Genomic DNA, 250,243 nt, shown 5'->3' on the forward strand with positions numbered 1-250,243 from the left:
GTCGGAGAGGGAATTTGTGGGCTCCTTTGGTGAGTGCCAGTGGGGTCCAGTGAGGGAGACCATGCAGCTGTGATCATACACATTGCCGTGCTGAAGCCTGGGCCGAGAGCACAGTAAATCCAGGCAGCTGGTTATTAGTCCTAAAATAGCTACTTTTTGATGGCTGTCAACAATGTGTTTCTGAAAAGTGCTAGAAATTCAAGCTTTCCTGAAGAGTGGGTGGTAAAGAAATTAATCACGTCAGGAGTTTTAAAATTTGTTTGTTTTTAATGCGTATTGGTACTTCTGCGTGAAAAGTTAACTACAAATGTCTTATTAAAGTTTCCACTTTGCACAATTTTATCTCATTTTATTGTAAGGAATTGTTACAGAAAATGCAAATATCAGTATTTGAAAAATACATTCCAATACACGGACTCTAAAGATACAATGCTGATAAGCGCCATGGTCCTGTATGATGCCCTCACCCCACACTGAGCACCACCCCGAATGGCTTGAAAGCCAAGGTGACCAACCCAAATGTGCTCCTGCACTTTCCGCCCAGTTCCTGCCCTTTGCCTCGGTTACCTGCCAACTCTCCACATCTGCCAAAGAACAAATCATTAAGTCAAGCAGCCTGCCAACTTAAGACTTCCTCGCTACAGAAGACCAGTGTCGTCAGCTGTAACAGGTTAGTACATTATCTACTCCACACAGAAAGGAACCGTACAGGCAATGATCTAACAGAGTCTTTAAGGCATTTATGATAATGTCTGGGAATTTAATAGTGTTTAGTTAGTATCTTGTCAGACTATCAGCTCTTCACTGAATTACTTCCACAAGAGGAGAATGTGGCTTCCAAACCTCTTTGGAAAGTTGTTGCCCCTCTGCTTCCTCCTCTGCTCAGCGGGGAGTGGGGAGTGTTGGTACTTCTGATCACAAGGGCTGGGCTTGAATGCCCAGCTCTTCTGGGGTTTGTCCTGAAGGAAGCAATCCCAGGTCCCGGAAGGAAGCTTGTTCAGGAGCTCCTTCTCAATCTCAACCTGTGACTCCAAGTGGGTCTGTCCATGGAAGAGTGTACCTACTTGCTCAGGCTGTCACCTGGGGAGTTACTCTGCCTTCATGTCTAAGCATTACATAGTTCGACAGTTGTTCTTTTTCTCCAGATGAGAGACCCCGGGATGGAGATCAAGACTCTCCCCCTCTTAAGACTTCCCCTCCATTCCATGCCTACAGACAAGACCAGCACAATACTGTTCAATACAGCAGGCAGTGGGCATGAATTGGGAGCGGTGGTGGTCCCACAAGCACGCTGAGCTCCATGCAGGGACCCCATTCAGGGAGAAGAGTGAGGAAGCTGAACAGGGCAGTCAGAAGTGACTCAGGGCTCTGAGGTAGAGGACTATCAGTCACAGGGACCCCACTCTTGGAGAGAACATACCAGGTGAGCTGAGCAATCTGATCCAGCTTCCACTAAGTTGGTAATTGAAGTTGACAGTGCACAGGCAGCACACTCCCAATGGAACACGTGTTCTAGCACAGCAATCAGTGAGACACCACTACAAAGATAACCAACAATTTAAAAAGTCCTACATGGAGGCACTTAAGTTTGTGGGAAACTTCTGTGTTAGAGGATCATAGCAATTTAGCCATTGGATTTATATATAGCACATGGTTTATTCCTTCATTTTTTAAAAAAATTGTTAACACAAGAGACATTTAAAAAGCTAGTTCAGTGTAACAGTGTTGACTGATGCAGAAAATTATGTTTCAAGAAAGTTTATTCTTCCTGTTTTTATTCACAATTGATAATTTTCTGAATGAATAAAATTGAGTTTTTGCTACTAGTATTTGAGCTATGAATTAAAATTTAACAAGAACAGCTAGAGTTCTGTAGTCAAGTCTGGTCATCTTGGAGAGCACAATGGGGACTGAGAGCATGAGAAGTCCCAGCCCGGGCAGTGCACGGGAGGGCCACGGGGCAGCCCCGCTCAGGGAACCCGGGGAGCAGGGCCCAGGGGGCATCACCAAGGTCAGGGGCATTTCCCAAGGCTGTGGAAAGGTGCTTTCTCTAGGTCTACAACCACCTCAACACAGAGCACACACAACGTGCCCCTGCTCCGCGGCTGCTCGGTACCACAGCTATCCTCAACTCGGGAGAAGCAGAAGCATAACTCCACGTAGCTGCAACATGATTGTAAGTGCAATCAGAGGCAAGACTATTACTGAGGTTGGTATGGGAGGGCAGGGGCAGGACAGTCGGCCTCATCCCTGACTGCATTCCCATCCTCAGTCCACCACGAACATTAAACAAGTGTAAAAGTACCGGCCACCTCATTTCGTATCTGAAGCATAACCATCTTGCTTTACAGAACTAAAGAACCAAGCCGGCTGAGCCCTCCTTCCTTGTGGCTCTCTTCGGGCAACAACAGAAAATGGAAACTGACCACATGCCTCACGTGGTCAAAAGTTTGCCTACACTAGTTGTTTTTCTATAAAAATTCTGTAGGAAATGTCACAGACTTTTAGTTCCCCAACTCTTCTAATTTTTCTTTTAAACATTGTGCACAAGCTCATATTAACAGAGAAAGCATATATATCTTGTAAATCACAGGAATATTGAAAAAAAGTAGCACTCAGGTTTATCAACTCATTTTACACATATTTAGGCAATAGAATGTATAAATGTACAGCAACATGGAGGACATACCACTTTCCAAAAACAAACAAACATAAAAGCAGGCTATTGCAAAAAATATTTAGTCCCTTTTACACATATCCATACTTCATTAATGCAGAATGTAGTGGTTATTAAATGTCTGAAAAATCAGTATGTCTGATTGAGATTGTTAATCTCTGAGTACAACTACAACACATATTGTTCATCTCAGAATTTTTGTTTGTTTTCAAAGTAGTGGTAAAAGTTTCTTTTTAAATGTGTAGTTTAACCTCAGGGGTAATGTATGTACTAGCAACGACTAAGGCCCAGTAAGCTCTGGGACCTCCTTCAGCACCCACGCCAGAGCCTTCCCGAACCAGGTCACACATGTCTGGCCAGGGTTTCAGCTGCTGGCTCTTATGGGGCAGGGCAAGCTCCACAGAACTGGGACCTGGGACCAACAGCACTCACAGCATAACTAGGGAAGGTTTCAGCAAGAAGCATTCATGTCAAGGAGATGGGACCTTCCAGCCTGAGGCTGGGGACCCCCCCTTCTCATCCCTTGGCCTGTGTGACTCTCTTGCTCCAAGTGACACTCTGCAGGAGCTTCTCTGTTAAGACTTAGTGTGAGCTGAGTTCCAGGTAAAACTGATCAGCAGAATCACTGATGCATGGATGTACTTTCTGAGTATGGGTTTTTACATTGGAATCACCAATAATGAAGCTATATAAAAAGTGCAGCACAATAAAAGTGCATTTCCCCCACCACTCCCTAGTGGCAGAGCAACGGAGGTCCACAGACAGGACATGGCAAGATGAGAGGAGGGGACGGCTGCTAGGAGGTGTCAAGCTGTCCAACCGTACTAATGACACCCGAGTAGCATGAACACTAGTAAAGCTTTCAGTTGTTAAGGCCACAATGTTTCAGCTCCCATCTTTGAACCCTGTTTAGAAAGATTTCACCTTTTTTTAAAGGGGTAGCTCACTATAAATACAGCTTAGCTTTCTAAAAATAATAATAATAATAATGAAGATTTCAGGGTAAGAGGATCCTATAATCTTTATGAAAACACCGTGCAGACAAGTCCAAAGCCACTTACCCTAGAGTAAAGCCAGCTCTCATGGAGCAGCCAGGCGCCAGCTTCCTATTGCTAGGCTCTGCCTAGGAAGTCCAGCCAGGTGGGAAGACTTCATAAACGCTCTGAGATGGACAGGAGGCTACTGGGAAGGAAAGTGGTTTTCAAAGTGTTCTTGTATGTTGCTAGCAGAATGGGATCTAATTCCTACCATGTTTACCACCTAGGTGAATGGCCTGGTCCAATTAGTGAGACATCTACTGAACTCAATCACAGTCTGACAAACGGACAGTCATACAGTCATCTGAAACGGGTCTATCACACCATGGTCCTCAGTTGTCTGTTCCACTCCACTGCTGAAGGAAGATGCCTGCCAGCTCCTGCTCCGGGTGGGGTCAGGCTGGTGAGCAGAGCAGCTGCTGGGGAGGTGACTGGGAGGTGGCCTGGACCCTCCTAGGGGCTAAGAGACGCCGCCCAAAGTTAGTACATCAAAGCAAATGTTGCAGACTCGCACAGGCTTGTTCAGATCAAACTTTATAATGGGAATCTCCTTGGTCGAACATTTATGGCAAAGAAGACGTCCGCAATGACGGCTGTGGAAGCAAAGAAAGGAACCATGAGAGAGGAGCCAAAGAGCAGCCTACTCCCCAGCACAGGGACAGCCACACTGCCCGCCAAATGACACGAGTGCATGTATAACTTTGTCCATGAAAACACAGCTCCAGCCAATAAGTTAAAGTGACTCTGGAGAAGGCTTTCTTCAAAGATCAAGACAGAGTTAGCAACAGCCAAAGAATCGTCTCATGCTCATGGGAGCAGCTCCTCAGTCTTTTCAGAGAGAGGGAGAGAAACAGTGATGTGAGAAACATCAAATGGTTGCCTCCCACATGCCCCGACTGGGACCAAACCTGACTGGGGACTGAACCTGCAACCTAGGCATGTGCCCTAACTGGGACTCGAACCCAGAACCTTTCCGTTTATGGGAGGATGGCCAAGCAATTGAGCCACACCAGACAGGGTAGCTCCTCAGTCCTTGGTGGAGCAGCCAGTGCTCCAGCTAGGCAGCACGACTTCCAGGGCAGCAGCAACTCAGCTCAGCTCTGCAGCAGGTAGAAAGCCTGGGAAAGGTGACATAGGCCTGAGAGGCTACGTGGGACCTGTGGAACCCAGCATTCAGCAGGAAAGCCATCAGTCTGAGTGTCCCCTGCCCTCCTTATATCACTACAGGTGTGACCAGTCCTGTCATTTCATCACTGTACTTGGCCAAGTTTCACCCATGAGAGTGCAGGGTCCCGGCAAATTCATAGCTTATTGTGGAAAAAATCAGAAGCAATGACATCAGCAGAAGTCCCCTCACTACTCTGACAAGTGATGCTGGGGGTTCTTACCAGTGATGCTTTCGAGTTGTGACTCCGAACTTGGCAGTGCACTCATAGCAGTTGGAGCCATCACACCATGGAGGCTCCTTGGACAGCATATCTGTAACAGCGGGAGAAGACTAGTTCCTGTCAGATAGTGACCGTGCCAGGCTAGACTCAGAGCTTAAGACCGAGCAGGGAAACAGACCAGTAAATAAAGTGACACACTGCAGGGTCACATGAGGGATGAGGGAGCAATACACTCTCACTGGGTCAGGGAAAGCGTTGCAGAGAGAATATGTGGAACCAGCATTTGCTACACAGACCAGGGGAGAAGGAAATGGCAGCCATGTCTGCGGGGGACTACAAGGCTGGAGTGTGAGGCACAAGGAGGAGAAAGCAGAGACCAACAGCTAGAAAGACTGGCAGGTATTCAAAGGTAAGCAGAACGAGCAGGAGGGGCCCAAGACAACCCGTAAGATCTGGTGAGTGAGTGAGTGGGAGGATGTGAGAGGGAGACAGGGAGCAGGGAGGAGACAGGTGATTCCTAGATCTAGATGGAGTGGCTGGGCCTGCAGGGAGACCAGCAGAGAAGAGACCAGAAAAGAAAGAACCAGAGTAGATGAGAAGTTCACTTCTGAGTCTGCAAAAGCTGAAGAGCATTTAGGCTGGGCATTATTGGTGTAGATAACAGCAACAATCACTAGTGTTTGTTTACTGGGCACTAACTCGAAGCCAGGCGCTGTTCTGAGAGCTCTCTACACAGACACAGACTGAGCTCACACGGAGGAGGCAGCACGTGAATCACTCACTCCTGAGCACCTGCTGCACACCAGCACTGTACTGGGCTCCTGTACTGAGCACTCAGAAGTCCGACCAAGTGCATGCAAATAGACCAGATATCACAGAAGCACTGGGCTTCAGTGCTGACTCTGCCACCAATCAGCTTTGTGACTTTGGGCAAGTCACCTACATCAAAATCACATAGCTATAAGGTACTTATGAGCTCTTTTCTCCTGCCCACACCGTGGGGCTAATAACCCATTCTGTGTCCATTGTGGGAGATGACAGCACAGCGACACATAGGCATGTGAGGCATTCTGAGTCTTTCTGCCGCCCCAAAGGGATGAGGAAAGACTTGCAAATATGAAATTATCAAGAGCAAAGCACTCCTCTTCACAAAGGAAGCAGAGAAAACAAAAACCAGTAGGGGCTAAACACAGGCTACTCTGAAGGAGGCAAAGAATCTGAATCAGCTAAAGGAAGAAGGGTGTGCAGATAAGCAGCCAGGACCCGAGGGAAGGGTGACCTGCCTGGAGCTTACGGATTTCTGGGAGCCTCAGGGGAAGTAGGAAACCAACAGGGGCCCCAAAGTGGGCACTCTGAGAGGAGACTGCTGACAGTGACCCTCCCAACCACTGCTCAAAGGCCCTTCATGACATTCACAGAAAGAGTGCTATATGGTGCCTGGAAGACTACTGGTTCAGATCTTGCAGGAAGTCATTATGAGACTTAAAGATCATCAGCCCATCTAGACAATCAACATGGAACTGGGCTTGCAGTGAAAGGGCGGAAGGTAGGCCACTCACCTAATAGTCTGAACAGAAGTTGCTTGGTGGCAACCTGGTAGTTGAAAATGTTGACCCCTTGGTTATTGTTCACCCCAAGGCGAGCCCCAGATCGGACGATGGCACGGCACAGGTTGGCATTCCCCTTCATGTATGCTAGGAGAAGCGCTGGAAAACAGAACCACAGGCCGGGCTATTTCCCACTCGTGCCGGGCCTGGCACTGCTGAAGGCCTGGCAGAGGACGGCTGAGTGTAGGACAGTCCCCTGAGAGGACAGCCATTAGGACAGTCCCCACTGACACTCGGGAGCCCTGTGGCTCCAGTGAGACCCCCCCCAGGAGATCGGCAGCACCTTCCAGTCAAGGACCCGGCATAAGCCAGGGGACTCTAGAGCAGCTCCAGCTCCGGAAGGAAAAACACACCACTGTCTCCGCTGCCTTCCTCCGGCAGGAGCCACCAGGAGGACAAAGCTCTTTGTATACAGTGTAACTAAATCTGAAGACCCGTGGGGTGTGCACACAGGCAGAAAAAGGTCAGTGGGGGGAATAAGCTCCAGAAAAGTTCTCAGCAGCTGCAGGCCCACTGGGAACCCAGGCTCTGGCCGGGCCATCCTGCTGGCCCTTTTTACTAACAATTACAGTGCATAGCAGATCCCCTCTGCTTACCTTTACCAGACACTTCATTTAAATTCTTTCATTTAATTCTCTGAATAATCCAGTAAGGTAAGGGTTATTTCAAAGGAAGAAATGAGCATAAAGTTGCTGAAAAATTGATCCAGAACCACCAGCCAGACCATGACAGAGCCAGGTGTTTGTAACCAGGTCCTCTATGTCACCCAGCGCCTGCCTGCCTGCCTGCCCGCCCCTGGAAAATGGCGCTCACTGGAGTTCCATGCTGGGTCCAGCAGCTCCCGCCCGGGGCTGACTCCTCTGAAGCTGAGGCTCAGTGTGGCTGGCTTAAAAAACACGTTTGTGTATCAAAACCAAGAACTCTTCCCAAGGCCAAGAACTGATGATAAAATATTCAATCCCGTGCTAAGATTCAGGACACCCCTTGGTAACTGCATTTCTGCCAAAGGCCATGAGGGCAAATGAATGGGAATGCTATGCAGCAAAGTGCTCAGAGCTCCCAGAACTGGGAAGAAAGAGACTTGGGTCTCATTTTTGTTTCCCTACTTGAAAAATAAGGACACAGTGAGTATTCAAGAAAATGAATGTAAAAGTGTATTTAAAAAACTATAAAAGCTACACAAATGAACATAATGATTGTTGGTAGCTGGAGCCAACAGGAGGACAGAGGCCTATTTTTTAACCCCCTCAGTAAGACATCAGCCCTTATCTGCATATAACTTGCCACTTTTTCATAGCCTGTCAACACACACTGTCTTCCACTTCCTCCTTCTGAAGCACCTGTGACATGGTTACATTTTATCTCCCCTGGGATTTGGGAGCATGGGTAGGGCCTTCATTGCCTGCTTGAATAGGAGGCAGGTGATGGTGACAAAAACAGGTGGGCAGGCCTTTGCAGCACTGGATACACATCCTATGTGCTTGTGCCTAAAATCTGACACCGCCAAATTCCATGGCCGGTATCTGTGACAGATGCTCACGGAGCCCAGCTGAAATACACTGGGCCAGATGCACTTCAATAAATGACACGAGCGTCTGGACTTGTTTTTCCAGGAAGCAGGGAATACAAGTGAGACAGGACATACAAACAGCTTATTACATACCCGTGTTTCCTTCTGCATCTGGTTTATCTAGAGGATACTCAGGCATGCACTCTAAGAAGAGATCAAAGATGGCTGCTGCATTCTCTTTGCCATACTGTCCCAAAATGTGCAGTGGCGACTGGCCTCTGATAAAACAAGTTGAAAAGTTAGGTATGTATCTGCCGCAGCCATCAACCACAAAAGAAATGGAATATTCTTAACTCTGTCATGCTGGATAAATCAAAAGACACATAATAGGCCATAAAAGTTTTCCTAAAAAGTATTTATTTTTATTTTTTATTTATTTTTATTTTTTAAAGGACTCTTATTTTTTTTAAGATTTTTTATTTATTTATTTTTAGGGAGGGATGGGGGGGAGAGAGAGAGAGAGAGAGAGAGAGAGAGAGAGAGACATTAATGTGCGGTTGCTGGGGATTATGGCCTGCAACCCAGGCATGTACCCTGGCTGGGAATCGAACCGGGGACACTTTGGTTCCCAGCCCATGCTCAATCCACTGAGCTACACCAGCCAGGGCTAAAAGTATTTATTTTTAAAAGAAAACTTACAGGCTACCAAAAGCTGGTCAAGTGCCCTAGTGGCCAGTTCTACAATGGGCACCCGGGGCTAATGCGAGGCTCCAGTGACTGCCAGCTCTGAGGGGCAGGCCAGGTGACATGGAGCACTGGCCTCTGCTCTGGACTACACATACCCACCTTAGATTAAAGGCTTCGGCGTCCACGGTGCACTCTGTCAGGAGGACCCGGATGTTGTTGAGCCGACCATGCATGACAGCAAGATGAAGAGCTAGGAGATAAATCCTCTTACTGTGCAAGCCCAGGAGCACACACAGAAAACCCTGACTGCTCCTCACCCTCACAAATCTTGCTCTAAAAGGGACTCAGCCTGAGAGGCCCCTGTCTACCCCCCAAGAATGAGTCATAAATGCAACCTTCTAAGACTGCTCTCTGCTTCCAGTTATCCAAAGATGAGTTTAATGGTTTCACAAGAAGCCACTTTTGGCTTCTAGGATTACTATTCAGATTGGGAGGCTGCCCAGGGCCTGGTCAGTGGCATGTGGGATGCCTGGCTCAGAGCCTTCCCCACCACTGCTCTGCTCCTGTGAAAGCCAACTTCCCTGAGGGGGAGCACACCCAAGGGTGCAGTGCACCTCCACCCTTAGCATGAAGGGACTGCTTAAGGCACTTAGCACTGCACAAAGGGGAAGGACTGGGAATTACCATTATTTCCATTCTCATCCACAGCAGCAAAGTCCACTCCATTCTCCAAGAGGACTGAGCAGATGGTGGGTAGGTCCTGCTGGGCAGCCAGATGCAGTGCAGTCTGGCGGTGCTTGGTTAACTCATTCACTCTGGCTCCTGCAAGAAGCTGTTGAAGTTGATTACATGAGCAGCCTCTACCACAACAAACCAAGGTCCTACTTATGGGGGGGGGGTGAGCCTGTGTGTCTTCTGACATCCACAGAGTCTGCCTGCTAGCAAAGCTGGGAGCAGGAGGGCCTCACATGCACTCCTGGCAAAAGCCAGCAAAATTTGTCCCAAGGGTAGACTGACAATTAGCAAAATGGTAAAAAGCCATTCCTTAGGACGCAGAAACTCTACTTCTAAGACTTCAGACTTACACGAGACTGCAGTGATGTTCACTGCACTGTTAAGGATGTCCACTGCTTGTAAAAGTAAAACTGGATTGCAAAACATATTTAGTTATGAAAATTACAATATATACAAACAAAAGCATAGTAGCTATTAAGATGATAAAAATTTATGGTTTAACATGGAAAGGTATCTATGATATAGTATGTTTAAAAAAGGCAAATTAGAAGACAGAATGATAGTATGATTCATTTGGAGAGAGAAAGAAATGTACATACATTCACACACACACACACACACACACACACACACACACACACACACACAAACTCTGAAGGTGTTTAAAAGCAAACATACCAAACTCACAGGAGAGTTGAGGGTGAAAGGAAGATAGTTTCTGCTTTATATCCTTATGTGCTTTAAGTTTTTCACAAAAAGCATGTACTATTTTTATATTTTTTAAAAGAAAGAAAATAACACAAAAATACAGAATCAAAGGCAGAAAGGACCTTTAAATAATATCTATTCATTTAGTATTTGAAAGTCATTCATCACCCACTTTCTGACAAAGATTCAGACAGCTGCTGTGAACAGAAAAGAAGCTGCAGTTCACAGTCAGAGCCAGCTTGCCTCCCGCAAGGGCTGAGGCCCCCGCTGGTCCTGTCTGTGTGAGGAGGCACTCTGCCTCGGGGAACTCTGGGCACTGGTTAGCCGCTCTGCTTCTGACTCCGACTTCCAAGTCCCAGCCTCCCCAGACCTTTGTGTGCCCAGTCAAGTCACTCATAGGTCCAGACAGGACATGGCATAAAGGGGTATTCATGGTCACAGGTGCTAGGGATCACAGCTAACCCCAAGGCTTACGGGTGGAGGGGAAGAGGTTTGGGTAAAGGCATTATTTCAATGCAAGCAGGTTCTAACAATAAGCTGTACCAATTCACAAAGGAAAGACTGGGCTGTCACTGTCAAGAGTCCTCACACCTCCCCAGGCTCAGTGCTGCAGGCAGACTTAAGAATGTGCGCCCGGATTCCATGTGAGACCCACCCCCACCTTCTTTGCTGCTTGCCCCACACCCAGTCCTTCCTGGCATCCATCCGGTCCACCTCCTCAGTCACTCCCCAGTCCACCTTTCACTGCCACTGCCTCCCCTCAGCCTCTTCACTGGTGGCTCTGCCCCCATGCCCTTGCATCCCACCCCCAAGATAAATGCTTTCTCAGCTCTAACATATTGCAAGTCATCAAGGTTTTCTAAAAAGTATTTTTCACAAACAAAAATGGCTGGGCACTAAATGCTGGTCAACTGTCTCAGTGGGCAGTTCTGGGCATGCACCTGGGGCTGATGGGGAAGCACCAGCAGCTGCCAGCTCCTAGGCGCTAGCCAGGTGATGTGGAGCCCTGTCTTGGCTCCGGGCCATGGCCTCAGCTCAAACACTTACACTGGCTTCTCCACCACCAAAGGACAAAGGCTGCTCACAGTTCCTGGTCTGAAATATGACACTCCACAGTCTGGTCTCCAACCACATCTCCTACTCTCTACCCAAATTTCAATGAAACTTTTCTACTTAAAACACAGCCCTGCATGTTCCAGTCTGCATATCTTTGCTTAGACCCTTCTCCTGCCTGGATGTGATTATTTTGTACTAGAAAGGGCAAACTTTGGAGTCAAACAGAAATGTCTAAAATCCCAACCACACTACTATCTATTAATCCTGGGGAGAAAAATTCTTTCTGAGCTTAAATTTTCTCCTTTGTAAAATGTAAAAAATCTCCTAGTAAATCAGGGTGGTTTTGCAAATTAAGAGGCAGTAAACTCCTTGACATAAGTCTGAGCTATGATTTTTTTTTATCTGACTCCAAAAGCAAAGGCAACAAAAGCAAAAATAAACAAGGAGGATGACAAAAAAGCTTCTACACAGCAAAGAAAATGATCAACAAGATGAAAAGGCAACCTACTGAATTGGAGAAAACATTTGTAAATCATATCTGGTAAGGGTTAATATCCAAAATATGTAAAGAACTCATACAACAGAGTAGCAAAAAACAAAACAAAACAAAAAACAAAACAAAACAATCAATTTAAAAAATGGGCAGAAGATCTGGACATCTCCCACAGAGAACATACAGATGGTCAGCAGGTACATGAAGCAGCTCAACATCATCATTATTGGGGAATTTCAAATAAAAAACACAGTAAGATATCATCTCACACCTATCACAATGGCTCTTTTCAAACAGATTAAGAAACAACAGCACTGATGAGCATGTGAAGAGAAAAGGAAACCCTAGTGCACTGTTGGTGGGAATGTAAATTGGTACAGTCACTATGAAAAATAATATGGAGGTTCCTCAAAAAATTAAAAAATAGAACTACCATATGATCCAGCAATTCTACTTCTGGGTATTTATCTAAAGAAATCAGAAACACTAATTCAAAAAAATAATTGTACCTCTATGTTTACTGCACCGTTACTTATGATAGCCAAGATATGGAAACACCCTAAGTGTCCATTAATGGATGAATTCAAGAAGACATGGTGCATGTGTACACGGTGTGCACGTGTATAGTGGGTGTGTGCAGTGTGTACGTATGTCTACACACTGTGTGTGCATACACACAATGGAATTCTATTCAGCCATTAAAACAGAATGAAATCTTGCCACTTGCAACATGAATGAACATTGAAGGCATTATGCTATGTGAAGTCAGTCAGACAGAGAAAGACAAATACCATTATGATCTCACTTATACGTGGAATTTAGAAAGCAAACAAAAAAGCCCCAAGTTCACAACTGTAGAGCACAGACTGGTAGTGGCCAGAGGCAAAATGGGTGAAGGAGCTCAAAATGTACAAACTTCCAGTTATAAAGTCAAAAACCATGAGGATATAATGTACAGCATGGTGATTATAGTTAATAACATTATTATATATTTGAAAGTTGCTAAGAAAGTAAATCTTAAAAGACTTCATCACAAGCAAAAAATTTTTTTGTAACTATGTATGGTGACAGATGTTAATTAGACTTATTGTGGTGGTCATTTTGCAATATACACAAATATTGAATCAATATGTTGTATATACCTAGAATTAATGTTATGTTTATTACACCTCCATGAAAAAAAAAAAGACTAGAGAGAGTGCATGCTCATGTGCTCACGAAAGAGAGTCAGAGAAAGAGAGCACTCAAAAGTACTGCTGAGCGCCTGACAAGGCAGGCAAACAACACGAGTGGCTCTCCTGTCCCTAGATGCTCCCACTCAGTGCCACCACCCAAACCCTGCTTTCCCTCAAGGCCTCACTGCAGCATTCGCCTGATCAAGCAGCCCAGTGTGCACTTAGGTTATGCTGTCTGCCCACTACGACACCTGCTTTCCTGAGGGTAGTGGCTTACTCCCCGAATTCACACTAGCCTTTCACACTAACTAGAAAAACACCGATGATGAGAGATTCTGCACACAATCTACCACACGGCTTTGTTCTGTTACATGCAATAATGTTTCAGCGACACTTACCAAATTGCGGACAATAATCTCTGAGCCAGCTTGGACAGCAAGGTGCAAAGGGGTCAACTTGGAAGCATCCTGGACTCTGGAATTCACATTAGCCTGGACACTGATCAGGAACAGGACACTTTCAATATCAGAGTTCTGAACTGCCACGTGAAGAAAATTCCGGCCCTTGTTATCCACCTAAGGCAGGAAGCAGGAACCAAAATATTAGTGGTCTCCCCTGTGCAAGAGCACCTACTTGAACACCTGCAAGCTGCACTGACTACTGGAGAGGTCACAGGGTAGATAGAACCTCCCTCAGTTGCAGGAAGCCAGCCAGCCCCCAGACAGACCCATTCTATGGATGTGTGCACATAACCATGTGAGCACTGTCACATCCTCGTGGTCAGGGAAAGGGAGTCCCTGCCCTGATCCATGCTGTGCTGGCAGCCTCCTGCAGCGGGAGCTAGACTTGGAAAGCGAAGAAAGAGACAACCTGAAGTAAAGCGAAAGGAAGGCACAAAAAGATTAGGATATTTGGCGAAAGGCAAAGGTGGAGACTAGCCTTGGAGTCTCCTGCTTTGGCTAAAACAGGCACCCAGGGCCCTGGCTGGTGTGGCTCAGTGGGTTGGGCATTGTCCCACAAACCAAAAGGTTGCTGGTCCCATTCCTGGACAAGGGTACATGCCTGGGTTGTGAGAGGCAACTGATCAATGTTTGTCTCTCACATCGATGTTTCTCTTCCTCTCTCCCTTCCTGCCCCTCTCTAAAAACAAGTAAATAAAATCTTACAAAAATTAAAAAGCACGCAGCATCCTAACACCAGAGCTACAATGGCAGCCAGACCTTGAGTAGTCAGACAAATCTTCATAAATTTTCAGAAAGTTTCCTCTTTGCAGAGCTACAGGGTAACAGAACACATTGGGGGAGGCAGCCAACTGTGTATCTCAGACTTAGCTTCACTGATACAAAGCAGACAAGAACTCACTCAAATTGAACTACAGAGAACGTTGTGGTTATATCCACATGAGGGCTCAGTGAGAAAGGAGGGAGATCCAACGTGCTGCACACACACATTCGCTAACGCACACATTTCTCCAGCACATGCTGGTGTTGGAGCAACGCATGTGCAAAGGACTCTGGTCACCAGTACCAGTTTTGTACTAGACTGAGAGGGAATGTGAGTTGGCTGTCCATTCATGAACACTCTACACATCCGAGCCATGGTGAGACTAACACCTACACAATTCAGTCACAGCAAATGCTGAAGCAACGCAATGTACAGAGGTCTGAAATATTGGGCCACAGTCTTCAATGATGTTAGACTTCATTTTGTTCAGGTCCCACATTCCCATTCACCTTCATAAACGGCTATTCAAGACCTGGCAGTATTCTAAGTGCCAAATGAAGACTCAATGGTCTGTAGGGCTGACTTAACAAACCCATCCCAGCTCCCACCTCAGGTCAGCTGCTGTGGTCATTTCCCACCCACTCTGTTGTTTCAGGTCAACAGTTCACCATCCAGGAAGAACAAGAATATTAAGCCTGCTAGGATGAATGATAACAACTTAACTTCTTTAAAACACTCAGAAAGTTGACCCAATGTCACACCAAAAGCTCAAGTCAATTTCAATGTTTTAAAGACTTACTGGGGCAATTGAACAACCAAGCAAAAAACAAAGAACTCCCTGAGTTGTACATGTGACAGAATTCCTAGTACTGGGCCCAGCCACCTCCAGCTTCTTCTATACGTGACACCATTAGGTGGCTGACATACAGGGCACACAGTCCAATCTCACCCAGCACTGACAGGACATCGTAACGGCCAAATCTTAAGAAAGGGGAGTATAATCTCCAAACAAATGTCTTTACATAAAAGAGATCTATATAAGGAGAGACATATGTTTAGTCTCCATGTAACAGGTTCTGCCATGCTTGGGACATTGCGGAGAAGGTTGGTATTGGTCACTTACCTGCTCTGCAGCCCCGGACTCGCGTTTTAGAATGGCGTCAGCGGCCTTGTTGTTCTTGTAGGTCATGGCGCAGGCAAAAGGGGTCAGGCCTTGTCTGTCTCGTACATTCAAGTGGATGTCAGGGTGAGAAATCAACAACTGAATGATGACACTGTGTTGGTTGCTGATGGCCACGTGGACAGGCGTCCTTCCTTCTGCATCCTATGAGGACAAGGCACAGATTTCACTATCCAATGAAAAATGAAACACAGGAAAAATATAAATGGCAAAACTTTTAAATCAGATTTGGTTCTGAGAATCAATGCTACCACTCTCTGTTTGAAATCAGCTTTTAAAGAGGCCAGAGATGACTAAAAGCCACTCCCCATTATGACCCCATGCTCCAGTGCCCTAGGTGCTCAAACACATTTGTTGAGAAGATCTGCGGGCAGCCTCAGCTCTGAGTTACACCAAGCCTTATCTGGCCACAGGGCAACGTACATAAATCTCCATAGGCTCCAGGTTGCAAAGCATCAAGGAACTAACTCAAGGATGCTTAACTGAGCTCCCGAACATTTTCCTAAACACTGTAGAGATGTTCCTCAACTCACAATGGAGATACATTCCAACTAACCTATCAAAAGGGGAAAATGCATTTAACACACCCAACCTACAGAACACCACAGCTTAGCCTAGCTTACCTGAAATATACTCAGAACACTTACATTAGCTTTCAGCTGGGCAAAATAATCTAACACTATCTCATGTAATTTATTACATTATACATATCACTTTCATACCATCGTGAAGTTGAAAAGTCATTAAGTCAAACTATCCTATGTTGGGGACTGTCTGTATGCTATCTTGGGACTAGAACAGACTCTCCATGGAAATCTATAACTAATTAGGATGGGATTAGGAAGTAGAGAAAAGTGAATTCAACAAATGTTCTAAAAAAACAAAACAAACAAAAGAAAACAAATAAAAAACCCCCCCACAAATGTTTCTCATGCTGTAGAAGGACAGAGGACAGTAATCATTAAAATTACTAAGCAGGCTGTATGACACAGAGAAAATCACTTCATCTGCCTGTAGTTCAGCCTCACTCATGGTAAAGCAAAGGCCCAGGACTGGAGAATCTGCAAGGTCTCTTTGCCGTAAGAGATTTTCCCTAATTCTAGAGTTACCCTCACTCTCCCTGGAAAAGAGAAGCTCTCCATACCTGTGCATTTACATTGGCACCAAACTCCAGAAGACACTGTACTGTCTCTTCCAGTCCCCAGGATGCTGCCAAATGCAAGGGGGTCTGGCCATCTCTGGCCTCTTCCTCTCCTTCTCCATTAGCACCGGGTCGTCTGGGACTATTCACATCGCAGCCACTGAAGAGGAGGGGGAAATGAAAGGAAGGCTTCAAGGGCAAAGCTTCCACCTAGCCTAAAGGCGTGCAGATAAATACACAGCAGCAGACTTATCTGATTCAACAAAAAAGCTGCTGCCATTAGGGATTGCTGTCCTTGGTCCTTAGCCTCAAATGCCAGTGTCTGGTCCCGCTCCCACAGGCTCTTCTACAATTGGTCTTGGGGACAACCAGGGCATCAGAACCCTCCCCAGGGGATCTGCATGCATTCATTTGAGGTTTGAGAACCACTGCTCTAAAGGTTTCCTGAGTAACCTTGCCTCCACACATCTTGGACTCTGAGAGGTCATGGAGCCGGTCACGGAGCCTGTCATGGCTCATGAATCTTGGTGGGGTCTGCAGAGGCCATCTGGTCTCCTCCCCCACACCCCCTGGCTTCACTGTGTAAACTGGTCTGATCTGACTATGGGAGCCTATGTGGCTCCCAAAGAGGGAAGCTGGCCTAGCTTTTAGACTCTCTGATCTGGGTGCACAAGCTCCTCTCTTCACAAGTGAGTCAAGTCTCTCGGCTGACTTGACATGACAGAACAGTGACCCCAGGAGCCTTAAGTATGAAAGGCAGCCAACGATTGCAAACTGTAGCGCTACAGTTCGCAATAAGCCGAATAAAAACAATTTGAATAGAAACTTAAACTTCTCGGACCTTCGAATAAGAAAGCAGGCGATGGATTCATTGTTTTCATCAATAGCTCTGTGCAGCAGTGTCTGAAGACATCCACTAGGTCCTGGACCCCAGCTGGTGGCATCACAGCCATGTCTGACCTGTAGAAAGACATGTCACTCACAAAACTGCCTAGCAAGGTGAAAATTTTTGTGACCATCTCAGAGCTCTATGCACATCATTAGATTCATTTTTCAGGCAAGAAGCAGTTAATAATTAACTGGTAATTATGCTAATCTGTATCATTCATTAGTTTTACAAACACTGATTAAACTCTGCTCTGTGAGAGTGTGCATGAGCCCTTGAAATGATGTGTTTGGGAAATCTAAGACAGATGTTTAATCGGTGCCCTTCAGAGTTGTGTTCCAGAAGGAACAGAAAACACACACAAGTGCGTTCATACACACTCATAAGCCCCCAGTAACACATACCTGTAATTGACAGGTAAAACCAGTAACAACTGGGTAAACCCTCAGGTGCACAATGCCTTACTGCCACATTTTAGGCCCTTCAAAAGCTCTGCTTTTGAGATTTAGGCATTTATTACTCCAGTGACAGCCAGGGTAGCCCATACCAAACTAACCCAGCTCAGGAGAAGACTCCTGAGGAAATGCTTCAGCTCTCTTGCTTCTTGGTAGTTTTTCTTTTTTTATTTATTGATTTTAGAGTGAGAGGAAGAGGGAGAGGGAAAGGGAAATAATCTGTTTGTTATTCCACTTATTTATGCATTCATTGGTTGATTCTTGTATGTGCCCTGACCAGGGACTGAACCTGCAACGTTGGCGTATTGGGATGACGCTCTAACCAACTGAGTTACCTGGCCAGGGTTTCTTGGTAGTTTTCTTGATAAAAAAAAGAGCCTTGAAAAAAGATTGGCCAAGACTGTGTTGAACTGCAAGTTTCTTTAACAGGACTTTCTACTGCTTGTCCGTGACTCAGTTTGTTACTTGGCACATCTCTTGCTCCTTATGGTTGCTATGTAGGCACCAAATCCATCTGACACAAAACATCCCCACACATAAACAGAGGTCGAAGTTGAGTTTTTCTCACCAGAGTGGATGCGATGTCCTCCAGGTTATTTGCCAGAGCGAGCCACAGAGGGGGGTTCCCCCTCTCATCAGGCACGGACATGTCAGCTCCTCGGGTGCATATGGCATCCACCACAAGTGGCAGCTGGTTTCTGATGGCCAGCTGAAGGGCTGTCTCCCCGTCCTGGGTCCTGCGAGGACGTACATGCACACCAAAGCCAACACTTGTAACTAAAGCCACCTGAGAAATGGTGCCCTTCTGGGCATTCCAAAGGCCTGAATCCACTGCATACCTTAAACATAATTCACTGACATTCATTAATATTCTTTCAGAAAAATATAACCTGTCAACAGCATCTATCCCAGACCTTTTAAAAATATAGCCATACCGTCCTATGTCATAGAAAAAGTAACTGACCGCCAGGGTGTTGAAATCCTAAAGGCATACAGTTACTTTTAATAGCATCTTAATAAAATGCTACTATACCAACTATCCACTTGACAAAACACTTCATTCACCCACTCACATCATTCAAGATCACTTGACATTGGAGATAAAGGGAAATCCGTTTGAAAACACAACACAATAAATGTTTAACTCTGCATATTTTCCCCCTCAAGCCTTTTTCATAGCTTGTTTGTTGGAATGTTCTTTATCATAACTGGAATTCTTACTCAACTGATTTTAGATTGCCCTTTTTAATGAGATTGTGCAGTTATTGCACATTGATTTTAAGAGGTTCAAACAAGAGCCAAGTATAGTTCTCATTCTTCACCCCACAAGTATACGCTCACAAGCAGTTACAGCACCACAGTTGTCCTTTCTAGTCACTGTTCCCCTTCCTCTATTTAACAAGAACAACAGTGTGTTCTACAGGCAAGGCTGTGCTTCTGTACCATCTCCCATCCATGTAACCTGGTGCTGCAGGTGTTTCAGCCTACCTGACGTTTATATCCGCCTGGTGCTCCAGGAGAAACAGTGCGCTCTTGCTGTCCTGCCGCTGCATGGCCATGTGCAGCAACGTCTGCCCGTCCGACATGGTGTCATTGATGCATGCCCCGGAGCCCAGCAGCTGGGCTGCGATCGTGTGCATGCCTGGGAGACAAACAAGCCCTGACTAGCGCATGTCTAGCTTTTCCCACTTCTTCAACATCTTACTACAACAAACACTCTCTAGTTCTTAAACCCAGCAGTTCTCCACTGGACATTACAGGCTTAACCCAAACAGGAAGGTTATTTTACAACCAACGGATTAGCTCCAAGCCTTCCACACCTCCCTCCTTCCCTCTCTCCCACCTCACCCCTTCTTCCATATGTCTACAGATATTAACGGCCTCTGGCACCACCTTACCTGTCCATAATGCCAGGCCCAGCACAGTCTGGTCTCGGGAATCCTTGAGGCTGAAGTCCGGAATAATTTGCAAGTTGTTGGTGGCATGAAGAGCATTAGCTAAATTTTTTTAAGAAAAAGAAAACTTGATTTCACCACCCCATGGATCATGTTTAAAGTATCCAAGAGAGCCCTGTCCAGGTAGCAGTTGGCTGGAGTGTCGCCCCAATACACCCAGGGTTGCAGGATTGATTCCCCAGTCAGGACACATACAGGAATCAGCCAATGAATGCATAAGTGCAGCAGCAAATCAGTGTTACTCTCTTTCCCTTCCTCTCTAAAATGAATCAGTAAATAAAAATTTCAAGTTCTCTTTAAATTTTCTTCCAAGAGAGCAAGAACTCAGTTTTAAACTGACTAGCTAAAATACAAACTGATATATTTTCTTGTGGAGAGTGGAAGCCCAGAAATCTAGTATTTTGGAGGAAAGTTTTTGGGGAAAATGCGTTTTTTAAAGCTTAAAACGTTGACTCTTCATAAAAGGAAACCAGACTCCACTATGGAAACACACACATTAATTACTTGATTGTGGAAAAGAGGACCAAAACAACGCCCTGGTGATGTTTTCCTAATACACAGTGCCTACGATGTTACAATTCCTGTGGGGACCAAGAAAAAGGGCGCACTCTAAAAACCCCGCTTCCTTCCAGAGCAGTGCTGAAAAATGCTGGCCTTAGCAGGATGCAGGTGAGAGTACCAAAAATTTCAGGAGAAGAGAGGACAGCCCGAGGCTGGCTCTGTGAGGGAAAGGGGCCTCCTCCACTGCAGGGGCTTCCCTTTGCCTGTTTCTTTGGCTCCTATCTCATGGTTCACCTGCCATGGTGGTGCAGATGACAGGACTGATGGCTCCTGGAGGACCTGCCACAGCAGAGTTCTCAAAACACAGACCTTGCACCAAAGCAAAGCTTTGCTTGACCTACACTGACATGCCTGGGAAAACACCCCCAAGTAAGAGAGAAGCAGTCAAATGTTCTTAACCCAGTGGGTGAACCAGGCAGGCCCCACCCTAAAAATGTACACTACAGTCGGGAGCCAGAGTACATGCTTATCTAGTTAGACCTGGAAAACTCACTCATGAAAGAAACATCATCTCTGTAATTAACTACTCAAAACCACTGTTCAAATGTCAAAGTAACAGGCAGTAATTCCCAACCACCTACCTTTTTGCTCCAGGATGACAGACACCACATCTGGATGATTATAGGCAATTGCCATGTGCAGTGGCGTCTGCAGATAGACACTGCCCACTGATGCAGCCTCCTTTGGCAAAGGCAGAGCTTCCTCTGTCTGCAGGTTGGGGTTGGCACCCTGCTGCAGAAGCTCTGCAGTGAGGTTGGCCAGGCCATGCCGACAGGCTGTGTGCAGCGGAGTTTCTCCCTGAACAGAAAAAAATGACCCACATCAGAGCACTTCCAGGCTGGGAGTTACCTTCCCGGCCTAAGTGCTGAAACTCAGGTCCCCAAGTGCCAGACACAGCCCTGGGCTTGTCCTGTCACCGGCTGACCTCCATGACTTTTGTGCCACTCCTCCTGGTCTCCTCCCTTGTTTCTGCAATGTCCTCCCAAGCACCCTCCAAATGTCCTGGCTCCTCATCTTCTACATTTCAAATGACCTTCTTAACCACCCTTCATTTTGTTTTTATAATTACTTACAATTATAAAAACAACACATGACTATTATTAAACAACAACAGAGGACTTCCAAGTGGCACTAAACTAAACACTGGAACTGGAAGAGCCTCACAATCACAGCCCCAGAGACGCGCAGTGCCTTCCTCCCATGTGGCCTGCACTGGGGCTGCACTCTCAGCCCCACCAGCGTGCCCACACCCCGCTTCCCTGACCTACTCTGTCAACATGACCAAGACCACCTTCCCCACTTTTCACAATTAAAAACATTTTAAGTTGGTGTTATAGGTACTTGATTCAATATTCAAAAGCTGTAAGAATATTCAGTGAAAGGAAGTTTCCTTTCACCCCTTGCCCCCACCACCTAATTACCCTCCCCTGTAGAAACCACTCACTAGTTTCCCGTTTCTCTCCAGTGACAGAATATTCATAGAACTACATACACACGCGCACACATATGTGTGTATTCGTATGTGCAGTTTAAGACAGGATATAGCACAAATGCCTAGGAAATGGTCTCTGAGTGAATCAATCAACCAGTATTTGAGGATAAAAGCATCTGTTTCACTCTGGTTTTTAAATCATGTGTATATATATTACTTTGACAAAAACTAGAAAAAAGAATCCATTCCATTGTCCCCTACACATCTGCCACTGCCATTTCCCTGCCCTGGCTGCCCTGTCACACTTACCCACTTGTTTCTGTGGTTGACGTGGGCACCGCTGGTTGCCAGGAAAAGAGCTGCTGCCTCATTTCCTGCTTCAGCTGCCCGCTGCAGTAAGCAATTTCCTAGGAGAAAATGGGCAAATTCATTCTTCCCTTTGCATACAAATGAGGTCCAGTTCCACACCGCCCCGCGCCCTGACCTTCCCCACCTTCACAACTGACAAACCCACACCTGAAGGCCACACTGGCACTCTCTGTACGTGGTCAAAGAGGCTAGGATGAGTGTGGGTGGAGCAAAGAATGCACATTTTTCAAGTACATAGCAAACATTTTTAAAAATGAGTAAAAGTTGCCCTGGCTGGCATAGCTCAGTGGATTGAGCACAGGCTTCGAACCAAAGCATCACAGGTTCGATTCCCAGTCAGGGCACATGCCTGAGTTGCAGGCCACGGCCCCCAGCAACTGCACATTGATGTTTCTCTCTCTCTCTTTCTCCCTCCCTTCCCTCTCTAAAAAAATTAATAAATCTTAAAAAAAAATCTTTAAAAAATGAGTAAAAGTTGAACAGTCAATCCTGAATATCAAATAACCAATCTCATATGCCACTCTTATAAATATAAATCAGAAATCAGTAAAATCATGACAACCAACATACATTTATAAAAAGCAATTTAGTAACAATCTCATTTCCAGAGGGTCTTCAGTCTAAAACGTACTTCTATACGCCCTGTCCTACAGCTTTTTACCACTGCATTGGCTTTTATGTCACCTAGAACGGTGATTTCATGTGACCTTCATTTTAAATTAATTAATTTCTTTTAGAATAAGGGCTGTTTAATGTCTATCTTTTTTTTGGCCACTTCCCTTCATCAGTGGCACCAACCCATACTTGATACATTGCTAGTACTCAGTACTGAATTACATGGAACCCCTCTCCTTAAATTTTGCATGGTAAAACTGTGTTCGGATTTCTCAGCACCATACAGTCAGAGCCATTTGCCACTGTTCAAAATGCCTCCGCAGACTGTCCCGGCTGTTTCAAAGCTCAAAGCTCTGATACAGAGCTTCTGCAGCTGTTCCGGCTCTTTGGGAGCCTCCAGCTTAGACATGACAACTGTGGGAGGGGAGACTTTAACAATGCTTACTTGGCGGTGTCCACCGGCAGAAAGGTGGCTTATTATTAACACATCTTTAAAATGTTTTTCAGTTTTAATTTCTAATACAATCAATATTGAAAACACAATCCACCAAAATGAAAGCTCTTTGGGATAATTTTTTTTTAATCCTCACCCAAGGACATTTTTCCTCTGCTTTCAGAGAGTGAGGGAGAGAGAGAAATATCAATGTGAGAGAGAAACATCGACTGGCTGCGTCCTGTACACACCTGGATCAGGGATCGTACGTACACAGACTGGGGGTCAAACCCTCAACCAGGGTATGTGCCCTAACGGGGAACTGAATCCGCAACCTTTCAGTTACAGGACAGCGCTCCAACCAACTGAGCCACACCGGCCAGGGTGGGATATAATTTTTAAGAGGGTAAAGAAGTTCTGACTCCAAAAATTCTGAAACCTACTGCATTAAATAACTGGAAGTGTTTCAGCTTAATAGACACAACTCACACAGAGGGGCTAAATTTTTTTGAAGCACAAGATTAAAATAACTTGGACTTACACTACAGGTAAAATTAAGTACAAAACACTTCTCATAATAATATGTCTTTCAGTCTCTAAATTTTGGGTAGAACAGGCACACAGTTTCATGAGCCTCTGGAGTAGGGCACCAGCTCTCACGATCCCTCCTTTACCTGACACTGCATCGGGGGCATTGGTGTTGCTGCCACGCTGAATGAGTCTGGCTGCAAAGCTGTTTTCATCGAATGAGGTCCCATTTACCACAGGGAGGTCTTCAAAGGGGTTTACAGACTGGTCGGATGACACAGTGATGTACTGCACTGCAAGCCACAGAGCTGTGCTGCCCTCGTGGTCTTTCAGTTCTAAATCTAATCTGAAATAAGGAAGCAATGTGAATAGCAAGCACATTCTTAGACACTATGCTGACAACAGCTTCATTCTTTTTCTTTATACTTTTTAAGTGATCTTTTTTTAAAAGATTTTATTTATTTTTAGTGAGAGGGGAATGCAAGGAGAAAGAGAGGGAGAGAAACATCAATGTGTGGTGGCTTCTCGCATGTCCCCTATTGGGAACTTGGCCTGTAACCCAGGCATGTGCCCTGACTGGGAATTGAACCGGCGACCCTTTGGTTTGAAGGCCGGCGCTCAATCCACTGAGCCACACCAGCCAGGGCTAAGTGATCATTTTTAAAATGTACTTTTACTTATTAAAATTTATAACACTAAAAGACATTTAAAAATTATTTTTCACTCACAATCCCACCCTCACAACTGCTTTTTCATTTCTCCAGGTCTCCCTACGTACTGTTTACACTGCAGCAACTGATTGAACACGTATTCATTCCTGGCCATGATGGACAAGTGTAAGGGAGTCCTGCAGGATGAAGGAGAAGGGGTGTCAGTCAGAATGGGCCCAATTACTCCTAGCAGGAGACTAGAATCCTAGGCAGAATCAACATCCACAAGAAATTCCACATCTCTGCAACAGTGTCTTTTCTACCCAGGGCAGTTTTCTAAAAACAACGACCAAGTACCAAATAAAATGGGTTTGCTTATATGTTACCATTTATGCAGTAGCCAAAAGGATAAGAATCAATAAAAGCAAGAGACACAAATACTCTAAGTGTCAGTATTTAATTGGATGTTTTTAAAAGAGCAGTTTCTACCATAGGTACACATATTTCCTCCGATCTGTCCTCCACAATTCCGAAAAGAAATTTTTTCTTCCCATAATTCTCTGTTATACCCAAACACAGTCAGACTGGCCAAAGGCAGGAACTGATCAAAGTGGCAACTGACTACCCTTTGCTGTTTTATTTAGCCCTTGCGTGCCCTGAAGGAGACTGCCACACAGAGCACAGAGACCCCAGGCTGGCATCTATCTCATAGTCACAGACTGCTAGAGTTTACTGCGGTTGGGGGAAAAAAATGAAGAATCAACGGGGGGGGGGGGGGGAGAGTAATTATTTTGGGGTAATAAAATGACCATCACATGATACTGACAGTTCATGGAGACCCATCTTATTTAAGTTTTCTGTCCACCACACAAATCTATTTACCTATTCTGACTTTACCAAACTCTTTTTTTTTATTTTTTGAGGGTTTTCAAAGGTACAAAATACTGAGCTGCTATGGTGCAAAGTGAGTCCAACTTGTTGGTGATTCAGGTGGCTTCATTCCTCCTCACTGCTTCCCACACTGCTGTCCTAAAGACAAGCAGCCCTTTCTTAGATTCTAAACCACAAGGAATCCTCAACTAAATATTTCTGCAAAGGGGCAAAAGAACACGACTGCTCCTGACAAATATGCAAAGAGCGGTGCTGTGGAAGAAATGGCAAGCTGTGCAGATGGTGTTGTCTAAAGTGGAGTATTTACAAGAAGACAGAACTGGGTTTAATATAGAGAACTTCCCAATAATTAGACCTCACAGAAATACAGCTGACTGCCTCAAGAAGGTGTGCTCCACTTCTTCAGTTTACCCAAGCAACTCTAAGAAGGTTCTGTTGGAGGAGCTGAACTAGATGACCACTGTGATGATGACAGAAATGGCTTAAAAATCCAAGGACCTCAGTTATTCAGGATGGAAATGGTTTCCCCAAATGCCTCTGGCCTTAGTCATGCCTCTCATTTGCATAACAAATCAATGTCTGCGCCTTTAATAAAAATCAGATCGAATAATGCCAAACTAAACAACACAGAGTCTCTGTCTGCCAGTTACATGTCACCATAAAATAACACTCTGGAAATGGTGCTAAGAACAGTCTATTTGACCCCCAACTTACCTGCCCTTGCTGTCCTGCATGTTAGGGTTAGCACCAGCCTGCAGGAGGGCCTCTGCAATCTGTGCCATCGCAGACATCACATCTGCTGAGTGTTTCCTGGGACTGTACAATGCTACCAGGTGCAACGGTGTCTCCTGAGCACCCAAGGTAGCAGCACTGACGAGGGCCCCATTCTTAATGAGGAAAGTGGAAGCAAAGACATCTCCTGGAAAAGAAATAACAGAAGAAATGGTCACAGAGGACAATACCCAGGGCAAGTTATTCTGGCTAACGTTGCCTCAAAAAGACAGAGAGAAGCACTGGGTGTGTCTGAAGCAGAACCTCTCAGAACACCTAGAGGTGGGAACTCAGCATTGAGATCACAGAATTACATACTTGAATTCAAAAGGCTTCGTTCAGTTTCTGATTCCGTGTTATCTGTCCTGCCCCCTCACCTCAGGATCACTTCACTATTTAAGTATACCGGGTTCCTGTCCTTCAAGAGCCTCTCCTGTTCATCAACTCTCAAAAGGGGTTCCAAGATTTCTCCCCAAAAGAATTTATTTCCCTCTCATTCCCTCCCCAGTCTATATGCAAGCCACACCTGCCTTCTACCTGCTGCATTTGCCTACAGGTTCCTCTTCAGATGAAGACCACGTCTGATTTATTCATTGTGATTATAATGATTCTTTTTTTCTCAATCTTATTACATGCAAACACAATAGTCTTAACAAGTTTACAACAGAATATTTGAATAAACAATCTGTACACATTATCGTTTACAAAAAAGTTCACGTGGTAAATTAACTGGATGTAAAAAACAAAATTTCTTTCTAATTCTTAGTGTATTACATGTAGAAGAAGCTAACCAGGACTACCAAGTATCAAATTGAAACTGAGTAACTTACATAAAAATCAAATGACTTCAACAGCTCAGGCTACCACTTTTGCCTATTTAGCATTCTGTATGAGGGAAAAGAACTACCTTGACATCCTGACAAAAGGCCAAGAATTAAGTTAACATAAAGATATTCAAGGTATATAATTCTGAGAATATCTTATCATAGACTAGCAAAGAATAGATGACTCTAGATTGGTTGTGAATACATGGTTAAATTCAGAACCAAGCTATCTGACAAGTGGCAATGTAATGTTATAAATACTTGTAGAAAACCAGTTAAAGTATCTTGTCAAGGTATCTTGGAGGGTGATAGGGATTAAGGAATTAAGTTTGTTGTAAGATTACTTAAAGTTCGATCTTCCTTAGATTTAGTTCAATTTATAATTTAAAATATGTATAAATCACTACAAAAATTAACATTTCTTAAGAAAATAAGGCAAGAATGACAATGCATCATAAGATAATAAACTATTAACAGAGATGTCATCCAGCTATAAATGCACAATGCATGTGCTGAGACATTTCAGCAGGGGGGAAGCAATTGTTTCCTCCAGTGGCCTCCACGTAGCCCAATGAGCTCACAGCTGCGCAGTCTCTCAAATCAGACTCATCCACACTTTGACAGTCTACCTGCCTGACTTTGGTGGGTGTGCCAGAGTACATATCTTGGTCATCCCAAGAGCTCATCTGGGATTGAGAGGTACTTTCTGTAGATTCCGTCCCCATTTCACCAAGGTTGATACAGGGTTAATTTCTTGCAAATCACACCCTTCTTTAGCTGGAAGATCCCCCAAATGCAGAGCAACCTCCCAGGTTGATTTGCTGGTCCTGTGATCATTGATTGTACTTCTTAAATTCACTGGAGGTCTTGGGATGAATGCCAGGTTGTTAAAGGCGCTTTGGAACTTATTCAAGATATCGATTATAGGCAACGATGCTCTTTCCATAGTTGATCTATTTTGTCTTTGCATCAGGAAACTTTCATCTGTTTCTAATTCTGTTCATGTTGTAGACACACTCCTTTGAGTCACAATTTCCAGATAATGATTTTCTCCTAAAATCACTGGTGAGAGGTTTTCTTTTGTATCTTGCAATCATTTCATCTTCTTCAACTATACCTATGTCGTCTAAATATCCAGAATGAGGCTTACCGTTCCAGGAGTGGCCAAACTCCAATCTGTTATCAATACTCCTATGTTCATTTTCATTGAATGTATGGGTTTCACCGGGTCTTCAGTGAACATGGAATTTCAAATCACCTGGTTTTCAACAATTCCACGTGCTTTGTACTCTCCTCCAAGGGACCATCCTACCGGGGAACGTGAGCTCTGGCACTGAGGTGGCTAGGCCACCACAGGCCCCTCAAGTGCTGATTAGTCCACGTCTCATTTGTTTTTGTATTCACTACTGTCTTATACAAAACAGGCACCAGGGCAATGTTTGGAAAGAAAATTAATTGACTGGTCAAGGCTATTAAGTTCCACTTTACAGACTGGCTCTAATTCCAATTAATTATGCCTTCAGGTAACTTAAGACTTCTCTAATTAACACATTCTGAAATATTCTCTCTCTCTTCTGCCCCATTTTTTCTTAGGGGCTGGGGGAAGATGCAATCTTTACCATCATCATGAGGACCAAAGCTTAGATAGAGCTCTTTACAACAGGGTGTCGGCAGAGCTCTGAAAGCACCTGGTAACACACACATCAGGGGGCCGCGCTGAGTCGGGCCACTGCTCTCGGCACATGGATATCCACACACACAGTGGGGTCCTCACTGGAGCTCTAACATAGTATGAACAGCCCCCACAGAGATTCAGACTAGGAGAACGTATGTAAACACAATACATTAGCAAGAGAATAAAATATCCTAGAGAAAGCCACTTACATTCTGAAAGTGGAAAGAAAATTTAGAGTTTAGGACGAAAAACTTTAAAATAAATAATATAATATATAAGACACTGGGGAAAAGGTGGAATGTGGTTCCATTACCTTTAAGGTTGTCATATATTCCATATTAAAAGGTAAATTGATAGTAAAGATAAAATAATATAGTTAATAAAAAACTTATCATACATTACACATACAGAAGATAAACTGGGTAGTCCTGCACATAGAAATAAGGGTACAACCTTTCAATGCTTGGATTCAGGTGGAAAGTATAATAAAAATTTTCTATATTTGAACCCTCTTAAAAGAATTATAGCTTTTAGATTAGATTTAATAAGAACCAAAATTTTGGGGTTTGGTTCTGCTTTTTTTTTTTTACTTAAACATATATATGTACATATACCTATGGACCCCAAAAAGTTACTGAGGAAATGCTGGAAATTGAAAATTTATGATGTTTCACATTAAAAGAAAGTCAGCCCATAGGTACAAAACCTAGAGAAAAAAGATAACTGACAACAAAAGAGCAGAACAAAGAAAGGGAACAGAAAACACCAAAAGGACCATTTATGAAGTTCCTGTCAATATGATAACTTCTAATACATTTCAGAAAGATTTCTATAAAAAACAGTTAAAATTAAAACGGACACTTAAATGTTTCCGTTACTTTATCATCTCATTCACAACACTGTCAGGTAAAGGAGGCATTATTATGACTTGTCCACATAAAAATATTCCTACCAACAGAGTTGACATTAAAAATCCCACATACAATTTTTTTCTTTCACTGCAGCTCCACGGTAGAAGTTTTGGAACAGCCAGTAACTTTCATTACTTAATTAATACAAACTGTGTCTTATGCTGTGCCCACTGGTGACATAATTTGCAAACCTACAAACCATTACACAGGAGTATCCTATTTGAGAGACACACTGATTGATGTTCACTGTTACGGAAAATCAGCACAAGAAGAACTAGCTTTTTTAAAAAGCGAGGATTCATCATCTTGCCCACACATCTAGCTAATCAAAAGAGATGGCTTCCTGCTGGCCATGCACATACCTCCTGTGGACTCACCCACAGACACTGGCTGCCTGTTGCATTCTGGACACAAACTGATCGGTATACTTGGTTACTTGAGTGATCACTGACTATTTTGTGTATAGATAGTGTCCAGAAACATGTGTCCAGAACCATTCCTAAATCTCATGTATGAAAGATCTTCACTCTTATAATGAACTTAAAGTAAGGTTAACAGCTCTAGTTGAGGAAGGAAAAGTGAAAAAACTTCCTACAGGATTGGAGCTAGTAGCAACACTCCACCACAGGGCTAAGGTGAGATCTACAGGCTGACCCTACCACACATAGTCACTGTGTGAGGTGTGCTGCCAACATGGTCTCTCATCCTCCCAACAACCAGTAGAGAAATGAGTCCCACTTTACAATGAGGAAAGAGAGACCCAAGTGGTTAAGTGACTTGTCCAATGAGCCAGGATTCTAACCATGGTACATCCAAGCTCCAATGCCAGTGCTGTGTCCACTACGCTGTGCCACACTCTCCAAAAATTAGCAGCAATCAAGTTTACCCACACTGCAATCCACAGGCTTGCAGGCAACTGATAAATTCAGAGTGGAAAATTAAATCATCTGAAAATAAGCATCAAGAATGCATCACCAATTCTTGGCAATTCCTGTAACTAAGCAATCACCAAAATATTTAATAACTCATCAAAGATGTTTTTTCATCACACATAAGAATTTAACTCCCTAAGAGGAAAGAAACATAATTCTGAGGTTGTTTTTTTAGAAACATGTCTATTTGTTTCCAAAATAAACATCTCAGACACTAAACAGTATGGGAAAGAATAATTCCCTGTGTGGTAGTAATTCTCCCCACTGAACACACACCCATTGCTAAGCACCCAATGGCTTTGCACGGCGTAGAGTGGTGCTTGGGAAAAATGCGTCTGCTCTTGACACTGATGTACTCTAAGGATTTCCTCCCCGATGATGAACACATTTTTCCTTTCCATCAGCCAGCAAGCTTAACACTCTAGCACATGGCTTAGAGGGATATTTATATTACTAAAAACCTTTCCCCAAAAAGGGCAAAGCCACAGCTGCAACAGAACCATATTTGAAATAACTACATTCTACCCATTAAAAGCAACCTGTGAATGACAGAAGCGTAGCAGAGACAATAATACTGCAATAATGCATAACTGAAAGGGTAAATATGCATGATTAAGATGTGGGGGAGCCAGTACACTTTGTCTTTGATGTCCACATGTAAACAAAAAAGGGGCCAATTACTTCAAGCAAGTCCTCTGTCCCTCTACAAAATTAAGGCTTTGGCGTTTTTGAAAGTTTTCAGTCTATACTGGAATGCTATCTCTACAGCTTTCCACCCTGTCAAAATGACAACTGCAAAGTAGAGGCAGGCAGGGTCCATTTGGGACTTAAGAATTAATAAGGTCATGGGAAAAACAAAACAGAGTCAGACAAGACATACTTTTTTTCCCTTGAAAAGTAAATTCATTAAGATTAAAATGTTCTGATCTTAATTCTATCACTTCTATATCCTTCCCACTACTAACAACTATGTACTCAAAATATAGCTACAATTTATAACATTTGCTTGTAGCTACAAAAACAGAATGAACCTTAATCACTTTGCCATGACAGAAGAAAAGACAACTCTGAACCTAAGAATATGTTTAAACATTTGTGGTTTAGATACTGTCCCTCTCTTACAGTAACTGTTACAAGTAAAGTCTTCCCAGCACAATTCCTGGAGAAAGATCTTGAAAAGCAAACAAATCAATGGCTTACAAGCGAAAGGTACTTCTCTACCTTTTCTTCCGGAGCCCCGCAAACACTAGGAAGAACCTCACCAACAAGGCACAGGCAACCGTTCAGCAGTCCCTCCCTGACCCACTGATCACAAATTCCCAGTCATGTAGCCCCTGAGTACAGACTCGAGAAGCCTTTATGAACTGTGGAACAGGGTCAGAGCGTCTTCAAAAATTACCTGGATGTGAGTAAAATTGCCTGCAGAGAAAAAAATAAAATACACTTCTTCCTACCTCTTTGGATTCCTTTATGTAACAAGCTCCAGCCATTCTTATCTACCATGTCCACGTCAGCCTTGTGACTAACCAGCGTGGTGGCAATACTCTCTAGTCGTCGTGAAAGAGCTAGGTCTAAGGCAAGATCTCCGTTATGGTCCAATTCATTCAGCTTCCCAGGGAGCTGCACAGATAAATTTGTAAATTAGCACCCGGCCAGTAGAGGATTCAACTGATTTTAATCTCTCCCACCTTGATTCTTAAGTATCATCTCTTATGAAAATGTGAAAATTTAGCTCACTCCCCAAATTCAACTGCATTGGCAAACTTCTCTCAGGACTCCTCAGGGTACATGCCTTTCAGGGAGGCCGGAATGAACGGGGAACCACAGAGCAGGTGTGAATACTAGGGAAGGCAACACAAGGCCCAACGGGAAGTGCAGCAGCGCTGGGAGAACACTGCAGGAACACAAGTGCCGGGGCAGAGGTGCAGAGTGCCTGAGGGGAAACAGCTGGTCTTTCCATAAAGACCATGGCTTACCTATTTAATCTCCTCTGGCAGTTTAATGTCTCCCCTGACACTGGACACCCAAGAATGAAACATACTATTCACCAACTGTCAAAAGCAACTGCACTTCTTCTAAGGCAGTGTGACAGGCAGAATAACAGCCCCAGAAACATCCTTATCCTAATACCCAGAACCTATGAGTATGTCACCTTACACGGATAAAAGACACTTTGCAGATATGATTAAGGACCTTGAGATGGTCCAGCAGAGCCCAGTCTATCCAATCACATGAGCCCTTTAAAATGAGTAAGAGAAGCAGGAGAGTAGGTCAGAGAGATGTGACACTAGAAGAATTTGACCCACCATTGTTGGCTGTGTAGATGGGGGAAGGTGGCCATGAGCTAGGGAATGTGACAGCCTCTTGCAGCTACTAGCTTGTAGCTCAGCTTGTAGCTCTGCTTGTAGCCAGCAGGAAAATTGGGATCTTGGTCCTGTAGCCACAAGGAACTGAATCCTTCCAACCACCCAGATGACCAGGAAACAGATTCTCCCCTAGAGCCTCTAGAAAAGAGCACAGCCAGCTTGCCGACACCTTGTACTGTACTACCAACCTACAAAACTGTAAGAAAATAAATATTTGTTGTTTTAAGCCATTAGTTTCATGGTAGTTTCTTACAGCAGCAAAAGAAAACTAGAACAATTTTGGTATCTAAAAGCTGGACTGTGCTGTAACAACTACCTAAAAATGTGGGAGTGGCTCTGGAATTGAGCAATGGGCACAGGCTGGAAGAATTCTGAGGAGCATGACAGAAAAGGCTCAAATTGCCTGCAACAAATGACTAGTAGAAATACTGCACTAAAAACTATACCAGTAATGGCTCAGAGAAAAACAAGCCAAGTATAGTTTGGGGAAAAGGCATGAAAAATGGGAAAAACAACAATAACAACAACAACAATAACCAGATATAGTACCTGTGAATCCATTTCAATTAGGTAAAGAAAGACCACATCTTCTCTCTCCACTTTGATAGCTTTATGTAAGGGGTACTCAGTCTTGGATTTGATCATTTTGTACAACAGCTGAGCACTCATGCTGCTGAAGTCCTCTTTTCGTAAATCATCCTAAGGATTAAAAAGATGGTGAAAAGCACAACAGATTGAACATAACAATAGCAACTGACATTCACTAAGAAGCTCCTAGAACTGTCTGGCACTACTTTAAAGGGCTTAGTATTTCCCAACTCATTTAATCCTCACAAAAACCCTATGAGGCAGGTACTGTTACCATTTCCATTTCACAGCTGAAGTAAGTGAAGCATAAAGAGGCTAAACAACTTGCCCAAGTTCACACAGTGACAAATGGCTGAGATGGCCTCGACAGGCAAGAGGCCCACCTCCCAAGCCCGCATTCTCTACCACAGCACTGCTGTGCCTCCTGGTGAGACTGTAACGCACAGGCGACACTGACAGCCAGCAAGGACGCAGCCCTGAGGGGCCCTCCACGAGTGAACAGAGTCCTTGTCCCCGCCCCTACAAAGATGGCAATTCCAGAAGTAACTGGAACCTCCACAAACAATTCATTCTGTTGAGTCGCAACTGAGCTGCTATTGCAGATCTCTAAATTTGTACCTATTTTAGAAGAAAGGTTACCGTTCCTGCTTTAATTCTTTAAAACTCAATTCTTTTAGACAGTTTTGTTCAGTGTTGTTGAACACCAAATAATTTGCAGAGACTAGGCTATAAAATACGGCATTATCTGTAACTTTTTAAAAATGCAAAACAGACAACAAAACATAGAAATACAAAAACTATTTTTTATGATGAAAGCTACCTAAGAAGGGAAAATCCAAATTTAACAGTGCTCTCCACAGGATGGAGAAAACACAGGGGAGCCCCTGAAATGGAAATGCCAAGCACGGCCTGCTTGCCGGCCCCGGCCCCGCGGTGGCACCTGCTCGCCCAATGGCAGCAGCTGCTCCCACAGCTCCTGGCCTCCCCTTCTCAGGTGGAGGGTGAAGATAGCTGTACCTTCGTTCTAAGCTTCTTTTTTTGACCTGAGCTACTTGCCCTTTACTCTGAAATCAGAACTAGGAGACTTTCTGAGCCAAAAAAAGAATCTCACGGACCACATAATGCAACTACTTCGCCTTCGATTTTGTAGTAAGAGGAAACACGCACCAGAGAGGTAATCTGCCAGGGAACTAGGTCTCACACCCAGGTCTTCTGACTTCCAGCGAGGGTGCTCCGTCCACACCCTCACTCCCACTCACCCAATGACTCGCAATAATTTCTGCACAGTAGTTCATCAGGGTGCTGGCATTTAGTTCCTCCGCAGTCTGATAGAAGCGAATACAGTTCCTGACATTCACCAGAGACATAACACCCTTCTCACATCTACAAGAGAGTATAAATGATGAACATTATTAGGACAAATATATTCATAAATTAACAAACCAAAGCAATAATCTGTGTATGGTGGGTATGTCCAATGACACTGAAGTGTAAGAGTAAGAAAAGTAGTTATGAATAAGTTATAGTTGAGCCACCATATTGTGAAAGTATTGGAATTTCATTATGAAATTACACTGCTCATTCAGAACCCAAATAAAATATAAGTACATGTTATGCATAATCCCCCAACTGCCTTAAAAGTAATCACATGAAGTTCGCAGATCATATACACAGACCACCACTGTCAAATCAAACACACAACGGGCCAAGTTCAGACCTGATCGTTAATCGCATGGGACACAACTGCCATGCCCACTAGCATGACTCTCTCGTGCAATCAGTATGGCTGAACGACAGCTGCAGAGAGTAGGCTCTGTGCCTACATACACTGATAGGCCCTTAAAAGTCCTCCCAAAAGGTAAACTATTGGTTATGTGAATTGTAACTCAATAAAGTTGTTTTTTAAAAGTCCATTTAAAAGAAATCTATCATGTATAGAAACAATTGCATTAGTAAAAACCATAGTATACCAAGACAGTGAAAAGCTGGCTGCAATGGATATCCCATAAAACCTGGTAACAACAATAACAATAATCACTGATAGGAGAACAACTACATCGGAGAAGAGAGGACTACACACAGGCAAGCGAGCCTCTGGAAGCACAAAACAGGCACAAACCCTAGTCTGGAAGACGCAGTGCTGGAAGACCGGGGCTTCCACTACCCAGAACTGGAAACCTTACTGAGCCTGGGGACAAGAAGGAAGGAGGCTGGTGGTATGATCCTTCCATCTCCCTTGCATGTACATTTTCCTCCAAATCAGGTTCACTTCCACAGACAGCAGAGAGACCAAATATAGTGTTGGGGTATTCACTACACCCCACCACTGCTTCCTCTGTTCCACAGTCCCCACAAAAACCCTTTGCTGATCACAACGTAGTAGTAACGAGAACAAAATGAACTACAAGATAAGAAACACCTGAGTCTGAGATCCACTGAACTTTAGAGGCCAGATTATATAAGCCCTCTGTGCCCCTATCTCGCCCTCTGTAAATACTCTGTATCAGAGGTTTAGAGGATCTGTGTTTTTCAAGATAAAACTATATAAACTTTGTACAGTATAAGGTACATAATAAGTATGCTCATAAGTCCAAGGCCCTTCTCAAGGAAGTCGCTTAATAACTAGTATGAATGGGCTTCAGTAGTATTATAAATAAGAGTAACAGACTGACTAGCAGGTAATTCCCTAGTTTAACAGGTGAGGTTTAGTTAACAGAAATGGAGAAAGACCATGGGAGAGTGGGAGATGGAGGAAGAAAGGAGAGTCACAAGAAAGACCTGAGAAGAATAAGGAACAAACTTCCAAAATCTCACAAATGAGACCTTATGGTAGACGCAAGAATAATCTCAGTCATTTCTCCATCCAGCTGTAAATGTAGGCACCTAAATTTATTTAAGCATTTATATTTAAATGCTTAATTTTTTTTAATCCTCACCTGATGATATGTTTTTTAAATTGATTTTAGAGAAAGGAAAAGGGGGGCAGTCAGGGAGGGAGGGAGAGAGAAAGAAGGATCAAAGTGAGAGAGAAACATCTGACCAGCTGCCTCCTATATGCATCCAGACTGGGGATCAAAGCTGTAACCCAGGTAGTGCCCTGATCAGGAAGGGAACCTGCAACCTTTTGGTGTATAGGACAACACTTCAACCAACTGAACCACCAAGCCAGGGCTAAATGCTTTTTTAAGTAACATAGATGCCTTCATGTAAAGAGGCATCACTCCCAGGACACTTTTAAATCAAATCGTTACAATATCTAAATAAGTTACTATAATAATGAGTAACAGTTACATTTTTGAGCCTCCTGTCTACCTGTCTTAACCACTAATTCCCACAAACTCCCACCACACCACAGCAATGTTTAGGGAAGTCATTCTGACCTTGGCTATGAAATCAGGACATTCCAGGACAGAAGGATTCCACTTTTTATATATATATGAAACTTTTGCCTCTTTTACAATGACAAGTATCCATGGTCTTGCCATCCTAGTGTCCTAACACATGGTATAATCTCAGGGAGTACTGACTCACATTTGTAGGCCACTTTACAAACACATTTACAGACAATGCTTAATGAGTCTGAAAATTCCATTCTCTTCTTTTGTACTGCCAAGAGACACTGGACCAAGACAGTTACTATGTTTCCTGAGGACAGATGTTTTGTTACAACTGGCAGGCACTTCATTTTCACTAAACTCTGGGATCCCCAGAATATCATTCACTATTTGAATAAGCTATAAATACTAATGGACATGATTTACACAACTGAAGAACATGTAATCTTTTTAAAATTTATTTTAAAATATGTTTTATTGATTATGCTATTACAGTTGTCCCATTTTCCCCCTTCACTTCCCTCTACCCTGCATACCTGCTCTCACCCACATTCCCCCCTTTAGTTTATGTCCATGTATCATACTTGTAAGTTCCTTAGCTTCTACATTTCCCATACTCTTCTTGCCCTCCCCCTGTCTATTTTCTACCTACCATCTATGCTACTTATTCTCTGTACCTTTTCCCCCTCTCTCCCCCTCCCACTCCCCTGTTGCTAACCCTCCATGTGATCTCCATTTCTATGGTTCTGTTCCTGTTCTAGTTGTTTGCTTAGTTTGTTTTTGTTTTAGGTGTGATTGTTAATAATTGTGAGTTTGCTGTCATTTTACTGTACATATTTTTTATCTTCTTTTTCTTAGGTAAATCCCTTTAACATTTCATATAATAAGGGTGTGGTGATGATGAACTCCTTTAACTTGACCTTATCTGAGAAGCACTTTTTCTGCCCTTCCATTCTAAATGATAACTTTGCTGGATAGAGCAATCTTGGATGTAGGTCCTTGCCTTTCATGACTTGGAATACTTCTTTCCAGCCCCTTCTTGCCTGCAAGGTCTCTTTTGAGAAATCAGCTGACAGTCTAATGAGAACTTCTTTGTAGGTAACTGCCTCCTTATCTCTTACTGCTTCTAGGATCCTCTCCTTCATTTTAATCTTGGGTAATGTAATTACGATGTGCCTTGGTGTATTTCTCCTTGGGTCCAACTTCTTTGGGACTCTGAGGTTCCTGGACTTCCTAGAAGTCTATTTCTTTTACCAGATTAGGGAGGTTCTCCTTGATGATTTGTTCAAATAATTTTTCCACTTGTTGCTTTTCCTCTTCTCCTTCTGGTACCCCTGTAATTTGGATGTTGGAATGTTTAAAGATGTCCTGGAGGTTCCTAAACTGTCATTTTTTTCGAACTCTTGTTTCGTCATTCTTTTCTGGTTGGATGTTTCTTTCTTCCTTCTGGTCCACTCCATTGACTTGAGCCCCAGCTTCCTTCCCATCATGGTTGGTTCCCTGTACATTTTCCTTCATTTTGTTCAGCATAGCCTTCATTTTTTTTTTTCATATAATTTGCGACCAAATTCAACCAATTCTGTGAGCATCCTGATTACCAGTGTTTTGGACTGTACTTCTGATAGGGTGGCTATCTCTTCATCACCTAGTTGTATTTTTTTCTGGAGATCTGATCTGTTCTTTCACTTGGGCCATTTTTTCTGTCTTGATGCACCTGTTACATAGTAAGGGGCAGAGCCTTAGGTGTTCACCAGGGCAGGGCAACCCAGTTGCTGGGTTATGAGACTGTATGTGGGGCAGGGGTCCGAGAGGGAACAAGGCACTTGCTCTGTTCTCTGCCCGATTTCAGTCACTTCCCCCGCTTCCTCCAAGCAAACTGGGCCCTTCTGGTGCTGATTCCCACGTGGGTGGGTTTGTGTATGTTCTAGGACCCTGTGGGTCTCTCCAATGAACTCTGCTGGGAGTTCTCCCGCTGCTGCCTCAACCCCCACAGGTGTTTTCAATCAGAGGTTTGAGGCTTTATTTCCCCGAGCTGGGGTCCTTGGCTGCACAATCCATCTTGCTTCCTAGTTGTTTCTCCTGGTTTATCTGCGTGCAAATGTGGGACAACCCGCTCCACCAGCCACTGCCTCTCCGGGTCCACCAGCTGCCACCTTGCCTCGAGTCCTTTCTGCCCAGCTGCCCGACTCCGCCCGTCCTACCGGTCTGGATGAATGTTTCTTCTTCATCTTCTTGGTTGTTGGACTTCCATACAATTCAATTTTCTGTCGGTTCTAGTTGTTTTTTGTTTTTAAATTGGTGTTGTCCTTTTTTGGTTGTGCGAGGAGGCACAGTGTGCCTATGCCTCCATCTTGGCCGGAAGTGGCCATGTAATCTTATTTTAAAATTCAAATTCTCAGTTCATATCTTCTCTCCAAAAAGGAGCAAGTCAGACTAACTTTTTTTGAAGGGATTTTGTTGTTAATACATTCTTAATTAGAATACAAGAAAGATATAGATGCACAAAAAAAAATAAACTTGATTTTTTAAAAATACAAAATCAAGTGTATATTTGGGTCCCACAAGTTCCTGTCTAGTTTTGGTATCATTCCCATGTGTCTAAATGACAGACACAAAAAATTACTGTAAAGATAAACAGTGAACAGCTAACATTGGTTGAGTTATAGATGACCTGGTTTTCTTCTTTATACATTCTATATTTTCCAAGTAACATACACTGAACATAGATTTTAAAAAAAGGAAAAAATTGTTATTTTAATGGTCAATTTTTAGCATACACTATTAATTATTGTTTTTAAAGAATATTTTCCTAGCCCTGGCTGGCATAGCTCAGTGGATTGAGCGCGGGCTGGGAACCAAAGTGTCCCAGGTTCGATTCCCAGCCAGGGTACATTCCTGGGTTGCAGGCCAGAACCCCCAGCAACCACACATTGATGTCTCTCTCTCTCTCTTTCTCCCTCCCCCTCTTCCCTCTCTAAAAATAAAATCTTTTTTTAAAAAAAGTATTTTCCTGATAATACAAAAACAATTTTCTTCTCATAAAACTGATGATAGCATTCCCAGACCACCTAGATCCCTACATTACAAAAATGAGAGACATCAACTTCATATTTAACTGCACACATTCCTGCCAAGGCTCTTTTGCCTATTTTCTCAAATGTGTAATTTCTCCTGCCAGACAGCAGGGGGCACTCTGTGATCTTTAAAAGCCAATATTTGAATCCACTCCTGGGTATCTTCCACTCCAGTTCTTAACAGAGCCCTGAAAAGACAGCAACTTAATACTACATCCAACAATACAAAATCCAGCCTGGTAATGTTGATAGTTAGGAAGCCTAATCAGTCAATAAACAACAAGCATTTTAATTAAAGAATTCATTACACAGATTACAATGATCTAAACTACTCCAACCCTACAGCATTTTTATCAAAACAATTTAATTTATAAGTGAGTTTGACAATGTCAGTGGAAGAAGGCTCAGGAAATCCTGAAAAGAGATACAAATCACATTCAATCTAATTAAAATCACTGTCATTTCACTCTCAGATGGTTCAAAAACTCACACAAACAAACGAAAGAGTTAACTGAAAAGCCCTGACAGTAAAGTTAGCTTCACTAACCTAAGCCTCGTGTGCTTACAAATCCTAGACCTATTCCGGTTTTTTCTTAGTTATTGGATTTAGGTATTCAAATGCACTCGAGCGCACATCAATCATAGACAGTTTGGAGTAACCTATGTACTGACTCACATGGGGCACAAGGGGCCACCCCCTGCCCCCCAGGAGACATCAGCCCCACAGTGAAAACAGTAATAAGCAAAGTCTCTCTTAGCTCTCTAGGGGCAACACAGCAAGGGCTGGAGTGCCTCTTAATGGCTGAAACTATCCCTTCACCCAATCAGGAGCAAACCCCTTTCTTCACACACGCAGGAGAATACAAGAAAATCACAAAATGTCGTAAAAAGACACTCCATCTACCAAGCTGACTGCCAAGGGCCAACATCTCCAACAGAAACTAAAGGGAGCCTGATATTTAGTGAATGTTTTGTTTCTTATTGCTCTGAGAGGCCAACTTGGGAGAGCAATAGAAAAAAATGCAATATAAAGAACATGGCAGGCTATCTCTTTGGGAACCTAAACAGCAGTAACAAATGAAGTAGGATCTCAGAAATGTATTGAGCCATACTCTTGAGTGTTAATTTAATGTGTTTCCAACAAACAGAGTATGACCAAGAACTGCTTTCAAGTAGAAGATGAGAAAGTAAAGTAAAATGTCAGCCCTGGCTGCTGTGGCTCAGTGGTTGAGTGCTGGTCTGTGAATCAAAGGGTCACCGGTTCGATTCCCAGGCTAGGGCACTGCCTGGGTTGCAAGCCAGGTAGGTCTCCAGTGGGGGGCATTAGAGAGGCAACCACACATTGCTGTTTCTCTCCCTCTCTTTCCCTCTCCCTTCCCTCTCTAAAAAATAAAAAAACAAAAGAAAGAAAAAAAAGGAGAAAAAATAATAAAAATAATAAAATGTCAAAGGAAAAGGTATAGGAGGGGAAGTTGAGGGTTTGGACACTGGATTACATTATTCTTAGTCAATGTATTAATTCACAGAATTGTATAATCTCAGGTAATAAACCAGTGCAGGGAAAAAAGAATACCTAAAAGCTTTAGCAAACTTTAACTTACAGAATAACACAGAACAAGGGAGATAAAATTCTCTCCTCCCTATAGCCTTTAAAAGAACGCCTTGCAAAAGTTATTTACATTAGCAGGAGAAGCTGTTTTCCCAGAGCTTGGCATAATTAAAGCTCAGCCACCACCATCTGAGGTGCTTGAATATATCTGCTGTGACTTGCCTCTCCCTAAGGAGCTGGAGCTGAAACCGATTAGCTAGTTTCATCAACTCAGTCAGGAACACATCATCTTCTCTGAACTCCAACTCATCCGTATAGATCCAGCGAAGCATTGTCATTGTCACCTCAGGATTAGCATCTGGTTAAAGAAAAAAAGTAGAGAAACTGAAAACAAAGCACTGATAACACTGAAGCCTTCTTGAGGACCCCTAAAATTTGAGGCTAATGAAGTATATTTTGGTACACCCAACTCAAAGAAATATCAATATACACAATTAAAAATGGTGATTAAGCATTCTGGGCAGCATCTGACACCAGAAAAGTGTTAAGAGTTTTATAAAAGGTGGTAGGTGGGGGAAATGAACCTGTTAAAGATATAAGCTAAAAAACAAAACAAAACAAAAAAAACCCTTGGGGGAACATATTTTAAACATATCACAAAGAGTTTACATTCTAATAAAAAGATCTTACAAAAAAATAAAAGGATGAACATACAATGAAAAGAGGCAATAGATATGAGTAGGTAATCACAAAGATAAATTAAAATGGCCAATAAATCTTACCAATAACTAAATACAAATTTAAACTAGAATACATTTTTTCTCTCTCAGACTAGCAGTCTTAAAAGTTCATAACCTTTTACATAGCAGCTATATATGTAGATTATTATCCTAAGAAAATAACTGAGCAAATATGAAGAAATACATGTATCAAGATAGTCAATACAGTATTATTTTTAATTAACAAACTGGAACAAAAATTTTAAGAGTCCAACAACAGAGAACAAATTAAATAAATTACAATATATTCACATGCTGGAAATATTCCATCAATTAAAATTTACATCTATATTCAGCATGTGAAGATATTTAGTACATAGAAGGTTTAAAAAGTAGGCTAAAAATGCATTATATATCATTTTTGTTAGCTCTATTTGTGTGTGTGTATATATATATGCATGTATGAGTGTATACACACACACCCCACACATACACAGCTCTGTGTTTGTCTCCCAAACAAGCACTAACCAGGTCTGGCCCTGTTTAGAATTCTAGAATCAAGGGCATTCATTCAGTGTGGTAAGTGGCCATAGGCAGATTGATTGTTTATCTGTCTGTCTGTCTATTGAGGGATTAGATGAATATACACTAAAAACTAACCCTGATGAAATTCATAATAATTTTTCTTTTATTTTCCCCAGATTTTTATTTAATGAACATATATTACTCACACACTTAAGTTAAAGACTACAGCAACTTCAGGAAATGCTCCAGATAAAAATCATAGTTAAAAACATCAAAATGATGATTTCAACTAGAGCCAATTCTTAACTAGCAGTGATGATTAGAGGGCCACATAAAACTATGGTAGACATCAGTGGTTCTGTCCCAGGCTAGCAGAATCAGCATCATCTGGGAACGTTTTAGAAATTCTTATTCTCAGGCCCACCCCAGACCTCTGGCAGCAGGGCCCCGCACTGGTGTTTTAGCAAGTCCCCATGTGATACTGATGACTTCCTATGGTTTAAGAAACTACGCTCAAATCTTGATGGTCTGGGAAAGGTGAAACATGGACCAGTAACATCTTACTAACCCATTAATTAGGCAAGAACTGATGAGCTCTTATTAACCTCTTTTCTTCCAACTGTAGTGGGAGATAAAAAAGCCAAATATTAAACAAAAAACAAAAGGCGCTAAAAAAGAAACTGTGAAAGAAAATACACCAAGGTGCTAACAGTGATTATGTTAAAAGGCTTATTTTTTCTTTTCTTTCTTACCTGGTAATGAATAGCACTTTTAAATGTTTTGAGAGAAACATTTTAAAATCAGACAACATTCTAACTAGATTTACTTAAAGAATGAGGTTGACGAAACACTTCAACTGATCTAAGGTATATAGAGCAAATCTTGGGAGTAGGATGAATTTCAAAGCTAGCTTTGTAAATTGGGTTTAATACCTCAGTGGTCTCTTAATGAAAGAAACAAATATGTAAGTCATATGATTTGTCCAGTCACCCAAAACACCAAAACTGGGTGTACTATCCCTCTCACACAGCCTCATCTTGGAAAGACAGCTAATCCTAAAGGCAACAGAGTCCCCAACATCACCATATTCAAACGTCTTCTCTGTTGGTAGTTTCTTTAATTCTGTTTTAAAGTCTGTCTGGTTCCCTTTAAGAACCTTCCCTCAAATTGCCCAAACCAATAAACTTGATTTGTATAACTGATAAACCAAAACCTAAATAATTTTTTCAAAGCTACCACCAGTAGGGATTTCCTGGAAAGCCCCCAAAATTTCAAAAAAGATTCAAGTGATCTCCAAGCATTCCCACTCCTGCCTTGACTCTTCCCTTAATCTCCAAAATATGCTGAGAATAAATCTATTTTGAGACTCACACTAATCAGCCAGTGGGATAAGGTGGGCAGAGAACACCGAACCGGGGGAGGTGTGTGCTTTCAACTGTGAACTGTTCGGCAACATAAACTCTACTTCCAATGTATATATACTTAAGCAATGAATACTTAAGCCAATGGCCATAAGAGTCGGATGACCCCATAAGCCAAGAGTTACCTTTAAAAGAAGCAGACTCTAAGCAGTGAAACGAGCTGATCTCCACGACCAGTGTGTGTATCTGCTGCTAGCAGTAGCACCCCCCTCAGAAGGCCCCGCACACGTGCTGGCTAGAGACTGCAAGGATGAGAAGAAACAACACCCAAACGCCTGATTTCACTGTAGTCCAAGATGCACGCACACACACACACACATTTTGGAGAAATTGAGACTGTTTATATAGCCAAGGCTTTTGTTGTTATTGTTGTTTTAATCTGATTTTAAACAAATGTTTTACAAGACATTTGAAGAAAAACGGGAATAAACTCATCTGCATTTAATTAACCATAAATGAAGCACACCGAAGAAATTAATTTTGTTACTAATTTTGTATATCCTGTTTAATCCGTCAAAAGCTGAGAAAGGTGTTTTCAATCTCCTACTATGTATGACTCTGATTTAATTAAATTGTCTTTGAGTTTTCCACTATTTTTTCTTCCCCTACTTTACCAAAGTTTTTGATTCATAAAATTAAAAACTCATGACAGATTGCATATTTTATCAGTAAAAACACCCTCTGTAGTCAGCTTAAGGCTGCACCCTTAAATATAAGTTCTTAGAAATAAAAATAACCCCCAAACCATACTTCTAAATAATCTATGACAAAAAGAAGTAAAAGGATAGAGGTTCTAATTCTGTTACCACAATGTAACAACCCATCCTATTTTAACTGTGTACAGCTAAAAACTCTAGACAGAGTATAAGAAAACACCAACCTGAGGATTCTAAAAGTAAACGAAAACAGCTCAATTGCATGGGCAGGCAAAATTTAAAGAAGCTATCAAAGTGGATGAGTTTCCAGATTTTTCTTCTCTGTGGCTGTTACAATGGGGATGCCTAAAACTCCATCTTTCTGGCCATATGAAACAGGAGGAGGAGCCAGAGAAGGAGGTCTCATTCCATCTGTGAACCTATAGAGGACTCTGGTGCACATCTAGCTACCCGTGCATGGAAGAGTCCCAAACCCAGCTTTAAGAACTGAAGTGATATTTGAACCACTACCCATAGGGGTGAAACAGAATTTGCAGTCTGAACCTAAAGACAGCCAGCAGTTTTCAGAGGATTATCCAGGACCCAGAGTCTACATAACATAATCACAATGTCCAGGATATAATCTAAAATCATTTAATATAAAAAAGGATAATCAGAAAAACATGACCATTTCTCAAAGGAAAAGACAAGTAACACAGTCTAACCCCAAGATGATCCAGATGTAGGATTCTCAAAGACTTGAACGTGTAATGGTGCTCCAGAAAGTAAAGAAAACACACTTGAAATTAAAAGATAGAAATATATGGCATATAAACTAAAAAAAGTACAGACAGAAATTATAGAAATGAAAATTACAATATATGTTATAAAAACTCACACGATGGACTCAAAAGCAGAATGAAACTGGCAGTGGGAAAAGTCTAAACTTGAGAATAGATCGATAGGAATTATCCTATCTAAAGAACAGAGAGAAAAAAGACTGGGAGAAAAAAAGGGCCGCAAGGAGATTTGTGGGACAGTAACAGAAGGTTTAGAGCATGTGTTCACTGGAGTCTCAGAAGAAGAAAGAGATTGAGGAAGAAAAATATCTGAAGAAATTATGGTCAAGAACTTTCCAAGTTTGGTGACAGGCATGTGTTTTTAGATTCAAGATCTGGGACCTCCAAACAAGAACAAAATTGTATCTAGACACGTCATCATAAAACTGCTGCAAACTAAACATAAAGAGCAAGTCTAGCCTCACATCCACCAAATTAACCATTGTCAAAAAACAAACAAACAAACAAAAAAATCCCACCAGAAAATAGTAAATATTGGTGATGATGTGGAGAAACCGAAACCCTGTGCACTGTTAGTAGAAATGTAAAATGGTGCAGTCCCTACAAAAAACAGTATGGCGGTTCCTTAAAAAATTTTAAATACAATAATTATATAACCCAGCAATTCCACTTCTGGATATACCCCCCAAAACCAAAAGCAGGATCTTGAAAAGATATTTGCACACCCATATTCATAGCAGCATTATTCACAATAGCTAAGATGTGGAAGCAATGTAAATGCCCATCAGTGGGTGTACACATAAACAAATTATGGTATATACACGCAATGGAATGTTATTCAGCCTTAAAAAGATTCTGACACACTCTACAACATGGATGAACCTTAACCACATTATGTTAAGTAAAATAAACCAGTCACAAAAAGATAAATACTGTATGATTCCACTTCTATGAGGTAATTAAAGTCCTCAAGTTCATAGAAACAGAAAGTGGAGTATTAGCTGCCAGGGGCTAGGAACAGAAAGGAAACAGAGAGTTGCCGTTTAAAGGGTGTGCAGCTTCAACTCTGTGAAAGGAAAAAGTTCTGGAGCTTGGCTGCACAACAATGTGAATATGGGTAACACTACTGAACTGAACACTTATTTTTAACATTTAAAAATATTTAAACTGGTTAAGTTCAGTGTCATATGTATGTCACCAAAATTAAAATTTAAAAGAACTTTCGAAAGAGACTAGAGAAAAACGACTGTCACATACAGATTCCAATGACTGCAGATTTCTTATCAGGAACTACAGAGGTCAGAACACAGTAGAACATCTTCAAAGTGCTAAAAAAAGAATGGTCAACTCAGGTTTACAGAGAAAATATCCTTTAGAAATGAAGGCAAAATACAGACATCCTCAGATGAAGGAAGACAATTTGTCACTAGCCGATTTGGCCAATAGGAAATGCTAAAGGAAGTCCTTCAGGTTTGAGGGAAATGATACCAGAAGGAAATCTGGATCTTGGAAGAACAACCAAAATGGAAATATCTGAGTAAATATAAATGACTTATTATTCTCTTAGGCTTGCTAAGGTAGGTATGACTGGTAAGAGCAAAATTGGTAACATTAGTAGGATTTTCAATATACATACATGTAATACATCTGACAACTATGACATAACAGTCAGTGACAAAGATGTTAAAGGGACCTATATAGTTGCAAACTTTTAATGTTTCACATGACATAGTAAAACAGACATTAGACTATAAATATATTAGACATAGAGAGGACTGGTTCTCAACCAGAGCCGATTTTGCCTCCCAAGGGGAGGCAAAGGGGAGGCATCTGTCAATGCCTGGAAATATTTCTGGTTGTTAAAACCGGGGGAGTGCCATTGGCATCAAGTGCCAGGGCTTTGCTAAATACTCCACAATGCACAGGGCATCTCCCACAACAAAGAAATATCTAGCCCAAAATAGCAACAGTGCTGAGGTTAAGGAGCTTTGCCCTAGACTACCCGCTAAACAATAATGCAAAGAGACACATAGTCAAAAAGTTAATAGATAAATATAAATATTTACATTAACCGAAAGAAGGCAACAGACAAACCTAAATATTAAAATCAACCAAAGGCAATAAAATGAGAACATTAAAAAAAAAAGAGGACAAACAGAAAACAAATAAAATGGTAGCCTTAAAAAATTATCATATTATTAATGGTCTATAAAACTAAAAAGAAAAGATAAAAAAAAGCAAGACCTCACTAAATGCTGGCTACCAGAAATGCATCTCAAGTATAAAGTCATAGGTTCAAAGTACACAAATAGAAAAAGATACATCATGCAAATAGTACCCATAAGAAAGCCAGAGTGACTGTTTAATATCAGGTAAAAGAGACTTCAAGACAAAGTATTACCAAATATAAAAATTATCATTTCAAAATGATAAAAGTCATAATTCATCAAGAAGTTGTAATAACTATAAATGTGTATCTGTTAAGAACATAGGCCTAAAAAAATGAAGCAGAAACTGACAGAATTAAATGGAGAACTTGACAATCCTGAAATTATAGATGTTAACAACCACCTTTAAGAAACTGACAGAACTACATATAAAAAGAAAATAATATACACGAAGTCTGAACAATATTATCAAACACCTTGATCTAAATGACATGTAAAGAACACTACATCCACCCTGGATGGTGTGGCTCAGTGGACTGAGTGACAGACTGCAAACTGGAAGGTCGCTGGTTCAATTCCCAGTCAGGGCTCATGCCTGGGTTGCAGGCCAGGTCCCCAGGTGGGAGTGTGCAAGAGGCAACATATCAATGTTTCTCAACCTCTCTCTCTTTTCTCCTCTCTCTAAAAATAAGTAAATAAAATCTTTTTAAAAATGAAGAACACTACATCCAACAACTTCAAAATATACCTTCAAGTGTACATGTATGTATTCACCAAGATAAATCACTGAGCCATAAGAACGTTTTAATAAATTTAAAAGCATCAAAATCATATAAAATGTGTTCTCCGACAATAACAGGATTAAATTAGAAATCAGTAACAATAAAATATCTAGAAAAATCCCAAATATATGGAAATTAAGCAACACACTTCTAAATAATTCATGGGTCAAAGAAGAAACCCCAAGGAAAATTAAAATATAGCCTGTGAACTAAATGACAATGAAAACACAACATATCAAAATCTGCAGAACACAGCTAGATCAGTGCTTAGAGGAAACTTAGAAAAGACTACCTTAATTATCTAAGGTTTCATTTTAAGAAATCAGAAAAAAGAATAAAATACATCCAAAGTAAATAAAAGAGAAGGCAAAAGTCAATAATATAGAAAAGAGAAAAGAGAACATTAACAAAGCCAAAAGTTGATTCTTTGAAAAGATCAATAAAACTGATAAACTTCTAACCAGATTGATCAGGAAAAAGAGAGAGCATGAAACACCAATACCAGAAATAAAAAAGAAGTTGCTACTATAGACATTAAAAAGATAACAAGAAAAAAATACAAACTTTATATGGGCAAATTCAATAATTAGTGAAATGGACACAAGAAAAAGTTTTGAACATCTCTATACCTACTGAAGAAACTTACCCCAAATGGAAATGGATAAACCTTCCCCAAATGAAAACTCCAGACTCAGATGATTTCAGCAATGAATTCTATCAAACATTCAAGAAGGAAAACAAATACGCCAATCTTACAAAGCTTTTTCAGGAAACGGAGAATGAGGGATCATGGCTGAACTCATTTTATGAGGCTTATATAACCCTAACAGCAAAACTTGACAAAGACATTACAAAAAATATTACACATCAGTATCCCTCATGATTACCGATGTAAAAATCTTTAATAAAGTATGAGCAAATAGGATCCAACAACACATATAGAAAGGATAATATAATGACTACATAGGGTCTTCCCCAGGAGTACAAGTTTAATTGAATATTTAAATTATTAATTTAATTCACTATATTAATAGTATAAAGAAAAAACTGATACAATCATTTCAATATACACAAAACAAAGTTTTTGACAAAATTCAAAACTAATTCATATGTTCCAAAAAAGTAGGAATACTCAAACTGATAAAGCACATCTATGAAAAACCTACAGCTAATATCTATATATAGTGATTAAAGATCTCATTGTTTCCCTGGGACCAGGAACAAGGCAAGAATGCTTGCTTTCAGATAAACAACTTCTATCAAGGTGATATACAGAACTCAAAAATTCAAAATTAAAATAACAACCCAATTTTAATACGGCAAAAGATGTGAACAGACACTTCACAAATAATCAATAACACATTAAACGATATTCAACAGTATTTGTCACCAAAAGAATGTAAAATAAGACCACAATGCAGTCCACATCCATTAGAATGGCTAAAACAATGAGCGAAAAAACAAGCTGACCATGCCAAGTGTCAGTGAAGACGTGGCGCCACTGAATTCTGACACACACTGCTGATGGGTGTGTAAGATGGTTCATCCATTTTGGGAAAGTTTCATGGTTTCTTAAGATTAAGTAGTCACTCTTAAATATTTACTCAGGAGAAATGAAAACACAAGCCTACACAAAGACATATGCACAATCGAGCATAGTAATTCTATTTGTAATGGCCAAAAACTAAGAAAAATATAAATGTCCACCAATAGGTAAATGAAAAAACAAACTGGTATATTAATATGTGGACTACTAGTCAGTAATAATAAGGGACAAACAACTAAAACCACAACAACACACTGACATTTTGGATGAATTTCAAAATCTTTATGCAGAGTAAATGAAGCAGACAAAAAATAATCCTATTTTTATAAGTGTAGAAAGTGCAAACTAACCTACAATGAGTGAAAGCAAATCAGTGGTTACTTGTGGATATGGATGGTAAAAAGGACAGATTAAAAAGAGATATGAGGAAATGTTTAAGGAGATAAACTGTGCACTTGTAACGTAGGCAATTTATTTCACTTCTTTTATACCTCAATGAAGTTGAGCATAAAAGGAACCAGATGCGAGAGGCAGCACAGCATTGTTAATGGCATGAATACTGCAGCCAAACAGACTGAGTTCAAAGCCCAGGTGGGACACTTAATACTGTGACCTTGGGTGAGTTATTTAATACTACTGTGCTTCACAGTTTCCTCAACTATAAAATGGGAATGAACGATAGTACTTACCTCAAAGTGCTACTCTCAAGAACGAGTTGGACTTCTGGCCAAGATGGAAGTGTAGGTAGACACACTGTGCCTCCTCGCACAACCAAAACAAGGACAACAACAATTTAGGGGGGAAAAAAAAAAAACCAGAACTGACAGAAAATTGAACTGTATGAAAGTCCGACAACCAAGGCGTTAAAGTAGACATATTTATCCAGACCGGTAGGAGGGGCAGAGTCAGGGAGCCGGGACAGAGAGGGCTCGCAGCAGGATGGCTGGCAGATCCCGGGCATGCAAGGCAGCAGTGGGAGGACCCAGCAAGGTAGCGGATTGTGGAGCACAGTGCAGCGCACAAGGCAGCTGGAAGACTAGGCAGTCCCACATTTGCACACAGGTAAACCAGGAGAAACTGGAGAGCGAGACAGACCTCACAACCCAAGGTCCCAGCTCAGGGAAATAAAGCCTCAAACCTCTGATTGAAAACACCTGTGGGGGTTGAGGTGCCAGGAGAGACTCCTAGCCTCACAGGACAGTTTGTTGGAGAGACCCTCAGGGTCCTAGAACATACACAAGCCCACCCACATGGGAATCAGCAGAAGGGCCCAGTTTGCTTGGGGGAAGCGGGTGAAGTGACTGAAATCCAGCAGAGAGCAGAGCAAGTGCCATTGTTCCCTCTCGGACCCCTGCCCCACACACAGGATCACAAGCCAGCAACTGGGCTGCTCTGCCCTGGTGAACACCTAAGGCTCCACCCCTCATACATAACAGGGGCATCAAGACAAAAAAAGAAAAAATCTTCCAAACGAAAGAACAGATCAAAGCTCCAGAAAAAATACCACTAAGCGATGAAGAGATAGCCACCCTAGCAGATGCACAGTTCAAAGCACTGGTGATCAGGATCCTCATAGATTTGGTTGAATTTGATCGCAAATTATATGAAAAAATGAAGGCTACGCTAAGTGAAATGAAGGAAAATGTACAGGGAACCAACAGTGATGGGAAGGAAACTGGGACTCAAATCAATGGAGTGGACCAGAAGGAAGAAAGAAACATCCAACCAGAAAAGAATGAAGAAACAAGATTTCAGCCCTGGCTGTTATGGCTCAGTGGATTGAGCGCTAGCCTGTGAACCAAAGGGTCTCTGGTTCATTTCCCAGGTAGGGCACATGCCTGGGTTGCGGGCCAGTAGGGGCATGCAGTAGGGGCATGCCCCCAGTAGGGGCATGCAAGAGGCAATCACACATTGATATTTCTCCTCTTTCTCCCTCCCTCCCTCTCTCTCTGAAATAAATAAATAAAATGTAAAAAAATTTTTTTCAAAACAATGAAGAGGGACTTAGGAACCTCCAGGACATCTTTAAACATTCCAACATCCAAATTACAGGGGTACCAGAAGGAGAAGAGGAAAATCAACAAGTGGAAAAATTATTTGAACATATCATCAAGGAGAACCTCCCTAATCTGGTAAAAGAAATAGACTTCTAGGAAGTCCAGGAACCTCAGAGTCCCAAAGAAGTTGGACCCAAGGAGAAATACACCAAGGCACATCGTAATTACATTACCCAAGATTAAAATGAAGGAGAGGATCCTAGAAGCAGTAAGAGATAAGGAGGCAGTTACCTACAAAGAAGTTCTCATTAGACTGTCAGCTGATTTCTCAAAAGAGACCTTGCAGGCAAGAAGGGGCTGGAAAGAAGTATTCCAAGTCATGAAAGGCAAGGACCTACATCCAAGATTGCTCTACCCAGCAAAGTTATCATTTAGAATGGAAGGGCAGAAAAAGTGCTTCTCAGATAAGGTCAAGTTAAAGGAGTTCATCATCACCACACCCTTATTATATGAAATGTTAAAGGGATTTACCTAAGAAAAAGAAGATAAAAAATATGTACAGTAAAATGACAGCAAACTCACAATTATTAACAATCACACCTAAAACAAAAACAAACTAAGCAAACAACTAGAACAGGAACAGAACCATAGAAATGGAGATCACATGGAGGGTTAGCAACAGGGGAGTGGGAGGGGGAGAGAGGGGGAAAAGGTACAGAGAATAAGTAGCATAGATGGTAGGTAGAAAATAGACAGGGGGAGGGTAAGAAGAGTATGGGAAATGTAGAAGCTAAGGAACTTATGACACATGGACATGAACTAAAGGGGGGAATGTGGGAGGGTGAGGGTGTGCAAGGTGGAGGGGAGTGAAGGGGGAAAAATGGGACAACTGTTATAGCATAATCAATAAAATACATTAAAAAATAAAAACTTAAAAAAGATCAATGAGTTAATGCATGTAGAACACTCAGAACACTACCACCACATAATAAATGCTATACAAAAAATTTGCTATTATTAAAAGATTACTTTTGCTTTTTGACAGTCCATGTTATGCCAGTTTGATTTTAGAAAGCCCTATAGTAGTACCAGTTTTCACAAATTGAAAAAAAAAAAAGGCTAAAGGTGAAAACAGCATGGTTTGCACCAAGCTGTGGTAGAGGCAGTGCACACCCACTGCAGCTCTTTTTTTATTAGTGTTAATAGATTTTATGTGTTAATTGGTATAATGTAGTAGGTTATTTTTGGGGTCTAGGAATGCTAAAAAAAATTTCCATAGAAATTAACAGTAATTCTTTTTTCACCCTATGCCACTTCAGCTTACTAAAGGTTCCATAGGAAATCTCTACTTTCAAATAGTGGGGTGGAAGCTGTATTTTAAATCAACACTCAGACAGACTGAGCATAATCAAAGATGAGGGAGAAAAACACAAAAGCAACAGTGGGATTGAGTAAGGGGATACAACCTTAGATGAAAGAGATTTTTGAAGCCCTGAGACAATATCTGGAGGGGGATCAGCCGCTAGCGACAGGCCACAGGCTGGTTTGAGTGTCCTTATGTCACAGCTGCTAACCTTTCACAAAGCGAGGAATCCAAGACAGAGAAAGGAAAAAAGTCACAATGCCTTCTCTGAAAAACTATCTCACAGTATCCAACAGATGTAGACTATTGCTGTTTCTCTTAAAAACTGAAAATATCATGCAGATCCCCTGTGAGTTTGCAGTGGCACCTTACCGTGCCTCAGCATAGAGCCAGGAACCTGGCTCTTACAATGTAACCTCCCAGGTGCTGCTTTAGTGCACAGCTTTCCTACCCAGACGTGGACGGGGGAAGGAGAATGCTTTCTGTTACCAGGCATGAACACAAGGACACATTCCTGGAAACTGAATGACTCACCATAAAATCTTATGCCAGGGAACCATAAGATCTTTGCTGGAGAAAGCATGCAAGAAACTCTAGCTTCAAAACAGCCATTCCAATGTACTGGAACCTCTCACAGTGTTAGCTGCTATTGCTTAAGAGCTATAGAGAGGCTATAAACAAATCATTTTGCCTGAAGCAAGCTCTTTTACTTTATAAAGAAATATAGGGCTCTCCTGGCCTTAACATTTGTTACACTGTGTTGAGCTGATAGCTATTATTCTTTCTCTTTCCAGATAAACAATCAGTATCTTTACAAACTTACATTTTCATACTTAAAATAATCAGTAAGAAATAAATGTATACATTTTTCTTTACATTTTGAAACAATTTCAGACTTACAGAAAAGTTGTAGAGTTCCCATATACCCTTTACCCATTTTCCCCTAATATTAACATCTTATAACCATAGTAAAATTATCACAATCAGGTAATTAGGATCATATAGTACTATTAACAAATTACAGACCCTCATAAATTTTGCCAGTTTTCCCAGTAATGTCCGTTTTTAAGGTACAGAATCCAAGTGAAGATTCCGTGTTGCATTTAGTTATCACGGCTCCTTAGTGTCCTCCAATCTGTAACAGTTCCTAAATCTTATCTTTCATGACCTTAAAATTAAAGTATTTGAGTAACACTAGACAGAGAACTGTTCCTCAATTTGAGCTTGTCTGATACTTTCTCTTAATCAGATTGACGTTATACATTTCTGGCAAGAATCCTACAGAAGCGCTTGTTCCTTTGTCAGTATATTGTATCAGGCATAAAATGTTTTACAGTTTTGGACAAGGCATGATTTAAGAAATTTTTCATAAATCCAAGTATGTTTTAAACAATGCCCATTGTATCTTTATCAACATATGCTAAAATTCCTTAATAATTAATAGAATTAAAATTGTGCTTGTTTGGAATGTTGAGAAGTATCAATGTGGAGCTTAGAAAGTCAATCAAAGAATACAAAAGTTCCATGCAATAGGATTGTAATTTTGTTTACTGCTGTATCCCTAGCATCTTGAAAAGTGCCTGCCACTCAACATTTGTGATATGAATGAAATAATTTTGAGAAACAAAACACTAACAAATTCATAAAATTATTAAATTAACCTCGTTAGTGTGGGAAAAGTCCAACCATTTAAAACAGCTTTTACACTATTTATACACTTGTTTACAGGAACCTATTTCCAATCTCCCTGAAACTGCTGGCCAGCCATGCAGTTAGTGCTTCCAGGTGTCACATAACACACAGGATCCTGGGCAGCTTCACCCGCTGCAACCCTAGATTTAGGCAGCCACACCTACACCCGCCCGGGCAATTCAGCAGGACTGCTGGGCAAAACTCAATTAAACATAAATAGGGTCACACATGCTACCAGCTCCTTGGAACCCTCCCCCAGATATACTTCAAAGATAAATTGTATAAAGGAAAGTAAAGATGCCATAGTTCTACTATTAGCTATATTAGTAGGTGCCTGATCTACCAAAGCCACAAAAAACTTTCCTCTGCAGAGCAGCATTCCTGAAAGCAAACCTTACAGCAGGGATCAAACCATGCTTATTACTTACAACAGGAGAAGAGTTCAGGCACATTGAAAGTCATTAACATACTTTCCTAAACTCTAGAAAATCTGATTCATAGTAATGCAACCTTCTAGTCAGACAGTCACTGAATTGAAGTTGCTCTTACATGTTATGCTGCACTAAAAAGTAAAACTGAAATTTTTAATCTAATATTTAAATTGGACCGTTTATATGTCCGTGTATTTTTGTGTGTGTTCTTACGCAATCTTATTTGTTCTGGGGGGCAGCTGGTGTATTTCATTTTTCCCACTCTCATTCATTCTGGTCACACTCAGTACTTCACAATTACACGTGATACCATGCTATCTGAATTACCTTTTGACAGAATCCATCCAACAGAGGTTAAATGATGAGGTTAAAAAAATAAGATTATTTTATACCCTGACCACTTTCTAAAACTGTCATACCCACTTATAATGTGACTGGCAATGTGTAAGAGTACCAATTTCATAAACCCCTCAACTACTTGGGTCATCAATTTCTGATCATGTATGTATCAGAAGATGCTAACTTACTCTAAACTTTTTTCTAACAAAGCTGGATATTTTCTTATTTATCTCTTCTAATCTTTGCAAACTATCTGTTCATGTAATCAAGATTCTATCATGCATTTTGTGAAGAACACCTTGTGATCTGATGAGTTTCAACGTTATCCATAGTTGTAATAGGAAGTCAAAGACATATGGCTTCAAAAGACTTTTAAAATGGAAAAGCTCTGCTCAGATATTCTAATCATGTGCACTGGTGCCATTTCAGTAAACACTACTTCCCAAGCACATGTTTCAGTTATAGACATGAATGCATATGCGCATGGGCATGCATGTATATATATTTGTATGTTTATAACTCTGACTTGGGGACTTCAGGTTAAACCCTAGAAATGATCACACAGTGAGTTCAGTCACCATAGAGACTCATTAGGCATCTGCCTCCCTAAATCATTGAGATAAGTGCCTACTTAACCTCTGCAACACTGCTCAGGTGTTAAGTTACCTCTGACACCTTCCTAAACAGCCCAAGTTTGAGTCTTCTGTACATTAGATATAAGGCAATTATATTATCATATACATACTCCCAGCCTGAAATGATTTGGGAGGGAGAAAGAGGAGAGAAACATCAATGTGTGGTTGCCTCTCACATTCCTCCTACTGGGGACCTGGCCCACAACTCAGGCATGTGCCCTGACTGGGAACTGAACCAGTGACCCTTTGGTTTGCAGGCCAGCGCTCAATCCACTGAGCCACACCAGCCAGGGCTGAAATGATTTACTATTATTAGCCCATTTCCTCTAACATTATGAACTCTGTATGGCAAGGACTATATTATAATTATCTCAGTGTTTGTAATACTGTACATTGGAAAACAGTACCTTCTGAATTGTGAACTGATACAATTCAGCAGAATTTCCACAGAGCCAATTATTTCTGCAAGTAACTCATGATTTAATGCCTAGGTATTCTTCTTACCATATGTTGAAATTCTCATGACTATTAATAGCAGAATATAACTTAAAATTTGCTTTTTAAATTTTAATTAATTTTATTTAATCGTCATCCAAGGACATGTTTACTGATTTTACAGAGAGAGAGGAAGGGAGAAAGAGAGAGAAAAAGACTGATGTGAGAGAAACATTGATTAGCTGCCTTCTCATACATGCCCCAAATGGAAACTGAACCCACAACCCAGGTATGTGCCCTGACTGGGAATTGAACCTGCAGCCTTCTGATATATGGGACAACGTTCCAACCAACTCAGCTGCAATGGCTAGGGTTAAAATTTGCTTTTTTAAAAAAACAGCAAGCCCTGGCTAGTGTAGCTCAGTGGACTGAGCCCAGGCTGCAAACCAAAGGGTCACTAGTTCGATTCCCAGTCAAGGCACATGCCTGGGTTGCGGGCCAGGTCCCCCATGGGGGCCATGTAAGAAGCAACCACACATTGCTATTTCTCTCCCTCTCTTTCGACCTCTCTTCCCCTCTCTAAAAATAAATAAATAAAATATTTAAAACAATAAAAAAGCAGTAAAATATTATCTAAAAATGCATTTTTAAAGTCAACTTTTGAAAATACTTTAAGATCTATTTACTACCATATTTACCCAAATTCTACACAACATAAAGTGGAATAAAACAATTAAATTACAACTTCAAACAGCTCAGTGCACCTATTCAAATCCTGAAGAATGAAGCACATCCTTTGACTTTAAATAAAGAATATTGTTATTTTTTGGAGTAACTATTACTTCTGAATTCAGTTCTTACAGACCAGAAAAGGTACTCTGGCAGCTATGATTACATTTTAAGCAACTGAACAGCAGGACTTTTTTTGAAATGAGAGTCTTTTTTCTACACATGCTCCCATAATTATAGCATACTATTATATAAAAAGTTTCTGAACAGACTTAAATTTTATAGTTATAAAAGTACTGCAGCACTGCCTGGGTGGCTCAGATGGTTGGAGCAATGTCACATACACCAAAAGGCTGTGGGTTCCATCCCCAATCAGGACATGTATAGAAGACAACCAACCAATGTTTCTCTCTCTCTCTCTCTCCACCCCCCCTCCCCCTACCCTCCAAAATCAATAAATATATCCTCAGGTGAGGATTAAAAGAAAAAATACTATAGACACTCAAATATTTACTACTTATTAGCCAGGTAGTAAGCCTAATGATTCATTAATTATTTACTAGTTCACCACCACTGAGTGATAAGAAAAATATTCTACTTTCATTAAACCACAAATACTTCAAAATGACACACCTTACTTAACCTTCTGCCATGACTTCCTGTGCTGGCGGGTTTGAGTCCCCAACTGGTCAGAGGCTCACCTGACAGGTCCAGCTCCTTGGTGGAAGACAAATTGGCCAGACTCCAGCTGTCACTGCGGGCTGCCAGGACAAACTTGTGAGCATTGATGTGCCTATCTCCAACCTTTATCTTCAGATCACTGACAAAGAAACACATACACAAATATAAAAAGAAAAATGTCATCGTAACTAGGTATAGCTACAGTTCACAGCTGATAAATATCAGAATCTATTGATCAACATGCTTCTGCAAAAGAAAAAAAATCAGAGCAAATTTATTTTTCTACACTAGCACTGTTAAATAATATGATTAATATTCATATAAAAAGTAGAAAAGGTTTTAGTCAAGCTACATCATCAGGGGAGAAGATGGAAAGCACAGACACTATGATGACAGCTGTGAGACTACAATACTGCTGTGCTCCATGCCTCATTAATGCTCAAGCAGGTAAAACAGAAAACCTATGAACAAATTAGCTTCGATAAAGCAGTCAAATATATGAAACCCAATATCTAGACCCCTGTTCTCACAAACAACATTCAGACCTATTAGTGGCCATCTTTTACTCAATCATTAATAAAGACAATTGAGGTGGGGGAAATCTTTTTCTCAAATGTGTTTCCATATTTATGACATACCATCATATGAAAAGAGCTTTCCAAATATTTATGTTTATGCTCTGAAGTGTCAAATGCTCAGGGAAAAAAGCATCTAGGCAGTAAGCAAAAACCTAAGAATGACCTACTGAACTGACACAGTGTGTGCCACATGGCTAGGTTGGTAGCATTCCAAAGTCATTAATTATCATCATCCTACTTACATTTAGGTCTTTTTAAAATTTTCAAACCCCTCTTTAAAAAATAATGGTTAAGTTGGAAAGCCTTTAGAAACTAAGTACATAAAAACTGTCACATAAAAAAAAACGAAAAAAAAAAAATAACTATTATATGCTTTAACTCATCCACTTAAAAAACCCAACCAGAACATTGTTTCTATGTAATGCTTGATGCAGACACATTTTACCATGCAAAAGCACTGTCTAGGATATACTTTGTAATTATGTAAGCATATCAACAATTCTAGCCCTGGCTGGTGTAGCTCAGTGGATTGAGCACAGGCTGCAAATCAAAGGGTCATGGGTTCAATTCCCAGTCAGGGCACATGCCTGGGTTGTGAGCCAGGTCCCCAGTGGGGGCCATGTGAGAGGCAACCACACATTGATGTTTTTCTCCCTCTCTTTCTCCCTCCTGTCCCCTCTCTCTAAAAATTAAAAAAATAAAATCTTAAAAAAAATCTTAAAAAAAACTCTAGTTCTATTAAAGACCAAGTTACAACTAATTATGTTAGGTCAGAAAAGTAACAGAATATTCATTACTTGAAATAATTACAAACTAACGCAGTAGAGTATTACTAATTAATATAAATGAAATGGACTTAATACTCAACTTCAAACAGAACATAAAATTCTGTCTCAAATCATATCTTATGGTAAAGTTTTTAAAATTTAATGACAACAGAAATCTATTTACAATCCACAATTTTTACATTCTAAATTTATTTATCAAGTATTGAATTCTAGTAATTTAAATGAATATTTACTGTTTACTATTTTAGCCACAAATTGTAAAAATAAATGTTTCTATAAAATTCCTACTACTATTCATGAATGTTAGGTCAAAATTTTTTCTCTTTCATAGGCTAACATGCCAAAGAGAAATAAAGGTAAGAATTTCACTAATAATTTCAAATACTAATTTTTTAAATATTCAAAAATGGAAAACTGAACAAGTCTATGAGGACTCTACAGAAATAATTAAGAGGCTGGTAATTATTTTCACTTCATTCTAAGTAGTTAAAGAGCACTTCCTTTTAAAACATGGACACTAGGATGCTGTCACAAGAATAAATAAGGAGATTCTTGCTAGAGTTTCTTGATCAAACACTTTAATGGGAAAAATTATAAGCTTGGTTGCTAAAAGAATCAATGTAGTAAATAACTACACAAATCATCGTTTTTAACTATCTTATGGGACAAAGGCCTTCTCCTGAACTTAAGTAAAAACAAACTGACACATTTCTACACTAAAAAATTTTAACACTGATACACATAAAAAAATACTATTTAAATTTTTCAATAAAATGCATGTTTTATGGGAAAAAGCATTTTTTTCTATATTGGTAAAAGAGCAACTGCTTCAGAAACTTATTTTCCAATTTCAGTCCAATCTCAGTCCTCTGTGAGGGCTCCAATCCCCACCGCATATTTAATTGTAGATAGGTATTCAACCTTTAGATAAAGGACAGGTGGAGAGGGACCCACTGGAACCATGAAATCACACCATAGCTGACTTAGTAACAGGCGGCCAGGAGGGGAAATTGCCCAGTCTCATGCCCATTATATCCCAGAAAGACTACAGTATTATGCATGCAATTGATTGATAAGTGGTTGAAAAAGAAATGTAAATTCTAATGGTGAAAACCTTGGAGAGTGGGACAAAAGTGCTTGTAACAGAAAAATGTCAGAATTCCCCACCTAGCTGAACAGAAATAAAGTTTTTATTTGTCTATGGGGAAAAAAAGAGAAAAATTTAAAAAAGGCAATGAACTATATTTTACAAGTGGCTATATCCATTCAATTAGGCTGACCTTTATTCAGTGTATAGCATTTCCAATTTTTTTGGTATTAATTTTTTTTTTTTTAGAAATGATTAAGCTACTCCATTTCCTATATTAATCTTAACATCCCGTCTATTCTGTACCTACCAATCTGTACTTTTTATCCCTGCACCTTTTCCCTCATTCTCCTGTTCCTCCTCCCAACCTATAGCCCTCCAAATGATCTCCATATCTATGATTGTTTCTGTTCTGCTTGTTTGCTTAGTTTTAGATTCAAGTGTTGATAGTTGTGAATTTGTTGCCATTTTAATGTCCGTAGTTTTGATCTTTTTATTAAATAAGTTCATATAATAATGGCTTAGTGACGATGAACTCCTTTAGCTTTACCTTGTCTGGGAAGCACTTTATCTGCCCTTCGATTCTAATTGATAGCTTTGTTGTATAAAGTAATCTTGGCTGTAGGTCCCTGCTTTTTATGACTTTGAATATTTCCTGCCAGTCCCTACTAGCCTGCCAAGTTTCTTTTCAGAAATCAGCTGACAGCCTTATGGGAACTCCTTTGTAGGTAACTGTCTGCTTTTCTCTTGCTGCTCTTAAGATTCTCTCTTTATCTTTAACCTTTTGCATTTTAATTATGATGTGTCTTGGAGTGGGCCTCTTTGAATCCATTTTGTTTGGGACTCTCTTTGCTTCCTGGACTTACATGTCCATTGCCTTCACCAAATTATGGAAGTTTTCTTTCATTATTTTTTCAAATAGATTTCAACTTTCTTGCTCTTTCTCTTCTCTTTCCAGCACTCCTTATGATTCGAATACTGGTATGTTTGAAGTTGCTCCAGAGGCTCCTTAGCCTATCCTTGTTTTTTTGGATACTTTTTTCTTCTTGCTGTTCTGATTACGTATTTTTTTTCTTCCTTATGTTCCAGAATCATTGATTTGACTCTCAGCTTCATCCACTTCACTGTTGGCCCCCTATGAAATTTTTTTTTACTTCACTTTGTGTAACCTTAATTTCTGCTTGAGTCTTTTTTATGTTGTTGAAGTACCCAATGAGCTCCTGAAGCATCCCAATAACCAGTGTTCTGAACTCTGCATCTGATAGATTGCTTATTTCCATTTTGTTTACTTCTTTTTCTGGAGTTTTGTCCTGTTCTTTCTTTTGGGCCGTAGTTCTTTGTCTCCTCATTTTGGTAGCCTCACTGTGTTTGTTTCTATGTATTAGGTAGAGCTGCTTTGAATCCCTATCTTAGTAGTGTGGCCTAGTGTAGAAAAGCACATCAGGCCCTGGCTTGTGTGGCTCAGTGGATTGAGCCCTGGCCTGCAAACCAAAAGGTCGCTGGTTTAATTCCAGTCAGGGCACATACCTGGGTTGTGTGACCAGCTGGGGGAGTGAGAGAGGCAACCAATCTATGTAACTCTCACATATCTCAGTGTTTCCCTCCCTGTCTCCATTCCTTCCCCTCTCTCTAAAAAATAAATAAATAAAATCTTTGAAAAGCACATCAGTAAGTTGGTTGGGGTGGAGCCTTAGGTAACTGCCAGGGCAGGGCAACCAGTGTGAACCAGGTTGATGAAGTTCTGATACGGTGTCTCTGCTTGTGGCTCTGTATAGGGGGAGGGCTCAGAAAGGGGATAATGCTGTTGCCCAGCCTCTGGAGTGTCTGGGAGAAAGCTATCCCCCAGCACTCACCCTAATGCCAGACACTTCAATTTCTCCCTGTACACTGCTGGTGTCCTTCCAGCTGCTGCCCCAGGGCTAGAGCCCAGAGGGAGTGAGTCTGTGTAAGTCCTAAGTCCTAAGTCCACTGTGGGCCCTTTAAGAGGAGATTCCTGAGAATTGCATAGTTTCTTCTGCTGCCACAACCCCCACTTGTTTTTACAGCCAGAAGTTATGGGGACTTATCTTCCTGGCACTGGAACCCTGGGCTGAGTGAGACCCCTTGCTCCTGAGATATCCCTCCCAACATTTTTTTCTTTTTTAAAAAAAGATTTTCTTTCTTTGTTTATTTTCAGAGAGAAGGGAAGGGAGGGAGAAAGAAATGGAGAGAACCATTAATGTGTGGTTGCTTCTTGCATGCCTCTTAATGGGGACTTGCCCTGCAACCCAGGCTTGTGCCCTGACTGGGAATCGAACTGGCAATCCTTTGGTTTGTAGGCCGGCGCTCAATCCACTAAACCACACAAGCCAGGGCCCCTCTCGATTTTTATCCACCACACATGGGTGTGAGACTGCACATACTGCGTCTTCCTGTCTCTGCCCCTCCTACCCATCTGGATGAATGTGACTTCTTTTAATTCTCTGGCTGTGGGATTTTCATACTGCTCAATTATCTGATGATTCTAGGTGATAACTGTTTTAGAGTTTAGTTGTAATTTTTGCTTTGGCTGTGTGAGAAGACGAGTTGTATTTATCTATGCCTCCATCTTGACCGGAAGTTGATTTTGATCTATTTTAAATGTCATAATTTATTTTGAAATTTTACTAAGCCTTATATAGTCCAATCATCCATTTCACTAGTAGCCAAATCCCTTCTTCTCTGCATATTCACATCCATGTTTCTTTTCCATACCACTGTCATCATTCTAATTCAGTCCTTAATCATTTCTGGTCTGAACTACTTACAACATCACAACTGCGCTCCAGCTCTCTTCTCTTTAGAATTTCATCTATATAATGTTACCAGGTTAATCTTCCTGGAACACTTTGATTGTGACAGTCCTACAACTCAAAAATACTGTTCCAACGCTTTCTAGAGGATCAAGTCCAAATTCCTCATCTTAGCATCCCAATACAACCCACCCAATACAACCCACCCAATACATTCCCCCTCTCCCAGTGTTTCCCTATATGGACATGTACTCTTAAAAGGCCCCTTCACTATATTCTAAATCCTCTGCATATTCCCTTGGTTGAGCCTATTCTTAGCTACTCCCTCTACTAGTAATATCACCGTCTTTTCTATTAAATCCTACATAGGCCTTAACATTTACCTCAAAATTCACTTAATTACAGCACCTAACAACTGAGTACCTACTATATGCTGAACACTGTCGAAGTGCTTAAAACATGTATTTATTAATCCTCACAACAACCCTAAAGCAGGGAGTAGTATTATATCCCCATATGCAGATTAGGAACTGGAGGCATAGAACTCCAGGTCACACAGAAAGTAAATGACCAGCAGAGCTTCTAAGATAGGCTGTGTAGCTCCAGAATCCACTTTCAACCATCATGCTATACTGCCCACTAGTTTCCAGACTCCTTCTTTGACCACCCCAAGAGAAAGTGACTTCTTCTCTCTGAATCCCTGGACATGTAAGCTAATTCCTGTTTGCACCAGACATGCTATCACCATTACTCCCTCGCTCTGTGCCCAAGATAAGCAGGAAACAGACTAAATCTTGCCTGAAGGAACTTATGTTTTAGAAACTAAAGGTTTGCTAAGATCCCCATTAGAGAGAAATAAACTTGGAAAGAAAGTCAACAAGGGAGGAGAAGTTACAAGGTGGCCTGGGTATAAAGGTAAAGGGCTGGCTTCCCCAAACTGGCCGTGTCCAGGAGCTCACCTATACTGCTCCTGCTCATAGAGGTCAGCCACGATCATCAGCAGGCGGCTGATGAAGGACTCATTGCTGTTATCCTTGTTTGCTTGCGCAGCCAAAAGACTACATCTCTTCTCTGTCTCTGCCAATTTCTTCTGCAGCTTGACATATTCTTGTCGGAGAAGCATCAAGTGCTTCTCCAACTTGGCCACCTCCTCTGCAAGGGAAACAAAGAGTCACGTTTACCATAGCAGGTATAAAGCAGACAATATTCACTAATCTCTCATTTCACAGATAGGGTGGCTACCAAGATGACCAGTCACATGTTTCTACTACTTCTGATACTCCCAGAGGACCAAAAATGGTTCTGTTTCAGTGTGCCACTGGGTCACGAGGCCCAAAAGACCATCATGGTCCAGAGGTTTCTCAGTTTCCCTTGAAGATCAATATTCAATACGACAATGAATAGACACATTTACCCTGCAAATCCTTTACCATGAAGCTAGGAGTCTCAAGGAAAGATAATCAAACCTGCCTGGGAGGATTTTTCTTTTTATCCTTACCAGAGGACATGCTCATTGATTTTAAAGAGAGGGGAAGGGAGGGAGAGAAAGATGGATTGGTTGCCTTTCATAAGACCCCCAACCCCAACAGGAGACCAAACCCGCAACCTAGGCATGTATGCTGACCAGGAAGCGAATCCATGATCCTTCAGTTTATGGGATGAGTCTCCAACCCACTGAGCCCCCTGGCCAGGGTGCCTAGGAGGCTTTTTCAAGCCACTAGTAGAAGTAACTAACTTTCACATGTCACACAATGTTCTAAAAGCTTTCTGGGAATTCTCTCATAAGCTTCATGACAACCACATGAGGTAGGTCATATTACTAGCCACATTTTACAGGTGAGGACACTGAGGTTAAATATTTGCATAAGGTCACAAAGCTGGTGAGAGGTGGGGCTGGGAGTAGCCCAGGTATTCTCACTCCTGGGCCTGTGATTTTCACCTACCACCCCACGCCATCCAACTCCTGCCTTTCCTCAAGAGAGGATCAGGGCAGTCAACAATGATTCAAATGGAAGCGAGTCATATTCCACAGGTGTGCCGGGGCAGATTAAAAAAGTTGAGAACCACTATATTTGATTCATTAAATCCACACAGGTCTACCAAGTGCCTACTAGGTATGTGTCAGACACTACACAATGGTAAGCAAAATCAGACATATCTTTCCTAAAAGCTTTTAGTTATGGGGAAAGTAAACTTTTATATAATAAAAATTATAACAATCAAATGCAAAACTGTAACTCCAAAGAGTATTAGAAGGAAAGAACAAAACTGTAAGAACCTATAATAAAGAAATTTAACTTAGGACATCAGAAAAGGCTTCCCCTAAGGACGTAACAGTCAAGAAACTTCTCCTTCATCTCAGCTCTAGGGTCTTAGTGGGGAACCATGCAACCATGCAAATTGGTACTTTCATAAATCAGGATCTAACTATGGAACCATGGTGTTGCTCTGGCTGTTCCCTGGGCCTCAACTAAGCCCCCTCACCCCTTCACCTCCCAGCACAGGTATTCCAAACCTTAACACCATCCTCAAGCCCATCTCCCACCCAGTCTGCCTTATTCTGAGCTAATGCCTTGAGAAAACTGAGCTGCGGCCAACAACTTCCACTGTACCAGTAACTACTTCTACCTACTCCATGCTTTCTTAGAGAAAGCATGTATCTCCCTCTGGTCCAAGTTTAATCCCTCCACCTATGCTCCAAACCCACCACCCTCCTCTGGTCCTCTGCTTTATCATCAACCATCCCTTCTCCAGCAACTTCAATCTCTTTCACCTCGTCTTCATCAGCACACGAACTTTTCCAAGTCTAAACAAAACCCTCCTTCCACACCACACCTGCCTTCCTTCTCTAGACACCACACACCATTTCCTCACCCACCGTTCCCCTGTCATCCCTCCTTCTGTCCCCACAGTGTTAAGGGAGTGACCTAAACTTCTCTTACCAATGATCTAATTGCCAAGCCCAAGAGAGACACTTGCCAGTGGTTCTCCTCCTGGGCCTGTACAACACAGCATGACAGTCTTGCCCATCCTTTTCTTCTATTCTTTCAGCAACCATGTGCCACACCCTCCCACGTGCCACACCCTCTTTCCCATTCTGGTTGCCTCTCACCTGCTTCCCTACATCCCACCCAACCCTTAACCACTGACATTCCCCAGGGTTCTACCCTTGGCCCTCTTCTCAAATGTATGTTCTCTCAAGGCAGTTCCCCCAGTTCTCAGGGCTGTGGTTGAGACTACAATCTAGGGGCCAATGATGCACAGATCCACCTCCAGTTCAGAGCTCTTACCCATCTGCCCAACTGACATTTCTCCCTAGTGGCCCACAGACACCTCAGATTCACTATGCCCAAACAAAACTTCAAGCAAATTTGCTCTCCCCTCGTATGGCCCCTATGTATACTAAGAAGTGACACCACCATTTAGCCTAGTTACCTGAAGATGAAATGCGGGAATAATCTTAGATGTCTCCCACCCACTTACATGACCCCATCCCTCCCCAACTGAAAAACTGACTTTCCCACTTAAACATCTCTGGGAATCCTTCCTGCCTTCTGTATCCCCGCCTCTACTATGACTTTAATTCAGATCTTCACTCCTATCTGTTCTCAACGTGCAAGGATTTACACCTGCATCTCAGAGTCTATCACAGGGCCTGACACAGAGGCTCTCACCAAGCATTTGGTCAATTCAGTGAAACAGGTGAAATCCAGTTTTATAAAAAAATGATTCCTTTCCTCTCTTAAACTACATCCCTCTCCCACCTGCTGCCCAGTAACTAACTCTTTAAAAACATGGAAACAATAAAAAACTGGTTCAAAAACATAGGAATGGCTAAATAAACTAAGTGGTACATGAGTTTGAAGTTATTATGCAACTATTAGTGTTTTCAAAGAAATATGTAATACTAAATATGTATATTCAGAAAATATTAACAGAAAAAAGACTGTGAAACTATATTTTATAACCCCTTTTTATAAACATTCATATATTTATAATAAAATCCAGCCATTGTTAATATGAGAATGGTTTGTGTGACATCAATGTAACCTGGCAGCCAAGGAGAGCAGACTGGAATGTACATTCATGAACAACCACTTCACTGTACTAGTCAGTGGGGGCAGTGGACACCATTGAGCGAGCGTGTGTATGGTGTGGCTATTGCATGCAAAGTAACTGAGTGAGCAATGAATCTGCGTCAAATTTTACTTTACGCTTGAACATTCCTCTGCCAAAACTACTCAGATGATTCAGAAGGCCACAGCTATGACCAACTGGTGACTGGCAGCTTCATCACGGCAATGCACCTGCTCATGCATCATTTCTCATGCAGAGTTTTTTGGTGAAACATCAAATCACCCAGGTAATTCAGTCCCCCTGTAGCCCAGATTTGGTGCCCTGCAACTTCTGGCTTTTCGCAAAACTAAAATCACCTTTGAAAGGAAAGAGATTTCAGACCATCTATGAGATTCAGGAAAATACTATGGGGCAGCTGATGACAACTGGGAGAATTATACCTATTTTGAAGGGGACTGAGGTGTCATTGTCCTATGTACAATGTTTCTTGTATCTTCTTCAATAAATGTCTCTACTTTTCATATTATGTGGCTGGATACAATCTGGACAAGGCTCATATATGAGGAAAAAAGATAAATTCAATAAATACCCCAAAATATCAGCAGGTCTAAGTGAGAGGGGATATTGGGAGATTTTTCTTATCTGTACAACATTATCTATAAGGAACTCAAAACAGGAGGGGCAAAAATAAAATTTATAGTCACAAAAATTTGGAGAATACATTGGGAAATTATGAGAATATTTGCCTTCAAGAGTAGAAAGTTGCTGGTTGCTTTATCTCATCCTTAAAATGAGACCGTAAAAGTTCTGTTTCAATCATCTTCTCAGGCAGTCCCTGTAAATTTATTTGGATATCAGTTATACACATATAATTCTAAAACCTGTGGCAACAGCCCTAAGTCTTGCACCCGAATTCCTGACATAAATTTCCAGCTGTAGCCTAGACATTCACAGAAGACACAAACTACAAAGATTATGATCAGAGATGAGGTGAGATAAAAGAAGGGCTTTAGGATAACTTAGGGCTCTTATTCATGAAATCGGAGGTGCCCTCCAGACAGCCTCTTTTGTAGAGGGAAACACAGATCACAAGTGCACATGTCAGTGGTATTGTGATTGCCACATCAGTTCACAGTATAAGAAAAATGTTCCCATGGCTAAGATGTTATCCTGTGGGGAATATTGTCTCCTTGCATACAGTAATCAGTGTGCTCTGTAAGTGTCACCATGCTGTAGAGTTCTTACAGGAAAGAGAGTAAAAGTACCATTCTGAGCAACAATGAAGAAAAAAGCTACAGCACAGTGCAGCAGTGAAGGGTGCAGGCTCTGGAGCTACACTGACTAAGGTCAATGGCCCCACCGCTTTCCAGTTGTAACACCACCTTAGGCAAGAGTGCTGTAAACATCCAATGTGTTAATACATACAATGACCTTAGAAGAGTATCTGCTCTCCAGAATGTGGCCAATAAATATGAGTGGTCATCATTCTGAAAAAGGCAACACAACACAGTCTTTAGGAGCACATACCCTGGAGCCTCACTTGACTGGATTGGAATCCCAGGTTGTCCATTTACCAGCTGTGTGACCTTGGCAAACTACTTACTCCTCTCTGGGCTTCGGTATTTTCATGTGGAAAATGGGAATAATAGCATCTCAGAGTGGTAGTCGAGGAAAAAAATTGAATTAAAGTAGGTTAAATCACCTAGAATGGTGTCTGGTTTAAAGATTTACTACTACTACCACTAATTTACAAAGTGGCTAGTTTTCAGCTGTGGTTTCTTCTTTCTCTCCCTCCAACTTTGCTTTTGAAAAATAAACCTAAAAATTTAAATAACAGACAAAAACTTTCACTTCACCAAAAGAGCTATGCTAAGTATCAGTAAAGAATGTCAGCAGCTTGTATTGTACTTGCCACGTTTCTTTCCTAAATAATACCCATCTGCCCTTGACCAATGCAGTCTGCAGTCAGACGCTTTGATGTGCTGACAGGTCATCAGTCTTGACTGAACCAAAGATGCTTGAGGGGGGAAAAATGCCTGCATTCACTATGAAGAGTCTAAAATAAAGAGACTGATATCAACTGCAAAAATAATAGTAATAATAATAATAATAATAATAATAATCAGCAAGTCATAGGAGAGTCAGAAAAGAAACCCAGAATGATCCTTCTAGGCCAGGAGTTGGCAAACGTCTTCTGTGAAGGGCCAGATGGTAAATATTTCAGATTCTTTGTGCCTCAGTCTCTGTAGCAACTATTCGACCCTGCCATTGCAATACAAAAACACAAATGAATTTGTATGACTGTTCCTCCAACACAAATTTTATTTATAAACACTGAAAACTGGATTTCACACAATTTTCACATGCCATAATACAGCTATCTTTTGATTTTTCATCAACCATGTAAAAAATTTTATATATATATATCCCTGACCAGTGTGGCTCAGTTGGTTGGACCCTGCAAAGCAAAAAATTGCCAGCTGCCTCCTGGTCAGGGCACACGCCTGAGTTGCCAAGTTTGTCAGGTCCCCAGTCAGGGCTTGTAGGAGAAACAATCAACCATGTATCTCTCACACATCAGTGTTTCTCTCCCTTTCTTTCCCCTCCCTTCCTCTCTAAAAAAAAATAAGTAAAATCTTAAAAATAAATTAAATACATACGCATGCACACACACACAATTCTTGGCTCAAGGGTTGTAGAAAAACAAGTCTCAGGTCAGATTTAGCCAACAGGCCATAGTTTACCATTTGTGATTTTTTAAGAATTAGTATGCCAGAATGAAGATAAGAGCCAAATGAAAAGAGAAGAAAATAGTTAATCTGTCCCAAATGCCTAGAATTCTATGCTGAATTCACATAAATGAAGTGTTATGTAGGCAGGCATACACTGATGTAGCCTATATGAAAATATAGGTTGTGCAAATACTACACCTGTCATTTTATGTACAGGACTTGAGCATCTGTGGATTTTGGTACCCACAGGTGTCCTGGAATGAATCCCCGGTGGATACTGGGGGCTGACTGCAAATGGAGAGTTATACTACACTCATGGATTGAAGTCTCAATATTGTTAAAATGTCAACTCTCTCCAAATTGATCTGCAATTCAACACCAATAAAAATTTCAGATTTTTCTTGGTAGAACTTACTTAACAAGATGATTCTAAAATTTATAGGAAAATGCAAAGCACCTTGAATAGCCAAAACAATTTTGGGGAAAAAAAATAAGAAATGTGTAGTACTTTACATGACTTCATTTCAATACCTGTTATAAAGCTCCAGTAATTGGGACAATACCATACTGGCATCAAGACAGCTAACTTAAAAAAAAAAAAAAAAAGACAGACAGACATTCGGAGCAATAGAATAAAATCCAGAAATAGACCTATACATATATAGTCAAGTAGTTTGATGACAGAGCCAAAGCACCTGAATGACAAAAAAAAAAAATAATGAGATTGGAACAATGGAGTACCCATGTATAAAAAAGTGAACCTGCCCTGGCTGGGTGGCTCAATAAGTTGGAGCATCATCCCCGAACACCAAATGGTTGCAGGGTCAATCCCTGGTGGGGGCACATGCCCAGGTTATGGGTTCAATCCCCGGATAGGGTACATACAGGAGGAAACCTAATGTTTCTCACATTAATGTTTCTCTCTCTCCCTCTCTAAAATCAATAAACATATCCTCAGGTGAGGATTAAAAAAAGAAAGAAAAGAAAAAATGAACCACAACTGTTACACCACATGATATACTTATATACAAAAGTTAACTCAAAATAGATCACAGATCTAAATGCTTTGGACCAGTGTAGGGAACCGCTTCTTGAGACATGGAAATGTGGCCCAGCACCCACATGGAAAACCAGTGGGGGGTGAGTCAGCACACAGGACCACACCCATGAAGAAGTTCTCCCGTGGGAAACCAGGCCTGCATTATACCTAGGCTGCTTTGTGACTTGCTCTTGCTAAAACTCTCTCACCCTGAGTTCAGGCAGCGAGCACTTGCTGCATTATCTTTAAAGTAACTTCCTGAAGTCTGTGCTAATTCTGCCAAGGACTGAAGTGTAACCAGACCTGTTACTCTTATTGTTCCCTTGCATTTCCAACATTTTTCAATGGACTGAATTTACAAATTTGGGTCCTAGCAGTCCCTGGATGCCCCCTTGTCTTAATCCTTATTTGTGCTTTATTATATATATATATATTATAGTTATTTTCTTAAGATCGCATTTGGAAACAGCAAATAGTAGGTTTCACAGGCTTAACAACTGCAATTGAATTAAAAAACAAAAAGGGGGGAGATATTGGGAACTGCCCTGCCTGGTTGCAGGAGCTGTAACCCCCTCCCGCCCCCACAAGGCTAAGGCTGAGTGAGTGACCTTCAGACCATAAGCCACTAAAGAGACAAAGTCAATCTCCCTGGCAGGGGCGCCACCTGTGCTCCTTTTATTTCACCCTGCCTGGTACGCAATGCTTGATCAGTTAGCCAATGACGGGCAAGATTCCCCAAGGGGAGAACGACCTAAGACAGGCACAATCATGGGGAGGCCCCAGGGAAGGACTTGGGGGGCTACAGCAAAAGGGGGTGATGGACCCTCACCCCTCGGCTTTGACATAGCCTAAGTCCTCATTCTGTCTGCGAGAAGTCTCCTAATCTCTTGGCTGCCTTACTTCCCCTACCTGACTTAAGCCTGAAACAATGACAGAGGGCAGTGTAGCCCTATGCTGGAAAGGGTGGGTTCCCCGGGCGATCAGGCCTAAGAAAGAATATGTAAATTCCTGTGAAACCTGCTTTGCTAAGAATGCTCTCAATTATATAAAGGTCCGAGCAGGAAATGAGTTTGTTTCCCAAAGTTTTGTTGCCCTTTAGCTAACAGACCCTGACTCAAAATAGGCCCTCAGAGTTCTTTGTATGCTATCTATTGTTTGATCCTTACTGCCTGACAATGATTAATGAGCTTTACCTGTATTCCGTGCAAAACGAACCCAATAAAAGCCCACTGAGGAAAAGCTCTTGGCCCTTCTCCTTTGAGAGATCGGCCACCTTTCCTCCCCAAACAGATGTCTTAGTAGACTTATTCTCACCCCACCCCCAGGGGGCCCTGAGGGCAGAGCCCACCCCCCCCCCGCCCCAGACCAGGGGTGTCAAACTCATTTTCACTAGGGGTCACATCAGCCTCGAGGTTCCCTTCAAAGGGCCGAATGTAATTTCAACTCCTTAACAGTTAAGGAGTAGTTACATTTATACAGTCCTAAAATTTTTGGTCCTTTGAAAGCAACTGTGAGGCTGATGCAGTCTCTGGTGAAAATGAGTTTGACACCCCTGTTCTAGACTAAACCATAGAAAAAATATTAGTGGCCTCAGATGAGGCGAAACTATATAAACTGGGCAAAAAGAATGAGTTAGAGAAGAAAACTGGTAAGCTGGAAATTATCAAATTTAAAAAATTGTTCTTCAAAACACAGTGAACAGGACAGCCACAGACAAGGAGAAAATATGTGCAAAACATACAACCAAAAAGGACTTTTAGCCACACTACATTAAGAATTCTTATGATAACGCAATAAAAAACAGAAAAAAATGGGAACACTTCACCAAAGAAAATAAATGCATGGCAAATAAGCATATAAAAACATGCATAGCATTAGCTATTAAGGAAATGCTAATTAAAACCACGATGAGATACCACTTACACACATACCCACTAGAATGGCTAAAATTAAAAAGTGTTAGCAAATATGTAGAGAACTAGAACTCTCATACATTGCTAGTGAGAATGCAAAATGGCACAGCCACTTTGGAAAACAGTGTGACAGTTTCCCATAAGGTAAACATATACTTGCCTATGACCCACCCAACAACTCCACTACCAGGTATTTACCAAACAGAAATGAAGACATCGCCACAAAAACTGGAAACTCAAATGTCCCATTAGCAAATGGACTGAAGTTGTAGTAGATACATACACTACATCATGTGCCACTTAAATACATTTCAGTAAATGATAGACCATATATACAATGGTGGTCCATTGTACATATAAACTGAAGTTTGTGGTGTTGAAAAGACAAGGCTGGACCCAACTATGAGGTTGAATTTACTGCTAACTCTGACTGGTTTAAATAGATGAGAAGGTTGCTCTTGCATTTTTGAGAGCAACATACCATCCAGACTGAGGAAGACCTGGAAACTTTGGGGCCACGTGAGCTACAGTCACAGCCGCATAAGTGAGTGCATGAAGCACCAGGACAGAAGCTGGGCAGAAGCTGAGGGAGCGTTCGCACCTCACAGGATCAACTTCGACAAGTATCCCCCAGGCGACTTTCGGAAAGTTGGTGTGAGACATCCCACTTAAAGAAGAACCAGAGCTTCTGCCCCACTGCCAACCTCAATAGACCATGGACCTGGGTCAGTGAACAGACACGGGTAAATGCCGACAAAAACAAATCTGGAGCCATTACTGATGCAGTGCGATCACTGATGCGGTGCGATCGGGCTACTACAGAGCTCTGGGGAAGGGAACACTCCCAAAGCAGGCTGTCATTGTAAAGGCCCAATTCTTCAGCAGAAAAACGGAGAAGATTTAGGGTGTTGGTGGGGGCCTGTGTCCCGGTAACTTGAAGCCACAAGGAGAGAAGTTCATTAAATACTCTTAGGTGCTCTTGAAAAAAAAAAACTGATGAGGAGGCTAAGCATGTTTCACCTGCCCTGTGCCCACCTATGGCTAGGGCCAGGAGTTGGCAAGAGAGGGAGGAGTGGCAGGGGAGGGGAGCCTGAAAGCCTGCCCCCTGCCCACCCCTACGTACATACACTTACAAAGGCCTGTGTGCACACACACATTCGTTCGTGCACACACTTCCTTTTCCTCCAGGTGCAGTTTTTCTCTTTCCCTTCCCCTCTGCACCCCCCCCCCACTTCCCCCTCTCCCTGTTATTCTCTCTCCTCTCAAGCTTTATCTCTGTGGCTCTCTTTCCTTTCCCCTTCTCTTTATTTCTGCTCAGTTCTTCCACCCCCCCTCCTAGGAGGGGGGTGCTCTTCCTCCAATGGCAACTCCCCCTGCCTCCCTAATGCTTGCTCCTGCACATATACACACTTTACAGGGGGGACCCCCCCAAAACTAGAAATTTATAAAAAAGTGTGTATTTATTCTTACATGTTTAAACTTCAGTCACCCTCAAAGTACTCTCTACTTGATGCAATACACCTATCGAGATGTTTTTTTCTATTGCTAAAAACAGTTTTTGAACTTTTCAATTTTAATGCCTTTTGGTGCTTCTGAAGTTTTTTGTTTTACCTCTTCTATACTGGCAAAATGTTTTCCTTTGAGGACTGTTTTTCATTCGGGGAAACAAAAAAAAGTTGCTCAAGGCAAGACTGGGTAAACAGGGAGGGTGGGGCGAGGGAGTCATGCCATTTTTGTTTTTTTGGTCAAAAACTGCTAAACACTCAGCACAGTGTAGACAGATACACTTGTAAATCACCCATCATAAAATGAGCAAACATGTTGAAAGAGTCTTCATAAAAAATTCACTGAATCCTCTCACAGCCTCTCACAAAAATGCCAGCTGGTACACTGATACAGATGAGTTCCTAGAACACTCACCTAGCAGGGGAAGCCTGTACTACAAGGGGCTCACCCTACAGAAGATAAATTCTGGGATTTTGGGGGTCCCCTTTGTATCTTTTATTATATTTTTACATTACCTTTTCTATGTTTAGATATGGTTAAATATACAAATACCACTGTGTTAAAGTACAATTGTCTACATTATTCAGTACAGCAACACGCTGTACAGGTTTGCAGCCTAAAAGCAATAGGCTAGACTATATAGCCTAGTTGTGTAGTAGGATAAAGCTTCTAGGGTTGTGTAAGGGTTGTGTACTCTTATGATATTCATACAATGACAAAATCAACTAATAATGCATTTCTCAGAACACAGCCTCAATAAGCAGTACATGACTGTAACAGAATACTACTCAGCCATAAAGAGAGATTACGTGCAACATACTACATAAAAATCAATACACTAAGTGAAAGAAGCCAGACACAAAAGATTCCATTCTGTATAATCCCATAGAAACTGCAGAGAAGGCAAACTATGACGACAGAAAGCAGATCAGTGGTTTCCAGAGGCCAGGGAATGGAATTGACTGCAAAGAAGTTGAAGGAAACTTTTTAACATTATAGAAATATTCCCTATCATGATTGTGGTGGTGGTTACACTACTGTAAATATTTGTCAACTGACGAGTTAAAATAGGAGAATTATGTTGTCAATTATGCCTCCACAGCTAACAACATACTCCCTCTGGGATGCACCTTGACATCTTTCTCTTTCTGAAGACCACCACACCAACAACTCCTTGAAGCCTTAGCATTGTTCAGTTGCCCTTCTCACCTTTCCCCTTTTCCATTCTATTCCACATATATCAAGATGAATCATCCTAAAACACAGCTCAACTAACCAAACAGTTTCAAGTGGTTCCCCACTCTCTACAAAAGTACCAGTTTGCTACTGTGCCATTCAGGTTCTTCTAAGAACTTTAAAAAAAAAAAAATCCTTACCCAAGGATATATTTATTGATTTTAGAGAGGAAGAGAGAAAGAAAGAAACATCAATGAGAAAAACATTGATCGGATGCCTCCCAAATGTGACCAAACTGGGGATCGAACCCCCAACCTAGGTATGTGCTCTGACCGAGGATCGAACCCACAACCTTTTTGGTGTATGGGACAATGCTCCAACTGACTAAGCTACCTGGCCAGGGCTCTAGGAACTTTCTTGATAATGGGAAGTGTCTCAATTACCTTTGTGTTTTATCAGCAGTACTTTGAACTGTGTTGCATGGCCTTTGAGCATACAGAAACTGCACACAAATACAAGAATTTTAGAAATACATCAAATTACATGATATTACCTACTGTGATAGGCTGAAAAATGCCTCTCCATTATATCCATAATCCCTGAAACCTTGAATGTTACCTCATATGGCAAAAAAATTAAAATGGGGGCAGGATATCTATCTGCAGGTATGATTATTAAGGATTTTGAGATGGGGAGTTATGCTGGACTATATGGATAAACCCTAAATACATGTATCCGTCTAAGAGGGAGAAGAGGGAAAACTGACACTGACAAAAAGGCTGTACAAAGACAGAACAGAGAGCTTTCAAGATGCTGGCCTCGAAGTCTGGAGTGATATGGCCACAAGCCAAGGAATACCGACAGCCAGAAGAAGCCAGAAGAAGCAGGAAACAGATTCTCTGTAGAGGGAGAGTATAGCTCTAGGGATAGCTTGATTTCAGCCCAGTAACAATGATTTTGGACTTCTGGCCTACAGAATCATAAGAGAATACTTTTCTGTGTTGTGTCTTAAACCACCCAGTTTGTGGAAATTTGTTACTGTAGCCACAGGAAATTACTGTATCTACCCTTACAAACAAAAATACTGTGTATAATAAAATATTTTAAAGCCCTACCACCATCCCGCTGGATTAATGTCAACAACAAAGTTTTATAGAGTAAACAAAATACAGTTTCTTGTAATATTTTACAATAAATAGAAAGAGGAATTACACCCTGGCTGGTGTAGTTCAGTGAACTGAGTGCTGGTCTGTGAACCAAAAAGTCACTGGTTCAATTCCCAGTCAGGGCACATGCCTGGGTTGCGGACCAGGTCCCCAGTTGGGGATGTGCAAGAGGCAACCGATCGACGTATTCCTCGCACATTGATGCTTCTCCCTTTCTCCCTCCCTTCCCCTCTCTCTAAAAAAATAAATAAAGTCTTTAAAAAATCATACCTAAAGAAAAACAGTAAAAGGAACCAACACTTTTAATATCTCTTATAGTAGCTAATTCTTCATTATCTCAAGTTCTAACCAACATATTCAAGGTAGCACAGTACTAAACAAACAGAATTCACTTAGGTTAAGTGGATGGCTTAACATTACACAATTAACAGGGGTCTGACTTAAGATTCAAAACCTTAAGCCAAAGCCCATGTTCATCCTATTGCACTATGCTGCCTAATACCTGCTCCAATGTCAGAACATCAAATACTTCTATTCCCCTCTACCTACTACAATTCTAATGCACACTGTGTTAAGTCTTCTTAGATTAACAAAACCCTGTTATTCTTTCTCTAGATTTCTGTAGTTCTTACATTCTAGCCTCGATTTTTGCAATGAATTAGTGTTGTTTAAGGGTATAATTATTTAATGACTAAATGACTTTATTCCTACTCTGCCCTAACTATGTCCATTAGATAAAAGAAAAATGATTGTAAAAGCTGTGATAGAATCCTGTTTTGAGAACTACAAGAATAATTTTTGTTTCAGGCATATATTAGGGTCTTCCACATAACAATATTTCCTTAGAGTATCACCTTCCTAGAATACAGCATCTTCCTTGTTGGCATCAGAATAGATAAGCTCTTCATTGGTGAGGAATTACCACCACCACTTTTCTAAACTTATCATAATGCAGATGGAATTTTTCTTTCACTGGGGCTCCTGAATATACATGAACTGAGAGGGCTAAATATAAGAAAATTGTTTAATGGAGAATAGGAAATAAGTAAATATATTTACTATTGAGAGCTCAAATTCACATACCTAATGAAAAACGGGGGAGAGGAAAAGAAAAGACAGCAATACCATCTGGAAAAGAGTGCAAAGGTACAGTCAGGATCATAGATAATGCCTGGCAGTCTGTCTACACAGAAAGTCTGGATATTATTAAAAGTAAGACAGTGCCAAGAGATATTTCACATTTTGACTTTGCACCACATAAAAATCTAGCAATTCATAACTTGCATGTTCTGACAAAGTCCAAAAGCCATTATTTAAACAAACAAACAAAAAACCCTTTTGAGTTTCTGGTCAAGATGCTAGCTAGCATAGATAAACGTGGTACACAGAACCTCCCACAACCACATCAAAATTACAAACCTACAGAACCACCATCATTCAGAACCACCTGAAATCTAGATGAATGGAAGTCCTACAACTAAGGATACAAAGAAGCCACACATGGACTGGAAAGAGGGCAGAGACACAGAATGGGCTGGTCCCACACCCATACATGGCAATAAAAAATTGGCAGGGACAGCTGGGCTGCGGAGGTCCCCCCTGAGGAGCAAGGAGTTCCAGCACCACACCAGGCCCCCAGCTAAGGGTTTCAGTACCAGGAAGAGAAGTCCCCTTAACTTCTGGCTGTAATAACCAGCAGGGATTGTGGTTCAGTGAGGCAGGGGGCTTCTAGAGTCCTCCGCAGTTCCTCTTAAATGGTCCACATATGGACTTGCCCAGACTCACTCTCTCAGAGTTCCAGCATTGGGGCAGCAGTACAAAAGGCACCAGGGACATAGAGCGAAAAACTGAATTGTCTGGCATCAAGGAGAGAGTGGCAAAGGTAGCATTCTCCCAGACAGAAGTGCTGGCAGAGGCCATTGTTCCCTTTCTCAGCCCTTTCCTGAATTGGAAGCTGGGCATCATATTTGAGTTTCCATCAACCTGGCTAAGGCCGTTAGCCCTGCCTTGGTGATTCCCTGAGACCCCTCCCTACCCAAACTGTTGACTCACCCAAGCTGTTTCCAGTAGCTTTTCCATATGAACAGCCTGGCTCATGCTTCAGATTTTCCTAAAACCTCTCAAACAAGCAGCATTTGGCCTCAGCATGCCCTGTATCTCTTGCTAAGTGGCCCCAGGCCCAATATTAGCAGCAGTAGGCCTTGGTTCACAGCTTGGCCTCTCCTGGACACCTTCAACACAGCACAAGTAGCAGCCACGAGCAGACAGCATTATAGCTCATACTAGGAGGCCCTGGGAAGAACAGAGGAGGCAGCTGACCTGGGCCTGCACCTCCAAGGAGGCCTCAGAGCCAGCTTCAGATCACACCGAAGCACCACCCAACCACCTCCACCAGCATCATACTCAAGAGGCAGACTCAGCAGGCACCACAGCCCTGCTAAGTTCTGTTCTGTGGGGTGAGCCCCTGCACAGCTGATCCTCTACAGTGGTCCCAGCTAGTCCTCGCAGCCTTTTGACCTGGGCATAAATCCCTCCCAGTGACATGCCAACAGCAATCAAAGCTCAACTACTACAGGAGGGTGTACAAAGCCTACACTGGATAGGAGGTGGGGTGCACCTGGAATGGCCAGCTCGGGTGAATGAGGAGGCTGTGCCACTGGACCCTACGGGACACCTACTACATTAGGGCACTCTACCAAGCCTGGGAGATGCAGCAGCTCTATCTAATACACTGAAACGAACACAGGGAAACAGCCAAAATGAGGAGAGAAAGAAACAGGCCCCAACTAAAAGAACAAGAAAAAGAACTACCATATTTTGCCGTGTATAATGTGCTCCCATGTATAATGCATAGCCAGGTTTTTGGCCCAAACTTTCAAGAAAAAACCCTTCATTTAAATTTTTTAATTCAATTTTTATTTATATATAAAACCAATGATCACATATCAAGGTATTATTTTGCATACAGATATCATTATTACTTTCTAGAGTTACACTTTTAACACATAAGCATAAATAAAAGAATTAATAACATTATACAGAATTAGTACTCTATTCATGTATAATGCACATCCTTATTTTTCCCTCAAAAATTTGGGCAAAAAGTATACATTATACACAGCAAAATACAGTAAGTGAAATGGAGGCAAGCAAACTAACAGGCACAGAGTTCAAAATAATGGTTATAAGGATGCTCAAGGAACTTAGTGAGAACCTCAAGAGCATTAAAAAAACCCCTGGAAACCATAAAAAAAGAACTAGTCAGAAATGAAGGATACACTAACTGAAATGAAGAATAATATACAGGTAATCAACAGCAGAGAAGATGTAGTTGACAATCAAATCAGTGATTTGGAATGCAAGGAAGCATAAAAACACCCAAACAGAACAGCAAAAAGAAAAAAGGATCCAGTCCTGGTCAGGTGGCTCTGTTGGTTGGAAAATTATCTGTGCACCAAAAGGTTGCAGGTTTGATCACTGTTCAGGGGACATAGAGTTGGCCACTGATCAATGTTACTCTCTCTCTCCCCTCCTCCCTAAAATCAATAAATATGTCCTTGAGTGAGGATTTCTTTTTTTCTTTTTTTTTTTTTTTAAGGATCCAAAAGAAAAATGAGAGTGTAAGGAGCCTCTGGAACAACTTCAAGTATACCCACATTCACATCGTGGGAATGCCAGAAGAAGAAGAGAGAAAGCAAAAAATTAGAAACCTATTCAAGAAAATAATGACAGCCCTGGCTGATGTGGCTCTGTGGGTTGAGTGCTGGTCTGCAAAGGAAAAGTTCGCTGGCTCGATTCCCAGTCAGGGCACTTGCCTGGATTGCCAGCCAGGTTCCCAACTGGGGGCATGTGAGAGACAATAGATCAATGCTTCTCTTGCACATTAATGTTTCTCTCCCTCTCTTTCTCCCTTCCTTCCCCCCTCAAAAAATATAAATAAAATCTTTTTAAAAAATAAAAAAAAAAATCAGGACATAGAAATTCCCTACCTTAGCGAAGGAAATAGACATATGAGTCCAGGAAGCACAGAGCGTCCCAAACAAGATGAACTCAAAGAAGCCCACACCAAAACACATCATAATTAAAATGCCAAGGGGTAATGACAAAGAGAAAACCATAAAAACAGCAAGAGAAAAGCAGTTAGTTACCTACAAGGGAACTCCCATAAGACTCTCAACTGATTTTTCAACAGAAATTTTGCAGGCCAGAAGAGGCTGGCAAGAAATATTCAAAATGATGAAAAGGAAGGACCTACAACCAAGATTACTCTACCCAGCAAAGCTATCATTTAGAATTGGAGGACAGATAAAGAGCTTCCCAGACAACAAAAAGCTAAAGGAATTCATCACAACCAAACTAGTATTACATGAAATGTTAAAAGGTCTTAAAGATGTTTTAAGAAGGAAAAAAAAAACAAGATCATATGATAAAAATAGCAACAAATACATATCTACCAACAATTGATTGTAAAAATAAAAACAGACTCAGAACAGAAACAGATTCATAGCTACAGAAAACATTTTGAGGGTTGGGAGGGTGTTGGGGGAATGGGTGAAAAGGCAAAGGGACTAAGTAATACAAATTGGTTGTTACAGAATAGTCATGAGGATGTAAAGTACAGCACAGGGAATATAGTCGATAATATTCCAATAACTATACATGGTGTCAGATGGGTGCAAGACTTCTCAGGATGATCACTTAGTAAGTTATACAATGTGTAATCACTGGGGTATACACCTAAAACTAATATAATATTATGTTGAATGTAAGTGAAAAATTAAAAATGATTTTAATAAATTTTTAAAAAGAAAATGTCCTAAATTAATATAGATAGATAGATAGATAGATAGGATGGAAAGAAGAAAGAAAGAAAGAAAGAAAGAAAGAAAGAAAGAAAGCAAGCCCGCCTGCCCTGGCCAGGTGGCTCAGCTGATTGGAGCATCGTCCCATACATCAAAAGGTTAAGGGTTCAATGCCCAGTCAGTGCACATATTGGAGTTGCAGGTTCGGTCCCCAACTGGGGCATGTGTGGAAGGCAACTGATTGAGTTTCTCTCTGTGTCTCTTTCTCCCTTCCTCTCTCTCTAAAATCAACTTTTTAAAAATCCTCAGGTGAGGAATAAAGAATAATAATTTTTTTTTCAAAAACCCTTTTACCCCAGTTACAGATAAAACTTACTACACAGGACTACTTAGGTAGTAAAGATGATATAGATACAGATATAAAATTCAGTGTTGACTGAGTTTGAAAAAAATTGTTTTATGGGACACGTTAATTTTTGTTGAAGCTGAGTGATGCATAAACCTGGCTTTTTATGAGCTCACAAGGTGATTCTAATATGCAGTGTTCTTCAGGTTGAAACCACCAGCCTGAACTAATGGGATGACTGCACAGAGAAAAAAACAAGTGTGAGAGCTTTAAAGGACCCACAGGCCTTGGTGACTGAATGAAGAGTTAGAGGGAGTCAAGGATGACTTCTAGGTTATTGACTTGAGAGCACAGCTAGACGGTGGTGCCACCAATCATCAATGTGAAAGAGAAAACTCAGTAAAATATAAAACACAATGTGCACGCTTTTTTGGAGAAACTTTGCCTTCCCCACTCTGTTCCACAAGTTCCATTAAGGCTGAGACTGTGTCTTGCTCACTTTGTCATCCCTGGCATAGTAGTTTGTACCTCATATAAATGAAATACATCTTTCATGAATGTCATTCAACTCTGTTAAGTCTTGTCTGCAAGTCAGTAGTACAACTTAGACATTTTTTCAAAACCTCACTCTATATAGCACTGACCACAGGGCTGACTTTATAGAAAATACTCAACAAATATAAGCTAACCAGATAATTTTTACCCAAAGACCAGTCAGACTGGAAATATTTCCAACAGCCTGCTAAGACACAACCACATAAAGCTATATCAGGCATGCCAAGTATGGCCAAAATTGAGGTCAGGATACTTGTTCTCAAGTCTGATCCTCCTCGTACTGTTAACAGTCCAGCCATATCTGAGTCAGGCAGACCTAGAACCCTTGAGTCTTACTAGATATCTCTCTCATCAACATGCAAACAGGTTTTAAAAGTCTTCTTTTTGACCTATAGTCTCTCTCACATCAATCCTCACCAACCCCTGTGCCCCTTACCAAAGGACCCATCGTCAGTTGTTACCACCTTCTCGCCAGCCTCCCTTCCTCCCAAATTCATCCTCTACATTGTAGCCATTTCAGGACGCCTCCAACAGTTCTTGTCATGTCACTACCTTGGCTGGCACCTTTCAGCAGCCTCAGCCCATGGCTCACAGAGTAAAATCCAAATGCTTAACCAATTCCTTCATAATCAGCCCTTAACATACTTTTCCAGCCTCATCTCCTTCCACTAAGAGCAGTGAGCTCTTCCCCCTAACATCTCTTCCCATGTCCAAAAGAGGCCTATTTCCCAAAGCCCAGTTCAAACACTTGCAGTAAAAAGCCTTCCCTGATCACCCAAAACATACACCCCACCACTTCTCTCAAACAATCTCTTTCCATTCTGAATTTTCAAAGTAATCCTAAGCATATTTCACTGTCCACAATACAATAGTTTCTTTTTTTTAAGATTTTATTTTTTATTTATTTTTAGACAGAGGGAAAGGGAGGGAGAAAGAGAGGGAGAGAAACATCAATATGTGGTTGCCTCTCATGTGCCCCCAACCAGGGACCTGGCCTACAACCCAGGCATGTGCCCTGACTGGGAATCGAACCAGCATCCCTTTGGTTCACAGGCCAGCACTCAGTCCACTGAGCCACACCAGCCAGGGCACAATACAATAGTTTCTTATGCGCTCTCCCCTCCTAGACTGCCTAGTTGCCTGTGAATAGGCTCTAGGTCTGGCTATTGCTTGATAACTTCCCCCTACTTCTCCCTCTATCAGCACTCCATGCTCATCCCATCCTCCACCCAAGAGTGCCTTACTAGGTAGAGTTCAATAAAAACCTAGTTCTTTGGCCTACTCAAGATTCAACAAGAGATACTGAGGACATAACAATTTCTCATTTTGTTGGGCATGACTGTAAGTCATGATAATATCGCAACTCCAGCAACTCATCTTGCCAGTGACTGAACCCCGTGCATCTCGGCATCATCCTATAGCTCTACGCTGGCACATCAACAGTCAGTGCAGTGAATGGATAAACTTTCTTTAGGAAAAAAATCCTCAAGAAGGCTAACAGCTACTGCATGTGACAGAAGTGGAAGGGAAGGTAGAGAAAGGAAAGGAGTGGCACAGAAAGGGACAGTGCCTGAAAGGCCTCTAGATTGTATCCAATGGCCTGGGAAATTTGTTGAATGAATACAATAATAAATTAAGAGATAAATTTCAAAACTGGAAAGAATAAAGTTTCTTCTTTCCCTATTCTATTTGCCTATATGGATTAAGCACTTTTTGGAACAGTGCTGTCCAACAGCATTTTCTGGAATGATGCATTCATCTGTGCTGTCTGCTACTATGGGGAGCCACACGGTTACTGAACACTTAAATGGAGCTAGTGACTAAGAACTAGATTTTTTGTTTTATTTATTTTTAATTAAATTTGTGGCCAGTGGCTATTGTATTAGCCAGTGAGTATCCACAATATGGGAAGTCTTCATTAACCTTATTTGAATTGTTGTCAAAAATGTTTTCTTCCTGGCTGGCGTAGCTCAGTGGATTGAGCGTGGGCTGGGAACCAAAGTGTCCCAGGTTCGATTCCCAGCTAGGGTACATTCCTGGGTTGCAGGCCATAACCCCCAGCAACCGCACATTGATGTTTCTCTCCCTCTCTCTCTCTCTCTCTCTCTGTCTCTCTCTCTCTCTCTCTCCCGCTTCCTTCCCTCCCTAAAAATAAATAAATAAAATCTTAAAAAAAAAGAAAAGAAATTAAAGATTAAAAAAAAAAATGTTTTCTTAACCAAATTAGACGAAGGTAATAAAAGTCCATGATCAATTTTCTATTTAATAAATGATTTATGTTTTTCCAATTTCACTTTAATTCCTCAACGGAAGGAAAGGGGAGTGTAGTTTAAGAAAGGAGGAGGAAGACTGCATCCATGGTCAAAATGTCTAAAAGCTGTACAAAAAGCTTCTCCGAGTGCTACTTCTCTTGATCCTCATAGTTATCTTTGAGATAGAAATTATCCCCCCTTTAAAGTAAAAAACCCAAGACTGAGAACAACTAATTGGCTTGCCTCTGATCACAGTTTAGTAAAACTAGGATTCAAATCCATGTCCAACTACAGACTGAGCCCTTAAGCATTGCACTTTAACTGCTAAAACTAAAATAGGCTGGATGGAAAGTAGGTTAGGTAGCTCCCAGCCAACTATGTTATTCAGAGCACATTAAAAGCGAAACCAGCCAGCTTACTTGATAAGACACTAAGGATGTATCCAAGCAACATTTCCTGATGTCTGATAAATGATGCTCAACACATTCACTTGCTCCATAAACAAGCAGGATCCTAAGTTGGGAGACACAGCAGTGAACAAAACAGAAAAAAGTCTCTGCGCTCATTGGGGTTTATATTCCAGAAAGGGATTTTTTTTTTTAAATTAGGAAAGATTTCTAAAGGGACTGATCAAACATCTGAATAAAAGTTAGCTATGTGGAGAAATGGAAGAAGACTGTTCCAGGTCAAAGGGAACTGTAAGGACAAAGAAGCAGAGGTAGAAGCATGTTGGAATGTACAAAGAACAGCAAAGCAGATGCTGTAGCGAGAGCACCATGAATGAGAAGTCAGAAATAAGGCAACAGTGTTAACCAGGGACCAGACCCCATTGGGACTTGAAGGCCATTGTAAGGCTTTGGAATATATTTTAAGGTCATGGAGAGCCATGTAGTGGGGAGCAGAGGGGAGCGGAGATGGGTGTATTGAGAAGAGTGGGGGAGACAGGATCTGATTTATGTTTCAAAGAGAATAGGCTGTGGGGAAGCAAAATTAAGGAGAAAAAGTAAAAGCAGAAAGACCATGTAAGAGGAACTTTTTGAGTGATGAAGAAAGTTTGGATTATAGGACAGCTACAGAGATGTAGAGTGGAACTGGAAACTTTTAAGTCAGACTTGAGCTAATTATGTACGAGCAAACCAATACTCATGGATGGACGGAAAGAAGGTTGGTTTCTAAGCAAGACACATTAACAAACTACTGTATACTCTCCAGGTTCTCCACGTACTCTCCAGGGCTCTCCAGGTTCTATTTACTATTCCTAAGAGCTATTTCCACATGCTCACGAACTCAAATCATCAAACAAAAAACTATTACCAGGGAAGTTCCCATAGAGTATGCCTACAGATAATCCAATTATGACAGATTTTTTGCTGTTTTTATATTTAAACGAGTATCTCTAAACAAGTACAAAAAAATGTGTAGCCAGCTCTCATAAAGTCAATTAAGCACAGCAGAATAACACTCCTGCAAAGCATTTTCTTGCTAATCTTGCCTTTCTTTGCATAATAAGCACCTTCAGCTGAAGGCCCTAACTGGACCCAAATGCCCAGTTAGGACCCTGCAACATTGTTTCCAAAGAGCTTAAATCAGAAGCCAGGAAATTAGGACACAAAAAAGGTGAAAGCAAGCTGTGGAGTCAGAACCTCCTGACTCTCTTTACCTATCTATCCTCCCTTGCCAGTTCAAAAACTTTTTTGCCCTGAAAAAATGGTTTGTTTAAGATGCACACTCCACTAGCTAGATGTTACCCTGACACATACCGGTATCTGCAGGCACCTGCAGGATAACCGTCAGCATAATCACCCTGTGTGAGCTCCTCCTTGCTGGAACCTGCCTGCAAAGCACAGCACATACTCGGTAAAACCGCTGAATGAAAAACCAGCTGCCCTCCACAATTTCATCCTTGGTAATGTGGTCCCAAAGCACTCATCAACTTCTCTTCCCAGGGTCCAAGTGCTGGACTACCCCTGACCTCACATACGGCCTCCCTGAAACCATTCTACCCCACCTCTCTGCTCTCAGCAACAAGCTCCATTTCGCTGGCCGTGTTAAACAATGTTACACAACATTCTGTGATTTACCAAAGGCTTCATAGAATGCCTTTGCTTTCTTTCTGCTTTTATTCCTCCGCTTTCAAAAATATTCATCTGATGTTTACCCTCCCGCGGCGGGGGTGGGGAGGAGGGGGGTCTAACAAGGTAAAAAGAGCAAAGAAAAAACTGGGGTGCCAGTCCCAGGTATCTCTTGTATTCCTTTACCTGTAAAGTGCAAATAACACACATGCCAGGCCTCCTTCAACAATGTAGTTCTGAAGTCTTATTCAGATGAGAAAAAGTCTGCAAACTGTCACGTGCCGCCCAAAGATCCCAGTAAAGATGCAATCAAAGCTTAACTCAAAACCAGCATCACCAAAACTAACAAAATATAACAGGTCGCGACCAGCACCGTGCAGTCACTCAAGAAACAAATCAAATAAGGAGTTATTCTCCTCCAACAACGAAATGAATAGGAGAAGCACAGTGACCAGGTTCCACGGTGTCCCTGGCAGTTAACTCTCCATCTCTGTACAATAAGACTTTTGACAATGAAGGATTCTAACAGTGTTAGGTTGAGGAACATGGAACCTATGAGGCAAACTGCCTTTACCTGCAGTGTCATAAAGACGGCACCAGAAAAGAGGTTCAGGACTAGACTGAGAGGCAAAGAGGGAGGTCTGGGCCACACAACGTCACTTACGAGCCGAGTGACCTTGGCCAACTTCCTTCCCAAGCAAGCCCCCCTCCAGCCGTGCATTTCTGTGTTGAAAGAATCCCAGCTGGCCCGGATCCCCGGGGATGCTAGGGAGGTCGGCGCGTGCCCGTTTGGCGCGTTGGCCAGTTACAGCCCCGGCTCTTCCCCACCCTTCACCCACAAAAGAGTCCCAAGCTCTTCCACAGGCGAGGGATGTACCCTTTCCGGATGCAGGACGTGCCAGGACAGCAGTTTCGATTTCCTAAGAAGGGTTAGTTCCCCAACCGTCCCAGTACCGCGGGCAATCAAAGAAGCATACCCGGACGCCCTCGGGATCCCCGCGGCTGCACTCAGTTCCGGCAGGGGATCTCCCAAGCGGGCTCCGCAGCTGGCCAGGGTCCCGTGGGGCCCCGGACCATCGGAGGGGCGTTGCCATAGGAATAGCTTTCAATACCCGCCCCCCCCCCCAACGCCCGCGCGCCCGGTAGAGGCTGGAGAGGACGGCTCGCGACGCCTGCTGTGTTCCATGCGACCACGTCCAGCCGTTGCCTCTCAGAGCTGCTCTGCCCATCTAGCAGCGCCCCCTCAGATCCCCGCCTTCCCGCGCAGCTCCACAAAAACCCTACCTTCCGCCATGTCGGGCCCGGCCCTGCTTGCAGCCTCGCGAGAAGAATTGGGGCGGTGCGTAACAGAGGCCACGGTTCTCGCGAGAGTCACGGGAGACCAAGCAAAGGGAGGAGCCGAGACTGAAAAAACGGTGAATGGAAGTGGGCAGGAGTAATCTGACCCTGGAAAAACCGAGATCTTGTCTGTCTTCAGCTAGTGCCTTCTAAACGCGGGACTGATCAGGCACTTACCGGGCGCTATCATATTGCACTCCCTAGGGAGGGCACCGAAAAGGACAGACAGAACGAGCGTAGATTACTCTGGAAAAACTTAGCTCAGAGGGTCTAGCAAGGGGATTTTTTTGTTTATTATTATTGTTGTTTTATGGCTTTAGGTTTGTATGTAGTGGTATGAGGCTGAGAGAAAAAAGCCAAAGGAAAGGAAAAGGCTAAAGACGATTACAGGTCCCTGGGGAGGCGGGATGCCCCTGCAAGAGAATGCAGAAGGAATTCTGGGGAAGGTACACACTTTAGACTAGAGGCAGGTCACTGTTGTTGGACTAAAACATTAGGAAACAAGAACATGCATGCAGTTAGATGTGGGAGAGTATTGAGGAGGATGTTTGATGACATTAATTTTATGGTTGAAGTTCTTAGGCAATGAAGGGGACCAGAAGAGAGTGAAGAAAATTTGGGAGGACTCAGGTTGGAGGGCCTGCTTTCAGGGGTCTCTCTTGTATGTATTTTTTCTAGCAAACTCAGCCGCCTGGCTGCAGAAGTGGAGAGTACAGATTATAGCATTTGTTCAGGGCTTGGGAGTTATTCCCCCAAAGGAACTGAGAGTGCTGTGAGAATACAGCTCAAGTGCAGGCTGTGTGAAGACTGATGCAGAGTCATGAAACGCCAGGTTTCTTCAAGATTGAAGACCAGGCAGTGTGAACAAGGTAGTGAGAGCCCTGGGTCAGAGTAACAAACTGAAGTTCCTAAATTAAACAGCACTAGGAAGTGATAAAGTCCAGGATAAGGTCATGTAATACAGTAGGTGAAGTGAAGGGAAAAGATAGGGAAATTAGATATTGGAATTTAGAGGTTGGGAAAGAAGATCATAAACCAGGTGCTAAAATCTTTAGTGAATGTGTAATGACCAATAGCAAAAAAAAAAAAAAAAACAAAAACAAAAACCAACCCCAGAAAACCAAAGAGTCATATAACTAAATAGCATGAGACATTTCGAAAAAGATTTTTACTCAAAGGAGAATCGAAGAATGGGAATGAATGCTGCATGGCCCTGACATGTGTGGCTCAGTTGGTTGGGGTGGTCAGGGCAACAAGCCTGGGTTGCAGGTCCCTTCCCCTGCTGGGGTGCGTGCTAGAGGCAACTGATTGATGTTTCTCTCACCTACCAATGTTTCTCTCCTTGACTTTCTCCCTCTTCCCCTCTCTCTAAAAATAAGTAAAATCTTTCAAAAGAATGCTGCATGTACCCACTCCTAGTAGCATCGACAGTTAGGGACTGCAGGGGAAGTGTTGGCCTTGGAGAAGAGCCAAGAATAAAAGATGCTAGTTTGAAGGAAGGGTCTGAGACAGGATGAGGGTGTCAGAAGAGAAAAAAGGGGAGGATTTGAAGTTGAAGTTTTAGGTGCTGCCGAGGTTTAAGTGTGGGTAGTGAGGTGAAGTGGAGAAGGAATTTAGAGTTTAGAACATGGAAACAGTCATGGGTTAAAATTTTGAGGGAGAGTAATTCTGGCTGAGGGACACCTAGGGGATGGAAGGGAAGAGGGTATTGACATATGTGAGAACAGCCATGGCTGGTTAGCTCAGTGGATTGAGTCCTGGCCTGTGAACCAAAGGGTCACAAGTTCTATTCCCAGTCAGGGCACATGGCTGGGTTGTGGGCCAGGTCCCCAGTAGGGAGAGGCAACCACACACTGATGTTTCTCTCCCTCCCTTTCTCCCCACCTTCCCCACTCTAAATAAATAAAAAAACTTTAAAAAATAAAAGAAGAAATATGTAAGAACAAAGGTGTATGCTCAGGGAATGCTCAAGGAAATGATGTTCCGGTTGTAGTGGGTGACAATATGGCCAGAAGGTATGGGAGGTATAGGCAGGGGGGTATTTAGAGGAGCTGTACTGAGCCAGCAGCACTTAGACTAAGGAGGGGAAGGGGATACTGTATTGCCATGTATTGCCATGGAGATGCCATAGCTCAAAATCTTCAAGCTTGGCTTATGAGTGTGGCAAATGGTGAGCCCTTGGGGGCCATCAGGGTGGCCAGGCAAGCCAGTTTTCTCTGGCCACAAGCAGCCTCATCTGTTTATCTTAACACTACCCTACCAATAACTTCTGGGTCACAACATAAAAAAGTTGAGAACTGTTGTAACTGATGCCTGGTTTTACAGCATATAACTTACCTTTGTCTCACTAACACCAGCCTCGCTAGCGTCTGGCATACAGCAGTTGTTCAGAACGTTTGAAGAGTTGTGAGCACTGTGACCTATACTGGGAGTCTGGAAAACTGGGTTCAAGTTTGGCTCTGCAGATTATTTGCTGTGTTGATCACGGACAAGTCCCTGCAAGATTTACACTGCCATCTCAAATTCTCTTATTCAAGAGGGAGTTGGACTAGAATCCATGGTTTTTAATGATTTGGAGAGTCATGATTCCCATTGAGAATTTAATGAAAACCCTCTCCCTTAGGGGAGCACACACAGGAATAAACAAATTTGTGCCCTTTCAGTTTGCTCGGATGAGAGGCCCACAGTCAAAAGAACTCACTTTTAAGAGATTTAATCAACTGAAGGACTTGATCAAAACCTACCTTCAAGAAGTCCTCTGTCAGAGGTGAAAGCACTCCTGTTAGAAATGCTTTTCATATAACCCTATCTCTGGGCTCTTGTCTCCTGAGTGGGCTCTTTAACTGGCTTGAATCCTCTGAGTTTATAGACTTCATAACAAAGCCTGTAAAATAAAGCATCTGTAGTCCTCAGTGAACTGCAACATCCAACAGGCTTGGATGGAGCTGCATTAGATATGACCTGAAAGTCATCTTGAAAAATGAAAGCACTAGAAAACATGGCTCATTTTAAACTTCAGATTTTGCTATCAGATGAAGAGAAACAATGTGGAGTTGTCTAGGGCTGGGAACATGAAGTACAGAAAGGATAAATGCTGACTGCCCTAAGAACACAAGGGAACAGATTTTCTGGGAAGGCTATGACATATCATGTGGTAGGAGGAGGAAGGGAGGGGATCACTAGACTGGTAGTCCAATGAATTGGGTTCAAGTACCAACCTCAACATAACCACTCTATACGTGACCTTGGAAAAGATGTTCCTGAGGTAAGGAGTAATGGCACCCAGTATGTCAGGAAGGTCATGGAACTGAATCCTGGCTGTGGAATTTGCTTGCTCTACAATCTTGACAAATTTATCTGAACCTGTTTCCTCATGAGAAACTATTACCTTGAAGGATCCATGTAAGAATTTTGCTAGGTCCTTTATAAAACCTAGCACAAGCCTGCCATTAAGTAGAATCTCAATAAATAGGAACTGGTGCCTTTGAGGAATAAATGTCACAAGTCCTAGTATACTTATCCATAGTGGATACTGCTGGGAAGGGAAAAAAAAAATCAGTATCTTTCCTGTGGCTTACTGTGCAGCTCCTAACACCTCAGATGTGTCTGGTTGCTTGTGATTTTTTTTCCTTCTCTTTCAGTTTATTCCACTATATGACTAGGATTCAAAATTCTTTAATCATTTCACTACAGCTCAGTGTGATGTGCTGATTCAACAAGCCAAAAAACCTAATCCTACCTGGGCAGATTATACACATCTGAAACAGAGCAACCAAAAATACCTTATCCTGGAATTAACTTGCTCTGCAAACTAAATCCTGTTGAGGTTTGCAGTCCTCCAGAAAATGATAAATTTTAATGTAATATGGTGGTAACAGTCCTATCTCTATTGGAGGAGGAGGGGAGAAAATCAACTGGTCTTTCTCAAAGCCTAATTAGCACCTTGCACACAGCAGACACACTCAAAACCTCTTCTGCATTTGAAACAGTTTGCAGGGAAAAAAAATTTTTGCTATGTACATTGAGTAGATGGTTATGCATAAAACTGATAAAGTTCAGAAACATCACCCATATTCTCCTGAGTTTTATTTCAATATATTTACCAGGGAAACTAAACTCTGAATATGACTCCCAATCCTCCTGAATTGCTCTCAAGGATTTTCTTGTTTTTAATTAAGTTCATGTTCTTTTCTCAGTTTGTAAGAGGCCTTAATGACCACTGGCAGCTTGTATCAAGACAAATGAGCTTTCAATACCTAACACTGTATATCCATATGACCTATATATTTAAGGATTCAGGGCAAGAAGCTTGTGACATCTTTTTTTTTAATATATAGATTTTATTTATTTTTAGAGGGGAAGGGAGGCCAAAACAGAGAAACATTGATGTGTGAGAGACACATCAATTGGCTGCCTCCCACACACCCCCAAGTGGGGAACTGGCCCACAACCCAGGCATGTGCCCCAACTGAGAATCAAACTGGTGACCTTTTGGTTCGCAGGCCAGCACTCAAACCACTGAGCCACATCAGCCAGGGCAGTGACATCCGCTTTTAAAAAAAGGAAAAATACTCAAGTCTTGTTGCTTCTTTTGCCACTAACTTACTAGGTGGTCCTGGGCAGGTTTTGGCCAAGGGTGCCCGTCTATTTAAAGGAGGGTAAATGGTGACTGAGATAGTACCTGTGGTCTCTTTCAGTTCACATGAGTCTAAGCTCTTCACCCTTTGCTTATCTTTATAGTAGAGCCAGTTAGGCCAAAGTGTGTGTGTGTACTCATTTTATTTACATTCTAAATCAGCATCACAGAAAACTCTGAGTAAAGACAGGTGCTTGGCCCTGTACTAGAAAATGTAAGACTATTATATCAGGTTAGAAGTCAACTCCCCGCCCTCTGGTTTCTTCTTTAAATGCAGTTTTTAAAATTATCAAGGTTCCCTTGTGGACCTTTTGGTATCATGTGCCGATAAAAAGAATCCCACAACTCACTTTTGAGACCTGCACCCTAAAACCAAAATAGCTCATAATACAGCCTCTAAGTCATCATTTATTGATTTATAGAGCCCCCATCACATGATCGAGGTGCTTTACAATACAGTAAACATCACAACAGAACTCACATAGTTAAGTACAATCAACAAATTACAGATCTAAAAACTGGAATGAAGCAACATCATGTCAAATTTCAAAGATGCTGAGAAGTGGCAGACAAAAAAGGTAATTCCACCAACTGGAGACCAGATGGGCAAAAATACACAGGCACCACAACCCAAAATGGGCTAATTTGTAGAGGGTGAGTGAGCATATAAACTTCACAACCAAGAAGGAAGGCCACTAAAAAAATACTGACACCCAAGTGATCACAGAGTCAGTGGAATAACCTCACAAAGATATTACCTTATAATGACAAGAAAACCAACCTCATAGATTTTAAACTCACAAAGAGGCCAAAAGCCACTCAGACCATCCACCCCATTATGAGCACAGACTGAAATCTATAAACCTTTACAAGAACTTGGAATAAATTTAGGAAGCAGTCAACAGTTCTATAATCCATAAGACTATGTAGATGTCAATAGTTGGCACAAGGTTAGGGAGAGAAGTCCTTTTCCCAAAGCAAAAAGGACTCACCTCACACTAATGGAGAGGCACTGGTGGGACAACAGCCACTTGCATCAGTGTCACCCAAGTGTGATTTAATAACAAATATAGAGGCATTTAAATTCACACTATCAGATGAACTCTTGGAAAGGCACAGATGACACCTTTGACAGAAGAAAATAAGTCAAAACAACCATCAAGAAGGTCCATTTCCTTATGTAGTAGGTCAGGGCACCAGGTGGAAAGGAGTGTGAAGGGAGATACATTCATTCCTGGCTCCCCCTTATACTCCCCTAGATCTAAGCCCTAAACACATACGGTAATACCAAAGTAACTGCATTAAAGTGGCATTTAAAAGTTCAAGAATAGTTGTCCCTGAGTTACTAGGTCATTTGCTATTCCCTGAAGAGTCAAATTGCCAGGTTTTAACTCAACAGATAGCTTGCAGAATCTTAGCAACAGGAGAGCAAAATTCAGACTCTATTTTGTCACAACCTCCACTGTGTGAACAATTTCTGATTTAAGAGTAAAGAACTTGTGTTCAAAGTCCCAGGGAGGTATACAATACTGGTGCTTTAGGGCAACAGTTTCTTAGTCTTTGTGGGGAAAAGAAGTCAGAAAGTTCTTTAAAAAAATTAGGCCTCAATGAATAATATAAACATATTCACTTTCAGTTATTACACATTTATAGGTTTTTATATGCTTCAGAGTCAAGAACAGGCTGGAATTTAGAAAAATCACTCTGTGGTGACTACATTCTTAACCATTTCACTTCTGCTTAAAAAAGGCCATGAACAATTTGTAGAGGACTAGGCTGCTTGCAGGAACGCTTTCACTGTTCTGCCAAAGTGTTTCTCCAAATCACCCAGAGCAAAAATGCACCACTTCTCAGTGATTCTCACAATTAAACGCCATGTCCCACCTGGGACTGTATCACCTTCTAGCCCTTATATGCCAAGACTACTTCCCAACCCCAACCTTACACCAAACAGAGAAGAATCTGGACCTGCCTTTAACACTGCACGTTTATTTTACCACTTCCTAAATGAGAAAAATTATAAAATATATTTATGTTCAAATGTTAAAAAATCCAAGTGCACTATGTCAGTGACAGAATCTGTATGTCAAGCTAACAAAGCATTTACACCTCTGTAATGCTTTGAGATTCACATAAGAATCTAGACAGAGAAATATATATACTGCCATGGTCACGTGATTTTCAAGTATTAAGTCTGTTTGCATAAGGAATCAACCTGAGATTTTTCTAAACTGAACTTCTCTGATATTCAGTATTATACCCTTCATTCAATATAATAAAAGCCAACAACTTGACAATTATTGGAAAAAAAATTATATTTTGGAAGAACTCACTACATAAGGTGACAGAATTCCAAAATCAAATTACATGAAAATATACATCGCAATTTCTTTATACAATAAGTGAGAAAAATCTGCAGTATAGAAGAATAGAGGCAAAGAAATATGAAGGGCAAGGAGAAGGGTATGAGGCAAAATAGCATTTTTCATAGCAAACCCAGAAGTTAAGTATGAAGCCTGTAGTAGTGCATGCTTTATTCATTGAACCTTAACATTTGGTAGCTGGAAGATAAAAATAAAACCAAATCAGAATTTTGTATAATTTGGGGTAAATTTCAGTAAGTGAATTCAGAACCAACTCTTTTTAGTCCTTGGGAATAATGACGGTTCAAGAGCTCTCAACAGCCAAAATATGTTATTGCTACATCCGATCCAAGTGATGGGTGCAACTGGAATACAAAAAGGACCGAGCACCTAGTGATGACCACTCCTCTGAAGTCATCATTAAAAATCAAGTAGCTGCTTATTAAGTATTTCAGTATTTGACCTAAATGATTTGAAAACTTTCTGGCAGATAGAAGAGATAAAGATAAACACAAAGGGAACTGTGTCAAAACAAAGAAGATACAAAAGTTTAGTAAATGAAAAGTTTAATGAAGCCTCAATGGTTTAAAGGAAATTAAATGGAAACTTTTAATCCTAATTGCTTTTCATCTGACATGCTTTAAAGAGTCTTTTAAAACATAAGAAACAATGAGTAGGGGAAGAAAACTTGCTAAAATCTTTTAGAATTTACACGATTCTTATTCTACTACAAGAAAGCATTATTTGGTACAAGGTGTATTTGTGGATGTACATGAACAGTATATATATTATCCGGATCATGTTGTGCTATGTACAGGTCTTTACAATTCTTCCTGAAGGTTAAAACAGTTCATTAGAATTCAAAATGCGTAATCATCTGTAAGTTGGCACTTGTTAGGCTCTTGTCAGCATCGATACTGGCATGTTTTATTGCAGCCCAGTTCCAGCCAGTGTTTGCCAACTTGTTACAACAGAAGTCCAGCAATAGGTGGGTAGAGTGCAGGAAAAACAGTGCCATGTTTCTCAATTGGAGACCTACAACAAAACAAACAGCATTATATAATAAATTTATAAATCACAAAGTAACTGATTATAAATTTTTATTCATATGCTGTTTTTTAAAAACAAATTCTCATTTTCATTTTAAACTCCCTTCTGTGCCATATTTAAGGATACTAAGAAACAATTTAAGACTGCCACACTTCTCAACTTGATCAATTTTATCCAATTCTCTAAGTTCAGTCCAAACACATTTTCTCCGTGAAGCCTCCCACAACTGACCCCTTGTCCCAATTATAGTTTTCTACTGTTTTGTGTCTGCTGGTCTCATGTCCTCTACCAGCCTATAGAAGTCAATAACTACATCTAAGTAAAAACAACTACACTCTTATCTAGTGCTTATTGTGGCGCAAGCAGTGTGTGCAGTGCTTTATAAACTTGTCTCATGTCATTCTCATAATCACCATAGGAAGGAATTTTGCCCTATTTTACAGAGAAAAGTAAGACAAGGTCACATAGCTAATAAATGGTAAAGCTTCCTGCTCAAAAAGTTAGAAAAACACTAGTGTCATTTAATGACTGGACTTCAAGAGCCTTTATTATATTAACATGTGCTTTGAACATGTAGGAGGAGCAAGGGAAGGGAATGGGCAGGAGAACTCCTACTAAAATTACCAGGTACAGCAAATCAAATGTTCCACAAACTCAGGAACCTGTACTGTGTGCCAAGCACATTGTTAGGCACAAAGAACTTGAATAGAAGATGACTGGGAATTTAAGAGTTTTAAACTCCTAATGAAGAAGCCAAATGTACTTAGAGTTATGGAAATATTTAACTCACACTACACATGTGAAAAGTTCAGTATGTCATTTACAGACCCGAATGAAGTTATCAATCTTACAATCACCCAAATGCAACCCTATCAAAGCTCTGTTGTGGTAGTAAGAGAACTGTGGGCCTCCCTGTGGCCCTACATGTGCCTGGCTCCTGAGCAGAAAGAACTACTGCTAAATTTCTTTCCACAGGGGTTTATCAATCAATGTGAATGGTCCCTAGCAAAGCAATGAATGCACCAAATATGAAATGTATCATCTTTACCAGAATCAATTTCCACCATTTGCACACATATATACATATGTGCACACATTTTTAATTAGAAAATCTAAAGACATATGACTCATACTGAATGAACTCAAGAGACATTGTTATAGAATAGTAGTGCATCTTTTAGGTAATGTTATTTGAATGTTTTCCCAAAGACTATATCATACTCAAATTAATCCCTGGCCAATTAATCTCTCAGGGCTCAAACAGAACTGGGTACAGAGTTTGGGCACTGAGTAATCATTTCCCTGTGATATTTCAGGGCCACAAAAAGAATCAATCAAAAACTGTTTCTGTGTGAGGTTTTTAAAGAAAAATACTCCAGAGAAGTAACTGATGAAAGTCATTACCTGAAATCAGGCAATCCAGCCTTTTAATACTGAGGACCCAGTTTAAACAGCATTCGCATCCATCAGCAGGAAGAGAAAAATCTATTTCCTCCCTCTGAATAAAATGCATTCTCAACAGAGAAAAAGCCTCAGCACAGAAAAAGCAAGTCTGTTGTTCTTTTCTCTAGAAAGATTGATGTGAAAACAAATTACTTGCATAAGAGTCATTCACATTTGTGTAAGCATATCCCATTTCTAACCTAAATAAATCTACCTGTTGTTAAAATCACACCCTTTTTATATTGAGATTGTATCAGTTATATGTCCTTATGCAATAATATAAGTATCTGCATTTTGTTTCCAAACTTCTCTTAATTATTCCTGACTTTAACCTACAAATCTAGAGAGGACTTACCTTGACAGAACGTGTCTTGTTCCATTTATCTCTAAAATTAAAAACAAATCATTTTTTTAAAGATTTTTTTTAATTTGTTTTTTAGAGAGTGGGGAAGGGAGGGGGGGAGAGAAACACCAATGTGCAAGTGAAACATTGATCAGTTACCTCTCGCATGCCCCCAACTGGGCCCACAACCCAGGCATGTGCCCTGACTAGGAAACAAACCAGCAACCTTTTAGTTTTGCAGGCTGGAATTCAACCCCCTGAGCCACACCAGCCAGGGCAAATCATTCATTTTCTATGTGGCTATCCAACTTAATCTTTTAAAAATGCCCCAAAAATACAAAGCAGACAAATATGCTTTCAAATAAAAACCACTTTTTGATATCACAGACAATAATAAACATTCTACTCACTCAGGAGTATTCAAATAATCTCAACTATTCTTAAGTGAGAGCAGTCCAGAGTGAAACAGCTTTCACACAGCTATTTCCAAAAGTACTAATTCATCCTAACCTGCCACTTAGCATATTACTAGACAACAACTTTCCCCACATCACCAAGCCACTGGCTTTTCCCCTAAACTGATCTATGTATTTGTATTTATATTTTTATGTATATATGTTTTAATTTTTATTTTTTTTATTTTTAGAGAGAGGGAAAGGGAGAGAGAAAGAGAGGAAGAGAAAACATCAATGTGTGGTTGCCTCCTACACACTCCCTACTAGGGACCTGGCCTGCAACCCAGGCATGTGCCTTAACTGGGAATTGAACCAGTAACCCTTTGGTTCTCAGCCCAGCATTCAATCCACTAAGCCACACCAGCCAGGACTTCCCCAAACTGATTTTTATGGCAGTCTTTTTCTTATGCCGTGGCATTGATGACCATCCACATCCACTTCCTTTCTGAGGTTTGTAATGCCTCTCTTTCCTTGTGGCCAACAAGCCCACGTTTCTGTATTTGTTTCCTCCTTCTGTGCCCTCACTGTGAAAACGGTACAAGATGTCCTTGGCCCTGGTAAGTACAGCTCTCTACACTCAGTGAATTTCTGTCTCTACTCTGGAGACTTCCAATCTCACCAGCAACTCTACGTCTACCCTCTGTCCCAAACATCCTAACCATTCAGTATCCAGACATGTGATGACTTGTCAAAACCATGCTCTGCTTCTATTCCCACTAAAGCTCTTAATGTGATTTAACCTTACCTTTTTGTTATGACTCATGTAACTGGCTCAATTAACAGCTTTTTAACTGGTAGGGATCATGTACCTATAGAACTATCGTGCCTTTGCAAACAGTAGGCTATTAACAACTATTCACTGGCAAGAACTGAAATGAGCTCAGTGTCGCCTGTTCTTCCTGTTACCTCTCATTTCGAGATACAAATCTTGATTCTTAGTAATATGCAAAACTGTTAAAAAGGGAAGCAGATATGTATATTATTGAACTAGCAAAATATCAAGACTGTTAAAGAAATTGTATGGGGGACTTCCGGCAAGATGGAGGAATAGGTGGACGCACCGTACCTCCTCACACAACCAGGATTAGAACAACAATAATTTATAGACAGAATAACACCCAGAACTGATAGAGGATTTATCTGAATGGAAGTCGGACAGCCAAGAAGTTGAAGTAGACCCGTACATCCAGACTGGTAGGAGACGACGAGCCGGGCGGGCGCGGGGCTGGTGCAGGTCGGTGGCGCACAGAGGTCGGGGAAAATTTGGCGCAAAATCGGGGCGACAGCCATCCGGGGTGCAAGAATGCAGCGGTGATCCCTGAGTATGCAAGCTGTGGCTGGTGGACCCAGTGAGGCAGCGATTGTGGACCAGGGCAGAGCTCGCAGCCCAGGATCCCAGAGCAGGGACTGAGCCCAGGAGAACGGAACTACCGCCATTGTTCCCTCCCGTCCCCACTCCCGCCCCCGCCCCCACCCCCACCCCCACATATAACGTCACAATCTAGCGACTGGGGTGCCCAGCCCCGGTGAACACCTAAGGCTCCACCCCCCCACCGTAACAAAAGCGACCAGACCGGAAGAAAGAAAGGAGAGGCAGGGAAAGACATAAGACATGTTTCCAACAGAACAGATCAGTCCCCCAGGACTCATCCTTTTGAGCAACCGAGAAATAGCCAATCTATCAGATGCACAGTTCAAAACACTGGTGATCAGAAAGCTCACGGAATTGGTTGATTTGGGGCGCAATTTAGATGAAAGGATGCAGGTTACCATAAAAGAGATGCAGGAAGATACGCGGAGGAGAGCCAATAGTGAAAGGTAGGAATCTGAGTCTCAAAACAATACAGTGGACCAGAAGGAAGATAGAATCAACCAAGCAGGAAAGCATGATGAAATAAGAATTCAAAAAATCGAGGAAAAGCTTAAGAGCATCCAGGACACCTTTAAACGTTCCAACATCCGAATTATAGGGGTACCAGAATGGGAAGGGGAAAAGCAGCAAATTGAACACGTATTTGAACAAATAATAAAGGAGAACTTCCCCAATCTGGCAAAGGGAACAGTCTTCCAAGAAATCCAGGAAGCTCAGAGAGCCCCAAAGAAGTTGGACCCAAAAGAAACACACCAAGGCACATCATAATTACATTAGCCAAGGTAAAAACGAAGAAGAGAATCCTAGAAGCAGCAAGAGATAAGGGGACAGTCACCTACAAAGGAGTTCCCATCAGACTGTCAGCTGATTTCTCCAAAGAGACCTTACAGGCAAGAAGGGGCTGGAAGGAAGTATTCCAAGTCATGAAAGGCAAGGACCTACATCCAAGATTGCTCTATCCAGCAAAGCTCTCATTTAGAATGGAAGGGAAGATAAAGTGCTTTTCAGACAAGGTCAAGTTAAAGGAGTTCATCATCACCAAGCCCTTATTGTATGAAATGCTAAAGGGACCTATCTAAGAAAAGAAGATAAAGAAAAGACATGTATAGTAAAAGGACAGCAAACTCACAATTATTAACAACCACACCTAAAGCAAAATCAAAAGAAACTAAGTAAACAACAAGAACAGGAACAGAACCACAAAAATGGAGGGCACATGGAGGGCTAGCAGCAGGGGGATGGGAGGAGGAGAGAGGGGGAAAAGGTATAGAGAATAAGTAGCATAGAATGTAGGATGAAAATAGATAGGGGGAGGGCAAGAATAGTACGGGAAATGTAGAAGCTAAAGAACTCGTAAGTATGACACATGGACATGAACTAAAGGGGGGGAACATGGGTGGGAGGGGAATACAGGGTGGAGGGGAGAGAAAGGGGGAAATGGGACAACTGTAATATCATAATCAATAAAATATATTAAAAAAAGAAATTGTATGGAATGTGTGCTATGTATGTTACTGAGCTAGCAAAATAACAAAATGTAAATTTTTTTGATACATCATTTGAACTTATTTAATTAATAATACACTATCAAGTATAATAAAATTCTTGGTTATTTGCTGAATTTATAAAATGCTGTTCATGTAAGGTAAACTCACACATAAACTTAGGCTTCAATATGGTATTTTGTTCCTTGTCAATTCTCTGTTGTCACCAAGCCCTGCTCTGACTGGATAGTGGTGCGGGTGAGAAAAACTCACCCTGAGTGTGTCTGTTGTTCCTAAGGTACTGCCTTACCCATTAACCAACAAATGCAATGAGTTGCGTTTTGTGAAGACTAACGTGGCAGTTGTATCCAGAACAAACTGCCAGAATAAAGTGCAGGCAATCACAAAGGAAGTTCAATATCAGCAGACTAAGTTCAAGTCTAGTAACAGAACTTAATCTAAGGTGGTAGAAAGCAAGAATCAAAAAAGGGAAGACCACTGACTGGATGTGAGGGAGGTAGCAGATGTAATGATACTAAAATAAGAACAAAATAATTAGCAAAAATAAAAAGGATATAAACATGATGAAAAACAAATAATTTGAAGACTATAAGGTTATTGTTATATGTGGTGGTAACAGAAAGAAGTAAAGTTAATTTTCAAAATTTAGGTTATTATAAGGAGATTTAAAAGTAGATCTGAGTCTTTTCAGAAATTTGAGACATCAAACATGAAAACAGAAAAACAGACTTTAGCCTTATTTCTGATTTCCACCTATGTGTTTGGTACATTTAATCATAAAAATTAAGATAGAGTGATACTGGTTCAGGGACAGACAAGCCAACTGATGCAACACAGAAAGGTCAGAAACAGAACAACACATACATGGAAATGTAACTCTATAATTTATAACATAGCCAACACTGTGTATCAGTACTGAAAGGATAGACTTGTCAGTAAATGATGTAGTCAACAGTTGTGCATGTTGGGGGGTGGGGTGGGAGGGGTAAAGATGAACCTTACACTATACACCAATCAATTTCAGTGGACTCAACACATATATGAAAGGCAAAAGTACAAAACTTTTAGAAAACAACATATAAGCCCTGGCTGGTGTGCCTCAGTGGACTGAGCACCAGCCTGTGAACAGAAAGGTCACTGGTTTGATTCCCAGTCAGGGCATATGCCTGGGTTGCAGGCCAGGTATCTAGTTGAGGGTGTGCAAAAGGTAACCAACTGATGTTTCTCTCATACATTAATGTTTCTTTCCCTCTCTCCCCCTCTTTCTGAAAGGGAAGGAAGGAAGGGAGGGAGGGAGGGAGGGAGGGAATAACATAATAGTAGCATTCTGATGGCAGGGAAGAAACTAAGACACAAAAAGTAAAATCCACACAGGAAAGTAATAAATTCAGCTGCATTAAAATTAAGAACCTCTGTTCATCCAAAAATACTATGAAGAAAACTGAACTGACAAGAATACAAATCAGTAACCTAACAGAGAAAGAGTCCAAAGATAAGAACAGGCATTTCACAAAGGAAACATCAATGGACAGACACAGGAAACAACATGCAACTGCATTGGTAATTCGGGCAACCACACTGATTCATAACGATGTATTGTTTTACACATTCCAAATTTAAAGTTTTGCATAAGTCTGATAATAACAAATGATGGAGAGGATATGGAGCAAGTGGAATTCTTATCCTTGTCAATAGGAGTATAAATAGATGCAATATTTTAGAAAGCAATTTGGCATTATCTAGTCAAAATGATGTGCAGATACCCTTAACAATTCCACCCCTAGGTAGATACCCTAGATAAACTCTTATAGTATTTATTGATACATGTGCAGCAAGAAAACAAGAATAGACACATTTTTCTGTAACAACAAAACTAGGAAAAAAAAAGCACCCTAAATTGGAAAGTAACTGCAGTAAGAATCAAGAGAGGTAATTTATCTAAAAAAATAAACCACATAACAGTGAAAATAGATGAAATATAGTTGTATATAACATAGACCAATTTCAGTAATATGTTGAAATATAAGTCACAAAAATGCATATGTTATACACATATAATTCCATATATAGTTCAAATCATGCAATACATTGCTTAGGAATACAAACTTGATAAAGTGAAGAAAAGCAATGATAAACAACAGAATTGGGAATATAAGAAAAGGATAGGGTTAAGGACAGGAATATTGGGGATGTAAGAAATAATGGTAAAGTTCTAATTCTTAAACTAGGTAGCAGGTACATTCCAGGAATGTACCATGAATTGTGGTTTCTTAGATGCTACCTTCTATACATACTTTTTTTTTTTGCTAAAAAAAAAAGAGAGAGAGAGAGAGAGAAAGAAACTAAATGTAGATGTCACACATTTGTTCAATTCACCTACACCATGTTCCCTTCTAAATCAGATGGGTGCTTTCTATCTTTGATTCCTCTAGTTTCTGAAAAGAAATGACTGCTACCACACTAAATGCTTTGGTATATCTAGTTAAAAACAGCTGGGTCTACTGAAAGGAAAAGCAAATAAATTACACTGTTTTCACTGAGAAATAGTAATCTGGATACCACCAGTAAAATATGAAACCAATGAAAAAGCAATCAAGTAACTATATCACATAATTTCCCAAAACATGACATTTATAAAGGCAAAATAATAGTATGATTTTTAAAATGAACTTACCCTGAAATAAGTGAAGTTACAGCTGTTGAATAAATGTCACTCAAAAGCAGTCTCTTGGCTTTTTCTTACACAGCGGGCAACTTTCCTTTTGAATTCTCCATTTCTGTCTTCCCTCCATTCTTTCTGTAGGTACAGAAGTGGTATCAACTGGTTTTATGCAAATTTCTCTTATAATTTCAAATGTTAAGTTTACTTTTGATATAATGCTTTGGCAATATGTTAAGCTGACATGGTGGAAAAGTAGTCAAAAAAACACTTTTGCAAGGCACTGCTGGGATACTGGAGCAGAAATCCTCCAAGCAAATCACCTTTACAGGCAAAATTCTCTTTAAAAAGGGAAAAAATCATGAAGAACATTAACAGTTTTAATTATACTGAAAATAAAGGTACAACTTACAAATAAGATACTCAGGCTATCTGAAGGATTACCAAATCTCCCTGATGGAAGTGACCAGAAAACAAAAAAGATCTAAATACAAAAGTGCCTCTTGTATAAGTAGACAGGCGGAGTGCATCAAATGGAGATGATACTGAGCACTCAGCATCATCTACAACAGTATGAGAAGTATCATACTTCTATGTGTGTACATGAGTGTGTGGGGGGGGGAGGGGAACAACACGGTACCACTATTACTTACTGCTTGGCATGCAAAAATAGAACACAAAGCAGCACCAGCATAGTTTCACACTCGAGCACAGCCAATTTTTATCTACCAGGTGAATAGTTGGAAATTCCCATAAAAATGCCCAGCCTTTAGTATATCCATTTACAGACAGCAAAAACCATAGAAATCTCCAATCTTTGCTCTTACAGAGGAAGACATTAGAAAAATTAATTTTTGCCCTGCAAGCAAGGAAGGTACCACAGAAATCCAATATAAATTATGAGACAAACTATAATGCTAACATGTACAGAGACTGAGATGTATGCTGAAGAATTTATGGGTAAAATGTTATAAAGTCTGTAGTTACCTCATTATTTTAAGTAAAAGGAAGAAGACAGCATTTCTAAGCAAAGAGGGAAAGTCAATCTTAAGGAAAAGAAATCACTTAAAAATACCACTTAGAAGAGAGGATTAAGACTGAGAGCAGGGAGATCAGATAGAAAGGTGAGCTATTACAATAATGTAGGGAAGAAGTAAAAGGGACTCCAGTCAATGGCAGAGGGGTAGCAAGGGGTTTAGAGAGACTATACAATATGACTGACATTCTCTGGTAACTGAGATGAGACTGGGCAAGGATGACTTGTCCAGTAAAGGATAGACTGGTAGATGATCTTTCCAAAGCAGGAACTAGCTAATATAACCATTGTTTGTTGAATTCACTATGCCATTACCAGAGAGGTGATATTATCATCTGCGTTTTATATAAATAGGGAACCTATGAATAGGGCAAAAAACACATGTGTATCTTTTTGCTCTCCTGAGACCCTATTAAAATGATCTCATGGGATTTTTTTTTCTGAAGGTATAATGACGAGGAGATAGAAGAGTAATGAAACATGCAGCAGAGAAGAAAAAGTGAGAGCCTTAGAATAGGCTCAATGGAACCAGAACAAAGGAGGGAAAGAAGCTAGTAAACAGAACTCTAAAGAAGCTAAAGTTCGAAAATGGTAAACCTGAGAAGAGTTAGTAAGAAGTACAGCTGAAAATAAAGAAATAAAAAGTCTGTATTTTCCTCCCACTTATAACCAAAATTCTAGTATCTTCTTAAAATAATAATGATGATATACGGACTTGATATAAATATACTGTACTAAGGAATACAGCATATTTATATAAATTATACAGAATTAGATCTGCTAGTATGAGTATTGGTACTCAAAGTAATAACTTAATTTTGGCACTTAAATGATACCCCTTCTCTTAGTTTACTGTCTGGCTTGCTACCCACACTCTCTTCAGTGAAAAAATTCTGCGTGTGCGCGCACACACGCACACAGCTCCAATTGGCTTTCCTAAACCCTCATTTCTTAATCATGAAGAGTTACGTAGAAGTCCTACAGTGTTATGAACTAGTCTTCAAAATATAAAAGAAAAACTGACCTCAGAGGAAGAGACTTCAGAATTTAACTTTAAAAAATCTGATTAGAATTCCCAAGAACACTACTAAATTCTTTAGAGTGATAAGATCTTAAGAAAAAAGGAATTCATGAAGAAAAGATGAAGCATTTAAAAGTGAAAATGAGGATTCGACAGAAAATTCAAAATTGGCACTATTCTAGATAGAAAAAATACAAGGGATCAATTTTGGTTACAGCTACAAGTTCAAAAAAGTACAGAACGTCAAACATGAAAAAAATCCTCAAAATGACGATAAAGGAAAATTCACCATAGCTGAAGTCTTCAAAGTTACATCAATTAGAGAAATGGAAAATTTTTACATAATAATATGAAATTTCAGAAGACCAAAAATCCAGAAAAGGAGGGGAGGGAGGAAGGAAGGGAGGAAGGGAGGGAAACCTACAAATGGAGAAGAATCAACCTAGCATCAACTTTCTCATCAGTTAACAACAAATACTAAAGAGAAAGTCTGTAGAAATTTTATTTTCTCCCCTAGGATTCTGTAAACAAAGTGTGTAAGGTCAGGATAAAAATACTTTGAGACATGTAAGGACTTAATTTCCAGATACCCTTTCTAAAACATTACTCTGGAGGAAGAAGAGCAGAAGAAAGAAGTCCCCACCCCCCAAAAAAGGGGTGGTGGTGGTTGTGGGTCCAGGAAACAAATGATTCTATACAGAAGAACAGCAGAGGAGAAAGGAAAATTCAAGGAAAGCAGCCAAGCAACAGGCTGAATCAATTTAATTTGGAGCCAAAAATTGGAGGGATCTAGGAGAGAGATCTCCAAGAAAAGTGAGTTTCCTGGAATACATATCACTGATTAAGAGTTAGAAAAACAAACCAAAAATATATGAAAATATGATAAAAGGTATGCAATGCAAGACAAAGAAAGCAAGTAAGAAAGGTAAACATAACTGTTTACAAGAAACCTATAGTTTAAATATGAAACAGCTAACTGGTTAAATCAGAAAAAGCAGCAGTGGGTTTTGAGAAAAAAAAATGGGATAGATTTTGCACAGTCTGTGAAGTCAAGTTTGCATACTTCAGCTTTATTTTTTTATATATTTTTATTGTTGTTCAATTACAGTTGTCCCCATTTACTCTCTCCCATTACTCTCTCCTGCCCTACCCACCACCTACCCACCACCACATACTTCAGCTTTATACTGAGGCCTATTTCTACCCTTATGAAAATGTTTAGCATCAAGAGAATGACTACTTTTTCACTAGGTTCTGTTATTTCAGGACTCAGCTGTTTCAAAGAGGTAGTAATTTTTCCCCATTCACACGGTCAAGTATTTATTTGTTCTTAATTTCTCTTTCTTGAAGACTGAAATTCAACTTGTCAATTCCAATCTTACTAAAAAGAGCAGATAGTTGAGGATGAAACACTAACTACTTCTCTCTCAAAATGCTTCTACAGGATTTTTTTAAAGTGGCTTTTACCTCTCTCTCTTACTGCCTCTTACATAGTTTGAACTTACACTTGACTGAATAGAAAATTAGAATAGTGTTCTACCAGTTTTTACTTCCATCTGATTACTAAATGTAAAACTTCAAAGCCATAGATATGAATAGGGGTTATCTATGTAGTGTTTTTCTACATATAAGATCTCACCCAATTTTTATATAGGTTTGAAGTAACCCAAGAAAAAAACATGAATTTAATCATCTTGCTTTCATTTCATATACACTAAGAAAAGTTCCAAGAATGAGGGGAAAGAAAGGTTCTTCAAAGAAGATAGAAGGCTAATGAACTAAGACTATAAAAGAAGACTAATAAAACAAAATATAATATGAATATAAAATACAATGTGGGTTCTGAGAGTCTGGATTTTCAATACTAACCAAAAAAGGCAGCAATAAAGGACAATAATGGAGAAATCTGAGTATGGGCTACATACATATATTCAGTAATAATAGTACTACATCAGTGACAGACTTGTATTATGCGTATATGTTCTTTGGAGATATATGCTAAAGTATTCAAATATGAAGAGTTAGGATATCTGTAAAGCATTCTCAAACAGTTTGGCAAAAAGAACAAGAAAGTAAAATCTCTGAAATTAGTGAATCTAGGTGAAGGATATAAGAATTTTTATTTAACTAATGAAACTTTTTTATAGATCTGAAAGTTTTAACAATTAAAACTTGGGAGTAATAATATGGACTTGATATCAAATTTTCTTAGGTGTGACATGTCAGATGTTGTCCTTCTTCTTAAAAGATGCATGTTCAAGTATTTAGGATGATGCTTAGTTGTCTCTGTAACTTATTTTTGTATAGTATAGATGTAGAAAATAAATAAATGGATACAAATAGATATGTAGACACACACAGATAGACATACAAAGATACTATACTTCTCACTGAGTTTTAAGAGGAGGAAAGATATGCACGTGACCCTTACCGCAGCATCAACATTAGCAGGTGAGTCTCCATTAGGGTCTGCCAGCATAGAAATAACACTAATCATGATGGTTTCCACGGTGTGAATGGGGAGCCAGCGCTCCTCTGGTTTTTCATAGCCATATTTATCTTCACCAGGCTCATGAAGAATAGAAATGCATACATCACCATTTTTATCAACTGCAAAATTAGAAAAAAACAGTTCTGTTTAAAATATTTGAAATAATTTGGTTATACATAAGACATCTATTATCGATGTGGTCCTGATTCCCACAGTACCTGTATAAAACAATGAATATAAACAGAAGTTAATTTCCAAAACAGAACCTGTTAACCTTCTAGTAAGGCCACAGATTTTACCAAATAGGATCCATCTGACTAATCCAATAGAATGTAAGCTATCTTTTTCAATTGGGCAAAACTTCAAGATACCTAGCATGTAGATGTTGTCTAGCATTTACATGTAGTAAATATAGCAATAAGGTTTTGTTCAATGTTCTTTCTTTATAACATAGATGAAATGCCATAGAAAATTAAGTCTTCTTTTAATTAATTTGCCCATGGGAGAACTGGATTTGTTATCTGTCATTTAGCTTAAAGGTGCAGAACCTATTGATGATGTTAAGTGAGGGCTTACTGTACAATGAAATTAATAAATGGCAACTACTGAACTATTCTTTATTTGTAGAAAGTATATGATCCAGACACCAGAAATGAGTTTTCATGTAATGATTTCCTAGTTTCTCCACTAACTTACTAATTTAAATGAGTAACAGTTAAAGGTCCAAAGATTTATCTAAGGGGGAAAAAAAAAGTACCACCATAATGTACTTTTTAAATCAAATAATGGCAAAATTATTTTCGGGGAAAGGAGCATACTCAGATTCATACAAGAAACATGCCATATTGCCAGTGAAAATTCATCAACTCTACTAACTCATTTAAATTAATAAACCTATAAAAAATTCACTAATGTGCCCTGGCTGGTGTGGCTCAGTAGATTGAGTGCTGGCCTGAGAACCAAAGGGTCACTGGTTCGATTCCTGGTTAGGGCACGTGCCTCCGCCAGTAATCAGTTTTATATCTTTTAAGATTTTATTTATTTTATTTTTTAGACAGAGGGGAAGGGAGGGAGAAAGAGAAGGAGAGAAACAACAATGTGTGGTTGCCTCTCATGTGCCCCCTGCTGGGAATATGGCCTGCAACCCAGGCATGTGCCTTCAGCAGGAATCAAACTGGCGACCCTTTGGTTCGCAAGCTGGCACTTAATCCACTAAGCCACACCAGCCAGGACCACTAGTCTTTTTTAAAAAAGGATTTTATTTATTTAGTTTTAGAGAGAGGGAAAGGGAGAGAGAAGAAGAGAGAGCAACATCAATAAGAAACATTGCTCTTGCCTCCTGTGTGCACCTGCAATCGGGGACCAAACCCATAACTTAGGCATGTGCCCTGACTGGGAATTGAACCAGTGACACTTCACTTTGAGGGACAATGCCTAACCAAATGAGCCACACTAGTCAGGGCTCACTAATATATTATAGCGTAATTTTCTCCACAGCAAAAGAAAGCATACTAACTGTGGAAATATTGAAACTGTGGAAATATCAGAAGAGACAAAATTTTTTTTAAATGTATGTAAAAATGTTTTTCAACAAAATTTCAAAATCCCATAAATAATCAATGGTGATATCTATGTATATTTCAATCCTAACTTTTTACCTCAAGTCTAACAATTTGTTTTTAGATTATTAATTTATTTTTAGAGAGAAGGGAAGGAAGGGAGAGAGAGGGAGAAACACCATTGTGTGAGAGATACATAGATTGGTTGACTCCTGCATGCCCCAAACCAGGGACCTGGCCAGCAAACCCAGGCATATGCCCTGACTGGGAATCAAACCGATGACCTTTCAGGAGGTTGGCACTCAATCCACTGAACCACACCTGTCAGGGCACGAATTTTGATAGGTATAATTTTAAAGCTCATTTTTCATCTCATAACTTAAACATTTCCCTGATGTTATAAACTCTGGGTAACCAAAATCAAAGTTTATATGTATTCCTTGCTCTATGACAAATAGTTCTTGAATGCATGTGTATGCAAGGCACCTACTGAACGTAAGAAGATAAGGCAGTGCATGTGACAGACTAAGTTCGTGCCTTCACTGTCTTGTAAATCAACTTTTCTATAATTAAGGGTCTTCTTCTCTAACCACCCCTACCTCCTAGTAAAATCTATTAACAAAAATGGAATAAGTAGATCAAGAGGCAAGAATAACAAAATTTGTAACAGCATTATAAGTTCAACATAAAATGCTTATACAGTATTAAGATGCTTTCTTTACTCATTACATAAGGATTTTGTCCAACTCATTTTATTTGAAAACATGATATTAAATGTTTGTACAGAATTCTATCAGAGAATCGATTTAAGATTATTTTCCTTTTTTAGAAATGATCATCATTATCTAGTGTCTTCAAATTTTTACCTTGTGACATTTCATTTTAAACATAATTAAATTTTTTAGAATGAGAGGTTTTTAGGTCTAATATCTGTTGACCAATTACATTTAAAAATGTATATTGCCATCAGCAATACCTGAGGTTAACAGTTCCCATTGCCTGTTCACTCAAAATTAAGATTTTTCTTTTTTTAAAATATTTTATTTATTTATTTTTAGAGAGGGAAAGGAGGGAGAAAGAGAGAGAGAGAGAGAGAGAGAGAGAGAGAGAGAGGGAGAGGGAGAGGGAGAGGGAGAGGGAGAGGGAGAGGGAGAGGGAGAGGGAGAGGGAGAGGGAGAGAGAGAGAGAGAGAGAGAGAGAGAGAGAGAGAGAGGGAGAGGGAGAGAGAGAGAGCGAAACATCAATGTGCGGTTGCTGGGGGCCATGGCCTGCAACCCAGGCATGTGCCCTGACTGGGAATTGAACCTGCCACTTTGGTTCATAGCCCGCGCTCAATCCACTGAGCTACGCCAGCCAGAAAATTTTTCTTTATTGATAACTTTTAAATTTCATAGGTGAAATCTAGTTTAACTTTTCTAAATGCTTTTGAGGGGTGAAAAGTTTTCATGTATAGAAACTATACATGCTGTATACCTGAAACTAACACAAAATAATACTGCATATAAACTGTAATTGAAAAATAAAATTTAAAAAATTTACTGAAAGGCAAGGAAAGTAGGAAAAGTCATCAAAAGGAAAGAAAGAATAAAAAAACTGTTAGGAGTGAAAAAATAACTATGAATTTCCTCTTCTATAAAACGTCTGTTCTTATTCTTTACTCATTTATGTACTCAGTGTTTAGTTTTTACTTGCTAAACTGCTTAATTTTCCCCATTTAATTTTTGTCTATTACTTTTTCATTTCAATGTTTCAATAATGTCCTTTATAGCTGGCTTTATTACCTTACACAAGATCCATTTAAGAATCCTATATTGCATTTAGTTGCCATTTCTCTTTGCACTTTTTTTAAAGATTTTTAATTTATTTTTAAAGAGAGGGAAAGGGAGAGAGAAAGAGAGGGTGAGAAACATCAATGTGTGGTTGCCTCTCATGTGCCCCCTACTGGAGATCTGGCTCACAACCCAGGTATGTGTCCTGACTGGGAACTGAACCTACGCCCCTTTGGTTTGCAGGCCAGCACTCAATCTACTAAGCCACACCAGCCAGGGATACACTCCTCTTTTTAATCCTTCAATATTTATTGCTTTGGAAACTAGAAAATTCTTATCCCCAACACCCAGCAAACAACTGATATTCACTACTATTTTTTTAATCACTTGAAACTTTTTATTCCATTTAGAGTTTTAGCTCACTTTGCTGTTTGGTGTGAAGAAAATTTCTAAATCAATTTCCTCATAAACAGCTAACTAATAATCTGGGCATCAATTACTGAACAGAAAACATATCTCTTCTTCCATCTTAAAACTAAACTACCTGAACCATACAAACCCCTCAAGCAATCTATTTCTTAAAGTTGTGCATCTAAAATTAATGAAAGTCCAATTTACTCTCATCTTCTCTATTTATTTACTATTTGGGTACTCTCTTTTCCTTATTGGAAACTGGCTTGTGCCCCCTATCAGGATGCTATGACTATTCTCACAAAGTAGTCTGAGAACATATTCTCCTGAGTACTTCTAAAGTCAACCCTTCTGGGCCAAAATAACTGACCCTGTTGAGGACACCTTCCTGGACACATTTTCTTCCCTTGGTTTCTGTGATACACTTCTTTTCCTCAGTTCCTGAGCTATTCTCTCACTTACTTTCTAGTTTTCCTTTTCCTTGGTCTGACTTTTGATGTTGTCCTTACCTCCCACAATAATCATCTCTTCCCTGGGTAAATTAATTCATTTGTTCTATCACAACATTACCCATCTTCCTCGGCCACCCCTGGCTTTACTGAAATGTAATTAACACAACACTGTGCTATACACATTACCTGTCATCTTGATGCTAATAACTTCCAAGGCCCTGAGCTCACTGCTTGGACTAGTACCTAATTATCTAACTGGATATATAGCGAGTATATCTCAAGACAACAAATCAAAAACTGAATGCATTTAAACTACACAAAGCTAACCTTTACCCTAGAGTAATTTTTATCACAGTCTTATTGAGATATAATCCATGTATTTTAAGTGCAGAATTTAATACTTCATAGTATGTTTACAGAATTGTACAACCATCACCATAACCAATTTTAGAACATATTCATCACCCCAGAAAAAAACTCTATACACATTAGCAATCACTCCCCATGTTTCCCCAATGTTCCCCCACTCCTCAGGCCCTAGGCAACCACTAATGTACTTTCTTGTACTTTCTACCTCTATGGACTTGCCTATACTAAACATTTCATGTAAACAGAATTACACACTATGTGATCTTTTGTAACTGGCTTTGTTCACTTAACATAAGCTTAACAATGTCATCCACACTGTAACATGTGTCAGTATCTCATACCATTATATCGACATTACATTTTGTTTTTCTACTCAAAAACTGAAAATCATTTGGGTTGTTTCTACTTCTCTGGCTATGTCTAATGCTGCTATGAACATTCACATACAAGAATTGTGTGGGCATATTCAAGTTTCTTGGTTATCTAGGAATGGAATTGCTGGATTATAAAGTAACTATGTTTAACCTTTTGAGGGCGTGCCAGACTATTTTCCAAAGTGGCAGCACCATTTCACAATCTTGCCAGTAGTGTATGAAAGCTGTAATTTCTCTACATTCTCAACAACACCTGTTTTTTTTAAATATTTCTTTTTGAAAAGTTTCTTCTTTTTTAAAAATTTATTTTTAGAGGGGAGAAGGGAGGGAGAAAGAGAGGGAGGGAAACATCAATGCATGGCTGCCTCTCCTGCATCCTCTGCTGTGCATCTAGCCTGCAACCCAGGCATGTGCCCTGACTGGGAATGGAACCAGCAACCCTTTGGTTCGCAGGCCAGCACTCAGTCCTCTGAGCCACAACAGCCAGGGCCCAACGCTTGTTTATTACCTGTCTTTTTCCCATTGCAGTGAGATAATGTGTTATTTCACTGTGATTTTGATTCTACAATTGTTTTGTAAATGGTCCATCTATTCTAAATTCTTACCTCTCCATTACCACCCATATCTGGTAGTCAACAAGTAAGAATAACTAAATTTTCCTCCCTGTCACTGCTCTTAGTTCAAACTTTGTCCCTTACTGGAACCACTGAAAAAATCCTCATCAACCTCCTGGCTATCCGTCAGCCTTCCCCTTCCAACTTTCCTTCATGAGTACAATCTTTTTAGAAGAAAATATAGTCACAATAAACCTATAAAACTTTAATGAGTTCCCACAGCCTAAAGAACAAAGTTCGAGGCAGGTATTTACATATTCGAATTTCTGTTCAAGAACCGTATTCTCGGAGAAGCACATGGCTGCAGCCATGTAAGGAGGACCATGCACTTTTGGCACAGGGGACACCCCCCCCCGCCCCTGCCGCCACCCCTGCAGCCATAAGAAGAATCACCATGCAGCTTTAGCAAAGAATCACCACGTGGCTTTAGCAGAGAACCACCACGCAGCTTTAGCTAGAGATCCTGGCAACACAATCGATGGTGTTGGGAACCGAGGAAGGCCTACCAGCCGAGCACGGAACACTGGGAAGAACTGGGAGCTACCTGAGCCACGGACTTCTATTTCTTTTCCTGAGATATGCTCCAGGCCCAGAAAAGCAGCAAAACCAGACAAGCAATGCCACGGCTAACCTCAGGACCAGCAGCATCAACTAAAGGTCCCTGACCAGGAGCCGACCAATCAGTGCAGACCATGGCCCTGAAAGAACACACCTGTAAGGCTGATGAAAAATCTATAGGATCCTCCTCCCCTGGGACCTCCAGAGCAAACACACTCTTGGCTGGTCTTCCTGGGAGAAAGAGGAGTGCCGGGGTTGAGGTTGGACAGTTGCCTTGAAATCCATCAAGTGCCTGCATTATTAAAAATTCCTGGCATCTATCTCATTGACATTGTTCACTTTGTTAACAATACTTATAAAAAGGAAGCTTGAAACAATAAGCTGCTGATAAACTGTGTACCATAATCATCACAATGAAAATACATTAAATTGACTCGTTCTCTGGCCTGGTTTTAACCAGAGGCAGGGAGTTGGCAACCTGCCTTTAGAGTTCAGTTTTCATCATGTATCTTCGCAGGCTCAGTGTGCGTTTTGATTTTTGGGTTTTGGACACCTCCCTGGTTTGAGGCTTTAAAACAGAGCCTAATGGTGTGTTATATTCTTATAAAAATTTTACCTTTTTTTTGCTTTTGATTATACTTTAAGTTATTTGTGGGTGCACAGTCTCCTAAATGGAAGAGGGCTTAAATTTTAATGTGTATTCTAATTTTGAAGTATATTTGAAATTTAAGTATCCAGTCACAGAACAATGTGTCACGAACACTGGCACATATGTGTGTGTTACTGTTCGGTGGCCGGAAAAGCCAACCGGGAAGGAGCAGATATCAAACTGGACAAAGCCCTCTCACCTTGGTGGGGATGTACAATCTTGGCAAAAATTTTATACAAGACAGTGGCTAAGATTCAGAAGCGACTAGCAAATTCTGGAACTTAATCCGATTTTCTTTGGGAACTCATGTGTACATTGTAATTACTACATAGGAGCTTAAGGCCTAAAACAAAACCTTCCAAATGACAAATGTTTTCATTGGGAGCAGTGGTACCCAAACACTGTTGGACAAATGAATGGAATAAATTTTATGGAATTGGAGTTTTATGGAATAAAAAATTGGAAAATTTATTTTCCAATAAATAAATGGAATAAAAATTACCATAGGCGTACACTAACAGAAAAAAAAAAAAAGAACCATATTCTCTTTCTCTTCTATGCTACCAATACCTTGTAACTAACATCACTGTAATTTCTCTGTTTCACCATTAAGTTCACATGTCCACCTTTGCATTATAGAGGCCATAATATTCTTATAGAAAGAGACCATAACTCAATCATCTTTATATCTCCAGTCCCTAGCAAATAGTCACATGCCCGTTTTTCCTCTTATTCTTATTTCAAAATGACTTTTCACTCTTATCCTAGTCTAACTCTTCCTATACTTTCCATCATTGCCCCATCTCCTCCTCAGTTATCTTTTCTTCACAAAGGATCTCCTCTCTCAAATCAAGTCTTAATTATTTCACTCTCTCATGCCTTCTGCTTTATGGCCTACAAAACAAAAAGGTCTCTTCAATCTTAAAAAAAAACAAACAAAAAAACCCCACATACCTCATACCATCAGTTACCCTCTTAAACTACCTAGGCCACTGCTATCCTCAGATAGAAAATAGATTTTCTGCTATTTAACAGAAAAGAAGTGTCAGGTACTGCATACATATGTGCTGTCAGTTAATTCTCACAGAGAAACTAAGGCTCAAAGAGGCTCTGTCCTGAATTATACAGCTAGTCTGGTGCAGCAACAGTCAGCAGCTCTGTCACGTCTTCTTTTGGAGATTTTCATTTATTTACTTTTAGATAGGGGAAGGAAGTAGGAAAGAGAGGGAGAGAAACATTCATGTGCAAGAGACATACCAATCGGCTACCTCCCACACACCCCCAACTGGGGACCTGGCCGACAACCCAGGCTTATGCCCTGACTGGGAATGGAACTGGCAACCTTTTGGTTTGCAGGCTGGTGCTTAATCCACTGAGCCATACCAGCCAGGGATCACGTCTTCTTTTAAAGTAGGTGTAAAGAGATTGCTTATTACACATCAAGTAATTCAAATGAAGCAGGAGAAACTGCCAACAAAAGGCTAGGAATAAATAAAATAAATTTCAAAGAAACAAGAGGTGAAATGTCATTAATTCGTGTATCCATACTTAATGTAGGATCATTGTTAATGAATTCTCCCACAAATAAATTGTAAAAGGATATTTTTCTCCCTTCTTACTTAAATTGTTAGAGAAATGTTTTTATTCCTTCCTAACAAAAATAGCTGTGCCTTTTGTAATCACTGCTATCTTAAGTGCAATAAAATATGGTAGGTTCCCTCGGTTCCCAGTAGTTTTCCATTTGCTAGTTCTAGTCTTTCACAGGACCCATCTGTTTTTCAAGCCTTTGGGTTGTAATACATACTCCCTATCCATGCAATAATGCCTTAATTTATTAATAATCCATTACTATCTTACTGATTTTTGTTTAAACTAATAAAGGTTTTCTTCCTTGCAACCAGAAGAACCTAACTTTAAGAAACAAAATGCAGGTTATGTAGTAGTATAAAAAGACAGCTGAGCCCTGACTGATGTGGCTCAGCTGGTTAGGCACTGTCCTGCAAAGCAAAAGGTCACAGATTTGATTCCCAGTCAGGACACATGCCTGGCTTGTGGGGTTGGTCCTCAGAAGGAGGGACATGTGACAGGCAACCAATCAATGTTTCTCTCCCCTTCTCTAAAATAAATGAATGAATGAATGAATAAATAAATTCTTTGAAGAAAATAGAAAGACAGCTGATTACAAAATACTTAGAAAACAAATCCTTGTAAGCTCACACAAAACAAGGCAACAAGTTCAAGGAGACTGTATATAATAAACATGACTTATCTAGCTTAACCTTTGGCTCACAAAGTAGATTTTAAAGGATAGCACTTCCTTAGGTAAAACAACCAATGTCTCTATTTCATGAACAGCAGTACTAGGTGCTTTCCACCAATTAAAGCATACAGAATTTTACTTCATTTGACATTCTGTCACCTTATGAGGAAGGTAGGGCATTCCTTTTTTTATAGCTAAGAATATAGATAAAAAGGTCCAAGAGCTAAGAAGAAAAAATATAACGAAACAATCCAGGTTTAATTACTTCTGTGCTTTTTGTAATAGCCAAAGAGTCACTTAATGCCTTCGAAATTATGCCCTTACCCTCACTGGTGTGGCTCTGTGGGTTGAGTACTAGCCTGCAAACTGAGAGGTTGCCAGTTCAATTCCCAGTCAGGGCACACATCTGGGTTGCCGGCCAGGTCCCCATTTGGGGATCTTCAAGAGGCAGCTGATTAATGTTTCTCTTGCAAGTTGATGTTCCTCTCCCTTGCTTGATCCCCCCTTCCCTTTTCTCTAAAAATAAATTAATCAATTTTAAAAAATGTTTTCAATTGTAAGAGTTCTACTGATGCTGAATCTCTTATCACCCACCAAACCTGCCTGTAGTTTGGAACATCATAAGCCACATCATGAGACTCAAAGAACTGAAAACTAAGTAAATAAATATAAAGCTATTTTTTCACATGATCTGTTACTCCTCTCATCTAAAGAACCTAATAATGCACAGCCATGCACATAAAAAAAACAGTGAACTTAGTGTAAAAATTCCAAAGCAATTTCATTGAGAACTACATCTTTCTTAATGACCTTGAAAACTTCAGTGATAGACCATCACATTTGTAAATGTAAAAGTAAAACTAGGTAACTTACCATTTGGGTGCCAGATTTCTGTAATGAATTTCATTTTGGGAGGCCGGAGGGGATAATCTTTTGGGAAAGTGAGATGAGCCTTAAAAACACCACCTTCACTGGAAAAAAAACAAAAACAAAAACGAGTTCTTGCCTATAAGTTCCTGCTTATAAGTAGACAATTATTAAACAAACATAAAAACAAGGATGCTAGTGCTAACAGTATAAATTAAGTAAATAATATGGATTTCAAGCAGTCTACTTACTCAAATACCCAAGTTTAAAAACTGTCATACCTACCACCTTATTAATAAAACCCTCACAAAACTAGTAAAATGAAATAGCTTAAAAAAGGCATCCAAATCAGATCACATTATTGCTGTGCTACAAATCTATCACTTCCCACTGCACTTAAAATAAAACTCACAAAGTTTAACATTGCCTATAGTGTTCAAATTGCCTAATCTCAAATCATTACTCTTCTTTCTGTTCTAGCCAGTCTCCTTTCTGTTCTCCAAACACAATGAGCACATATATTTTGTGGGGGCAGTGCACCCAACCACAAGAAATAACTTTTCATGGACAAGCCAAATTGGCAGCCAAGAGCAAGGCTCCTTGTTTAAAGTCAAAATGATGGAATATGAATATCCTGAGCCCACAGCCTCTCATTAACAGCACAACTACAACTACATATAGAACAGCTATCTCTGATAACAACCTGAAAACTAGCAGATTTTCTACTAGTAGGGACAAAGAAAAAGCCACACCGAAGGTGTAGAGGTGTAGAGACTAAGGGTAGGAGGTGTAGAGACTAAGTCCAGTCAGGACCTACCCTGTCCCCACACTCCCCATGTGGTAACTCACACAGTGGGAGGGATATCACAAAACTGCAGAGGTTGTCCCCAAAGAGTGTGGGGTCCAAGGCCTAGCCTGGGGGACCTGCACCAGGAAGAGGAACTCCCATAACATCTGGCATTGAACACTAGTGGGGCTTAGGTCTGAGAGAGCCAACGAGTTGAAGAAACCCAGGTTGCACTATTTTTGAATCCCAGCACAGAGGTAGCAGTTTGAAAAGAACCTACATACACTGACTGATTTTAGGGTGCATGCTGGAGGAACAGAGATGCACTGAACTTTCTCTTGAGTCATAGGTGCTGATGGGTGCCATTTCTCCCCTTTCTTTAACCTAGCTGTTTTGACAGGAGCAGGCGCCATGTCTAACACTCTCCATTAACCTTTCCAACACTGTTCACCCCATCCTGGCATTTTCCTGAGGACCCACCCAGGCTAGCACCCCTCTAAAGAGGCTCCTGCCCTGCCACACCCAGTGGGCAGCCTCAGTAGGCACTAGCACACAGCACTGCATCTGCAATAGCAGGGTTGGGCCTACCAGCCAACCACACTGAGGGCCTGACCTGTGTACCAGTGAGCCCGCAGAGAAGCAAAAGCTAAAGGAGTTCATCACCACTAAACCAGCATTATAAGACATGTTAAAGGTTCTTTAAATTGAAAAGAAAAGAATAAAACTAGAAATAAGAATATATATGAAATAAAAAGAAATCTCACTAGTAAAGGCAAACAGATAATAAAGACATTAGACCAGCCACTTATAAATTTAGTATAAAAATAATTGAAATGGCCATAAGTACATATTTATCTAAAATTACTTAAAATGTAAATTAACTACATGCTCCACTGAAAAAAAATGACTGAATGAATAAAAAAAAAAAAAACCCTTACATTTGATGCCTATGTGAGACTTCAGATTGAAAGACACACAGACTGAAAGTAAAGGGATAAAAAATTTAATTCATGAAAATAGAAACAAACAAAAAGCTGGGATAGCAATATTTACACAAAACAAAATAGACTTTAAAACAAAGGCTATAACAAAAGGCAAAGAAGGAATCAGCAATTCTACTTCTGGCACATATCTGAAGAAACCTAAACACTAATTCAAAAAGATATATGCACCCCTACGTTCACTGCAGTGTTCTTTACAATAGCCAAGACATGAAAGCAACCTAGGTGTTCACCAACAGATGAATGGATAAAGAAGAAGTTGAGATACATGCATAAATATTGCTACAGAGAGGGGGGAGTGGGAGGAGAGGGACGGGGAGAGGGAGAAATATTACACAGCCATGAAAAGATTGAAATTTTGCCATTTGTGACAACATGGGGAGACCCAGACAGTATTATGCTAAGTGAATTAAATCAGAGGAAGACAAATAGTATTTCAATTCACTTATGTGTGGAACCTAAATAACTAAACAAATGAATGAACGAAACAAACAGAATCATAAATACAGAAAAACTGGTAAGTTACTAGAGGATTGGGTGACCCTGGGAGTGTGGGCAAGAAGGTGAAGGGGATTAAGAGACACAAACTTGTCCTGGCTGGCGTAGTTCAGTGGATTGAGCGCGGGCTGTGTACCAAAGCATCGCAGGTTCGATTCCCAGTCAGAGCACATGCCTGGGTTGCAGGCCACGGCTCCTAGCAACCACACATTGATGTTTCTCTCTCTCTTTTTCTCCCTCCCTTCCCTCTCTAAAAATAAATAAATAAAATCTAAAAAAACACAAAAAAACCCCCTCACAATTAATGCTGAAGATCTTTGAAGAGTAGGCTTAAAAAAAAAAAAAGAGAGAGACACAAACTTGTAACTGTAACATAAATAAGCCACTAGGATGTGAAGTACAGCATAGGGAACACAGTCAGTAATATCACAGTAACTTTGTGCGGTGACAGGTCCATAGCAGACTTTTTGTGATCACTCTGTAAGGTATATAAATGCAAAATCTCACTATGTTATAGACCTGAAGCTAATATAATATTGTATGTCAACTATACTTTAATTAAAAAGAGCTATCCATTGCACACACACACAAAATTAGACATCAGACCAAAAAAAAACCCACAATAAGCTCTTTCTCATCTCAAGAGTTTAGGCACATTTCATCTAGAAACAGATGTGCTGACCTTCCATTCTTCCATCCATTTACTTATCATTTACAAATATTTATTCAGCTTTTGTACTTGTCAGACACTAAGAGTACAGCAATGAACAAAGTATAAAGTCTCTCAAGTAGTTTATATTCTAGTGACTTTCCAAACCACTGCTGTACAATAAATAGAACTGTCTATACATTGGAGATGTTTTATATTTGTGTGGTCGAATATAGCAGCCATCAGCCACTCAAACTATGGCTAGTGAAACTGAGGAACTGAATTTTAAGTTCCATTTAATTTTAAGAGCCATATGCAGGCAGTGATTACTGCTTATTAGTGCAGTTCTAAGCACTGCAATTTACTTAGGAAGTGTGCTTGAAGGATTATCAAAATAATACAATGAGCTGTGTATGTTAACCATGAAAACCAATGAGATGAAGTCAACCTTATGAAGCAAAAAATGACTAAGTTCCTGCTTTGTGTCCTTGGTACTAGCTGTATCTTCTGTTTGAAATACCCTTCTCCCTTTGTCATTCAGAATTCAACTTAAATGTTACCTCTTGAGAAAGATTTTACCCCATTACCTGATTTTAACAGGCCACTGTGGCTCACTATCACACTGACAAATTTACTGCAATAGCAATTCACATATCAGATTTTCTTACTATTCAATGCACATACCATCAGAGCAGGGTAATAGGATTGTGTTTGTTTCAGATCAGTAAGAAATAGAATTCTAAGCTCAGTGAATAATTTTCATTCACTGAACAAATATACATTGATAATCTACTTGTCTGAGACACTGTTCTAGGTAAATGAATATAACAGACCAAGAAATTAAAGAGCACTGGTTTCATGGCACTTACCATTCTAGGTCAAGAGGAAAACATCAAGAAAAATATCAGTAATAAGCATGGAATAATATAAGCAATCTACTGTTAAATTTTTAAAAAACCTATTGGATAAACCTATTTGTCTTTAGAAGAAGTAAAAGTGGGGGTATGTTTATATGCAAATAGAAATATATCTGGAAATATAACACTAATACATAACAATGGTTAATTCTGGAACATAAGATTATGGGATCTTTTATTTTCTGCTTTGTACATTTCAGTATAACTTCACTTTTTAACCACAGCAAGTATTAATTTTTATCACCCTTTTCTGAACATAAATACAAATTGAGGGAAAGGCTAATAAAAAAGAGGTAAATCATTAGTACCAAATAGTCTTGAATACAGAAAATGCCACTGGACTCAAGTATAAAAAGTAATCTTGAATGTCATGAGTGGTGTGGATCAGTGGGTTGAGCATCATCCTGCAAACCAAGGTCACCTGTGCAATTCCTGGTGAGGGCACAGGCCTTGGTTGCAGGCTGGGTCCCCAGCTCGGGACATGTGAGAGGCAACTGATCAATGTTCCTCTTACACATCACGCTTCCCTCTCTCCTTACCTTCCACCCTCTCTAAAAATAAATAAATAAATAATCTTGGGGGGGGGGGGGCCGACAACTAAAAAGTAACCTTGAAACCTTGGCTGGGTAGCTCAGTTGGTCAGACCATCATTCCAATGTGCCCAAGGTTACGAACTCGATCCTTAGTCAGGGCACATACAAAAATCAACCAGGGAATGTATAAATAAGTGGAACAACAAATCGATGTTTCTCTTTCTTTCTCCCCCTACCCCCATCCTCTCCCTCTAAAATAAGTAAATCAAAAAATAAATAACCTTGATAATACAAGTTTGGTAAAAGGAATAGAAAAACAACTGCAAAGGACCAAAGAAGGAATGAGGTGGTAAAGTACAAGCATAACAAACAGAGCAATTTGGGGTTAACAGTTAAAGAAGATGGGAAAAGAGTACAAATGGAAATCTTTAAAAGAGGGAGGCAACACCTTAGTTGGTATAGCTCAGTGGATTGAGTGCTGGCCGAAAGGTCACCAGTTTGATTCAACTCCCAGTCAGGGTGCATGCTTGGGTTGGGCACCAGGTCCCCAGCTAAGGGCATGTGAATGGCAACTCATCGATTTATCTCTCCCTTTCTCTCTCTTCCTCCTTTCTCTCTCTCTAAAAGTAAATAAATAAAATCTTTTTTAAAAAAGAGAAAAGACTAGTTTGCAAGTAAATGGGAAGATGCTGGCTGAAAGACTACAAAAAAACTCAGAAATTAGAACAAGAAAGAAAATAAGGGTAGTTAAGGGCCTATTTAAGAAAACAAACAATCTTTTCCCTCTGCACAGGAAGAAAACCAGACTGAATGTAGTATAGATATCCAGGGGCAAAAAGGAAGAAAAATGACAAATTTTATGTCTGCCTTGTTGGCCTTGAATTCCATAATTTATAAGATTATCTACTGAAGGGGAATAAAACCTGAAGATGAAAAAAATGGAGACTATGATAGTTGTGAATAGAGCATAAAGAGATAAGCCTATTTTCTCAGCCTACATTACCCCAACTTGTAAGTTATTGCCAAAACTGGTCTTAGGACATATTTATTATATGAACTAGTTTTCCAAACTGGGGCCATAAAACCAATTAAGTGAGTCACTAACCAGTTTTTTTTTCCTTCTTCTTTTTTGGGGGAGAGGGGTGTACACAGGGTGCTTTCTTCTCCAGTGATACATGCTATGGTGGGTTGGGCTCCGGCCAATGTCCCCATATGTACAGAACTGAATAAAGTGGGTCTTTGAGAAGTCTGATTCACCTTGATGAGGAAAGGGAGATGGGGAGGACAAAGATGGGCATTACAACCAGGGTCATGTTTAGTCCTGTGCTGGGTCCAGTCTGGAATGCAGAGAAAGAAGGCAGCTCTCAAGGTGGTTACTTCCAGGCAGGGGATGCCTGACAGGCTTGGGGAGCCTCCTTCCTGTACCACATCTTCCCACTATGCATCTGGTATTTCCCAAGCCCCGGCAGGAACCCCTGGTGCAGGAAGGCTTATTCCAGCCATCATCCTTTTCACCAGTTCTACATGTTCTGGGTTCCACAGGAATAGAACTGTGCTTGCTCATTGCTGTAAGCTTCCACCTCATCTTCTTCCTCACTAATGGTGGGCCTGGCAAATGAAGCCCAAGGGCCTGGATCCAATCCTGGATATTGGCAATTACGTCTTCTCCATATCACACTGGTGCCAGTTCCAACTCCTCTGGTTCAGGATCTTGGTTCAGGGGCTGGTAGAACCTGCCCTAGTTTCCTCCTGCTCTTCTTCCTCCTCATTGCTTCAATCCCCAAGCCTTCTGTAGGGCCCTGGTATGATCCTAGTTCCCAGTCTAAACAAGGAAGATACATTCAGGGCCCATGGTGTCTCCTTCTGGAACTACTGCTGCCACCCGGGCAGGGAACACTCAGAGCCCCCATGACCCAACCCGCACCTTCCCAGTTTTCTTCTTAAACAAATAAAAGTAGAATAGAAAACAAAGGTGCTTATCACAAATAATCTGTCTCAGTTATATAATCTATATACATGTTTCTATTCACTAAGATGTATACACCTAATATACACTGGATCATAATGTAAATTATTTCTGATTATGGGTTATGGTAAAAAAAAAAAAGCTTGAAAGCCACAAATACAGAAAACAGCCAAAAGTTAATGTAAAATGGTATCAAAATAGCTGCCACAAGCCCAAGCACTTTATCCCACTGGTGAAGCTATTCCTTAGTATTCAGGTAGCTTCCCTTAAATTTTAATTGCTTAGGTCTTCTTATATTAGCTGATTGGAATCCCTACCATAGGAAAAAAAAAATCACCTAGTCTCACATTATTTTCCATCTTTAAAATGTCAATCAAATTTAATTAATAAGATTATCCTAAAACATTAATAGCATACAATTTTTACTCTGTCTGTAATGCCCTCACCCATTCTGAACCAACTATTCTATTCCTTATAGTTTCTCTCCTATAGGTGGACTCCTGGTCTCCTTTACCTGTGGAAACCCTGTTTTTTTGAGTCTTGCTCAGTATCAGTAGTCCCAAGTCATGAATAGCTAAACTTCTAGTAAACAGCTACATCAGCAAAGAAGAACTCAAAAGACCCACAAGATACAAAACATTTTAGACTAAATATTAAAATGTCACATGTTCGCTGTTTTTCAAATATACAAAGATGCTACTATGATGAGCAAACTGAAAATTTATTTAAAAACATCAATGAATTAAACATATCTTCTCTTCCGTTATATGTTGTCTTCATCACAGATACTAGCAGTTTAATTACTAGCATGATATTTTTAAAAAAATATACAACCAGGAGTTTCCCATTTGAAAAGGCTGAGAAACCTAGACCTAAGGCCTAGTTCAAGTTTCTTCCATGAGGCTTCCCTTACTGTTTTTGCTTAAATTATAAAATCTTGTAAGAATCACAGATCCTACCATTCTGTTTTTTCAAATCCTACCATTTTGCCACATTTACTTTATTTAAATGATAAACTCCATGCTGCCACTTGAAATTTTTCTCAACGTTTTTCTTTTATATATATTCCTATTGATACTTGTCTCTTGTTCATTTTACCTGCTGCATTCCACAATTTATCCAATACAATCATAAGACATTTGACTGCTTCCAACTCTTTTGCTATTACAAGCAATACATTGAATATTCCAAACACTTCCTAGGCATAGGGTTTTTAACCTAGAAATGAAACTGCTAAAACAAAGTTTAAGTAATTGTTCAAAGTCACACAACTAATAAAAATGGTAGAGTCAGGGAGCTACACAAAGATAGTCCCCAAAGCCCACATTCTTAAGCACTAAATGATAAATGACATAGCATTGCCAATGATCAATCAATTTCTAAGCAATATGTGCACAAGGTTTATTCCCTCCAAAATTTCATTACAGGATATATGGCTTGTGCTTCGAAGTCCTAAACAAAACTACAAAACAATTTCTTTGATCAGAAAATTTCGTTAGCCAACTCTTCATTTTCTATATCCTCTCAAGGTAAGGCAATACTACAAGATACATATACTCTTACCATTCTCCAAGTTTTTTACACCACTGCTAATGGTAAGAAACAAACTTAAACAGACCAACCATTAATGATGAAAGAAGAAGACAGTAAGAGATTTAAAAAGTTGTAAGCCATTCACCACTCATTAATACAAAGTTATAAACATTTATTTACTCAGAGCTATCCGGGTCTCTGAGACTTTCTTTAAAAACCTACTGCCATTCCTACATGAACTTTTATTTCTGTAAATATGGGTGGCTATACATACTACTTAACAATCAGTTGTCTGAAAACAGCAGGTTTATCACACCAGTTTCAGAATGTCTTTCACAGAAAGCCTCAAGAATCAATTCATAACAGCACTAGAAAGATTAATAGAGAAGTAAAAACTCAAAACTGAGGTGGAACAGGGGCTCAGAGGAGGGTAGCAAGGAGGGGCAAGTGGGGACATCTACAATAGTGTCAACAAAAATAAAAAAATTTTCAAGACTGTGTAAAGATAAATATAAAGACTAAATTAATACTCATAGTATCTATCAGTCTCAAATAAAGTAATGAACTTAAGAATATACCAGTTGATTGATTAGAGACTGTAGAGTGTGCACTGCCCTCTAGTGACTAAATGAAGGCTAATGATGTCACCATGAACTAATCACACCTTTTATAGAACTTTAGTACATTGTTAATTCTTTAATTATTACATAAATTATCTAATTATTAAGTGGTAAATTAACCACTTAGGCCTGGGTACCATCTAAACCCAAATTAACTTACTTTCAATCCTACATTCCCATCCACCCCCATTATCAGCCTGTTTCTCTCCCTAGGCCGTTATTTATGTTTGAGTTCTGTGTACTCACTCCCAACAGCACTCCTCAAACCACTGCTGGGCCCCTATCCCCTTCCCTCCACCGAAATAACTACAAGAACACCAGTAATTTCCTTACTGTTAAATCAACAGACACTTAAAATATTTGAATTTTGATACTTGACTCTTTGTAGCATTTTAGAAAGCTTACTTTTATAAAAACCTTTCCTCTCCTTATACCTTCTTGGCTAACTTCCTCTGCCTTTTCTCAGGGTCCTGCCCTAGGCCCATGTGCTCTCTGTTCCCTACCCAAAGGCTGGTGATCTCTCTACTTCAAGCACCATGGGTAGCCCCCAAATCCCAGTACATTTTTTATGTTATAGGCAAATAAATTTTTTTAAAAAACATGTATTTGTTGCAGAAATAAAATACAACTAAACTGAGGGAAAATAAAAGCCATAATCCCCAAATTATAATACTTAGTAATTCAATGCACATTATAAAATATAATTTAACTGGTAACTTCTGATATAAAATTTCTCAATGGCTGTGCTTTGTTCTGGGGACAAAAGGTGACTTCAAACTCTTTCACAGTGTTTTGTAAATGTCAGACTAACCCTGAACTCCCTACCCAATCCCATTTATTCAAATTCTTTATATCACTTCACTCAGATGCCATACCCTTATGTTCCACCCCCCTTTTCCAGGCCCTATGTACACAGTTCTCCCTGTGAAATACTTAATCCCTAGTTTCCCTTCCACTCATCCCTACCACTCACTGTCAGTGCCAGAATATCTGTCTAAATTAATTCTTACCTTGCTGTTGACAGTCTAAAATCTCTTCCATCCCAGAATAATTAATCTAAACCAGATGTGGTAATCTCATTCATCTTGCCAGTTGCTGGGTAAGGAATGAGCAAGTCACTCCGTTCTGACAAATGAGACAAGAAGCAGAGTCTGCTAAAGAAATCACCTTCTCTTTTTTCTTTGGATGATATTCTGAAATGCTCAAAACTGCTATTAATTAACCATTTTGTGTCAGGACAACATGTTCACAGTATTCTAAGGCCATTAAAATCAGATTTCTTTTGCTTGTAGCCAAAGTGCCTAATAACTAATACAGTCACTAACTCTTCAGTTCCTATTTTAGACATCTTTTTCCTCTGGGAAAAGGTCCGTGACACATTCAAAACCTGCCATCTTCCCAATGATTCCTCATAGTACCCCATGTCCATCTCCACCATAGCTATCACCAAAGTGTATTAAATGACCTGTTTTGTCAACTAAAGATAACCTCTTTGAGAGCAGTAACTATTACATGCTCCCAGCATCTAGCATAAGAGTGCTCAAAAAATATTTGAGAACTAAATGAATGAGTAGTGTAAATGCCAGTGTAATGCTTTACTTTTGCAATCATTCTAAGTAGCACAATGCCAAAAGGGATGACGTACACTCAACAAATCTTAAGCCTCTTTTTTGAGGGCTTTAAAAACTGTTTTATAACTTCCAGCACATGAATTAGAAAAGATCATTCATAAAAAGGAATCAGATCCAGGTAATTTCAGATGACCGTTATAATGTCTGTTAACTTCATTAAGGCCTCACTACTCATAAGATGTTCAAAATACCAATGGCAATGAGGTTCATCGATAGCACAGGTACTGCCATGCTCTCATCAGGAAGGGACAGTGCAGAAGGGGCTGCCAATTGTCTCATCAGTAGGTCCACATTCCAAAGGAGCTGCCACAAATCTTCTGCTATCCACATCTCTTGTCAAAAAGCTTGCACTCTTGAAATGTACACTAAGGCCAGAAATAGGTTTTTATTGGTGGAAATAATAGTATGTTAATTAGTAAAACGAGTATTAAAAAGTGGTTTTCTTTGGTGAAGCTGAAGGTACACAAAATATATGGACCAGCTAATAATATTTAGACACATGTGACACTATTGCATGAAAAAAAGTGTAAGAATTCTGTGAGGTCCTTAGAGATGGAGCTCAAGCCTAGATGCCTAACCAATCTTCTGTACAGACAACATCAGTTTAGAAAAATTTCTCTTATTATGTCATATCAACTGTAAGAGTAACAAGAGTCTATCACTGTAATATTGCTGTGTTTCCTTTACTCAGGTTTCCCTGAGTAAACCTTCATGCAATGTGTTTTGATTGCAAAACCTAGAGTAGACCTGAACTTAAACCAGATTATATGTATAGTTTTATGTACAAAATTTAGTTAAAAAATCAGCTTGCAAATAATAAGATTGTGAGGAAATACTTCTAAAATAGTTTTCAATGGCTACTGTTACCTACCAAACTAACACTGTGGTTATAGTAACAAGTTATTTTAGTTTGCAACAATTACAATGCAAACATACCATTGGGAAACAATACTAACAAAAATTTTAAGTGGCAATACATTATGAGAAAACGTTAACTTTTTTCAGACTATAGAAAACCCAAAAATCCACACAACATCTCAACTCTGTATGTCATATACCACTCTACTCTGGTAGAGAAGTAGCTCTGAGTTTTCTTTTCCATCATGTATTTTATGGAGTGAAAATGAGTTACCATCTTAGAACACCTAAAACGAAACTACTTAGCCCTCAGGAAAAAATATATGATGCATCCAAACCCTTCTTGCTTAGTCCCAGAAAGGCCCATGGTCGAGTGAGGAAGTGCAGTCCCCAAGAAACTCAGATCCAGATCTGCCCCTACTCTCCCTTGGTTGTATGGCTTCGAGAAGGTTGCTGCATTTTCTTTCAATACCTCAACTTCTATAAAAAATGTGGAACTTGTACCAGTCAGATACAAGGCAGTCATGATCCCTCTCACAGAACATTAAATATTAGTGAATTTAAGTTAGTCTGTAAACACCTGGAGCAGAAAATAAGACTGTGTGTGGCCTTTGAAACTATCTCTTTTTCTATTGCTCTTTGATGCTACTACATTCTGTTGTCTCTCTTCACATCAGTTAATAATGATTAACTAAAAATAACTAACTGTAACAGACACTTTTATAAACTGGGAAAAGATGATCTTGAGTTCACTTTAGAGTGAGAACACCTTGGTTCTAACCAATATTCTGTGGGGACCTAATTAGAGAACCACTAAAATTGATGATCCTGAAAGTTCTTTCCAGCCTGCTTAGACACTGATGTGTACACTATGCTCTGCGTGAAATCTCCCAGATTGATAGTATGCTTTAATTAACGTGACAGAATGTTAAGAACGATAAAACCTTCTCTTTAAAATTATCGTGTTCCCTTTTGAGAAAAGGCACAGAAAGCACAAGGGAAGGGGAGGAGAACATTTCAATAAAGAATTTTCTTCTTCCCTATCCTGACAAAACCAATCCAATTTCTGGGATACAAGTAAAAAAATATGTATTATTTATATATAACCTCACGTTATAGATAGCTCTTCTATAGTTAGTTTATCCCAGGTATTGAGAATAACTGAATTTCTGAAACTATTATATACTTAAGAAAGCAACAGGTTATAGACATTAGAGTTTTAAGCAGGACATAAAACACCTGAGACATGATCATTCCATACAACTGATATAAACAAAACCATTCCACCTGCTTTTAAAAAATAATTTCACTTCAGTTTGCCACAGTAGTTTACATTTTAATTAATTAAGAGAGCTCCACTTTGATGTCAGTTTCACTGTACTTACTAAAGTGTATCTGGAGGACCAATAATAAGGACTTCCCATCGGTAGAGATCATTGTCATCTATTAAACCTGCTGAAAAGCCTTCCACTGGATTTTTGTTGAGTTCTGTGGAAAAAGAAAAATGTAATCAAAACATTAAAATTAAGGCCCATAATTTTCATCCAACAAAGAAATTACAAAACTTGAATATACATCTTATTAATTCTAAACTATTAAATGGATATACCTGGATCCATTAGGAAAATGCTACCTGATTACCAAAGCATTTCCAACTCTTTTTTAAAATTTTTTTAATCATTGTTCAAGTACAGTTTTCTCCCTTTTACTCCCAATCCAGCCCACCCGCATTTCCAGCTCTTTAACACAAGGAAGCAATGGGTAAAGCAAACTGCCCAGATCAACTTCGACTGCCCTCTGACCTCTAACGCTGCTACCCTGGTTCCCAGCTAGGTTCTTACCACCATTGCAAGTGGCTCTACAGTGGTGTGACAGAGTGGTGTAGACAACTTATTTAAATGCAGATATCCAGGCCCATCCCCCAGAAACTCTGTTTCTGAGGGAAATTAGACCAGTACTTCAAGCAATTCTTATGCTGTGATCTTTTGGGTGCACTTTCAGAAATACCAACACAGTGCCTAATACCTTTTCATTGGAATGTGCTGAGCTTAACCAACCTTCATTTATACTAGTATCTGTGTATCTATTTGACAACTCCTCTGTAACCTTGGGGATACACACCTACAGTTGATGTTCATGTGTGGCCCATCAGACTCTGAGCACGGAGAGAACAAAGAGCCCCATGTGTCCTGCCTGTGTGTGTTGACCCCTCTGCCAGCCAGAGCTTCCAGCACACAGGAGCAGCTTAAGAATAATACCTGGAACCTACAATCATAAGATTTTTCTCTTCCAAAGAGAGTGGCTCTGGCATGAATGGAGGATGATGGGGGCTGGGGACAAGAACAGAGGCAAAGGACCTAGTGAGGTTGGGAGACACGGGCCAACAGGAGACCTTAGAAGGACAAATCAGGAGTGCAAAGTCTAAACAGTTCCTAGAGACACTGGGCTTACTGAAATAATAATGACCTACTGATGATGGGCTTCATGTAAGGAATTTTTTAAACAGCTTTAATAAGGTATAATGTGGATTCAGTGAATGACACATATTTAAATTATATCATTTAATAAATACAGATGCATGCATACACCGTGAAACTATCACCACAATCATGATAATGTATAAGCATGCATATATATCACCAACTGGGAAGCTCAGACATGGAGCACTGACTGGCTGAAACTGAGCAGCAGAAACAAAGCCCATGCAAGAGAACAGCCCAGAAAGAACTTGCTGGGAGTCTGAACAGGTTTATAATTCTCATAATTCCTACCACCCTCTTCAAGGATCTCAGTCTAATAATAAAAGTAAATATACAACTCAAAGCGCAATAAAACACTGAACAAAGTGTTGGTAACTGAGAAAAAGACATTACATAATTTTTTTGAGGAATCAGAGGTAGTGTTATTTCAACTAAAATTTAATACCTCAAAATGCCAGTGAAACACAGAGAAAGCCAAAAGTGAGTTTTCTATTTAACTATGAATGGCTTCTTTTCTCAAAATTTAAGGGGAGATTTTTTATAAGTCTAGTATTTTTGCCTAACAGAAAAAGTAGACTTTTATACATAGTTTTAAGTCAGTATTGTATTTCATGAAACAAGAAATGCATTTTTATTTTTAAATAGCTATTATAAGACATAAGAAGATACTGAAAATGCAAACATAGGAATTACATTTTAATCTTATTTTGTTGTGCATGTAAACACTTACTGAGTGCTAACTATTGAGGGAGAAGCTGAAAGCCCTACTTTTACTGTCAACTGAGGGACAGGGTAGAGCACAGACAACTGCAAAACAAGCAGTTATTTTCCACACGGAGTTATCTTATTTCCAGTCTTTTCTAGATAAACACAGTGCATTTCTCCAACACTGAATACAAGTCTTGTGGAAGATTCTGTAATTTACTGGTATCTAAAAATCACCTAGTTGTTGAATTTTCCACAAGTTTAGTGGAGTTTTATAAATGTAGGTGGGTAAACTCTGAAATTATCAAAGCATACATGTTCAAAAATTACCCTAGAAAATTTCCTTACTCTTCGCAGCAGGGGTGTCCACCTTTTGGAGTCTCTGGGTTACCTACACTGGAAGAAGAGTTGTCTTGGGCTACACATTAAATACACAAACATTTATAAAAACAAAAAAATCTCAATGTTTTAAGTAATATACAATTTTGTGTTGGGCCACATTCACAGCCATCCTGGGTCTCATGTGGCCCACAGGACACAGGTTGGACACCCCTGCGAAGTATACCATTCCTTCTCATTTCTGCCAATACATTGTTAAGTTCTTGAAATCTTTTGTACATTCTTTTTATGCTTTTCTTCCATAGAAATAATTGTGTCCACTGCTTGTTTCATGTAAATAACACAAAAGCAATGTTGAAGAATGTCCAATATCTCACTTTTGTCATGGCTTTTGCTCCTAGCATGAGTCCTCATGGGTCTAGATCCATGGATATTCAACAGACTTAATCTACCTATAGTTGCAGATCATAACCATACCTTCACGAATGCTTCCTTCAAAGTAACACCTTCCTCCTTGAGGCCTTCCCTAAGTGATTTACCAAATAATCTCCTTTTGACCTCTGAATTCCTATTAACTATACTTCTTCTAGTCTGCACTATATCACCTGGCACTGAACTATCAGCTTCTGATTTCCACAATGTGTAGCAAATGCTCCAACATTAGTACAGGAATTTGGAGGGCACATTATGATCATGAAGAGACAGAAAGGGTTTCTAAAAAGAAAAGAGACATCTGAACAAGACAAAGGATTTAGGTGGAGGGAAGTGCTCGAGTTAGAGAAGCATAGAAAAACTTGAAAAATGGACATCAGTATATGGTTAGACCAATGGGGGTGGGGGGATGGTTAAGATGAAACTAGACAGAAGAATTAGACAGAAAAGAGCCTTTGTAGGCCACGTCAGTTTACACTTTATTCAGAGGGCTATGATGATGAGTTCCTGTTTTTAAAACAATGAGGCAACCTCATAAGATTTACAATATCAAAAACCAACTTTGCAGTATCTTTAAGATGACACAGAATAAGGCCATGGTGATGACAAAGAAAACAAAAAGGAAGTTAGTAAAGTAATCCTGGAAAGTGGACCTTTAGTATATGGTAGTGGGAATAATAATGAAAAACAGAGATATTTAGGAGATAGAATAATCAACCAAGCTTGGTGACGTGGAGGTTAAAATCACACACAATTCCTCAGAAAGTTAAAACACAGAGTTCCAATATAACCTAGCAATTCCACTCCTAAGTATATACTCAAGAGAAATGAAAATAGCAGTCCACATAGGAAGTTGCACACAAGTGTTTATGTAGCAGTTCTAATCATAATGTAAAAAGGTGGAAACAATCCAAATGTCCATCAACAAATTAAATCATAAACAAATTACGGTATATACATACAATGGAATGTTATCAGCCATAAAAAGGAAGTTCTGATATATTTACAACCTACACAAACCTCAAAAAAACAGGCTCAGTGAAAGCAACCAGACACTAAGGTCACATATTGTATGACTCCTTTGATATAGACAGAAAAGGCAAATACACAGAGACAGAAAGCTGAGAGAGATTTTCAATGGATGGGGGAGGGGGAAACAGGGTGTGGCTACTTAACAGGTATGGGTTGTTTTTTTTTAATAGGTGATGAAAAAGTTTTGAAACTATAGGGAGATGGTGGTTGCACATTGTGAATACACTAAATACCAATGAAATACACATTCTAAAATGGCTACTTGTCTCAGTAAACACCTCTGAGTTTGTATTATAGATTAAGCCTTCCTTCCTTCCTTCCTTCCTTCCTTCCTTCCTTCCTTCCTTCCTTCCTTCCTTCCTTCCTTTCCTTCCTTCCTTCCCTTCCTTTTCCTTCCCCTCCCTCCCTCCCTCTCTTCCTCCCTCCCTTCCTTTCTCCCTCCCTCCCTTCCTTTCTCCCTCTCTTTCTTTTTTTGAAATTTGTGAAAGATGTTTCTGGTTGCCAATGGTCAGACTGCCCTGGCCTCCCTAGGCTCAATTCCCACAGAGAATAATAAGGAGCTTTTCACACTAACCAGTTTTATTTTCTGCTAGTTTTAAGTCCAACATTTTAAGTCTTCAAGGTTTAGATGTTCTTAAATGGGACATTAAAATTTTGTTTGAGGAACCAAGGTTACCTTGGTGTTATTGTATGGAGTGTGAAGCAAAAGTAGGTTTACAGTTGTTCCTGTTGAGAGTAATACAATATTTAATAAACAATAATACAAGAATAAACTGTTTTGCATGCTCATAACTGTAAACCTACTTTTGACTCACCCTATGTATCTGCATGCACATCATTCTTATGTAAAAGATTTTTTTACTTCAAAAACATTTCAAATAATTAAAGAGAAGTGCTTGTAAAGTAAGTTGAATGGTATGGCATAAATACTTTCAATTACTAATCAAAGGACTAAAAGTTATCCAACTGCATTAATCAATGAGTTCAATGGTCCTTTGGATAACTCAGGATGACCTAATTCTGCCCCTGCCCCAAATGGAAACAGATATCTCTATACTTATACTTGCAGCATTCATTGTGTTTTCCCTTATTTTTAAATTTTTGTGGCACACTGAGATGTGCATATTAGAAACTAAGAAAGGTATTTTGCAAGCAATATCTGTAAACCTTTCTGGCAATAAAATTCCTTTATATTTTAAATTAAATCTCACAGTAGGAAGAAGGAAATTCAATGAAAATATCCAAGTAAATAATCTAAGCATTTCTGTTAACTATTGGAAATGCTTCACTTTCTGCCCTTTAATTAAAACCTACATTTCTCTTACCAGTTTTGTGTTCTGCATTTGTGCCCTAGTGACTATCCAGTAATGTAGCTGATATACCTACCAAGCTGGTGTCATAACTGGATGAATAGCAAAAGGGAATAAAACTAAAAGAAGGGTATACTGCACTCACGTACCTTGAGTTAAAGAGAGACCTTATTCCATACGCATATGTACTCTGTATGTATCTGTGTGTGTGTAATAAATAAGTGTGTTTGGAACCTGTTTAACCAGCAGAAACCTGTTGGAAAGCTTAAGATTTCTTTTGCCAACAGCAAATTGCCAATGGTCAAGGTTATGACTCTGAAGACTATTTAGTAATGACTGATATGCTAATATGGACATTGCAGGGGTCAAGACCCTGCATCACTGAGTTACACAGTTGTGGCTCTTGCTCTGCAACGGTCGATAATGAAGCACTCAGCAGGATTGCTATAAGTTTTTTGATACTTAACTAACCTAAAAAATAGCTTCTGGCCTTTTTATGGATCACATATACAAAAGAGACAAATTTTTAGTAAAACTAACCATTAGGGGAGAAATAGCCCATCATTTTCTTGGGTAAATAACAGTTCTTTCATATTGGAGAAGAGGGCAATACTTTTCTTACCTTCCCTGTCCCTTGACTTTTCATTTATGAAATGTAGGGAAAGGTTTTGCTGTTTGGAATTCCAATCTTTTGTAGATTTTATTGCTTTATATTTCTCTAAAGTGACCATTAATGCATTAGTTTATATAAATTCTTTAGTATTATCATACAATTTATATGCTTGTTAACATTAGCATCATTAACCTTTTATGTGATGTTCTTAAAAGAGGCTGAAGAAGATGAGTACTACTATAAAAAGGGAATAAAATTCATGATTATTTTAATGAGTTAATGAAAAATGCCTGCTTTTCAAAGCAAGGCTGTAATTCTCAAATCAAAGACTGAGGGTAATAAAAGAAAATTATATCATCTCACTACACCACTTATCTTGGATTCAAATATTAAAAGTGGCCTCATGGAAAAAAAAACGCATCAATTCTCCATATAATGAGATAAGGAGAATTTAAAAAATTTTATTGCTCAGCACTATCACTGCCTAATTGTATTGGAAAGGCATCTGTCTTTGTCTCTCATGTAGTACACATGTAGACAAAACACATTTTATTTTTTATCTAGGTCTTTAAACAGATAGGATTTCTAAATTATCACAGACACTACTGAAGTGAAAAAAATCAGAAGAGTCCAGGGAGAGATACTGAGCAGTGCTCAAGGTTAATTGATGACTGGTTTGCCTTTAATCTTTGGAGAAAGTCACTAAAATCAGATGACGAAAACCAAGGGTCTTGAGTCAGATAGAGCTAAGTTCAGACCTCGTCCAAGTGACCCTGAGCACAGCAATACCTTTCTGAGGCCTGTTTTCTTTACCTGTAAAATGGTAATGATATCTATCTTCCACGGTTTTTATAAGGATAACCTTAGTCATGTACATAAAGTATTTAGCTGCAAAGAATTTGGTACTTGGTAGCTAACAGTAGTTATAAATCTTAAGAGAAATTTTTTAAAGTAAAGGAAAAATAGCATTTTTATCATTAGATCAAGTTTGGTTATATCCACTTTATTTAAATTATCAAAATCTTAAAAGGTCATGTCTACCATTATAAAAACTGATTTTTTACATGTCATAAGAACAATTAAATAAATAAGATGTTAGATATCTCCTATCAAATATTTACTGGCTTTTTTCATGATAAAAAATTCCAGTAAAAATATCAATAAAAATATATTTAAAATTGTAAAAAGGTACATGCATCAGTGTAAATCATACCAAAAAGTTGTGAAACTCTGGTCCATTCAAACCCTTATTCCAGACTCTACATATGAGTGACAAGCACACAAGACCATTAATAATTAATAAACCAGGTTGAGGGGAAGAAAATCAGGGAAGTTAATTCTGAAGGCCTGGTTTTAATTAAATTTCTTAAGAGCATAGGTGTTGGGAAGATGTGCAGGACCATTTTAATTATTAAGCACTTTTACCCTCCCCCCCAAATTTTTAAGATTTAAAAAATTAAACCTAAAACACTTAATTTGAAAGAATACATGTAACCTTTTGTTCATTGTAGTGTTATTTACAACAGCCAAGACCGGGAAGCAACCCAAGTGCCCACTGGTGGATGAGGAGATAAAAAAAAAGCCGTGACACCTTTATACAGTGGAATACTACTGTCATCAAAAAAAGAAGGAAACATTGCCTTCTGCAATGGTATGAATGGACCTGGAGAATATTATGCTGGATAAAACAGACCAGTCAGAGAAAGACAGATACCATATGATTTCACTTATATGTGGAATCTAATGAACAAAATAAACTAACAAAATAAAAATAGACTCATGGATACAGAGAACAGACTGATGGCTGTCAAAAGGGAACTAAGGGACTGGGTAGCTAGGTAAAAAGAGGTGAAGGGATTAAGCAACAGACAACAGTATGGTGATTACCAGAGAGAAAGAGGGTGGAGGGAGGTACAAGAGGGTAAAAGGCAATGGAAGGAGACTTGACTTGGGGTGGTGAACACACAATTCAAATACAGTACACAGATGATGTATTAAAGAATTATACCCCTGAAACCTATATAGTTTTAGTAACCAATGTCTCCCTAATAAATTCAATAAATTTTTTAAAGATTCTATTTATTTATTTTTAGAGATGGAAGGGAGATAGAGAGATAGAGAGAGAGAGAGAAACATCAATGTGCGGTTGCTGGGGGCCATGGCCTGCAACCTAGACATGTGCCCTGACTGGGACTCGAACCTGCGATGCCTGGTTCACAGCCCGCGCTCAATTCACTGAGCTATGCCAGCCAGGGCAAATTCAATAAATTTTTTAAAAAAGAAGTAAAATAGCTAATTGTATGTTATCTGAATTTCAACTCAACTTTTTAAAATGACAAACAGGTTTCTTCTATACAGAGCAACTGGGTATGAGTGTTCATTCCCTAAAATGGGAAATAATAATAACATGTGCTTTGAGACCTGAGGGGAAGAAATAACGACAGGTTTAGTTTTAAAGGCCCATGAGGCATAAATACAATGTCAATTTCTTTAAACAGAAATCTGAGTTGAAGATAGAGATTTGGGTGTTGCCAGGACATTGTTGATAATTGAAGTCCTAAGACTGACAACATCACCAAAGAATAAGCATCATTAAGTACAACCGTAGAGGATCTGACTGAAAAATTTCTAGACTATACCAAAATGTTGGGGATAAAAAAAGAAGAGGCTACAAAAGTGAGTAAGAAGGGTGAGGCAGAGAAGTAGAATGAAAACTAGGAAAAAGCTGTATCAAATAAGCCAAAGGAGAGGCATTTCAAGGAGAAAGTCCCCAACAATGAAATATACACACTGCTCAGGATAGAGGGGTCTAAGTTTACTCCTTTGGGCATTTAGTCATTTGGGCTCAGTATACAAGAAGGCCCAAGGCTTCCCTGGGCATAAATAGTTTCAGTGTAATGGTGAGGCACAGGCCATATAGACAACATTGAGTTGACATAAAGAAGGTATAATCAGGAAAAATATGAGTGGAAACTTTTTCTAGAAGTTTGTGGATGGAAAAACAGTAGTAGCCATAAGCAGATGAAATTCAAGCAAGTTTTTCAATGGAAAATGTCAAAGAAAGATGTTTAGATATCCTATCTACTTTTTAAATTTTTACAGGGATACCTCACACTACATTCAAATCCCAATGGGTTATATATATAAACAAATGATAAAACTTAACTGAAAGAAAACATAGAATTTCTTTTTTTACATAAATCCTGGGTGGAGGTGGCCTTCCTAAGCAGAACACAAAATGCAGGTTGGATTATAGTACACAAAATATTTTAAATCCAGTACAGCAATAAAGTTAAAACACAAATGAAAGGCTGGGGAGAACATCTGCAACACAATAGATAAAAGTCTAATATCCCTAACATAGAGTTCCTGTAAAACAAAGGTGAAACATGCAAAAGGTACAGACGCATGGGGAGAAATGGAAATAACTAACACACACTAAAATCTAGCCTATTTAAGGCAAATATTTAAACTTTTTATTGATTGATTTGAGAGAAAGAAACTTGTTTCACTTATTTATGCATTCATTGGTTGATTCTCCTACAGTCCCTGACTAGGGATCAAACCCTCAACCCTGATATGTCAGGAAGACACTCTAACCAAATGAGCTACCTGGACAAGGCAAATATTTAAACCAAGAAGTGTCCTGGACAGTATGGCTCAGTTGGCTGGAGCATAGTCCTGTAGACCAAAGGTTACAGGCTTGATTTCTGGGCAGGGCATGTACATGAGGCAACCGATCCATGTTTCTCTTTCTCTCTTGCTCTCCCTCCTTTCTTCTCTCTCTAAAAGCAATGAAAAAAAAATGTCCTTGGGTGAGGATAAAAATAAATTATAATAAAAATTTTTTTAAAAAAGTGTCCATGCTTATGTTTGTACTTGTATTTTCTAAGGTACTGCAGAGAAGTTTTGCATGTGACAAAGATGAATATAACATCTTTTGAGAATGCTACCGGGACACAATTAGAGTTGGAAAGCGCTAGAAAGAATTCTTTTTCCCACAAATCATGAATGATAAAACAAAACAGTAAAGTTCTAAAGCAGGCAAAATTAATCAACATTATTCGAAATCTTTTTTTCTTTTTCCTTTGGAAGGGGGGATGAGAGTAGTATCTCGAAAGAGGCATGGAAGGGACTTGTTGGGTGCTGTTAATGGCATGCTATACATAATATTTAGCAATTTTTCTCTGTGTATGTCACACTTCAACTTTTAAAACTCTGTTACCCTGGCCAGGTGGCTCAATTGGTCAAGGCATCGTCCTGTACACCAAAAGTTGCATGGTTCAATTCCTGGTCAGGGCACATATCCAGGTTGTGGGTTCTATCCCCACGCAGGGCACATACATGCATTAGGCAACCAATTCTCTCTCTTTATCTTTAACCTTTGGCATTTTAATTATGCTGTGTCTTGGAGCGAACATCTTTGAACCCATCTTGTTTGGGATTCTCTGTGCTTCCTGGACTTGCATGTCTATTTCCTTCATGAAATTAGGCAGTTTTCTTTTATTACTTTCCAATTTCTTGATCCTTCTCTTCTCCATCTGACACCCTGATGATACGAATGTTGGACCTCTTGAAGTTGTCCCAAAGTTGTCCTGCTTACACTATTCTTGATTTTTTAGATTCTTTTTCCTTCTTGTTGTTCTGATTGGTTGTTTTTTTCTTCCTTATGTTCCAAATCATTGATTAGATTCTCCACTTCATCCATGCTACTGTTATTTCCCTGTAAATTGTTATTTCAATTATTATAGCCTTCATTTCTGACTGGATCTTTTTTTATGCTGCTGAGGTCTTCACTAAGTTTTTTGAGCATCCTTTTTGTTTTAAAGATTTTATTTATTTATTCTTAGAAAGAGAGGAGGGAAGGAGGGAGAAAAAAAGGGAGAAAAACATCAACATGCAAGAGATACATTGACTGGCTGCTTCCTGCATGGTCCCAGTTGGGGATCATGCCTGGGTTGGCATATGCCCTGACTGGGAATCGAACCAGCGACCTTTCGGTTCACAGGCCAGCACTCAATTGACTAAGCCACACCAGCCAAGGCTCCTTGAGCATCCTTATAGCCAATGTTTTGAACTCTGCATCTGATAGACTGCTTTTCTCCATTTTGTTTAATTCTTCTTCTGGGGTTTTGATCTGTTCTTTCACTTGGGCCATGTTTCTTTGTCTCCTCATTTTAGCAGCCTCCCTGTGTTTGTTTCTATGGTAGAGCTGGTATGACTACCTGTATTGGTAGCATGACCAAATATAGCGGGTATTCTATAGGGTCCAGTGGCACAGCCTCCCCTATCACTCAAGCTGGGTACTCCAAGTGTGCCCTTTGTGTAGGCTGAGTACCCCCTCCTCTTGTAGTTGAACCTTGATTGCTGTTGTTAGATCAATGGGAAGGATTTTCCCAGGCCAGTCAGCTGCAAGGACTAGCTGTGACCCCTGACCAACCTCCACCCTCCATGGAGATCAGCCATGCAGGAGCAAGATGGTGGTGCTCCAAAGTGGTCTGTAGTTGTCCACTGGGTGTGCTGGCTCTGGGGTTTCCCAGATGGTACAGGCCAAGGCCAGCTCCCACCTGTGTTCTGCCTGCAGCCATGCTGCATGAGCTACAAAACAATCTACAGATGGCTGCTACTTGTGCTGGGCCTGGATCTTCCCAGGAGAAGCCAAGCTATGAACCCAGGTTGGCCACTGCTAGTGCTGTGCCTTCAGCCACTTAGCAAGAGGTACAGGGACTAGGCGCTTCCTGAAGAAAGCTGTTTCCTTGTTTGATAGGATTTAGGAAGTTTCGTGAAACATAAGCCAAGACCAGCCATTCATATGGAAAAGTGGGGGTTAACAGTTTAGGTGGGCCCATAAGTTGGGTGGGATGGAGTCTTGGGATCTCCAGGGCAGGGCAGTGTTAGTGAGGTTGATGGGAGTCTCACATATGACACACCTGTGGGCTCTGTTGTGGGGAGGGCTCAGAAAAGGGACAATGACTTCTGCCTGCCTTTTTGTCTGACAGAAAGCTGTCCCATAGTTCCCATCTTTATGCCAAACACTTCAGTTCCTCCCTGTATGCCACTGGTGCCTTTCAAGCTGATAACCTAATGCTGGAACTTGGTAAGTTCATGTGGGGGTTCTTTAAGGGGAGCTGCTTGGTACTCCAGAAGTTTCTTCTTCCGACTAAATCCCCACTGGTGTTTGCAGCCAGAAATAATGGGAACTTATCTTCCTATCACTGAAATCCAGGGCTGGTGGGGGGCTGGTATAGGGCTGGGACTCCTCATTCCCAAGATATCCCTCCTGGAATTTTATCCACCACACATGGATGTGGGACCAGTCCATTTCACCTCTCCATCTCTCCTACCAGTTTGGATGGAAGTGTTTTTTTTTTTTTATTCCATAGTTGTTGGACTTTAATGCCACTCGGTATCAGGTGGTTGAGAGTGACGACTGTTCTACATTTTAGTTGTAATTTTGATGTGGTTGTGTGAGGAGGTGAGCTATGTTTACCTATGTGGCCATCTTAATTGGAAGTCTAGATTTTTTTTTTTTAAACATTATGCCATGGGCTAGGGCCAGCTGATTTCCTAATTTAAATCATTTTCAATCCAGATGAATTTCTTATGCCATGCTTCAAAAACATACAGAATATTGGCCTGGCTTGTGTGGCTCAGTGGACTGAGTGCTGGTCTGCAGACCAAAGGATAGCTGTTTGATTCCCTGTCTAGGACACATGCCTGCATTGTGGGCCAGGTTCCCCAGTATGGGGCGGGTCAACCACACACTGATGTTTCTCTCCTCCTTTCTCTCTCCATTCCCCTGTCTAAAAATAAATAAATAAAATCTTTTTTTTTTAAACATACAGAATACGAAGCAAACAAAACAGGTCAGAGATACTATCTCACCAACATTTTGCAAATACGCTCCAGAAAAGATGTGCTTGGCAAATCTGGACCACATTCCTAAAATAACACTTAAGGAAGATCTACTCAGTATTTCACCTTACTTATACCCTCTTGAAAAACTAGATCTAATGGTTCTTCAACATTAAGTTTTAAAAATGTTGCTTATGGTTAAACACAGTAGCATCATCATACATCTCTCACAAGATTTGCTACACAAATTCCTCACAGTACAGAAATCGTTATGCCCTGACAGTAGAGTTTTATATAAACTTCAACCTGCTTGATGATCTCATCTGTTTTTTAGAAATAAATTTGATAAAGACAATTTTTGGGGAAATTCTGAATTTCATCTCACAATATAAAATCTGGGACATAGTTTTAGGCACAGAGCATAGTATTGTGTCAGTCAGACATGGGTTTGAATGCCAGCTCTCTCATTACCATTACATTGTAATCTTAAACATCTCTCTCTCTCCTCCCCCCTTTCTCTCCCCTCCTTCTCTCTCTGTCTTCACTTTCATCTTCCTGATCAGGCCTGAAAGCTGCCAACAGCCATAGTTCAAATCTCAAAGAGAAAGCCAGTATGTGTGTGTGGTGGTGGTGGTGGTGGTGGGGGGATGCGGGGACGACCCCACAAGCCAAAATGGAGTTAAATAAGAAAAAGTAAGCAACAAAGAGACAGAGTCTAACAGAATTCTAGTTTCTTACACCTAGTACCACCCTTGCCTCCTCTCCATAAATTTAAGAGTCAAATTTTCTTTGTGTCTAAATTTATTCTAGCTTAATTCCTGTGGCTTCCAAATTAGAGTACCTTTTTTCTTCATTCAAAGAGTCATATTTTTAAGCTTATATCCCAGCTGGTATCTAGTCAGTTTATCTTCTAATACTTTATAGCAGTGGTTCTCAACTTTCCTTTTACCCCCAACTGAATTACACAGGAGATACATGTGGCTCCCAGCAGGGATGCCAGAGTATGATCACCCCAACAGTGGATGAATAGGGGAGTCTATTCCTACTGCCACCAACTAAGGGTGAAATCATTAACCACTCTATCTCATCCTGATTTTCTCAAGTATTGTTCAAACTAAATCAAGGTTTCTGTACACAAATTTTTCAAAAACCAGTTTCCTTTTATTTACTAATAGTCGTTATATCCGTATCCATTTGTTTTTGCATAAATAATTAGGTAAGTTACTCTACTTCATATATCAGTACATGGATTTTATTTTCCTTTCATTTGTATTCATCTACACCCATAGTTTCAGCAACCTCCCAGTGAAGTTTACAACATTTATCTCACCATTTCTTGTTATCACCAACTGCATGTACAGCCTCAAAATGGAATTTCTCTTAGCTTAACAAGGTTTTTTGAGTTGTCCCAATTCAACCGCCTAATAATACATATAAAACCTCAGGAAAACTTCAGAAAAAAGTCTCAAGGAAATTACAAGAAATATGATCTCTTTTTAAAGAAATCGTACTTTAAATGTAAAGATAAACAAGTACATGCACAGTTAAAGGTAATAAAGGAGATTTAAGTAAGTTCAATTGGTATTCCTAAAGAGACTGGAATATTAAAATATCATAAGTACATAAAACTCTTCTGTAATAAACAAATATGCAGGTTAAAAATATACTCCACAACCCAGGAAAAAAACTGGTACAGAATAAACAATATCAAAACATCTGTTAATAGGAGGTACTGAGCTTTAAAGATAAACAATATCATGGGCACCCAAGCAGAAAAAAAGCAAGTCAAATTATTCAGTGGGAGGGTATAAACAGGTTGGTCTCAGATTTCTCCACAACACTTAACATGAAGAGTGTGAAACCTAAAGAAAAGGTAAAAATAGGATGGCAATAAGCTTTCACAAGTATTATGAACTTAAGGACTTCGTAAGTTAGTGGCACTTCTTGAAATACCTGCAGGAAGAAGGATTAAAATAAAGAATTCTGTAACAGAAAAACCAAAGTGAAAAGATCAGTGTACTTACTGACTCATGTGGAATACATAACTAAAACTAAAAAACCATGAATGGTTATAAGCTTTTAAAACTATAGTATAATCCAGACAGTACAAGAATAGGACTACCAAAAATACGCACACACAAACACACAATCAGGAGAAGGAAAGAGAGGGAAGAAGTACATGTATGTGTTTATTCCTTTATCTTTGCTATAAGTCAGTCAAAGGACTCTGCCAAGACAGACTCAAAACTATTTAGAAGTTTTTATAATTTCCTTCTCTCAACTTTAGGACTGTTTCAGAAATTTGTAGCTCTATCATGCTCTCAATAGATAGTACCTTAGTTGTTTTCTTTTCTTTTTTCCCAATCAAATGCAATCAATTTAAAACTTATAAATGGAACACATATTAAAACTCCATTATGTCTACATGAATATTTATATTAACAGTATCTGGAATGATGCTCATCAAATGTAGGTGATGGCTATTACTAAGTGGTAGGATATTAATTTTCTTTTCTACTTTTAATTTTGAAAAAGCTGTTTATTATTATAAAATAACAAAATAGCCCTGGCTGGTGTAGCTCAGTGGATTGAGCACGGGCTGCAAACCAGGCATCAAAGGTTCGATTCCCAGTCAGGGCACATGCCTAGGTTGCAGGCCACGGCCCCCAGCAACCGCACATTGATGTTTCTCTCTCTCTCTCTCCCTCCCTTCCCTCTCTAAAAATAAATAAATAAAATCTTTAAAAAATAAAATAAAATAACAAAATATAAGCAGTCACAAGATCTCATCCCCAAAATAACCACTGTTAACAATTTGCTGTACATTTGTTTAAATTGAGTACACCATACAGTACAGAAAATGAGACTATATCATTGTATGCCTTATAGTCACTAAAGTATGGTATGAATGTTAGAAACTTGGTTCCTCCCCCCTACTTTTTTCAATTATAAATAAATAGTTCCACGAATCATCTCTGTACTTTCCTTGCACCTTTGTAGCAGTCTGCACTAGAATCTAAATTCCTGTAAGTTAAATTGTGCATCAAAGAAACACGCATATCATCTATGAAATGTTTATTTCAATTTATATTCCCAGAAACACTGTAGGTACTAATTTCTCCTTGGCCTTGATATTATCCTTTTGCCATAAACCACTGACAATTTATATTTCTTGTATGATACCCTATTTATATTTTTTTGCCCTTTTTACATGAAGTGATTCAGCTTCTTTGATTTGCAGAGGTTTTTAAGCATTATGGCTCTTTATAATGGCTATTTTTTGGTTTTAAAATGTTCTTGATTTTTATCTTTTTAAATTGTTGGGTTTTTTGCTAAACCGAAGATCAAATAATGTAAGTTGGAAAAAAAGTCAATATTCTTTATTGACGGCTCTTTGGTTTGTGATACTTAATAAAGCCTCATTCCCTCAAGTCCAGATTAAAATATTCTTGATTGGTTTCTTTTAATGATTCTTTTATTTCAACTATTGACTAATTGTCCATAGTCAGGTTCCTCATCTATAAAAAGAAGACAACTGTACATTTCTTAAGGTCTTTTTTGAGGATCTGACCTAGTACTTGCCACATTGCAGCATTCAATGCCTACCACAAACCCTTTATGTTAACATAAAGATACAAATCTAGCTCCCCTCCACCTACCCCAAATCTGATAACCCAGTTGTTCCAAGGAATTCTATTAAGTAATCCATCTTTTGCCCAAGATTTTAAAGCTAGCTATTGGTAGATCTCAGACTTGAAGATGGGTCATCAAACTCTACATTTGCTACTTCTTTCCACCATAGCATTGAATCTTGGCTGTGGTTGTTTAACTCACATTAAAATCAACGAAGAAGCTAAAGTAACACAAATTGATAGTTCCATTCTTTCATTTGTTGTACACGTAACATAAATTTCTAAACTGGCTATAGAGTACCTCATAAGAAAGAATCCCAAATAAATTATTAAAAATTAAACTCCCTCAAATTTTTGTATTTCTTAAATTCTCTGAATTTTATACAATACTTTTTTCAAAATTAGAAAAGCTTACTTTAGGTAAAGAGGAAGAAACAAGAACTTATTGGTGTTTTGAGTTTTTAAAAATATTCATAAAATAAGAATTGATTATATGTGCAAGCACACATATTTTAAAGACTCTACTAGCTTTTCAATGAATCTATGGCTATGATAAAGACTGAAGACAAACATTACATAAAGAAAGACCAGATGAAAATGCCTGAGAGACAAACATTAGTTGATTTCCAATTGAGGGGAAGAGCAGATCCCTAAATAAATATATGAAAAAACTGAACTTAACACTGGCCGGTATGGCTCAGCGGATTGAGTGCCAGCCTGTGAACCTAAGGGTCCAGGGTTGGATTCCCAGTCAGAGCACATGCCTGGGCTGCAGGCCAGGTCCCTGGTGGGGAGCACAAGAGAGGCAACCACATACTGATTTTTCTCGCCCTCTCTTTCTCCCTCCCTTCCTTCTCTCTAAAAATAAATAAATAAAATCTTTTAAAAAAGAAAAAGCTAAACCCCAGAAAACAAAAAAGGAAACACTGAGGTTAGAGGTAGATGGCAACCATTTAGATGGAAAGTAAGTAGTTCTTTTTATTTTAAATTTATTTTGCTGTTGTTTCCCTATTGCTCTCCCCTGCTCCCTCCAACCCCTGCTCCCAAAGACAATTCCCACCCTACTGTCTTTGTCCATGGGTCCTTTGTATATGTTCCCTCACACACATACTCTTTCCCCTATCATCTACCTCCCCCTCACTCCTCTGGTCACTGTCAGTTTGTTCTTTATTTCCATGTCTCTGGTTCTTTTTTATCATTTGTTTTGTTGATTAGGTTCCACTTGGAAAGTAAGTAGTTCCTAAAGCAATCTAAGTAAGGTGCTAGATCCAAAACCAACAGAAAATAGTTCCTGTAATAACTAGTAGTTTCGTTAAACTGCATTCCACTGGCTTTAAAAAGATGGGCGGGGCGAGGGGGGACAATTTCACAAAGAAGCGAGATGCAGTAACATGCGCCATTAAATGAAGGTTAGGATAACATTAATCAAACCATGTAACATCCCCTCCCTTCCCATTGTTGTCTCTCCTACCCCCTCTTCCGTTTCCTTGATATACTCTAAACTCAAAGTTATAGAACTATATCAGATGTGGGGACAAATGCATCTGATATTTACAGCATCCAAACTTTAATCATTTACTTAAGTCAGTAGCCAGTAATTACATTACACAAATCTGAGAAACTACTAGCATGCAAAATTCTAAATATCTTGTTGTATCCTTAACTCATTCATAAAATAATTAAAAAAACAACTATGTGTTAGTTATCAATCTGAATGACCAGCTTAGTCAAATTTAACTCTTAATTGTCAATGGAAACATTCTAGAAGTTAAAGACAGTCATTTCCAACCTGCTCTTGCTTGTACACTAAGCAGAAAGTTCTTTCGTAAGTTTTCCTCATAAAGAACAGGTAGGCAAATATTTTTAAATTATTTTTATTGACTTAAAATACATCCCTGAGTTTAAAATACTTCATTATGGACAGTGCTAAATTTTTAAATTTTAATTATTAAACTCCCAATTTATACTATAAAAAATACCGTGTATTATAGCCCTGGCTGGCTTAGCTCAGTGGATTGAGCGCGGGCTGCGAACCAAAGCATCGCAGGTTCAATTCCCAGTCAGGGCACATGCCTGGGTTGCAGGCCATGGCGCCCAGCAACCGCACATTGACCTCTCTCTCCCTCTCTCTCTCTCTTTCTCCCTCCCTTCCCTCTCTAAAAATAAATAAATGAAATTTAAAAAAAAATATATATATATATATATAAAATAGCCTTAAAAATACCTTTCATTATAATCTAGTAGGCAAAATATAATTTACTGCTACTTTAATTAGGTGAACTTCATTTTATGTGCCAATTACCATGAAATAACATGTTTTTGTCATTTACCTTTTTTTTTAAGATTTTTACCTTTTTCTTAATTCATATTAAATACAGTTATCAATTTTTAAATATTGCCCTGGCCAGGTAGCTCAGTTGGTTAAAGCATTGTCTCCAAGTACCGTGGTTGAGGGTTGGATCCCAAGTCAGGGCGCATACAAGAGTCAGCCAGTGAGTGCATCTACAAGTGGAACAAGTTGATACCTCTCTCTCTCCCCCTCCCTCTCTCTCTCTCTCATATATATATATATATATATATATACACACACACACATCAATAAATTTTAAAAATTCTAAGCCCTGGCTGGTGTGACTCAGCGGATTGAGTGCCAGCCGGTGAACCAAAGCATTGCCGGTTTGATTCCCAGTCAGGGCACATGCCTGGGCTGCAGGCTGCTCCCCAGCTGGGAACATGCAAGAGGCGACAGATTGATGTATCTCTCACACATCAATGTTTTTCTGCCTTTCTTGCTCTGTTTCCTTCTCTCTAAAAATAAGTAAATGAAATCTTTAAAAAATAAAAATAAAAATAAATATTATATTCAGATATCTATCTTAGCTCTGGTTTCTAACTTTCAGTTGATTCTCTGGACTTTTTAAAGTACATCATCATTTGGTAATATATCATTTGGCTTCTTTGTTTCCATTACTAGTGTTTTACTTTCTGTCTTGTTTTCCTGCTTTGTCTACAACACTACCAAAAAACATGAACAAAAGTAGTGGTATACATCCTTTTATTACTTGTATGTGTTTATATGTATTTAAATCTACATATAATTATTGTTGATTCCCAACCACCATTATTTATAAATTAAAGCATTTTCATTCTTTTCCTAGGGTTCTAAGTTGTTTGTCGTTTGGTTTGTTTTTAAAGATCAAGCATGAATGGAGGCTGAATTTTTCCAAATGCCTTTTCAACCATTTTTGTACATTATTATTGATCTACCATCATGGTACTGTTTCTTCTTTAATGTTTTAATATACAGTACTAGCAGTTATATAAATATATTATCTCAGCAACCTTAAATAGAATTCATAAGTCATTCACTATACTGATAGTTTCAGCTTGCTAAAATTTTACTGAGGATATTGACACCTATACTGGAATTGGTCTGAAGTGTTTCTATGCTGTCAGATTTTGATATCAGGGTTATAACAGACTCAAAACAAAATAGAAAGCTTTACAACTTTAACAACAGTAATTAAAACAAAGTGGAATAAATATCAGAATAAAGAGATCAATGGAACATACTGGACAAAAACAAGTTCTTTGGGATTTTACAGAATTGTCCACTGGGGGAGAGAGGAATAAAACTAAAACTTCAGAAAAGTCTGAGTGATAGCTCTCATGAAAAAGTAACTACTTGAACCACAGGAAAAAAATTACTAACATATAACCAAGTGTTAATCTACTTTTAGTATATGGATTCATATAACAATACAAAACAATTAAAAATAAAGGCAATGCAAAGAGTAAAAACTGGAACGAGTAATACAAATGTACAGCAGTCCCTCCCTTATCCATGGTTTAACTTTACATAATTTCAGTTACCTATGGCCAACCACCGTCAGAAAATAAATGAAAAATTCCAGAACTAAACAACTGGTAAGTTTTACAGTGCATGCCGCCCTGAGTAGCATGGTGCAATCCTGTGCCATCCCACTCCATCCAGCCTGAGACTTGCACCATCCATCACCCCTGGTCCAGGAAATCCACGCTAAGTACACTGCCTGCCTATCAGTCACTTAGTAGCTGGCTGCCTTGGATGAACTGTCGTGAATACCACAGTGCTTGTGTTCAAGTTACCCTTATTGTGCTTAATAATGGTTCCAATGCACAAGAGTAGTAGAGACACTGGCAATTAGGACATGCCAGAGTAGCTGTGAAGTGTTTTCTTTAAGGGAAAAGGTATGTATGTATAGGGAAAAAACATAATGTATATGGGGTTTGGTAATATCCATGCTTTCAGGCATCCACTGGGGATCTTAGAATGTATCCCCCACCTAAAAGGGAAGACTACTATAAAATGTTCTAACTCATAAATGTACATTAAAATACAGAGTTGATTCCTAGTTCTTCCAGTGTTTCCTCTAAATAGGCCCAATCCCCTCTTGCATAGGGAAAAAACAAAATCTAAGCAACAGGCCATGCCAGTTCCAATCCACGATTTCTTCCAGAGAGGAAAATAATAGGTGCGATTATGTGGAAATAGAAGTTATATATTGCTACTAATTCACTCCCTGGTATATATCTCCCCATTATGCTTTAAACTCCCTCAAACTCTTCCTTAAGGTGGTACTAATAGATTGTTTCTCTAATTGTAATTACTGTTTATTTCATGTTCTTTTTTTCATTAGCCAAAGGAGAAAACTCTACTGCCTGACCAGAAATGGCATATATGGAATATAATCTTTACTAAAAAGGCATGCTAGACATTAGAGTTATCTCCACATTAAGCAAATATGACTTCTAAGAAAAATAGGATAACCTGTGAACAGGTGATAGGATCACCTGGATAACAGGTGAGCCTAAGTAAGAGGCCTAGAAAAGCACATACATTCAAACAAACAGTTGGAGGTGACTAAGGCTTATCAATAAGAAGAGAACCAACCATGACCAGGTAGCTCAGTTAGAGCCATTGTCCCAACATGCCAAGATTGTGGGTTTCATTCCCAGCTCAGGGTACATATGAGGATCAACCACTGAGTGCATCAGTAAGTGGAACAACAAACAGATGTTTCCCTCTGTTCTCCTTCCCCTCTCTAAATCAATAAATTTCAAAAAAAGTTTACAGAGAACCAAAAGACACGAGCTTGACTATGACCCATACCCCTCTCTATCATACACTGGGCTTTCTATGCAAGAGAAAGAAAAATAAAGGTAATGTTTGACTTGGTCATGGCATGGTATTTTTCTGAAAAGTAGAGAAATACTTTGTACAACAGATTTACAACCATAAGCAGCATGGATGCCACTGATAGCAATAGGCCATTTAGTATCTTCAAAGCTATGACAAAGGTGAAAAAGAGAGGAAAAACAGGATTTGGTAGAAAAGTTACATTGCAAAGCAAGTCCTGAATTGTTTCAGAGATTTAAAAACAGTGCAAGAATGCATAAATTAAATATCATTAATAAAATAGCTTCTGCTGATAGCAAGGCTCCAACAAATTTTTCCCAGTATATATTGCAGCAAACTATTAATAATAAAAGTAATGCGGGAAAGCAAATTTATAATCTTGATGAAAACAGACCTTTTTTGGGAAACGAAAGTCATCTTATACTTCCGTTTCGTAAGACAAAAAAAAAATGGCTAACATCCTTTTATATAGAAAAAACTTAAGGAGTTGTTAAGCTGAAGTCTTTGTCGGGGTACTTTGAAAACACAATACTTAGCCCTGGTGGTGTGGCTCAGTGGATTAAATGCCAGCGAGGGCACATGCCTGGCTTGCAGGCCAACTCTCCAGTTGGGGGTGTTAGAGAAGAAAGCAAGGGATGTTTCATTCACACATCATTGTTTTTCCCCCTCTCTTTCTCCCTCCCTTCCTCTCTCTAAAAAAAATTATTTTTAAAAAATGCGATACTTAAAATGTGGATTTCTAAAATATTCTTTAATATTATTCTTTAAAGAATGGATGGACACTTTATTAAAAAGCATGTATTTTTTTTTTAATTTTTAAAAAGATTTTATTTACTTTTAGACAGGGAAGGGAGGGAGGGAGGGAGGGAGAGAGAGAGAAACATCAATGTGAGATTGCTGGGCACCGTGGCCTGCAACCCAGGCATGTGCCCTGACTGGGAATTGAACCTGCGATGCTTTGGTTCGCAGCCCGTGCTCAATCCACTGAGCTACGCCAGCCAGGGCAAAAGCATGTATTATTTTTATATTAGAAAATAAAATTATTTCCATGGCAGGAGGGGCACTGAGTTTATTTCCATCCTATATATCCTTTTCTTCTCAATTTCCCCACTTCTTTCTTTTTTAAATTTTTTATTTATTGATTTTTTATGGTTTTGTTTATTTTCAGAGAGAGAGGGAGGGAGGGAGAAAGAAGAGAGAAACATCAATGTGAGGTTGCCACTGTGCACTCCCTACTGGGGACCTGGCCTGCAACCTAGGCATGTGCCCGAGAGTGAGAATTGAACCGGCAACCCTTTGGTTCATAGGCAGGCACTCAATCCACTGAGCCACACCAGCCAGGGCTATTGTTTTTGTTTGTTTGTTTGTTTGTTTGTTTTGAGAGAGGTATCAATTTGTTATTCCATTTATTTATGCATTCAGTGGTTGACTCTTATATGTGCCCTGACCGTGGCTCAAACCTGCAAACTTCGCATATCAGGACAACATTCTAGTCAACTGAGCTACCTGGCCAGGACTCAATTTCCCCATTTTCTGAATCCATCATACAGGTTGAAGACTTATCTTTGACCATTCCTTTCATTTACTAGCAGTCCATTCAATGTAAAAAAATCCATCTATTCATCTATCTCTGACATTTCTTCCTTTCAATGTCTCTAGTATCCATCTACTTTTAGCACTGCTATTCTCAACATCATTAGTCTAGGTTTAATCTTCAAATATTACAAAACTATCCCAACTTTTCTACCCATACTGAAGATTGTCTTCTGTATTTTCTATAAGGATATTTTTATTATCAAATAGTACCTTCCTTGTGAGGAAAGGTATTCAAGAGAAATAATTTTCTAATCTCAGTAATATTTAGGCTTCTTCAGAATGTGTGGTTTATTTGAATCTTAAGTATACCATGAATTGTGTAACTGATCAAATCTGCCTCTACAATTTGACTGCCAGGAAACTTAAGCATCAGTTTATACCAACAATAAATACACAGAATTGTTTGGTGTGTATTTTAATTATAATTCTACAAATATTTGATGCCAATATGCATTTTATTTACTTTTGCTCTTACTTCTAATTAGTGTCAAGTTGTTTTATTCACTTATTAAAAAATTTAAGTGTCTGCTAGGCACTGGGGATATAGCAATGAACAAAATAGTCCCTTGCTATCTTTGCTCTTGAGACAAAATAGTCTTAAGGATCTTTTCATTCTGGTGGTGAAATATATACAAACAAATCTAGAGTAATGGTATGTCAAGCAGTGATACCTTTAAAGAAAAATAAAGAAGGACAAGAGGAGAGAGGATAGGGATGTGGCATGGGTGGGGGTGGTGCAAGTTTCAAAAACCTTCAAGTAGGAGTGCATGTAGACATTTAGGTATTCCAAAAATCCCATAAGCCACCGCAAAATACTTACGCAATACTTTATCTCATCATTTTCCCTACTCAAACACCTTTCTGGATCATGGTGATGGCTGCACAACAATGTAAATGTACCTAATGCCACTAAATCATGTACTTCAAAATACTTAAAATAATAAACTTGTTATTTCTATTTTACCACAAAAAGATCCTCTACTCTCTTATGGTACATAACCAAACTTCTCTGATGAACCCTCCTTCTAAAATCTACTTCCACTCAATCCTTTCTCATCCTCCACTTCCCTGAATCACTGAGATTCTGAATATAACTTGGGCTTATGAATCATACTTCCACCTTCCCTTCCCTGTCAGACAAAGCCTCCCTCAGGCTTTGGCAATTCTACGATTCTAGTCTTTCATTCCTGATTTTCTTCTCCCTCTCTAAACACAACTTCCTATTGTTATAATGGCTCATTTTCCTCCATCTGCCCTCTAAACATAGCCTTCTAAGAATATCCCACCATTTGCCCTTTTCTGTTTGCTCAACAATCTTCTCTAGGCACTTGCACACACTAAAGGCTTCAAATAGTAATGTCTATAGGAGATTACTTGCAAATTTACCTCTCATGAGCTTCAGGTTCAACTTAAACTTGGCCTCCCTCCTAAACCTGTTTTCCCACTTGATTTTATCTCATTTATTTCCCTCAGTCACCCAGTTGTAATACTTGACCGTCATTATCTATAGCTCCCTCTTCCTCACCCCTTATATCTGAGCTTATTAATTGATGCCCCTACTTACAGCTTCTCCCCCAACAGCCCAACCTACAAACTGCCACCAGATTAACCTTTCTTAGACATAATTTTAATCAGTACACAGAACTCATGGTCCTCCATAATCTGACTTCAAAATAAACTCTTTCCTCTATCTTTTATTATACATCCTTCCCACCTCTAAGTACACACACTGTGGTATTCTACTCATGCTGACAACCACTAAACTGTACTCCTAAACCATATCCTACCCCTTTTACTTATGCCAATCCCCTATCCTGATGAAGTAATTCATATTTCAAAGAGCCCCTTACCTTCAATGGTTGAAAGCCTATCAAGGGCTAGTTCAAATTTCAGAACCCCCTAAGAACCTTCCCAAATCAGGAATGTAAATTAAGTTTCTCATCTGTGTTTCCCAGCACTTTATATTACTGAATTTACCACATTCTGGCCGTACAATTAATTTACCTGCATTCTTATAACTCAACTGTATTATAAGATGTTCAAGAAAAGCTATTTATTTGAGAGGGATATACAAAAGCTCACCTGACTGCATCAATACAAGAACCCTAAGTATAATTCCTATCATTTACAGAAGGTCCATGTTAAACACATATTTCATATAGCACTTGTTGACTTACAAACATTTTTTAGGTGCCTACCATTATAGTTTGTCAAAATGACATTTAAATCTAGGTGAGTCAACATGATACATTATCACACTTGACTGTTATTATGTAAAGAGTTCAGGGTTTGACAGTAGTGATTAGAAGCAACCAGATCAATTTACTCTGGGTTTCAAAATAGCTCCAATTCTTATTATATTATGACTCAGCTACAATAGAGTAACAACTGCTTTATTACACTTAATCCCATTCTCTCTTAATTCTGGGAAAAACAAGACTACAAATTTAGACTCTAAGTGGTCTCTACAGAAGAGTGTTTCTAGGCTTAAGCACTCAAGGTTCCCTACTGGAGCCACACCACCATGCTCCTGGAAATCTTGTCTTTCTGTATCCTCAGGGCTCCAACCATCCCTAGTTTATACACATATACCAATACAGTATTCTTCCTAGCACATCCTGAGTAACATGGTTTTGTTTTCCGGAGCTGACAGAACCACTTGATTATCCATGCTCTCTAGCTCAATGGTTTTAAAACTTCACGCAACTTATTTCCTCACCTGGGTAGTGGTTACACCTTATATGAACAACAATTTGTTAAGCTGCATATGTTTTATACTGCATGTATCATACACACACACACACACACACACACACACACACAAACTACTCTGTATGTGTGGACACAGTATTAGAGTAAAAAAGACAAACACTGGAGAAAAAAGGAATAAAACAATTTCTAAGGAGACCTTTAAACAACTGAATATTTCTTTAAACATACAAAAAACCCACTCAAAGCAATCTACAGATTCAATAAAATCCCTACCAAAATTAAACATTTTTTAAAGAAAAAAAATCTTAATATTCATATGGAATCTCCAAAGACTCAAGTAGCCAAAACAATCTTGGAAGAAAAAAAAGAACAAAGTTGGAGGCCTCATTTTCTGATTCCAAAACTTACTCCAAAGCTACAATAATCAAAACAGTGTAGTATGGACACAAAAACAGACATATAAACCAATGGAATAGAATAAAAGCCCACAAACAAACCCTTGCACACATGGTAAAAAGATTTTCACCAAGGGTGCGAAGACCATTCACTGGGGAAAGGACAGTCTTTTCAACAAATGCAACTGAGAAAACTGGATATCCACATGAAAAGAAAAATGAAATTGGATTCTTTTATCATTTGAAAAAATAAATCAAAATGGATCAAAGGGCCCTGGTCAGTGCGGCTCGGTTGGAGTGTTGTCCCATGAACCAAAACGTCACAAATCCAATCCCCAGTCAGGATACATACAAGAAGGCAGCCCATCAATGTTTTTCTGGCATAGATGTTCCTCTCTCTCTCCCCCTTTCCCCCCACTACCCCTTCCTCTCTCTCTCTCTCTCTCTCTCTCTCTCTCTCTCTCTCTCTCTCTCAAAAGCAATGCAAAGTGTCCTTGGGTGAGGATTAAAATAAATATTAATAAAAATGGATCAAAGACCTACATTTAAAATGTAAAACTGTAAAATTCTTATAAGAAAAAATAGGGGAAAATTCATATTAGATTTGGCAATGATTTCTTGGATATGACACCAAAACACAGACAACATAAGAAAAAATATATAAACATCATCAAAATTAAAAATGTATGTATATAAGTCAAACCACAGATTAGGAAAAAATCTGCCAATCACAGATCTGATGTAGGATTAATATCCAGAATATACAAAACTCATGCAATTTAAGGGAAAAAAAATCCTGTTCAAAAATGAGCACAGGATTGAATAAACATTTTTCCAAAGATATACAGATAGCCAAACATGAAAAGATACTTAGTATCACTAATCATTAGGAAACAGCAAATCAAAACTATGAGCTACCACTTTACACTCATACAAGATATCACTTCACTCCTACATTTTAATCACCATTCTAGGGATTATATTTTTTAATTAAAAATAAAATGAAGCTACATAAGTGTTGACAAGGATGTAGAGAAATTGGAGCCCTTGTGCGTTACTAATGAAAATGTTAAACAGTGAAGCTGCTATCAAAGACAATATAACAATTCCTTAAAAATTAAAAATGGAATAACTATATAATCCAGCAATTCCACTTTTGGGCATATACTCCAAAAAATTAAAAGTAGGGACTCAAATAGATTTTGTACATTCATGTTCATAGTAACATTATTCACAATAGACAGACAATGTGGAAACAACCCAAGTATTCAATGACATATGAGGGGGTAAATAACACATAGTATATATATAATGGAATATTAGCCTCAAAAAAGAAATTCTGATGTGTGCTACAACATGAATAAACCTTGAAAAGTCTATGATTAAGTGAAATAATCCAGACACAAAAGGACAAATACTGTATGACTCTGATGTAAGGCACCTAGAGTCATCAAAATCTTAGAGACAAAAAGTAGAATGGTGGTCACTAGGGAATGGGGAAGGGGGAATGGGGACTAATCGTTGAACACATTTCAGTTTGAGTTGATCAAATTCTAGAAATAGATAGTGGTGATGTCTGCAAATCAATGTGAATGTTCTTAATGCCACTGAGCTTACACTTAAAATAGGTTAAAATGGTAAATTTTATGTTATGGGCATTTTATCCAAGCAAAAATAAAATGTCCAAAGTGCAAATTAGAGCTTATTGTCAAATGGAGACCAAGCATCTTCCTACCTCCTTGCGTGACAGATCCCAAAGTACAGATTGAAGGTACCATTGCTTTTAATCACTTTCAAATGTGGGATGTTGCCCACACCCAAGTAAGGCACCATTAACAATCACAGGACTCAGAATTTCTCAGTATAGTACTCAGCAGCCACTGCAGCCAAACACACACGATGATAAGACATTTGTTATGCCTACCTTAATATAAGTGACGTTTGAAAACAAATCTGCCCATCTCTTCCTAGGTGGGAACCTTTCCTCCCTTGTTATCTGTAGAGCTTCTCCTAGATTAAGAGTTTCTTCTATATTAGAGGCCCACTGCAGTGTGTGTGAGGCACAAGTAAGCCAATACCCTCAATCTCATTGTTAAAGACACAAATTAAGAAACAACTTCAAATGGATTATTTGACAAACTTCCCAGGTTAGAAAGGGATAATAAAGTCCACCAAACTGCGAGCCATCATTTTTACACAATGGGAACTCAAACCTGGACTAAAAAAATAATGACTAGTCTGTTTCTCCCAGTTGAGAACCAGAACATGAAGATAAACTAGTCTTTTTCTTATAATTTTATTTTTAAATTACAGTGGATGCTCAGTATTACATTAGTTTCAGTTGCACAGTATAGTGGCTGGATAACTACGTAATTTATGAGTGAGCCTCCTTATAATTCAAGTACCCACCTGGCACCATACATAGTTACTACAGTATTACTGACTATAGTCCCTATACAGTACTTTACATCCCCTATGCTAGTCTTGATCTTTAAAAAAAGACAACAAAAAAACACTAGAAATACTTTGCACAAATTAATTTTAAAGTAAACCTACAGCTGCAATTATTTTATGCACTTCAAAATACTGGCATACTAAACTTTTTAAAAAAGCATGTTAGTACTTCATGCATAATACCAAAAAGCTCTTTACTGAACTGGGTGGTTTAATGGACATAATAAATATCAAGAGGATTAACAAGAGAGACAGTAAAGCCTCAGATTTCAGTCTGAATTCACTACCCTGCACCCTGACTACTAGAAAGAGATGGTGAAACAAAAAAGATGCTGTCATACTTGCTTCCTTGCTTCCACTCTCATTTCCCTAAATCAATGCCTAGCCTCCTGATCTACAACAGTTCATCTGCTGGAAGTACCAAGGACTCATAAGAAAACCTCTCAAATTGTTTACATATTTACTCAAATTTATAAAGTAAACCTAAACACCTATACAAAAACTTGTAATTTAAAACTTTCTCAAATGAGTCTAAATGAGAACTTATGTGACTATCACTTGATATGGGCTTTCATGTTGCATTAAAAATGGCAATGCAGCCCTGGCCAGGCTGCTCAGCTGGTTAGAGCATCAACCCAATACGCCAAGGTTGCTGGTTCCATCTCCAGTCAGGACTCATACAAGGAACAACCAATAAATGCATAAAAAAAGTGAACAACAAAATGATGTCTCTCTGTCTCTCTCTCAAATCAATGAATATTTTATAAATGATAATGAAGACAACACTGTAGCAAAATGGAAAATGTTTGTTACTAAATAGAGTAACATACATATGATTACAGAACACATAAACAAGTGCATAAACAATAACAACAGAAAAACGGTTGGAGAAAAACAGCACACCAAAACCCTAAGCAATTATATTCCGGTGAAATGAGGTTCAGGTTTCTCTCTCTCTACAACTAACAAACTGCTCATAAATAGAAACTTATTTCTATAAGTATTTAATATAGTGAAAATTAAAAACATTTTTGTAAGGGCTAAGCATTTTGACAACCACAGAAAACAGGGATCCCTTCAATGTAATATTGGTCTTTTGTAACCGATTGATAAACCAACTTCTCTCTTCCCCATATAACTCTTACACATTGATGCCTTCTCCATTCACATTTAGACGTTTTAGAAAGGTACTTTTAAAAACATTTTTACAGTATGTTGCTGCTTATAAACAGCTCATGTCAGTAACATTCTCTTAGCCTAAAATTATGTTAATCCCCCCCAAAAAAGACTCAACTATCACCAGCAGACATTCCTAATGAAATTATGCCAAATAGTGACACATTCCCTGGTGACATTCCATGACTTATTAAAAGAAAACTTAAGTATCACGCCTTTTGAGTGGAAAAACTAGTTTGGCCAGATCACCCAGAGCAATGAGTTACCAGTTACTAACAACACCTCATTTATTGAAAAAGCTTTACACATTATAAAGTGTTTTCATGGAAGTGTCTTAATAATTTAATACCTCTATTGTAAAGGCAATTGATCATATTGAGAAGCAACAGTCCAAAATCTAAATGATCTTGATGGATTTTCTCAACAAAGCCACAGGCAAATTGTTTCGAAAAGACAACTGTTTAAAATTTCTCTCCCACCACCAATTTCAAAGCTATCTTCAAATTTTTTAGTCTTATCTGATCTTGGCAATAGGGAGCATTGTAAGTGTTAAAGGAAAGAAAGAAAACTAAAGAAAGTCTAATTGATTGGACAAATAAAATTTTTTTCATGTGTCAAAATAACTATTAAAAGATTAAAGGGCAAACATGTGTTCTTACAAATCTTTAAAATAACCAGCTCATATACACACAATTCAAACTGTCAAGAAGTATTCAAATTTCTTGGGAATTTAAAAAATAAAATTATATTATTTTTTACCTAGAAGAATCAAATATTTTTAGAAGTCCTGATAGCATTAAGCATTATAATACAATGATAGTGGAAATATAAACTGGTACAATTTAGAGGCAATTGGTAACGTCTATTAAGAACCTCAAAAAGGTACAAGTTTAGTTAAGCACTGGGGAGGAAATCTACAACATGAAGGCCATAGTTAACACTGCCATACGTACACCTGAAAGGTACTAAGAGAGTAGATCCTGAAAGTTCTTACCGCAAGGAAAAAAGTAATTTTTGTTCTTTTTTTTGTTTTTTGATAGATGTTAACTAATCTTACTGTAATAATCATTTTGCAGTATATGTAAGTCAGGTCATTCTTCTGTACACCTTAAACTTATATAGTACTGTATGTCAACTATATCTCAATAAAACTTCCACAAAAGAACCACAGAAAGAACCACAAAAACGCTAATCTTCTTTGATTTCAGCAATGACCACTCCTACATATTCATCCTACGAGAAATAATCAAAGATTATATGTAAATATTTTTCATAAGAAAAATCCACAAAAAATTAACTAAATTTAAATAATGTATAATTATTCATAACCTAAAGAACCTAAAAGTCAAAATTTGGAAAATAGTATGATACCAGCATATTTTTAAAGAATGCTATATATCTAGTTTTAAAACTCTGAAAGAGCATTTAATAATATGGGAAAATATTTACAATATGTTTAGATAATATAGTGTAAAAATATCTAGTTCTTTAAAAAAAAAAGACATTATACATAGTTAAAAACAACAACAACAACAACAACAACAACAACAACAACAACAAAAACTCTGGCCTAAACCTCTAATCTATCTTCCAGTTCAAGGTGCCAGTATGAGCACAGGTGTTAATTTCCCCTCCTTCCTAATTAACTTAAACAAATTTTCTAAAGAAATTTTAAAAATAACTTTTTAATTTCAAATACTAAAAGACTAGGTAGATCATTCACAGTTCTGAAGGATGAAAAAAGGGATGGAAGAATGTGAACTGATTAAGCAGAGTGGAGGGAGCAGAAGAGCAGAAAACTCACATAGGGGACTTCAGCCAAGGAGGAAGGCGAATCTGGGCAGAACCCCAGAGAGGCACCAGTTCAGTAACTGTGTTTGAGAGGAAAGTCAGGAGTGAGAAGTAGGATTGAAAACATCTGTCATAGCAAGAAGTCAACAGAGAATGTCTGAAGCTGATAAACCAAAAACTAAACGCTCTAAGTATATTAGAAACATGGGATTAAGCCTCCGGAAATTTGAACCAAAGAAGTTTTTTAAAGTAGCTGCCTTTGGGAAGTGAGGCTAATTGTTATTAGGCCTTTTGTACAAGTGATATTTGACTATTTGATTTTTTAAAGCTGAACATGTGTATAACAATGATTTTCAGTTTTTATTCCTTTTAATTTTATACTTGTTCATTTTCCTTTAATATATAACACCCTGTGTTTCACTTCCTTTCCACTAGGGCAGAGGCTGTGTTTCATTTAGCAGTGTTTTTCAAATGTAAGTTGTGCAGTCATGAAATAGATCCAGGGGGATATAAACAGCACTTCTTTTTCAAAATAAAAAGGAAAAATAAAATAGAGACATTAGTGGTGCTTTCATTTCAGTTATACATGTTTACTTAAATATAACAGGGTACTATGTAAAATTTCTCTTATTGTGTCTATCCTCAATCCAGCAGTCAGAGTGATCCCATAAAATGTGAATTAGGATTACATCACTATTCTAATGACTTTGAGTTCTCACTCAGAGTAATGGCTTGTATGATGGCCCAAAAATTCCATCAGAATTAACCAGTGTATCTTTTCAATCTTCTACTTGCTACCTCGTTCACTTGGCTGCAGCTAACTGTTCCCTTTCACCTTCCTCCAACATTCGAGTCTGTCTCCACCTCAGGGGCTCTCAATTATTCAAATGTCGCCCTGCTTTAAATTATAACCCCCACACTCTTACAAACTCCCTATTTTATACCCTTAATCTTTATTACTCTTTTATTACTCTCACACACTCTTTATTTTATTCCTTATTTTATTTCCTCTAGCACTTTACAACTTTCTATTAATTTTGTTTCTCTCTCTCACCTCCACTAGAATGTATGCCCTAAAAGATCATGGACTTTGTTTACTGATTTAGCCCCAACACCTGTTAAAGTCCCTGGCATGTAGTAGGTCCTCAGTAAATATCTTTTGAATTATAGAACAGTCTAAAAATACATATCATCGTAGGAAGAGGCCAAATAATTGGCAGTCAAGCTTGATCGTTTGGAACCCTTAAGAAATTGTGATAATTTAAATTATAAGGATAAGATATGAATCAGACTTTGTAGTAGTAAATTCAGGTTATTCACAATACAGAATATGCTACTGACATACTGTGCTATACTGAATGTGCAAATCTACTAAAATAAGTAATACAATCTTTGCTAACATCAACTGTAACATAGAGAATACTTGAATACCAGCCATCATTTAAAAAAAACAACATAGGAGGAACTATTCCCTAAATAGCTAAGATACACTTTAAAGTGTAGAAATGTTTTATCTTTTTTTAAAAGATGTTTTATCTTTTTTTTTAAAGAGTGAAAGGCTCATTTTCAGTAACCACAACTGTCACACACTCACAACTGTCACTATTTCCTTCAACCCTGAATAAAGATCAAGGAGTTACACTGTTGATCACCCTCATTTCTTCAGAACAAGATAAAGAGCAAATTGGAATTCAACTGAAATTCACATAGCAGGTCTTTTATCATGGCACACATGAATGACAGAGCCTCTGTCAGCCATGATTTCAGTGAATTTTTTTCTAGTATACATTACAACTCAGTGAATGAAAAAAATCTTCAATAGATTTCAATAATTAAGAGGGAAAAAAGGTCCTTGAATACTTCTACCTCATACAAAAAGCACACAGGGCAAAACAGATTTTTACTGTGTATAAAAGAAGCTTACCCAATTGCAAAAATAAATGTCTTTTACTCTCCAAAATGAATAATGGCTTTTCCATATTTCATGCCATTAATCACAGCATGACTCAATGAAACAATTTTATTTATCACTTGTTTTGTGTTCTTGGAGATAAATTTTGGTATTACCCACCTTCTGAAAAACAATGTGGTTTTACCTGTTCTGACCACAAGTAAAGACTTTTTTTAATAAAGAGGGAAATAAGCAAGACAAGTTGAAAAAGCAGCTCTCAGACATAAATAAAAACTAAAGGAAGTACTGAAGCTACTGGCAAAATGAAAACTACATTATGTAAAAGAAGTAGACCTGATAGATGGAAACAAATTTAAGAAACGAAAAATAATCTCTAGAAAATTACACAGAACACAGGAGAAAAGAACAAATGCAGAAGCATTTAGAAAAATAAGGTGAAAGGAAATGAAGATGAACAATCATAAAATTGATGTTCCTTAAGAATAAAAATGTAAGCATATTAAAAATCACAGATTAAAATGGCTTACCATGTAACAGGAAAATGTGATAAAGAATGACACCAAGACCAAGATATATCCCTATAAGATTACTGAACTTCAAGGATAAAGAAAAAATTCTACCAATATCCAGGCAGAAGTAGGTCACTTACAAAAGGAAAAAGCCAGGCTCGCCCCAGACTTCTCTAGAGTAACCCTAGATGCCAGAAGGTAATAGAATAATGTCTAGTAAGTATTAAGGAAAAGGTAACACAGCTAAAAATTCTACAGCCAGCCAAAATACTACTTCACTTGTGAAAGTCACTGACAGACATTTTTAAACATACAAGAACCCCAAGAATAGGGCATTCAAACTACTCTTCCTCAAACATAAAAATCTATTTGGTAAACATAACAGATTTAAGTATCTTAAAGTTACAGATTTATAATAATAACCACAGACCTATAAACAAACTACCATATTTCGTCTAAGATACACTTTTTCATATTGTATCATCTGAAATGGGCATGCACAGCACATTTGATGGTATGTTATAGTTTCTTTGACAGCACTTAACCATATTAGTGCTGTTGAAATAATGAGGCACCTTACAATAGTACCTCAGAAATAGTGAAATACAGTATATAACCTCCAAAATGAGAGAAAGAAGAGCAAATAAAGAAATTAAACCAAGGCCCCAGCTGGTGTGGCTCAGTGGGTTGAGTGCTGGCCAATGAACCAAAGGGTCACTGGTTCAATTCCTAGTCATAGTATGTGCCTGGGTTTTGGGCCAGGTCCTCATTTGGGGGTGTGATAGAGGTTCCTCTCCCACTCTTTCTCCTCCTTTTCCCTCTCTCTAAAAATAACTAAATAAAATTTAAAATAAAGAAATAAGAAAATTAAGCCATGTGGTTTAAAGAAAAGGAAAGGGAACAGGAAAAAGAAGGAAAGGGAAAGGGAAAGGGAAAGGGAAAGGAAAACCAAGCAAAAAGATAGGATAAAAACAACTATTACAGAAGCAAAACCAAACATACAACATTAATATAAATTGTTAAAAGCAGCTCAGACTGGGTCCACAAAGACTAACTTTTAATTAAAAGTAAACTTATCAAACATTCAACTTAAGGTTAGAAAATAGAATCAACTTTAAAAGTTAGAATAAAGAAATTCCTAAGTTATGCAATTAGAAAACAGAAGCCAATAATATTTAATTCCAAAACTTAGGAGCTGAATTTTGAAGAGAAAAAGAAAAAAAGCCATCAGAGAGACATGAGATACCACTTCACACCAGTGAGAATGGCCATCATAAACAAATCAACAAACAAGTGTTGGAGAGGATGTGGAGAAAAGGGAACCCTAGTGCACTGTTGGTGGGAATGCAGACTGGTGCAGCCATGTGGAAAAGAGTATGAAATTTCCTCAGGAAACTAAAAATGGGACTGCCTTTTGAACTGGCAATTCCACTGCTGGGATTATACCCTAAGAATCCTGGAACACCAATCCAAAAGAACCTATACACCCCAATGCTCATAGCAGCACAATTTACAATAGCCAAGTGCTGGAAGCAACCTAAGTGCCCATCAGTAAATGAATGGATCAAAAAACTATGGTACATTTACACAATGGAATACTACAGAGAAGCAGAAAGAAAGAAGGAGCTCCTACCCTTGTGACAGCATGGATGGAACTGGAGAGCATTATGGCATTAAGTGAAATAAGCCAGGTGGTGAAAGACAAATACCATGTGATTTCACCTATAAGTGGAACCTAATCAACAAAATAAACAAGGAAGCAAAATACAATCAGAGACATTGAAATTAAATGCTAACTGACAGTAACCAGAGGGGAGGTAGGAGGGGATAATGGGGGGGAGGGTTTTCACAAACATGTATAAAGGACACATGGACAAAACCAAAGGGGGGCAGGATCAAGGGTGGGAAGTGGGGATGGCTGCGATGAGGGGAGTGGTTGGGGGAAAATGGAGACAACTGTCTCTAAACAGTAATAAAAAAGTTTAAAAAAATACTTAAAAAAAACAAGCAGATAAAACATTAGCTGGACTAAACAAACAAAAAATAATTCATAAAGTTAGGACTGAGAAAGAAAAAAATAAAATGATACAGAGGAAACCAAAACAAGACTGAAGTTAGTTTTCAGTAAATTTTAAGCTACTAGATTTTTAAAATGCAGATAAAAAGGGTGGTTTTCTAAGAATATGAAAATTACCAAATGGAATCAAGTAAACTAAAAAACAAATACCTTGATAGCCTACAAACAACAGTCTCAGGTATTTTCATAGTAAATTCAAAAGGTAATTCCTTAATTAAAAACTTTATTAAACTAGCCCTGGCAGTTGTGGCTCAGTGGATTGAGTGCTGGTCTGTGTACCAAAGAGTTGCTGGTTCAATTCCCAGTCAAGACTGGGCACATGCCTGAGTTGCAGGCCAGGTCCCCAGCAGGGGGAACAGGGGAGGCACCTACACATTGATGTTTCTCTCCCTCTCATTCTCCCTCCCTTCTCCTCTCTAAAAATAAATAAATAAAATATTTTTTAAAAACTATCAATCTATATCTAGAAAAGAAAGTTTCTTACATTTCATGAGGCCAACTGTACACAGACAACACAGAAAATAGCTTGAAAAAATTCTAAAAATAATAGAAAGCACTATTATATAGTACTTGCTATATTCCACACACTGGTCTAGATAAGCAAGGTACATAATATCAACTCATTTACTCTAAAAACAATGTGACAAACTGGAGGGTCCAAATATTTAACAGCCCGTACAGAATCATCACCAAACCATCAGAAGGATGCCAGAGCTATGCTGGAACAGTCCTAAAGGCCCTCTTTTTGTGCCACATATTATCATTTTAGTGACAAGAACACTAGGAGGAAGGGTCATAGCCAAAGAAGGGTCAAGTATTTTAACATCTTGTACATTACAACTTTAGTGCTAGCTCCTACTGACTTATTACCACTCCTTGCCTATGAGCTAAAACTTACTTAGTATCTCCATTTTACAGTTGAGGAAGTAGAACTAGAGAAATTAGATAAGAGGCTGGGGTTTGAACCCAACACAACGAGGCTCCAGAGATTAGGCATTCAACCTCTATACTACTGGACCTTTTGAAAATAAAATGTGAACACAACCCAACAATAAATTGAAAAGGCATCACTCTTCTCAAGAGAAGCTCAATCTTTTGCGTTAACATATTAAAGTCAAAGAAGAGGAGGCATTTTTTTATTACTAAAAGTATTTCATAAAATGCTGATCTTAAAAGGAAAGAGAATTCCAATAAAATAGGGATGGCTATAGTATGAATATTTTTAAGAAAAAAAATCACAAAATATACATTAAGCTGTATATACTTATTAAAGATTTTATATACACATAATACATTAAGCCAGTAAGTGAACACTACAAGTAATCCCACTAAAGTCCACTAACAGGACAAAACAAGGATGCCTGCCATGAAAACTATAATGGAAAACAGGAAATGAAGATGAACAATCATAAAACTGATGTTCCTTGAAAGAAAAAGAAAAATGAAAGATTAATATAACACCATTACTAATATTAAAATAAACACTTAACACTGTTTTAGAACAATTAAGCAATGTACTCAGGTTTAAAAAGTATTTAAAGAGGAGATTTGAATATAATTATTGTAGAACTAGGAAAGCTAAGAAACCAAATAAACTAGAACTAAGCAACCAATTAAACAAAATTAAACAAAATAACTTTCTTACACATACTTATCAAAAAAAAAACACCAAGCTATTCAAAAATAAAACACTAATTAAAAATTTACTTGAAACACAAAGAAAAATGTTTTAAGTTTGATTTACAAAGTACATCTATTGTACCATTTGAATTTAAGTATTCAAGGACAAGTTTTTCTCACTACTAGAAAGTGCATTCTAAATAGATCTTCAAATAATCCCATCTCTTATTCAGTAAGGCTGAGAGCTGCAGTTTTTTGTTTCAAAGAATGACCCTATGAAAGTAAGAGTCAGATCATATCTCTCCTCTGCTGAACACCCTCCCTGGCTCACCACTAGTGGAAGCTGAAGTCCGTATAATGGCTCACAAGGCCCAACAGGACCTGGCACTATTTTCCCCTTTAGCTGTCTGACCTCATCTCCTACTTCTCACTTTAAGTTTCCCACATTAATCAACAAGCCTAATGTCCCATTGATTTAAGTTCCAGAAAAAAGCACAGAAACCAGAAGAGGAGATGGCTACACACACACACACACACACACACACACACACAATTCCCCAGAACTGTGCTTAAACTTGTAACAGGACCTTCAAAACGCCAAAGACACTAAAGGAAAGGCTCATACTAACACACAGCTAAATAAAATTTCGAAACACCAAATCCCAAAAGCTTCCTGACAAAAAAAAATGACACTTTTTAAATCAAAATCGGTATAGGACTTTCCAAGTGAAAAGGGGGAAAGGCAGCTTGTTACAAGCCCTCTAGAACTGATTTTTATAAAAAATGTATTTGTTCCTAATTGATAAAAATAAAATGTATAAATTTTTAAAACTTCCTAAAATTACAGTAATCAACATAATATAATCTGGCCTAAGAACAGACTTGGAAATCTAGAGAATAAAAACAAACCAAAATACACACAGAAATTTGGTATATAATGAATTTGATAGCATTTCAAATAAGGATGGGGGAATGGATTAGTTAAAAATTATGTGTTAGGCAACTATTTCAGTAGAGATAATAAAATCAATCTCTACCTAATTCCTTTTAATAAAAAAAAGTCCAAATGGATGAAATTTTTTTTTTTTAAAGCCAGTCGTGGTGGGTAGTCACGACACAGGCTGGTATCCTCCTTGACAAAGGTCAATCTTCATCTTTTTTTTTTTAAGTTTTTTATTTATTTATGTATTTTTAGAGAGAGAAGGGAGGGAGGGGGAGAGAGAGAGAGAGAGAGAGGGAGGGAGGGAGAGGGAGGGAGGGAGAGGAAGAGGGGGAGAGGGAGGGGGTAGAGAGAGAGAGAAACATCAATGTGTGGCTGCTGGGGGTTATGGCCTGCAACCCAGGAATGTACCCTGCGCCTGGCTGGGAATTGAACCTGCGACACTTCGGTTTGCAGCCCGCGCTCAATCCACTGAGCTATGCCAGCCAGGGCTGAAAATTTTAAATGTATAAAACAAAACCATAAAAGTACAGAAGAAAAATATGGAGAATATGGTATAAATATCCTTTATAATCGTGGTTTAGAATGTCATATACAAAATCATATACATAACCAAGAAGTCACAAATGAAAACTGAACCTTCAAGTTTTTGAAAGGTTTAAGGGGAAGGAGGAAGAACCCAAAGACAAACCTGAAGGGAAGACATTTGTATGTATGACAGAGTTAATCCCTAAATAAGTAAAGGGTGCTGACAAATCCATGAAATTAAATCTAAGATCTGTACAAAGGAGTGAACACAAATCTCCAAAAATATTCATAAACAACTACTGAACCTATTTTAAAAATGCAAAATTGCCCTGGCTGTTGTGGCTCAGTGTATTGAGGGCCTGCCTGCAAATCAAGGTTGCCAGTTTGATTCCCCAGTCAGGGCACATGCCTGGGTTTCGGGCCAGGTCCCCAGTTGGTGGGGGGGCATGTGAGAGGCAATCCATTCTCTTACACATTGATATTTCTGTCCCTCTGTTCCCCTCCCTCTAAATGTAAGTTAAAAATTAAGAAATCTTTTTTAAAGATGTAAATAAATCACATATCTTAAGGTTGGAAACTGATTCTCAATTTTAACCAGTAGAAATATAAGCCAACAACCAGTAGATGGAAATGTCAATTGATACAATATATGTGGCAATTTGGCATTATTAAACTTTTATTTTTCACACCTTTTAAATTCCACTGAATAACTGACACAATTGAGAAAATTACCACTTAACTTCTAAGGCACCACACTTTTAAAGTTTTTAAAACTTTCTAATCCATTATATTCACACACAGTATTCGCAAATACTTCTACAGTATTTGCTTCTCTGAAAAAATATTTGTTACTCTTTTAGTTTCCTGTTTGTTGTACTTCTAGAAGATTTCTTCACATTCATCTTCTAGGAGCTCCTTTACGTTTTTACAGAATTCTGTTCATGTTTACAAATATAATCTTCATTATTATCTTAATATTTTTTTATTTTAAGTGTTTCCTCCTACTGTTTTCTATCTGTATTCATTTCTTTCACAAAAGGAAGCTTTCTTTTTTAAAAAAAGATTTTATTAATTTATTTTTAGAGAAAGGGGAAGGGAGGAAGAGAGGGAAAGAAACATCGACGTGAGAGGGAACACTGACTGGTTGATCCTCTTGCAAGCACCCCTTCCAGGGAGGGACCAAACCTGCAACCCAGGCATGTGCCCTGACCAGGAATCAACTGATAACCTTTATTTTTGCTGTATGACACCCAACCTGCTAAGCCACACTGGTCTGGGCAAGGAAGATTTTTTTTCCTTACCTAATAACACTTGGCTTTCCACATGTAAGAGGTCAGGACTAAGAGGGACTAGAAACTGAGTTGTGTGGGTAGGACTTGAGGGTTGATAGCAAGCTTCATTCACTTATAAGATAGGCTTGTCTTTAAATGAAAAAGAGTACTTCAGTGTAGCTTTGTTTGTGCTTCTATAAGTGAAGTCTAGCATCTTGAATATTCTTCAAAGCCATTTGTAATTTTCCCTAAATAGACTGTCCGTGCCCTTGTTCATTTTTCTACTAGGTCCTTGTGGTCATTTATTTTTAAGAAATTTTATTCCAAGAAAATTTGGCTTTGCTTGTCTGTTGCAATTTCTAATAAAATTTATTTTAATTTTAAAAACAACAGTAAATTGTTCAGTGTTTTTACCTACACTTTTACATGTTTCTTCATTTCTGTATTCTTATCCTTTCCAAGCATACTCTATCATAATCAAAAATGTAATTTCTATACATGGTTGATTACCATATTGATTGATTTTATTTTTTTTAAATTTTTCTTTATTTTTTTGTATTTTTAGAGCAAGAGGAAGGGAAGGAAAAAGAAAGGGAGATAAACATCAATGTGTGGTTGCCTCTAATGTGGCCCCCACTGGGGACTTGGCCTGCAACCCAGGCAATGTGCTCTGACTGGGAATGGAACTGGCCACCCCTTGGTTCACAGCCCACACTCAATCCACTGAGCTACACAAGCCAGGGCCATATTGATTGATTTTAGAGAGAGAAAAGAAGGGAGAAAGAGAACACATTGTTTAATTGTTCTACTAATTTATGCATTCACTGGTTGATTCTTGTATGTGCCCTGAAGGGAGATTGAACCCGCACCCTTGGCACATTGGGAGGACGCTCTAACCAACTGCACTACCTGGCCAGGGATTACTACAGCTTATTTTTGCTTTACCCTTTCGCCCTTTTACTTTTCCCACCCATTTCACCTACAAACTTCCAAAGGGTTCATTGGGGGCTTGGTGGGGATTGCTCTGAGAATTTTATTTGGATTTAATTTTAAACTGAACTATTTATACCACATACAGACACAATTTCTTCCTACCTAATAATGCTGTTACCTGAAATATCCTCATCAACATTTCTACCTTCCATTTTCAAGGAACATCCCTCAATCCTGCTACTTCCTTCACGAAACCTTTTCACTTCCTCTTATGAAAAGGTAGTCTCTCTTCCTCTTATGAAAATCTATGGCATCATAATTTTTATCTTTGTTATATTACTTCCCTTAGTTTGATATGCTTTTACAGACCACAGGATTTTTGTCTAAATGTTCATTTTACATCTCCAAATATTGAACATTCAGTTATCAATTGAGGGGTGCTGGAAAGAATACTTTTATGAAACTAATTTAGGTACAAAAATATTCCAAAAAGTAAATTTTTTAAAGCTTTATTTTATTATCATTACTTTTCTTATTTTTTTTTTCTGAGCGGGGAAGGGAGGGAGAAAGAGACGGAGAGAAAAATCAATTGAGTGCCTCCCATACATGGCCCAAATGTATGGGAGACCAAACCCACAACCTAGGCATGTGTCCTGAAGGAATCAAAACCGCAAACTTTCGGTCTGTGGGATGACACCCAACCAACTAAGCCACACTGGCCAGGACCGAAAGTAAATTTTAAATTCTTTTTTATTACTAGCCTTTGATTCAAATCTTTAATCATCTTCTCTCTAGTTTCCAACTTTCCCAGATCTTTTAAAAGCCTTCTATTGGCCCTCAATCAAGGCCAGCAGTTTGCTGAAGCTGCTGGTTTCAAGCAGGAGCCTAAAGCAATGTCTTTCTATGGTCTGTTGGCCATTTCAGAACTTAGGAAATGTAATGGTCAATTCATTAGAAAGAAACATCTGGGCCAAAAAAAAAAAAAAAAGCCTTCTAGAGGTTTTCATATCCTAGGTCTTGTCTTACCAAATCTATCTACCTAAGTCTTACCACTTCCTACCTAACCACCAGTAGAACCTAGAATTCTGTATCACTAAGCTCTATCAGAGAAACCTGTCTCTAGCGAAGCCCTGGGCTCTCTGATAAGACTTTTCATATCTCCCATTTTCACCTTTCAGCCTCCACACGTCACCCTACAATGATACTGATGTACTTACAGATTTTAAATATTCTCCATCTCATTTCTAAAATATAAATATACCTAAAACCAGTGAGAGTTTGAGCAGAATTCCTGAGGATCTCCAGGTTCCACCTCTCCCTCTAATATTCCTACATTAATTGCTGCACCTTTACAATGGATCCCCAAACTGTCATCTGACTCATGAAAAGTCAGTATTTCCAGAGTATTATACACACAGGAAACTGCTCATGTGAATATCAGTTACTTTAAATAAGTATTACAACCTTAACAATTTCATATACCAAATCATTTAGTTACCTCTACAAGTGATATAGTCAACAATTTTACTGAGCAACTTAACTATGTTCTATAATCATCCTTGTATAGTACAATATGTAATACTTTAAAAAATCCTATGAAGTATTACAATTTTCCACTCTACACTGATCCACCCTCTTTCCTGAATCTCTACCCATATACTTATCACTCCAACTTCTCTCCTGCAGATGAGCTGCTCATGCTGCTAGCTAAGGCTTCAAAATGCACAGTAGTTAGGCCTTATCTCACTCCCTTCACTCAAAGACATTGCTGCAGAAATTCCTACCCTCTCCTGGGTCATCAGTCTTTCCTCTCTAATGAATTCAATTCCATCAATAAAGATGCTAGCATTTCTCCAACCTTTATCAAAACAAATATGAAACTCACATTCACTCCAGTTACCATTCCATTTCTCTGCTCCCATTTTACAGAACATTTTTAAATTTTTATGTATTGATTTTGGAGGTTGGAGGGAGAGAAAGAGAAACATCGATTTGTTGTTCCATCCACTTACACATTCATTAGTTGAATCTTGTATGTGCCCTGATCAGGGACCAAACCCTTAACCCCAGCGCATCAGGACAATGCTACAACCAACTGTAGCTACCCAACCATGGCTTACAGTAGAACTTTTAGGAGCCATCTGCCTCCCTTGTCTCCAATTCCTCTCTTCCCAGCCTCTCATGCTCATACCAATCTGATTGTTGCTCCCACCACTGCACTGAAACTATCCTTTTAAGTCACCATTCACCTATAAAGGACATTAACCAGTCCTTGTATTACCTGACCTCTTATTTGACACAGCTAATCTCCCTTCCTCCTTGAAACTTTCTTTACCTGGCTTATAGGCTATCCTATTCTGGTTTTCCACTTAGCTCCCTGTCACTCGTCCTAATACTCCTTCCCTCCTTTCTGGTAATCCTTCTGACTTCTTAATGCTGGTGTACCCCCAAGGACGTCATCCTTAATCCTCTTTGCTTTCTATTCAGCTTCATGGTTTACATACATCCTATAAAATAATAATCTCCCAGTTTATGAGCATGTCTCTACTAAGCCAAACCTCTTCACTGAACACCTGATTTTAAGCTGCTTGTATGACTTCTCTACCTCAATGCCTAGTAGGCAATTCGAAGTTAGTATATTCAAAACCAAGCACCTGGTAATTTCTCCTCTTCATCCTGCAGTCTCTTCCATCTCAGCTAACGCCACCTTCATCCTTTCAACTGCTGAAGCCAAAAACCTTGAAGGCATCCTAGATGCATTCTGTCACACATACCACTACCCCAAAAAACTGGTCCATCAGTAAATCCTGAGAACTCTATTTAAAAAATATATCCAAGAATTCAACCATTTATCATTTCTGCTGCAACCATCCTTGCCCAAGCCAATACTTCCTCTGACTTATCTCTGAAGTCTTATAACCACTCTATTTCTGCCTTGTCTCCCTACAGTTTATATTCTTAAACATATTAAGAGTGATCCTGTAAAATGTAAATCAGATGTCACTCCTATGCTAAAAATTTTTTAATGAATTGTCTCATTCAGAGTAAAAGCCAAAGTCCTTCACCATAATAAAGGCCACAGTCCATCCCCCACACCTGGCTGTTTCACTGACATACTAGGCCCCTCCTCCCACTTCAGAGACTTTGCACAGTTCCTACCTCTGTCTGGAAAACTGCCCCCCCCACACACAACAAGACATCAATGCTCCACCCAACCTTTCATTCCTGTTCTCTGTTTCCCACTTTATTTTCTCTTTGAGGCATTATCATACTACCTAACACACCACATTTTCAATTTAATTATTCAGCTTACTATCTGTCTCTCCACACTAAATATATAAACTCTGTGCCAGCAAAATTTTTATGTTCTGTTCTTTAAAGTGTCTAAGCACTACTACGCTTAGAAAGTAGGCACTCAAATATTTAAAACTGTAGAATTAAACTTGGTATGTCAGCATTTTATACTGAAAGTGCTATGTAAGATCATTTTTACATGTTCCTATTGCTTAAAAGCTGTAAACCTAAAAGGATACCAACTCCTCTTTTCCTACAAAAGAGGGTGAGAGATTTCACTCCACTCTTATTCAAATCTTTTTTCCCAGAAGGGGAAAAAATATATTACTGGTAAATTTCTGTTCAGTTGCAACAGATAGAGACTCAAGAGACTAAAACTCTGGGGATGTCTCTGAAAAAAAAAAAAAAATTGTAATGACTATTAGCCAAAAGAAAAATTGGAGGCAAACAAGTATGTTGGTATTCTCGCAGGTTTCTAAAAAGCAGTAAATCCTTCATTTATTGAAGGCAGAGCCAAAGTTATCCTCAATAGTAAAACGTGGTAATATGAGGAATAAAGAGTAGAACAAGAAAACAAGCGATAAATAATTATTGCTATTAACACTGAGTGCACTACAACATATAGTTTATACCTCAAAGAATCTACACCTAAAAACCCAATCAATAATAGGAAAAAAGATTCTCAATTCAGCTTGCCCTACTACTGAAGCCAGTATCAAATTAAAAGGAGTCTCAATTATTTTCATCTTAGTATTTAAAAAAAAATTCCTTAGCCCAACCACAAGGCACATGAACTAGGAAGTTGACAAAACAAAAAAACTCGAATAACTACAGAGAAACATAAATATCCCCAGTATAATTTCTTTTGAATCTAATTTTTCTTAAAGGTTAAGGCAAAATGTTCATTTTAACTCTATACTATATATCCATGTTTAATTCACTACTCATGGTTTTTCTTGAATTTGCAGGTAAACTTGTTAGTTCCAGGATGCTTACAGCACGTTTACTGTTGCTTTGAGAACATCCTGGTAAAATGCATACCACTAGATAAGCATGAATTGATGCATAAATTAGAGTAACCCACATTTGGAAAAGTGAGGCTTGAATTTAAGTTCCACAGATAGTTCAAATTATAAATATCATCACCAGAAAGTTCTACTGGCCATAGCTTAAGAAAAAATTAACAACTGAGAAAACTAATTTACCTCATACATAAAAACAGAATTTCATACAATTCAGATAAGATCAAAGTATCAATGTATGTGACCTTTTTAAAAACTTACCAAATTTTCAGCAGAAAAGGAGAACAGTAAAATGATCTAATGTATACCCATCTTTCAAGTTCAATTATCCACATGGCCCATCTTGTTTTATCTATATATCCTTACCCATAACCCTTCCACCTGGAGTTTAAAGTAAACTCCAGATGCTATACTTTGTCAATGATTATAATGTAAGTTCTAAAACATTAACTACCATATTCCCACATTCTAAGAAAAATTAACAGTAATTTGTTAGTATTGATAGGCAGTGCTCAATTTCTCCCTTTTGCTCCACATGATTATTTTTACAATTAGTTGATTAGAATCAGCATCCATCCATACAAAATCCCCATATTGTATTTGGTTGATATGTCTCTTTCAAATTACAGGTTTCCTTAACCTTTTCTGTCCTATAGAATTTCTCTTTAGATTCTACTGATTGTATCCACCAGTGGTGTCTCTGAACATGTTCTTCTGTACCTCTGTATTTGTTATAAATTGCTAGATGTTTGATAAGATTCAGATTTGAATTTTTGCAAGAAAATTTTATAAGTGGTACCACAGCATCACATCAAGAGGCACATGTCGGGTTTGTCCCTCTTTTTATGATCTGTGCATTCAGGTGCTGTCAGCCTTTCACTTATTAGCTTCAGTAGTTATTAATGATCATTGATTGCCTAGATCTATCTCATTGTAGGCTGCAAAATGGTAACATTCTAATTCTTTGTTTCTTAAATTTATTATCTGGAATACTATTAGAAAGAAAAACATCTCTTTATCTATTATTTGGTTATCCAAGAAAGTCTTGAAAATGCTTGTCTCATTCATTCCCCTTGCCCTCAGAATACATTTAGTTCCACAGTATCTTCCAAAGACAACCATTAAGATGTTTTGTTGTATGAAGTCATAAATTTTAAAGTAGTTGATGCGTTTTAACCCATAATTATTATTCTTTTTATTCACCCAAATTGTCCCAGTGAGCAGTATGTCCAAGGGGAACCCTGACCAGTGATCTTTGATAGCTTTCTTCTTTTCTGGTATGACAAGGTGTTCTGAAAATTTCCAGTTCCAGATGAATCAGCCATTTTTCTCTATGGAGCCTTGGTTCCTTTTAGTAGGAAAAAGTAATAAATATGTTATCTAACTCTGGACCCATCCCCCCAAAATCTCCTGGGTATCCTTTTCCTCCTAATTACTCCAATATCAATATAAAGTATACCCACCTGTCTATCCAGCTAAGGCACAGGTGGCAAACACAAGGCTCGCAGGCCAAATCCAGCCCTCTACCGTTTCTACCTCGAGGCAGCGCCGAGCTTTCACTTAACTGTTAAAGAATAGTTACATTTATAGTCCTAAAACTACATTCCACCCTTTGAAGGCAACCATGAGACTGATGTGGCTCCCAGTGAAAATGAGGATGACACTCCTGACCTAACGGATTACATTCTGTGTGGCTACCTGCCCAAGTTCCATAAGTCTACCTAGCCACCCATTTAGGAGACAGAAATAGGAGCAGAGAACAGGCAAAACTTAGTGGAAAAAATGTAACCTAAAAAAAAAAATCTTAGGTAAAAGAAAGGATTGAGTATATCAATTCCAAAAAACATATTATGAATACACAGACAAATCAGAATTTTTAAAAATATATTTGATTATGCTATTACAGTTGTCCCATTACCCCCTTCATTGCCCTCTACCTTGCATAGCCCCTCCCACCCACATTCCCCCCCTTTAGTTCATGTCCATGGGTCTTAAGTTCTTTAGCTTCTACATTTCTCATACTATTCTTACCCTCCCCCTATCTATTTTCTACCTACCATCTATGCTACTTATTCTCTGTACCTTTTCCCCCTCTCTCTTCCTCCCACTCCCTGTTGCTAACCCTCCATGTGATCTCCATTTCTGTGGTTCTGTTCCTGTTCTACTTGTTTGCTTGGCTTGTTTTTGTTTTAGGTGTGGTTGTTAAGAACTGTGAGTTTGCTGTCATTTTACCATATATGTTTTTTATCTTCTTTTTCTTAGATAAGTCCCTTTAACATTTCATAAAATAAGGGCTTGGTGATGATGAACTCCTTTAACTTGACCTTATCTGAAAGCACTTTATCTGCCCTTCCATTCTAAATGATAACTTTGCTGGATAGAGCAATCTTGGATGTAGGTCCTTGCCTTTCATGACTTGGAATACTTCCTTCCAGCCCCTTCTTGCCTGCAAGGTCTCTTTTGAGAAATCAGTTGACAGTCTGATGGGAACTCCTTTGTAGGCTACTGTCCCCTTATCTCTTGCTGCTTCTAGGATTCTCTCCTTCATTTTTACCTTGGCTAATGTGATTATGATGTGCCTTGGTGTGTTTCTTCTTGGGTCCAACTTCTTTGGGACTCTCTGAGCTTCCTGGACTTCCTGGAAGTCTATTTCCTTTGCCAGCTTGAGGAAGTTTTACACTTGTTGCTCTTCCTTTTCCCCTTCTGACACCCCTATAATTCGGATGTTGGAATGTTTAAAGATGCCCTGGAGGTTCCTAAGCCTCTCCTCACTTTTTTGAATTCTTATTTCTTCCTTCTTTTCTGTTTGGTTGTTCCTTTCTTCCTTCTGGTCCACTCCTTTGATTTGAGACCCAGTTCTCTTCCATCACTATTGGTTCTCTGTACATTTTCCTTCATTTCACTTAGTGTAGCCTTTATTTTTTCATCTAATTTGCAACCAACTTCAACCAATTCTGTGAGCATCCTGATCACCAGTGCTTTGAACTGTGTGCATCTGATAGGTTGGCTATCTCTTTGTCGCTTAGTTGTATTTGCTATGGAGCTTTGATCTATTCTTCCAATTGGACCTTTTTTTTTTTTGGTCTTGCCTCACCTGTTATGTATGAGGGGTGGAGCCTTAGGTGTTCACCAGGGCGGGGCAACCTAGTCACTGGGTTGTGACACCATATGTGGGGGTGGGGCCGGAGAGAGAACAATGGCACTTGCTCCACTCTCCCTCGGACTTCAGTCCCTTCTACTGCTTCCCCCAAGCAAACTGGGCCCTTCTGATACTAATTTCCATGTGGGTGGGCTTGACCACATGGGTCTCTCCAACGAACTCTCCTGTGAGGCTGGAGGTCTCTCCCTGCACCCCAACCCCCGCAAGTGTTTTCAATCAGTGCCCCGAGGCTCTATTTCCCGGCTCTGGGGCCCTGGGTTGCACGTAGTGCTTTGCTTCACAATCGCCACCTTGCTGGGTCTGCCAGCTGCCACCCCATGCCTGGGGTCTGCCAGACGCTTCCTGCGTGCCCAGGGTCTGCCCCCTATGGTCCTGCGCATCTTAGATGCCCTACCCGCCCAGTCCCACCGCTCCTTGTGCCAAGACCCCTCTCAAGACCCCTTGTGCCAGCCCCAAATGGTCAGCCCGACTGCCTGACTCCGCCCCTCCTACCAGTCTGGATGAATGTGTCTATTTTACCTCCTTGGTTGTCTGACTTCCATACAGTTCAATTTTATGTCAGTTCTAGTTGTTATTCCGTTTCTAAATTGTTGTTGTCCTTATCTTGGTTGTGCAAGGAGGCACAGTGTGTCTACCTACACCTCCATCTTGTCTGAAGTCCCACAAATCAGAATTTTCAAAGTAAAAGTGATGGAGGTTAAGGTGTTGGAAAATAATGAGTATTTTACCTACCTTTAGAAATTCCCTACAATTCAAAATGCAAACAAATTTTGCTTTATTAAATACATTTATGTGCCCAAGAAATAAAAGACCAAACTTCAACTTGAAAATATCAATTATCTAAAAATTTTAAAAGTTTTTCAAAATAAAGTGCTTCATAATTAAATTCTCATATGATGTCATGTTAGGCCAAAGACCCAGAAAGAACAAGTAGAATGACAGCACCAAATGGGCAGCCTGAAATATAAGCCCCAGCCTCAAAACAAACACAACGTTCACTATTCTTTTTAAGGGGAAAAAAGGTGTCATTAGGTTTTCTCTGTAACGTTTATTAGCAAAAGGAACCTTCCAACAATCAAATAATCTTTTCAACTCAAACTCAAAGTAGACTCTAATGCCTTGAAAAGCATAAATGTTCAATTTGAAGCTTAAACAGTACTGTTTTGCTTTCATTTCATAAGTAAAATGAAGATAAAAACAGATTTGCAAGATTTGCTTTTAACTCAACAAGCCTGGCTTATTTCCAACAATTTGTAAAAACTCCATATATTACTTTCATTGATCCCTAAAAGAGTTAAAAATTAAACATATTTTATTCAACAATAAAAAAATTACTTCTATCAAGTACTAATCAGGCATAAAGCCAGCTATTGAATTTATTATTGAATTATCTTTAGCCATAGTTCCAAGAGACATTTGATACAGGATTACTTTTCATTGAAAAACACCTCACTTGGCCACCCTCGCTGGTGTGGTTCGGTGGACTGATCACCTGTCTGTGAATCAAAGGGTCATCGGTTGGATTCCCACTCAGAGCACATGCGTGGGTTGTGGGCTGGGTCCCCAGTCAGGGGCACATTGAGAGGCAACCACACATTGATGTTTCTCTCACTTTTTCTCTCTCCTTTTCTCTAAAATAAATAAATAAAATCTTTAGAGAAAAAAAGAAAAACACCTCACTTGCCCCTGGCCAGGTAGCTCAGTTGGTTAGACCATCATCCTGACATGCCCAGGATATGGGTTCAATTCCCAGTTAGGGCACATGCCTGGGTTGTGGGCCAGGTACCAGTTGGCAGGGCTGCGCATGAGAGACAACCACACACTAATGTTTCTCTCCTTTTCTCCTTCCCTTCCCCTTTCTAAAAATAGATGAATAAAATCTTTTAAAAAGAATGAACCAATGAACGCATAAATAAAAAAAATAGATGTTTTTCTTTCTCATCCCCCTTCCTCTCTAAAAATCAGTAAAATACAAAAAAAGAAAGAAAAACACCTCACTCAATAAATGTTTACCAACTTACTAAGACTTGTTTACTCTTCTAACAGTCCTTTATACAATTCTCATCTTACAAAAAAAGACCTCTTGTTGATGTTCAGAACATGAAATCAGAGACAGCTTCGGTATGAGGATCCACAAGTAAAAATAGAACAGATTCCAGAGACTCAAACTGAGAAGGGGGAGGAAGAATACAACAAGCCTTATTTAAGAAAACAACCTATGGCCCTGGCTGGGTAGCTCAGTTGGTTAGAGCATCATCACTATACACCAAGGTTGCAGGGTCTATCCCTGGTCAGGGCACATACAAGAATCAACCAATGAATGCATAAATAAGTGGAACAACAAACGATGTTGGTCTCTCTCTCACCCCTACCTCTCTCTCAAAAATTTGTAACAACCAACCTATAGTTCTACTCAAAACTAAAAAAATAGATTATTTCCCATAATTAATTTAGTTACAAAGTGTTAAATAATTTAAGACTGCACTTTTCAAACTAGTTTTACATTAGGATTACTAACAGGATGCTAATATCTGCTATCGTTATTTCAACATAGCATTCAAAATTGCTACATAATTTAGTCTCTTTATGAAAATGACTACCTTTAAAATACAAAAATATTGCCCTGGCTGGTTTATCTCAGTGAATTAAATGCAGGCCTATGAACCAAAGGGCTGTCAGTTCGATTCCCAGCCTAGAGCACATGCCTGGGTTGCAGACCAGGTGCCCTGTGGGGGGCACGTGAGAGGCAACCATATACTGATGTTTCTCTCTCTCTAGTTCTTTTCTTCCCCTCTCCCTAAAAATAAATAAATAAAATCTAAAGAAGAAGAAGAAGAAGACGACGACCTCCCAATGAGGATTCTTAAAAAAAAAAATACAGAAATATCACTTACTGACATTACTGTAAAGACCAATCTGAATTCTCATTGAAGCTGTATTTTCTATCTATTGAAAGAAGGCTTTAATGTAGATCATTCTCCAATGAACATCAAATATTAATGCTAGTAGCCCTGGACAGGCTTCTCTGCAGGTTGGAGTGTCACCCTATACATCAAAAGGTTTTGGGTTTGTGGGTTTCATTCCCTGGTCAGGACCCACACCAGGGTGGCAGGTTTGATCCTGGTCAAGGCCTATATGGGAGGCAAATGATTAATGTTTCTCACATCAATGTTTCTCTCCATCTCCCCTCCTCTCTCTCTAAAATCAATTTTTTTAAAGATTTCATTTATTTATTTCTAGAGAGGGAAGGGAGGGAGGAAGAGAGAGAGAGAGAGAGAGAGAGAGAGAGAGAGAGAGAGAGAGAGAGGGAAACATCAATGTGTGGTTCTGGGGGCTGTGGCCTGCAACCCAGGCATGTGCCCTGACTGGGAATCGAACCTGCGATGCTTTGGTTCACAGCCCATGCTCAATCCACTAAGCTACGCCAGCCAGGGCCCAAGGATATTTTTTAAAAATTGATTTTAGACGGATTGAGCGCGGGCTGCGAACCTAAGCATCACAGGTTCGATTCCCAGTCAGAGCACATGCCTGGGCTGCAGGCCACGGCCCCCAGCAACCGCACATTGATGTTTCTCTCTCTCTCTCTCTTTCTCCCTCCCTTCCCTCTCTAGAAATAAATAAATAAAATCTTTTTTAAAAATCTCTTTATAAAAAAAAAAAGAAAAAAATATCCTTGGGTGAGGGTTAAAAAAAAGTATTAATGCTAGTCAACAGTAAGTATGAACATTGTATCCAGACTTAAAGTGAAATAATCCTAACTACATCATTTAGATAGTTATATCAATTAGATAGCCAATAAACTCAAATTTTTTATGGTCCTTCAAAGTAGGTAAAACATTGCAGTCTCATCTATAGAACTTGTTTCAAAAGGAGTCAGGAAAGGAGAAAAAGAATAAAGATGCCAAAGAAAAAGAATAAAGATGCCAAAGAAAAAGGTACTGATGAAAAAGAATACTACTGTAGAAATTTAAGAATAAAAAGACCATTTAGTTCTTCTAATATAATCTGCCAGCCATTTCCTTTCTAACAACCCATAGAGAGATTTAAATTTAGCAGGTACCTGAAAAGTGGCACTCATTTAGCATATATTTACTGAGTGCCTACTATGTGACAAGCCAAGTACTGTGCCATGTACTAGCAATATAACGTAGTAATCATTAGCACTATTGTCAAACATTTCTGGTTTTCGCCCTTTGCACACAAGTAAGGCATTTCTTGGCCCCTCTCTGGTTGGAAGGGACCATGTGACTAGATCTGACCCCATGACCTATAAGCAGCAGTAGCTCCATTCACTTCTGGAAGTAGCATTTAATTGTTAGTTACACAAAGCCTTCAGAAAAATAATGCCTTTCTCTGGCAAAGTTTGAAATTGTAACCTAAATGAGCACAGACCTCTGCTAACCTGAGCCAAGGAGAAATACACCTTTTGTTTTAAGCCACTGAAATTTTAGGGTTGTGTGTGTTTTTGACCACAGCATAATCTGGTCTATTGTGATAAACACAAAAGGTGATCAATACAGGTCTTTTTCTCACAAGCTACCTATGACTAAGCTAGATCTCCCTGACTTCATGCTGGCAAAGGTTTTTTTTGTCTTTGTTTTTTAAAAGACAAATACTATCACCTATTTTCGAACATTTTCTGCCCAACTATGGAAACTTTCTAAATCCTGCTTTTATCAACTAATTTAATATTTATTCAATTCCTGTGATTTCTACAAACTTAGTATATATACTAGTATCTTAATCCAAGTAATTATTTCTTGGAATTGAATCAATCAAGTTCAGGAACCCTCATACAACCAGCAGCAGAATATCCATCCTAGTTTAGCATGAACCAATCAACCACCACTCTGGATAAATGTTCGACTATGCAAGCATCCAGTCTTCCACACGGCTACCACGATCCATTCTGTCGGGTGTCTTACTAGAATCACTACAAAGTATTATACATGACTGAGGAAGGAGAAATGGGGATTAAGAAATAGGGTATCAATAGTAGACTGATCAGTTAATATCTAAGGGGCAAGGACATAAAACTCATAGCTAAGCACAAAATGTTAAATGCCTTAAGAATAAAGAAAATACTAAGCAGAATGGGTAAAAATTCACTGAAAATATGCCAGGCCCTTCTCTAGACATATTTTCAATGCCAACAACCCTGAACAACTATTTTGCAAGGAATAGGGTGTCAGAGAAGTCACATAAGCAGCAAAAACATTTGAACTGGTCCTTTACCTTAAAGGATGAGTTTATGTTACTAAGCAGAGATGGGAAAGAGAAAGGAATGCTCCCAAATAAAAAGTATGTGTTACACGGGAAAAGAACCATACAATAGGAGAAAAATATTTTCCAAAGGGAAAATTCCTAAGACACAGGGTCTGTTTTTAAATACCCTATCTGGCCCCAAGTATAAAGTGCTTTAAAGAAATATATAAAATACAAATACAAATTAGAATATAAGACAGAAAAAGAAACAAGATGGGGACATTAAATGGAACCAGAAATACTGGTAATATAAAAATGCCTTTAAAATGCCTACAGGAGCCCTGGCCATGAAGCTCAGTTCGTTTGACTGTCATCCCCATACGCCAAGGTTGTGGGTTTGATCCCTGATCAGGGCACATAGAAGAATCAACCAATGACTGCAAAAACCAAATGGATAACAACAAACCCATGTTTCTCTTTCTCTCTCTCTCTCTCTCTCTCTCTCTCTCTCTCTCTCTCTAACTCAATTTTCTCTCTCTCTCTCTCTCTCTCTCTCTCTCTCTCTCTCTCAAACTCAATTTAAAAAAATAAAAATTAGACCTGGCTGGTGTGGCTCAGTAGTTAAGTGCTGGCCTGCAAACCAAAGGGTCACCAGTTCGATTACCAGTCTAGGGCACATGCCTGGGTTGTAGGCCAGGTCCCCAGTGGGGGGTGGGCAAAAAGAGGCAACCACACATTGACATTTCTTTCTCTTTCTTCCTCCTTTCCCTCTCTCCAAAAAATAAATAAATAAAATCTTTAAAAGTAAAAAATAAATAAAAATTAGCCCTGGCCATTGTGACTCATTTGGGTGTCTTCCCACAAAGCAAAGGGTCGCAGGTTCAATTCTTGGTCAGAGCACTTGTAGGTTGCGATTTTGGACTCTAGATGGGGCTTTTGTGAGAGGTGGCTGATTGTTGTTTCTCTTGCATAGATGTTTGTCTCTCTCGCTTTCTTCCTCCCTTCCCCTCTCTCTAAAAATAAATAATATCTTTAAAAATAATAATAATTTAAAAAATTATAAATTAGTTCTAGGAACTTTTTAAAAAAATGTCTGTAGGAAACCTCAACATTCACAAGGTTAACAGCCTAGACTTTCAGCTGTAATGCTTAATTTTTGATGACTGACTAGTTCAATGTATTCACGATCTCTAGCAGCTTATATGGAAATATGATCAATCATACAACTAAGTGCCACTAAAGTTGAAAAACATTTTTTCTGATAAAAGAGGATTATTAACATTGCTAACAAAAATAAATTTACTCCTGAAGGTTCCCTTAAAAAGGACACTATAACATCTTCATAATACCCAAAATGAATTTCACAGGGCTGCTACTGATAATACCTCCACAGATGGAGACAGCAATGATATCACCTAAAGCACAAGTCTGTAAAGACACCTCTATATAGGGTAGATGTGCAGTGCTCTACAGCTAAAGTTGCATTTTAGGGTACCCAAGACAATGATAATCTATTTCAGGGCAAGGGGAGTAAAGAGATCAGCAGGCAGGTGGTTTCAAAACCCCATGAGAATCTAAACAAAGGGATAGATCCTCCCCTCCCTCTACAAATGCACAGATATATGTTGAATGTAATTTTAAGGGATTATAGAGTATAATATCTATCTGAGGCCCTCAGAGAAGACTCACTGCAGAGACTTTAATCAATCTCCAAAAAATATAATTTAGCCCTGGCTAGTGTGGCTCAGTGGATTGAGCAATGGCCTATGAAATAAAGGGTCACAGGTTTGATTCCCATTCAGGGCACATGCCTGGGTTGCAGGCCAGGTCCCCAATATAGGGCGCTGGAGAGGCAATCACACATTGATGTTTCTCTCCCTTTCTCCCTCTGCCCCACCCCATCTAAAAATAAATAAATAAATAATCCTTTAAAATATATATAATTTAATCTTGACAAAACTGAATACGGTAGCAACAAATATCAGACTGTACACTACCTGGCCAAGGACGTATTACATTCTGCGTGGTCAGCTGGGAGTAAACTTAGGGTAGAGCAGACATAGTCAAGAGCCTTAACGAAGTCTTATGACTAAAGAGGAGACTGTCCCAATGGATATTTAAAATGGCTTAGTAGTCTTCATTGACTCATGCAACCACAACCCCCGACCATTCTGGACCTGTTTTAGTTTCCTCTAACGTCCTGGCCTTTTCAAATATCTGGCTATTTCCTATTAATTATCCTTTTCTTAGCTTATTTATCACTTCCTCAGTGATGCTTTCCCTAATTCCTCCTGCTATAGTATCCTCAGACTTTATCGTAATTATAAATTTGACTATCTTCCTTGCTAAACTAATATGCTTTCTATGAGGATCTATTTCTCCAGTGTCTCCCCAACTCAACAGTATTTAAAGTCAGCATTCAAATATTTACCTAAAGAATGAGACCACCTCTGATGAAAAGCAAATTAGCCTTAGACATTTTTTAATCTCCTTTCTGATATGCAAATTTAACTGAGAATACTGCCAAGGCAGCTAAAACCAAATACCATCGTGAAAATTTCAAAATTATTAATAAAGCATTCATACAATGTATGGATTTGAACAGTGCCACTTTCTGCTATACTCTCCAAATTAAGCTGTTTGTAAAAATGTTTACCCAGGAACTTAAAGAAGCAACTTATAATTAAATGGCAAGGCCACTGTTACTTATTTAAACCTCTCATAAATAACACAACCATCTCATCTTCATGATAATGCTGCCTTGCCATTCTCTATAGAGAAAATGCTTCTATTTAGCTCATTCAAAAGTGGTATCAAATTGTGAAGGAACCATTAGAAAAGAAAGTGGCCAGAACACATTTGTTTACTCCAATGTTAATTATTACTTGACCCATAAAGAAACATTCTCCAAGGATCCTAAGAATGAGGCATACGGTAAATCAAAGTATATCAAAGTTTAGGACAGAAAAATGAAAAGACATTAGGTGTTTTAACAAGAAGAAATTTAATGAGTTATTGCATGCTTACAAAAACACTGAAAGGCTAAAAGAGTTAGAGGAAAAAGTATGATAACCAGAGAAATACTGAACTGACACACCAACAGCCCTGAAGCTAAGAGTTCAAGAAGAGTACAGCAACCGTGATCTGGATTCAGAGATGAATCAAGAAGAAATCACTATACCACTTACCTGTAGATCATACCCAGTGTAGTAAGAAAAATAAAAGGCACACAGATTGAAGAAGTAAAATTGCATTTATTTGCAGACCATAATTGTGTACGCAGGAAATCCTTAAGAAAATATAAAAATTTACTAGATCTAATAACTCGATTTAGCAAGGCTGAACAATACAAGGTGAAAATACAAAACTCAGCTGTATTTCTATACATTGGGTAGGCCAAAAGTCCATTAAATTTTATGATAGCTCTAGTAGTGCTTAGTTATCTTTAATTCATTCGATTGTATTGTGACAGCTGTCATTATCAGGGTGCATTTTAGAAAAAACATCAAAATTGGTGAGTTTTTGTGCAGCTATTTTAATATTGAAGGTGGAAGAAGAGACACATTTTTGGGGTATTACGCTTTATTATTTAAAGAAAGGTAAAAATGCAACTGAAACGCAAAAAAAAAAAGTTGTGCAGTGTATGGAGAAGGTGCTGTGACTGACTGAACATGTCAAACGCGGTTTGCACTTTGTCTCTTGGTACTACTGACATTTTGGCCAATATGTTGTGGGGCTGTCTTACATGTCGAAAGATGTTTAGCAGCACACCTGGCCTCTACCCACTAGAAGCCAATAGTGGGAGATAGTCAACAGTCAAAATATCCAAATTAATAAAGTTATTGGTGAAAATAAAAAATGTGTCTTTTATTTTATGGAAAAAACATAATAGACTTTTGGGCAAACCCACTATAAATAATAAATAACTGGAAAATAAAATCATAAATATAATTTACAACAAAATTTAAAAAACACAAAATACATAGAAATATATTTAACAAAGCGGGTAACAAGAGCTACACATGAAAAACTATAAACTTTCCTAAAATTTAAAAAAGACCAAAATAAATGGAGAGATATACCATGTTCATAGAATAAAAGAATCAATATTGTTAAAATGTCAATTCTCCTTAAATTCATTTATATAGTCACTGCAATAGCACTCAAAATCACAGCATGTTTTCGTAAAAAATGGTCAAAATGACTTCAAAAGCCAAATCAATTTTTTAAAAGAAAAACAGAGTTAGAAGGTTTATACTACATGATTTCAAGACTGACTATACAGCAATAATCAAGAACCTGTAATACTGGCATAGGGGTAGACATACAGGTCAAAGTAATAGAATACTGAGTATCCAAAGAGACCTATGCAATAGATTGGTCAATGGATTTTCAACAAAGTTCCAAGGTAATTCAATAGGAAAAGGATAGTGTTTTCAACAAATGATGCTGGAATAACAGATTTAATATACTACAACTGACATCAACCTTAAAAAAATTATAAGTGAAAGAAGCCATACACAAAAGAATACAGACTGTATTATCTCATTTATATGAAATGTCCATAAAGACAACTTCATAGAACAAAAAGTAGATCAGTAATTTCCTGGATACAGAGCTGAGAAAGGGAAGTGACTCCTAATGGGCACAAGATTTCTTTCTGAAGTGATAGAAATGTTCTAAAATTACATTGTGCTGAAGGTTGCACAACTCTAAATGTACTGAATTGCAAACTTAAAACGAGTAGACTTTATAATATGCAAATTAAACCTCAGTAAATACGTTATTAAAAATAGACTTCTAGGGGGAAAAAGGAGAGACTAAGTTCTTGGAAATTAAAAATATAATTGTTAAAATGAAAAACTGCAAGACCAGTCTAAATAACAAGCATGGCTAAAGACCAAGTCACAAATATGGGGAAAAAAGGAGAAAGAAATCTCTACAACATAGTAACATAAGACAGAAAATAGGCAATATGAAAATTAAAAGGCAAAGAATCAAGATTAAAGAGTTCAAACACCTAGGGTTGGGTGGGTGGGCTAGAATGGGAGTAAAAGGGAGAAAACTGTACTTTGAACAATGATTAAAATAAAATTTTTAAAAAAGTAAAAAAAAAAAAAAAGAGTTCAAACACCTGACTACTAAAAATTCCAAGGACAATGTAGAACGTAGAGGATGACAAAAAATAAAAAATGGAAATTTGTAGGCATGACAAAACAATAAAAAATGGAAATTTCTGAGCTCAAAACAGACCTAAGTCTTCAGCCTAAAAGAGCTCATTAAGAATCTAAAAAAATGAATGAAAAAAATTATACTTAAGACACATGGGTAAAAATTTAGAACTCCAATTATACAGAAAATCCTTTAGGACTTCAAAATATTACACACAAACAAAAATTATACTGACATTAGTCATTCTTCATCACTGTCTTCTCAATGAGGAATTCTGGACCATGGAAGAACGTAACAATGGAACAATGACATCAAAGTTCCATGGGAAAAAATTTTCAACCCAGAATTCAATTCCCAGAAAACCAAATAATCAAATCTGAGGACAAAATAAAGGCATTTTTTCATTAAAAAATATAAGAGGACAACATAAGGTAGGAGAGAAATGATAGTTGAGTATGTGCTAGAACTACATAATAACTAAGTGAAGATAGAAAGAAGTAAGATTTTGATACTTTAAGACAATTCTTCAACAGGCAAAGTTTCAGAGGTGAGAATTACAGCTTCTTTCTAGTTCAAAATCATTTTTTGGTATTATAATGAGTATATTAAGATAATGATATAAATGAGACTAGACAAACACAGACAACTTATCTCAATTATAAAAGAGAAGTGGCCCTGGCTGATGTGGTTCAGTGGATTGAGTGCCGGCCTGCAAACCAGAGGGTCGCCGGTTCAATTCCCAGTTAGGGCACATGCCTGGGTTGCAAGGTCAGTCCCCAATGGAGGGTATGAAAGAGGCAACCACACACTGATGCTTCTCTTCCTCCTTTCCCCTCTCTCTAAAAATAAACAAAATCTTTTAAAAAGAGAGAAGATAAATGTTACAAAACAATTTCATAGCCTTGACTGGTATGGCTCAGTGGATTGAGTGCTGGCCTGTGAACCAAAAGGTAGCAGGTTCTATTTCCAGTCAGGGTACGTGCCTGGATTGCAGGCCAGATCCCTGATTGGGGGTGTGCAAGATCCAATCAATTGATGTATCTCTCGCACACTGATGTTTCTCTCCCTCTCCTCCTCCTTCCCTTCCCCTTTCTCCATAAGTAAATAAATAAAATCTTTAAAAAAAAATTTGTTGGGGAGTAGGAATCACTGAAGAGTAAGTGCACTAATTTCTTTACATTTCATAGCAGGAACTTGTACATCAGGTTGACAAATCACTTTAATAGTAATAAAGACAACCTTTAGAACAATTATAAATATGTAATAAAAGTTTAAAAAGGGAAGTTGTATTAAATTCTTCATCTTTTATACTGAGAAGTTAAATAAATTCATGAATTAAAAGGAACCATATGAATTAAATTGAAAAGTATAAGCATGAACCCTGGCTGGTGTAGCTCAGTGGACTGAGCACCAGACTGTGAACCCAAGTGTAGTCGGTTTGATTCCCAGTCAGAGCACATGCCTGGGCTGCAGGCCAGGTCCCCAGTAGGGGGCATGCGATAGGCAACCACACACTGATGTTTCTCTCCCCCTCATTCTCCTTTCCTTCCCCTCTCTCTAAAAATAAATAAATAAAATAGTTTAAAAAATAAAATAAGTATAAGTGTGAATTATAAACTCCCTTCTGGAGACTGGAAAAGGGGGGTGGTGGATGCGACTTACTTTGCACTATATTCTCTTTTCTCAGAATGTATATATTTGCCATGAATATGTATTATTTTTATAATTTAAAGAATAGTTTTAATAAAATTAAATTGTGCTTTAGCAATGGAATACTGTGTAGGCATTTGAAAAGAAAAAAATGTCTCTACATACCAATACATAAAGATATCTACAACTATATTAAGTGAAAAACTAAGATGATGAAAAATGCATTAAAATGGTACTATGTTTACAATAGAACATTTAATACAATCACTTTGAAAGACAATTTGGCAGTTTCACAGCCAATGGAACAGTCTTACTATACCACCAGCAATTGTACTCATAGCTACTTATCTATGTGGGGAAAAAAAACCTGTACACAAATGTTTATAGCACCTTTACGCATAATCACTAAAAACTGGAGGCAAGCAAGGTAACCATGTTATCCTTCAAATGGAAATGGATAAGCAATCTGTGGTACAAGGGAATGTACACAGTAGAAAGTATTAAAATGAAATACTATCCAGTGATAAAAAGGACCAAGCTGCTGATTCGTGCAGCAATATAGTTGAATTTAAATCCATTTTGCTAACTGAAAGAAGCCACACCCTAAAAACTACATATGACACATGGAAAAGGCAAAATTACAGGGGCAGAAAATAAATCAGTGGTTGCCAGGGACTGGTGGAGGGGGAAGTGGCAGACTGGCAAAGGGACATATAAAGGAAACTTTTGGGTGTTCTAAGTGTTCTGTATAGCCCTGCAGTGGTGGATACATGACTGTATGCCTTTGTCAAAACCCACAGACATGCGTGCCTCAAAGAATGAACTTGGATATATGCAAAATAAAATTTAATAATCGATGAGGATAGAACAAAGACTAACGGCAAATGAATCTAACTATTACAAATGTATGACATAATGTCACTAAAAGAGTTGGGGGGAAAGGAGCTGACCTTACATAATGCTGGAAATTAATGTTTTGGTTGTAAACTGAGAAGATACAAAGAGAACTGTATATTAAACACAGTACTCCAGCTCTAAGTTTGTTCTCCACGAGGGTATGGAGTAACAATTCTAAAACTGCTTTTCAATAAATAAGTTTCTCACTGTATGCAAGGGAAGTTACAGAAAAATAAGAGGGAAAGACTAGAACAAACACTCTGGTACTTTACTGGAGGCAGGAACATCAATATAAACCCAAGTATAGCATAATATATAGACAGATGGATGTACAGAAACATCATGGATATGTACACACTGGGGTTAGTATAAATAAATACACAAGTCAACCTGCCTTATCACTCCAGCATCAATGAGCACTTCCAATGCCCATATCTTGGTTTCTGGATACCATTCTAGAGAACTAGCCCATTCTAGGGCTGGGATTGAGGAAATGTAAGATAGGTCTGATACAGCCTGTAGTCATCAAAAAATAAGAAAGTGTCAAAAGGACATAGGAACTAATCTCTGAAAGAACTCTCAATGACCAAAGCTGGAACAATTTAGCAACAAAATGAATATGTGGTTCATTTTATGTGTCAACTTGGCTAGGCCACAGTACCCAGATATTTGGTCAAACATTATCCCAGGTGTTTCTGTGAAGGTGTTTTTTGGATGCGTTTACAATTTAAATCAGAATACTTTGAGCACAGGCTACCCTCTACAATGTGGGTGGACCTCATACAATCAGTTGGAGGCCTTAATTAAAAAAAAAAAAAAAAAAGACTGGACTCTCCTGAAGAAGTAATTCTGCCAGCTGACTGCCTTCAAAGTTGAACTGCAACATCAACTCTGCCCTCAGTCTCCAGGTTGCCAGGCTACCCTGAAGATTTTGGACTTGCCAGTCCAAATCAATAATGTGACTCACAGATGTACCTTATATATGTACCTCCATCCATCCTACTGGTTCTGTTTCTCTGAAGAAGTCTAAATCAAATTTTAACCCAAAGTATAAAATAAAATACGTAAATCCACACTGAACAGATGATTGACTTAACAAATAAATGAAAGAGAAGTGACAAATCTTCCTTACAGAAGAATTCCAAATAATATAAATAGATATCCTCCCCTCCAGAAGGTAGGGCCTAGTCCCTCCTTTCCATATGAAAGTGGGCCAGACTTAGTAAAAGGAAAAATAGTAACTTAACAGTGGAAAAACCTGACCAACACTGCCTTAACCAAGTGATCAAGGTTCACATCATCAGTGTCCTCCTGTGGTTATCGTGTACCACCAACATGTGATAAGGGTACTTCACCCCTGTGGCATCCTTTCTGAAAACCCATAAACCCACTCTATCATTAGATAAACCCAATTTGAAGAACATTCTGCAAAATACCTCACCAGTATTCCTTAAAATGGTAAAAGACATAAAAATTGGAGAAACTGAAACTCTCACTGAACAGAGACAAAGGTGTGACAACCTAAATGCAATATAGTAACCTGTATAGGCTCCTGTAACAGGAAAATGGAAAATGGACATCAGGTAAAAACTATGAAAATCTGAATAAAGTGTGGACTTAGTTAATAATAATGTATCAATAGTGGTTCATTAATTGTGATCAATGTACCATACTAATGTAAGGTGTTAACAGGAAAACTGGGTGCAGGGTATATAGGAACTCTCTATACTATCTTTGTAATTTTTCTGTAAATCTAAAACTGTTCTGAAATTAAGTTGGGGTTTCTTTTTTCCTATTTTTTTTTCCAGAGAGAGGGAAAGGGAAGGAAAGAGAGGGAGAGAAACATCAACGTGTGGTTGCCTCTCATGTGCCCCCTACAGGGAACCAAGGCTGAAACCCAGGCATGAGCCCTGACTGGGAATCAAACATGCAACCCTTTGGTTCGCAGGCCAGCACTCAGTGCACTGACCCACACCAGCCAGGGCTAAGTTTATTTTTTAAAAGCACTTGTCAAAGCCCCGGCTGGTGTAGCTCAGTGGATTGAGCACGGGCTGCAAACCAAAGCATCACAGGTTCAACTCCCAGTCAGGGCACATGCCTGGGTTGCAGGCCACAGCCCCCAGCAACTGCACAATGATGTTTCTCTCTCTCTCTCTCTCTTTCTCCCTCCCTTCCATCTCTAAAAATAAATAAATAAAATCTTTAAAGGAAAAAAAAAACAGCACTTGTCACAGTGGTATTGCTTCCTCAACAGCAACACCACATGCCTTAGACCCTGAAGAGGGCAGCAGGAAGCACAGTGCCTTCACCAAAGCCAGTGCTGCACCTGCAAGAGTTAAATATAAACCAAGCTGGATAACGACAGTTTTGTTCTATTTCCACCAAGCAAATAGTAAGGGTAGCAGCAGCAGCAAAAGGTATAATCCTAAGGGAGAGAGATAAAAACAACCAGAGAAGACATCAAAAATACAGTATTTCCCTGAGGAATTACCACACCATAGATGTTCACAGTAGTTTAAAAAAAAGAAGTTAGCATAGCCTAAAGCCCTGTGCTTCTAATGATGACAATATAAACCATCCCATGCACTGTTAAATACAAATATAAAATATTATCCCCTCATTACTGAGGGCTCAAGATTATTGGAGAGTCTCAGAAACACCTCTCTTTACATAAGCCTTGAAACAGATGTTTTAGTTTTAGAATTCTACAGAAGATGAGAAACAAACTCAAAATATCAGGTGAGGCCATGAGCAACAACAGTAGTTTCCTCACCGAAAGTCAGAGTTCTCAGAGTTTAACTAACAGTTTGCTAACATATAAAAAGCAGTTTTGATAATAAAGTGACCTGGGTTTGAAATCTATTTCTGCCATTTCTTGCTAAATAAATTTGGAGAAGTAACTTCTTGGTCTAATGTCAGGATACTATAAGAGAATCAAATATGTGAAATAACTTTTAATGAACTCAATGTCAACAGTATGATTTTCACTAACATTCTTAACACTAAAGGTTCTTCCTTTCAGAATTTCAGTTTACTAAAAAGGCAACAAAATGCAATGAATAGAAAAATGATCAAATGTTAAGTCTGCAAAGGGATGACTGATATTCCAGCATATGTATGTTTTACCTTTTCCAAATCCATAATAAACATGTTCATTTGTAATTACAAAAATTACTTTAAAACATACATTTGTCACTTTCCTCCAGAATATCCTGATTTAGGTTACCTGACATTTATTTTAAATAATTTGACTCAACCACAAAAAAGTAAGGAAACCAAAGGAACATAGGACCTCACAGACATCCTATGACTTAAGCTGAAAGGGACAATGGGATCACCACATTTTTATATTCTCTATGTAGACCTAATTTAAATGCTGTTAAAGGAAAGGTTCAGAGATTAATGAAGTCTAGTTGTCTTGGTTCTGCTATTGTGAATAAGCCAAATTCCATTTCCTCCTCTGGAAAATGTGGTCAGCCACCTGGGTAGGAAGCCTAAGGTAGCTAAGGTAGAGGACCATAGAGAAACTCTGAAGACACAGGGTGGAGGCAGGGGTGGGGAGCCTGGAAAAGTGGCAGGGGGCGGTGGGGGGCTTTAAATTTCGTGGTAATCTATGAAGTTCTAAAAAGTTAGGAAAACAACAGTCATAGTAGCTCGAGTAGATAAACTGCTTGGAGAGAAAAAGAATGACCTTGCTGAGACAATGTAAGTGTTCCAACAATTGTCCTTGGCCAAAGCTATACTTTAAACAAGTAAATGGGGGGTTGGGGGGTGGACATGAAAAAGGGGAAGAATGTCTATACTACTGTGGCAAACTATCTATATTCTAACTATTAACCAATATTTTTTGTAAGTCTATCTTCCCCACTAGAAGGGGAAGCCAGGGATTGTATCATGCATCTCTGTATCCCTAGGGCCTGGCATATACAAGGAATTAAATGTTTACTGAATGGAAGCATTCTAATTGTTTTACTTCCTACCTGAAAAGATTTAGTTGACATGTGCTTAAGTTCTTAGTAGTATGATAGTTCTGACCCATTCAATAAATACTTGTTGTTTGCCTGCTATGTTTCAGTCACCCTTCTAAGCATCTGTGGTATGTCAATAGGCAAAAACAAAAATCTGTCCTCATGGAGAGAATGTCATCAAAATGTCATATTCCACCCTGTCCAAAGCAGTGCTACTCAAAGTGTGCTCCATGAATTGGTGCCAATTCATCAAATTGTTACTGGTCCATGACACTGCAAGCTAGAGTAAGCATTTAGAAACTCATACAGAAATCTGAAAGTCACTTTAAATAACGAACCTAATATTATAAAGTATGGGTTCAAATCTTTTTAATTTAATTTTTCTAATAATTCATTTTTACTGCTTTTCAAAGTATCACTATATAATTGGAAATTTTTTTAAAAACTAGTGTATTTCACCACAGATAATTTTGAGAAGCACCAGTCAAATGCACTTTGATCACGTGACTTCCCTCTCCTGAAACAGAATTCTACACTTCAACATTTGTAAGGTCATCCACAAATACTAGCCTTTCCAAATATTAATTTCCCACTAGTTCAGTTTATCATATATTCCAACCACACTGAATTGCTTTCATCACAAGCCTTCTATCTTGCTTGCTATTTTCCCTCAGCCTTAAATACTTTCCTCCTCTGTGCGATCAAAATTTACATCTTTTTAAAGTAAAGCAAAAATGACACCAACTTCTCAAAGTTCCCCAAGAACCAGGCAGATAGAAGCACACTTTCCCTGACTGATACTAATACTTTAAAGCAGCCCTCTTCAGGAGATTTTCTGCAGATTACAAATTCCTGGAATACAAAAACAATAACTTGCTCATTTGGTATCCTTAAATACACAATAAAGACACCGAATTTGCTGAATAAATGCTGTTAAGAGACAGTGTTACATGTGTATAAATGAGCTTCACTCAAGAGATCAGAAAATTCTCTGAAATTATACCACAAATTGTGTTCACTTTTCTCAGGGAAAAAGGCTTGAATTCTCTTATTATAGATTCTCCAAGGAATCTAAGAAACCCTGAAGTGTTAAAGAAACCACTTATTAATAAAAGGCTCAGGTTTCATCAGCAGACAGACTTATTTCTGCTGGCCAGCTCCAATAGGCTTACCTTGGGGAAATTACCAAATATAATATAAACCTCAATCTCCTTATTTCAAAAAGGTGTCAATATTTACTTCAAAGAGTTGATGTGAGAACTGAATGTGACTATGACTACATATGGAAAGATCTACAATTGTGAGTTTGATTGTGGTCAAGGCACATATGCCTGGTTTGCAGGTTTGGTCCCAGGTTGGGGCACATGTAAGAGGTAATAACCAAATCAATTTTTTCCTCTCACATCAGTGTTTCTCTCCCTCTCTTTCCCCCTCCCTTCCCCTCTCTAAAAATAAATTAAAATTTTCAAATAAATTACATATTAGTGGTGAAAGCTGGGGGGAGGCAGGGCACACTGGGGCTGCTGGATGGATGGAGACAGAAAGGGGAATGGGAGACATCTGTAAGTGTCAATACTGTAAGTACATACATACATACAAATTAATGCCATCCCTTGAAAGTTGTGATCAGACTACTTACCTTCTTAGACATCTTCAACAAGGTTAGTTGTCTTTCAGAAAACACATATCTGTTTTAAACCTGTCATCTTTAGATTTCTGCCTGTCATGCCAAGTAATTCTAATAATTACTGCTTTCTCTACACTGATAAATGCAAAGATTTTTTTAAAGTATATAATCTGCCCTGGCTGGTATGGCTCAGTGGACTGAGTTCAGGTCTGAGAACCAAAAGGTCGCCAGTTCAATTTTCAGTCAGGGCACATGCCTGGGTTGCGGGCCAGGTCCCCAGTTGGGGGCATGCAACAGGCAACCGATATATGTGAGAAGATGTTTCTCTCCCTCTTTCTTCCTCCCTTCTCCTCTCTCTAAAAATAAATAAATAAAATCTTTTTTTTTTCATATATAATCTAAGACCCTCACTGAGTAGCTCAGCTGGTTAGAGTGACGTCCCTATACACCAAGGTTGTGGGTTCCACCCCTGGTCAGGGTACATACAAGAATCTACCAATGAATGCATAAATAAGTGGAACAACAAATCAAGGTTTCCCTCTCTCCAAAATCAGTAAATCAAAAAAAAAAATTTTTTTTAATACATAGTCTAGCTCTGGCTGGTGTGGCTCAGTGGACTGAGCGCCACTGGCCTGCAAAGCCAAGGGTACCCAGTTTGAATCCCAGTCAGGACACATGCCTAGGCTGCAGCAGAGTCCCTGGTGGGGGGTGCGCAGGAGGCAACCACACACTGATGTTTCCTTTCTCTCCCTCTCTCCCTCCCTTCCCCTCTCTCTAAAAATAAATAAAATCTTTTAAAAATAAAATAAAGTACATAGTCTAATGTTCTTAAGAGAACTGACGTCTTGATTCAGCTGTATCCCACACTGAACTGAGCCCATTAAAACAAAAAAGCACTTAGTTTTACTTACTTGAAGCGTACATGCACGCCAGTTTACCATACATCACTGTACGCCCCCCTTAAAAAAAAGTTTGCACTTAAGTACCCAAGACCAAATAATCCAAGGACTGAAACTCATCTTACACAAACAAACACTCTTCACCAGAGACAAAGAAGTCACAAGCAACAATAATATTGTGGTAGTGTATGCATTTTCAGTTTCCATACTAGATAGCACTTCAATAATCAAGGCACCTAATTTTACAATTATATGCAGACTATAACCAATTATAATGTGTATCAATTTATATAAAGTATATAATAGAACTATACATTCTGATACTACTTTAAAGTAAATAGTGATTATATTAATATACTAAAACCTACAAATTATAGCATTTACTTCAACAGTTTAATATATTCAGCAGTATTTTAGAAAGTGAGCTCATCCATTATAAAAGACTAGAAAATATTTTCAGTCTGAAGTAGTTTATTTATAGAAAATTTATAGAAAATTATTTATAGATTATAAAAACTAAATTTCATTATAAAAAATATTTACTGAATAACAAATATTATAACTTAAAAATCATCTACTCCCTAATGTTAAGTAAATTCACTTATTCATTAAAAAATTAAGACTTTTTTCCAGCTTTATTGAGACATAATTGACATATAATATTGTGTACCTTTAAGGTGTACAACATAATGATTTATGTATATATTGCAAAAACAAGACTATTTTATAGCCTGTAACATAACAAATCAGATGAATAATTCCTGGATACTCCCTCCAGGACAGGGGCTGTATGTCATCCTACACTCCCCCATAACCACCACGTTTCATTTATGTTTTTCTGAAAGCACATTCAGTACAGTATCTAGTAATTGCATTCTTTCTATAATAGTGTAATGATTTCTGGATATAAAAATTCCCTGATTGTGTTAAACAATTAGTAGTTTGATGCAATGTAAATTTATTTTTAGACTTTTCTTCCATTTCTAAACATAGGTCAACAATTATTAATGTTAAGATTATTAATTTGTAGCTCATCACCCAGAATGTTCTACCACTAGGGTATCCTTATTAATAAATTATGTCCCTTTCGATAATCAATTACTCTATTTCTGCTTAAGATTGTTAATGGAACTGTATGTCAGAGTGCCAATACATTTTAGAAAAACCATTAAGAAATATTAAATCTTTCCAACTCCTCCTTTTATGAGTTTTCTTTCAATATCCTATGAACACTGGGGATGCTAATGAAACGAAGCATACCACAAACACTATGCACTGGGCTACCGGCAGGTGTCCTGATTGGGGGTTGGGGGGCGACATGCATTGCTTAGGGCACTTATTGTAGTGTAGCTCAGAACACATGCTTCACAGCCACCCAAGCAGGTGCTATAAGAATTAAGTTTTCTTGAGGCCCATCAAGACATGCAGACTGCGGGATGAGGACAGGAATCTGTATTTTTAACAAACTCCCAAGTGACTTTACTGCAGATTATGTCTGAGAAACACGAATAGCTCACTCATCACAACAACCTACTCACATGGGTAGCCAAGGAGAAAAAAATGTGGGAATTTTCCAGATTATTTAAAAATATGTAATCAAAATTTCTACAGTAAAAGAAGCTCAATTATTTCATTGCTACTGCATAAAGAGACTCTTCTTCCTAGTTCTGGGATGACAGCACCCATGAGAACTCTTGAAAAACAATGTTATCAATGTCAAAAATAAAACAAAACAAAACCTCAAATGATCTTTAAAAGAAGAAAAAAGGCTTCCTCTTATAGTAAAATTTAGTACAGTTAGAGTAGGGAATCAATCCCAATTTTTTTCTCAGAGTTAACTGCCAGCATTAAAAAGCTCAGTGCTACTTTCAGTCTATGACATTAAATTCAAAGATACTTTCCTTGGTTCTGCAGAATGTTGGTCTTAAATTAACAATGGCTAAAATATCATTTTATGATAACCTTAAGAACATCACTTAGATTTTAATGCATATTATTTTAATGCATTTAATTTTGTTAATATGAGACCATTTTCTTAATCATTTTGGTAGTTACTGAATAAATTGACTTTGAATATTTAAACTTGTAAGAAACTACTCATGATTGTGTTAATTATTGCTCCCTGGGAGGCAATATAGCCAATTATAAACAACAAAGTCTCTCAAATAAGAAGGTCCTGAATATGAATCTAGAAGCAGCAATCACTACCTGTGTAACCCTGGCAAGTTATTTAACTTCTCTAAGCCTCTATTCCTTATTGGGAGGATTAAATAAGATAATATATGTAAAGCACTGAGCACCTGGTACCTGTTAGTTCTCAGTAAACGTTAGCCCATATAAACATATATAAAGGAATCTCTCTGAAAAGACACAAGAAATTATCAATGATGGTTGCTACCAAGAAAAGAACTTGAGGTCAGGGTGGAAAGACTATATACCTTCTTGTACTCTGTACATTTATCCAGTGCTTATAACTTAAAAAAACATTTAAAATTTCTCATGCTGTGGAATTTCTTAGTGTTTAGCAAAATGCACTGCAAAAGCTAAATTGCCACTGCTAAACTAGCAAAGGAATAAACTCATAGCTAATAATTTCCACAAAGAAATACACAACCTATCTGATTTCAGTAATCTGTTAGGTGTTCTTACTTCTTTTACAATATTCACATGGTCTTTACTACAACACCTTAAACCAGTGATCTCTCAACCTGGGATGATTTTGTCCCTCAGGGGACATCTGGCAACAGACATTTCTGGCTGTCACAACTGAAGGGATGTACTACTGGCATCTGGTGGACAGAGGCCAAGAATGCTGCTAAACATTCTATTATGCAGAATACAGGACCACACAACAATAATCCACCCAAAAAGTCAGTAGAGCTGAGGTGAGAAACTCTGCAACCCAAGGAATCATTCTGCTCAACTCTGAAAGTAACCAGTTTCTTCGTTTCAGTTACCTACAAAACAAAACAAACAATAAATTCTCCCCTCAAGTAATGAAGTAAAATCCTTAATAGTAGGCTAAGGGCTCAATAAATGTAACCATTGTTTGCCACTGCTGTAAATTTCTGAAATTCTAGCAGCTAGAACCACTTACATGTTTGTGTCTACTAAACTTCAATACATTTCAAGATTTTTAAGTACTTATTTTTAAGCCCTCCAAAGGTGAACTCTAAAAGATTTCAAGAGATTACAGATCACCATTCCTTCCTGTTTTAAAATGATATTTGAAGGACCACAAAGCTCAATGCACAACTAAAATACAACAGGGCATTTACTTTAGTAAGTAGTTATCAAGTCTTTCCAGTAAACTTGATATTTTTACATCTGACTTAATGCACTGCTTTGGCCTCTATTTCGTAGAAGCAGCTAAGTACATTATAATGAGGCTTGAAAAATTACAAACTAAATCATCCCCTTCTCCAATCTTAAAGCACAGTTTAATATGCCTTATCAAAATGTAAACTGTTAGGAAAGATCTTTGGGAAATGTCTTATCAATGTATGGGATTAATCTTGTCCAAAAACGGTGAAAAACTGAACTAAGTGGCTATCAAAATCTACAGCTAGTTCATAAATGGGTAGGAAACAGATTTGAAATGTTGCTACTACTGTTATTAATCATACTTTCTTAGTAACTGTGTAAACTTTTACACATTTTAAATGTCTATCTTTCTCGTTATGTAAGAGCACTATTTTAATAATTTAGTATTTTTACATTAACAGTTCCCTAACTTATTCTGATTAAAGAATTCTTAGGGAAACATCTTAATTCCTTCATCCAAAACAAATTTTAAAAGTACACAAAAAAGGTGTTTGAAAATACAAGATGCAATTAGGTTATTATTATTTTACTATTTTTCCAATACATTTTTCGTAATGGACATAGGTATCGCTAGAACGCCACTCACCTCAGTCACTCCCCCGAGCATCTAGAACTTTAATACTTGTCCAAACCTGCTTGCTCATGGTCTAATAATAAACCTAATTATACAATCTGTAACAGCCACTGACAACCTTTTCCTAAGAAGCAGTAAAGGTGCTTTAACTTACACCCCAAATTCTCAATAATTCTAATTCAAAACCAGATTTCTTCATGCCGGCCTTTGGCTTCTGCCGAGGGCTAAGGGCTGCTGACTGTACAGTGGGGAGGTGAAAATCCGCCTGAACTGAAAAGGACACACGCTGGGCGCTGGACAGCAGGGGTAACTGCTGGTTCATTTCTCTTTAAATCTGGCAGCACGTGGGGTGGCATTGTGAAGCCACCAACCCGCCTCCCCCCTTACACTCGCACACGTACGTCTCCAGCGCGCATGCTCCTCTCGCACAGTCCTAGCAGAGTAGGAGCCAACCCCCTAAAAAGTCAACCTGGAAGCCGCAAACGGCCGGAGGCCGGGACAATGGGGGAGGGGGGCCACAGGCAACTCTGGGGAGGCAGACCCGGCCTCCGCCCCAAGCCAGAGCCCGTAGGCCGCAGTCCCGCGGTTCTGCAGGCCTGCGCAGGAGCCGGAACCGCTCCAAGCACAAAGCCCCGAGCCGGCCAGCGAGCGGCTCTCCGCTCGGCCCGCTCCTACCCTCCCCCAGCCGGGCGGCGCAGCCGGAGCCCGTGCCAGGCAGAGGCAGGCGAAGCGACGTCCCACACCCCGCCAGGTCCTCAGACCCCCGCGCGCCAGTGACGAGGCCACGGAGGCGCTTTGTTGTCCGCCACAACTCCTTGGACCCGGCGCTACCCCAACAGAAGTTTTGCGCGCCTCACCTATCCGGCCAGGGGCCAGTTTCTTCGCCTACTCTCGCCACCCGCTGCCGCCCGCGGCTCAAACATCCGAGCCGGGGAAACTCACAGCTAGGCGGGCCCAGACTCTCCTCTCTACCCCCAAGGGGTCCGACGGCCTCAGCAACACCTGAGACCGGGACCCGCCCCTCCTGGGAGAGTCGGTCCAGGCTAGGGATCCACAGCCCCTCCCCCGCAACGTCCCACCCAGCCGTGGGGGAGGGGGTAGTCTCCCCTCCTTTCTACCGGGCGCCAGGCCCCGTCCCAGCGCTGAGGTTGGGGCGCGTCCCCGCCCCCAATACCCTCCGAAAGCCGGGGAAGTGCTGGGCCCGGCCAGGACCGGCGCCTCGGGTTCCCCACCCTCGCGAGCCCTTACCCGGCCTCGCCGACAGCTGCCGCTCCCCTTCACCCGTCCGACCGCCGGTCGGGGAAGAGAGGAGAAGGTAAGCCGCAGCGGCGCGCCACGATCGCGGCCCGGGGCCCCGCCGCCCGCCCGCTCGCTCGCTCACCTGCCAGCTGTCTTCGCAGTAGCAGTGCCGACTGCAGCTCCGTCATTCTCCCTGCCAAGGGCCCGGGCTGGCGCCGGGGCTTTCGAAGGGCCGGGGACAGGCTCTGCAGACTGCTGGGGATGGGTGTGCTAAGGAAACTGGGCCCCCACGACGGGAGCGCCGAGGCCGAAGGAGGCCGGACTGGGGCAGCGGTAGCAGCGCCTCGCTGCTGGTGTGAGTCCGCTCGGTTCAGCTCTTCTCACAGCGCCTCAAGCCCGGAAGGGGAGGGTACCCGGGCCGCCGCGGCGCGCACTGGGACTTCGCTCCCCTGCTTCCCTCCTTCAGCCCGCCCGTCGGCCCCACCGGTGCCTTCCCCCGCTACAGCCTCACTGCGCGAAGGGCCGCTCCACGCAGGCGCGCTGGAGCTGCCTACTTCGGAATCGGCCAGCCCGCAAGCCCTACCCCTTTGCCTCGGCGCCCCGCCTCTGGCGGCCGGATCCCGCCCCCTAAGTGCTTTTGCCCCCCTCCCCCGCGCCCGCCCGCCCGCCGAGTGCCGCCATCTTGAGAAGGTCGACACCATGCTGACTGCCAGGGCCTCGGGCGGTAGACGCCCCGCGGACGCCATGACAAAGAGGTCGCGGAGGGTCAAGACACCGCCCCGGGTTGAAGCAGGTGGTATGGGAGCGCAGGGGCCCGAAGAAAGGGTTGATTCGTTCAACTATCTAACTCCACATGTGGTGTGCAAATTAGTCATCTTTAAAGCCGAATCTTGTACTGGTGCGCTTCATTTTTAGCAGACTTCCCCCGCCAAATATAGTTAACACACAATGATAATTCACTTTACGGAAAGAATGCACAAAAAGATTCGTGAAATCAGCAAAAGGTCTGCATCTCATGGAACGAAATATTTATACATCATTAATAATCTCTGTGAGTAAAGGGAGTTGAGATTAGCAAAATCTGATATACACGATTCAAAATGTCATTCAGAAAGGCATCTACTATGTAAAATCGAAGTGTGGGGTCTAGGGTTTGGAAAAAGCAATTTACTCTTTTCAACCTGCTCATTCCCTCGACCTTCTGCTTTTCATATAACAACCTCAATAAAGAGATGGAACAGAAGGAAGAGTAATAGCTCATGGTACTGAAATACGTCATGATTTGTTTCTTCAACAAATATTTATAAAACTTGTATTAATTACGTACTACAGAAATACAGCTCTGTTCCTACCTTCAAAGGGCTTAACGTCGCTGTAAGTTCCACGTAAGGTAAACAGTCAAAGAAGGAGCAGATTCCAATACCATTCTTACGATAAAAATTCCTAGGGGAGGGGGGACTGTCCCCTCTCTCTAGAACAAGGATTTTAAAAAATAAACTTGCTGAATGAATTATTACTCCTTTGGGAGTAATCCCCCAGGGAATAATCCAGGTTTTGTGAGGCCTAAAGTTCACCAGATCTGAAGGACTCATTTATTTTTATTTTTATTTATTTATTTTTAGAGAGAAGAAAAAGGAAGGAGAAAGAGAGGGACAGAAACATCCATTAGTTGCCTCTCACACTCAACTCAACCAGGGACTGAACCCATAACTTAGGCATGTGCCCTGGCCAGAAATGAAATCCAGCGACATTTCCCTTTGCGGAGCAACACTCCAACCAACCAAGCCACACCAGACTGTGCTGTGAAGGACTCATTTTAGGGGGGAAAATTTTTTAATAAGGTTCAAAAATTATTTGGAATAAGAAAATAAATCACAAATAACTGTAGGCTTGGGGAATCCATGCCTTTCCGAAATCTCTTTAGGCAGGTTATCCAAAATGCTGTTCCATGCAAAATGGCTTACTCTCCCTACTAGAACAAATTCCAGCCTTCACAGGGCTCTCAAACTTCCTTAGCTTTAACGTAAAAATCCATTTCCAACAACACTCCTTCCTGGCCAAAAATCGTTCTTTTTCGTTTTTTAACTTTTTTTCAAAGTAGTAAATACATAGTTCATTATGTGTCTTAAGGCTTATACCAAAACACAAATATGTTGCGAGACATGCTTCCCTGTTCCTAGATCCTGCTTGCCAGGGGCAATCCCTTTTGACTCCTAGCAGTTTCTTCTGGTAGGTACCTTCATTATTCCAACTGATGGACATATAATGTTTTTTTTTCCTTGATTTATCCATTTTAGACCTTACCTATTTATTCTTGCTGTAACTGATAAGAATTTAACTCTCTTATGCTACCTTTCATCCTTTATTCTCCTACATTAAATCATATTATTATATCAGTAAATAGTGTTTACAGTATTGAGACTTTGAAACTATTGAGTAGGAGATCCAAATGCTGTAATGGATTATAACTATATTTATTTCTTACATAGATTTCGGAGGGGGGGCTAGAGTTTCTAATTACTATACTTGTTTTTCTTACAGTATCTTGATTATAATTAATATTCTTACAGTGTCGCAGGTTCGATTCCCAGTCAGGGTACATGCCTGGGTTGCAGGCCACAGCCCCCAGCAACTGCACGTTGATGTTTCTCTCTTTCTCTCTCTCTCTCTCTCTCTCTCTCTCTCTCTCTCTCTCTCTCTCTCTCTCTCTCTCTCTTTCTCCCTCCCCTTCCCTTCCGTCTCTAAAAATAAATAAATAAAATCTTTAAAAAAATATTCTTCCTTTCCCTATCCCATCTGATTGCTATTGTATTCTGTCAAGTTCTGTTTCTTGGAAATCTTCCTCCTGGAAGCCTCTCTGTTATGTTTCTAATCTGAGCTGGTTGCTTTGGGCCATGCCTGCTATGTAGAAGTCTACCTAGGATTTCCCCTGGCTGCTCGCCTGGGCTGTCTACTACATCCAGGATCTCAAGTATAATTCTCTTTTATTTACTCCCTTCTTTTTCCTGGATCATATTATCAGATAACTGATGAGTATATATGAGGCAGATTTTCTAAGTGCTTATATATCCAAAAATATCAGCATTTTAAACATCTATAATTTACTGCCTCATGATTTAGTTTAGCTGAGTATACAATTCTGTGGTTAAAACCAAGTAATTTTTTAAAAAAATATGAAACTGTTGGTCCATTGTCTTCTAGCATCCAGTGTTGCTGTTAATTCTTATTCTATTGTAGGTGACCTGTTTTTCCTCTTATTTTCATTGGCTAGCCTTAGGATTGTATTGCCTGGCCTGGTATTTTTAAAAATATTTTATTCATGTATTTTTAGAGAGAGGGAAAGGAAGGAAGAAAGAGAGGGAGAGAAACATCAGGGAGAAAGAGAGGGAGAGAATGAATTGCTTGCCTCTCATATGCACCCTGACCAGGGACCCAGGCATGTGCCATTACTGGGAATCAAACCAATGACCTTGCACTTTGCAGGATGATGCCCAACCAACAGAGCCACACCAGTCAGGGCCTCTGTCTGGTATTTTAAGGTATCATGATAACATGCTTTGATAGTCTGTAGGGTGTTTTTTTTAACTCACTGTGCTCACTGTTAATTTTGTGGTGGTACAATGGTTGTTTTTATTTACATACATATAGAAATAAGCTTAGATAGTCTGCATTTTCCTAGTATATTAACAACATTTTATAAAGGATTTTATTTATTTATATTTAGAGAGAGGGGAAGGGAGGGAGAAAGAGAGGGAAAGAAACAACAATATATGAGGGAAACACCAACTGGTTGTCTCTCAAATGCCCCCAACTGGGGACCTGACCTGCAACCCAGGCATGTGCCCTGACTGGGAATCAAACTGGTGACCTCTTGCTTCATAGGCTGGCACTCAATCCACTGAGCCACACCAGCCAGGGCATATTAACAACATTTTAAACACAATTTATTTTTGTATGTTAATCAACAACCTCACTGAACTCATTTTCTATAGATTATTTTTATTTTCTACATAAATAATATATGTCCAAATTTTTATTCTCTCTCTCTCTCTTTCTCTTTTGAAAACACTATTTCTCTTTTTTGCCACACTATGCCAGCTAGGATGTCCAGCAGAAGGCTGATAACAGAAGGCTCATAGTAGATATATGTACGCTTGCAGTTAGCCAGTCAAGTAAAGGAGAGAAAGATGGATAAGTTTGTTGAAGGTGTATGAAGAGAGTGATGTAGTAATGGACTCTTCTCTAAGATGAATAGAGAAGAAAGTAAAAACAGGAAGGAGCTGATGAATAGTGAAAAAGTGATACAAATAATGAGGTCTTGAGATTAAAGAACTGTGTCATGTAGACACTAAAGCAAGTGACCTGGAAGGATAGAAAATGGTGGTGTGGGTGGGTGGCTTGAAATCCAGAATTCAGTTGTGATATGGTCATGGGTGGTGAGGTGGTCTCATGTGAACACGGGGAGAGGCTGGCTGGTGTGGAAGGAAAAGGAAGCAATCAGGGAGGTGACAGAGACGAGTACTACTAGATAGGTCATCCATGTGGGCAATTAAATCCCCCAGGATGAGGGCAAGAGTAAGATAAAAGGAAAGACTGTGAACCAGGAGCCAAAGTCATTGGTGAATGAGTCCACAGATAATAGCAATAAAGGGAGTAATAAGTGTTACTACTAGATGGTATTAACCTCAAAAGAGCAAGGGTTAGGGGAAGGAAGAGGAGGAGAAAAGGTTGGAAAGCAGCAATGGGGAACAAGAAGATGCTAAGCCTGTCAGCTCTGGGATCCATAGGACGTGAGAGAAGACAGCCTTCCTTTGACAGGACTGAGGAAACTGAGTCCTGTGAGGACAGCCAGATTCAGGTAAGTACAGAAGGTAGAGAAGTCTCTCATAAGCCCCTTAAACTACTGTGACTGGAACCCATTGTCTCCAGACCTGCTCTGTTACAACCAATGATACCCAGTTACTTAAGTCAGAAATGGAAGAGTCAGCCTTAGTGCTTCTCTTTTCTCACCCCTACATCAGATTGATCACCAAGATTTAAATGTTTCCTGGTTTCCATTCCCATGGTCACTCCTTAATGCAAACCTGAATGTTTGCCACCCTTTCTGTAAGGGTCTCCTGGCCCACTGGTCTTGACCCTCCCTCCCCTCATCTATTTTCTGAGGCAGAGCAAAACTTTCAAAATGAAAATCTGCTATTGCCCCACTCCTACTTTAAAACTCTTGTATTGCCCTGACCAGGTAGTTCGGTTGGTTGGAGAGTCATCTAGATACACCAAGTTTGCAGGTTCAACCCCATCGGGGAACATACAAGCAACTAGTGAATGCTTAAATAAATGGAACAACAAATCTCTCTCTCTCCCTCCCTCCCTCTCCCTCTCTCTCTCCCTCCCTCTCTCTCTCTCTCTCTCTCTCTCTCTCTCTCTCTCCCTCCCTCCCTCTCCCTCTCTTTCTCCCCCCCTCTCTCTCTCTCTCTCTCTCCCCCCCCTCCCTCCCTCTCTCTCTCTCTCTCTCTCTCTCTCTCCCTCTCCCTCTCTCCAGTAAATAAAATATTTAAAGAAAAGAAAGCCTCTTCCATGGCCTCCCAACTGTGTTAGGATGAAGTCCAAGCTCCCTAACATGATTTAATGGCCTTTCATAGTGTAGTCTCTAGGAACTTTTCGGCTTCATCCTGACTCTCATTCTGTGCCTTGTTCTGACAGTCTCTTGACACACCTTTTTCCTTCCTCCAAAAGATCAAAGTTGTTTTTTTACACCTCTGGGTCTCTCCATTTTCTGTTCCAATGGCCCAGGACACTTTCTTTTTCCTACTATATACTGAGCAAACTCCTACTAGTACATCTTTCAGGACCTTAAAAGAAGCAAGTTTCCCCAGAAAACCTTTCTCAATCTCAAAAGTAAAAATCTTACTCCTATGTTTTCTATTTCCATCATATATTACATCTCCTATCCTAATACTTATCATGCAGTTTTTTTTCTTTTGAATTGTTGTTAAGCTTTGTGATAGCAAGACTCTATTTCACCTCTCTGTTCTCAGAATGTGATATAATGATGCTGTGCAATAGACACTCAACAAATATCTGTTGAATCAATGAGTCAATCCTATTAAATCAATAATAAGATAATCTTTCAAGATTAATCTAGACCTATATTTATTAAATTTGGGTCTGTGGCCCGGCAGAGGCTGTACCAAGGTGTTCTTGAAACCACAGGATAAGCCTCTCTTGGGTTATTAATTTTACTAATTTTGTGAGATTAAAAAGTAAAAAGTACTTAAAGGAAAATATATAACTTTAAGTGTTTATATTTAAAAAATTAGAAAGACTGAAAATGTAATGAGTTGAGCATTTATTATAAAAAGTAATAGGGAAGATATAAGGAAATTGCAGCCCTCATACATGGTTGGTGAAGTGTAAAATGGTGCAGCCACTGTGGAAAACAGTCCAGCAGTTTCTCAAATAGTTAAACATAGAACTACCACGTTAGTTTACAATTCTACTCTTAGGTATATACCAAATAGAACCGAAAATATGTGTTCACACAAAAATTTGTGCATGAGTGTTTGTACATCATGATTCATGATAGTGAAAAAGTGGAAACAACTCAAATGCCCACCAAGTAATGAAAGCATAAACAATTGTGATATATCCACACAATGGAATATTACTCACCAAAAAAAGGAATGGTGTACTGTTACATGCTAAAACATAGATGAACCTTGAAAACATTAATCTAACTGAAAGAGGTCAGACATAAAAGGCCACATATTATATGACTCTATTTATATGAAATTCCCAGAATAAGCAAATCTATAGAGATGAAAGTAAATTAGTTGTTGCCTAGGGATATGGTTGGAGGGAACAGAATGGAGAGGAGGTGCTAATGGGTACAGAATTCCTTTTGGAATGATGGAAATGTTCTAAAATTAAGTGTGATGGCTGTACAACTCTATCAATATACTAACACCCATTGAATTGTGTACACTTTACATGGCTGAATTGCATAGGATATAATTATATCTTAGTAAACCTATTAAAAATAATAATACAGTGGCACCTCAGTACTCATTGTTAATTTGTTCAAGAGCTCCTGACAAGTGCCGGAAACCTACCAGTACCGAATGATGAAGCATTATCTCTTGTGGGCCGGTGTCATGACTCATACAAGTTCCAGGAAGTGTGACGAGTCCCAAGCAAGTGCAGAGTGCTGAAACATTTTTTCTCATCAGAATGTGCCAAGCACAGGGTTTGACATGTTCTGAAGCCAACAATTACCGAGGAATGACTGTATACTCAAAGAAATAAGAAATTAAAAACAAGAGCACAAAACAGAGAATATAAACAATAAACAGGAACCAGTAAAGAGGAACAATAAAGGCAAAAATTGAAAAGTCTAATACATTGAAAAGTCTAATAACTAGACCACCTTTTTACACCACACACAAGAATAAATTCAAAATGGATCAAAGACTTAAATGTTAGCCCCAAACCATAAAAATAGTAGAAGAAAACATAGGCAGCAAAATCTCAGACATTGCTCAGAGCAATATTTTATCAGATACATCTCCGTAGGCAAGGGAAACAAAAGAAAAAATAAACGGGACTACACCAAACTAAAAGGTTTTGCACAGCAAAGGAAAACATCATCAAAACGAAAAGACAACCCACAGAATGGGAGAACATATTTGCTGATACATTTGATAAGAGGTTACTCTCCAAAATTTATAAAGAACTTACAAAACTCAACACCAAGCTCTGGCTGGCATAACTCAGTGGATTGAGCACAGGCTGCGAACCAAAGGGTCGCAGGTTCGATTCCCAGTCAGGGCACATGCCTGGGTTGCGGGCCAGGTCCCCAGTGGGGGCCACTCGAGAGGCAACCATGCATTGATGTTTCTCTCTGTTTCTCCCTCCCTTCCCCTCTCTAAAAAAAAAATAAATGAATAAAATCTTTTTTTTAAGATTTATTTATTTATTTTTAGAGAGGGAAGAAGGGAGGGAGAAAGAGAGAGAGAGAAACAGGAATGTGCAGTTTGCTGGGGGCTGTGGCCTGCAACCCTGGCATGTGCCCTGGCTGGGAATCGAACCTGCGACACTTTGGTTCGCAGCCCGCGCTCAATCCACTGAGCTACACCAGCCAGGGCAAAATGAATAAAATCTTAAAAAAACAAAAAACAAAAAAACCTTCAACACCAAAAAAAAACAACCCAGTTAAAAAACGGGCAAAGGACCTGAATTGACACTTCTCCAAAGAGGACATGCAGATGGCCAATAGACATATAAAAAGATGCTCAAAGTCACTAATCATCAGATAAATGCAAATTGAAACTACAAAGAGATACCATCTCACATCTGTCAGAATGGCTGTCATCAATAAATCAACAAATAGCAAGTGCTGGTGAGGATATAAAGAAGGGGAACCCTTTTGCACTGTTGGTGGGAATGCAGACTGGGGCAGCCACTGTGGAAAGCAGTATAGAGATACCTCAAAAAATTGAAAATGAATCTGCCTTTCAACCAAGTGGTCCCACTTCTGGAAATATATCTGAAGGAACCCAAAACACAAATTTGAAAGAACCCAGCACCTCTATGTTCATTGCAGCATTATTTATAATCACCAAGATAAGGAAGCAACCCAAGTGCTCATCAGCAGATGAGTGTATAAAACAACTATGGGACATTTACACAATGAAATACTACCTGGCCACAAAAAAGAAGAAAGCTTTTTTTGCAACAGTATGGATGAACCTGGAGAACATACTGTTGAGTGAAATAAGCCAGTCAGAGAAAGACAAATACCATATGATTTCACTCATATATGGAATCTAATGAACAAACTGAACTAACAAGGAAAATGGGGACAGACTCATAGATGGAGGACAGATGACAGCTAGTTGGTGGGGGATGACAGGGTGGAGGGATTGAGCAAAAAGGAAAAAGGACTCGTGGACATGGACAACAGTGTGGTGACTGCTGGGGGGAGGCAAGGGGGTATGAGGGGACTAAATGGTAATGGAAAAGTACAATAAAGATTAAATAAAAAAGAAAAGTCTGATAAAGTTGACAAACTTCTGGGAAGCTTGTTCAAGAAAAGAGAAGTTACAAATAAAATTAAGGATGAAAAGAAGCAAAACCACATGAAGTAAAAAGATGATAAGATTGTGAATAACTCTTGTGCCCAAAATTTGAAAACTTAAATGAAATGGATAACTGCCTAGAAAAATATAATTTACCAAAAGTGAATCAAGAAGTGAGAGTGGGATCACACGGCTCCTACCACATAGAGAGAAATTTCTGGTGCTTAAGCATATGTCTAATGGAAGTAACAGCACATACCTCATTGGGAGTAATACGAAGATTAGGTTAAGTCATGTATAGTGCCTGGCACACACTAAGTATCAATGAATGTGAGCTGCTATAAAAAAAAAGTGAATCAAGAAATAACATAAAGCATAATTAATCTCATTATTATTAAATAAATAGAATTGGTAGTTAAATGTCTTGCTACAAAGAAAACTACAAGTCCAGATGGTTTTATTGGTATTTTTTACCAAATTTCAAAGATCATATGATTCTAATTTTAGAAAAACTATTGTAGAGTAAGGGACAGAGGATACATTTTATAAGATTAGCATAATCTTAAAAAAAAAGATTTATTTATTTTTAGAGGGGAGAAAGAGAGGGAGACACGCATCAATGTGTGGTTGCCTCTTGAGCACCCCCTACTGGAGACCTAGCCTGGAACCCAGGCATGCGCCCTGACTGGGAATCAAACCAGCAACTCTTTGGTTCGCAGGCTGGTGCTCAATCCATTGAGCCACACAGACCAGGGAAAAGTTAGTGTAACCTTGGTATTAAGACCTGATAAGGGCAGTGTGAGAAAATGAAAGCTTCAAGTCAGTATAAATTATGAACATGGATGCAAAAATCTTAAAGGAAAAAAATTAGTGAATTGAACAGAACAATATGTAAAAAGTAGTATATCACGTTCAAGTTGGATATTTCCAGGATATAAGGTTGGTTTATTATTAGGAAATCAACATAATTTACCACATTAATAGATTAAGGGAGGAGTGAGAAATTTATGTAGGTGCAGAAAAAGAATATGCTAGAATTTAACATACACTTTTTAAAAATTTTTGTTTATTTTTACAGAGAGGGGAAGGGAGGGAGAAAGAGAAACATCAATGTGTGGTTGCCTCTCATGCGCCTCCTACTGGAGACCTGGCTCGTAACCCAGGGATGTGCCCTGACTGGGAATCGAACCGGCGACCCTTCCATTCGCAGACTGGCATTCAATCCACTGAACCACACCAGCCAGGGCTAACATCCACTTTTTATAAGTGATAATAAAGTAGAAGTGGAGAGGAATGCCCCCTACCTGTTAGATGAGAGCTATATATATATAAAAAAAAAAGTCCTGAGTATAAGATGAAGCCTCAAAAGCATTTCCCTCAGGAACAAGAACAAAGCAAGTGTGTCCACTATCACCATTTCTATTCAACCATGCTGGTGAGGGTGGCCCACACAATAAGGCAAAAAAAGAAAAACAATGTTTCAGATGGAAGAAACTTGGACAATATTTAAACATTTGGAGTACAGGAGGACAAAATGGTACAAGAGGAGTGTGAAGTATACTGAGGAAGACAAACTTTGAAAGGTGTGGTAGAGGAAGAAGAATCTGCAAGGAGACTCAGGAGAAGCTAAGGAGGATGAAAACCAGGAGTGTGGATGGTAGTAAAGTTTAAGGAAGAAGGGTTTTCAAGAAGGAGGAAGTGGTCAACGTAAAGCTAAAATAAAAAACAGATTGAGAGGACTAAATTGTCCTTTGGTGACAGAGATCATGGGAGACCTTCATGAGAGCAGGGTCAGGGAATGGCAGGTCAAGGCTGGAAGTACAGAGACAGAGGAACAAATAGCCAATGGGCAGTGGAGGAGGTGAGTTAGCACATATTTATGAGGACCTACTATGTGCCAGTACTATTTTAGGTACTGCTGAGTTGGCAGTAAATCGACAAAAAAAGACAAGATCTTATAGGAGTGTACATTTTAGTGGAAACTGACAGTCAACCAGTAGACCAGTCAACATATTAAAAAGATAATTGCTCATACTGAGATATGCTGTGAAGTAATTAAAATAGGGTATCAGGAAAGGCCTATTGGAAAGATTACCTTAACTGAAAAGGTGGTCAGGGACGGTTCTCTAAGGTGGTGACATTTGAATTGAGACTCAAATGCTGAGAAGGAGGCAACCATGTGATGCCCTGAGGAAGAGTGATTCAGGTGTAGGGAAACACAAATGAAAAGGCGCCAAGACTGATGACGTAAGTGCATAGACTAGGCTTGTAGGGCTGGGGCCAAGGAATGAGGAGAGAGTACCAGGCTGTGACAATAGAGGGAGGCTTCCTAGGCCAAGGTAAGGAGTGGATTTCCTTGTATTTGCAGTGGGAAGTCATTGCAGAGTTTGAAGAAGCAATCTCTCCTCCTTCAAGAAGTTTGAGTAGAAAGAGAAAAAAGGCAAGGCAGTAGCTTAGGGGAGGCATACGTATGCATCACTCTAAGACAGAAACTTGGTCTTAAGTTTTATTGATGGTCCTACTTTGCACCCTACTCCCCCAGCTGCTCTCACAGATTTGAACAACAAATCTGTTCCTTTCTGGATCATGCTGGAGTAGTAACAATTCATGCATAGATGCCTGCAATGCCTCCTAAGTGATAAATAGCTTCTTTGTCCCTTGGTACCTTAGTTCTGTCATGGGATGGGACCTGTGTTGCTCCAGAAGGTCCTGAGTGCAAGGCTGTTGGGTTCCTCAAAGGAAATGTTTACCAGGTTCCAAGCTTCCTGCAGGCTCCAGAGCAGCCTACCTATTCTCATGCTTGCTGGGCTCCTTACAATAACCCTGATGGTCCCACAGAGGGTGGGCAGGCGGTTTGGTGGGGGGCTGCCCAAGTTCCCAAGAAGGGAGAGAAAAACCCAAAGCTAGAACTCAGGCCTCAGTTCTCATTTCCTGCTCTTCTCACAAAGCACAGTGTGGCCAGAAATGGTGAATTTGAGACTCAGAGGCTGCTAAGATCTAGTTCCCTGAAAACCTGACCTCTCCTTACCTGTCCTGGGTGTTTAGTACTCCAGGAAGTCCTTATCTGTCCAAGGTGCCACCATCTCTGAGCCCTGCTCCCCTTTACCTGCCAGCCTGAGCAACAAGGAAGTTGTTGTTGATCTTAGTAAGCACACCGATAACAGAAGTGCGTGGGTAGAAGCCAGAGCAGAGTGTGGAATGACTGACGTAAGTGACTTTTTCAAGACATATGACTATCAAGGAGTTGACAGATAGAAGGCAATGGCTAAAAAGTGAGGCCAAAGGAGGAGTTTTTGTTGGTTTGGGGTTGTGCTTGTCTTTTAAAATGAAGGAGTGAAAAATAATCTGGAATGCTGACAATAAAGAGTCAGTGGAAAGAAGGATGATACACACTCAAGAGAATGAAGGGGTGATGAATTGAGCAGAGTCCCTGAGAAGGTGAAGAGGTGTGCCCCAGAGCCAGATGGAGAAGTAGTCTTTAAACAGGGGAGGAAATGTTTCTTCCTTTGTAACTAGAAGAAAGGAGGAAGGAACTAACGTTGATGCAGGTGAGTTTGCAGGTGTGGGGGGCAGAAAGCTGAGAGAGTTCTCTTCTGTGTGCTCCCTGAAATGGGAAGCAAGGCTATTTGCTGAGCATGGGGAAAAGGTGATGGGGAGGATTAAGAAATAGCCACTGTGGAGAACAGTAGAGAGAGTTGACAAGGGAAACAAGAAAGGTGGCCAGGCAACCACAGATTCCAGTTCACGTTGGAACAAATGTATAACGGTATCAATCTGCTCAGATGTGTGATTTGTTTTTCAGCAGCATTCACTTGCCTGGATATAGACACAGAGAAGATGGGGAGCTGGAATGTTTAAGGACAGGTATGACACAAACAAACTGGGCAAGAAAGTTGAGGATACTAGTGAAAGGGTTAAAATGATGATCAGAGACTCCTGTTATTGAAAAAACAACTGCAGCCCCAGCCATGTATTTCAGTTGGTTAAAGTGTCATCCTGATACACCAAGGCTGCTGGTTCAATCCCCAGTCAAGGCACATACAAGAAGCAGCCAGTGAGTCCTGGCCAGTGTGGCTCAGTTGACTGGGGCATCTTCCCATAGACCAAAAGGTCACAGGGTCGATTCCTGGCAGGGCACATACCCAGGTTGCAAGTTCAATCACTTATTGGGGTGCATACAAGAAGGCAATCGATGGATGCTTCTCTCTCACATAGATGTTTTCCTTTCTCTCTCTCCCTCACTGCTTCCTCTCTGTCTAAAAAGCAATGAAAAAAAAATGTCTTCAAGTGAGGATAAAAAAAAAGAAGCAACCAATGGATACATAAATAAATGGAACAACAAATCGATGCTTCTTTCTCCTCCTTTCTCTTTCTCGAAAATCAATAAATAAAAATAAAAATAAAAAACAAGTACACTCAGAGTCAGGCGAATCTGTTTTATTGGCACCATTCGTCCAGGCTAATGTGGAAGCTCAGACAAGGTTCTTTAAACGTGTGTGCATACCCCACGCTTAGGCCCTCCTGACCTGGTAGTCCACCTGCTGCACACAAGTGTTTCAGAATGGTGATTGGTACAAGTAATAAGATTTGTTATATGTGTAGACATCAGCATCTCTTGATCCCATTTCTTTTATTTTGGTGATTTCCCACCTACCAAAGGTAGATGCCAGGACTTGCCTGCCCAAACTCCTTGCAGTCAGGGCCCAAAAGTGTGACTTGGCCGCCACTCAGAGGCACCCCTATCAGACCTGTGACCAAGATACAGCGCTGTGATAAGGGTGGCAAGGTTCTCAGATGCACTAGGGGCAGAGGCCTTAGCAATAGTGAGCACGCTCAGAAAGTAAGTGGGCTCCTGCGCCGGTGTCTGGTGGTGGTAGAGTCCTGCCTCCTGCCTGCTGCGAGCAGCCTAGCTGTGTAATTGGCATATTTTTTTCATAGTTTATATTAGGGTTTATTCTTGGTGTTGTACATTCTATGGGTTTGGACAAATGTATAATGACATGTATCCACCATTACAGTATCATACAGAGTAGTTTCACTGCTCTAAAAATCCTTCATGGTCTCCTTATTGATCCCTCTGTCTTCCTAAACCCTGTATAATGGGCATATCATTTCTAGCTCAAGAGCAATGCTGGCTTATAGAAATCTAGACTGAGCTATAAAAGTAATTTTATATTGTCTGATAGCCACATTTTTAAAAATTAAAAAGGTGAGATCATTTTAATAATATATTTTATTGAACTCCCAATATATCTCAGATATTATTTCAACATGTAATCAATATAAAAAGTATTCACAAGATCATTTATATTCTTAATTTATACTAAGCTTGTGAAATTCAACCTGTACTTAACACTTAAAGTACATCTCAGTCCAGGCGAGCTGCATATCAGGTGACCGTGTGGCCAGCAAGTAGTCAATCTAGTGCAGACCCAGGGCTCCCAGCCTGACTGCTCGGCCACCCCAGGTCTTCTTTAGGCACCAAATAACCTTCAGTACAGCCCTCTTCTGCTTAAATGCATTAGAAGTGCTCTTGTTTGTCATGGAAGATCATTTTGGAAGTTAACCGCTATGAAGAACGAAAGCTCCACAAGCCCAGGGACATCATATCATCTTTCTTACGTGTCCCCAAGGCCTGAAACATTGTGTGGTTCTCACTATTTAAGTGTTACTTATATGAGTACATGACAGAATGAAGTGAATGAGAAAAATGTTCTTCTCTCAGTAAACCTCCCTATATGAATTCTTGACCAACACTCTCTTGGACAAATTGCCTGGTACTTGCTATGTCTCTTTACGGCTTTTTCATGATCAAAATCCACTCCAGGCAGCACATGTGGCTTGTAAGCTGGTCTTAGTGCCCACAGTTCCCAGTGTGCTGCGGGTGACAAGGACAGGAAAACACAGCTTCTCCATAAAAGATAGCCCCTGTTCGCACATGACCCAGCCAATGGCTCATAAGGGGCCTGGGTGCTGACCCTGTCTGGGGTGAGGGTGACTAAAGTGATCATACTGTGGAATGGTATACCCATCCTGGGACTCTCCGGGGTCCATGGCTCCCGGCACTGGTGTTTGGTGCCACTTCTGCAGGTCCAGATGGGCTGTAGACCCTGGAATGAGCAGAAAAGTCCACAGTCGTTTGACTAAGAAAATCTCCCTGGACTCTTGGAATCTGCACAGACTGCAGAAGCCTAAGAAGTGGTGGTACCCTTCCTGGCTGCTGTGGTGACAGCCAAAGCCTCCTTGTCCTCCTGGCAGAGGAGGACCCCTTTGGGGTCATTGGGTTTCTGGATTTAACGGTCATGGAGCATTGGCTGGTGAGCAGCAGTGCTTGTGCTGAAATTGCCTGTTTACTTGTCTCCCTCTCCATAACGGCAGTGCTGAGACCAAAGGATGGCTCCAAAATGTTGGTACCTTTGACTCTCTGCCTGCCAGCTCAGCTTTCTCATGTAATAAAAGGGGAATACAACCTCACAGCATCACTGAGAACATTAAAGGAGAAAACATAGGTAAAGGCTCAGCACAATGCTTGGCACTCCATAGATGCTGAGAAATTCCCTCCCTGCTTTGTCCTTCAAGGCCTAACACATCTTACTTTCTACACTGACTGTCTCTAATACCTCACCCCCACCTTTTCTGGAATCCCAAGGACTTTGCCCATTTTTTACAGTGTTACGTGTGTGCACGCACACACAAATAAAGGAAACACACACAGCTTGATGATTAGGAAGAGCCTGTGAATTGATTTCTTAATGGTTTAAATCCTGAGGGTTGTGGCTGCTGAACTTAACATTTCTAAACAACGGCGACTATTTTTTCAAATTGTTTATTTCAAGGGGACAAAAAGAGGCTGATAGACGATAAGCCTGTAATATTCCTGGCATAGTTTTAAAAGCTCACTTTTTCACTCTTTCAGACCATCATTGTTTATTCATTCCTTCACTATCTCTCACCCGTTTATTCAGCAGGTGTGTACAGATGAGCAAAAGTTGGAGGTGAAAGGCAATCTTGCGGCATTCGGGATCTAATGTACCTTACGTGGAGAAAGAAATCTTGCCCTTGAGAGGTTACCACTCCCAAAGAAGATCAAAGGCATTTAAGCCAATGCCTTAAAGACTCTGACTGAATGGAATTTGTGCTTCAGTCCTTCAGCAGGACTCCCCTTGAAGGGTGGTGTCCCCAACATAATGCACGTTGAGTTGCACAGGAGCAAGTTCCCGTCCACTCATCTTTGACAAAGTCCCACAAACACTCAATGTATTAAAACACCACCATTATCTTCCCCCAAAGAAAAAAGCATAACTACACCTGGTCACCTTATTAGCCACTTGTTGGCAATGTGTATGTTGATATCGTGATATAATCAAAACACAGCAATTCTCCCAAAGGGACCTCCGGGCTCACCAAGGTGGGCCACTACCAGTGGCAGCCCCTGCATCTCTGTCAGGGGAGCTTTCTCTGGCTGGAGTGGGTTCTCCCAGCAGGGCAGGCCACGAGCGCAGGAGAACTAACATACCCACCAGGCCTCCAGCAGTTCTCCATCGGTGACCGATGGGAGTTGGTATTCATTCACCTAAAGTTACCAAAATCCTGAGGGACGTGTTCTGTGCAAGCCCCCAGAGCCCTAAAAAAAACTGAGCCTGCTGCCCACAGAGGTAACTTGCCTGACAATGCTTTGTACTGGCTTTCCTCACTTCCTTGCTTCACATTCCCACTTGTCTACAGGTGTTCCTGGGATCACCTGCCGAATAAACCTGCATTCACATCTTTGTCTCAGAGTCTGCTTCTGGGAGAATCCAAGCAGGGACAGGGGTACACTGCCAAGTATTAACAAAGGCCCTTGGAAATCCAACTGGTACTCATTAGCAGAAGCAGTCTCTCTCGTGCCCCATAAAATAATGTCGCCTGGTGGTCAACTCAGGAGAGTTTTTGCTCACTCATTATGTACCGCGTGGGAGAAAAGGGAACTTCTCCCCTTCTCTACTTAGGGCACACTTAGCACACATCTTCCTTCTTTCACTTAGTTTTGACCCTTTTGGCAGAGACAGAGTGAGGGTGAAGATTGGTTACAACCTGGCATGAAGTTCATTGTGTGTTGGTTTATAGCTTCTTACTATGGAAAATCTCAAACATATACAAAAGTAGAAAGAATAGAATGATGTGCCCCTTCTGTACACATCACCAGGTTTGACAACTATCAACTCATGGCTGGTACTATTTCATCTCTACAACCAGCTAATACCTCTCCCCACTCTACCCCAAATTATTTTAAAGCGAAACCCAGATGTATTATTTAACCTGTAGTATTCAATATCTTGAAAACAGAAGGACTCTTTTTTAAAGAATTTATTTATTTATTTTTAAAGAGAGGGAAGGGAGAGAGAAAGAAAGGAAGAAAAACACTGATATGAGAGATACATCTGTTGGTCGCCTCTCGCATGCCCCCAACCAGGGACCTGGCCGTGTGGGAATCAAAGTGGTGACATTTTGGTTTGCAGAATAATGCCCAATCCACTGAGCCACACCAGTCAGGGCTGTCTGTTTGTCTGTTTGTTTGTTGACTGACAGATCCTGCCTCAGTTTTATTTGTACAAATAGCACAGGAGGACACCAGCCCCATGCAGACAGCAGCACAAGGGTCACACCAGTCCTTCTGTCCTCACAGAGATATTTACCTTGGAGACTTTGGGCAGGGAGGGGTCCTGGGTACCTTTGGGAGCCTGAGACTGAGCCAGAGCCTGAGCCAGACTTTGGCTGGCAGAGCTTGAGACCCTTGAAGATGTGGGTGCAAGAATGTTTCCCAAGCCTGGGGGGAGTGATGTACACAAGTTGATTGAGCTTGTGGCTACTGCCCTTTGGAATCTTGGGCTTGACCTCCTTAGGCTTTTCAAGGGCCTTTATAACCTTGGTACACATACTCACGGCCTTGGCATTGTTGGCCTGCATGTTTTTCAGGCCCTTCTTGTTGTGCTTCTTGACAAAGCCAAGTTCACAAGATTTGTATCTTTGTGACTGGGGTTTCTTGAGGTGGTACCTGTGCCATTTTTGGGACTGGTTGGGTGTGATATGATTCTTGAACTTGGACATGTCTACACCAAAGTCTGTGGCTCCCAAAGCACCTAGGATAAGAAATTTTTTAAAAAATTGTAGATATGTTTATCAATTTTAGAGAGAGAGGAAGGATGAGAGAGAGAAACATGAATTTGAGAGAGAAACATTGATTGGTTGCCTCCTATATGTGCCCTGACTGGGGATTGAACCTTGATCTAGGTGTGTACCCTGACTAGGAATCGAACTCCCAAACTTTCGGTGTATGGGACAATGCTCCAATCAACTGAGCCACAATGGCTAGGGGGAAATTTTTCTTATAAGCATAGCCTAATATCATTATCACATCTACAAAGTGAATAATTTTTTAATATCTCTAAATATTTAATCAGTGTTCAAATATCCCCAACTGTCTCATCATCATTATTATTACTATTTAGTTTATTATTATCACCACTTAAAACTGTAAACTGTTTACTTACAGTTTGCTTGAATTATGATCTAAAGAAGGTCTATCTTTTTGTTGGTTTGGGTTTTTTTTTTGTTATTTATTGATTTTAGAGAGAGAGGAAAGGAGAGAGAGGGAGAAACATTGATTTGTCATCCTACTTATTTATGCATTCGCTGGCCGATTCTGGTGTGTGCCCTGACGGGAGACGAAACCTGCAACCTTGGCATGTCAGGACAATGCTCTCACCACCTGAGCTACCCTGCCAGGGCAGATCCGTACCTTTTGATTGGTTATATGTTTCTTGCCTTTTATTTTAATCAGTAGGTTCCCTTCCATCTCTTTTTGTCTTTCCTTGCAATTTATTTGCTGGAGAAACCTGGTCATTTGTTCCTATACACAAGGTTGTTCATTTTGGAAAATAATGCAATTATTAATTAATAATACACAAATAAACTCTGTGATTCACGTACTCACAACTGTAAACCTACTTCTGACCCACCCTGCAGTTTCCTGAGACCTGGGTTTTACTGATTGCGTCATCATGGTATATTTAATATGTTCTCCTGTTCCTTCTATTTTCTGTAAAGTGGCAGCAGATCTCGAGATTTGATCAGATTTAGGCTCAATTTTGTTCCAAGACTCCTTCATGTGTGGCATTAGGGACCTCCAACAAGAGGTACATCACTCTGGTCTTCCTTTATTTTCTAGTTTCTGTCTTGATGCAAGAGCTGTTTACAGTGTTACAGGACAAAGAGAATTGTGAGTTACCTTTGTAACTTCCTTGGCTGATTTCCCAGGCCCTTCTGCAGTGTGGACCAGCCTGTCCCTGACAGTTACTGTGCTTTCCTTCTGGGATGATGGCATGGGACACGGCTCTGGGTCAAAGAGAGAGCCATGGGGCCAGTGAAGGTGAGGCACAAGCTCTCTCCAGTCTTATTACCTACCCTGGCTCCAGCTGTGGACACAGGAAGATGTCATTTGAATCCCAGGGCACGGCTCAGCTGGGTAACCATAGGTAAGTAGCTTAACTTCTCTGAGTGTTTCCCTAACTTTATTTTTTAAAGATTTTATTTATTTATTTTTAGAGAGAGGGGAAGGGATGGAGAAAGAGAGGGAGAGAAACATCAGTGTGTGGTTGCCTCTCGCGTGTGCAGACTGGCGCTCAATCCACTGAGCCACACTGTTTCCCGAACTTTAAACCGCAATAAATAATCTCCTTCAAGTAGGGTTTATGGTCATCTTTTTTATGTGTGGTCCCCAGCATCTTTTGAAATCTCATCTTTTATATATCCAAACAATTTCCCATTATGAATTCTGCCTCTTCGAGATAAAAGGTGGAATTTCTACCTACCCTCTTTTATGGCTAGGGCACAGATGTACGGTCCAGGCTCACTCAAGTGAATGCGGCTGACTTTGATTCAGAAGAGCGATACATAAGGGAGAGGGTGCTGCCCAGAGTGGCAGAGACATGGAGTTTTGGGGGCAGTGGAGTGAAGGTCCTTGGAGGAGAGATTCTTTCTCCTTTATACGAGCTGCAAAGCTTGGTGGTGGCAAAAAGCTGGGGCTTGGCTGATAACAGCCCTGGAGTAAAACTGGGGTATTGGAAACTCCTGGGGTAGTTTCCAAGTCCAATTTTCTATCCCTCTCAGAGACTGTATGAGCTATTTATGTCTTTAAATACATTCCTTTGCTGCATAAACTACTTATGTATTGAGTAGATTCTGTTATCTGAAGCTAAGTTCCCTAACAATTACGGGGCTTCCATGATGTAGCTAAATAGGGTCTCTGGTCCTGGGAGGGAATTAATCAAACTATACCTGTGGTCTCTGACCTTCCAGGTAGATGACATTTACATTTTTTATTGTTTATGTCACTTCAAGGTGGGTTTTCCATTCTCTGTGCTTAAAAGCATCCAGATTGATTTCTGTGTGCACCTGCAGTGCCTGGCTGCACCTAGATGTAATCAACACATTTATTATCACCTTCAAAAATTTACAGTGTAATTGACATACAATAAACTGCACATAGTTTAAGTGTATAATTTTGTTTTGACATATGTAAACGCCCATGAAACCATCGCCTCAATGAAGATAGTGCACCTATGCATCACACCTGAAAGTTTCTGTGAGCCCTTTCTCCCTCCCCTCTGGCTCCAGGCAGCCACTGGGGCCCTTTCTGTCACTTCCTAGAATTTTGCATAAGTGAAATAAACAGAGCGCACTCTGATTGATTTTCTTTCAACCAGCATGTTTGTTTTGAGATTCATCCGTGTTTGTGTGAATCAATAGTTTATTCTTTTTCATTGCTAAGTAACATTCCACTGTATGGACACACCACAGTTTGTTTATTTGTTCATCTGTTGGTGTGTATTCACCACCACAGGTTCTTTCCTGTGGTTGTTTCCAATTTGGGGTTATTACCAATAAAGCTCTATTAACACTTGTGTAAAGTCTTTGTTTTCATTTTTCTTGGGTAAGTACCCAAGAAGAGACTGACTGGGTTGTATAGTAGTAGGTGTTTAACTTTTTAAAGAAATTGCCAGGCTGCTTTTCAAAGTGTTTGCCATTTTCCATCCCCACCAACAGTGTATGAAAGTTTCAGTTGCTCCCCATCCTTATCAATACTTGATACAGTCAGTCTTCTTTTTTTTCCTTTTTAAATACTCACCCAAGGATATGTTTACTGATTTTAGAGAGGGGGAAAGGTTGCAGGGGGGATAGGGGTGGGGAGAGAAACATCGATTGGCTACCTCCTGTACATGCTCCAACTGGGAATTGAACCCACAACCTAGGTAGGTGTTCTGACCAGGGATTGAACCCTCAACCCTTTGGTGCACAGGACAATGCTCTAACCAATTGAACCACCCAGCCAGGGCAGTATGGTCAGTTTTTTAAGTTTGTAACCATCCTAATTGTATGTCTGTGGAATTTTACTTTACATTTTCCTAATGACTAATGATGTTGAATGTATTTTTCAAAGGTTTATTTCTTATCTGTAGATTTTTTGTCTTCTTATTGAGTTATAAAAGTTCTTCATGTGTTCTGGTTATGAGTCCTTTGTTGAACATATGTTTTGCAAATACTTTCTCACTTTTTCACTTTTGTAACAATGTTTTTTGAAGAGCAAAAATTTTTATTTTGATGGAAAGTCCAATTTACCTATTTTTCTTTTATTGTTAGTATTTTTATGGCATACTTAAGAAATCCTTGCCAAACCAAAAGTCATTGATACTTTTCCATAAGGTTTTACTTTAGCAGTTACGTAGTTTTAGCTTTTTCAATTTTTCGGCCTATGGTCCATTTTGAATTAACTTTGGAATATGGTGTGAGGTGCTGGTCAATGTTTATTCATTATAGCGAATATTAATTGTGCAGTATTTATTACTTGGGTCATCTGATTTAGTCCCGACCACAATTATTTGCAGTAGGCATTATCATGCCCACTTCACAGATGAAGAAGGGTTAAGTACTTTGCTGAAGGCATACAATTCTCCTTACTGTGTTAATCTCCATCATCTTCCTGTTATTAGAAATATGAACAGAATTGTGTATTCATTAGGATTCTTTGATTGCAAATAACCAGAATCACCCAGTACTTAACCCTATTGCTTAAGGATATATTGGGTCTCCTGACTTCCAGAGTTCGGCTGGCTTCTGAAACTAAATCAGGACTCAAGTGATGTCCCAGGCCTTGCGTGGCAGGTCTCCATCTCTCTCTGCTTGGCTCTGCTCTTCTCCTTCATTGGCTTCTTTCTCAGGCTTCCGATAGAAGCTAAATGATGGTAGCAGCTTTCACAGCCAAAGCCCACAGAGAGGATCATCGGCCTTGTTTCCAGAAGCTCTAGGCTCCCACTTGCCCATTTGGGAAACTTGGCTTCTGAAGGAACACACAGGAGTGTAAGACGAAACCTCTCTGTAATGTACCAGAGTGTGGCTTCTTTAAGCCTGTCCACTGACCACCTGCATGGGAACCACCAGGAGGTACCTGGTAACTTGCAGCTTTCTGGGCCCAAGCCCCTTTTCTAGCAGGTGAACTATGAGGATCCAGGAAGGAGAATGACTTTGTCAGGGAGCCGGGACTGATCTAGGACAGAAACACTGGTCCTCTGGTTCCAAAATCCAGAGAGGGAAGGAAAAAGAATGAGGGGCAAAGAATGTGTCCAGCTCTGATTCCTGCAACTCCCATGTATATTCCCCTTGGCTCCCATCATAAGAGAAAAAGCCCATTACTGACCTAGGCAGGAGACCATGCAGGGAGGTGGCTTCCACTGAGTGTGCTCTGAGGGCTCGGATTGCTGGCTCTTGCCTCCCAGGGAGGCTCAGTGTAGCAGGCATCTCAGGTCTCCCAGCCTCCTGCACAGACATACACTGTTAAAGGAGGAGGCCTGTTTGGGAAAGGAGCTGGGTGGGTCAAGCTCCAGCATGGTGTGAAAGCTTCCTCCTTTGCAAGGGCACAGAAAGGTGGGGAGGAGAGTTCAGGCAAATGGGTAAGCTAGGCAGAGCCGGGTCCAGTAGGGAAGGAGCCAGAGGAAGGCCAGGACCTCAAAGAAGAGAGATGCTGTTCCCTCTGCCCCACAGAACCTGTTCTGCTACTATCTTTAGTTCCTCCCCTGGGCCAGCCAAGGGCCTCAGAGGGCAGAGACAGGTGGGCAGACAGGTGATGGGAAGGCAGAAGCTGCCAAGCCCCAGGGAACTGATATCTACAGGAGCTGGCAATGGCCCGCAGACTCCTCCAGTCGAGGTAAATGCGGCCTTGCCCTGGTCACCTGCGTAGGTGGAATAAGACCCTTCCCCTGCATGTGAGGGGCATTGCCTCCTGGTTTCATCAATGCCATTTTGTACTGCCCCCTTCCCCAGGCCACCAAATGTCATCATATGGCCACTCACTACACCAGTGCTTAATTGACTGGCTAGTTGTAAGATTTAGGGAGAGTGCAGGAACAGTCTTTGGGTCCCCAACTCCCATGGTACAGGTGGAAAACTGAGGTTGGGGGTGGAGGCAGGGCCTGCAGCCTTTTCATATGCTCATCACCTGCTCTCATGCAGCACTGTGGTAAAAGGTTACCCACTTTTTAAATTATTTTATACACACTCATACATTATATATGAAATATATATTTCCTAATATTTTGATTAACTTGTTAATATTTCACAAAATTCAAAAGGCACAAAAAGTAAGTCTCCCTCCCACTGCTATTCTTGGTCTCCCAGCACCCCACCCTCAGGTGCTGTTGTTGATTTTTCTTCTTTTCCCTTACAGAGATATTCCACCCACATCGAACATTTACATTTTTTAAAATCACAAAACTTATATATAGGCTGTACTCACTGTTTTGTATTTTGCTTTTGCACATAATAAATACAAGTTAAGATCACTTAATTTTAGTACGTAGCTGCCCCATTCTTTCTGATGGTGCATAGTATTTAATTGCATAGCTGGAGCATAATTTCTTTCACTAGCCTCCTATTTAGATCCCAAACTTTAACTATGAAAAGTAGGGTTCAATGAATCTTCTGGGGCATATTATACATGTCTCAGGCCACCTGTCTGCCTAGAAGGTAAGTTTCTGAGAGTGGACTTACTGGGACAGAGAGTTTGTGTAGTTAGTTTTTTGATAGATATCACCAATTTGCCCTCCAAAGAGGTTTTACCAGTTCACTTCCCCACCAACACTGTGTGGTGGTGTCTGTTTTCAGACACCTTTAGTTGTGTAAGTTCGCCTTTGTTGTTGTTGGTTTTTTTGTTTGTTTGTTTTGCCAACTTGATAGGTGAAACATGATATCTCTTAGTTTTAATTTACCTTTCTTATATTACGAATGAGGCTCAGCATCTAAAACAGAAACCCAGAAGACAGTCTGTAATCGAGTGGGGTCTTGCCACTGCCCTGGGCGGGCCACTGCACCCCCCTACTCTGCATGTACTTCAGGAGATGAGAGCAGGCTGGGCAGCCTGGGCCCTCAGCCCTCTCCAGAGCTGTGTCCCCGCCCCCTTACCTAAGATGAGTAACAGTTTCTACTGTGTTACTGGAAGAGGCATGTTTTATTCAGGCACCCTGGTTTGTCCTGCTTTTCTGTCCCTGAGGGCTGGGACTTGGCCTCTGATGCAAAACAGACTGATGTGCAGCAGGAGAATGGCAAGATGAGACCTGCTTGTTGGAAATAGAACTGGGCTCGATGGGGAGTGGGGAGGAGGCTGCAGCAGCTCAGGTGGGTGCCGAGGAGTCCTAGCCAGAGGTGGGGCGTGGACTCTGAGGCTCATCAGAGGTGGCCATGCAGGCCTGACTCTGTGATGGTGATAAGGAAGGAGAGTGGCTGATGGGTGATCAGAGACGTTAGGGTGGAAGCTGAGTGACCTGGAGGTTACCTGTGGGATAGACCAGGAAGGAATGTTTGAGGGACGAATGTCCTCCCGTGGCAGTAGGAGTGGAGTGCTCTGCATCCCGCTGAGACACAGCTAATTCAGCCAGCCTAGACTCAGCGGTTGAACCACCTCTGGGCGTGTCCCGCTCCTGGCTTTCTGCAGTGACACAATCTGGTTCCCTGGGATGTAATTAACACAGAGCCAGCTTCACCCCTGATTAACCACCTTGGCCTAGCTCTTCCACGGAGTCTCCTTCTGTGGGAGGAGACTCCTCCCTGCTCAGGGAAGGGTGGGGTGGGCAGTGTTGGCCTGGTGGCCGCTCCCCTCCAGTTCCTGGTGGCAGAACTGGAGGAGGAGCAGGTAAACCAGAGGTGATGGGGCAGAGCACACGCGGCCCATGGAGCCCAGGCCCCATCCAAGTTTCCAGAGTGGGGCCTGAGAACAGGAGGTGGGCAAACGGTTGTGGAAGCCAGGGTTCACTCCAGGCCTCTGTGTTCAAGATGCTTCTCCTACTTTGACTCAGGTTTCCCCTGGGGCTCTCGTCCTGTCTCCCCCAGAGTTCCCAGTCCCCAATGAAGACTTCTCTCAGGTGGCAAAAGAACCCATAACAAGCCCCTTAGTCCCTGTTAGGGTTGCCATATAAATTTCTATTACAGGTAATGAATGATGTTTTTTAGTACTGTGTAAGTTTATCTGAAGAATTGCATGGGACATAGTAAAAAACAAACAAAACAAACAAACAAAACGTAGCTGCCTGTCTGAAATTCAAATTTAAGTGGGTATTCTTATTTTTAATTTGCTAAATCTAGCGACCCTGCCGGTCCTCCCACAGCGGTGGAGACAGCACCCCTCCCCTACCACTCACCCGCACAATCGCCACTCTTAAGGGAGCTCCAGGGCCTTCACCCCTTTTTTCGGGGCAGATGGTCGCCTGACAACACCCCTGAGGGTCACCCTGAGGACCATCTGAGGAGGGTCACCCCTCCCCTTTAACGGGTGAGAAAACTGAAGCTCAGATCAGTGAAGCGACTTGCGCAAGGTGAAGCTCGAGGGCAGAGGAAGAACCCCAGTCACTGTCCGTCAGACTCCAGAGTGCAAGCTCTTTGCGCAGACCGCAGCTCACCCCTCCCGGAGCGGGAGAGCCTTGGCGGGGTTTCCAACCTGCAGTTCACTCGAGACCAAACACGCCAACGCGGCCCGGGAACCCCCCCTCCACTCCCCCTCCCCGCTCCTCTCCCCCTCCCCCTCCTCCCGCCGAGAGACCGGAGTTGGAGCTAGAGCACTTAAAGTAATTTTGAAACCAAGCGCCTGTTAGAAATAACAATACCAACACTGGTCATTTGCATAACCCTTCGTCCCCAGTAGTCAATTAGAACGATGTAGAAAGCAGGTGGAAGAGAGACGGCCCTTAGGACCCCTCCGCGGGGCCCGGGGCCGGGAGGAAAGGATGGGGTGGACGCTCTGGGCACACTTCCCGGCCGTCCTAGGCTAGACACCTGGACCCCAGGCTGGGACCGCGGACCTGGAAGCCGGCCGAGAGCTGGGGACTGCGGGCTCCAGCGGGGCTTGTAATACCCCAGCGGGCATGGCCGTGAGCGGAGCGTAGGTGCGGACACTTCCTGCTCGGTCGCAGTCCAGGTGACAGTGACTCTTCCGTGCTCTCACGAAGGTCTGAAAGGGGGCCGGTGGGCTCGGTTGGGAGGGACCTGGGAGCCCCTCCCGAAGATGAGTTAGGGACCGGGAGGGGAGGGGCTCGGAGGGTGGGAAGACGTTGGGGAAAATCTGGTCAAAACGAGACTTATGTAAATCAAACTTAATTTTCCTCTTGACTCACAGGATCCTTTCGGATCTTTTACCTCAAGTTCTCACCTGCAGTTGGCAGAGACTGCTAAATACTGGAGTTTTTCTTCTCCTTTTTCCGTGCCCTGTGCGGCCAGGGGCGGGTTGGAGGTGGGGGTGCGCTTTAGGCCACCAAGGGTTTAAGATGGCTGTTACAGGAACCGTAGGGAATCTTTCTGAAAAGTTAAAAACAAACAAAGTGATGTGAAAACAGATAGTCTCCCCACACAATTTCTGTTTTGATAACAGTAGTTTCTTTTCTTAGTTTCTCTGTTGCAAAGTGCTAAAGCTGATGAGAAGAGAGAGCACAAGTTAAAATTTTTCTTCAAATCTGTTGCAAAGGGAGATAATTTAGCAAAATCCAATGGAACCCCCTCTGTGCTAGAAGGAGAAGAAGAGCAAGAAATTGAAGACTTATTTGAAAAAATAATGGAGAACTTCCCTAAACTGGCAAAGGAAGTAGACTCCCAGGAAGTCCAGGAAGCTCAGAAAGTCCCAAAGAAGTTGGACCCAAGGAGGAACACACCAAGGCACATCATCATTACATTACCCAAGATTAAAGAGAAGGAGAGAATCTTAAAAGCAGCCAGGGAAAAGAAGACGGTTTCCCACAAAAGAGTTCCTATAAGACCATCAGCTGATTTCTCAAAAGAAACCTTACAGACTAGAAGGCTAGAAAGGGCTGGAAAGAACTATTCAAAGTCATGAAAGGCAAGGACCTACATCCAAGATTGCTCTATCCAGCAAAGCTATCATTTAGAGTGGAAGGGCAGATAAAGTGCTTCCCAGACAAGGTCAAGTTAAAGGAGTTTATCATCACCAAGACCTTATATGAAATGTAAGGGACTTATCTAAGAAAAAAAAGTTGATCAAAACGATGAACAGTAAAATGACAACAAACTCACAACTGTCAACAACTGAACCTAAAAACAAACAAAAACTAAGTAAACAACTAGAACAGGAACAGAATCAAAGAAATGGAGATCACATGGAGGATTATCAGAGGGGCGGGGGAGGGAGAGAATAGGGAAAAGGTACAGAGAATAAGAAGCATGAATGCTAGGTACAAAATAGACAGGGGGAGGCTAAGAATAGTATAGGAAATGGAGAAGTCAAAGAACTTAAATGTACAACCCACAGACAGGAACTAAGGTGGGGGGATGCTGGTGGAAAGGGGGATACAAGGTGGAGAGGAATAAAGGGGAGAAAAAATGGGACAACTGTAACAGTATAATCAATAAAATATATTAAAAAAAGAAAAAAGGATCCCCTCTGGGTAGAAACATTTAATATGAAAAATATTAAATAATTATTGTCAGACTGGATTTTTAAAAAGATTTTATTTATTTATTTATTTATTTATTTTTAGAGAAAGGGGAAGGGAGGAAGAAAAGGTGAGAAACATCAATGTGTGGTTGCCTCTCATGCGCCCTCTACTGGGGACCTGGCCTGCAACCCAGGCATGTCCCCTCTGATTTGATCCCCTCTGACTGGGGATCAAATTGGCAACCCTTTGCTTTGTAGTTGGGCACTCAATCCATTGAGCCACACCAGCCAGGCTACAAACTGGATTTTTAAAACCTGGGTATCATTAGCCTGTTTGCCAGATGGAAGGCTGGTTGTGCACAGAGATCTGACTTCCAGAGAAGCTAAGATCTTTCCTCAGTAAGATTTACTAAAAACTATTTGATAGTTTTGTGTTTTTTAAAAAAAATCAGAAATGCTAATTACTGAAGAGTCAATCAATTACATCAGGCAAAAAAGTTCTGCTCCAGATGAGGAATGGAGCAGTTGACACAGCGAGGTCCCAATCCAGGCAGGTCCAGCCCTCTGGGTCTCATCGTAAAAGGTGTCTGGAGGTCATGGAGTGACTGGACCATTGGTGCAGTTCAGGGAGGAGTGGACGCTGGGAAAACCACTTTGGGAAGCATTTGGGCAGTTTCTGCAAAGCTACAGATAGTGTACCCTGTCTCCCGGCCACTGTGGCCCTCAGCACATACCCAAGGGAACGGGGGGCACAGGTCCGTTAGAGGACATGGGCCGCACGCATGGCCGACACTTGCAGGCACCCCCACCTCACCCACCTTCATCGGCCACGCTACACAGCACACCAGCTGCTGCTGGGGCCCCTCGGCCTAAGTGCGAAGCAATTTTCCTTTAGTTTCAGTTCTCAGCTACCCCTCTTCCCCACCCACTCACACCGGCCCTCCTGCAGGAGGCAGCCCTTCCGGTGTCTGTACATGTCTGTACCAGAAGACTCAGGCCTGGGGGCTGCCACCTGGTGGGGCTCAGCCCTCCACTCTGTTTCTACGGCTTTCTTCCTGATCAAAGGGCTCCTCTTTTTCTGGGGTGAGGCCCTCGAACCTTCCAGAGCCCCACTTGCCCACCAGACACACCCGCACGTGTGTGTGAGGCCTATCACTCAGCAGTTCCTGCCTTCCGCCTGGCCCCTAGGACCACTGTGAGGTCCAGCCCAGTGAGAGGGGTTGCGTTTGGGTGGCCGCCGAACTGGGGCTATGAGGTGGAGCTTTCTCTCAGGTAGTGCTTCTGTGGGTGGGAGGCAGGCAGCAGACAAGCCCTGGGAGTTTAAGAATAGGGGCCTGATCCCTTCCAGAGACCCTGTGCAGAAAATTTAGCCACAGATGGCACTCGCAGTGTCCACGCCTGGGACTCTGCTCTCTGTCCACTTCCACGAGAAGCTGGACACTTGTGAGGGCGTATCTGGTTGTCACAATGACATGGGGTACAACTCATGTTTTGTACTGGCTAGTGTATTGGGGCCAGGGATACTAAACTCATGCAGTGGGTTGGGACCTGGTCCCATGGGGAAGAATTGCCCAAATACCAATAGTGACCCATTGAGAAGCTCTGGTAAGAGTTGAAATGGGTGACTTCTAGGGGACTTTTCAGTTGTGACTGTCATTTTATCATTCCTTGTCGGAAATAGGTGGACTACTGGCAAAACAACCCCAAGAAAGAGGGTTTAAGGTCTAGGCACACATGGTATGTGTGTACCTGCCAGTCTAGGTATCACGGATGTGTTCATACACATACAGACACATACGTGTGCTCTGCCCACAGGCATGGGCAGGCACACGCAGGGTTGTGCACACAATATAGGTGCACGTGAACACCCAGGCACACGTAAATACCTGGTTGCAAACAGTCCTCTGGGAGAACTTTGGCCAGCCGAGCAATAGATGGGGTGAGCTGGGCAGGGGGACAGAGGGGCACAGCAGGGAGGAGCAGGCAGGGAGTCCCAGGGGCAGGTGAGTGGAGAGGTTAGGCTGTGCTCAGGACCTCAGAAGGCACAGTGGCCCCAGTTCCTTTTCTGGGAACTCAGCCTCTCCCTGGCCAGCTGGAGTCCAACCTGTCCCCGGGGCTCTGCCCACCAGCAAAGATATTTGGAGCCAACAAAGTGCCATTTGATTTGAGTGATGGAGTCAGCTGGCAGCTGGTGGGCATTGGTCCCTGGGTTGACTCAATCACATGTCTGCCCCATGCCTCCTACACACCTCTGTGCAGTGGGGTCAAGGGCACACGCAGGCCGAGAGGTGAAGGGCCCTTCCACTGGTTTTGAGCATCCCCTTCCTGAACACTTGGCTCTGCCCCCTGTGCTCTGCCCCCACCTGGCCTGCTTCCTGCTGACACCCTCTCCCTAGCCCCAGGGCTTCCTCCCTTCCACCACCCTCCTTGACCACAATTCCCACTCACCTGAGGATTTGGCTGTATCATGTGAACCCTCCCTTGGCCCAGCCCACCCGCAGGTGCTGGTTTTTAGGTTTGTGTCCAGCCATATGTGGGACTGAGACTGGATGAAGTTCCCATGCCTGTGGGCACAGAGGCTGGGAAGGGGTTCAGAAGAACTAAAGCAGAGAGAAACCCTTTGTAGTGAATAACCTGCCACAAATGGGTGTAATTGGCACAGGGGTACTTTTTTAAAGTATCATATTTTAAAGAAATTACCACTTGCAGGTCCATGTTCTGGTGCAACCTCAAGAACGGCCTCAAAACACACAGGTGCATCTGTGCACACACAGCACACACAGGTGTACACAGGCACGGTTAGGAACATGGGTTGTGTGTGTACTACAGGTGCACATGAACACTCACAGGTGCATCAGTTGTCTCCAGCAAGTTATTTGGCAAGCTCTCTCTATTGGCCCCAGTTTCTCCAACCCTGACAGGCAGCATCTCTGGACTCCTACCTGAAGGGCAGAGACTTCCAAACCTACTGGAAGAGGTGGGATGGGAGAGCACCAAGTGTCTGTACCCCACTGGGAAGGCATGACATCCTGTAGCAGTACCCACCCTTCACTTGGCAGACCTCTGCAGGAGAGAGTTGGCAGGTGGAGGGCTGGAGTTGGCTCCTCTGGGCTTGTGAGAGCCGACTGGGTGCATATCTTCCCAGCTCTGTGTTCTTAGTGATGTTGACAGTTTGGCCATGGAGGGAGTATTTATGCCACGGCAACTGGCAAATGCTATGACACCTCTTTTATCACCACCACTGGCACCATGGGTTCTTGAACATTTCTCCTCATGCCACTAGAGCAGGATCACCTAGTTTCCCAGATCCCTGTGGGAGCTCTCAGCCTGACCCCACTGGGCGTGTCCTGGGCAGGAGAAAGGCAGTGGGGTTGGTGGGTGACCGGAGTGAGTGTGGGGAACAGGCACTCCCTCACCTGTGTGTGGGCTGGGCTAAGTGGAACATGCTACAAAGGGACGACCCTTGAAAACGTGCCAAGTGGAAGAAACCAGACACAAAAGGCCACCCTCTGGACCCTGATGCACCTTGGGACCCAGTTGTAACTGTTCCCTTTGCCTGGAAACCCTTTTCCTTCTTTTTCTATCACAAGACTCTCAAGGGCTAGTAGTATTACTGCCACTCTGGGAGGGTTCCAGGATGCCCATATCGGCAGTGAGGATGTCGTGCCAGGGGCCAGCCAGGGGCCAGCCAGGGGCCTGACTCTGCCACTTATGAACTGTGTGATTTGGGGTGACTTAACTGTGTGGAGCCCTGGTCCCTTTCTCTGTAAAACAGGAGTAAGTGATATTTATGTCAACACAGTGTGAGCACCGAGCAAGGCCACCTGTGGGACACACAGAGCACGGGGCTGGCACAAAACTGATGGCCGGTGGGTGCCAGTTCCTTCTCCCTCTTCCGGTCCGGCAGACTGCAGGCACCACTGAGGAGCCCGGGCCACGATCCTTGTAAATGCACCAACCTGGCCAGACTGGCTGTCAGAGTGGATTGGAAGAAGAGTGCAGATTCGTGCTGTTCACAGAAGAAACACCATAAGACCAGGACAAGGAGGGATGAAAGTGAATGGAGGGAAAATCCTAAGCAAAGAAAAGCTGGTGTATCTATACAGATATCAAACAAAGTATGATATAAGACCAAAAATATTTATAAGGGAAAAACAAGTGTCTACATGATGATTATAGGAACAACTTGCTAAGGTAAAACAATTCTCAAAAAATCTAATACTATTCTTAAAATATGTAAAACAAATGTCAAGAAAATGGAAAGACAACCCATGGGAGAATGGGAAAAAAATTCAAATCATGTAGCTGATAAAGAATTTGTATCTATAGTATATAAAGAACTCTTACAACTCAACAATAAAAGAGATAAATAACCCACTTAAAAATAGGCAAAGGATTTGAATAGACTACTCTGAAGAAGATATACAAATGACCAATTGCCACATGAGAAAGGGGTTCAACATCATTTGTCCTAAGGAAAATGTCAATCAAAACCTCAAAGAGATGCCAGCACTTCGCACCCACTGAAACTGCTAGAGTCAAAGACAGATCCCGTGTCTGCAGGGCGTGGAGACATCGGAACCCTCATGCTGTGCAGGGGGCAAACAAAAGGGTGCAGCTGTTTTGGAGGGTGGTCTGGCAGTTCTTCAAATGCTGAAATACGCAATCAGCATGTGGCCCAGCAGTTCTACTTCCAGGATACACCCAGTAAGTCGAGAACATAGTTTCACACAAAAACTCATACGTGAATGTCACAGCAGCATTATTCATCATAGCCACAAGGTGAACACAACCCAAATGTCCATCACAGCCCTGATGAATGGACAAGTCAATTGTGATGTACTCATGCCATGAGACATTACTCAGCCACAGAAAGGGATGACTCACTGACACGCTGCCCATGGGTGACCCTGGGAAATGTGCAAAGTGAAAGAAACCAGGCACAAGATGACTCCATTTACGTGAAATGCCCAGAAGCGGTAAATCTGTAGTGACAGAAAATAGACGGGTGGTTGCCAGAGTCAGGGTGCGGAGGGGGGTGGGAGCAAGAAGGGAGAAGTTGGGGGGCAGTGGAGAGTGACTGCTAATGCGGACAGGACTTCTTTCTGTGCTGATGAAATACTTTCAAGTTGATTGTAGTAATAGCCGCACAACTCTGAATACACTGAAAACCATTGACCTGTACAATTTCCATGGGCGAATTGTATGGTATGTAAATTACGTCTCAATAAAGCTGATGTGTATATATTTGCGTGTGTGTGTGTATATATATATATATATATATATATATATATGCTTGTATATATAAACACACATATCTGCATGTATAAAAGTTCATCTTTATTTTATTCTGTCTTTTGATTTGGGGTCTGCTCCCCAGAAGAGGCCTGCCAGCCTGGGCTGCGGCTCCCGTGTGGGAAGGAAACTCGCCCCTGCTTGCCCTTGGGTATTTGTCAAGGAAGGTGCCCCTTTATCTTCTGGGTGTGGGTGCGATCAGGCCGAGGATGAGGGCTCTGGGAAGAAGTGTAACCTGCTCACCGTCACCATTTTGGCCCCTTTGATGTGCGTAGCAATATTCATTCTTTATTCAAAAAGTAAAAGATTTGGGCTTTGAGACTTGTTACCCTGAGGCCCCAGGAATTTTCCCACATCTCCCACTCCCTCTCTCTTCTTCTTCCCTCAGGACCCAACTAACTTGTCCCTTGAACTCCGGCACAGCAGTTGGTCTTGTTGGCATGTTTTGTGTGTGCTGCATCTGAAGGGAGAAAGCGAAGACAGAAGACACGGGACAGCTTCCCCTGGGGCTCTTCCGTTAAACAGATGCCTGGAACCGCAGGGTGCATGTCAGGGTTTCACCCATCCACACCAGCATCTACAAATTCTGGCCTGTTGGCAAGCCTGGCTGGTGGCCTAATTTTTTTTTTAAGATTTTATTTACTTGTTTTTAGAGAGATAGGATGGGAGGAAGAAAGAGAGGGGGAGAAACATTGATGTGTATGAGAAAAACATGGATTGGTTGCCTCTTGTGCGCCCCCAACCAGGGACTGGGCCCAGGACCCGGGTGAGTGCCCTGACTGGGAGTTGAACCGGTGACCTTTCGCCTTGCAGGATGATATCCAACAAACAGAGCCACGCCGATAGGGCTGGTGGCCTATTTTTGTTGAACCGGGAGCTAATAATGGCTTTAACATTTGTTTAGAAAGATACATTTCCCCTCAACCCTCACAACAGGTTCTGTGAAATGTGACTGTCTCGGCCTCATCACAGGGAAAGCAATAACGCAGCGCCCTGTCAGACCGACTGCTTCTTGAATGCGTAGGAGGGGGGGTGCACACCCCGGGAAGGACAGGTCCTTGCCCCAAAGGAAGTGTCCCTGAAGACAGAAGAGAAAAGACAAGGGAATCGTTTTCTTCCTTCTCATCTTCCGTCTACCACGATTCTGCTGCGGAGGAAGGGTCTGGGCCAGAAGAACTTGGGCAATGAGTCTGTCTATACCCAAAGGACCGAGAGGAAGACTGAGGCCCAGAGACAGCCTAGGGTCTAGCCCCGGGTCCTCTGCCTGGTAGGTTGAGTCACTGGAAACCTCCCACTTCAGGGTCACTCTTAGGCAAGTGCTGACTCCAAGTGACCTTGGAGATCTTGTCAGCGGTGCCCTGACCGTTTAGACACTGGGGCCCTGCCCGGGAACTGCAGCTTAGAGAAGGCTCTCGTCTTAGTCTTTAGCGACACCTGGTGGTTACCAGTCATCATAACTCTGATGCGCCTTAGAGGCTGATTGATCCTCAGAATCAAAGAGCTTATCCAGTCACATAGCTTCATTTCTTAAAGAAGGTTGAGGATAGCATTGACTTGCCCAGAGTCACAGAGAAATTCATTCTTTTCTTTATTAAATTGTGGATGAACATGGCCGGAGTGCCAGGGACCATGGCGCTGGTGACACAGCAACCATTGAGATATACGGTTGGGGAGAAGAAAAAGGAAAACGAACAAGAAAACTATCAGACAGTGGATCAGAGCTATGCAGAACACTAAACTGTGGCACGGAGACAGAGAGTAATTGGGTGGCTTCTTTAAACTGAGTGGTCAGGGAGTGCTTCTTGGAGGAGGTAACGTTTAAGCTGCTATCTGAATAAGAAACCCATTGTGCAAAAATCTCAAGAAGCAGCCTTCCAGGCAGAATGTGTCTCTGAAGTGGGGGTGAGCCCTTGTGTTTGAGGAACAGAGGAAGCTATAACAAGGAAAGCAAGGGGGTGGGTAATAAGAGATGTGGGGCCAAGACAGCAGGGTAAGATCCGGCCTGAAGGGCTTTGTGTTTACTCTGTGTGTGGTGCAAATCCTTCAGAAAGTTTCTCGCTCCCCCTTTTCCCGCCCTGGAGTGCTTTAATAGGGGAGTGACTTCATCTGAGGTACATTTTACAAAGATCACGTGGCTGCTGAGTGGCTTGTGGGCCAATGGGGATGGCTGTAGGGCTGGTCAGTATCCCACTGCAGTGGTCCAGGTGAGGGATGATGGTGGCTTGGATGAGGCCAGTGGTGATGGAGATGGGGAGGAATGTATGGATTCAAAAATGTGTTACAGAGACAGAGTTGGCAGGCTTTACTCAAGGACTGGACCTGGGGGGTGAAAGAAGGAAAAGATTCATCTGTTTTTTTTAAAGATTTTATTTATTTATTTATTTTAGAGAGAGAGAGAGGAAGGGAGGGAGAAGGAGAGGGAGAGAAACATGTGTGTTTGCCTCTCACGTGGCCCCCACTAGGGACCTGGCCCCCATTAGGGACCTGGCCCACAACCCAGGCATGTGCCCTAGGCTGGGAATCGAACCAGCGACCCTTTGGTTCGCAGCCCACACTCAATCCACTGAACTGCATCAGCTAGGGCCTCATCTGGTTTTTACTGGAGAGTCTGGGTGATGATGGTGCTTTGATAGGTGTGCAAAGACTGAGAGAGGAGGAATTTGGAGGAGGAACCAAGAATTGTTTTGGATATGGTGAGTTTGCGATGCCTTTTGGACACTGAGGTGGGGATGTCCAGGAGATAATCAGAAAAGTACATCTGAGGCTCGGGGGAGAGGTCAAGGCTGAGGACACAGATGCTCATATTTGGGAGTCATAGAGATGACCTTTAGCCCCAGGGCACTGGCTGAGGAGAGAGGGTGGATGAGGGCTGAGCTCTAGGATATACTTAGGGTAGGCAGCAGAGTAGGAAAATCCAGCTACAAAAGCCAAGGGGAGCCAATGAGGCAGGACAACTCGAAGAGTGTGAGGTCACAGATGCTGTGAGGAAATTGTTTCAAGAGGGTGGGTTCATCTGGGTCCCCCACTGCTGAGAGATCAAGAGCAGAAAGACAGAAGTGACCACTTGTTCTGGCCCTACAGAGGCCATCTGTGGACTTCGATCTGCTGAGACCCTGAGCAGTCTCAGCTGAGAGGTGAGGACAAACCCGAGGGACGGTGGTGCGAGAATTCAAGGCAAGAAAAGGAGGCAGTGAGGGCGGACAGTGATTTTGAGGTAACACTGTGAAGGGGAGCAGAGAATGGCCTGGGGCTTTGGCAGGTCAGTTGAGGGAGGGAGAGGGCTCACAGGAGTTAAGGGTGACGATGGTGACGGCCCTGGAAGTGGAAGCTGCTGAGGAGGGAAGTGAAGGCATGGGGAGTGATGACCAGGATTGGCCAGGTGGGCTCAGGGGGCTGGGGGTCCCCAGGTTGAAGAGGAAGTTTCATGAGGGAGTTCCAGATGGGGGAGCAGAGTGAGGGGGAGTTGTCGTCAGAAAGGGGAACACTTTAAGTCAAGATTTCAAAGGTGGTGCTGGTGCCAGCAATGACTACACTGGAGTGACGGCTGGGATGGAGAAGGAGACTCTTCTGGGAGAAGTGGAGGAAGCATGTCAGAAAGAGACTGCGTTGAGCGTAGGGTCTCGGGTGAATGAAGACCCCTGGGAGGCCCACTGAAGACATGGGCAAGGAGGACCCATGCGTGGTGGGGTCTGAAGCCATGAGGTCCCCAGGAACTGGGGTTTTGAAAGACAAGGGAGGAAATGGTTTTGAGGAGGCAATGGGGAGCAAAAAAGACACCAGTCAAGCTCCTGGCTCCTGAGAAATGAGGGGTGGGGGTGGGAAACAAAGCAAGCAGCATCCTGCCGAAAGTTTGCGGAAGAAACCATATCATTGAGTGATGTCGGGTTCATTTGGTGCTGAAGGATGTAAAGGATGTGAAGGGGAAGAATGTAAGAGTGGAGGGAGTTTGGTGCTGGTAGGTGGTGGGTCTCAGGGGGTCAAGGGCAGGAAATGGGGCCAGACTGGGGGAGGTAGAGAGTAGGATGAGAGGATGAGGTTCTAGGGGGTTCTGGTGACTGTGGTTGGGGGGGCAGGGGTGTGAGGGAGGATGGGATGGGTTTTGGTGGTCTCCTAGGGGAAAATCCAGAAACTAGTCATGATCGGCAGTCTCCAAGATGGCCCCCCAAAAGCCTTGCCTCCTAGTGGTCATGCCTTTGTGTAGTCCCTGCCCCCAGTGGATCAGGGCTGTGTGACCAACAGCTCGTGGTGGAGGTGCTGGCCAGCGGCTCACAAGGCGAGGTCATAAAAGGCGGTGCAGTTTTTGTCTTGGTCCCATGGATTGCTCACACTGCGAGGAGCGAGTTGCAATGCCACGAGGTCACTCCCTCCACTCTGCAGAAAGCCTGCGTTAAGAGGGACAAGGCCTCTCGCCAACAGCCAGCACCAACTTGCTAGCTGTGGGAGTGAGCCATTTTTTAGGTAGACCATCCTTATTTTAGGAATTTTGTAGCTTTAGCTCTTAAATGTAAAGCTTGGATTCATTTTGAGTTCTTTTTTGTGGATGCTGTGAGGTATGGGTCCCACTTCATGATTTTGTGCATGGCTGTCTGGTTATCGCAGCCCCATTTGCTGGAGAGACTATTCCTTCCCCTTCTCCACTGTCTGCTCTCTTGGGCAGCTGCGAGGCCCTCTCCCTCCAGCGGCCTGGTGGTGGGGTAGCCTCACAGGGAGCCGGCAGCCAGGGACTCCCTCTTCTCTCTGGGAGCATGAGGTTACAACGGCAGCATGGGACCCTGCAGAGAGCTGGGACTGGAACCCGAGTCTCATGTTCCCTGGGTTTCCAGATTCTTCCATCGGGAGTGATGACACAAGTTATGTCCGCCTATGGCTTCCAGTTATGCTCAGGTCCATGAGGAAGACAACTCTGTCTGTTTGTATGAGTCTAGCTTGTCCCCTGGAAATAAATTGCCCCAAATAGCGAGAGCGTCAGGGCCTCGGGCTTGGTCGGTGGAGGGCAGAGTGAGGCCCCGTGTAGCTCCAGCCCCCACCAGGTTGTGCTCTGCCCTTCAGACCACAGCCATGCCACAGGGGGGAAAAGCTGCACACAGAGCCCCAGGAACAGCCTCCCTAGGTTCCTAGAAGACACCAGAAGCCCCACAGAGACATGCCACTGTGGGCAGAGAGCAACTAGGTGCCCTGTAATTGGGACAGCATCTGTGTGCTGGGAAGGCTCCCTTCGCACGGTCCCAAAAGATGTTTGTGGGGTCATATTTTCCAAAGGGGATAGAGTTCTCACTATTCAGCTGGTAAAGGCTAGAGGGACCGGAATACCTTTGCTGAAATCGAGAGTCACCGTTACTCCCAGGCTGGTGTGGCTGGTGGCCTGAGAAGCAAGGTCCATCTGTCTTCTCACTCTGGTCAAGGTAGGCCAGTGCTGGGGAGGCAGAAAGAGCTCACACATTGCTTTTCCCTTTGATGGCTGCTGAACAGTGGGGAAGACGAAAATGTCAGTTCTGAGCAGTGAGCCCCATGATGAAGACAGCACTCAGCAGGTATGCAGGCCTCCCAGGGGAGGTGAATTCTGAGTGGCGTTTAAAAGCACCAGTAGAAGGTGGCTTCACGAAGATGAAGGGGTGGGTTGTGAAAGCTCAGGGAGCTGTGAGAGCCAGGCATCCTGGGAGTGAGAACATCCTCTTCCTCCTTGTCACCCACCTCTGCCCACTTTTTCTTTCTTTCTACCTTTCTTCATCGCCTTGTCTTTTCCCATCTTCCCTGTATTGCTTTTGCCAGCCTTCCTTGTCCGTACCCCTTCCCTAGCCCAGGCCCATACATGACTCAGCAGGGCTAGGTCCTGTTAACGGCGGTCCCTGTATCCATTGATGCCAAGGGAAAGGAGACCTTTGCAAAACTGCTCCCAAATAAGGGGAGCCCAGTTGAGGGGGGAGTGAGCCTCTGCAGGCACCCAGGCCCGGCTGCTGTGAGTAGCTGTGTCCGCAGCACCCACAGCCCTGACCCCTGTGGCCGTAGGCAGTGCACACGGTCATGCTCATTTCGTTTTGTTTCATAACATTGTTGTGTGTGTGATGATAAAACTGTGCATGCTACTTCTTTTTTTATATTATCACATAAGTGATGCACTGCAGAAAAATTATACATAAGTTCATACAAAAAAACAGAAAGGTAGCATTGTAAAATGGGTTGGAGCAGCGTATGCAGAGCTGGAGGGGCAGTTATTTAGCCTTTTTGTGCCTCAGTTTCCTCAGCACATGTTAAGTGCAGTGTTAGTATTTGCGATTATTATTACCGGCAATCAAAGAAAGAAGAAAAGAAAAGAAATAGAAAAATGACCCATAATTCTGTAGTCCTGAGGTAAGTGCTGCTGTAAGCCCTTAGGGATGGATCCCCTCACACTTTGTCCCGTGTGCATGCTCTATAAATACAGGGTGGGGCAAGAGGAGGTTTACAGTGTGAGTACCTGAAACTCTGAGTTTAGTCTTGTGTCATTGTTTATTAATTATTATACTATTTTCCACACGAACAACTGTAAGCCCACTTTTGCCACTCCCTGTGTGGTCGGTTCCACAATGTGGTGTGCAGTGTGGTTATGACTCTTATTTTCCCAGTTAATCGCTTATGCTTGCGCTTGTCTTATGAGCAAGGAAACCGGGATCTTGAGATGCCCTGAATTATGCAGGAACTTGGAGCGCGTACACTGTGCCTGGAGCAGTTCATGACTGAGCTGTTACTTCTTATGGACACATGGTGTCGCTGTTGAAGCCTAGTGCCCACCGGTCCCCAGCCCACGCTGGTGAAGGATTTTCGTGAAGGATGTTAGGTCTTTTTGAGAACGTGATGAACTCGGCTCCCCTGCACCGCCACCGCCTCCTCCCCACCCACTGCCCTGAGAGCCCGAGCTTGCCACGAGCTTGCCACTCTCAGTGTTCGGCATTTCTCTTTCCTGCAGATTGCCCGCTAGCTAGGGCGCTCTGGAATCCTGGGTTAGTCCTGAGTTCTGGCACCTGAGGCCTCCTAGATCCATCCAGAACCTCAATTTTTCCTTTCCTCCTTAGCGACCCACACCAGCAGCTTGTTTAAACGCCCCAAACAAAAAGGGTCAATGACACCCCATACTCTGGAAATGTGGTTGCTCGCTCACTCACTCTTGTAGGGCAGGCCACTGCCTCAGGCATCTCCCGGGCTGAAGAGGTTAGCAATCTGCGGAAGATGCTTGCTCAGCCAGTGGCTGCTTTCCTCCCCCTTCTTCCTCGCTAACAGAGGCAGCCTCCCAGGTGCCTACCTTCCCAGCTCTCTGCCTGTGCAGCTGGGGCACGGACATGCGACTCAGACCTGGCCAGTAAGTCCTGAGGGAAGGCCAGCTGGGAATTTCTTGGAAAGATTTTCCTCCCTGATAAATACACAAGAACACATCTAAGGGGAAGTCTCCTCCCTTCTCTTATGCGGGCTGACAAGCCCCTGGACGAAGGCTGTGGTAGCCAGCCTGCAAGACGATCCCCAGTGAGCTTCACTGCCTGGTGTTCATGCCTTTGCGTGGTCCCTCCCACAGTGAATCAGGGCTGGCCGGGGAACCAATAGAATACAACAAAATGCAGACTTGGAAGGCTAGGTCATGGAAGGTAGTGAAGTCTCTGCCTCTGTCCCTATCAGATGGCTTCCTCTGGAGGAGGCCAGCCACTACACCGTGAGGACACTCAAGCAGCCCTGTGGAGAGGAACCAACAGCCAGCACCAACTCGCCAGCCATGTGAGCGAGCCGCCTTGGAGAAGGACCTTCCAGCCCCAATCAGCCTAGAGGAGACTGCAGCCCCAGCTGACACCTCATTGCAGCCACATGAGAGCCTCTGAGCTAAAACATCCAATAAGTTGCTCCCAAATTCCTGACCCACTGCAACCACAAATGGTAAAAAATGGCTATGGCTGTTTAAAGTCGGGAGTTTGGGGGGGGGGCATTTTTATGCTGTAAAAGATAAGTAATCAAAGGCCAACACTGTAAAGAGCTCAGAAAGGAAAGATGGAAAATACTGGCATCTTCGATGATGTCCTAGTGCCTCTGGGTTAAGCAACCCTGAAGCCTGCTCCCCGACTTCTCACGCGCAGGGAGGGCTGCCCCTGCCCCTGCGTAGGCTGCTGTTGGATCTTCTGTGGCTTGTCCTGCGACTTTCTGAAGAGTGATTCCTAGGTAATTTCCTCTTGCCTCTTACTCCCTGGGGCTGAAAATTTTCTTTTGTTAAAAAAGAATGCAAATTTAAATTCTAATGGGAACCACCCCAGAAGGGCCTCCCTGAAAAGTAATCTCAAATGAACTTCTGTGTTCGTGGGTTCATAGGGGCAAGTAGCCAAGTGAATTGTGGTGGGCCAACTCATAAGTGTTTCTTGTATTTATTTTTATAATTTTTACCTAAAAGGGGCCACACTGGACATACCTTTTGTACAATCTTATTTGCACTTGGTCATCATATCCTGAACCCATTTCAGATCCACGTAGGCTACTTTGCACAGTACGAAGGATAGTGAAGGTAATGGAACATACTCTGTGTGATACTGTGATGATGAATAACTGTATACATTTGCAGAGGTACCGTTATTTACTTGACCAATCCCATTAAACCTGAAATTCAGAATGTTGCCACATTTTTTATTTTATGATGGCCACATTTACTCTTTTTAGGAGTGGTAAAATATGCACAACATAAAATTTACCCTTTTAACCATTTTAAACACAATTCAGTAGCACAAGTCATTCGCCTTGTTGTGCAGCTATCACCACTTTCCACCTCCAGAACTTTTTCATCTTCCCAAACCGAAACCCTGCACTCACTAAACATTAACTAGCACACTATTGCCACCCGCACCATCTCCCTATCCCTGGCAACCACCTTCCACTTTTGGTCTCTGTGACTGTGACTACTCTAGATGCCCCGCATAAGTGGAGTCACACAGTATTTGTCATCTTGTGTCCTGCTTACTTCACTTAGCATAATGTTCTCAGGGTTTATCTATGCTGTAGTGTGTGTCATGATTGCCTTCCTTTTTTAAGGCTGAATAACATTCTTTTGTATGGATGTATCACATTTTCGTCATTCATCCATCCATCCATCCATTCATTCATTCATTCATAGGCATTTAAGTTGTTTTGGACTTTCTTAAAATCTCTCAAAGGTTCACAGACCCCAAACAAGTATCATCTGGCCTCGGTGTGCCCTGACCCTCTTGCTAAGCAGCCCCAAGCACAGCACTAGCGGCAGCCGGCCTCAGTCCACAGCTTAGCCTCTCCCAGCCACCTCCAAGCCCAACACAAGCGGCAGCCATCTCCAGATCACTTTGTAGTTCATACTAGGTGGCTATAGGAAGACACATGTAGTGGCTGACCTTGGCCTGCAACTCCCAAGAGTCCACCAAACCAATTCACCTGGTGGTCAACTTCCGACCATACCATAGCATCACCCAAACACCTCCAAATGACACACCAAAGGGCAGATTCAGCGGGTGTCAGAGTCCTGCTAAAGTGAATCCTACTCCGTGGGGTAAGACCCTGGACAACAGCTTCTCTGCTGCAGTCATGGCCAGTCCTCACAGCCAGTCAGCCTGAGGCTCAATCATTCCCATTGACAAGCCAACAGCAATCAAGGCTCGACTACCTGGAGCACCTGGAGTACTCAGCTCAGGTGACCAGGGAATCTGTGCCTCTGGGCCCCACAGGACACCTACAGCTAAGACCAGGAGGTGCAGCAGCTCCACCCTGTTTACATAGAAGCAAACACAGGGAGGCAGTCAAAATGAGGAGACAAAGAAACATGTCCCAAATGAAAGAAAAGAACAAAAGTCCAGAGAAATAACTAAACAAAACGGAATGGAGACAAATGCATAGTTCAAAACATGGTTATGAGGATGCTCAGTGATCTCAGTGAGAGCTTAACAGAGAGATAGGAAATGTGAAAATGCTGGTAGAAAATACAAGACCTGACCAGAAAGTATCCACCCATATAATATGAAAAACTGAGACATTTATTGAAGAATATACAGGACCCAAGAAACATTGTATGTAGGACAATGACACCTTGGTTCCCTTCAAAGTAGGCACCTTGGGAACTCACACAGTTCTCCCAATTGCCATCAGCTGCCCCATCGTATTTTCCTGAATCTCACTGAAGGTCTGAAATCTCTTCTCATTTAAAGGTGATTTTAGTTTTGGGAAAAGCCAGAAGTCACAGAGTGCCAAATCTGGGCTGTAGAGGGGCTGAGTCACCTGGGCAATTTGATGTTTCACCAGAAAATTCTGTACAAGACATGATGCATGAGCGGGTGTGTTGTCGTGATGAAGCTGCCAGTCACCAGCTGCTCATAGCTGCAGCCTTCTGAATCATCCGAATAGAGTCTGCAGAGGAGTGTTCAAGCTTAATACAAAATTGATGCAGATTCATTGCTCTACCTGGTCTGTCATTTTGAATGCAACAGCCACTCAGTACACATGCCCACTCAATGGCATCTACTGCCCCCACAGACTATTACATGAAGTCATCACTATTCATACACGCACATTCCAGTCCATTCTTAGCTGCCAGGTTACACCAATGTCATGCACACTGTTCTTGTTGTATTAAGAATGGCTGGACTTCTTATGGACAGACCTCATATACGAAAGAACCAGTCAGAAATGAAGAATTCATGAAAGGAAATCAATAGATTAGATGAAACAGACCATCAAATCAGCAGTTTGGAAGACAAGATAGCAGAAAACACCCAATCAGAACAGAAAAAAATAGAATCTAAAGAAATGAGGATAGTTGAGTGGACCAACATTCAATCATAGGGGTACTAGAAGGAGAAGGGAGAGAGCAAGGAATTGAAAACTTGTTAGAAGATATAATGATGGAAAATTTCCCTAACTTGGTGAAAGAAATAGACATACAAGCCTAGGAAGTGCAGAGAATCCCAAACAAGATGAACCCAAAGAGGCCCACACCAAGACACATTATAATTAAAATGCCAAGGGCTAAAGACAAAGAGAGAATCTTAAAAGCAGCAAGAGCCCTGACTGATGTGGCTCAGTTAGTTGGGTTTCACCTCACAGGGTGAAGGGTTGACAGTTTGATTCCAGGTCAGATCCCATACCTGGGTTGTGGGTTCAGCCCTGGTTGTGATATTTGAGAGAGGCAATTGATCGATGTTTCTCTCTCACATTGACGTTTCTCTCCCTTTCTTTCTCCTTCCCTTGCCTTCTCTCTAAAAATAAATAAATAAATAAATAAAATCTTTTTTAAAAAGGAGCAAGAAAAAAATAGTTACCTACAAGGGAGCTACTATAAGACTGTCAGCTGATTTCTCAACAGAAACTTTGAAGGCCAGAAGGGATTGGCATGAAATAAATATTCAAAGTGATGAAAAGCAAGGACCTACAAGTAGTAAGGCTATCATTTAGATATTTACTTTTTTAAGATTTTTTATTTATTTATTTTTAGAGAGGGGGAGGGAGGAGAAAGAAAGGGACAGAAACATCAGTGTGTGATTGCCTCTTGCGCGCCCTCCACCGAGGACCTGGCCCACAACCCAGGCATGTGCCCTGACTGGGAAGTGATCCGGAGACCCTTCGGGTCACAGGTGGGCACTCTATCCACTGAGCCACACCAGCCAGGGCAGGCTATCATTTAGAATTGAAAGACAGATAAAGAGCTTCCCGGACAAGAAAAGAACTAAAGGAGTTCATCACCACCAAAGCAGTATTATAAGAAATGTTAAAGAGCCTTCTTTAAGATAAAGAAAAAGAAAAACGATAAAAATATGAATAATAAAATAGCAATAATGGCACATCTATCAACAATTACTTTAAATGCAAATGGATTAAATGCTTCAATCGAAAGAGACAGGTGGCTGAAGGGATAAGAGAACAAGACTTTTATGTGTGTCTACAAGAGACACACTTCAGATCGAAAGACACACAGACTGAAAGCAGAGGGATAGAAGAAGATACTTTTTTTAAAGATGGAAACAAACAAATAAAAAAGCTGGGGGAATACTTGTACAACACAAAAGTAGATTTAAAAAATGTTTATTGACTTTTAGAGAGAAAGAGAAATATTGATTTGTTGTCTCATTTATTTATGCATTTATTTTTTCATCTTGTATGTGCCATGGCTGGGGAATTGAACCCACACATTTTGTGTATTGGGATGACACTCTAACCAACTGAGTTACTCGGCCAGGGCCAGACAAAATAGACTTTAAAACAAGAGCTATAACAAGAGACAAGGAAGGACCCAGAAATTCCACCACTGGGCATTTATCTGATAAAAGCTGAAACATTAATTCAAAAAGACACATTCATCCATTCACTGCAACAGTATTTACAGTAGCCAAGATATGGAAACAACCTAAGTGTCCATCGATAGGTGAGTGGATAAAGAAGTGGTCTTACAGTCCTGCCAGTGCTACCCTCTTGGCCAACACCCAGCCTTTCTGATTTGACCCAGGTTCAAGTCCCTCATTCACATCTCTTTGGTGGGCAGCCAGACCCTCCCATAGTGATCAGCCCTCTAGGAAACTCATCTCATTGCCTGTCCTGTGAAGCTTCTCTTCCTCACTGCAGCCACTGCAGCCTCTGCAGCCCCTGACTAGATTGAGGGGGCCATACT

The 250,243-nt window shown here is 40.4% G+C and overlaps 2 protein-coding genes, 1 non-coding gene and 1 pseudogene across 6 annotated transcripts; 1 reads left to right on the forward strand and 3 right to left on the reverse strand.

Annotated features, from left to right (window-relative positions):
* Positions 1-247: 247 nt before the first annotated feature.
* ANKFY1 (ankyrin repeat and FYVE domain containing 1) lies at positions 248-88,493 on the reverse strand. Of its 3 annotated transcripts, none has more exons than XM_045824058.1 (25): positions 88,461-88,493; positions 64,500-64,692; positions 58,337-58,455; positions 41,641-41,776; positions 34,720-34,843; positions 33,422-33,571; positions 31,961-32,126; positions 26,108-26,312; positions 24,631-24,699; positions 23,999-24,198; positions 22,217-22,314; positions 21,057-21,273; positions 19,858-19,956; positions 19,448-19,601; positions 18,528-18,696; positions 17,460-17,578; positions 16,622-16,778; positions 15,421-15,621; positions 13,472-13,648; positions 9,591-9,738; positions 9,066-9,156; positions 8,373-8,497; positions 6,662-6,808; positions 5,103-5,193; positions 248-4,307 (listed from the first exon to the last, which is right to left on the reverse strand). In XM_045824058.1, exons 1-25 carry the CDS (start codon positions 88,468-88,470, stop codon positions 4,175-4,177), a joined length of 3,498 nt encoding a protein of 1,165 aa, XP_045680014.1. In that variant the 5' UTR covers positions 88,471-88,493; the 3' UTR covers positions 248-4,174. The 3 variants fall into 3 exon arrangements, with proteins under 3 accessions (XP_045680014.1, XP_045680013.1, XP_045680015.1); XM_045824057.1 differs by lacking the exon at positions 88,461-88,493 and adding an exon at positions 86,865-86,909; XM_045824059.1 differs by lacking the exons at positions 41,641-41,776; positions 58,337-58,455; positions 64,500-64,692; positions 88,461-88,493 and adding an exon at positions 41,549-41,634.
* A 5,047-nt stretch (positions 88,494-93,540) lies between these two features.
* UBE2G1 (ubiquitin conjugating enzyme E2 G1) lies at positions 93,541-204,841 on the reverse strand. Of its 2 annotated transcripts, XR_006783990.1 has the most exons (7): positions 204,428-204,841; positions 131,149-131,251; positions 118,777-118,874; positions 108,829-109,007; positions 104,356-104,478; positions 98,362-98,392; positions 93,541-96,548 (listed from the first exon to the last, which is right to left on the reverse strand). XR_006783990.1 is itself a non-coding variant. In XM_045824474.1 (6 exons), the coding sequence occupies exons 1-5, from the start codon at positions 204,471-204,473 to the stop codon at positions 104,392-104,394; spliced, it is 513 nt and encodes a 170-aa protein (XP_045680430.1). In that variant the 5' UTR covers positions 204,474-204,840; the 3' UTR covers positions 93,541-96,548; positions 104,356-104,391. The 2 variants fall into 2 exon arrangements, 1 of the variants encoding a protein (XP_045680430.1); XM_045824474.1 differs by lacking the exon at positions 98,362-98,392 and having other exon boundaries at positions 204,428-204,840.
* On the reverse strand, positions 124,529-129,235 carry LOC123809464 (annotated as a pseudogene).
* On the forward strand, positions 173,085-173,221 carry LOC123809534. Its single transcript, XR_006784013.1, has one exon. It is a non-coding gene; the product is annotated as a small nucleolar RNA SNORA2/SNORA34 family (small nucleolar RNA).
* Positions 204,842-250,243: the final 45,402 nt, after the last annotated feature.

This window comes from Phyllostomus hastatus, unplaced genomic scaffold (assembly GCF_019186645.2).
Source record: "Phyllostomus hastatus isolate PE091 unplaced genomic scaffold, TTU_PhHast_1.1 phas_scaffold_55, whole genome shotgun sequence".
Classification (NCBI taxonomy): domain Eukaryota; kingdom Metazoa; phylum Chordata; class Mammalia; order Chiroptera; family Phyllostomidae; genus Phyllostomus; species Phyllostomus hastatus.

Bases quoted from the DNA above. Each gene is read 5' to 3' on its own strand.
- UBE2G1 (XM_045824474.1), bottom strand. From the start codon at position 204,473: ATGACGGAGCTGCAGTCGGCACTGCTACTGCGAAGACAGCTGGCAG. The intron at 109,008-118,776 runs GTAAGTTACCTA...CTAATTTTGCAG, and splicing joins AGAAATCTGGCACCCAAATG to TTGATAAAAATGGTGATGTA. The intron at 104,479-108,828 runs GTAAGGGTCACG...CTGTACCTACAG, and splicing joins CTGCTAATGTTGATGCTGCG to AAAGAATGGAGGGAAGACAG.
- ANKFY1 (XM_045824057.1), bottom strand. From the start codon at position 86,901: ATGCTGACGGTTATCCTGCAGGTGCCTGCAGATACCG. The intron at 22,315-23,998 runs GTAAAGGAGGGA...ATTTTCTCCTAG, and splicing joins TGCCCCCGATGCAGTGTCAG to GAAATTGCTTACTGCAGCGG. The intron at 5,194-6,661 runs GTGAGTGGCCTA...CCGCTGTTACAG, and splicing joins ACTTCTGTTCAGACTATTAG to ATATGCTGTCCAAGGAGCCT.